Source organism: Schistocerca nitens, chromosome 6, assembly GCF_023898315.1.
Source record: "Schistocerca nitens isolate TAMUIC-IGC-003100 chromosome 6, iqSchNite1.1, whole genome shotgun sequence".
NCBI lineage: Eukaryota > Metazoa > Arthropoda > Insecta > Orthoptera > Acrididae > Schistocerca > Schistocerca nitens.
In genome coordinates, this window is record NC_064619.1 from 135,908,382 (window position 1) to 136,158,827 (window position 250,446).

Genomic DNA, 250,446 nt, shown 5'->3' on the forward strand with positions numbered 1-250,446 from the left:
GCAAAATATTCAAAAGATAGCATGAAGCACTCACAGGTGTTTTGAACAAACGCACTATTCATTCTGGAGACATATTTAATGTGTAGAGTATACGTAATGATAAATAACTTTGCACAATAACATAAGGATTGTTTGTAATTTGTATTTGAAGAGCACCATTACATAAATTACCTAAGCCGCACAAATTAAACAAAAAATATCTCTGGTTCCATAAAACACAGGACATACAAAAAAAATGGTTTATTTTATATCTAAACACGTTTCAGTGAGAATAATTAAATTAACATTGTAAGTTCAGTACACAGCTCACCAAAAAGTGAACATACATATTTAGCTGTTTGTATAACACACACAATTACTTTCAATATTCATTTACATCATGCTAGCTCTGTCATGATAACGATATGCTCTAAACGAACCAATCTTCTCACCATCCCTGTAGTTGAATGACTTGAAACATATGTCACAAAAAAAGCATGGATCATGTGGAACACGTTTGTTATCCAATGTGACCCACCTGTAACAAACAAATAAATCATTTTGAAAAATGACTGAAGTTATTTAGTTTCATGCTACATGGATCATTCTGTGTAATAAATTTTAATGATGTGGAATGTGTCATTTTACATCTACATTGCAAATTAATTTGTAAATATGGCTACAGGCTGAAAATTTGTAAGTTTTTACTTTATTTTACTAATCTACAGATGTGACTTTAATTCCTGCCCAGTGCCTTTTACATATTACAACAGAAATTCTTTTACAGAATGGAAGAAGTTGCCAAGAAGAAACTTTTTCAGTTTGCTTTCAGTTTTTATTTTTCTGTTTGTCAAACATTTTATATCACTGAGTGAAAGATGAAAAACTTTTGTTGCAGTACTCTGTGAAGGTACAAACCCCCATTACTAGATGAATAGGTCTAGTATGCAAGGATTGCTTTGTGGAGAGCAAGCGTGCAACAAAGCGCGCCATTCACAGAAGCACGTGGCACCCCCGAGCTAGATTTGCTATGAGTTGGTGGGATGCCTCCACCGCCGGGCGGCCACGTAGTCCACTGCTTGGAGCATTGTTTGGTTTTTTGTGCATTACGCGAAAACCATGTAACTTACATTGAAGAGCGATGCAGCAGTGGATTGTGGTCAGCAATATGCACCTTCTGAAAGATCGATCTTTAATTTAAGTCATGAGGCACAAAAGTTGTACTAACTTGAAAATTGTTTAATGTCATGAATACTGAAAAATTAATGAAACTAGTAAATAACAACTTACAGAGATGAGTGAGCGCTCATTAAGAACGTCTCATCATAGCGGATCGAGGGCCGTAGTCATATGTTAAGATTCATAAATAATTAAACTTGTAAAAAGCAATAAACAAAGTTTGATGGGAAATTGTTTATAAAATTCAATAGAAAATTCATGACGTAAAGAACAGCACTATATAATATTTTGGGTGGCATCACATGTATTTTAAACCAGTTAAGTTACACTATACACTTAATTTGCATTAGTTTTCATTGTTTACAAATTATTATTAACATTTATCACCCATAATTAATTAATTATTATATATATGAAGAGTTTGAGCAGCGTAATGTGTAGATCGCTATAGATTATGTCTAAGAACAGTATTATATGCAGTTCTATGTCACAACTTTACAGCACAGATGTAAACAAACAAATTTGCGCTAAGTGCCGAAATTTTGCAAAAAAAAATAACTAAAACTTGATTTACAGACGATAGAATAATCCTAGAAATTAATGTAACATAGTACATAAGATGTACTTTTTAGCAAGGTTCCGATGGTGTACTTATTTTTGTTGAGGGATGTATGTGTCAAAATTTGTAACCTTAACTGGCGAGATTGGTACTTGCATAGCTGGAGGGGGCGGTGGGAGGAGGGGGCAGACATCCGAGCCTACATAAGCGAGTGGCCACCTTGGCCGGGTGGTCAGTCATTTGGCAATTGGTGAGCACGTGGGTGGGGGAGTTGGCGAGCCCCAATTGTGGGTGGCCCATGTGGTCGTTTGAGTAAGAATTTTTCACGCCGATTTATTCCAATAAAGCATACTGTTTAATAGTGCAAGTGTGCAAGCATATATTTGGTGAACTGAAAGTGCTACAATTATTTGTGTGGGTACGAATTACGAGATATACATCAGCGTAAGTGAACGTGCGGTGATCTGTGATTTCGCGCCAAAACTGCTAGAACAAAGAGCACAGTGGGACTTGTGGTTCTGTTCGAGTTGATTGAGTAACTTTCGATTATAGCAGCCCACATTACTGCTATTGGGGGCTCAGAGTCAAATTATTATTAAAGTAAAACTGTAAACCGTCTCACCAGTGCTAATTTAATTGTGTGAAAGAAAAGGACAACGCCAATAAATAGTAATAATAAAAACTTACTTGAACTGCGTCATAAAAAATGATTTTGCTATAATAATCGCCCAATTTTTGGTCCCTAGCATAAATTGTACTCATTTCTGAGTGAATATTAATTCAAAAAATATAACTAATGTGCAGGTGTGGAACAGTGTACTAATGCACCAAGTGTGGAAATCATCCCCTGAGACTTACATGACAGCCAAAAAATGCACTAACATTTTTTAACGAACATTTGCATATGCACATTCATGTGAACTCTTCAACCGCACTTATTTTCTGCCCCGCTGCAACTCTGCATTTGTTTGTGCTAAGAAGATTTTTTAATGCGCAGTAATGAATGTCAGTTTTCCTTCTGGTGCTGCAATTACATACATCATTGTTCCTTTTGAAGTCTAATGGAATATTTACAACAAACTTAACAAGGGAATAAATATATTGTCAAACTGAACTTAGATTTTTTTTTATAAAAAGTTGTTACAAAAACAGTGGAAGTCCCATGGCAACCATTCATGAGTTGCATGTGACTCTTGAACTTATTGCTGCTACAATCACCCGTTGATCTGCAAGTTTGAGACCATTTGTTCTGTTTCAAACATTAAGAAAACAGTATGACTGTGTTCTGGTCAAACACAAGAAAACATTGCTGTTGTGGATGATAATGTGACTGCAAGTCCCAGAAAATCAATCCCCTTCAAAAGGTGTGAAAATGAATGTTCACAAGATTCAACTTATGTAAGAGCTGAAGTCTGTAGATCACAGAATGAGACACTGATTGGCTCAATGGGTCTCAGCTTGACAAGCAGAGAATGAGAACTTCACAAAAAGAATTATTTCCTCAGATGAGGCACATTTCCACTTCATTTCCACTTCAGTGGCTACATCAATATGAAGAACTGCAGAATTTGGGAGACAAAAATCCGCGAGTGACTGTGGAAGATTAGATGCATCCAGGTTCTGGGCAGGAGGAGGAATCAGCCCACACTTTTTGAAAATGATGAAGGAGCCACTGCGAATGGCGACCATTATCGAATCGTGCTTTTTAATTGGTTTTTCCCTCTTACTGATGAAAATCACGAGTTTTGGTATCAACAAGATGGTGTGGCATGTCAGATATCCCGTGAAAGGACTGCTCTGCTGGACAAAAAGTTTCCTCAAAAAATTATATCTTTGCATGGCAGCCAGGATTGGCCTGCCAGATCATACAATCCTATGCCTTGTAACTTTTTTGTGGGGATTTGTGAAATTAAAAATGTATTTTACCCATCCTCAAACAATGCGCCAATTGAAGGATGAAATTATACGGGTTATTACTAGCATCCCAGAATATGTTTGTGAATGCATCATTGAGAACTTCAATGACTGCATTGCTCGTTGCCACATGGCATTGGGTGGTCATATGGAAGATATAATTTCTCATACATAAATGGGAGAAGTTACTCAATATGTTTGAAATACAAAAAATAAAATCACAGTTTCAATAAATTTTTTTATGTTCTGTAGCACTTTAATATTCTTTGCTTCTTCCTGGACACTTTCTGTCTACATGTGCTTGGATTGATTACAGTAATAGTGACATCTGCATAAAGAACTAATTCTGCTTGTTGTACATTAGACAGGAGATAATTCACATATATGAAGAACAATAATGGACCTAAGACTGAGCATTGGGAAACCCCATACAAGATCTCTCCCCAGTCAGAATTATGTCACCAGACTATATCAGTGATTTACCAAGTACAACCTTTTGCATTCTTTTCATTCAATGTGGCATTATCCACTGGTTGGCTATACCATCAGTCCTATGAAACTTTAACTTACCTAGGACAATACTTTGATTCAAACAGTAAAATGCTTTTGATAGGTCAACGAAAATACCAACTCCTACAAAGAGAACTTACCACGGAATTTCCAAAATACAATAGCAGAATGTGTAGATCACTATTCACTAATTAAGGAAGGCGGTGTGTAACAGGGAGGTTTAAAAATAAATAAATAATTTTAAAAAAATTGCTAAGCTTTCAGCACCGAGTGAAGTTGTGCAGTGGACTCAGATTCAGGAGGACGATGGTTCAAATTTGTATCCAGCCATCTTGATTTGGGTTTTCCATGATTTTCCAAAATCACTTCAGGCAAATGCCAGGATGGCTCCTTTGAAAGGGCACAGCTGATTTCCTTCCCCTTTCTTCCCTAATCTGATAGGACCAATGAAATTAAATGTCACAAGGCTAGGGCCTCCTGTCGGGTAGACCAGTCACCTGGTGCAAGTCTTTTTGGTTAACTCACCTTTGGCGACTTGAACGTCGATGAGGATGAGATGATGATGACAAAGACAACACAACACCCATTCCCTGGGCGGAGAAAACCTCCGACCCAGCCGGGGATCGAACCCATTGACCTTGCTGTTTGGTCTCCTATCCCCATCAACCAACCAACCATGCTTTCAGCAAACATAGGCCATGAATTATAAAATTTTCCTGGTGTACTGAATGTATTTTGTTCCTGCGAGTGGCTGTCACTTACAACACAATGTGACATTCTGATGGAGCATCTGACAATCATCTACAGGGAGCTTTCAATAGCTAACTTGAAGATGACTGGCAGGTGCCCCGAATATGTGGTGGAGTACTGCAGCAGCCACAGATTAGATTAGATTAGACTAGATTAGATTAATACTAGTTCCATGGATCATGAATACGATATTTCGTAATGATGTGGAACGAGTCGAATTTTCCAATACATGACATAATTAGGTTAATTTAACAACAACTCTGGGTGCTGTCATTTTGGATACATCAACTGAGCTACTTTATTACTGGGAGATTGGGTGACTTGGAATTATTATTTGCAGGTCCAAAAACACAGAATTTGTTCTGAAACTGATATAGTAATGATAAATAACAGCAGCAGCAGTAACAAAAACTGAAAGGGAGTGGGTGGGGTGATGCTGGGGTTGGATGGAACAGTTGGCTGAAAGGGGTTATTATGAGGAAGGTTTTTGCAATGATGACACGATAAATGAATCACATAATGAAGTAATAGAAGAAAAGGGAAGGGAAGCTGAGAATTTGAATCCAAAGGGAAAAAAGGAACTTAAGAAATTTTATGGAAGCATTTTGGGAAAAGCAGGGGGAGTAAGAAATTATCAATGTAAGATAAAGCTGAAATCACATGGTCCATTCTTTATCAAGTCCTATGGAGGGCCAATTTGAAAAATAAAAGTGACTGAAAGGGGACTTTAGAAGATGCAAAAATGGGAAATAATCGAGAGAAGTAGCAGTCAGTACAATGGCAGTATTTATTCGAGTATTAGATTTTCTTCTAGGAAGTGAACTTCAGGCAAAATTGGTCATTTATATGGATAAAATTCTTATAACTGGGGAAACATGTATCCTTAAAGGAAGTAGGTGAGAAGCTAAGGAAAGGGGGAATGACATTAAAATTAGAAAAGTGTAAGTTTGCTGTGAAACAACTAAACTTTCTACATCATAGCATAAGTGAAGAGAGGATTTTGCCCGACAGTGGCAAAATATCAGCCATAGCAAAATGTTCAAAACCAACATCAAAGAGCAAATTAAGATCAATTTTTCAGGTTAGCCAATTTTTATATAAAATATGTATTAACACAGATACTGAAAGGACCATGTTTAAACAACCTCTAAAGGAAAAAATACTACATGGAATGCATGCACTGTAAAGAGAACAAATGCTGTGAATTTGTAAAGGGACACCCTCCTCTAACATTACTTTTCCTCAACAGGAGTTGGCGATACCAAAAAAATATTTATGAATTTTTAAACAGATTAATATTATCTCAACTGTTTTTCTGAAAAAATTGCATGCGACTTTGTACATGATGTATTATATTTCAAGATAAAATCTGTAAAAAGAAATTACTTTATTTTTGTTGTTACAATCGATATCGACTAGCTCTGTATGTACAGTTGAAATTACATTTCTTAGCAACATTTGAAAATTAAGAAATATTCAGCATGCTTAAAATTCCTACACTACTGGCCATTAAAATTGCTACACCATGAAGATGAGGTGCTACAGATGCGAAATTTAACTGACAGGAAGAAGATGCTGTGATATGCAAATGATTAGCTTTTCAGTGCATTCACACAAGGTTCGCACCGGTGGCGACACCTACAATGTGCTGGCATGAGGAAAGTTTCCAACAGATTTCTCACACACAAACAGCAGTTGACCAGCGTTGCCTGGTGAAACGTTGTTGTGATGCCTTGTGTAAGGAGGAGAAATGCGTAGCATCACATTTCCGACTTTGATAAAGGTCGGATTGTAGCCTATCGCTATTGCGGTTTATCATATCGCGACTTTGCTGCTAGCGTTGGTCGAGATCCAATGACTGTTAGTAGAATATGGAATTGATGGGTTCAGGAAGGTAATACAGAACGCCGTGCTGGATCCCAATGGCCTCATATCACTACCAATCGAGATGACAGGCATCTTATCTGCATGGCTGTAACAGACCGTGCAGCCACATCTCAATCCCTGAGTCAACAGATGGGGATGTTAGCAAGACAACAACCATCTGCACGAACAGTTCAACGATGTTTGCAGCAGCATGGACTATCAGCTCGGAGACCATGGCTGCGGTTACCCTTGACGCTGCATCACAGACAGGAGCGCCTCCAATGGTGTACTCAACGACAGACCTGGGTGCATGAATGGCAAAACGTCATTTTTTCGGATGAATCCAGGTTATGTTTACAGCATCATGATGGTTGCTTCCGTGTTTGGCGACATCGTGGTGAACGCACACTGGAAGCATGTACTCGTCATCGCCATACTGGCGTATCACCTAGCGTGATGGTATGGGGTGCCATTGGTTACACGTCTCACTCACCTCTTGTTCACATTGACAGCACTTTGAACAGTGGATGTTACATTTCAGATGTGTTACGACCCGTGGCTCTACCCATCATTTGATCCCTGCGAAACCCATTTCAGCAGGATAATGCACGACCGCATGTTGCAGGTCCTGTATGCGCCTTTTTGGATACAGAAAATGTTTGACTACTGCCCTTGCAGGACATTCTCCAGATCTCTCACCAATTGAAAACGTCTGGTCAATGGCGGCCGAGCAACTGGCTTGTCACAATATGCTAGTCACTACTCTTGATGAACTGTGGTATCGTGTTGAAGCAGCTGTATCTGTACACGCCATCCAAGTTCTGTTTGACTCAATGCCCAGGTGTATAAAGGTCGTTATTACAGCCAGAGGTGGTTGTTCTGGGTACTGATTTCTCAGGATCTATGCACCCAAATTGCATGAAAATGTAATCACATGTTAGTTCTAGTATAATACATTTGTCCAATGAATACCCGTTTATCATCTGCATTTCTTCTTGGTGTAGCAATTTTAATGGCCAGAAGTGTATTATTAATTACACACTCTGATGATATTTATTATGTTTATTTCTGGATTTATTTATAAAATAATTGTATAAATTGGTGGAGATTCATTTGTCAAGAAAATTTGTCAACTCTTTGGAATATTGTTAGTACCGCAGAAAGGATTAATAGTGGGCATGCCTCTGACAAGCTCAGACGTTGTCATGTTTGGCAATAACAGTTTAATTTTCGATTTTGAATTGGAAATTGTACAGACAGTGTGATATAGAAAAATGCAAAAGAATGAAAATTACAGAAACAGCATGTTATTACATCAACTGGAACTATGACAACCTATAATACAAAAAAATTTCAGCTTCACAACCAAAAGAAAAGAAGCTGAGTAAAAAGTTTATTGTAAATCTTACTCCTCTCAAAGCTTATTAAAAGAGATATGAATTAAGTGACAATCAATAAATGATGTGAGGGAGGGGTAGATTACAAATGGTGGCATCATCTGGGATAAATTGACTGTTAATGAAGTTTTGTCTGTTGCAGAAAGGAAGACAGATAACAATAGCAAAATTTAGTGCAGTTAACGATCGTTAACTGTAATAAGAACAGATAAAAACAGTAAATTTAATGCTGTTAATGATCAATTAGAATGAAATTCTTCCAACATCTGTGCTAGTGTCTTGCTTGTGATAAATATGTTGCTATAATCAGCAAACAATATCTTCTCTGCATGGCTGATACATATATGTTTCTCAATGTACTTTGATACAGGAAAACAAAGTAACCCTCAATGTAAAGAGAACATACATTTATATACACCAGAAACAACACTGGGCAAGCACACTTCCTTGAGGAAACCCAATATTTGATCCACTGGAGACATGTGTGATCTCTGTTTTCTAAATATGAACAAAACCATTTGTTAACCACTCCCCTTACTCCTAGTGCCTCTAACTAATGCAACGGTTTCTGGTGGTCAACTGTATCAAATTCCTTAGACAGAGTTAGGAAAAGGCCAGTTACATAGCTGTTCTCATCTAGCGTTTCTAAAACTGTTTTTGTAAACTGTGCTATATCGGATTCTGTTCATATGCATGGCCTGAAAGTCGAATTTGCTTAGACAGCTTACAAGCCTGTTTTTCAATATTGTCTCTATCACTTTGGAAAAGGATGACAACAGGGCTATTGATCTGTAGTAATGTTTTCTACATCACCTTTCTTGTGAACTGGTAAAATTTTTGCATGCTCCATATAGTCAGGGAAGCAACCAGTTTTGAAAGATTCATTTTATTTCTGTTAGTGGAACTTTGATACCATTTATGCATTTTTTCAGCATGAACATAGCGATTTCATCTAAATCTGCTGAGTTTTTGTTCTTTAATTGCCTTACAACATTCCATACTTGCTCCTCAGTAGTTGGAAGCAATACCACTGTGTTAGCTATATGCTTCTGTGCTGGTTGATTAATAAGAGATAACGATAGCAAATTTACTTCACTGTAAGGGCAATGAAATTACCTAAAAAATGAAAACAATAGTAAAATGGATAGGGTACAATAGCCAATAGACCAACTCAGTAATCAAGGTTCAGAGCTAAAAAATGGGTTGCCAGAGGCATTAGAAAGTGTGAATGAAAAAGATGTCTTAGAAAATATATTTATTGTTTTGGGGAAATGAGTTAACTGTCGAATCGGGAAGACAGTCAGAGACTGTTAATAACATCAAAGTTCAACTCAAGGCCATATTGGCAAAAATGAAACAAAACATCACTAATTTAGATTAAAAAAATTTAAAAGTTGAAAACAATATGCAAACTAATGTAAACGTTTTAGAACAAAAAATTTCAGCAGTTCAGGAAAATTTCATTCAGTAAAATCTGTATTCAAATGATGCTATTGCGTGGTCCAACACTCCAATCACAAGTTTTCCGTCAGACAATTAACATACAGTGGATTTTCTGCACCACTGTAGAGATAGTTTTGTGTCAGGCATGAGTGACAATCAAAAAATTAAATTTGTTAAAAATTGTCTTGAAGGGAAAACTGTGTCATGGGCAAATTTAAGTTAGTGGGAAAATATCAAAGTTTAAAAAAAAGTTTTTTAAATAAATTTTGGTCAGAAGCTGAACAGGGAAGAATTAAAAGTGGATTTTTGAATGGTGCTAATTATAGCAATAGAGAAGGGAACTCCAAAAGAGTTACGTAAGAATCAATTTAAGAAATTGACATAACACCTAGATAAACCATTTGACAAAATTACATTGATTGAAGCACTTAAAAGGAAATTACCAGAAAGGTTGCAGTGGGACTTAGAAAACACACCTGAGGACAGTTTTGAACAATTTTTACGATATTTTGACAAACTGGAAAGGCAGTAGAAAGAAGTATGTACCATAACAAATGGAATGATAAGAGATCACAATGAGAATAACTACAGAAACAGAGATAATGGTAGCTCCTATCAGGATCAAAATGTTAATAGAGACAGAAATTTTCAACATCAGTAGGATAGGAATAATGGGTATAACCATGGGCAATTTAATAGAGTAACAATCATAGAAGTAACTAATTGGGAAACAGCAGTCAGCCTCAATGAAGGTCCACAGCTTTGGAGTGGGGAAACACAACAAGCACAGGACTCACAATTTACACTTGCAATTAGACAATAATAACAGTGTTAATGGCATGGCACAGGTATCTGAAGTTGAACAGAAGGTATATCAGATTTCTCATTTATGTTTTGATCAAACGTTTTGGGATACTATGTTTAACTATAGTGATGTAGATCTTAATCACAAACCAGAATGTGACAGTAGTGAGAATTTTGATTTAGTATGCACTAATAATTTCTTCTCTTGGTCAGAAAACAGTGTTATTGATGTATGTAAATCAGGTGATGACTGTACTGGATCTGAACTAGGCAGTGTTTTTTATGTAGATGTGGATGAGAGCTTTGAAATAACTGAGGTTGCTAAGTCTGAGGCTGGTAGCTTATTGCAAATGAATGAAGGTGAGGTAAGTGACTTTGATGGAGAGGAGACTTGCGTTGTTAATGATGCTGATGATGAAGTAATTTTGAAAGAATATGATGATGATGGGTATGAGTATTTGTGGAATTTAAGAACAACGAAGTTTTCAGATTTATTTGTAAATGATGGTGACAATGCAGATAAGGTAAGTGATGAATGTGATACCAGTCCAGTCAAAGCAGTTTTTCATTAATGCCATGCAGAGTAATGATACAAACAGCAAAGGTGAGTTATCTGTAACCCTAGAGAATAAAGGTGAAAACTTGTGGGACCAGATTGATGATAACATAGACAAATGTGCAATTTGGAATAATTTGAGCTGTGGTTAGTCAAAATTTGTATCCAAATTGGTGGAATGAAGTGAAAGAGGATCTAAGTAGGAAGTATAATTTTGACAGTAATATATTTTGTGTTCCTTCTGTAATAAGTGATGTTAGTTGTGCTATGGAATCCATTCATTGTGTTCAATCTTTACCTGATAACATAAGTAACCAAAGTAATGCTATCATACCAGTAAAGTTGATAAAACCCTGTAAAGAGTGTGTCAATGTAGCATTTGATGAAACTGAAAACAACAATTTAGAGACAAGATCCAGTATAGTAAGAATTTTGTGGAAATGTCCATTGCATGTGGAAAGATAAGAGGAGCTGTTGGCAAGCAAACCAAGTATGTAAAATGTCAAGTATTTTTAACTTTTAGTACAGAAGACAAGACCATTGAACATGAATGCATGACTATCCATAGTTTATACGAAAATATACACTATGTTTGCAGATTCATAAGACTAAATAGTTGTGTTTTGTTTATCAGGAATGTAGTACATAACATGATGTGATTTCTAAAGCTCTGTTTCACCTGTTGACTGAGTTAAAATCTATGATACACTATATAGTTATGTTTGTCATAGATTTGAGCTTAAAAATTTGATACATATATGCCATGAGACAAAATGAGTAGATCCTTTAGCAATTTTGAAATGGGACAATTTTACAATTTGTACTGTAAAAATTAGGAACAGTATCTTAGTGTATCTGTGTGTATCACCTTGCTAGTTCATTTTTTCCCCTTCATTTAACTCTGTTTTTCAAAATTTCATATGTGAATACTTTTTAATCTCATCTGACATAAATCATACATAATTCCTTTTGGAGTATAAATAGGGAGAGCATATGCAGTGTGATGTGAAGAAGGTATTGAAAAGCATATTTAGTACACCAAACAATGTGAATGCTAGACAGGAAGTTACTTATCCACTGGAGCATGTGATGAGAACTGAAGGGAGGAAACTGAACGATGTGGGTAGATCCACTCCCCACACTCCAGAATGACTGTACCCTGCTTGACCAGTCAACTTACAAGAGATCATAGGTACTGGGTAATGTACTTAAGCATCTGCAAACTACATCAGTGTTGTGGCTGAGATTTGTAATTTTTCTTTTCTTCAATTGCAAATGAATCTTCTAGGTCTTTAAGTATGGTGGTTAGTTTTTATGGACAATTAGCAAATAGTGTGGAAGATATTTACTAGTATAGACAAAATAACAAGAAGTATAGATGTCCGCTTTCATACACTGATTTTGGTCCAGAAGCTACTCGATAATGTCATCATTCAAAGCTATTTATGACTCTGTTTACTTGTATTTATCCCGAGTACTGCAATACTGTATCTGACTGGAACTTGAGTTGTGGGCAGACTCATGCCCATGATCATCACGACTGTGTGTGTGTGTGTGTGTGTGTGTGTGTGTGTGTGGTGTGTGTGTGTGTGTGTGTGTGTGTGTGTGTGCGCGCACTCAATAAGAGGTGCAACTATTGATTGAGGCTAGATGCTTCTTATAATTACTCTTTACATATAATTGAACTTATTGATGTGGTTATGAACTTTATTCATTTTGTTGTGGCGAAACATTTTTTGCTGATTTGTACCCAATGTGGTTTGGATCATAGGTGGGTCCCACACTGTAAGCTTAGGCCCTAACATTTTTTAAATTCTTTTGTCCTTTCATGAGTCAACATACTCTTAAATACTCTTGTTTATGTGGCTGATTGATTCTTTGCTGTAATCCTACTCATGACTGAGTATATTCTTCTGATCTGTACCCATGATTGTGAGTTTTTCGAGTCGGCTCACTCGTTGTACACTTAGGCTCTGGATTTTTATCTCTTCTCTTTTGAAGATTTTGAAGGTGTGATTTTATGGGCATAAACTTCCAATTTGTAATTCTAGTAACTTACCTTATCACTGTATTTATTTCTAGAGTTTAATGTTATAATGTTTAGTTTTGATTTTGTAATTTTTGTCTTGTGACAGTATGTTCCACAGATCTGAAAATCTGAATGCCATGTCCTGATATATGTACAAATTATGACTTGTAAAGTAAATATTTTTCTTATGTTTTCTGTAGTATGTTGCATATCAGATACTTCTGTACGTCTGTATTCTATCTTTTGGCATCATTCTGTACACAATTTAGCAAACCTTATAGTCTGTCATAAAAAATTGTAAACATGTTTCCAAATTTTGTGAGGGGGGGGGGGATAGGACATCCTCCTCTAAAATTACTTTTCCTGAACAGAAATAGGCGATACCAAAAAAATATTTACAAATTTTTAAACACGTTAAATTATTTCAACTATCTTTCTAGCAGAACTGTATATGATTTTCTACACGATGTATTATATTTTGAGCTAAAATCTATAAAAAGAAATTACTTTATTTTTATTCTTACAATCAATATGTACTAGCTCTGCATGTAACAGCTAAAATGACTTTTTTTGTAGAAACATTTGAAAATTATAAAATATTCGGCACACTTAAAATTCCTGTTATTAATTGCGCAATCAGATGATGTTTACTATGCTTATTCCAGGATTCATTTATAAAACAATCATATAAATTGGCAGAGATTCACTTGCCAAGAAAATTTGTAAACTCTTTGGAATATTGTTAGTACTGCAGAATGGATTAGTAGTGGGAAAACCTCTGACTTGATCAGAAATGTTTTTATGTTTGACAATAACAATGTACTTTTAGATTTTGAAGTGGAAGTTGTACAGACAATGTGATATAGAAAAATGTGAAAGAATAAAAATTACAGAAACAGAAATTACTTCTCAGTCAATTCTTTCAAAAGTTATTATGTCAACTGGAACCATGACAACCTATAATATCAAACAAATTCAGCTTCAAGAATAAACCCCTAGATGTGAAGAACTAAATCCAACTACAAGAAAATAAGATAAGTAAAAAGTTTATAGTGAATCTTACTCCTTTCAATGCTTATTAAAAGAGTTAATTATGATGAAGTGAGTGACAATCAACAAACGATGTGAGGGAGGGGTACATTACAAACTCTTATTATGTTCTTATTGTAAGTGGTCCAGTTTCTGTGTGTATTTCCAGGGCTAATTATAGCATTAATAAGTGTGGAATTTTTCTGTATATCTATCCCCCCATGAACCATGGACCTTGCCGTTGATGGGGAGGCTTGCGTGCCTCAACGATACAGATAGCCGTACCGTAGGTGCAACAACAATGGGGGGGGGGGGGGGTAATCTGTTGAGAGGCCAGACAAACATATGGTTCCTGAAGAGGGACAGCAGCCTTTTCAGTAGTTGCAGGGGCAACAGTCTGGATGATTGACTGATCTGGCCTTGTAACACTAACCAAAATGGCCTTGCTGTTCTGGTACTGCGAACGGCTGAAACCAAGGGGAAACTACAGCTGTAATTTTTCCCAAGGGCATGCAGCTTTACTATATGATTAAATGATGATGGCATCCTCTTGGGTAAAATATTCCAGAGGTAAAATAGTCCCCCATTCGGATCTCCGGGCGGAGACTACTCAGGAGGGAGTTGTTATCAGTAGAAAGAAAACTGGCATTCTACGGGTCGGAGCATGGAATGTCAGATCCCTTAATCGGGCAGGTAGATTAGAAAATTTAAAAAGGGAAATGGATAGGTTAAAGTTAGATATAATGGGAATTAGTGAAGTTCGGTGGCAGCAGGAACAAGACTTTTGGTCAGGTGAATACAGGGTTATAAATACAAAATAAATACAAAATAAAAAAAAAAAAAAAATAGGAGTGCGGGTAAGCTACTACAAACAGCATAGTGAACGCATTATTGTGGCCAAGATAGACACAAAGCCCACACCTACTACAGTAATGCAAGTTTATATGCTAACTAGCTCTGCAGATGACAAAGAAATTGATGAAATATATGATGAGATAAAAGAAATTATTCAGGTAGTGAAGGGAGACGAAAATTTAATAGTCATGGGTGACTGGAATTCAAGAGTAGGAAAAGGGAGAGAAGGAAACATAGTAGGTGAATATGGATTGGGGCTAAGAAATGAATGAGGAAGCCGCCTCTTAGAATTTTGCACAGAGCATAACTTAATCATAGCTAACACGTGGTTTAAGAATCATGAAAGAAGATTGTATACATGGAAGAACCCTGGAGATACTGAAAGGTATCAGATAGATTATATAATGGTAAGACAGAGGTTTATGAACCAGGTTTTAAATTGTAAGACATTTCCAGGGGCAGATGTGGACTCTGACCACAATCTATTGGTTATGAACTGTAGATTAAAACTGAAGAAACTGCAAAAAGGTGGGAAATTAAGGAGATGGGACCTGGATAAACTGAAAGAACCAGAGGTTGTACAGAGTTTCAGGGAGAGCATAAGGGAACAATTGACAGGAATGGGGGAAAGACATACAGTAAAAGAACAATGGGTAGATTTGAGGGATGAAATAGTGAAGGCAGCAGAGGATCAAATAGGTAAAAAGACGAGGGCTAGTAGAAACCCTTGGGTAACAGAAGAAATATTGAATTTAATTGATGAAAGGAGAAAATATAAAAATGCAGTAAATGAAGCAGGCAAAAAGGAATACAAACGTCTCAAAAATGAGATCGACAGGAAGTGCAAAATGGATAAGCAGGGATGGCTAGAGGACAAATGTAAGGATATAGAGACTTATCTCACTAGGGGTAAGATAGATACAGCCTACAGGAAAATTAAAGAGACCTTTGGAGAAAAGAGAACCACTTGTATGAATATCAAGAGCTCAGATGGAAACCCAGTTCTAAGCAAAGAAGGGAAAGCAGAAAGGTGGAAGGAGTATATAGAGGGTCTATACAAGGGCGATGTACTTGAGGACAATATTATGGAAATGGAAGAGGATGTAGCTGAAGAAGAAATGGGAGATACAATACTGTGGGAAGAGTTTGACAAAGCACTGAAAGACCTGAGTCGAAACAAGGCGCCAAGAGTAGACAACATTCCATTAGGACTACTAACAGACTTGGGAGAGCCAGTCCTGACAAAACTCTACCATCTGGTGAGTAAGATGTATGAGACAGGCAAAATACCCTCACACTTCAAGAAGAATATAATAATTCCAATCCCAAAGAAAGCAGGTGTTGGCAGATGTGAAAATTAATGAAGTATCAGTTTAATAAGTCACGGCTGCAAAATACTAACACGAATTCTTTACAGACGAATGGAAAAACTAGTGGAAGTTGACCTCAGGGAAGATCAGCTTGGATTCCGTAGAAATGTTGGAACACGTGAGGCAATACTGACCCTACGACTTATCTTGGAAGCTAGATTAAGAAAAGGCAAACCTATGTTTCTAGCATTTGTAGACTTAGAGAAAGCTTTTGACAACGTTGACTGGAATACTCTCTTTTCAGATTCTGAAGGTGGCAGGGGTAAAATACAGGGAGCGAAAGGCTATTTACAATTTGTACAGAAACCAGATGGCAGTTATAAGACTTGACAGGCATGAAAGGGAAGCAGTGGTTGGGAAGGGAGTGAGACAGGGTTGTAGCCTCTCCCCGATGTTATTCAATCTGTATATTGAACAAGCAGTGAAGGAAACAAAAGACAAGTTCGGAGTAGGTATTAAAATCCATGGAGAAAAAATAAAAACTTTGAGGTTCACCAATGACATTGTAATTCTGTCAGAGACAGCAAAGGACTTGGAAGAGCAGTTGAATGGAATGGACAGTGTCTTCAAAGGGGGTATAAGATGAACATCAAATAAAAGCAAAACGAGGATAATGGAATGTAGTCGAATTAACCCGGGTGATGTTGAGGGTATTAGATTAGGAAATGAGACACTTAAAGTAGTAAAGGAGTTTTGCTATTTGGGGAGCAAAATAACTGATGATGCTCGAAGTAGAGAGGATAACAATTTGTTAACATCGAGTATAGATTTAAGTGTCAGGAAGTTGTTTCTGAAAGTATTTGTATGGAGTGTAGCCATGTATGGAAGTGAAACATGGACGATAAATAGTTTGGACAAGAAGCGGATAGAAGCTTTCGAAATGTGGTACTACAGAAGAATGCTGAAGATTAGATGGGTAGATCATATAACTAATGAGGAGGTATTGAATAGGATTGGGGAGAAGAGAAGTTTGTGGCACAACTTGACTAGAAGAAGGGATCGGTTGGTAGGACATGTTCTGAGACATCGAGGGATCACCAATTTAGTATTGGAGGGCAGCGTGGAGGGTAAAAATTGTAGACGGAGACCAAGAGATGAATACACTAAGCAGATTCAGAAGGATGTAGGTTGCAGTAGGTACTGGGAGATGAAGAAGCTTGCACAGGATAGAGTAGCATGGAGAGCTGCATCAAATCAGTCTAAGGATTGAAGACCACAACAACAACAACATACAGTTGACTAAATGTTATGCCATTTCTGATGCCTACTCACTTTGAATGGATCTCTCTCTGGTAATGACTTGTACACTGGAAGCTCAACATAGTGCTGACACCTCTCAGTGAGTTAATGAGCACACTTATTAAGAGCGAAAAGAAGATAATTTTGCTCCAGAATGTTAAAAATTAGGATATATATATTACCTTGCACTATAGAACTTGCATACCATACAATACTTTGATTTTCGTGCATTTACTGTCAGAAAACGAGGATAATCTGATGTACATAAGAAATCATCAGCATGCAACAGCCTGAAAAATTAGAAAATGTAAGTTATAAAAGAGTGTATGTTTCTATTTCAAACAACAGTGTTAATAAACTGATGGCTACTGACTACAGAGAAATATTTTCTATAAAAATATATATTGCGACATATTATGCTATTCACAAAAAGGATTTTTTTGTTATCGCTCTAAAGGTTTGAAATTATAAATATCACAGTAAAATGTATCATAATGTAAGAAGTCGATCAGACAAAATAATTTTATCTTCAAAATAAGTAACTTAAGGTTGTATTTTATAATAGATTAAAATGTTTTATGGTCGTATCAGGTTACCACACTGAAGACATGATCAAGACACTGAAGATACAATTTACTGTCACATTACACAAAACAAGTTGCAGCTGCCAGAATGAGATTTTCACTCTGCAGCAGAGTGTGCGCTGATATGAAACTTCCTGGCAGATTAAAACTGTGTGCCCGACCGAGACTCGAAATCGGGACCTTTGCCTTTCGCGGGCAAGTGCTCTACCAACTGAGCAACCCAAGCACGACTCATGCCCTGTCCTCACAGCTTTACTTCTGCCAGTACCTCGTCTCCTACCCTCCAAACTTAAATGAAGCTCTCCTGCGAACCTTGCAGAACTAACACTCCTGAAAGAAAGGATATTGCGGAGACATGGCTTAGCCACAGCCTGGGGGATGTTTCCAGAATGAGATTCTCACTCTGCAGTGGAGGGTGCGCTGATATGAAACTTCCTGGCAGATGAAAACTGTGTGCCAGACCGAGACTTGAACTCGGGACCTTTGCCTTTTGCGGGCAAGTGCTCTACCAACTGCACTGCAATGTCTCCGCAATATCCCTTCTTTCAGGAGTGCTAGTCCTACAAGGTTCGCAGGAGAGCTTCTGTTAAGTTTGGAAGGTAGGAGACGAGGTACTGGCAGAAGTAAAGCTGTGAGGGCGGGGCATGAGTCATGCTTGGTTAGCTCAGTTGGTAGATCACTTGCCCGCGAAAGGCAACGGTCCTGAGTTCGAGTCTCAGTCCGGCACACAGTTTTAATCTGCCAGGAAGTTTCAAGTTGCAGCTGGTTTTGTACTTCGTCCATTATAAACACTATTTTACAATGTAATTTCATATCTAACATTATTACATAAATTTTGTGTGAACGAAAATGTAAAAACTAATTATTGTGAAATTATAAAATTATGGGATGTTCTTGGTTTTATAATGAGCTGCCACACAATGCTCATCAAAAACTAGCCCTTCTGAAAATTAGTGAATAGGACTATGTTAGATGATTACATATGGCTGATTCTATGGGAACCAGATTGAAGATGATTCATACCTTCAAAATGAATAGAAAGGAAAAATCACCAGTAAGATGATGACATGTCAAAGAAATAAAAAGACTGTCACTCTAACGAGTTCAATACTGTTAAAAAATTACATCTTCAAATTATTGACAAATTCTTAATGATAATCTAGAAAGCTGTGGCACTGACAGTAGCTCAACAAAATGTTTAAATTCCTTGTTTTAACATCAGAAAATAATCAGAAAAACATGAGTAACAATTAAGAAATTTCTGAGTGCATTACTACAGAGCTACTTTACTCGCAGATTACACTTTGCTGATTTCAGTTTTTTATTACCACACACAATAAACTACTAGGTAATGAAACAAAGAAACAAAAAACATTTTCTGTGGTAATGTATAGTCAATCAGTACCTTATGAAATTAGACATCATGCACCAAATATCACACTCAAGAGTCAGAATATACCCTTAGTGATAATGCTTGTGTCAACCATATGGTTTTCTTTCAGGCGAATCTGAGGTCCGTGCTAGTGATACAATAACCCCACACACCTCAATGACTGAACAGGCAAGTGATGACTACAAACTTAACAGTTTGGGGTTTCTATCAATTATTATGTCTTCCACTTAACTATGAAAGGTGAAGCTTGCTGGTCCTGGTTTTGAGTCATTAACTCATTTGCAGTTATTAATGTCATGCACTGGTGTAATACAGTGGTGTTTGATACGGAAAGATGTGCTATGTGGAACATTGGTATACCAAACTCTATACCAGAGAGCCTTATTGTTTATATACCAGAAGGAAGTGCACATTTTGTTGTGTAAGAATGTATAAATGAAATGCTGTCATTTAAGAAAATATGACTACAATACTAGGAGCAGTGTTGTAATCATGCCACATGTCACAGAAAGAAAGACTTGACACAATGTGTCAAGTAAAAATTGTAGCCCAGATATCAAAACAATTGTGGAATCTTATAGGTATAAAGAATTGTGGAATCTTCTAGGTATAAACTTCTGGTCGACTACTTAGCCCAGGGGTCCCCAAAATATGACCCATGAGCCAAAACTGGACCGCGAATACCATCAACCTGGCCCACAGTAATGGCTCAGACATGCGTGATATTCGACCCACCATGATTTTTTTGTTACAGTCAATCCTTGCTTATCATGCGCCTCCCATTACAGGTAATTATCTCAATGAGTAGAACTAAATGCCAGAAACTGCCTCACCTAATGAAGGATATTTTGCATTAGGAGTCTGTTTGGTGTAATTTATTTGTCTTTAATAACCATTTCAAAAACGCCTTCTGGCCTCGATCGGTCTTTTTGGCCACTGTAAAAGAACATTAAGTCATGCATTCCCCCATAAACTACCACTCTGTAAAGCAGAAGCTCCAACAATGCTGTATTCAGTTAGCTGTGTTGATCACAATGTGCCTCACACAGTGATTGTTGTAACCCATACTACTACTCACGATTCCACTACGATGTTGCAAACTCTTTGCAACAATGTTGCAAGACCTTTCCTTCACCGGTACACTGTCTGTTTATGAACTGCAGTTTCAATTTGTCATTGATAACTAACATGAATTCATTTAAGACGCTAGTGCGACAGCAGTTGTGTGTGCCATGAATTTAATTAACAATAACGCTATGTTCCTTTTTCAACAGAATTTAAAGCACAGGCATAAACAAATATCTTTATACAGTTTCCTTTAAAATATATTGCACTATAAATAAAAAATTACAATACTGTATTATAAATCTGTTTGAGTACCTATTTTTTTGGAATTCAATGCATTGATTCCTACAGAAAAAGTATTTCAATTAATGAGGGTTAATTTTGAGTAAGATTCAGCAACAAATCATGCTCATTATGCGAAGTAACACTCTACAGTGTAAAATTTACTATGTGGATCAATTGTACAACTTACAATCACTGGCTGTTTTTATTTTATGACCAGTTAAGAAACACATTTATTGAGAACTGTAGATTAAAACTGAAGAAATTGGAAAAATGTAGGAAATTAAGGAGATTGGACATGGAGGAGCTGAAAGAACCAGAGACTGTTGACAGCTTCAGAGGGAACATTACACAATGGTTGACTAGAAGAGGGGAAAGGAATACAGTAGAAGACAAATGCGTAGCTTTAAGAGACTATAACAGGGGAAAGGAATACAGTAGAAGAAAAATGTACAGCTTTAAGGGACGAGACACTAAAGGAAACAGAAGATAAAATAGCTAAAAAGACAAGGTATAGCAGGAATCCTTGGATAACAGAAGAGATACTGAATTTAATTGATGAAAGGAGAAAATTTATAATGGAACAAATGAAGTGGGTGAAAGCGAATACAAACATTTAAAAAATTAGACTGACAGGAAGAGCAGAACGGCTAGGCAGGAATTGTTAGAGGACAAAGAGGAAGCATTTGAAAATGTTGACTGCGATACTCCTTTCAAATCCTGAAGGTAGCAGCAGTAAAATACTAGAGTAAAACGCTGTTTACAACTTGTCCCGCTACCAGGCAGCAGTGTCAAGGGGCACAAAAGGGAAGCAGTGACTGAGAAAGGAGTGAGACAGGGTTGCAGCCTACCCCGGAAGCAGTGACTGAGAAGGGAGTGAGACAGGGTTGCTGCCTACCCCTGATGTTATTCAATCTGCACGTTGGACAAGCGGTAAAAGAAACAAAAGAAAAATTTGGAATACAAATTAAGGTTCAGGGAGAAGAAATAAAAACTCTGAGGTTTGTCGATGACATCGTAATTCTGTCAGAGACAGCAAAGGACTTGGAAGAGCAGTTGAATGGAGTGTACAGTGTCCTGAAAGGAGGATATAATATGAACATCAACAACTGCAAAACAAGGATGAAACTTTCTGGCAGAATAAAACTGTGTGCCGGACCGAGACTCAAACTCGGGACCATTGCCTTTCGTGGGCAAGTGCTCTACCAACTGAGCTCCCCAAGCACAACTCACACCCTGTCCTCACAACTTTACTTCTGCCAGTACCTCGTCTCCTACCTCCCAAACTTTATAGAAGCTTCTCCTGTGACCTTGCAGAACTAGCACTACTGAAAGAAAGGATACTGCGGAGACATGGCAGTGCAGTTGGTAGAGCACTTGCCTGCGAAAGGCAAAGGTCCCAAGTTCGAGTCTCGGTCTGCACACAACTCGGTCTGGCACACAGTTTTAATCTGCCAGCAAGTTTCATATCAGCACACACTCCGCTGCAAAGTGAAAATCTCATTCTGCAAAACAAGAATAATGGAATGCAGTCAAATTGAATCAGACGATGCTAAAGGAAGCAGATTAGAAAATTAGACACTTAAAGTAGTCGATGAGTTTTGCTATTTGAGCAGCAAAATAACTGCTGATGGCCAAAGCAGAGAGGATATAAAACGTAGACTGCCAATGGCAAGAGAAGCATTTCTGAAGAAGAGAAATTTGTTAACATCGAATGTAGATTTAAGTGTTTGGAAATCTTTTCTGAAGGTGTTTGTATGGAGTGTAGCCATGTATGAAAGTGAAACATGGACGATAAACAGTCTAAATAAAAAGACAATAGAAGCTTTCAAAATGTGGCACTACAGAAGACTGCTGAAGATTAGAAGAGTCAATCATGTAACTAATCAGGTGGTATCGAACAGAATGGGGAGCCAAGGAATCTGTGGCAAAACTTGACCAAAAGAAGGGATCGGTTGATAGGACATATTCTAAGACATCAAGGGACCACAAATTTAGTATTGGAAGAAAGTGTAGGTGGTAAAAATCATAGATGAATACAGTAAGCAGATTCAGAATGATGTAGGTTGCAGTTGTTATTCCAAGATGAAAAGGCTCGCACAAGATAAGAGTATCATGGAGAGCTGCAACAAACCAGTTTTTGGACTGAAGACCACAACTACAAAATAATGTAGTTGAACACTTTAACTGTAATTAATTATATGAGATTTCCTGAAAATTTACTGTAGCCAAGTGACATACAAAATCAATTCCCACAGAAAAATTAAAGAGACTTACGTTGCTGTAACTTATCACTTATAACTGTTTGCAGTTATGGATCAAGTTTACTAGCGGAAATTATCTGCAGTGACCTCAAATGTTCAGCAGTTACTTTTGATTTGAAAATATTTTCTGTACATTTGTTTTGGAGGGTCCCCCCCCCCCCCCCCCCCCCTCTCCGACATAAGTAGTGGCAAAAGTGGAGGAAAGTCACAAGCAAACATACATAACTGATCAGACTGTGTGAGTGGAAGATTATTATAAAATTCCAGTAATGATGAATTTAAATAGTTGTCTTCATAAATCTCGCTACATTGTAAATCAACCATTTCACTTTGAAGTTCTGGACCAAAAGTTTCTATATTGGCATTAAAAGAATTTTGAAAAATCTTGGTATATTTGCAATTGCATCAAAATCTGAAAATAAAAGACTCAAAATTTATTTTTAAAGAACTCAACAGTGAAATCTACCAAAAATGGAGTCTCTGACTGTTGACTGAATGTTCATGTATTAAAATGTGTGAAACATTTTTTGGTCAGTTGAGACTGAAACAAAACAGTTTTTTGTGTAAAGGATTTAATATGAGTGTAGAAATCAGGCCTTAGCTGGTTTTTCTCCTTGTAATTTAAATTATGGATTTTTAATTTATATAAAATGATAACTTCAACAACCACTCATTTGGTTTGTAACTCTGCCAAAGGACGATTCCTTTCATTCAAGAAAATTGTGATTGTTGTTCATAGCTCAAGAAATTACATCACAGCTTTTCCATAGTGAAGCCAGTGTACTACTGTATAAGATGGTAAGTCAATATCTTCAATAAACTCAAGGAATTGACAATGATTGAGTGACTATAATGTTGTATAATTAACAGCAGACATTACTGGCTTTAAAATTTCTGGCATATCCAAACATTTTCTGCACAAAGACTGTTGATGAATGATGCAATGCACTACTAAGTTTTGACCCACCATCATTTTCTACCAACTCTGACACAAGAGTAATAAAATCTTTATTTTTATCTTTTTTTTTTTCTACGTATTTTTCTGTCACTTTCAGATGTAATACACTTTAAGTTTTTCCACTAAACAGTATTTTCTCCTCCTCTAAATATTTCTTACCCAATGGTCATGGCGTAAATGCTGTGAACATCAAGAGGCTCTTCATACACTTCATAATTTTTGTTTATCCTTCGAATAAAAATTAACACCTGTGCAATACCCAAAACATCTGTTGACTCATCCACAGAGTATTTTGCTGACAAATAGGTATTTTTACATAGATCAGCTTTCTCTGGGCACATTTCTTCAACTGAGGCAAGCATGAAACCCTTTATTAATTCACCATCCGTAAATGACACAAGGAAGTAACAAGTTTTTTTGAAAGGGCATTACAATGACCAGCAAGAGTGATATTTATTTGCAGCAATGTATATGAAAAGAAATTAAGGCTACATCCAATAAGCTCTTCACTGCATAATGACAACTGCAGTGCCACTCCAGTACTAGTGTATCAGGTCTCAATAAAACTTAAGACAGTCTATAGGTAGGTCTTGGTCCTTGGGAATGCTTTACACTTTGAAAATAGCCACTAAACAAGATGAGACTTCTTTGTCAATGGGCAGGTACTGAAAATGCTCTTGTCAACAAAGATAATCATTTCATAACATTAAATATGTGTTGATATCAAAACATCATAGATAAGGAAACCCAGCTGGGTGAGTGATGAAAGAACTATGCCATCTTTGTCAGACCTTTTCTTCCAACAAACATCTGAGATGGGATAACTTAACACCCGACTCCAAAAAAATTTTAAACAAATTACCTCATTTGAGTACATCATGGGTGAAAAATAATTATTTAAGCCATTACTTTCATTATTAGCTTGGCCACCTTCTGAGAATAGTAAATTGTTCATTGATGCTAAGTTAGTGTTTCAATCTTTTGATTCTACATGCTAACAGAGCTTTGTCAAAATATGACAATAAAGCTATTGAATCAATGTTTTGTATTGGTGGATCAGTAACGGCAAAAAGTCATGCTAGAACTTCCAAAATCAGTACAAAGACTAGAAATATTTTGCTTGTATGAGGTGCCTTTAGTAATATACAAAATCCCTCATCCCAAGGCCTTATTGTTGAAAGACCTGTCAAATGAATCATTAAAGAGCAGTATAGTGTAGACCATACAAAACAAGTTTTGCATCCGAAATAAATGTAGGGCAGACAAACATAATGTTTTAATTACCAATTTTTTGTATTTTTCTAAGATCTTTACTGACTATTAGTACAGTTGCAATATTTCTCTTTAGGAAAAGTGTTATTGATTTAGAAATTTACTGATCCATACTCAAACTGTAATTTCTAGAAATAAACTCACTATGAATATATCAGGCTATTGTGTAATGGTGGACACCTAATCAAGTGCACGTATCATATTGTTCTAGAGAAGGGTAATGATATGAAGTGTATGTTGTAATATGAGCGAATTGTATGGATCTCAGTTAAGTACAATAGTGGTAACTGGAACATACTGATAAGGAAGACGCACATCTCCTGTTCTGTAGGATCATGACCATTTCTATCCTCTGGGCCATGCAGACAAGCCCTGCTTGCAGACTGATTATGGGGGATGTGGGGGGTGGGGTGGGGGTGGCGGGGGGAGTGGGGGTGGACTGTCTATCTGTCTGTGAGGACTGACTAGTATCATCTCTTTGGTTCCAATATTCTATTTTCTTTTCCTTGCCACACAGTCCAAACACTGCCCTTAGCAACTCTATTCACAAAGACAATACCACTGTGCAAACTTGTCCCATTTCTGTTCAAATCTTCAATAATACATATTTTGTAAGCCCATTTCATTTCTAATCACTCAGAGACCTTGCTTAGGGAGGGAGTGCAGTATTACTCAGAAACCATGTTAAGTGAAATTTTCCTCCAGATCCCCAAAGACCATGTTTAAAGAAGAAGTACAACATTATTCAAAATTTGTTTTTTCTACAGAGTTGTGGCATTTCTCATATTTTTATGGGGAAGGTACAGCTCGAAACAAGATTTATAAAGATATAAGCACTACAAGTACAATTCTGTCAGCCCACAATTTAAGCTCATAAAATACCACACTCGTATAATGGCTTATATTCCACTACAGATATGAAATGGTGCTAAAACAAATTGTTAATAATACAGAATGTAAATTTTGATAGTCTGGTGCGTGAACCATTCACAACAAGTGCAAGCGAACTGTTGTAAAATAATGTAGCTGTATCTACAATCATTTGGCAGTTCTGGTCAAGATGGCTGTGTTGTAGGCAGTGGGAACCTCCAGTTGTACTGAACAAAATGTAAGTTCTTGTATCAGTAATATTTAGGTACTGTTATATCTGGAGTTGTGCGAGAGAATGGACTCCATATCTGAAATGTGGGATGCATTCAAATTTAGGGATCTGTAATGTCTCCTTGATGGTGCTATTATGCTGAAAGCTGCTGGATAAGGCACACTGAACCTTAAGGAGTAGTATGTACAACACATTGCACTGTGCAAAGCATTCTATAGAAATTATAAACAATGCTTAATTTGAATGAGGATGTTTGTAATGTCTGATAGTACTAGATGGATTAGTATTGAAATATAAAGCTTGGATGATTAACAGGAACTGTTGCCTTCCAGTAGTACACATAACTACTTGAAACTAAATGTTGTTACAAGAAATATAAAACCGTGTATCACTGATGGGTCATGCGGACCAATACTGCAAATTTCTCAGATAAAAATTGTGCCTGTAAGAACAAACATGGAATAAGTGTCTTGCCATATTTCTGTTAGCAAGTTTACACTTTGAGAAAAGGAACTCAGTACCTCCATTAAATTGTCCACAGCTCGTGGTTTAGTGGTTAGCATTGCTGCCTCTGAATCATGTGGACACGTGTTCAATTCCTGGGGATTTTCTCCACCCGGGGACTGGGTGTTTGTGCTGTCCTCATCATTTCATCACCATTCAGCAAAATGGCGAGACTGGACAGTGAAAAGATTGGGAATTTGTAGGGTCATTGACAACCATGCCATTGAATGCCCCACAAACCAAATAACATCACCACATAGACTGTGAATATTTAACAGAACTTGTACTGTACTTGGGTTGCAGTTTTAATACCTGATTACAGTCTGAAGTGTTATACTGCAGAAAACGAAGAGGATGTGTTCCTATTTTTGTTAAAAACTGTGTACATGATCTAACCTAATATTCTGAAGCATTTGTCATTGAGCTGTCTGTAAATTATTCTTGTTGTTAACTGTAGTGATATATGGGGCACCTTCTGATAATCTTGGAATCTTCATTATTAGTAAAATATTGAATGGTCTCTCTGACCATGGTGGTCAGAGATGTAGTAGTAATCCACATCTATATTTATACTCTGAAAACCACTGCTCAATGCATCACAGAGGGTACATTCCTTTGAACCAGTTACTAAGGTTTCATTCCATTCCATTCGCATATGGAGTGTGGGGCAATCTCCTTTGTAGACTGACTGCACTTCCCAAGTATTCTACCAATAAATCAAAGCCTGCTACCTGCTTTACCCACAACTTGTAACGTTCCCTGGCATTTTCACAGTTTATTTGTACCATATACGCCGCTCTGGGCAAGTTGTATATATCGTAATTATTGAACAAAAATATTACTTAATGTGGTATTAATTATTCTCCTTATATTTTTATTGTAATATTTCTCTGTATTTAGGATAGGAATTTTTCTGTATTTATTTTGTGAATGTAAAATGTGTCAGTATTTGCTGTATCAGAGATATCGCATTTTGCCAGAAATCAATTTACAAAGAAATGTTAATAGTCGGGAAATGCTATATAAGGACTAAACATTATGTATTCTTTGGTCTTGTCTGATGAGACGCGATTGAGGTTGGACGCTGTGAAGAAGCTTTTAACGAATGTGTAGAAGTCTTTTGTCTCCGTCTGGACTTAGCCGCCATTAGACGATGTGTTACGAATTAATGTGAGTTGAATTGTTGTTTGAGCTAAATATATCAGTATTTATCAAAAGTGTGAATTATTTATGGAAATTAGCTTGCCCACGTCATCTATAAAATTTCTTTAAGAATTTTTCAGCATTTTTTAGCGATGTTGCTGGGCTGTGCCGCGATCAACAATCGCAGATCTGAAGAGGCGGCACATTTAAAAAATTATCAAACCCGTAAATCGGGAACAGATGCATAAAAATCAATCGTGAATTAAGAAATTGTTCTTTTTTTTTAGTAATCCTGTGGCTGATAAAATTTGAATTAATTATACGTTTGTGCATTCGTAGGCGGATAGTTAATGTTAGTTAACACTGAAATTTAAACAGTTTGGTTCTTTAAAATAACTCAAATGCATAGTGAAGTAGGTTTGATCAGTGATAAATGTCGGCTTGGCAATAATTACAACATTTTCTGCTGATAGAGATAATCTTGTGTTCTATGGCTATTGCCGGGATAAAATTCAGTAAAAATATTTAACAAAAAACCCATTGCATCAGGAAAGTGTATGCCAAGGCCGAATGATCTAAAGGACTCAATTCTCAACTAAATATTATTATCCAGTTAATATGAGTGCACGTAATATTTTTCTTTAAATGTACGTAATTCTTAAGAAAGTAAAATTTTTTATTACCACACGAAAATAAGAGAACGGTTCTACAACAAAGTTCGCACGAAAGAAAATTAACTTAAAAGCAAAAAGATAAAATTTATTATTCATCATTCTTTAACGAATTCGACATTACGGCGATTTCGTTACAAACTGAGTCTGAGATCATTCCATTTCATATGCTTACAAAGTGTTACACCTAGGCATTTGTGTGAGTTGGCTAATTTCAGCTGTGACTCACTAATATTATAGTCATTTATCAAGATCTGACTGAATATTTATGCAGCTTTTTTCAGACAGTACTTCATTATAAGTAACCACATTGTGTGCAAAAAGTATGAGGTTATTATTAATATTATCTGCAAGTTCAGTCATATGATATTTGCCACAATAGAACTGAGCTTCAATAGAAGACAGTTGGATACATAAATGAAGAAACAATTAAGGTGTTTAAATCATACCTCAAAATGTGAACTGGAGATATCTACATCTACATGACTACTCTGAACCCCACATTCAAGTGACTGGCAGAGGCTTCAATGAACCACTTTCACACTATTTCTCTACCATTCTATTCTTGAGCAGCACATGGGCAAACTGAATACTTAAATCTTTCCATGTAAGCTCTGACTTATTTTGTTACAATGATTATTTCTTCCTATGTAGGCAGGCATCAAAAAAATTATTTTCACATTTGGAGGAGAAAATTGGAGATTGGAGTTATGTGAAAAGATCTTACCACAATGAAAAACACCTTTATTTTAAAGATTACCAGCCAAGTTCACAAACCATAGCTGTGACAGTCTTACCACTGTTTATTATTTGTAATTGGGAGAACAAGAACTCTTCAGAACATTTGCACTCTTGATTGCCTATTAGTTAATAACTTGCTGTTTTGTGTGACATAAAATTAAATATAGGATATATAAAACCAATACTGACTAGAGATAGGCAAGAAGTTACACATTTCTTCAAACCTTAGTTCCTAGCATTTTTTTTCTCTCTAATCTTGCTACAGCTTTACATGACGTGCTTTCCTTTCTGCGAAAGAATCAACTACCTCATTAAAGTTCGTCAAACGTTTTGCTACATGAAAAATCGAAATGTTGTTACCTAATACTGAAAAATCCGTTAATACAAATAATACCCAAGACTGGTGTGGTTTCTTGATCTGATTTCGTCTATTTTGTCACTGTCTGCTAGATAAAACAAAATAGGCCTTTCTAATACGGCAGCAATTTTGTAACCCACCAAATAAACGAGACTGTTTTGGCACAAATGGCCATTTTTATAAAACGACAGAATATAATCCAGTAAGTACCAATATCAAATGCGTGTTATGCCTACTACAAGCAAAACGCTTTATGTTAGAAAATAGTTTCGCTTTTCATTTATACACACCAGCTTTTCAAGCATGAGATCGAAAAGTAGTATTATGAAATTTTTATATAAATTTGGAATCGCCTTATTCTTCCATAATTTGCATGATGTCCCCGTTTCTTCTCCTTCCTCGTTCTAACAAACAATCTTGTCATCACCAATTCTGTAGCTATTGCTACCACTGTCAAAATTTGTTCACCGATTAACTTCACTAACCCTGCCAGAATCACAGGTTTAGTTATCCCGCGATTATTTCCCGGTTAGGCGTTATTACGCATTGAAACAACACGTTTTCCGCGTTACTTCCAGAACAGAACTTACGCGGCTGCTAGCTGGAGACTGTACTACTAGTCCCTACTAGTGTAGCGATCTGGCCAAAAATTTCCTGTCAAAATGTCATTTTCTTGGACACACTGAGAAGATAATACGTAATCTTTCTCACCTGTTATTCCTGTCAATCATTTATTTCCATTCTGGTAGTCTGAATCTATGGATTTCGCTAATAATTATAACAATGCTGATCTTTCGCAAACCCAATCAACCACATAATCAGACAGCGATTGGCATTCAACCGTTCGGCTTTACTCCCTCAGCTCGTATAGCTCCGTCCCCTTTTGTCTGCGGAAAGTTTATTTCTAGATGCGACGAGGATTCTCCCAATAGAGACATCACGTACACCATGCATGCATTCAAAAGTCAACTTATGATTCAGTCAGAAATCGACTTAAAATGTGTTCAAAAATGTTCAAAACCAACAGGGAAGCCTTTCAAAATCATATGAATAATTGCTAGACAAACGTGCGCTGGATGCTAGGTGCTTTGTGAAACAAGTTTTTTTCCTCAAGAATATGAATTTGGCGCCCCCTTTTCCTGGTAGCATCTAGCTGCTTGCTGTGACTGCTTGCACAGCCAACAGCCATATTCCTGTTGCCAGAAGCAGGATAATCTACTACTTAAACGTGACTCAACCACGCAAGCGCATGAACCCGCGCGTAACTGATAAAACAAATCAAATGTAAACAGATGCGACTTCAGGCTCACTGGAGGTAATTTGTTGTTATGAAGCACTGCATAATCTCCCTAAAGCCTTTGACACATTTTCAATTGGCAGACGCTTGTATGAGGAATGTGTGTCATTGTTATATACGGCGCATTTCCTTTGCAATTTAAGTTATTTTCGTTCTTTTCTCTCGCTTACGTTTTATCGTTGAAGTATTACTCTGTAGTAGCAGGATACAGTAATATCCTTTGTTAGAATATCGGTTCTTACCAGTCAACATTACAAAAATTTAACTGAAAACTAAAACAATGAAAAATTCCCGGAATTCTAAAAATATCCCGGGTTGTTCCCGGTTTTCTCCTGGATAAAAAAATTCCCGCGTTTTTCCCGGATCTCTCAGTTGTCCCTGGTCATATACACCCTGTTCTTCTGTTGCTTCCATTAAGAACTGCATCTTGGTCTAATATTTTGTGGAACAATCCAGTAAAGGTTTACTGGGTTGTTCCACAAAATATTTTTTTCTTAATTTGTAAAACTGACAAAATATCCGCTTTGCAAACAGCAACATTTTCCATCTCCTCACGCCTCTTTTTTGGAAAAAAAAAATGGTTGGTGATGGTTCATTTCCTTTCTTCGTCCTCACCAGATCTTCTTTTAGGGGACATGGTAGAGACATGTTGAGCTGTGTAGTTGCTCTGCCACTCTTGAGTTCTTTTCTTGTAAAGCATTTGGTGAATTTTTCTTACATCTTGCATGGTAAGTTCGTTACAGCTTAGTTTACAAAGGGATGTCTACAATCAGGCATCTTTGGAAAGCCTTGGCTTTGTATCTGAAACAAAGTGCCACACTCAAGTACGTAGAAGCAGTATCTGTACACGCAGATAAAATAAAAGGGATGACAAGCTAGGTTAAATAATCAAGTAGTGTGTATAAAAAGGAGTGATTAAACCACATGACTAATAGAAAATTTTACTCCTTTCTCCAGTGGTTACTCAAAATTCTCCCCAATGGACAACTTCTGTGAAACTGAAACTGGGAGCAATCTGGCAACAGTGTAAATGTAGTGCATAGTATAACTACATGCGACCATGTGCACTCCTTGCTGCTCCCTGAGAGATCTACTGCATTTAATACAAATATTCTTCACTTTTCCGATGCACAGCACTTTTCCTTTGTTTCCATATAGCTAAGAGTTTCAATTTTGCTGGCATTGTCCATTAAATTGGTCATACTACACCACTGTGTAGAGGAGAACACAGACTGTACCAAAAATTAGTTGAGATTCTGTCATAACAATTAATATCGACACAGTTTTCACTACATAACACTGCTTTAATAATACTTTTCATGTTCTTATCTTTCTGTTTTGTAAATATTTCTCTTTCACTGATCAAGGTGCCATTTCCTTTTCTAGGAGGGACTGTCGCCCTCAGTTTTGTTCTGGTCATTTGTAACTACTGCTACAGGCTCAACTTCTTGAAGAATTCCTACTATTTCAATTATTCCCACTCCATTTGTACCATCTTCTGCATTTAAACCATCCACAAAATCACTCATTTTCTATTAAATTCTCATGTAAATACACCATCAAACACATTGCTGATCAGCTGAACAGTACTTATCGGAGCATTTTTCGACAATGTGTCAGCAACAAGAGCTTCATTGATGCATATTGCATTCACTACAGAGCAGCCAAAATAGCTCTGAATAATTAAAATATACCTTCTAATTGTAAAAAACTGAAAGACAGCTTTGAATGTCTAGTCTGGTAAGTCTGTTGCTTGGCATCCAGACATGGTACGATGACCACTATGCCTGTTGAACTTGGCCCCTTTCACAAGCATTGGTCATTTAGGAAGCTTTGCAGTCAAAGACAACGTGCACTTAGTGGCTTTAGCAACCGAACATGATCTGTACAGCAATGTGCCCAACTCAAAATCAATAAAAATGCATTTAGGGCTTTTGTATCTGGGTTATGTACTACACCAGAATTCCCATCTTTTTAAAAGGAATATAAAATCTTTCTATTAATTTTTTTTTAATTCCTGTTAAAATTATTTTTGTTTCATGTTACTGATGAGTTAGGAAGTTTGTTAAACCAAATCATACCATTGAGAAATTGACTTCAGTCTAATGTTTCTAATTTTGCTATATGTCAAAAATAGCCAAATTTTGTCCAGGAGTTGTTATCATGTACATCCCTACACTTATTTGTTTCATCTGATTAACTGAAATTGATGCAAATAATATGCTGTTAATTATTTATGTTGCACAGACACTTGAATGTATAAATCTGTTTGAGTGTATTTCTGTTGCACATCCCCTAAGTCAATGCAGTGGTTAAAAAAAGGATATAGACCGATTGTTAATGGTTGGCTAGGGACTATTTTTGACAGCTAAATACGGGGAAATACAAGCTACACCTGATTTTTTCACATACAAACTTACCATAGTTTATTCACCAAAGATCAAATTAGTTACCAGTTTCTGTTGCCAATATACTCTGAAGCACCAAAGAAACTCGTATAGGTGTGCGTATTGAAATGCAGAGATATGTAAACAGGCAGAATACGGTGCTGTGGTCAGCAACACCTATATAAGGCAACAAGTGTCTGGCACAGTTGTTAGACTGGTTACTGCTGCAACAATGGCAGGTTATAGAGATTTAAGTGAGTTTGAACATGGTGTTATAGTTGGCACACAAGCGATGGGACACAGCATCTCCGAGGTAGCAATGAAGTGGGAATTTTCACGTACGACCATTTCATGACTTATTGTGAATATCAGAAATCTGGTAAAACACCAAATCTCTGACATCGCTGTGAATGGAAAAGATCCTGCAAGAATAGGACCAACAATGACTGAAGAGAATTGTTCAATGTGACGAAAGTGCAACCCTTCTGCAAACTGCTGCAGATTTCAATGCTGGGCGATCAACAAGTGTCAGTGTACAAACCATTCAACGAAACGTCATCGACATGGGCTTTCGGAGCTGAAGGCCCATTCTTGTATCATGGATGACTGCATCACATAAAGCTTTACACCTCGCCTGGGCCCGTCAACACTGGCATTGGACTGCTGATGACTGGAAACATGTTGCCTGGTCGGACGAGTCTTGTTTCAAATTGTATCGAGCAGTTGGACATGTACGGGTATGAAGACAACTTCATGAATCCATAGACCCTGCATGTCAGCAAGGGAATCTTCAAGCTGTTGCAGGCTCTGTAATTGTGTGGGGCGTGTGCATCTGAAGTGATATGTGAACCCTGATATGTCTAGATAAGACTCTGACAGGTGACATGTACGTAAGCATTCTGTCGGATCACCTGCATCCATTTATGTCTACTGTGCATTTCGACAGACTTGGGCAATTCCAGCAGGACAATGCAACACCCCACACATCCTGAACTGCTACAGAGTGGCTCCAGGAGCACTCTTCTGAGTTTAAATACTTCCGCTGGCCTCCAACCCCCAGACATGAATATTATGGAGCATATCTGAGATGCCTTGCAACATGCATTCCGAAGAGATCTCCACTCTCTCACACTCTTACAGTTTTATGGACAGCCTTGCACGATTCATGGTGTCAATTCTCTCCAGCACTACTTCAGACATTAGTCAAGTCCACTTCTGCGTGCTCGTGGGGGGCCTACACAATATTAGGCAGGTGTACCAATTTCTTTGGCTCTTCAGTCTACTATTTATATTATTTACATTGGAGTGATGAGAAGAGTCAGTTATCAATGCCAATAACTGAGAGTTATTGACATTTACTTGCAGGCCCTAATCATTGAATTATTTATTGATCTCCATAATAATATTCATTTGTGTAGGTCAGTAATAGATGTTAGTTTGAAAAACAAAACCTCTAATAAGGAACTGTCACAGCCCACAGACTCGTCTGAACACAGCAGAGCTCTACTAGGCTGACATTTAAACTCTATAATCCCCGACACTAGTGTTGTCACGAGCTAGTGCAGAATTAATTGTTCACATAGTGCTGCCGGGGGCAGTGTCACATGATGTAACTAAGTGAACTGCAGCTATCAGAGCAGTTGCATGGCCAGCTGCCAGAGACACTGTGTTTTTGTGTGTGTATTCCCTTTACTCCTTGTTTTGTGAATTTTTATGTCTTGTTTGTTTGCACCTTGTTTTCTTACTGTTACAGCTGACTACATTCACTAATTCCCTTTGACAAATAATTATGTTTTCTGGAAGGGATCAGTATGTTAAAATATGGATCTTTTTTCTATCGATTAGCAAGGATGTCAGTACATGATGCACCCAAAATAAAGTTCTTACACCTCCAGATGAGTGTTTGATTGCCAGTTTTCTGCTTATAAGCACATCCAAGCAACAGTTAGTCAGCCAAAGTTGAGCCAAAAGCAACAGGTGGTGACCCTAATATGGTCTGGAAGGAACTGAACTGCAACTGATTTTGTAAGTAGTGTATGGGATGTTAGAAGAATCAACAGTATCAAAACTAGAGATACAGTTACCACTATTTTGGCCCAATAGCCCCATCCTGTGGTTTTCACAGGTGAAAGCAAGTTCTTGCTATACCAAAATCACAGCTGATGCAACAAAGTTCGCCCTCATAGTGAGCCGATTGTATCACCACTTCGCAGCTGAGGTGTAAGGCATCATCACTGCACCCCTAGAGCCTAATTTCTATGAGAAGTTAATGACAGAATTTATATGGAAAGTCACTGCCTCACAAGAGAAACAGTATATGCCAAGTTCTTACGCAACAGTATAATGGAGGTATTAAGCCATTGCAATACCTAAAGCATCTGTGTAGCAAGGTAGATACCAAAATTGTTGAGGCTTTCGTGGCCACTTGTTGACAAACTGCCTATTGGCTTCTGTCTCGGGTTCTTCGGCCGACGTTCATCTAATGATTTTTCTGACATTTCGCCAGCACGAGTGGCTGGCATTGTCAAAGCTTCACCCTCCATTGCCGGTGGTGAACAGGAGCCGAGCTCGCGGGCGCAGACTATATGTACCTGGCGCGCCAACGTCCGAGGGCTTCTCCGCGGTCATTTCCGGTGCGGTTCTCCTCTTGCTACCTGCGACGGTCATTTGCTGCAGTACGGGAAGCCAGGATCCGTTTACCTTAAGGCTTTCCTCTTTCTTGTTCAAACTGTTCGCATGTTTTTGTATTTCTACAGCTTCTCTGAACAAGCGCGTGTGATAGTGGTTCTCTACAGCCAGAACTTCCGTGTCGGCGAATTTTATTACGTGGTTGGTCTCATTCAGTGCGTGTTCTGCCACGGCCGATTTCTCCACCTGCCCCAACCTGCAATGTCGCTTATGCTCCTTGATCCTGGTGTTAATGGATCGTCCAGTCATCCCGACATAAACTTTTCTGCATGTGCATGGTATGCGGTATATTCCCGACATTGCAAGTGGGTCTCTTTTCTCCTTCGCCGATCTAAGACACTCTTTGATCTTCCTTGTCGGTTTGAAAATCGTCTTTACGCCATGTTTGCGCAATATACAGCCGATTCTGTCCGTCACTCTGGGAATGTATGGCAGAAAGGCCGTACCCGACATTTCTTTTTCTGGTTCCTTACTTCGCCGAGTGTTTGGCTCAGTTACACTTCTAATATAATTTGTGGAGTACCCATTGCTCCTCAGGACAGTTTCCAGGTGTTGCATTTCTCGTTTGAGGTGTTGCGGCTCACATATTCGTCCTGCTCTCGTTACGAGCGTACTAATCATGCCTCTTTTCTGGCTCGGGTGGTGGTTTGACAGTTTGTGCAGGTATCGGTCCGTGTGAGTCGGTTTTCGATACACGCTGTGTCCCAGGGTTTCGCCGTCCCTTGTGACCAGCACATCTAGAAACATCTGCCATTTCTAGATGTGCTGGTCACAAGGGACGACGAAACCCTGGAACACAGCGTGTATCGAAAACCGACTCACACGGACCAATACCTGCACAAACTGTCAAACCACCACCCGAGCCAGAAAAGAGGCATGATTAGTACGCTCGTAACGAGAGCAGGACGAATATGTGAGCCGCAACACCTCAAACGAGAAATGCAACACCTGGAAACTGTCCTGAGGAGCAATGGGTACTCCACAAATTATATTAGAAGTGTAACTGAGCCAAACACTCGGCAAAGTAAGGAACCAGAAAAAGAAATGTCGGGTACGGCCTTTCTGCCATACATTCCCAGAGTGACGGACAGAATCGGCCGTATATTGCACAAACATGGCGTAAAGACGATTTTCAAACCGACAAGGAAGATCAAAGAGTGTCTTAGATCGGCGAAGGAGAAAAGAGACCCACTTGCAATGTCGGGAACATACCGCACACCATGCACATGCAGAAAAGTTTATGTCGGGATGACTGGACGATCCATTAACACCAGGATCAAGGAGCATAAGCGACATTGCAGGTTGGGGCAGGTGGAGAAATCGGCCGTGGCAGAACACGCACTGAATGAGACTGACCACGTAATAAAATTCGCCGACACGGAAGTTCTGGCTGTAGAGAACCACTATCACACGCGCTTGTTCAGAGAAGCTGTAGAAATACAAAAACATGCGAACAGTTTGAACAAGAAAGAGGAAAGCCTTAAGGTAAACGGATCCTGGCTTCCCGTACTGCAGCGAATGACCGTCGCAGGTAGCAAGAGGAGAACTGCACCAGAAATGACCGCGGAGAAGCCCTCGGACGTTGGCGCGCCAGGTACATATAGTCTGCACCCGTGAGCTAGGCTCCAGTTCACCACAGGCAATGTAGGGTGAAGCTTTGACAATGCCAGCCACTCGTGCTGGCGAAACGTCAGAAAAATCATTAGATGAACGTCGGCCGAAGAACCCAAGACAGAAGCGAATAGGCAGTTTGTCAAGGTAGATACGGTTATTATACTTATTGCACACTCTGTGTATTACACACTCAGTGGAGTGGCAGATTACTACCACAGGTAAAGGCAATAGTGGCATCTCAAACAAATTTGTCATTGGACACTGTGGTAGAACTGGGAGACTGCAGACAGGAAGCCATCAACCCAGCCCAATTTTGCACAGTCGTGGCACAATGCAGTAGTACGACAGCCACAGTGACAGTACTGTATGCCAATTACAATTCATTCACAGCAAAGTTGGAAACATTATACTTGTAGGATGGTGGGCTGTTGTCACACAGTGGCACTGGAAGAAACAAGAGGGTGCTACCGCAGATATTCGAGGAGCCAGTCAGCCAGCAACACTACGTCTCCTCAGGGTGGGCAGGCTGTATGTTGGTGTCACTGGAGTTTCGGCGGGCAAGCACGAAAATGTACAGCACCTGGCCTTCATCCAAATACTGGCATTTGTCAGTCATAGGAGCAAGCAACTGCCCATCACCATTTCATTGTCTTTTCGTTATCGACAGAAGTCCTGGCCTGAAATACCTGGTGGACAATGGTTTGGACAAGAGTATCCTACCACACTCTCCAAAGCATTGCTGCACGCCACCAGCTGCCTTCCTTCTACCAGCTGCCAACAATTTGACTATCATGACCTACAACATCCAAAGAATGGACTTGAACTTAGGTTACACCATCCATCCACCTGGAATTTTACTGTCACGGATGTTACAGAAGCTGTAATCGACATAGATCTCTTGGCACATTACAACTTCTTGCCGGATGTGGTGAACACCCAATTGGTTGACAGCACTGCCAAGTTAACTGTCACTCTGTTTCATTGCAGCGCAGCCATCCACTGCACAATGCTGATACAGGCACAAGAGGGTGAGAATGTTTCTCTACTAAGTCTTTTTGTGAACCACCAGGAGCACCTAAGCAAATACCGCACAGTATGGTGCACTATATCGAAACAACGAATGGATGCAGTGCTTATTATGCACTTAATGCAGCAACATTGTCTGACCATTATCCTGTGTCATTGTTAAGGGACTATAACTATGCATTAAATGGTGCAACAATATTCAGTATACTGCACTGCGCAAAAGCTTATATGCACATAACAGTGGCGAAAGAAGACATTCCAAAGGTCGTAATTATAATGTCATTCACGCCGTATGAAAGTATGTATATGAGATTTGGGTTATGGAATGAACCACAGACATGGCAAAGGTTTATTGACTCTATTTTCAAGGCCATCTGCTCTGTGTACCTGGTGTTCTGTGTACCTGGATGATGTGCTTGTGTTGTTGGCCACTCCAGAACAACATCAACAACACCTGTAGGATGTGCTCATGCATTTCGAGCATTACGGAGTCATGTCCAACATTGGTAAGTTCATTTTTGTGTAAACTGAGGTTACCTTCTTGGGACATAGAATTTCATCTGTGGGCTCTCTAACTTCAACACAGGAAATTGAAGAAATTTTGCAGCTATCTAGGCCAACCACAATCAAGGAAATACATTGGCTTCTACACTTGCTGAACTTTTATCATCACAACTACCTCACGCATCACAATTGCAGGAACTGTTGACTGTAGTACTGGCAGGACCTAAAGAGAAAGGCAGTTTCCCAGAGCAGTGGACTAAGACTATGTGCTCCGCATCAGAGTGCACAAAATAAGAGTACGGCTCATGCAGCACTCCTTGCATATCTCAAGCTTGATGCACCCCTAGCTTTAGTAGTGGACACAAGCTATTATGGCTATCAGCACAGTGCTTCAACAATGGTCAGAGGTTCCTGGCAATGACTGGCATATTCCTCTCACAAATTATCGCCATCTCAGAGAAAGTGGAGCACCTAGCTCTTGCCAATATACACAGCTGTTAAAATACTTTCAACCACAGACTGAGGCACGAGTATCTGCAATCTTCACAGGCCACCAACTGTTGATATATGCATTTCACTGAAACAGCATCAAATGCTCTCCTCACCATTACAACCATTTTGAATTCATAGTGCAGTTCGGTACTGACATTTCAAGCATTGATAATGTGGTGGCAGACTGTCATTCACATGTCAACAGTGTGACGAGCCCTACTGACTTTTTCCACACTGGTCCTAGCACAAAAAGATGATAAAGGGCTCCGGGCATTCGATGACAATGGTATGTCAGCTTTACAACTGCAACTTGTCAATATACCAGAAGAAGATGCCTGACTGTTCTGTGACATATCCCTGGAAAGACCTTCCCATCATTTCTTCCATCAGCATTCAGAATACAAGCTTTTGACAGCATCCACAGTGTGTGCCCATCTGTCATCTGATGTCTCAATGCTTGGTTTGGCCAAGGACAGAAAATAACTGTTGAGAATGGGAACAACAATGTCAACAGTGTAAGGTATTTCTGCCACGTGCATGCACCAACTGGTGATCTTACGAATGTAACTGTATGTTTTCTGCATTTATGCACCATGACAGATCATTTCACCTGCTGGCCAGAGGCAGAGCCCATTCATAACATTACTACTGAAACACTAGACTCTACAACTGTATCCGTGTGATTTGGTTGCCTCCACATATCATTACTGATCACGTTCAGCAATTTGAGATGGACTAGTTCAGACAACTTGCCGAGTTTAGCAGGTATGTCCACTACAAGAACGGGTATGTCCACCACAAGACTACAAGTTACCACCCCGCTAGCAATGGCATGATTGAGTGTCGGCATGGCTCCGTGAAGCTGGCGCTCATGTACAATGACACAATTTGGACATTGGCTCTTCCTATGGTCCTTTGCTACCGAACTGACATTAATTCTTTGGCCATGGGGCTATGGACATCTTCCATGTGATTTCATTGACACTGATGCCCTGCATACACCCACACAAGCCCAGTCAGTAGTCTAACATTGTCTTAGTGACCATACTGCACAGATCTGGCCTTCAAAAGCTTCCCATCACAGCACACCACCTTGTTATGTGCTGCAAGATCTAGACATCTGCTTCCATGTCATGCTCTGTATTGACAGCATGAAACCACCACTGCAACACTGGTTTGTATCATGTGTTACAAAAAGGTATGCAGATGTTGGACATCTCTGTGAACACCAATGCAATGATGATTTCCCCCAACAAAGTAAAACCTGTGCATGTATTCAAAGAGGCATCATCCCTGTGTGCAACCCAAGGAAGACTTCAAAATCTTCTGGAGCCTGAGACCAAGTCACAAGTACTGCACCTATGACAAATGACTGACAGACAACGCGTTCTGTATGACATTTTCATTTCCCTGTTGGTTTCCTTGACAATGATGCTTCATTTCTTCTGAGGAGGCTGATATAGCATCTGACATGAGTAGCATCATGCATTATTGCAGAATTGAGTGTTTGCATAGTGCTGGTAGTGCAGTGTCATATGATGTCAAGTGAACCACAGCTGTCAAAGCAGTTCAACACCTAGCCAATAGGGCTGCTGTGTTTTTTACGTGTTTTTTGCTTATTCTATGTATTCCTTTTATGACTTGTTTTGTGAATTTTCACATTTTGCTGTATGTTCCTTGCTTTCTTACTGTTACTGGCAACTATGTTCACTAGTTCCCTTTGACAAAGAATTCTGTTTTATGCACCGGATCAGCAAAATTAAAATATGATATCTCATTTTTATCAGTTAGCAAGGGTGTCAGCAGACAACACACCCACCGTAAAGTTCTTACACCTACAGATGTGTGTTTGATAGCCTGTTCTGACTACGGGCACGTCCAGTTGAAACCCATATTTCACAATGGTTTCCCGTGAACAATAATCTTGGAGGAGCTGGGTGGAGCACAGAAAATGTCACACCACTAGCAAACAATTGTCAACCACCTGATAAACTGTCCTCACTTTCAGTCCATAATGAAGTAACATCACAGCCTTCTTGACTTTCTGACTCACTAAATTCAATGTCAAACTCCGGATGATTATAGATTTCCATTTTGGAAATCATTGTCATAACAACAGGTTGCAGGCTGAATGTGTGTTTTTTGATGTGGAGTATTCAAAGCTGCACACAGTAAAGACAATATCTAGTGGTAACCACCACAACAAGTAAAATCACAGCCAGGCTACAAATGTAAGACTTTATGCTCTCTGATGGCTGAAAACTTAACTATCCGTGCTGTAATGGATATAACAGAGGTTAAGTTTTCAGAGGTCTGTTCATAAGTTGCTTGATTATAAAAAAATAAAAACAAGGTAACTCAGCACCTCATGCTCAGGGGTTAATGTGGACTTCGAATTCTGGCACGATTTGACAATTTTCATAAGGTGAATGAATCTTAGGATTAGCAGAGCACTGAACCCAAAACCTTAGAATGTGTAATCTGACACTTACCTACTGAGCCACCAAGTCAATAACTGGTTAAGTCTTCTAGCTATAGTGTTTATACTAAATATTAAACCCTTGAACTGACTTGATACCAGTAGCCCTTATTAATCAATCAACAGTGCAAGGCATATTTCCCAAGTGAGTCAAAAATGGTATAATAACACCAATCTATTCAGAAGCAAAATTTTCAGGCTGTAAGAAAATAAGGTAGAATTTCAGATACAATACACATCACCTGGCATCACTGAATACTATCAGATGTTCACAATTTCCCAAGTGCTGATACACATAAGGAAAACCAAAACGAACAGTCAGATCCATAAATGCAGTTTCTTCCATTACTGCAGTTCCGAAATTACCAATTTTCTTCCTTTCTGCCCATTCTCTAATAACAGCACTGTAATCAATGTTATTTTCATGACGAAAATCGTTATAGAATATATCTTCAAAGAAGAAAAATCCAGATTTATAAATTTCCTGTAAACAAAACGGAGAAATTTTCCAACATTAAAAAGAAGACATAAAAAATTCTGATTATCTCCTAATCAACATTTGGGGAAAAAGTACATGCTAAATTCAAAAATAAATGTCAATACAAGTTGAGATATAAAAAGACCATCACTTACCAACTGCTGAAATAGAAGACATTTGGGGAGCATTGGCATATGCAAACATGAAAAGCCAGTGATAAATCTCTAGCTCTCTAGCTTTTAAGACATTTACGCAGTTTTAAGCAAGAGAAAAATACACATAGCCTCTAAAAAATAACACCATTTAAATAATTTGATATTATACACGTAGGAAATATCAATTTTTCATCTGACAGCACACAAAGGAAGTTTTAAGCACAACTTCAAACTATTTCAGGCCTCAGGTACATTACATTCAAAAGTGATCACCATATTAATCACATGGAAATATGATGGCATGGTAACTAGACACCATGAAAGATTTAAAACATTGAATGCTGAGTTGCCACCTCTCTCTTAAAATGACATATTTTACACCACCTTGTGTGTGTGTGTGTGTGTGTGTGTGTGTGTGTGTGTGTGTGTGTAAAAACATGCACAATCCATTAAGAGCAAACTGCCTCTTTTTGGACTGTATCCCTTCACTCTCTTGAACCATCTTCTTGGAGCTACCTGACATTTCTGATTTTTCTCCTGCTCCTGCCTTTCTATTCTCTTTTTGGTTATACCCTTTGTCCACAACCCACCTCCTCTTTTTCTCCTTTTTTTCTGTTTTTACTTGTCTTTACAGCATGCCAATGAGAAACCCTGGGTTGAATACGAAATAAATTTTAAAAAATCTTTAACAAACCTGAAGGTAGTCTCAGGGATCTGAGAAAAACAGTTACAATATTTGGAGATATTAACATTGGTTTCAGCACAGGTTTGAAACAGTTATGATCTTATGGCTATATTGTCAACATACAACTTTCTCCCAATTATAAATTCCCCCATCAGAGTCACAAGTTTATCCAGTGTCACTATTGATACAATACTGACAAACAAATGAAGACATGAAAAAGCACCTTCAAACGGCAATATAGGTTGACAACAAGACACAGCTTCTTGAAATATCTTTAACACTGAGCTTAAATATGCAAACAGCCTCTGATTGTTACAAAGAATGGAAACATGGACTGAAGTGTACAGATGTGAAAGCATACTTGAAAAATTCTACATTTTTATGTGTCTTCTCACATCATTTTCATGTAATTTCCAATTAAAAAACAAAAAAAAAACCACAGATGATCACACCTTGAAGATCTAACAGAAAAAATTGCAAGTTATAACGAAGTCAAAGATTATCTCCAAGTCTTACATAGTACCTAATGAATACCTTGCACATTTCAAAAAACAAAAAAAAATGATATTTAAAAAAGCATAACAGAAACCAAAGTAAAGGCAAATGTCTGCTGTATAAGTAATTCCAATAACAAAATGAAAGCTGTATTGAATATAGTGAAACTGCAAACTGATAACAATTCTCTGCAAAATTCCCACATTAAATTGCACGGTAATGGTAAAGAATTTACTGACCATGAGTAAATAGAAAATGTGTTCAATACTTATTTTAACAACATAACTGAACCATGGACCTTGCCGTTGGTGGGGAGGCTTGTGTGCCTCAGCAATACAGATAGCCGTACCGTAGGTGCAATCACAACGGAGGGTTATCTGTTGAGAGGCCAGACAAATGTGTGGTTCCTGAAGAGGGGCAGCAGCCTTTTCAGTAGTTGCAGGGCCAACAGTCTGGATGATTGACTGATCTGGCCTTGTAACACTAACCAAACCGACCTTGCTGTGCTGGTACTGCGAACAGCTGAAAGCAAGGTGAAACTACAGCCGTAATTTTTCCCGAGGGCATGCAGCTTTACTGTATGGTTAAATGATGATGGTGTCCTCTTGGGTAAAATATTCCGTAGGTGAAATAGTCCCCCATTTGGATCTCCAGGCGGGGACTACTCAAGAGGATGTCGTTATCAGGAGAAAGAAAACTGGCGTTCTACGGATTGGAGTGTGGAATGTCAGATCCCTTAATCGGGCAGGTAGGTTAGAAAATTTAAATAGGGAAATGGATAGGTTAAAGTTAGATATAGTGGGAATTAGTGAAGTTCGTTGGCAGGAGGAACAAGACTTTTGGTCAGGCGAATACAGGTTTATAAATACAAAATCAAATAGGGATAATGCAGGAGTAAGTTTAATAATGAATAAAAAAATAGGAGTGTGGGTAAGCTACTACAAACAACATAGTGAACGCATTATTGTGGCCAAGATAGATAGACACGAAGCCCACGCCTACTACAGTAGTACAAGCTTATATGCCAACTAGCTCTGCAGATGACGAAGAACTTGAAGAAATGTATGATGAAATAAAAGAAATTATTCAGATAGTGAAGGGAGAAAAAAATTTAATAGTCATGGGTGACTGGAATTCGGTAGTAGGAAAAGGGAGAGAAGGAATCGTAGTAGGTGAATATGGATTGGGAGTAACAAATGAAAGAGGAAGTCGCCTGGTAGAATTTTGCACAGAGCACAGCTTAATCATAGCTAACACTTGGTTCAAGAATCATAAAAGAAGGTGGTATACATGGAAGAAGCCTGGAGATACTGACAGGTTTCAGATAGATTATATAATGGTAAGACAGAGATTTAGCAACCACCTTTTAAATTGTAAGACATTTCCAGGGGCAGATGTGAACTCTGACCACAATCTATTGGTTATGAACTGTAGATTAAAACTGAAGAAACTGCAAAAGGCTGGGAATTTAAGGAGATGGGACCTGGATAAACTGACTAAACCAGAGGTTGTACAGAGTTTCAGGGAGAGCATAAGAGAACAATTGACAGGAATGGGGGAAAGAAATACAATAAAAGAAGAAAGGGTAGCTTTGAGCGATGAAGTAGTGAAGGCAGCAGAGGATCAAAGATGAGAACTAGTAGAAATCCTTGGGTAACAGAAGAAATATTGAATTTAATTGATGAAAGGAGGAAATATAAAAAAGCAGTAAATGAAGCAGGCAAAAAAGAATACAAACGTCTCAAAAATGAGATCGACAGGAAGTGCAAAATGGCTAAGCAGGGATGGCTATAGGACAAATGTAAGGATGTAGCGGCTTATCTCACTAGGGGTAAGATAGATACTGCCTACAGGAAAAATAAGGAGACCTTTGAGAAAAGAGAACCACTTGTATGAATATCAAGAGCTCAGATGGAAACGCAGTTCTAAGCAAAGAAGGGAAAGCAGAAAGGTGGAAGGAGTATATAGAGGGTCTATACAGGGGCGATGTTCTTGAGGACAATATAATAGAAATGGAAGAGGATGTAGATGAAGATGAAATGGGAGATATGATACTGCGTGAAGAGTTTGACAAAGCACTGAAAGACCTGAGTCGAAACAAGGCCCCAGGAGTAGACAATATTCCATTAGAACTACTGACAGCCTTGGGAGAGCCAGTCCTGACAAAACTCTACCATCTGGTGAGCAAGATGTATGAGACAGGCGAAATACCCTCAGACTTCAAGAAGAATATAATAATTACAATCCCAAAGAAAGCAGCTGTTGGCAGATGTGAAAATTACCGAACTATCAGTTTAATAAGCCACAGCTGCAAAATACTAACGCAAATTCTTTACAGACGAATGGAAAAACCAGTAGAAACCGACGTCGGGGAAGATCAGTTTGGATTCCGTGGAAATACTGGAACACATGAGGCAATACTGACCCTAAGACTTATCTTAGAAGCTAGATTAAGGAAAGGCAAACCTACGTTTCTAGCATTTGTAGACAAAGAGAAAGCTTTTGACAATGTTGACTGGAATACTCCCTTTCAAATTCTGAAGGTGGCAGGGGTAAAATACAAGGAGCAAAAGGCTATTTACAATTTGTACAGAAACCATATGGCAGTTATAAGAGTCGAGGGACATGAAAGGGAAGCATTGGTTGGGAAGGGAGTGAGACAGGGTTGCAGCCTCTCCCAGATGTTATTCAATCTGTATATTGAGCAAGCAGTGAAGGAAACAAAATAAAAATTTGGAGTAGGTATTAAAATCCATGTAGTAGAAATAGAAACTTTGAGGTTCGCCAATGACATTGTAATTCTGTCAGAGACAGCAAAGGACTTGGAAGAGCAGTTGAACAGAATGGATGCTGTCTTGAAGGGAGGGTATAAGATGGAACATCAACAAAAGCAAAACGAGGATAATGGAACATAGTCAAATTAAGTCGGGTGATGCTGAAGTTATTAGATTAGGAAATGAGACACTTAAAGTAGAAAAAGGACTTTTGCTATTTGGGGAGCAAAATAACTGATGATGGTCAAAGTAGAGAGGATATAAAATGTAGACTGGCAATGGCAAGGAAAGCGAATCTGAAGAAGAGAAATTTGTTAACATCGAGTATAGATTTCAGTGTCAGGAAGTTGTTTCTGAAAGTATTTGTATTGAGTGTAGCAATGTATGGAAGTGAAACATGGACGGTAAATAGTTTAGACAAGAAGAGAATAGAAGCTTTCGAAATGTGGTGCTACAAAAGAATGCTGAAGATTAGATGGGTGGATCACATAACTAATGAGGAGGTATTGAATAGGAATGGGGAGAAGTTTGTGGCACAACTTGACTAGTTCTGAGGCATCGGGGGATCACCAATTTAGTGCTGGAGGGCAGTGTGGAGGGTAAAAATCGTAGAGGGAGACCAAGAGATGAAAACAGTAAGCAGATTCGGAAATATGTAGGTTGCAGTAGGTACTGAGAGATGAAGAAGCTTGCACAGGGTAGAGTAGCATGGAGAGATGCATCAAACCAGTCTCAGCACTGAAGACAACAACAACAACAACAACAACAACAACAACAACTGAACAATTAGTTGCTGATTTCTAACCTTGCACTAAAAACTGTCCAGTATCATCTGAAAACATCAACATACATCTTGCTTCATGCTTCCTTTTTCCAACAACCTAGGGTTCAGAATAAGCAGTATGAACCCAGAGAGAACTAAACATTTAGTCACTTTCAGAATACTAAAAGAGAGCAATATTGTACAATTGAAAAATGAACTGAAGGTGGTAGATTAGCCAAATACACTACACAATATAAAAAGGTCTTGATGAATGTTTCTCTATGTTTTGATATATCATTAAAAATGCAGTAGATAGTCACTGTCCACTTATCACAAAAAGATGCACCCCTAACAACAGAAAAAAACTTCAGCACTCTAACAAGTGGTACACTCCAGAGCTCAAGCAAATGAGGACACTGCTATTTATACCAAAAAATAATAGTGATAAAAATGAGGAAGCCAGGAAACACTATGTGACCCTTAAGAAGTTGTACAAATATGAAAAAAAATCAGCTAAATATAATGTAAATGATGAATATATTGCAGGCTCAAAAAATGCCTGTTAAGCAGCTTGGAATATAATAAAAAGTGAAATCAATAATAGCAAACAGGAAGCCACAGTGCTTATAGATTGCAACATCCTTAACGAATATTTTATAAATTGTGCCAGCTCTCATTCTTCTTCTTCTTCTTCCTTTAGTAAAAATAATTCTGATAATATTTCAGCTGCTGTAACCCTTCTTAAACAACAAGCACCAGCAACCAAGAAATTCTCTTGGTCAAAAACCACCTCCGGCCACATTATCAAATCTATAAACAAACTTAACAGAGGACTATTACGGGCTTAGTAACAGTATTGTTAAACACATAGCCACTGCAATCTTAATGCCACTAACATATCTGACGAATCGCATACTTGAAGAAGGAATATTCCCTGAATGTCTGAAACTGACAGTTACACTTCCAATCTATAAGAAAGTTGACAGAAAAATGCCAAACAATTATAGACCTATATCAATAGTTCCCATTATATCAAAAGTAATAGAAAATTGCATGCATATTCAAATTTACAATTATTTTGAAAGTAATGAATTATTGAGTAAGAACCAGTTTGGCTTTCGATCTGAACTAGCGACAACCAAAGCAGTTGAATGCCTCCTTAGAAATATATATGAAGGATATGAAAACAAGAAACTCACTTGTGCTACACTGTCAGATTTAACAAAAGCCTTCGACTCAGTCACACATGAAATAATTATAAAAAAAACTAGAACATTATGGTATTGTAGATAAACCATTACAATTTTTTCAATCATACTCAAGCAACAGGGTACAATTAGTAAAAACAAACTATCAAAAGTCAACACCCATGAAAGTAAAGAGAGGAATTCCACAAGAATCAGTGCTTGGCTCTTTCCTGTTCATTGTTTACATCAATGACTTCTCAAATTATACGCCATGCAACAATGTACTGAATGCTGATGATATGACATTAATAACAGATGGAGAAAATCTGCAAGGTGTCATAGAATACAACAAAGTAGTAACTGAAATGAGCAGTGACTGGTGCAGAGCCAACCTTATATCAGTAAACAAATTGAAAACTGAAGAAATTTACTGCACTCTGAAACCAACTGAACAGTATACAAAAAATGTCAAGTTACTAGGTTTACATATAGATCAAAAACTTACACGGGACAGACACACAAATTATCTGTGTGGCAAACTTGCTCAAACTTTCTTTCTATTACACAAGCTGAGACACGTTATCAGTAAAAATCTGCTAATCTCCACATACTTTGCTTTTATCCATTCACAACTGCAATACGGGGTACTTCTTTGGGGTAACTCAGTGGGTTCAAGTACCATCTTCAAGTGGCAGAAGAAAGCAGTCATATGCATTTTAGGACTAACACCAAGACAAAGTTGCAAAAACCATTTTAAAGAATTAAGGATAATGACACTACCTAGGATATACATTTATAATTGTTTAATATATGCTAAATAGAACGTAAATAACTTTAATTTAAGATCTGAAGTGCATGTTCATATTGTTGTTGTTGTTGTGGTCTTCAGTCCTGAGACTGGCTTGATGCAGCTCTCCATGCTAATCTATCCTGTGCAAGCTTCTTCATCTCCCAGTACCTACTGCAACCTACATCCTTCTGAATCCGCTTAGTTTATTCATCTCTTGGTCTCCCTCTACGATTTTTACCCTCCATGCTGCCCTCCAATGCTAAATTTGTGATCCCTTGATGCCTCAGGACATGTCCTACCAACCGATCCCTTCTTCTAGTCAAGTTGGGCCACAAACTTCTCTTCTCCCCAATCCTATTCAATACCTCCTCATTAGTTACGTGATCTACCCACCTAATCTTCAACATTTTTCTGTAGCACCACATTTCGAAAGCTTGTATTCTCTTCTTGTCCAAACTATTTATTGTCCATGTTTCACTTCCATACATGGCTACGCTCCATACAAATACTTTCACAAACGACTTCCTGACACTTAAATCTATACTCGATTTTAACAAATTTTTCTTCTTCAGAAACGCTTTCCTTGCCATTGCCAGCCTACATTTTATATCCTCTCTACTTCGACCATCATCAGTTATTTTGCTCCCCAAACAGCAAAACTCCTTTACTGCTTTAAGTGTCTCATTTCCTAATCTAATTCCCCCAGCATCACCCAACTTAATTCGACTATATTCCATTATCCTCATTTTACTTTTGATGATGTTCATCTTATATCCTCCTTTCAAGACACTGTCCATTCCGTTCAACTGCTCTTCCAAGTCCTTTGCCGTCTCTGACAGAATTACAATGTCATCGGCGAACCTCAACGTTTTTATTTCTTCTCCATGGAATTTAATGCCTACTTCAAATTTTTCATTTGTTTTCTTTACTGCTTGCTCAATACACAGATTGAATAACATCGGGGAGAGGCTACAACCCTGTCTCACTCCCTTCCCAACCATTGCTTCCCTTTCATGTCCCTCGACTCTTATAACTGCCATCTGCTTTCTGTACAAATTGTAAATAGCCTTTTGCTCCTTGTATTTTACCCCTGCCACCTTCAGAATTTGAAAGAGAGTATTCCAGTCACCATTGTCAAAAGCTTTCTCTAAGTCTACAAATGCTAGAAACGTAGGTTTGCCTTTCCTTAATCTTTCTTCTAAGATAAGTCATAAGGTCAGTATTGCCTCACATGTTCCAACATTTCTACCGAATCCAAACTGATCTTCCCAGAGGTCAGCTTCTACCAGTTTTTCCATTCGTCTGTAAATAATTCGCGTTAGTATTTTGCAGCTGTGGCTTATTAAACTGATAGTTCGGTAATTTTCACATCTGTCAACTCCTGCTTTCTTTGGGATTGGAATTATTATAATGTTCTTGAAGTCTGAGGGTATTTCACCTGTCTCGCACATCTTGCTCACCAGATAGTAGAGTTTTGTCAGGACTGGCTCTCCCAAGGCTGTCAGTAGTTCTAATGGAATGTTGTCTACTCCCGGGGCCTTGTTTCGACTCAGGTCTTTCAGTGCTTTGTCAAACTCTTCACGCAGTATCGTATCTCCCATTTCTTCTTCACCTACATCCTCTTCCATTTCCATAATATTGTCCTCAAGTTCATCGCCCCTATATAGACCCTCTAAATACTCCTTCCACCTTCTGCTTTCCCCTCTTTGCTTAGAACTGGGTTTCCATCTGAGCTCTTGATATTCATACAAGTGACTCTCTTTTCTCCAAAGGTCTCTTTAATTTTCCTGTAGGCAGTATCTATCTTACCCCTAGCGAGATAAGCCTCTACATCCTTACATTTGTCCTATAGCCATGCCTGCTTAGCCATTTTGCACTTCCTGTCGATCTCATTTTTGAGATGTTTGTATTCCTTTTTGCCCGCTTCATTTACTGCATTTTTATATCTTCTCCTTTCATCAATTAAATTCAATATTTCTTCTGTTACCCAAGGATTTCTTCTAGACCTCATCTTTTTACCTACTTGATCCTCTGCTGCCTTCACTACTTCATCCCTCAAAGCTACCCATTGTTCTTCTACTGTATGTCTTTCCCCCATTCCTGTCAATTGTTCCCTTATGCTGTCTCTGAAACTCTGTACAACCCCTGGTTTAGTCAGTTTATCCAGGTCCCATCTCCTTAAATTCCCAGCTTTTTGCAATTTCTTCAATTTTAATCTACAGTTCATAACCAATAGATTGTGGTCAGAGTCCACATCTACCCCTGGAAATGTCCTACAATTTAAAACCTGGTTCCTGAATCTGTCTTACCATTTTATAATCTATCTGATACCTTTTAGTATCTCCAGGATTCTTCCATATATACAATCTTCTTTTATGATTCTTGAACCAAGTATTAGCTATGATTAAGTTATGCTCTGTGCAAAATTCTACCAGACAGCTTCCTCTTTCATTTCTTAGCCCCAATCCATATTCACCTACTATGTTTCCTTCTCTCCCTTTTCCTACTGTCGAATTCCAGTCACCCATGACTATTAGATTTTTGTCTCCCTTCACTACCTGAATAATTTCTTTTATCTCATCATACATTTCTTCAATTATTTCGTCATCTGCAGAGCTAGTTAGCATATAAACTTGTACTACTGTAGTAGGCATGGGCTTCGTGTCTATCTTGGCCACTATAATACGTTCACTGTGCTGTTTGTAGTAGCTTACCAGCACTCCTATTTTTTTATTCATTATTAAACCTACTCCTGCATTACCCCTATTTGATTTTGTATTTATAACCCTGTGTTCACCTGACCAGAAGTCTTGTTCCTCCTGCCAACGAACTTCACTAATTCCCACTATATGTAACTTTAACCTATCCATTTCCCTTTTTAAATTTTCTAACCTACCTGCCCGATTAAGGGATCTGACATTCCACGCTCCAATCCGTAGAATGCCAGTTTTCTTTCTCCTGATAACGACGTCCTCCTGAGTAGTCCCAGCCCGGAGATCCGAATGGGGGACTATTTTACCTCCGGAATATTTTACCCAAGAGGACGCCATCATCATTTAACCATACAGTAAAGCTGCATGCCCTCGGGAAAAATTACGGCTGTAGTTTCCCCTTGCTTTCAGCCGTTCGCAGTACCACAACAGCAAGGCCGTTTTGGTTAGTGTAACAAGGCCACATCAGTCAATCAACCAGACTGTTGCCCCTGCAAGTACTGAAAAGGCCGCTGCCCACGTTTGTCTGGCCTCTCAACAGATACCCCTCCATTGTGGTTGCACCTATGGTATGGCTATCTGCATCGTTGAGGCATGAAAGCCTCCCCACGGCAAGGCCCATGGTTCGTGGGGGGAGGATGTTCATAATACTCAAAATAATAGTAAGATAGACCTACCATACACAAGGCTGACATTAACAACAAGAGCCATAAACATCTTAGCTTGAAATTTTATAACAAACTCCCAAAGGCTGTGAGCGAACTGCCGATGAATAACTTTAAGCAAACAATAGAAGTGTGGCTCAAATGTATGCCATATTACTCACTTGATGAGTTTCTAAACAGTGACACAAAAGAGATATGCTACATGAAACAAAAAAACTGCCATGTGAATTATACCTGTATGTCTGTGACAGTAATGTACCAACAAAGACTTTTTACACGGATGCGTAAGATGTACCATAAATATATCTTGATACTATTGTATATTTAACAATTATGATTTATTATTATTATTATTATTATTATTACTATTGTGAATGAATAATTGTAGTATTGTCAATATTACTTTAGCATGCGTATCTGCTTGCCCTGAACAGGCACAATTATGTACAATAATAATTATTGTAATTTAAAAATAAAATGTATTGAACACTCTGGCGATGACAATTGTATGGAAAACGTACTGAAAGGCAAATAAAGATTCTATTCTATTCTATTCTAAAGAAGTACTATTAGTTATAAGGGCTAAAAATGAAGTACTCCTTTGAAAGAATAGATGGCATCTCAGACAGTCTTATTAATATATGTGGAGATCTGATTGCTGAACCATTAGCTCACATTTGTTGTCATAAAGGTGAGCTAATAGTTCAGCAATGAGATCTCCACATGTTTTAATAAGACTGTCTGAAATTTTCACGTCATGGCTAAAAAGTGCCACCCAAACCGCTATTCAAGAAAGGTAAAAAGAATGAAGTGGCTACAGGCCCATTGCTCCAATGTCACACAAAAAATTTTCAAAGAAGAGTATTCGACTTCCTCGAAAAGCACAAATTAGTATCTATAGCACAACATGATTTCAGAAGATATGATTGCCTGACACAGCAATTTTTGAACATTTCACTAAAGTACTTCAAAAACTAAGTAATGCACGTCAAAATGTTACTGGAATATTTCTAGACCTCTCTATGGCTACTGATACTGTAGATACACTAAACTATTACCTAAGCTTGATAACACGGAGAGGAACATCTAACATTTGGATAAAATCATACCTATATGGATGAAAGCAAGTGATTAAAGAGCAACAACATAGTTTCAACAAATTAACTCAACATTATTCAAAATATGAAACCATTAAACGAATTAACTGATCATTATTGAAAGTATGAAACAATTAAATAGACTGTGCTGGGACCTCTTATATTTCTATTGTATGTGAATGACCTGTACAAATTCTGTGAGAACAACATTCCATTTTGGTTCAAACAACACAGTGAGACAGTGGCACTAAATTACTATAATGTGAAAAAAAGGTATACGCAAATTGTTCAGATTCAGGTATCTGGTAAGCACTTTCAGAGTCTAGACAGCAAAAAGTTCTTAGGTTTATGTCTCCAAAATAATCTTAAATAGGAAGCACACACTGAAATATGTATAGGAAATTGAGCACTCCATTTCACTTAATGAGGATATTAGAAGGATGGTGGTGTGGCATCACATGTGGCTGGACTGCTGTTGAAATTGCTCGTCAATATTTTACAAAGTTTTGATCTTCAGTTACTTATTTCAAAGTTTATTTCTTTTAATATTTGCTGTAAAAGTAACTTATTAGTGGATTTTCATTAATCTCAGTCTTTCTTTGTGTGTTATTGACTCGAGTGGTCTGTTATTCATGAGTGTGCTTACGTAGTTCGTTCGAGCCTCACGCCTCAGTAGTGTGTTTACATTTTGCAGCAAGCAGCTGCAACTGTAGCGGTTATAAAGCTAAGTACTGACAAATTTATTTGTACACTATTATACAGTTACCAAATTTAATAGTTTTTGCAATGTTTTGTGCTGTTTGTAGTGAAATAACAATTTAATAAACTTCTCGCAACATTCTCTTGCTGTGTTTTTTAGAGTTTTCTGTGTGTTGAAGTCTTTTAGTAAACTTTGTGTTTTAGTTTTCAGTTGACTTTTCTTATTGTTTCTAGTGAAATATTTCAGTAAAATTTTCATTCAGTATATTAAATTCGTTGAGTGTTCCAGTGGCTGCTTGAATTTTTGGTTTTAGCTAGTAATTTTGTGAAGTTTTGTTGGTATTGGTATTAGTGGTGGTGTAGTAGTATAAATACAAGTAGTTGCTTTCTTACTAGACAGAGAATTTCGAGTCCACTATTGTTAGTTCTTTAAATAGTTCTACTAGTGTAGCCGAACTTAGGTAATGTGGATTTTTTTTTTTTTTTTCCCCCCCCCCCCCAGTAACTGTAAAATTTTACCATGAGTGAGAAGTGTGGGCTCTGCGTAGGTTTGTGAGTAGTGGGTTACAGTGTGGGATTTGTTCAAAGTATTTTCATTGAGGGATGGGGCGGGGGGGGGGGGGGAGGGGGGGGGGGGAAATCAGCGGGAAAGCCAGTGGGCATTCTAGCGAGATCCTCTCCTGGGAATGCAGAATCTGTAGCAGAAATAAGTTGATAGAGGAGCAGGAGTGTAAGATCTGCGTCCTTCAGGTGCAGTTCAACACACAAAGAGGAAGTAGATAGGTTGAGGAGGATGAAGGGTGGGGGGGAATGGGAACTGGCAGTTGGCAAGAAGGCAGCTAGACGGAGGAGGTATTCAGACAGTTATACTTAGCATATTTGCAATAGTTTTTACAAACTGTCAGAGTTGAGTGGAGAGGAGCCTCTTGTAGCTGTAGATGTGGAGAACATGCAGCAGTTTTCAGCAGTTAGGAGGCCAAGGTCAGTTGCAAAGTCTAACAGAAAGAAGAAGGTTCTGCTGCTAGGTAGTTCACATGGTAGAGGTGCAGGCCAGCAGTTGCAGGAAGTGTTGGGAAGTGAGTACCAGGTCACCAGCATTGTGAAGCCTGGTGCAGTGTTGGCTCTGGTGACTGACAGCATAGGGGAGTTATGTAGGAAATTATGAAGGAGGATCAGGTAGGTAGGTGGAGCACGGAACAGTCTTGATAGGGATGGGGAATATGATGTAGGTAGTGACCTGGTAAAGATAGCTACTCAAACTGGTGGCACTAATGTGCATTTCATGCAACTGTTTCAGCACCATGATCGGCCACATCTTAATGTGGCTGTTAGGTGCATTAACATGGGACTGGAGAGGGCACTGATGGCAGAGGGCATGGGTCACAGTTCAGTGGTGCCAGTTGGGTCTATCAGTAGATTGGGTTTCACTAGGCATGCCCTGCTCCCTCAGTAGGTATGGGAAGGGGAGGCTGGCAAAGCTTATAGGTGACAGTGTAGTGGGTGGTGGTGGTGGTGGTGGTGGTGGTGGGATCACTCATGGAAAAATTCCTGTAGACGTTGGCATTAGAGCTGCACCTTTTTTAGACTGAAGTCAGCTGATATGTATACCTGCTTAAAGGAAGTCCCTCTAACTAAGAGCTCACCTTCAGAGGAAATCATGTTTACAGGTAAAGAAGGAATTAGCATATTTCATCAAAATATAAGAGGTGTTAGAGATGAAGTTAGTCAACTGCTTATATATGTTGATTCTGAAATTACTGGTGTACCGGAGCACCACTTAAATAATTGGACAATTCAGAGGCTTCCTTTACCAGGACATAGATTAGCTGGCTGTTTTTCAAGAACTTCTTTGCAGGGTGGGTGAGTGGCTATGTACGTAAAAGACAGTATTTCATTAGAGTCCACAGACGTATCACAGCACTGCACTGAAAAGATATTTAAATGTTGCGCAGTGGCAGTTGAATTTAGTGAAATTAAACTTCTAATTGTTGTTGTTTATAGGTCCCCTAACTGTGACTTCAGAGCATTTCTGTTCAAACTAGAGAGGGTTCATGATTCACTTTGTAGGAAGTACCAGAAATTAGTTATATGTGGTGATTTCAACATAAATTTTGTATATGATGGTGCAAGAAAAAGGATGTTGGTAGATCTCGTAAATTCGTATGATCTGTGGCAGACTGTGTTTTTTACAAACAGGGTGCCGGAGAACAGTAGTGCAGCCATAGACAATATTTTTATTCATTCTTCATTACTAGATGGGCATTCTGTTAGTAAAAGGGTAAATGGCCTTTCAGACCATGATGCACAAATTTTAATACTAAAAGGTTTTTGTACTCAAACAAATGTCACATGTAAATTAATTACAAACTATGTAGCAATAGAAAATTTTTTAAACCTTGTCAAGGAACAAAAGTGGCAGGATGTTTATAGTGCCAATAACATTGATGATAAATAAAATGCTTTCCTTAACACATTTCTCAAGCTCTTTGGGATTTGTTTTGCATTAGAACATTCTGAACAGGGTACTAGTAGTAATAGGCAACCCAGGTAGCTGACTAGAGGGATAAGGATATCAAGTAGAACAAACGGGGAATTATATCAAAATGTTAGAAGTAGTCACAATCAAGCTACAGTAGCCCATTACAAACATTACTGTAACGTGCTTAAAATGTTATTGGGAAGGCAATGAGAATATGGTATGCAAATAGAATAGCTAATTCACAGGATAAAATTAAAACCATATGGTCAGTTGTGAAGGAAGTATCTGGTCAGCAGCACAATGTCGACGATATGAAGTCAGTTCATAGCAAAAATATTTCTGTTATTGATAAATCAGATATATGTATAGTATTTAACAATCATGATCTCAGCATTGCTGGTGAATTGAATAAAAATTTAGTTTCTACAGGGAATCATATAACTTTCTTGGCAAATGCCTTCCCGAGATTGATTTCTGAAATACTCCTCTGTGGTACAGACAAGGGGGAGATTGAGTCACTAATTAAATCACTGAAACTAAAGGCTCTCACAGCTATGACGGAGTGCCTAGCAGAATATTAAAATACTATGCTGCACATGTTAGCCTTGTATTTAGCCATATTTGTAATTTTTCCTTTAGGAATGGTCAGTTTCCTGAACAATTAAAGTACTCAGTAGTAAAGCCACTTTATAAAAAGGGAGAAAGGGATCACGTAGGCAATTTTAGACCTATTTCTACGCAATTAGTGTTTGCTAAAGATATTGAAAAGGCTGTGTATGTAAGGATAATTGATCATTTTATATCACACGATTTGCTATCAAATGTACAGTTCTGCTTTAGAAGTCATTTAACAACTGAAAATGCTATATTCTCTTTTCTCTGTGAGGTACTGGACGGATTAAACAAAAGGTTTTGAACACTAGGCACAGTTTTTTATTTAACTAAGGCATCTGATGATTAGGATCACAAAAGAAGTTGGACCATTACGGAACACGGGGAGTAGCTCACAACTGTTCACCTCTTACTTTAGCACAGACAGCAAAAGGTCATTATTCACAATGTTGAAAATGGCTGTGATGTGGGGTCTGAGTGGAGTATGGCCGTGTGGGGGGTATCAGTGTTGGGGTCAGTCTTGTTCCTTATTTATATACATGATATGCCCTCTAGTATTACGGGTAACTCTACAATATTTCTGTTTGCTGACGACACTAGCTTGGTAGTAAGGGATGTTGTGCGCAACACTGGCTCAGTTTCAAATAGTGCAGTCCATGACCTAAGTTCAAGGCTTGTAGAAAATAAACTTACTCCAAACCACAGTAAGACTTAGTTTTTACAGTTTCTAACAGACAATTCATCAAAACCTGACATTTTAATTTCACAGAATGGGCATATGATTAGTGAAACTGAACAGTTCAAATTTCTAGGTGTGAAAATAGATAGTAAACTGTCGTGGAAAGCCCACATTCAGGATCTTGTTCAAAGACTTAATGTTGCCATTTTTTCTATTTGAATGGTATCTGAAGTGAATGATCATTTGACATGAAAATTAGTCTACTTTGCTTATTTTCATTCACTTATGTTGTATGATATTATATTTTGTGGTAACTCTTCCCATTCTAAAAGGATCTTTTTGGCTCACAAACGGGCAGTTTGGGCAATAGGTGGTGTAAGTTCACGAACCTCTTTTTGACCCCTGTTCATGAGTCTGGGTATTTGGACAGGGGCCTCTCAATATATATATCCTTACTGTCATTTCTTATTAACAGTATTAGCTTATTTCCAAGAATAAGTAGCTTTCACTCAGTTAATACTTGGCAGAAATCAAACCTGCATTTGGATCAGCCTTCCTTAACTCTTGTGCAGAAAGGTGTGCAGTATACTGCTGCATACATTTTCAACAAGCTACCACTCGAGTTCAAAAATCTTAGCTGTAATCCACGTGCTTTCAAATCGAAACCGTAGAGTCTCCTTATGGCTCACTCCTTCTATTCTATTGAGGAGTTCGTTGAAAAATTAAGTTGATTCTTGTTGTATTGTTGATTGCGTTTACAGAAAACTTATGGACTGACATTTTTCAGGTTCATAAACAATTTATTTTTACTGTTATTACTTTTATGTTGTAATTTCATGTACTGACACGTTCCATGATCTTGGAGATTTGCTCCTCAATTTGATTCTACAGAACTTGATGTGTAAATAAATAAATAAATAAAGATTGTCTGAAAACTGTGTACTTTGCCTATATGTACTCACAACTGAATTTAAGTATTTTTTGGGCTAATCCTTCTCTCAGCCAAAACCCCTTTCAACTACAAAAAAGGATTATGGAAGATGTAAGATGAAACAAAACCTGTAGCCTGTACAGCACTCTTTAAATAGCTGGAAATCCTTCCACTTCCTTATATCTATCTTTCTGCTTTTACAATATGTTCTCTATCAACTTCAGTCCTGTGGCCCAACTACAGTGAGGGTTGCTGTTGGGAGGAGTAATGAGATGAACTGGGAGGTAGCAAAGGAAGAGGGAAGGGCTACAAACTGGTGAGATAGCAAGGGAAGGAGATATGAATATGGCAGTAGAACAACCTCATTCTGTACTACGACCTCTTATATTTCTACTGTATGTGAATCACCTGTACAAATTCTGTGAGAACAACATTCTATTTTGGTTCAAACAACACACCGTTAATAACTGCAAGTAAGACATTGGCACTAAATTACTATAATGGATTACTGCGCCTGGAGAAGCTTTCTCTAGATGGTGATTCATATCTTATTTCCTTGCTGTCACTCTATCCTAGAACTTGCCCTTCCTTTTTCACCCCTATCTTCATCTACGATTACCTCGCATGCTCCGCCTGACATACCCCGTAACCCCAGTGTCAGCCTGCGCAAGTGATCTAGCAGGTGCAAGTCCCAGAACATTGTTTAAACTACAAGGAAGTTTCATATTAGTGAACACTCTGCTGCAGAGTGAAAAATGGAGGTTTGTGTGTATTTTCATACTCTGGCAAAGAATGCTATTTCATAATCTGAGTCAGTATGTTCCAGTTCATCTCTATGTCTCAACCCTCCTTTCTGTGCTTCCGCTATATAGACCATAATAGTCAGTAACCATTTCATTTTTATTACATCTCTTTCTTCTTCCTCTGCTTCATAACTTTCATTTTTATTTTTAGTTTCTTTAAGCATTTACATCTGACTCCTGTAGTCTTGCTATGCACTTGTCCCACTGGATATAAATTTTCCTTAGCCTTCGCTCAACACAAAACAGAACTCCTCGACTCAATTTAGCATTTTCCTTTATCCATTTTCTCTCTTAATTGGTATAAATTTACCTTATGACGCTCTTTAAATCCAGACCAGCATTTAATGGGAGGGTTGACAAAAATAGGGAAACACCAAAAAACACAACACATTATCATTCTTAATATGATGCAGGAAACCCATTGGCATTCAAAATAGCTTCCAGTCATCTAGATAAATGTACATCCTGTATGGTTTTGAAGAGCATCTTATGCCAGTCTTCCAGTAAGATAGAGGCAAGTTCAGGTAATGATGATGGAGGTGGATAATAATCACACACTCTTCTCTTGAAAGTAGACCACAAAGGCTTAATAATATTGAGATCTGGTGGCCGTGGTGGCCAAGGGAAATGCAACAATTCACCCCATTGCTCACAGTACCTGTTCTGGACAGCGTAAACTACGTGAACACGGGCCCTATCATCCTTGGAAATAGGTTCATCGTAGAGGAACAAACGCTGTACCCTAGGATGGACCTGATCATCCAAAATGGTCAACAATCCTTTACAGTAATGTGACCTCACAGAATAACCATGGGGCCATAGAATTCAATGATATACCCTCCAAATCATCACTGGAATTCTGCCATGTTTAATTCTTGGGATGTTAACTTGACCTTAAGTTTGAAACAGACTGAAACAAGACTATTCGGGTTTTTATGGTTTTCACACAATATTTTCCTGTTATAGGCGCTTATGTCACTGATGTGTAGTTTTAGAATTCCACCTTGCTCTGCAATTCCCTCTTTATGGAGCTGCCTTCATGTTATTTGCAGCTGTCATCCTCTTATTTTTCATAACCCTCTACAATAACCATCTGTCTGTCACTGTTACTCAACACGCACTTCCATTTTGACTTAACGGATGATGTTTTCTGCTTTCCCTGTATTCAGTATAATTCTTTCATACCAAATCTCCTGAAACACCAACATTTCAGCTACCTTGGTTACAGAAGCACCTACCATAAAAGCACCAACAATTTCCCAATGTTTGAATCCACTGAGCTACAACATAATGCACTTGCAACAACACAAAACGCTGTTCTGACCACAGCTGATACTTGCAATTAGGGAGATTGCACTGGTGCTGTTCATGGTCAAATACAGCTGTACTACCTGCTAGCATCTCCATTTACGTTCAAACATGAATTTCTTATGGCATTTTCATATTTTCGTAGACCCCTGTACACTGAATGCAAATCACACTATAATTAGTGTAAAACTAGGACAAAAATCATTTAATGGTTCTTTAACACATTCAGCGAAAAGAAAACAAATATAAATGGGCTTGGCAGGGACCAACTGGAATAAAAGGTAAAACTGGTTATATACGAACATATGGACTTGTGTCAATATGAATTTAAAAAATCTTCTTCCACCCATTTCAAGTGACAATTCCAATGAGCTTTGTGATGGCTATTCCTTGGACATTGTCAACTAGTAACTGACTGTGGTGTCACTGATGACATCATTATTAGTTGGAATACCAGCTACAATGTCACGAATGTTCAGACTATCACCATAATAAATCAAATCTCACATCCCTCACTTGCCACATTCACTTCAACCTTGCAATAGCTATATCCCTCCCTGTACAGAGTTCAAGTCACAGTCTTTACTGAGATCTTTCTCCAAGATTTTAATTTCAGTCACTTTTCTTATTGCATTATACCAGAAAACATTCATCCGTGAATTAATCACTGGATGCAGGTCAGCGTCCAGTTTCTAAAACTTGAAACTTCTCTTATGTTCTAGCTGGCATTGTTCTAAAGTGTACACTGACTTTTCAGTGTAACAGTAGACATACTCACAAACTATCTTACATACACTGGGCATTTTTAGTCCTACTATCTTCCTTTCATTACTGAGAAATAAAATGTCACAAATGCTTCTGTTCTTTGGGAGTGTTTTGTTTGCATGTCTCACCTGAAACAGCATGTGAAATCTGGCAGTAGTGGTATCCATTGTAGGGGACGACCTTTTTCTACATGGCTCAGTTCATAGAGCAGATTTTCATTATTCAAGACACCTTGAACTCTATCAAAGGGTCTTGAGAATACTTTGCTTTTGTGCTACATGGTGGTGGTCAAGAGCAAACTGATACAAGTCCATATGAGTAAGTTTTCTTTACTCACTACGGATGAGACATCCTTTGTTTGTTTGGCGGTTGAGCATGTTAAGGAGCTCCAAGATTCCAAGTTGTGGAGCACTACTGTAGTCCAAGTTACTTGGAGGTCATTGTGTATGAGACAACTATGAGCAAGTTACTTGGAGGTCATTGTGTATGAGACAACTATGAGAACACCCACAGCTTCAGTCATCTCGTAAATTTTGAGGTGTCTATGGTGGCTTCCAGTGAATTTTTGCTTGAATTCTATTGAGGTTTTCCTGGACCTCTCTCAGTTTTTCATGTCCATGAGGTGAGAAACAAAAAGGTTATTGACATAGAAATAAAAGCAATTAACATTTGTGGGAGTCATGACAATGCCAAAATCTCTATGTTCTCCATAACATAGACAGATCTGCTACTGAAGGGGCTAATGGGCTTCTCTTTGTAACACCATGCACTTGGAAGAAATATTACCCTTCTACAGCTCGTGTCACATAAGATGGTGCTTCCACGCATAGAGGCGGAGCAGTGGAGGGACGAGAACTGAGCACGCACGGCAGCAGAGAGCGGGCAAACAAAGTCCATGTTACCCTGTCAAAGAATAAGAATATGCATAGAACGTGGTTGTAACTCGCTCCTAGAGATCCAAATGATGAAATAACCATACTTCCCTATATGATACATCAACAATTTAGTTCATAAAAACAAAATTCCCTTTTCAGGAACGTGTGGCAAGTGCAGCTATAGAAGTTCATTGTAGTTTAAAGCATGTATCTGATGAATCAAAATGTTTCGTATATGGTGGTATAGTCTGAAAATATTGTGGTGGGAATCTTTCATCTCTGTCTACTGTTGCTAAGGATTTGATCGCAGATAAATACTTGTGACAAGTTAAAGTATGAAGACAACTGCTGCTAGTTTCATTCACAGTAATGTAAGTTGTGCTCTTAAGAGTCCTGTCTGACCACACACTCAGAAATCTCTACGGATTCAGGAAAAAATGGTGAATTATTTGAAACAAGAAAAAGTATAAATGTCACTGTCAGTTGTTTCCTGCACCTTTGAAACAGCAATTAGTTGCCTTATTCACTGTGCTACAACAATTTGCACACTTTCAGCCCTTTATTCCACATAATTCCAGTCGAGAGAGACACAGGCTTACTTGGTTGCCGAATGATGCGGGCATAATCTGTAAATGCATGAAATTTTGGAAGGTTTCCTCTATCAGGCTTCACAAAATTCCTTTGCTTTGTTACTTAAAAGTTTTAAATGCGTTTTGATAATTAATAAGTAAACCATTTGCAGAAAAAAGTATGCGAAGTCACTAGTAATTTCAGCTAACACTCATTCAATATACGTAAGCAGAGCCCACCTTTTGAAATTTAATGATTTTTTAAAGCTGTTAATTACATAAAACTAACAGGTATTTTGTGAGAATATTGACCAAAACTGATTTTTTTATGTTACAATCATTCACAGTAAGAACAATACAAACCACGTTTCTAACAAAGTAAAATAGCCTATTATGAACTCGCTTTCCACCCGGATGCATCCTGGTGATTCTTCAGTAACACAATCACTAAAACCGAAGCTAAAACCACTCAATATGTTTAAAATAACAAATTCTAGGTGTAAATGAATCACACTGAACCAAACAAGAGGGCCATACTGAAATCCAAAACCTCTCGGTACAGTTGTTGAAAAATCGGCAGGAGGACCAATCAGTAACAGGTCTCAGAAGCTTATAAAATAGTAACTTCGGATAAAGAACTGAAAATGACATCACTACTGAGGCTAAACTATTGCACCAATCAGTATGAACAATACAGAATAGGGCCCCTGACAGCTGGCAACGCAGTTGCCAGTATTTGACAGCGAGCCAGTGGCGGGGGGAGTGGGGTCACAGACCTTCCCGTCATATCCTTCCGGTTGCGGCAACACTCAGCTCCTTCAGAACCTAACAATGCCATGTCATTCATTGCAGCATTGCTGTAGGGGCAGCATTCTGCAGACTGATGTGTTTCTTGATGGAATATTTTTTCATTTGCACCACCAGTGTTGTCACCTTCCACAAACACACACAAAATATTTTTTTTATGATGTTGCACCCCTTTGACTGCAACAATTTTTATTTTATTGTTATATGGTTCAGATTTCACTGTGTCTCATACCAGTCTGATATCTTTTGACATATAAATAAGTCACTGTACTTGAAAATTCTGGATCGTATAACAATAAAATAAAAATTATTACCATCAAATGGCAGTTAAATCATTAAAAAAAATTACCATGACTATGGTTCCAGTCAAAATAAAAATTACACACAATCAAATTTTGAACATTAAGAAGGTAACGCAAACTGCACAAAATATCAAATAAGGACATTATCTCTATTTTTCGTGCGGGAGAACGGAAACCCCAAGATCATTGTCATCTGATTGGTCATCTCTCGTCACGACAACATAGTCTTCACCTCCTTCCAATTTTCTGGTGTTATTTGTGTGACAGCCTCATTTATCAGCCTCTCTGTGTCTCGCAACATAAAGGTTTTGTCTCACTCAACAACATCTGCTTTTATTTGAGCCTGGATGAGTTCAATTGGGTTGTATTGGCATTGGTATGGTGGAAGATGTATAACTTTGTGGCCGTGGTTGTCTATTAATGTATCAATCACATGATGTCTCTTCTGTGGCTTGTATCGTTTTACTAATCCATAAGTTCCACTTTCCACATATTCTATTCAAAGCTTATTTTACTATCTTTCAACCACCTGACTATTTTGTCTCTCCTTGCAGCAGCTGCTGGTGCCTATTTAATTGTACAGAATGGTACGGCGCATTGTCCATTATAAAAACACTACCGCAACTGATGTTTGGTAGCAAACGAGTAACGAACCAGTCTTTGAATGTATCTGCATTCATCTCCTCATGGTAGTCAATATTTTTTTTATTTTTTTATACTGAAACATCATCACAGCACCGGGCACAAAACTATTCATAGAGCCAGCATGAACTGTTATTAGTTACCGTCCCTTATCAGTTGGCACACTCATAGCTCCATGGCGCATGTCGTCTGTCCATGCCATGGAACGTGCATGACACAAGTTGACCCGTGATTTGTCGATGAATATTACATTTTCCGGATTCACTGCCAGCGACTCGTGCAGGAAACAACATCTCCATGCTACAATGTCTCCATGTTCCATTAATGCCTTTCGTCCTGAGAACTTTTTCCAACGAAAGCCAATTTTTTCAAAACAATGGAGAGACTTGTCGTTCTGCCTGTGAACAAACCACTATCCAACAGTGATGCCATCAACTTTTTAAGTGTCGGATACTCCTTCCTGCTGCAGTATGTATATATGTGTAGCCTGATAGCACTTACATCAAAGTTGATCATACAATGTAAGTCATCAAAGTTGTCTGTTTCAGTCACACGACACAATCTCTTCCTTGACTTTCCAGGTGTCACAATAACAGGGCTCGCAGATGAATTGGCAGCCTCCTTATCATTTGTGACTCTTCACTGTTGCTGTAGGGATGTTCAATGCTTCTGCCACTCTGTCACCCACTTTACTCGCTGATATCAAAGGCCCACCATTGTCCCTTTCCCTTTCAAAGTAAACACATATTCTGTATATAAATTCACATGCTTGGGATTTCAGCGTAGCTCCTTTCCCAAAAGCCCTCTTCTCTGCACTACAGGCAACCATTTTCCACTTATAAACACTTTTCCACTTATGTAGCACGTGGCACAATTGACTTAAAGCAGTCGCTGCCCAGCACTACGGCAACACTGGAGTGTTACCATGGTAACATAAACAAAAGCTCACAATCTGATTGGGTGTCATGGATGCGCGAAGCACGTGCACCAAGGCCGCATCAGCTGTCAGAGCTCTTCTCTCACTGTACGGAGTATAGCTGTAACTCGCTGCTAGCTGCTCAGAAAGAGAACGAATGTTATTGGCTGCCAACAGCTAGTGGAGGGTGATGTGTAGAAAATTGGGCCGCCTTCCACCATGATGCAGACTTTAGCTTTAACCTATGGCAGTTAGAAATGGAATTTTAATGCGGAATCCATTAAAAGACTGAGGATTCTCCATGGTCAAGACTGATATGATGACCTATTGAAAGATGAATAACTGGCATAACAAAACACACAGAAGCAACATGGATGACTATTTCTTTAGATCCTATCACATCTTTTAAAAAAATCTAGAGAATATCTTGCAACAGCATGGTGTAAGTTCCACTCACCTTGTGCTGAATCTCTTCTCACAAGCACTCCTCGGTGAAGTTACTGAAATATATTTCTCAGCCGGAAAAAGCTATAGCAAAGATGGCTGTACACCTTGTAGCCACAAGTCACACTAAAAATTGTCTTGTCGGTGGAAGGAACAGTTAAATAAAAGTATTATGTGTGCAAAATTTCACTCTATTACAGTAAGCTTGCATACACCAGTTACTACCAAGCCTTACTCTAACCTGCACAAAGTTTGAAAAGTCCACACACACACATTATTCATAAACACAGCCAGTTTATGGTAATTATTAATTATTCTTCACCGAAAGTTTACAAACGGATTGTTTCTTTCAGAATAGCTCGCTCCAGTGTTGCTATAATCAGTCTCATGTAACAAAAAGTTCATGTTTGTGAGTAAGCACCATGCCACATGGAACTTAGTTATTAAAGATGTCACCAAAAGTTCCGAATTTCGCACTGGACATTAAATCTAACTCTCTTCCCCATGTTAAGGCACTTCTTAAATATTTGGTGCCAAAATATCACAATATTAATAATTTTCATGGAAGCATATATCAGTAGGTCTGATCACTAAGAGATCCAAACCCTGACACAACTCACCTCTCTACAAAATAAGTTTCTAGTTCCCAAAATACACACAAATATGCTAATATCTGATTGGCAGAGAAACATCACAGCCAATCAGAAAACAGCATCAAACCCACTCAATCAAGCACATATATACAGAACCAATCAAAACTTGTCACTGAATCAGAACAGCAAATTAACAAAAATAAGTTTTGAAAACCCTCTTAACTAAACTACTTTACTGAAATCATAATCTCATTTCACCCGTACCATAAACTGATGAAATAGTTTATAACAAATACCCCGGTATGAATGACTAACAAACCTGTCATTCTCGAACATTCCTGCACAATTATAGTAGTAATTAATTAACAATTAGAAAATCGAACAAACAAAACTGCAAAGTAAAATGACAATATTTTGACTGTAGTTCAAACAGTGTCCGTCAGCTAGTGACCTCTACCATATCACATAGAAACTACATACACACCAGCATCTGACACAACCTGCCCTGCAAATGACTCATAATGCACATCTGTTCACAGTTGTGACTATCTCAATAGGCATGATGTAAGGCATTACACCTCAAGTCTTTATATATATTAGTGGATACCAAATGGCTATTCAACAATACTGTCAATTGATTCAATGTAATTAAACAAAACCCTTAATTATCAACATAACAGTAGTTTATTTATTGCTCACAGTCCATTTATAATGCTGCAAGTATATATTTGAGAGATGGTTACAAGTTTTCTCACCTGCAGTAGTAAGAAACTAGTAATAAAATGAAAGTTATGAGGAAAATAGTCAAAAGGAAAATAGGAAATGACTTCCTCAAAATGTAAACCTATAGCTAGATCAAAATGGCAAGCAAATTACCAACCCAGAAAAGGTAGAGAAAGTCTTTAATAGGTATTTTCAAATATTAGTAATTACTTTGTCATATTAAATCTTCGAGTGAACATTATGCAATATCACATGTAGAACAAAATACAGACCCTGACTCACTCTTATTTTATCCAACCAACCCTGAAAAATTACATTAGTAATGAGAACACTAAAAACAAAACATTCAACTGGGATGAATGAAATTCTGGACTATGTCATTAAAAACTCTGGTTATCTTATTGCAATACCATTTGTCCAACTGTTCAAAGTACATTTACAATTAGAATCTTCCATTCCTGTTTAAAGATGATGAAGCTCAAAGCCACTTTTCAAAATAGGGGACAAAAAAGTATATATTATAGACCCATGGCTCATTGCCTACATTTTTTGAATGACTAGAAACATTTTCCAAAGAGGATATTTGATTTTCAAGTAAAATGAAAGAGTTTAACCACAGACCATCATGGTTTCAGGAAATGCCAATTAAGAGAAACTGGAGCATTTGCTTTCCTAAGCAAAGTGTTCCAAAAGCTTGACAGTAGTTAAAAAGTTGATCTATTCCAGACATCTGACACCATCAGACATTGTCTGAATAGTACAATGAAAGTACTGCAAACTTGTAAGGTATCAAGCGATGTCTTGCTAGTTTGCATCCCAGTAGATGCAAAAACATTACGTGAAACTGTGCACTTCACAAAACAAAACAATAAAAACTAGTATCGTATGACTACAATATCAATGATCAATGAATGTGTTGGAATTCACCAATTTATGCAAATACCTGGATGTAATACGTTGTAAGGATATGAAATGGTATGATCACATAGGCTCAGTCGTGGGTAAAGCAGGTGATTAACTTCAGTTTATTGGTAGAATACTGGGGAAGTGCAATCAGTCTACAAAGTACATTACTTACAAATCACTCATGTGACCAGTTCTAGAATATTGCACAAGTGTATGGGACCTGTAGCAAATAGTACTAATACTGAACATATACAGAGAATGGCAGCACGACTGGTCACAGGTTTGTTTGATCTGTGGGAGAGTGTCACAGGGATTCTGAAGGAATTGAACTGGAAGACTCTTGAAGACAGATGTAAACTATCCTGAGAAAGTTAATTAACGAAGTTTTAGAGTCACCTTTTAAAGTCAGTTCTTAAAACTACTACAGCTCCTTACATATCACTCACATACCGATCATGAGATCAGATTACATTAGAATAGGATTAGATTAAAATAAGTACTGCACCCAAAAAGCCACTCAAGCAATCATGCTTCCCATGGAACGACAAGAAACCCTAATAACTGGTACAATGGGACATACCCTCCCTTCCACACATTTCACGATGGCTTGCAGAGAACAGATGTAGATGTAAATGTAGATAAACCATTGCTTCATAAATTTGATAGTTTTGGTATCAGAGGGTCATCTAATGAAAGGCTAAGTTCATATCTCATGGCCATAAGCAAGTAGAAGAAAGACAATTTCATGAAAGTAAAAAATTCTGCATCTTCATGGATACTCTACAAATCACATTTAAGTGCCTGGCAGAGGGTTCATCGAACCACCTACACAAATCTCTATTATTCCAATCTCATACAGTGCGTGGGAAGAATGAACACCTATATCTTCCCGTATGAGCTCTGATTTCCCTTATTTTATCTTTGTACTCGTTGGTGTCAACAAAATATTTTCTCATTCGGAGGAGAAAGTTCGTGATTAGGATTTCGTGAGAAGATTCCATCACAGCGAAAAATGCCTTTCTTTTAATGATGTCCATCCCAAATCCTGTATCATTTCTGTGACAATCCCAAATCCTGTATCATTTCTGTGACACTCTTTCCCATATTTCACGATAATACAAAATGTGCTGCCTTTCTTTGAACTTTTTCAATATACTCAGTCAGTCCTATCTGGTAAGGATCCCACACCACCCAACAGTATTCTAAAAGAGGATGTACAAGCATAGTGTAGGCAGTCTCCTTAGCAGGTCTGTTACATTTTCTAAGTGTCCTGCCAAGGAAATGCAGTCTTTGGTTAGCCTTCCCCACAACATTTTCTATGTGTTCCTTCCAATTTAAATTGTTCGTAATTGCAATTCCTAGATACTTAATTAAATTTACAGCTTTTAGATTAGAATGATTTATTGTGTGACCGAAGTTCTTTTTAGCACTCATGTGGATGACCTCACACTTTTCGTTACTTCATTACTGCCAATTTTTGCACGATTTCGATATTTCGTCTAAATCGTTTTGCAGTTTGTTTTGATCTTCTGATGACTTTATTAGTCGATAAACGACAGCGTCATCTGCATACGGAACAGCAAAGGGCCTATAACACTACCTTGGGGAACGCCAGAAATCATTACTCAATGACTTTCCGTCAATTACGACAGGAAATCACAGATCCGGTCACATAACTGAGACGATATTCCATAAGCACGCAATTTTACTACGAGCCACTTGTGTGGTACAGTGTTAAAAGCCTTCCGGAAATCCAGAAATATGGAATCGATCTGAAATCCCTTGTCAATAGCACTCAGCACTTCATGTGAATAAAGAGCTAGTTGTGTTTCACAAGAACAATGTTTTCTACACCCATGTTGACTGTGTGTCAATAGACCGTTTTCTTTGAGGTAATTCATTACGTTCGAACACAATATGTGTTCTAAAATCCTGCTGCATATCCTGTCACTATTCTGATTACAAAGACATAAGTTGTGGTGTACCACAAGGGCCAGTACTCTACTTCTTGTTTATGTAAATTATCTAACATTAAACATAACCCTGTCACAACACTATTAAATTCACCAATGATACAAGCATCTTAATCAGTGAGAAGATGGCAGAAATGCTTCACAAAACACTATCAAAGACACTAAGTAGTATTGTAAATTGGGTCCAGCCACAACAAGCTGATAATAAATAAAAATAAAACAGGAGCGCTAAATTTCCATAACATCAAAAGAAATAGTAAAGAGCACATAAAAACTCAAATATCAGACACAGATACTGTATGTGTGACCAGTACAACATTTCTGGGATTCTGGCTCCCAGACAGCCTCAGATGGGATACACACTTTGAAAATACACTATATAAAAGACTACTTAATGGGAGTGCTCAGATTAGATTAATACTTGTTCCATAGATCATGAATACGACACTTCGTAATGATGTGGAACGTATCAGGTTAATAAAAGATGTCTGTACAAGATATTACGTTACACAAAATATTGCATGACACTAATGTTTAAGTTGTCATCTAGAAATTCTTTTAATTTATTTTTAAATGTTAGTTGGCTCTCTGTCAGGCTTTTGATGCTGTTTGGTAGGTAACCAAAGACTTGTGGCAGCATAATTGACCCCTTTCTGTGCCAAAGTCAGATTTAACCCTGCATAGTGAAGATCATCCTTTCACCTGGTGTTATAGCTATGCACACTGCTATTACTTTTGAACTGGGTTGGATTATTAACAACAAATTTCATAAGTGAATATATATACTGTGTGGTTACTGTGACGATACCTAGATCCTTAAATAGATGTCTGCAGGATGACCGTGGGTGGGATCCAGCAATTATTCTGATTACACGTTTTTGAGCAATGAATACTTTTCTACTCAACGATGAATTACCCCAGAACATGATGCCATACGAAAGCAGTGAATGAAAGTAGGCATAGTAAGCTAATTTACTGAGATTCTTATCACCAAAATTTGTAATAACCGTAATAGCAAACATAGCTGAACTCAGACATTTCAGCAGACCATCAATGTGTTGCTTCCAGTTTAACCTCCCATCAATGGACACAACTAAAAATTTTGAAAATTCTACCTTAGCTACAGACTTCTGTTCAAAGTCTATATTTATTACTGGAGTTGTGCCATTTACTGTACAGAACTGTATATACTGTGTTTTATCAAAATTTAAAGAGAGTCCGTTTGCTGAGAACCACTTAATAATTTTGTGAAAAACATCATTTACGATTACATCACTTAGTTCTTGGTTTTTGGATGTTATTACTATACTTGTATCATCAGCAAAAAGAACTAACATTGCATCTTCATCCATGTGGAATGGTAAGTCATTAACGTATATCAAGAACAGTAAAGGACCTAAGACCGAACCCTGTGGGACCCCGTACTTGATTACCCCCCCCCCCCCCCCAGTTTGAGGAATCAGCTGTTGTTTTAACATTACATGAACCACTTATTTCAACTTTCTGCATTCTTCCAGTTAAGTATGAATTAAACCATTTGTGCACTGCCCCCCTCAAACCATAATGATTTAGCTTATCTAAACGAATTCCATGATTTACACAATCAAAGGCCTTTGAGAGATCACAAAAAATACCAATGGGTGATGTCCGGTTATTCAGAGCATTTAATATTTGATCAGTGAAAGCGTATATAGCATTTTCTGTTGAAAAGCCTTCTGAAAACCAAACTGACATTTTGTTAGTACTTTATTTTTAAAAATATGGGAGGCTACTCTTGAAGACATTACTTTCTCAAACACTGTTGCCAGACGGAATGCCTGATTGTGTATTTTCTTAATGCACATTATGCCTTAAAGTATGAGGTCACTTTCTGTAACATCTCATCATTCTGCTCAACACTCTTTAGGATGCAAAAAATAATGGTGACAATCATGACAGTAATCCAAAAGATCAAACCCTGCAAACACTTCTTTAAAAGGATGGGCATTCTTCTTCTTCCATATATTTACCTTTTTGAAAGTGCAGTGTTGAAAATACAACAATATGATCTAGTGTCTAACTAAAAATGAAAACATTCATTATCATAACACATGACAGAAAACAAACTTTCACATCCACCAAATAAAAACCAGCCTTTGGCAAAAATGAGCACTAAGCTATGGTAAAATTATCTACAATAAGCTCCCAAAAGAAGATAATAGACTAATGACCTCAGCAGTTGAGTCCCATAGTGCTCAGAGCCAAGAAGATAATAAATGACCTAATAAAATTCAAAGCAGCTGTGAAATGATATTTACTTATAGTCTGGCTCAGCTTCTCCAGAACCCTTGAGTCCAACATATTTTTTTGCTTGGTGAATTTTCGTTTAAAGTAATTGTAATTTTGTTTGTGACATCCTTTAGCATTCCCATTTCATCTCATACATTTCTAATAACTGTGAGTAGACGCTAGAGCTACAACCAGGCTTCAAAATGGTGTCTACAAATGAGCTGCCATCCAATCAAAGAATGGTTACTGAATTCCTTTTTGCAGGAAAACTAGACCATCACAAACATTCAGCCATGTACAGAATACCTGTGGACACTGGGCACTGTATAAAATAACAGTCAAGCAATTCCGTGCTCAACTTGATATCTGTGTTGGAAGTGCTGGGACATATTTTAGCATATTCAAAAGTTTCTGCCCACTGGGTACTTTGAAGCTCAACTGAAAACTACAAAGAGGAAAGAAGGATCATCTGTGCCACATTACTTGCTTATTATGAGGCTGATAGTGGTGATTTCTTGTCAAATGTAGTAACAGGCAGTTAAACATGAATTCATCAATTTGAGCCCGAAACAAAATAGGAATCCATGGAGTGGCATCATAGTAATCCATGGAGTGGTGTCAAATAACATCTCTTTAGAAGAAGTAGTTCAGAAAGCACCCTCAGCTGCAAAGTCATGCCTAGTCTTCTGGGACTTGTAGTGGAACAGACCCTCCCCACTGACGCAAATGACGAAAAAGGAAAATGTTTTTTTTTTTTTTTAATGCAAATGAAATTACGGAATTAATTATTTAAATTATCATTTTTGTAAATTAATATTATAATAAATAAATAAATTTTCTTGTAAACGTGCTCTTTGGTCAGAAGCAGTGAAGACAAGGCATTGCTATCTCTGACCAAAGAGGTGCGGTAGCGTTGATAGACGTCCGCGAGTCGAGAGCAGCAGCAGTTGAAATTAAGATCTCTTACTGTGATAACACGTAGAGCAGTTCATAGGAACAGTGCAAGTGACTGATGTATTCTTGTAAATGATATTGACCAGTTTGAAGATTCGATAATGTCAGATTTCATCGCAACTGAATTTCGTATGGTCGTAATTAAGTACAAGCAATAAATGAATATGAAAAACAGCAAGATCAAGAGTTAGAAAAAAATCATTTCCATACCTACCTACTTCAAGAATCGGAGGGAGAAAATCAACAGAGACAATAGCCTGACCAGCAGCTATCAAGAGAAAACGAAGATCTACACAGCCTACTGTAAAATTAGGTAAAAAGGGATTCTAAAAGCAAATTCACTCTGTTAAATCTCAAAAATTATCCAAGGTTGTTATTTCTGTAGTAAATTGACCCATATTGTCCGACATGGTCGTGAAAAGTTACATTCTCAATACTGCATTAAAAACACTTTCTTTTGGCGACTTAGAAAACTTTAATAGAAATTTGTTCACATACAAATAAATTTTCTTTTGGCAATTTTACTTCGGATCGAAAATCAGGGGTAGTCTCATTCACGAGTTCCTATCACCCTAAACTTTAAAAAATAAACTACCTACCAAAGAACCAAATTTATTACAGACTCTGAGGGTTTATTCTGTTCAGTGTCATCCCTCATGGTTCAAACAATCACCACCAAAGTCTACTGTAAGACTATTAAGAGATTAAAGAAACGATTACAGCATATTTGTAGCCATAACATGTGAACACGCTTCTCCACAATAATGAAATGCCCCACACAGGTCTGTGCAACCAAAAAGAGATTGTAAAACTTCAGCAGATTGTTCTTCCTCATCTGCCCTACAGCTCTGCTCTCGCACCTTTCAACTTCCATCTCTAGGGCCCACTGAAGGATGGACTCTGCAGGAAGCACCACAGCAATGATGGGGAAGTTATTGATGCAGCAAGAACTTGGCTGAGATGCATCCCAGTAGAGGGGTACCATTACGGCAGACAGGCTCTCACGTTAAGTCGGCATAAGGCCAAGGAACTGAACAGAGATTATGTTGGAAAATAGGTTTTCAAAGCTTCGAGGGAAGAAATATGTTCTCTTACTTACTGAACAGTTCTTGTATCAACGATTCCGTCATAATTGTTAAAAGTATAAACCACACTTGCTCAACAATATCATTATTACGAAATAGCTGGTGAAATTCTGAATACTTTCTCCAAAAACTATCTTGTGCATCTTTAAATTTATCAATAGGACTAGGAGAAATTTTATACTTGGAAAGAGCACATACACAATCTTGCTTGCACAATGAGTGAGCATCATTCAGTTCAATTATGATGGACATAGAGGAATTGTGGGTGAAGTTTAAACTGACTGTAAATCGTGCTTTGGAGAAGTATGTACCAAGCAACTGGATTAAGAATGGAAAAGACCCACCATGGTTTAAAAAATCTGACATTTGCAAAAGATTTTGCCAAGAATCCTAGAAAAATCTGGTCCTAAGTGACACCACAAAGTGGGGTGAAGCCTTCTATTCAGTCACTCATAGATCAGCTTGATGTGGCTTTAGCAGACAGTAAAATTAAATTTTAAATTCTATGTTTTAAAAAAAATCATTCACACCTGATGATCATACAGATGTACCAGTGCTTGATTGCTTTTACGGAGAACATTAAAAAATGCATCCCTACTGTTGAAAAGTAGTTGAAAGGATTCTGTGTTAAAAAAAAAAAAAATCGTTCACACTGGATGATCGTACAGATGTACCAGTGTTTGATCACTTTTATGGAGAACACAAAAAAAAAAAAAAAAACATCCCTACCGTTGAAAAGTAGCTGAAGGGTTGAAGACAGGTCTCTAGGTCCAGATGGAATCATAATTCAGTGTTACATAGTACTCCTCAGTATTGTGCCTTACTTCACTCGTGCTTATTTTAAATCTCTCGCCCATCAGAATGTCCTAAACAACTGGAAAAAGTACAAGTGACCCTGTATCTAAGAAGGGTAGGCTAATGGACACACAAAATCACAAACCAAAATCCTTAATGTCAGTTGGTGCAGAGTTCTTGAGAATTTATAATGAAACTATTACAGGGGGAAATCTTCTATCCACAAATCAAAATGGATACAGAAAACATCACTCATGCAAAACTCCGCTTGCCCTTTTCTCACACGACATTCTCAAACGATGGCAGATACGTTATTGCTACGCCATAACCACACTCAAGCCCAAATCTGAAGGCAGGGTCATCAATGAAGTACAACACTTACTACTGAAAGCAAATTTATTATGAACACCAATGTACAGCAAGAACAAACTGAACTCCTGGATGGGGAATGTTACTGTTTATAAAAACATCAAATCTTCCAGAGTACAAATATACACTTAACTGGCAATCCTCAGCACACCAACCAGCAATGCTAATCGCTTTGCCACACTGCATCCACCACAGCTCCGGGGAAAATTCGCTGACTTCCAGAAAGTATTTGACAAACTGTGGCAAGCCGTGACTATTTGTTGACGATGCTGTTAAGTACAGCAAAATATAATCTTTGGGTGGCTGTTGGAAGATAGAGGATGACTGTTCAAATTTCTATTTGGTGTGATGGACAACAGCGTGCTCTAAACATGTGAAAGTGTAAGTTAATGAAGATGAGTAGGAAAATCAATCCTGCAATGTTTGAATAAAGTATTAGTGTTGTACTGTACTTCACTACCACGTCAGTTAAATATCTAAGCATAATTTTGCAAAGTGATCTGACATGGAATGATCAAGCAACATCAGTTGCAGGGAAGGTGAATAGTCAATGCATAAACTGTTGCTACTGGCAACGTAAAACTGCCAGTAGCCCAACTACCCATCTAGAATGTCATAGATGTTCCTTTTTCCCACAGCAATTGTCGTGACACCTTTTCCTGTTTGCCCCAAAACTACTACCCTTCAACTCTTTCTGTTATCTCATAGGTGGGACTGTATTAGTGGGCATTTGCACCCAGAATACAGACATCACAGTCACACATCCTGTGACTCCCCGACAGCATTACTAACCTTTCCACAGAGTTAACTGGAAATTTTTATGATCATCACCATGCCAGTACAGGCTAGGTGGGGCTCCACGTCTTACAGAAAAATTGGGAGAATTCTGGCAAGTGTGTCTCATATATAAATGAGACAGCATACATGTCACTTGTGCAACCCATTCTTGAGTACTGCTTGACTGTTTGGGATCCCCACCAGTTTCGACTAAAGGATGACATTGAATTCATTCAGAAGCATACTGCTTCATTTGTTACTGGTATGTTAGTTCAACATTTGTATGTCGGCTTGTGGAGTATGGATGTGCATGTGAAATTTAAAATTTTCCGTGCAAATTAAATGTCTGGTGGCAGTGCCCTTACTGGTGGAACTGCAAAGATCAGCTGTCTTCTACATTGCTGCTCACTGCAGCCACCAGAGTATTCTGCCGCCTTTGTCTAGAGCAAGTCTCAAGATGACGGGATTCCCTGCATTATCCAGCTGGCAGCCACTGTCACGGTTCATTAGATTTTTTAAGATGCATATTTCAATGGATTCTTTTATAACAGAGTCCCAAAAAGATGTTTCTGTCGCCAAAATTAATGTTTCATCATACACCATTGAATGTCCATTGGAAATACAATGTTCCACAATTGCAGACGTGCAGGGTTGCAATAGGCGAGTGCAACGTTTGTCCTGTGCAGTGTTCTTCCACTGCGCTGTTGCTTGTCCTATACAGGCCATACCACACTGACAAGGTATTTTGTTAATTCCCTCCTTCCGCAATAAAAAATTATCCATCACTAATCCCAGCAGCCGGCCGCGGTGGTCTAGCGGTTCTGGCGCTGCAGTTCGGAACCGCGGGACTGCTACGGTCACAGGTTCGAATCCTGCCTCGGGCATGGGTGTGTGTGACGTCCTTAGGTTAGTTAGGTTTAAGTAGTTCTAAGTTCTAGGGGACTTATGACCTAAGATGCTGAGTCCCATAGTGCTCAGAGCCATTTGAACCCAATCCCAGCAGGTCTGAACTCTTAGATGGTGGGCATAAAATCACTTTCACCTAAAAATTACTAAGGATTCTTGCTATTTAGAAAGAAATATTTTCAACAAAGGGAAGAGGCTCCAGCAAATCACTAGCTTTTCTTCAATTTGTTGGAATTATTTTTGCTGAGGAATTCTCCAACAAAGTCCCTAGCTTTTCTTCCCTTTGTTGGAAATATTTCCTTCAAAATACAAAGAATCCTTAGTAATTTTCAGGTGATTTTTCATCCACCATCTAAGATTTTGGACCTGCTGCGATCAGTGAAGGATAGTTCATTATTGCAGAAAGCGGGAATTTGCAGAATCCCTTGACAGTATGCTACGACCTATATAGAACAAACAATGTACGCAGTGGAAGAACGCTGCACAGAACATAAATGTTGCACTCGCTTGTTGCAACCCAGTAAGTCTGCAATTGCGGAAGATTGTTATCACAAATGGACATTCAACGGAATATGACAAAACATAAATTTTGACCACAGCAACATCTTTTTGAGACTTCATTATAAGTGAATCCATTGAAATACTCATCATGGAAAATCTAATGAACCGTGACAGCAGTAACCAGCTGGATACTGCGTGGAATCCCATCATCTTAAAATTTGCGCTAGATGAAGACGGCAGAATACTCCAGGGGCTGCAGCGATCCGCAACACCGAAGACAGTTGATCCTTGCAGTTCCCCCAGTGAAGGGGGTTGCCGTGACTCTGACTCATGCATAGCAATACTCCCAGCACACTATGTAGGGCAGAGTGGAGAACATCTTCATCAGTCTTCGATGGTTCACCTGAAGATGACTGACAGGTGTCCAGCTGAATTGCTTGCGATATGCCTATTTTTAAAATGAATGTCATCTTTTTCTGAACATACCCTTTTTGTGATCATCAGGCAAACAAACAAAAAATAATTAACTGTTGCTGATGCTTGTGGAGTTTACTTGTTGGATTTGTATGTCAAATTTTCTTTTCTATTTATGGAACAACAAACAGATAAAATTATGGGTATGAAAATTATTTTATACTGACCATATCTTCATAAATGAATCAGCTTCCCATACATTACCTTAATAAGATAGGAAAATGAATACGACAATGGACTCTCCTTGAGGAGAATCAAAGCTCAAGCCTGCATTTCTTTGTTCAGATGATTTTCATTAAGCATCTATTGTGTTGAAAAGATGATTGCCAATATCTTTCTCATCTTAGCCCAATCTCAAGACTGTGCTCTGTCTCTATTGATCTTCTCCTCCACAGATATTCGAACAAATATTTATGACTTCATGCCTCTTATTGTGTTATTCAACATTAACTGTGGATTTTTAGTATGTTCTGACTTTCATTTATACTGCACATCTATAATATATTTGTGAGGTATAATATACATTCCACGAAGTGTTAGAAAAATGCAGTCGGAATATGGCAAAATACAAAAGCTTGCAAAAGTTTTATGAAAATAGAGTGAAAGTAGTATGGTAGGGATAATTAAAACTTTATGAAAGATTTTACAAATACAAATTAATCTAAAAGCATACTGCATTTTAGCCTCTGTCTTGAGATCTTTGTCTGACATTTGTTTTATCACATGTTAGCAAAATGTCAGAAAAACCATTATGTAAATTTCAGCCGAAGATTCTGAGATGAAAACCAAAAGGCAATATGTCAACACATGACTAAGAAAGCCACAACAGTTTTGTAATTCAGAAGTAATGATTGCATGACAGTGCGAACACCATTTTGAAGATGCGAATTACGGAAAATTTTTGAAAATGCTTTATCTCTGTAACAGTTCTAGATATTTTGTTAGTGTATTTTTATTTGAAAGGTAACTGCTTTATGATTATAATGGTATCATCCGGTACATCTTAACTGAAGTTGTTTCTTACTAATTCCTTTGTTACAATGTTTACTTCTATTATACAAAAAATCAGACTGTTCAGGTTGGGAATAAATGTTCTCAATTGAGGACTCTGTTTCAAAGTGAAGATGGTTCCAGTGACAACTTTTTGTGTTCTAAATGTTGGGACAGAACAACAACAGTGATAGTATCTGATAAAGGTGAAGCTTCCCATGGAGTAGATGATGCAGATTTTGCATCAATAGAGGAAAAATTAAATACCCTGAATCAATCAACTACAGCGGTATATGTTAATCCTGTTAAGAAACTGTCGTCAGTGAAGTCAAGCCATAAGCTCTAAGTATCAAGACGGTGCAGAGAAATTACTAAAGCTATGGATGAATACACTATAGTAGACTGACCACACTCTTCAAAGTAGAAATTCCATCTTCAGAACAAAATGAACCAAAGCACTCTTACACCTCTTGCCAGGAATTTTTCACAAATATCACTTCAACTGTTGAACATTGTGCATCCTATAGCGAAAAGGTGCAAATTTTAACTATTATTCTAGAGACATTTTCAAAGAAAGCCATTTTGAACCACGTTTCATCAGTATCAAAGTACATGGTATGCAAATAAAGAAATGTGAGGTCTGCACCAGATCCCTATTGTCGTCACCCTGTAGAAGCAGATCAAGTTCAAATGGTGCAGTCATTTTATCTGGACAGTAAATGAGACCGTTCTCACCAGAGTGCCAACAAAATAGACTCTATAATTGTAACAGTTGAAGGTCAAAAAGTTGTGAAAGTGAAGAGATATATGACTTGTAGTATTAAAGAAACTTTCGAAATTTATAAGAGCAACTATGCAACTTCACATATTGGAAGATCAAAATTTTATGCACTACAATCTAAGTGGGTACTTCCACACCCACCTAGAGACGTCTGTTTATGTGTGTACTGTGCAAATTATGAACTTTTTGTGGTAACTTTTAAGAACATACTGAAGCACGTGACATATGACACCTTGGTTGGGCATGTGAGGTCATTAGTAATCTGTGACGTAAAGCAAGAGACTTGCTTGTTTCAAGAATGTGGTGACTGCCCTGGAAAGGGAGGACTGTCTATACAGGCACTTGGCCTGGAAGATGTAGCAGATAACTCTGCAGAAATTACATATGCGACATGGGAGGAAAATAAACTAATTAAGGAAACTGTTGCCTTTGACAGTTCCACTGATGAACTTGGTAAATGGTCAGTGAAAGTGGTAACACACCACTTTCTAAAGAAATTGCAACAACACATAGCAGAATTGAAAGGGTGTGTACAGGCGGAAGAACTATGTTTAATGCTTCACTGCAATTTTGCTGAGAACTGGTCTGTAATTCTCCCACAAGAAGTACAAGGGTGTAAGTGGAGTAACGACCAGGTTTCAATTTTTACAGGAGTGACATATTTTCAAAACAAGACCACAAGTGTTACAGTTATAAGTTATGACACAGGAAACGACTCAGCACTTGCTTTGCTACCAATGCGCAAAATTCTTTGACTGTAAACAGGGGCAGAGAAGATCACCATTATTTCTAAGTTGCTTGTGCCACCTAACGGTATATTGTGCTACTGGTCATGGGAAGGGGCCTTGTGATGGTGTAGGAGGCCTTGTAACGCCGGAAATGCATATCCTCCTATTTCTATCTATTGTACTATAAATTTTTTCCTTATTTTGTTACCTGAAGATATGACATTTCTGTGTCTTTATATATTGTAATTGTTTTACAATTTTGTGTGTGTGTGTGTGTGTGTGTGTGTGTGTGTGTGTGTGTGTGTGTATATATATAAAAACAAAGATGATGTGACTTACCAAACCAAAGTGCTGGCAGGTCGATAGACACACAAACAAACACAAACATACACACAAAATAGAAGCTTTAGCAACCAATGGTTGCTTCATCAGGAAAGAGAGAAGGAGAGGGAAAGACGAAAGGATGTGGGTTTCAGGGAGAGGGTAAGGAGTCATTCCAATCCCGGGAGCGGAAAGACTTACCTTGGGGGGAAAAGGACAGGTATACACTCGCACACACACACATATCCATCCGCACATACACAGACACAAGCAGACATTTGTAAAGGCAAAGAGTTTGGGCAGAGATGTCAGTCGAGGCGGAAGTACAGAGGCAAAGATGTTGAAAGACATGTGAGGTATGAGCAGTGGCAAATTGAAATTAGCGGAGATTGAGGCCTGGCTGATAATGAGAAGAGAAGGATATACTGAAGGGCAAGTTCCCATCTCCAGAGTTCTGACAGGTTGGTGTTAGTGGGAAGTATCCACATAACCCAGACGGTGTAACACTGTGCCAAGATGTGCTCGCCGTGCACCAAGGCATGTTTAGCCACAGGGTGATCCTCATTACCAACAAACACTGTCTGCCTGTGTCCATTCATGCGAATGGACAGTTTGTTGCTGGTCATTCCCACATAGAAAGCTTCACAGTGTAGGCAGGTCAGTTCGTAAATCACGTGGGTGATTTCACATGTGGCTCTGCCTTTGATCGTGTACACCTTCCAGGTTACAGGACTGGAGTAGGTGGTGGTGGGAGGGTGCATGGGACAGGTTTTACACCGGGGGCGGGGGGGCGGTTACAAGGGTAGGAGCCAGAGGGTAGGGTAGATGGTTTGGGGATTTCATAGGGATGAACTAAGAGGTTACGAAGGTTAGGTGGACGGCGGAAAGACACTCTTGGTGGAGTGGGGAGAATTTCATGAAGGATGGATCTCATTTCAGGGCAGGATTTGAGGAAGTCGTATCCCTGCTGGAGAGCCACATTCAGAGTCTCATCCAGTCCCGGAAAGTATCCTGTCACAAGTGGGGCACTTTTGGGGTTCTTCTGTGGGAGGTTCTGGGTTTGAGGGGATGAGGAAGTGGCTCTGGTTATTTGCTTCTGTACCAGGTCGAGAGGGTAGTTGCGGGATGCGAAAGCTGTTTTCAGGTTGTTGGTGTAATGGTTCAGGGATTCCGGACTGGAGCAGATTCGTTTGCCACGAAGACCTAGGCTGTAGGGAAGGGACAGTTTGATGTGGAATGGGTGGCAGCTCTCATAATGGAGGTACTGTTGCTTGTTGGTGGGTTTGATGTGGACGGACGTGTGAAGCTGGCCATTGGACAGATGGAGGTCAACGTCAAGGAAAGTGGCATGGGATCTGGAGTAGGACCAGGTGAATCTGATGGAACCAAAGGAGTTGAGGTTGGAGAGAAAATTCTGGAGTTCTTCTTCACTGTGAGTCCAGATCATGAAGATGTCATCAATGAATCTGTACCAAACTTTGGGTTGGCAGGCCTGGGTAACCAAGAAGGCTTCCTCTAAGCAACCCATGAATAGGTTGGCGTACGAGGGGGCCATCCTGGTACCTATGGCTGTTCCCTTTAGTTGTTGGTATGTCTGGCCTTTGAAAGTGAAGAAGTTGTGGGTCAGGATGAAGCTGGCTAAGGTAATGAGGAAAGAGGTTTTGGTAGGGTGGCAGGTGATCGGCGTGAAAGGAAGTGCTCCATCGCAGCGAGGCCCTGGACGTGTGGAATATTTGTGTATAAGAAAGTGGCATCAATGGTTACAAGGATGGTTTCCGGGGGTAACAGACTGGGTAGGGATTCCAGGCGTTCGCGAAAGTGGTTGGTGTCTTTGATGAAGGATGGGAGACTGCATGTAATGGGTTGAAGGTGTTGATCTACGTAGGCAGAGATACGTTCTGTGTGGACTTGGTAACCAGCTACAATGGGGCGGCCGGGATGATTGGGTTTGTGAATTTTAGGAATTTTTTATTTTCATTTTCATTTCAGCCTCATGTTACACTTTCCACCTTCTAATACCATGTCACCCTCACAACACCCCCACAACGACCCAATTAAGTTTTATTTACATTCCCTCCGCAAACATGCCTTCGCCCTAGCCAGATTACGCTTCCATATTTTATTTCCTCAGGCTTGTCTGACATTTGGCATTACCCCCAAAGGCCTCACACTTAAAGTTCCCATCTCTGGCTGCTGCAACCCTTCTTTCCATCACTCCCTATACCAGTTCCAAACTGAACAATCCATTGCCCTCACCCACCTAATCCTTCACCTACACATCAACTCAGCCAATGAACACACCCGCCAACTCCTATCCTTAATAAAAGTTTTCAATCTTTCTTCTCCCACATCCACACCGGCTGTTCAGAGCATCCTCCTACAGGCCAACCGCAAATTAGAACAGCATGCCACCCTCCACCCCAAAAAACTTCCCACCTCCGGAAAGGCAACTCACTCACCCTTCACAACCTTTCCAGCAAACCTCAACCTCCTCTCATTGCACACAAACCCAGTCTCTCCCATCTACTCAATCTCCCACTTCCAGCTCCACTCTCTCCAAAACCTCAAAATTCCAATCAACACAATCTGGAACCACAACACCCCAATTCAGTAGTTAACCTTTCCTCCAAACCTCTCTCCCAATCTGAAACCTCTGTCCTATCCAAAGGCCTCACCTTCAGCCCCACTCCCAGATTCAACCAAACAGCCCTTGTCAAAGATTTACTGTCCTACACCCGTACTCTCTGCTGGAGATATCACTTTGCCATGAAGAAAAATGATCCTAATCCTACTCCTAATGATCCAATCCCCAGGACACTATCCAAATTGAACCCTGCCTGGAACAGTTCCGTCCTCCGTCACAGCGGGACCCATCTCCTCTTCCTCAAAATCACCCTCTCCAAACCTTCCAGGAAATTCTGACTTCCAGCTTTGCTTCTCAATCCTTCTTAAAAAAACCTTAATCCTACTCCCAACATCACCACTGCTGAAGCCCAAGCTATCCATGATCTGAAGGCTGACCGACCCATAGTCATACAAAGTTTGCCAAGGTAATCCCATTCCTGATGTCCAGGTGGAGCTTCAAGGAATCCTCAGAACCTTAGGCCCCCTACAAAACCTTTCACCTGAGTCCATCAACCTCCTGACCCCACCAACACCCCGCACCCCTACTTTCTACCTTCTTCCTAAAATTCACAAACCCAATCATCCCGGCCGCCCCATTGTAGCTGGTTACCAAGCCCACACAGAACGTATCTCTGCATACGTAGATCAACACCTTCAACCCATTACATGCAGTCTCCCATCCTTCATCAAAGACACCAACCACTTTCGCGAACGCCTGGAATCCTTACCGAATCTGTTACCCCTGGAAACCATCCTTGTAACCATTGATGCCACTTCCTTATACACAAATATTCCACACGTCCAGGGCCTCGCTGCAATGGAGCACTTCCTTTCACGTCGATCACCTGCCACCCTACCTAAAACCTCTTTCCTCATTACCTTAGCCAGATTCAACCTGACCCACAACTTCTTCACTTTTGAAGGCCAGACATACCAACAATTAAAGGGAACAGGATGGCCCCCTCGTACGCCAACCTATTCATGGGTTGCTTAGAGGAAGCCTTCTTGGTTACCCAGGCCTGCCAACCCAAAGTTTGGTACAGATTCATTGATGACATCTTCATGATCTGGACTCACAGTGAAGAAGAACTCCAGAATTTCCTCTCCAACCGCAACTCCTTTGATTCGATAAGATTCACCTGGTCCTACTCCAGATCCCATGCCACTTCCTTGACGTTGACCTCCATCTGTCCAATGGCCAGCTTCACACGTCCGTCCACATCAAACCCACCAACAAGCAACAGTACCTCCATTATGAGAGCTGCCACCCATTCCACATCAAACTGTCCCTTCCCTACAGCCTAGGTCTTCGTGGCAAACGAATCTGCTCCAGTCCGGAATCCCTGAACCATTACACCAACAACCTGAAAACAGCTTTCGCATCCCGCAACTACCCTCTCGACCTGGTACAGAAGCAAATAACCAGAGCCACTTCCTCATCCCCTCAAACCCAGAACCTCCCACAAAAGAACCACAAAAGTGCCCCACTTGTAACAGGATACTTCCCGGGACTGGATCAGACTCTGAATGTGGCTCTGCAATAGGGATACGACTTCCTCAAATCCTGCCCTGAAATGAGATCCATCCTTCATGAAATCCTCCCCACTCCACCAAGAGTGTCTTTCCGGCATCCACCTAACCTTCATAACCTCTTAGTTCATCCGTATGAAATCCCCAAACCACCTTCCCTACCCTCTGGCTCCTACCCTTGTAACCGCCCCCGGTGTAAAACCTGTCCCATGCACCCTCCCACCACCACCTACTCCAGTCCTGTAACCTGGAAGGTGTACACGATCAAAGGCAGAGCCACATGTGAAATCACCCACATGATTTACCAACTTACCTGCCTACACTGTGATACTCTCTATGTGGGAATGACCAGCAACAAACTGTCCATTCGCATGAATGGACACAGGCAGACAGTGTTTGTTGGTAATGAGGATCCCCTGTGGCTAAACATGCCTTGGTACACGGCCAGCACATCTTGGCACAGTGTTACACTGTCCGGGTTATCTGGATACTTCCCACTAACACCAACCTGTCAGAACTCCGGAGATGGGAACTTGCCCTTCAGTATATCCTCTCTTCTCGTTATCCGCCAGGTCTCAACCTCTGCTAATTTCACGTTGCCGCCGCTCATACCTCACCTGTCTTTCAACAACATCTTTGCCCCTGTACTTCTGCCTCGACTGACATCTCTGCCGAATCTCTTTGCCTTTACAAATGTCTGCGTGTGTCTGTGTATGTGTGGTTGTATATGGGTGTATGTGCGAGTGTATACCTGTCCTTTTTTCCCCCTAAGGTAAGTCTTTCCGCTCCCGGGATTGGAATGACTCCTTACCCTCTCTCTTAAAACCCACATCCTTTCGTCTTTCCCTCTCCTCCCCTCTTTCCTGATGAAGCAACCGTTGGTTGTGAAAGCTAGAATCTTGTGTGTATGATTGTGTTCGTTTGTGTGTCTATCAACCTGCCAGCGCTTTCGTATGGCAAGTCACATCATCTTTTTTTAGATATACACTCCTGGAAATGGAAAAAAGAACACATTGACACCGGTGTGTCAGACCCACCATACTTGCTCCGGACACTGCGAGAGGGCTGTACAAGCAATGATCACACGCACGGCACAGCGGACACACCAGGAACCGCGGTGTTGGCCGTCGAATGGCGCTAGCTGCACAGCATTTGTGCACCGCCGCTGTCAGTGTCAGCCAGTTTGCCGTGGCATACGGAGCTCCATCGCAGTCTTTAACACTGGTAGCATGCCGCGACAGCGTGGACGTGAACCATATGTGCAGTTGACGGGCTTTGAGCGAGGGCGTATAGTGGGCATGTGGGAGGCCGGGTGGACGTACCGCCGAATTGCTCAACACGTGGGGCGTGAGGTCTCCACAGTACATCGATGTTGTTGCCAGTGGTTGGAGGAAGGTGCACGTGCCCGTTGACCTGGGACCGGACCGCAGCGACGCACGGATGCACGCCAAGACCGTAGGATCCTACGCAGTGCCGTAGGGGACTGCACCGCCACTTCCCAGCAAATTAGGGACACTGTTGCTCCTGGGGTATCGGCGAGGACTATTCGCAACCGTCTCCATGAAGCTGGGCTACAGTCCCGCACACCGTTAGGCCGTCTTCCGCTCATGCCCCAACATCGTGCAGCCCGCCTCCAGTGGTGTCGCGACAGGCGTGAATGGAGGGACGAATGGAGACGTGTCGTCTTCAGCGATGAGAGTCGCTTCTGCCTTGGTGCCAATGATGGTCGTATGCGTGTTTGGCGCCGTGCAGGTGAGCGCCACAATCAGGACTGCATACGACCGAGGCACACAGGGCCAACACCCAGCATCATGGTGTGGGGAGCGATCTCCTACACTGGCCGTACACCACTGGTGATCGTCGAGGGGACACTGAATAGTGCACGGTACATCCAAACCGTCATCGAACCCATCGTTCTACCATTCCTAGACCGGCAAGGGAACTTGCTGTTCCAACAGGACAATGCACGTCCACATGTATCCCGTGCCACCCAACGTGCTCTAGAAGGTGTAAGTCAACTACCCTGGCCAGCAAGATCTCCGGATCTGTCCCCCATTGAGCATGTTTGGGACTGGATGAAGCGTCGTCTCACGCGGTCTGCACGTCCAGCACGAACGCTGGTCCAACTGAGGCGCCAGGTGGAAATGGCATGGCAAGCCGTTCCACAGGACTACATCCAGCATCTCTACGATCGTCTCCATGGGAGAATAGCAGCCTGCATTGCTGCGAAAGGTGGATATACACTGTACTAGTGCCGACATTGTGCATGCTCTGTTGCCTGTGTCTATGTGCCTGTGGTTCTGTCAGTGTGATCATGTGATGTATCTGACCCCAGGAATGTGTCAATAAAGTTTCCCCTTCCTGGGACAATGAATTCACGGTGTTCTTATTTCAATTTCCAGGAGTGTATTTTACATTTAGTTCCAGCCAGGTACATGTTGCTTTGCGTGCCTGCTGAATTGTTGGAGGTGGAGACAATCACTTATGGAATCGGAAGTGAAAATCAAATCTGAACCACTTGATGACGAATACGTGGGGACAATGAAAGAGGAACCCGCTACAGAAGTAAAACCGGTAGTTTCCGGGAATTTAACTGATATATTGAATGATTTGATTAACGAAACCAAGACTCAAAAGGCAGAAATTAAAGCTCAGTCTGAAAAAATTGACAGGAAGCTAGACAATCAGAACGAAGCTATTGATGTTGTTAACAACAATGTTGGAGTTGTTAACACAAAAGTTGATAAAATCAAAGAAGATATTGTTGTGATTAATACCGAAATCGGTAATCTTAAACAGGAAATGATAGGAGTTCAGGAGGAAATTGCGATCAAAAATACTCGTTTTGACTCCGAAATTAGCAGAATCGAGAAAAGTGTAGGAGAAGCAGTTGCTCCGATCATTGAGAATAAGGTGATGGAACAAATTCAATTAGTGAAAAAAGAGGATCAACAGAAGGTGGAAACTTTAAAGGCTTTGGTATCTGAGGTAGATACTAAAGTGAGGAAGCAGGCTAATACCTGCGAAGAGAAAAAGAGGAAAGTGGAAATGCTTGCGACAACCACTTGCCAAGTAATTACGAGAGTGTCGGAAATAGAAAAGAAACTTGACGAAAAACAGAGCTATGTGCCAATCTGTGCACATAGTTTTGAATTGTTGATGAAAGAGGAGCAGTTCGACACCTCGAAAAAAGGCAGTATATACACGACCAATTTCATTAAAAATTGTGAAAGAGTTTTACCCAGATCATGGACTAATGAGAAAAAAATTAATGCGGTGATTGACGTGTTGGTTGGTGATGCCAAGCGTTGGGGCTTAAACCTCAACATCACGAACCTGACTTTCAACGTGTTTAAAAATTTGTTTCTGGCTGAATACTGGTCAGAGCAAAAACAACAAAGTGTCTGGCGTGAATTTGCCATATCTAGGCCTTTCGATGCGAATTCGTGCAGCTCGATGAAGGAGTTTTGTGAGGGCTGGATCCGCAAGTTGGAATATTTGCGTGATCGCTGCACAGAATCCGAAATACAGGGTTATTACAAATGATTGAAGCGATTTCACAGCTCTACAATAACTTTATTATTTGAGATATTTTCACAATGCTTTGCACACACATACAAAAACTCAAAAAGTTTTTTTAGGCATTCACAAATGTTCAATATGTGCCCCTTTAGTGATTCAGCAGACATCAAGCCGATAATCAAGTTCCTCCCACACTCGGCGCAGCATATCCCCATCAATGAGTTTGAAAGCATCGTTGATGCGAGCTCGCAGTTCTGGCACGTTTCTTGGTAGAGGAGGTTTAAACACTGAATCTTTCACATAACCCCACAGAAAGAAATCGCATGGGGTTAAGTCAGGAGAGCGTGGAGGCCGTGACATGAATTGCTGATCATGATCTCCACCACGACCGATCCATCGGTTTTCCAATCTCCTGTTTAAGAAATGCCGAACATTGTAAACGGTAAGGCTTCTGCTTTAGCCTTTTCCGTAAGATTTTCCAAACCATCGGCTGTGGTACGTTTAGCTCCCTGCTTGCTTTATTCGTCGAATTCCGCGGGCTACGCGTGAAACTCGCACGCGTTCAACCGTTTCTTCGCTCACTGCAAGCCGACCTGTTGATTTCCCCTTACAGAGGCACCCAGAAGCTTTAAACTGCGCATACCATCGCCGAATGGAGTTAGCAGTTGGTGGATCTTTGTTGAACTCGTCCTGAAGTGTCGTTGCACTGTTATGACTGACTGATGTGAGTGCATTTCAAGCACGACATACGCTTTCTCGGCTCCTGTCGCCATTTTGTCTCTTTGCGCTCTCGAGTGCTCTGGCGGCAGAAACCTGAAGTGCGGCTTCAGCCGAACAAAACTTTATGAGTTTTTCTACGTATCTGTAGTGTGTCGTGACCATATGTCAATGAATGGAGCTACAGTGAATTTATGAAATCGCTTCAATCATTTGTAATAGCCCTGTAGTCTGGGAACTCTGCAAGAAGCTTCCAGAGGACACAAAACGCTACGGAGGAAGCAATTACAGGACAATCAATGATTTCCTGAAAAGAGTTGAGGACAAGGACAATTGGCACAATAATCGTGATTGTGGTAGAGGCTGTGGTAATAACAATGGGTACCACAACAACGATAATCATGGGAATAATGCATACCGCAACCATGGCAGCAATAACAATAGTGGTTCGGACCATAATGACAATCGGTACAATGCAAATAATAACAGGAATGTTGGAAACCACTATCACACAAGCGTGATACGGGCTTCACAGAATAGTAATAACGCCAGAGGGTGTCCTCAGCAGCATCCGCTCCCCGGATGCTGCTGGGACGAGACAGGGAAACCATAAGCCGCGCCGGTGAGGGGCCAACCAGGCGTGGAGAAATTTTGGTGGTCCAATAACAGGACAAAACCGAGGTGTCGTCGTTATGAAAATTCCGTATGGAACAATCAACGGCGGGAGAGTGTGCCAGTGTTAGGAGAAAGGAGTGCGCCCACAAGTATTAGATCAGCTGTAGACACGGCAGTAGAAAATACATTCACTGCCAGTGAGAACAATTTAAGTAGTGTTCTGGAAATAAAGTGGCTGCTGTAACACCCACAACGGAACCAGAGATTGAGTTTAAGAATGATTCGCAAGTGTTGAGAGAAGATCAGATGTCGGATAACACGTCCGTCATTGAGCGAGGAGATGCACAGAGGGATGAGGTCTGATTAAGGCAGTTTGGTTGCTTATATGATGAACTAAGAGATTATAGGGGCCTGTGTGGGAGAAGTGTTTATGGATAGCGGGCAGTATTTACTGTGTCTCGTCCCACAGGAAGATAACATTTGTGAAGTGATAGAAAGTTCTGGCCCTAACCGGCAAACTTTACCAAAAATAGTTGATGTTCATGGGGAGCACGAGCAAGATTCATTGTGTTTCATCCCGCAGGAGTTGGATGTTGAAGTAGTAATGGAAAGTTCTGGCCCTAGCCGGCAGACCTTACCGAAAGTTATAGTGGTAGAAGTAGCTGACCCATCTGAAGCAAAACTCCAGTTTAAACATTGCGAGAGTATTAAGGAGAAAGATTACGAGAATTTTAGTGATAGCCGGACACGATTGGTAAAAAAGCACGTAGATTACAGCGTGTATGATGTTAGAGCTGACGTTAAATGGTCGGATGGTAGCAGTGTGGGTTGCGCAGATCCAGAGGAAGTAATTGCAGATACTAGTGGGCACATTCCTCCAGATAGATTGGCAGATGAGATCAATCTGGCCAAAGAGGAATCAACAAAGGTGACAATTAGTGGATTGAAAGCAAAGCAACACTCAATAGTTGATGAGTTACAGGAAAAGGTTTCGGTATTGGAGGCGAAGCTACAGACTAAGCCTCAGGACAAACGTGTTGAAATTAAAACTGTATGTGAACAGAGGTTAAAAAAACCGCCAGATAAGCCGGATTTAGGATCAAAGCCGGATGGTTTTTCTGGAATGACCTGGATATAGACGAGGATTTATTGTGGGAAAATAAAGAAACAGTCGAGGACAAGTGTAGACAGATAGTAGTGTCTGTTAATATGCACGACCTACAACTAAATGTGTTGATTGACACCGGTGCAGAATTGAGTGCTGTATCTGGGAAAATATTTGAGTTACTGAAAGACATACCTGGTATCGTAGTTATGCCAGTAACAGGAGTGAAAATTATCGGTGCTACTGGGAACGCCAGTAAACCGGTCACAAAACAGATTTTTGTCAACTTCGAGATATGTGGGGCACGATTTGAACAAGAGTTTGTCGTCATGCCAGACTTAAGTACGGAAGTAATTATTGGGATGGATTGGCTACTAAAGTACCGTGCAGTGATTAATTGTGAAAGCAAAACTTTGACATGTACGTCACAAGATAAAACAATAGTAGCTAGTTTTGATGATGCAGGAGACGGTGTGCATAGGCAATACCAGCCTACACACATTGTTAACTGGCCTGATGACATTGACATATGCAAGAATTTGAATATTGTAACGTGAGGAATTTGGGCATTGACAATAGAGTAGAGAGTGAATTGGAAAGTATTGTAGATGGTGTGTCAAACGTAACACACGAACAATAGTGGAAGAGATAATCAAATTCCCTCCACAAATTGACATTAGTATTGGTGTGAAAAAGATTGTTTGCGAGAAATAATGAAGCTAAAAGCTGATGCTCGCATACGTCGTCATGACGCTAAAGCGCGTTTTGCTAAGTTTACAATCGGAGACTTAGTACTTGTAAAAGCTCTTGAGACATCGAGCAAGATAGACAATGAGATCTCTAAATTTAAGTTTGTTTATAATGGACCGTATAAAGTCATTGGTATACCTCACACAAATGCTTATTGCTTAGAGTATCCAAGCTCTGGAAAACTATTAGGTATACGGAACATTGTAGACTTGCAATTGTACCAACCAAGGATTGATTAATACCACAGAATGGGTAATTTGTACAGTATGTAAATATAGTGTGTATGATTTAAGGATTTGTCATGTTGCCATGCTTTTGCCTGACCAAGAGGTCATCAACGAAGTTGTAATTAATAAGTAATTAATTTTGATTAAATGATTTAAGAGTAACTGATTATTAATCAATTGAAAAATCCAAGCTGCTAGTTTAAGTTTTCAGCTGAGTCACAGTAGATTAAGGAATGTAACTAGCTGTAAGATTTCATGAATATGTATTTTACTAGTCATTGCCGATGTATTTAGACGCTGTTTTAAGTTTCAGGCTAGTACATGCGTGTGATGATGGACAGTGTTGAGTTATCCACTGTAATAAGTGTTAATGGACTCCTTGAGATTATTCGGGAGTGAGTTTTTCCAAAAGAATTCAGTGCAACGGACGTTCTGGAAATGCCGTTACACAGGCGGGTGAGATCAAGTACAGTAGGCGCAACAATACTGGCGAGGCGGCGCCGCTGTCGGCTCTTGTGCCGCAGTCGCATTCTATGTACTTGTGAGTACGGAAGGCGGAGTTGTTTTTCTTTCCGGACAGCTGATGTGAAAGCATTCACTGTCAATATTTATGTTTTTTTCGATCTGCTGTATATTATTTCCTTGTTTAGCGGTAAGTGGACTCTCATGGCAAGAATACTAATTATGAAAGGGTTATATAAAAAATGTGTATTCTATGTAATTAATTATTAATTTACGTATTTTGATCTACCTTTTTTTATGACCACGTATCCTGATTAATTTTGTAAATAGTATTCCATTTCTTGATACTGTTAGGAATTTTGGTGATTTTAGAATAGCTAAACCATTTTCTATGTTTTCTATGAAAATTATGTGGGTTACGTGTAATGCCAGAAATGCATATCCTCCTATTTCCATCTATTGTACTATAAATTTTTTCCTTATTTTGATACCTGAAAATATGACATTTCTGTGTCTTTATATACTGTAATTGTTTTACAATTTGTATATATATATTTATGCATTTATGTCGATGTATAATTGGTATGTTTTGTAAATATTATTTGTATTTTTACGCTGGGACTGGCCTAGGGAAAACTATGCTATCGAACGATTACATCGATAGGTCGTGTGGAGAACAAAAGTGTTTAGGATCTTTGGGAGTGTTAACTCTGCCACGTGGAGTGTGGGCAGAGCAGAGTCCGGCTGAAATGGGGCAGTGGGGCAGGTGTGTTGAGTGACGCTCCCGCGAGTTGCCGTGCTTTCAGGGTTTGGCAGCATGTAATTGCACTCGACTTGCTACTTTCTTTACCCTTTTTCAAAATTAATTTCCACCAATTTCATTTGCATTTTTCCTTTCATTTAGATGTAACCCTTCCTCCCTCTTTCCCAACAGATTAACTTCGGTGACGATTGCTTGTCCCAAATTTCCATCAGGTACATGCGGTTTAATTTTTCACTGTCATTAAGGTCAATAAGTGAGGGGGTGGTTACAGCCTGCTGAAGCAACATGCTACAAAATATAATTTTTCCAGACCAAATACAGCTGCAATTCAGAATGCTGAGGATTTTACAAAAGTTGTGAAATCTTACACATCCACAGCCCTCATTCTTCTGTCCAAAGAGGAAATCGAAGAATTCTGTAAGCAGAAAAAAGAAGAATGGTCCAATAAAACTACTCCTGTGACTGGAATTCAGAAGACACATTTTTGGACTCAAAGTAATGGATGAACTCATATTGCACGCACTTTAAAGAGCAAGACAGAAGAAATTTCGTTCATTTGGCCAGCACCTCAGAAACAGCATGGTAATATTCAGATTGACAATCTGAGAAGGGGGATGTTCGTGGCAAATGTGTATGACTGTGACTGGTGGATTGTAGAGATTATAGACACCAGTTACAAGCTAAATAAATTTGTAGTGAACTCTATGCTACCACATGGACCAGCTGTTGTGTATAGGTTTCCAGCTGAAGGACAGAAAAAATGCCATCAGTGCTCACTTCCTGTTCACAATGTTTTAATACTGTAAGTGCTCCAGTTCCTATTGGTTCGAAAGGAAGGCATCACTCCATATCAAAGGAAGGTACTGAAGCAGTGGAACACATTTTTAGTTCATTGACTGGCTAAGTTCATCACAAAACAGAGTGCACAGAAGTTGTCTAAATTGAAACCTCTAAGTCTTTGAACCTTTAACACACATTTTGGAACCATTTAAAATGCTAGAAAAATGAGTCTCTTACTCATCTTTCAAAATTAAAATTATGTTAAATCAGGCAAAGTTTTAATTTATATGAGCCTCCTATGTGATAATAAAACAGGTTTTATGTATGGCAACAATTTCAATTGTTTATAAAACGTGTTCAACCTAAAAGTGGAAGCTCTCCTCTTCATGAAATGTGGAACTATATGGTTCCAATCAACAGAAAAAAATCTAAATTTTACAGATTGGCATTTTTGAAAAAAAAAATAAATAATAAAAGTTCAGAACAATATAGTAAAATAACTTTGACAGATAAGTCCAAATGGAGGATTTCTGTGTAATCATAAAGCAATTATCTTTCAAATAAAAAAAACAACAAAATATCTAGAATTTTTCCAGAGATACAGCATTTTAAAATTTTCTTAAAATTCAGATCTTCAAAATGGTATGTGCAGTGTCACCTTTGGAGGGCTGTATCTTGGAGCAGAAATTTTTTTGGAGAAAACAAAAAAAAATATGTAATCCTTGTTTAGTCCTTCATTTTAACATACACTAAATTCAACAACATCCGAGATGCCAAAAGCTGTTTTCCAATCCAATATTGTGTCATGATAAAAAATTTTGTTACGTATGGTTTATAGGAAATTAAACTCATTTGTATTTGAGTAAGATGTATAAGGAGGTTGCTCCTTCATTTGTACAGTCGAGAATGGATGACTGAATTTATTACACTGTACATCTCTTTAAAATAATTTTTGTATGGAACTCTCAATACTGTAAGCAAAGCTCAAAACATAGTCTAGTGCAAAACATGGTATTGGACTATTGGCGATTAAAGTTGTATGAAACAGTCAACACCACATGCATATCAGAAGGAAAAGTACAATAAATTTTACATGAAGAATAACTATGGAAAAGCACTGTTTGAGAGGAGTGCGTTATTTGTACAATGAGACCAAAAGCTGCCATAAATAGGTGGATTTCTCAATGATGATTGAACTGCTTTAAAAAGAATTCACAGATTTCATGAGTCAGTTTGTTACTGTGACAGGTATGTACATTCACCATTTTACACCAGAGATTGCTACCACAGAATTTGGTGGAAGCCAATGGTAATGCAAAAAGAAAGCTCCAAAAAAAGTGAAGTCAGTTTTATCTGCCAGAAAGTTATGCCTAGAATTGTCTCGATTTAATGAGGATTCTTTTTATTGATTACATTTCAAAGGTAAAAATAATACCAAACAGTAAATCATATGGGTCAACTGAATGAGAGAGAGAGAGAGAGAGAGAGAGAGAGAGAGAGAGAGAGAGAGAGAGAGAGAGAGATGGAATATGAGGGGCAGCCAGGCGGAGGGAGTGGGGTAGCATATTTTAACCAGGGCACTGTACCGCCCACAAAGATGCTTGGAAATACTGAAACATCCAACATATTGAGTCACCTTTGATCAGTGGCGTCATAAATAAGCTACACATAGCCATATCACCTCTATCCAACATGGCAGCCAAAACTCACAGACTCAATGCATTATTTTAAATAAATAGAAAAACAGGAACTTGAAACTAATGGGACATGCAGGAAAATTAGAGGATTTTGGGCAGGCAAAAAGAAAATAAATATCATTCCTAACCCAACATAGACACCCAATCAAAAAATTACATAAAAATCAATAATGCTAACATTATACCTACAAAAACATCATACACTTTAGTACCATCATGTTAAATTAACCAGTTCATGTAAACTGAATTAACGATACCATTTAACAAGTAACACAGCAAAAATTGGTGTCGAAAAATCACTAACTGAACAAACCAAAATCTTTTTGCAAATACCATACCAAAAACTTCACTTGACCTAGACAATTAGAAAAAAGTCCATAATATAAATGAACCAAAAATCAATGCATACGCAGGCATCAAAAACCTTAGTTAATCTATAAAGCTAGAATGAAGTCCACCATACCAAGAAAGCAAAATTTGCTGCCAAAAACATTACTGAAAATTTCACTTGACTACATAGCTAGAACTAAGTTCACAATATCGGGAAACTGGTAATCACTGCAAAACTGGTACCAAAAAGGTCGGTTGACCTATATAGTTAGAAGAACTCTGTGAAACCAACCAACAGCAGGTAAACATTATTAACTTCCAAAACAAAGAAAGCAATCTAGAAATTCATACCAGGTTTTATTAACATTAATTTACATTTACAACTAAAACACAAGCCACTGCACTAAATAGACACATCATAACATACTTTAAAAATTAACTAAAATTATATTTAAAAATGTCCTTACCAACCAAAATCCACTCTTTCACAAAAACTCTGGACTAGTGCAACAAAAAGAAATAACAGGCAGGTAAAACTTAACAATACATCTGGAGCCTAGATAGATGAGATATATGAGAATCATATGCCAGATACTGAAATGAACCAACAAAAATAATCAATTTTTGACATTCTAATGTTGGGAACATAATGCAACTGGATAGGTAAATAATCTACTCACCAAGCAGCTGCAGGTGAGCATACATATATAAAAAAAAAAGCTTTTACGTACACAAGTTCTTGAAGCCAGTGGCTCCTTCTTCTGGCAGAAGGGTTGAAGGGGAAGGAAGAGGGGTGAAGGAAAAGGACTGGGGAGGTTTAGGAAAAGGGATAGGGCAGAGTTCAGAAAAATCACATAGAACCCCAGGTCAGGGGAGACTGGGAGACTTCTTACCTCTCATCCTGCCCAGTAAATCTCCCCTACCCAGGTTTCTAAGTGACTTTTCCAACCTCTACTCCTTTTCCTAAACCTCTCCACTTCTTTTCTTTAACCCCTCTTCCTTCCCCTTCAACCCTTCTGCCAAAAGAAGGAGCCATTGGCTCCAAATGCTTGCATATGTAAAACCTTTTTTTGTATGTGTGTTCTCCTGCCACCACTTGGTGAGTGGGTTCTTTATCTATCCAATTACACTGTACTGAAATGTAGCCAAGAAATAGGTTTATTAACACAAACCATAAAAATTGCCTAAAGTGAACAGAGAATTAAATATTAAGAAAAATACACAAAACATGGAGGAGTTGTTAACAACAGGTGGTACTAACTAAATAGACAATATACCACAACCAAAGAGGAAACAGTGTTTTATTAATGTCATCATGATAAGTGTATGAAAATATGTGGTGGAATAATCCATATATGTAATAAAATGTATGTACATATGTATGTATGTTGCCCATCTCCTCCTAAATTACTGGTTTGATATGAATCAAACATGTACACGTCTCATACTGTCTGGGAACAACCACCTACTTATCAAAGGGGTGGGAGTGGGGCTGAAACAGCCAAACTTAATTCATCCAGTATCTGAGGATGAGAGCTCTCATGACTTCCATCGAACTTTATGCATAATTTCAAACCTTTAAAAAACTTTTTCTCGCTGATAACCACCATAAAATGATGAAAGGAAAAAAATAATATCACTTACCATGTTTTTGCTGTTCATGCAGTGACACTGCTACATCAGGCATGACAGTTTAATTTATTGCTTCTTTACTTACAACTTTATCCATGACACATTTTGCAGACAGCAATCACATATATCAATGAATGTATCTGCAAATATATATCACTGTACAACAAATAGTTCTGGAGATATGATGTCAGAATCACTTAAATGATGAAAACATTTTTTCTTTGCTTCTAACTCTATTTCCAACATGTTTCACAGACAGTATCCACAAATGCCGCTGAACGTACCTAAGGAATTATATCACTGTCAACACGTAGTGCAGAAGATATGACATGATAGGCATTAAGATGCTTGAAAATTAATGTCCTGAATGAAATCTGCCAGAAAAGCAGGTGCACTACATCTACAAATATCTGTGAAATATGTTAAATGTAAGTGACATATACATATGCAGGCAACATCACTTGTGAAAAGCTCCTCCTAGACCTCTGGATCAATTGCAACTGAACTTGGAACACATATTTCTATCTTGAAAGAAATACTGGAGAGTATGAACCAGCAACCTCCTATTGGGGGTAGGGGTGATAACATGGAGAGAGGGGGGAGAGAGAGGGGGGAGGGGGAGGGAGGGGGAGAGAGAGAGAGAGAGAGAGAGAGAGAGAAGGGGGTAGGAGGAGATGGACAGAGAGGGGCAAGAAAGAGACAGATAGGGGACAACAGGAGATGGACAGAGAGAGAGGAGAGGGAAATGGACAGAAAGGAAAGAGAAGGAGATGGACAGAGAGAAGGGAGAGGAGGAGATGGACAGAGAGGGAGGAGGAAGAGATGGACAGAAGGGGGAGGAGGAAACTGAGAAAGGGAAGAGGGGGAGATGGAGAGAGGGGAGAAGAAGGGAGTTGAAGAGAGAGAGAGGAAAGAGAAAGAGATGGACAGAAAGAGGGAGAAGGACGGGAGGGACAGAGAGAGGGGAAAGGAGGACAGACAGGGGGTGAGGAGATGATGGACAGAAGAGAAAGGGGCAGAAGGGTAGAGGGGGGAGGAGCAGAAAGACAAGAGTACAGAAAGAGAAGGAGATGGACAGATAGAGGGAAGAGGAGATGGACAGAGGATGGGGGAGGGGGAGGTGGAAGAGGAGATGGACAGGGAGGGGGAAGAGGAGTTGGAGGAGATGGACAGAGTGGGGAAGGGGAGAAGACTGACAGAAAGAGTGGGATGAGAAAAGGTTGAGAGAGGGGGAAGGAGATGGACTTGGAGAGGGGGAGAGAGGTAAAGAGAGGGGAGGAGATGGGCTTGGAGATGGGAGGAAATGGACAAAGGGAAAAGGAGCATATGGACAGAGGGGGAAGAAGCAAATAAACAGAGAGGGAAGGAGCAGATGGACAGTGAGAGGGAAGAAGAGAAGTGGGATAGAGAAAGGGAGGGGAGTGTGGCAAGGAGGATCTGGACCAATAAAATACTGAAATACAAACATACCCAGGCAAATCTGTGTACTCAGCTAGTTAAATATAATTGTGAAAAATGCTGTCATATAAAATGGAGTGTTCCATAAAATAAGCTGTACTCTCAGGCTCCTATCGAACTACCACCTCTGAAACCAGAACATTCTGAAAATACCCATAATTTTTTTGAAATGTACATGGCATTTCGCCAGTTTGGGTTGTTGGGAGTAATTCACAAATACTTTATTGATAATTTAAAATTCCCTTTCATGTATGTAGCTGCTACCACGCTATAGATGTACATTCCAGCATTAGTTCTTGCAATGTCTACATGACAAACCATCTTATCCTTCAGTAAAAGCCGCTGACAAGGTACACATTCTGCCCTTTGTTGTATGCACTGATGTACAGACACCACTTGCAAGCAAATAGGGCGGTGTGAGAAAGGAGTCACTTGAACATTTAGACTGGATTTTGGTTTATTTCCATCACTATGTGGCCAGTTACAAAGAGTTTCCACAGTTAGATCACACAGGCCAGAGGCGTGGCTGTGCATTGCCAAACTGTCTGGAGCATGCCCCATCAATGTTTTCCAATGTGCCATGAACAAAGTCCAGTTTGCCTGCCCACCAGCACGATCAGAGTCTTGACAAGGGCACTGAGCCACATCTTGCACCTGGGCTGCATACCAGCCTGGGACACACAGGTACTCTATGACTGCTTTAGCTGGCCAGAGCTCCCCTGTTGCCAAGCACAACACGTCGCTGAGCTGGCTGCATGTTTGCAGAATGAAAATCATGCGCTGGGTTTAGGCCACTTCCACAGCCTTTCAAAGCACATGAGCACTGTTTACAGTTGGTGTGACTCATATACCTCTGCTCTGTATCCCAAAAGTGTCATCCACTAGCTGCATGTCATCCACCTGCTGAGCGCACATTCTGCCTGCCAGCCTTTCCCGTTGAGCTTGTAGTTGGATCCAGCAGTACCACTCGCTAGTCGATTACCATGTGGCTGGTCTTACTGCCCTGCTGCCATCCACCATGCTTCCTGCCTACTGACCAAGTTGTTTCATTCCTAGTTGTGCAGTCCATAATGACCAGAGTTGTACCACCTTCAGCTGGGCAGCACCATATCACTGTCACTTATGGCTGCGCGGCCATTTGGCTCCTATTCATTGGTGTACCCCACCTACTCTACTACATGAGTATCATAGTGTTGACCCTCAATGCTGGGGACATACTGCACCTCATCACTGTGGCAGCAGCTGCCACCAGGCTTGTGCCATCCACATACACCATACTACCATCACTCGCCACCCAACAGACATAGTGTCATACCACAATGTTCTATGTCGATCTACTATTGGATAAGGTACAGAGGAAAAGACACTTCCTGTGAATGGCTTTAGTTATAGATGCAAGTTTTCTATGTGTTACTTTTTAAGTGACTTTGTTGGAGTGGAAATTTGAAGCTAAATTTATTGGTATACAGAAGCTCTAGTTTTGAGGGTGCTAAATGATTTGCTAGGAAATATTTGCTTATTAATCTTACTATTTTTAAGTTATATTCTGATAAGCCGAAATAGAAAGAAATATTGTTTCTCAAAAGAGCAATTAGCACTTTTACTATGTGGCTAGGTAAGACTCTTCTTCCTACACTGGCTCAACTTTAACTATATGTTTGCGGGTTCTGTGATTACAAAGGAAATATGGAGGATGATTTATGGAAATATCTGAGTACATTTGTATTTTATGAAATTACATTTTTATGATTCTAGGGTAGGGCTTTCAATTAATGTCCAGTGACCTGTGACTAGCAAGACATGGTTGGCTAACACAGCGTATTTCAGCTGTTTGTGACATTTGCTTCCCCACTGATTTTGTGTCACTACCCCATCTGTCTTCTTTCATCTTTCCTATTAGTATCATTTGCAACCACTGTGTGTAGTGTCTGCCCCTTCGACACCTTGTTCCACAGACGTGAGAGCCTCAAGGGCTTTGCAGCCCCCTGTGGCAAAACACTTGTGTCTGCAGCCTCCAAAACCATCAGCACACTGAAAGTTTAAAACCTTTATGCAAATTTGTTCTGTACAATTATGCATACTTACGCTAATTTATTATATCTTGAAACACTGATGCAGTCTATCCAGTCTTGACCAGCAAACAACACAGCGATGGTAAAGTGGATTTTTGTTTTAGGACCATATAAAGACGCCATGGTTTTAGTCTTCCCATGTGATTGTACTCAAGTTGCGAGAGTGGCATTTTATAAGATGATCTGGCTCATTTATAATGCTGTTTTTCCAACTGAGGTTACAATGTTAGTTAATCTAGATCTAGATGTAGGATTTAATTGTGTATTTTCTTCAGGATTCATTCAGACTCATTTTCAGAGTTGTTCCCTTCCTCATTAGTTATGAGGGACTTAACCCAAGATAGGACAGAACTAGTTTGGGCACATTTTCTGTGGCACAATTTTTTTTCTGCTGCTGAGAGGACAAGACCACAACAGACTGCTCTGCCGAACTTGATGTGTCATTGCCAGCTTATTTTCACCCTTCCATGTCTAATTCTTATCCACCTTCTGTGTCACCGATGCTATTGTTTATTTCTACTTTTGCTGAAAAAGGATAGTGCAGGCTGAACTCTTCTGGCAATACCAGTTTTGCTGTCTCACCTTTACATCCATAATTTTGAGGCAACGAGCCTCCTTTGTTGCAGCATCCCTCTAGCAGTCCTCTCTTGTGGTTCTACCATTGGTAGTGAACGTCCATTTATTTTTCTTGAGCATAATTAGTAAACTGCTGATTGACCTACCAATGACTTTATGTTTAGTTCTTGTTTAGTACCAGTTCTGCCTGCTCTTAACTTTGGAAGTCTCATTAACATTAATTGTATCTGAGTCATACATCATTGTCAATGACTTCTTAGAACTATCGGAAGGTACCACTCCTAACGTTAATCACACATGTGTACCCAAAAGTTGTAGTTATAGCTACATTTTGCTTTTAAGCTAGATGTGCTAGTTAAATAAACATTTTACAGGGGTTACATCTAGAATCAGAAACTTCGTATTACATGGAGTGTTTCCGTCATTTTAAATAGGAATATTATCCTTAATGTTTCTGCACTAAGTAAAAGCTTTTATACTTTTGTATTTTGGCATGACTGAATCAAGTAAGAGTTATGTATACTGAACAAACTTCTGATACATTAGTTAAATCCCATTGTGAATAGAGATTTTTGGATTGTACCATGTTAGGTCTATATTCTGACACCTGGGATTTACTAAATTTTTGTGATTCTGAGCAGTAATTTGTATTTTAAGACTTTTTGCAGATGGTGCAGTTAGATCTTGATAAGGGTTCACAGTGGTGCAAAGGCTGGCAACTTGCTTTCAGGGGGGGTAGGACGTCAAACGGGCTGACTTGGTGCAGGAGAGGCACCACAGGACATTTTAATTTTTACTGTCTATACTTTTACAAATAATTTCATAAAACTCTGTCAGCATGACCAGGAAGGATTCAGAATTCACACTCATAGCAGTGGAAGTTCGAAAACATAACGATTTTTTTTCCCCCCCATGTGAAATTTCATCATTTTTTTTCACTTACTAATGGCTGCATTTGTTGCTATAGGTACACTTTTCTTCATAAGTAAGAGAGATTCTTCGATGAATTTTGCACAGCATACAAACCATACTTAAAGGTGTATGAAACTCGAGGATTTTCAAAATCTATTAAAAACTGTGGTAGAAATTGAGGTAATTAACTATAAAACTTGTGTTTAAAATATAACAGCTCATTCGTTTTTTGATAAATTAAATAAATTCTAGAGTTTCATACACCTGTAAGTGTGGTATGTATTTATGCTGCGCAAAATTCATCGAATAATCTCTCTAACGTATGAAGAGGAGTGTACCTATAGCAACAAATGCTGCCATTAGCAAGTGAAAAAGATGATGAAATTTGACACGTAAAAAAATTTATTTCGTTATGTTTTTGAACTTCCACTGCAATGAGTGTGGATCCTGAATCCTTCCTGGTGACGCTGACGAAAGTATAGACACTGGTTATTAAAATGTCCCGTGATGCCTCTCCTGCTCCAAGTCGGCCCGTTTGAAGTCCTACCCCCCCCCCCCCCCCTTAAGCGTTCAGAAACGCAAAATTGTGCTCTTCACAAATTGGAAAAAAAAAAAAAGTAGTACCATATAACTATAATATCAATGAGTCACTTTTGGAATCAGCCATCTCAGAAATACCTTTGTGTAACACTTTGTAGGGATGTGAAATGGAATGATCACACAGGCTCAGTCATGGGTAAAACAGGTAGTAGACTTTGGTTTATTAGTAGAATATAGTAGAATATGGGGCAAGTGCCAGCAGTCTACAAAGCAGATTGCTTAGAAATCACTCATGAGACTGGTTCTAGAATATTGCTCAAGTGTGTGGGACCTGTACCAAACAGGACTAACAGGGGTTATTGAATATATATACAGAGAAGGGCAGCATAAATGGTCACAGCTTTGTTCGATCTATGGGAAGGTGTCACAGAGATACTGAAGGAACTGTACTGAAAGACTCTTGAAGATAAAATTAAACTATCCTGAGACAATCTGTAAACAAAGTTTCAAAAACTGGATTTATATGATGACTAGGAATACGCTACAACCCCATATGTATTAATCCTGGGAAGAAAGCCTAATAACTGGTACAATGGGACATACCCTCTACCATGCGCTTCTCAGTGATTTGCAGAGTATAGATGTAAATGCAGATGTAGAACAAGCCCTTCTTTACAACAATAAAAACAAACAAGTGTAACAAATTCCTCCCATAGAGTTACACCCCAACGAAGTTTGATCCCCCACTAATGTGAGCCTTACAGAAGGTAAAAGGATTGTACAAGGCCCCTAGCCAGTTTTGGGTATTAGGAGTAACTCATTGACACTTCATTGATATTTTTTTTTTTTTTCGTGCATGTAGCTGCAACCAAGTTACAAGCATTGGTTTCCAGCATGAGTTCTTAAAGTACCTACATGACAAACCAGCCTGTCCATCAAGACAGAAGAGTTAATTCCAGAAAACTTGATAACAGGGTATGCTTTCAGCCCTCTGCTGGATCCACTAAAGTACTCAACACCAGTGGCTAGCCAATAGGGCCATGTGAGAAAGGAGTCACATGGTTCCTGCTGAGCATGTCCTGGGGAGGAGACTCGGTGGAATTGCTATCTCAGTTTATAGCTTTCAAACAGAACAGATGGCCTCAAGCCGTCTGCCTATATCTCTGCACTCGCTGACTGGCCACTGCCTAGTTCAAACAGTAATCACATTTCTCTCCCCTTCCTATTCTCGCATTTCACTAACACTGAGATTGGTGGGCACTCCTCCAGTCAAACCTGGATGAACCCTCAGGTACACCACACTGTCGGAACACAGTCAAAAGTTTATTTTATTCCTCTCTTTCATTTCAAAAACCACCGCCCTTCAAGTGCCCCCCCTCTCCCATCCTTGTCACAGGCTGGCTCCATACCATGTGCATCTTATACTGAAACAATCAGTTTAAAAGTGATTGCTGCAAGTTAACTACCAAACTAACTTAGAACTCAGGCTGTGTTATGGATCAGTCCGTCACCATAGCTTGTCCTCTTCAATTCACTTTCATTGGCTTCACTAACTCACAACCAAACAGTAACATTCCAACCTAACATACACCATTGGGTTACAATAAATATTGGACCATCACCGAATCCACTTATCTTCCATGCTAGTTTGCATGTTAACTGAAAGAGGCGCTACTTCAGTCTCTAGTTAATAATGTCAACTTTCCTTTGGTCTGCACTTCAGACAAAGATACCACCATTAATTAAAAAACAAAACAATAAAAACTAAAAAAGAAAATCCATTCCAACCATTACTTGGAAAACTCAGTCTCCTTAAACCACAGCCCAACCATCAAAAACAATTCGTCTACTAACGACCATCCCTAACACCAAATACGTTATTTTCCATAATGGCATTCAAAAAATTACTGTTGAATTTCTTTGTCACATCCATGACAGCTACTAATAATTCCAAACCACAAAACAAAGCAATCGCCACTATCTACCTATAATTGCAACCACTCACTAATAACAACACAACAAACAAGTTTCAAAACTTCGAAATTCCACACTAGAAAGCCGCATCATGTACAATCAAACATCCTCTTCAAATAACCCACAGACCGGTGATACCACGTAACTTAACATTGTTGTGTCATCAGTCAAAAACTGTAGTCCAGTACCGTACATTCCAGATGATGTATATTCTTTAGTAATGAGAAATTTGACACTCGAAGCAACTGAAGATGTTACCCATTAACACATAAATATTTGTAATTTTAAATTTTTTCCAGCAAATTGAATGTTCAAGCAAATACATTTCAGGCAAGCAGCCAAAATTTCTTTGAACATAAACATTTTACAAACCCTTCATTATTACACCCCGAGGATGAAATCCATTCACTGGAAAAACTGTGGGTAAAGTGCAATGTCCAAAAAGAGAACTATGTTCAAAAATAGTTGCACATTCATCTAATAAGTCTTTCATGCCAGATCAAGAACTTTTCATTCCCATTGTAAAAGTAACACAATACCATTGCTTAATGAACAAGTTATTACAAACCATGGAAACAAAGCAATCAACTTTGGAGTATTGGGATTAGAAGATAATAAGTAACACAATACCACTGCTTAATGAACAAGTTATTACAAACCATGGAAACAAAGCAATCAACTTTGGAATATTGGGATTAGAAGATAATAAGACACCATGAACAAGACTGTTAATTTTGCTACTAATCACTGTCATTGTTTTCTTTTTTCAGTGCAGGACAAGAGAAACTAAACTATGCCTTGAAGCACAAAATGTTATTTCCCATGCTCATAAATTATTTTGCACTTTAAAAAAAATATACAATTACAGCTTCGAAATGTCAGTCCCGAATTGAAAAGTTACTGAAAAGGTACATATGAGAAGATTTAACAGTCTATTTTAAAACTATAATGCAAAATCTTTAGTAAGTATATAAATAATTTGTTCAGGGATTATATATTAAGAACAGGATCGGATGCATATGATGATCTATCAAATTGAAGTGGTTCAATTTAGATGAAAAAAACTTCATTCATCAATATGTTTTACCTTTGCAACCTTATCCGAGCTCTTCTCAGGATTTTCACTCAGGTCACCATCGACTGCCAACCCAGATGGACACATGATTTTATCCCTAAGATTATCAAGAGTTTGTTTGCCCAGAACAGCTATCTCATGGCTGCAAGTGATTGGTCTGATTTTTCGAGAGCCAGAAATGGATGAGAAAGGTTCATACACTCTAATGATTAACAGGATGTCATCGCCAGGATTAAGGTCTCTTCCTTGGCCTTTTTTGTCATCCTGAAACAATCAAAAGTTAAATCTCTAGCAGGTTTGGAGATGAATGGTATAGAAAATTAACTTCAACAATATATGAGCAGAAAGGAAACACCTCTTGTTTAGCACAATGTTTTAAGTCTGTCTTCACTGTTGTATTTACATTTTAGTACATTAACTTTGTGTGAAGATTGTGGCATTATATTCTAGAGTAGGTCATCCTTTAAACAGAAAGTTTATCATTCCATAGAGGGCCAAAGAAGAGTACTCAGAAAACTTCCTGCTGAAGCTTCATCATTTTATAGATACTTATTCAACATACTTTGGGTCTCTGACATCAGCTTTATTTATACTCTATAGATGCTCCTCATTATTTACCTTAAGGACTGGTTTGATGCAGGTTCAAGTAGTGTGACAAGGTATTGGAGCTGTGAACACAGTTGTACTTGAATCCAAATGACATACTAGTAATTTAAATAGTTTATGTGAATTTAAATGATTTTATTTGTGTGATAGAATGTTATATGAAAATATATTTCATAAATGTCTTTTTCTCTTGTTTCATACTGAGAGGGCAAGCAATGTGATGTGCTAACGGTTAAATCTTTGCTGCTGTAGCTACAGATGTTGAGCCAACTATTGCCACTGCTTACACAGCAGCCAGCAATCGTAACAAGGTCCCAATGCTAACTGTTGTAAATTTCTTGTGAATAATTTATTGTAACAACCAAAAAAGGAAAAAGAATTATCTATCTGTAGTGTAATATGTTCTGCTGTTAATGCTCGCTTCTACCTGAGGTTTAGTAGCGTTCATATGCACTGTTCTTACATGCTGCAGAACACTTGTGTCAGTACCACTGATGAAAATAAAGTACATTGTCTTGAAAAAGTTTTTTTCTACCCAATGCTGCTAGTTTTCACAAGGAATAAAACTATTTTGGCATAATATGAAAATTAAGCTGACGTATTTATGGCTAATGTGGACAACTAATGAGAAGAAGAGAGATAAAAGAAACATAATGAGTACCTTTGGACACGGAATGTAACGTATTCTTCAAGAATAAACATATCCCTCTCTGTATTACACACAACAACTTTAGGGGAATTTGCCTTGATTTAACTTTGCCAAAACAAATGTGCAACTAAGAGAAAATAATTATTTTACATTCCAAAGCTTGGATTAATGTGTCTAGACTCAGATGGAAAATGTCATTCTGAGAACAGTCAAACTAACAAGCAATAATATTCAGAACCCAGTGGCAACACCACATGTGATGACATAATTACAGGACTTAGAGAAGAAGAAATGGAGATTCAAAAAGCAAGAAAAGAGGGCTCATCAATTACAATGCCAGTGTACGTTAATGCATGATATTCATATCTAATGAAGTGGCCAATATATTTATTTGTATACAGAGATTATTTTATTCAATCAGTTTTGTAATTAGTATAAGTTCTTCTTTTGAGTGACAGCAATATCCACCATAAATTATCTGTAAATCATAGGAATGTTCGTCACCACATTACGAATTTGAATATGAAATACGTGGTTAAAGCAAGGTGGAACATCTCCACTTACTATAATACCACTCCCTTCCTAAGACCGGTGTTTTATCTTTTCTACTCTCTGTCACATAAGTACTGCATACCGTGCAAATATGAACTATCCAAATTCTTCTTCCAGCTGCATTTTCCACAACTTCATTGTTCAGTAGAGAGAAACAATTATTCAGTATAGAGCAACAATGTAATTACTTAATTGCTTTACCAACGATCAGGGATCTGTACACCACGCACCGACCTTACAAACTGCGTCCAGCACATCCTGTACTGTGCAGCATCAATTCATTTTCTTGTAAACCGTACCTGTTGCAGATTTTCCCACAGTCCATTCTATCTTGTTCGTTTCTTCCCCAGGGACAATTACTTTGTGCTCTTCCTACCAACACGACTTTTGGAATAGCATTATCTGTCATCCACCCACATGGCCAGCCCCTTTGTCGTCACTTAACCTTTGCTTTTCGTACAATATTAGGAAAGTTTATCATGGTGTACTGCAATAACCAAACTTCTTTGCTTCAATTAAGCTGAAAAAATAGCATTTGAAAATTTTCAATACCACATTCCACTGTTCAATAACACTTCAATAGCTGAAAAGTACCGCAGCTTTATATAGATGGTATATGAATTCTTATTATCCCCACAGAGTGTAAATTTGTTGCAGATCCTTTAACTGAAAGACAAAAGATCATAAATCTTTCAAATAACTTCCTATTTAAGTTTAAGTTTAAAAATGCTCATTTGAGAAAAATGACAATGCGTCATTGCTCAGATCGACAATTCACAGATGATGTTTGACTGTAAGTCTCTGACTTACTTCCATATAAACGTTTCTTGAAGTTATGATTTGATAAATTTATTAAGATTACCCTGTATAAAGTAGGTCCAATCACTCTTCCTGATTTTCCTTTTTCTAACCACCTTCAGAGAGAGTTCTAACACTGAATAAGTTATGATCCACACTCCAGAGAGGCTACTCTTCACCACTATTCTAAATACAGCTTTAAAACTCATATTGTGATACAAAAAAAGCACCTTTCCTGTGGCTGGTACATTTTAAATAAACTACTTGCAAGCTTGTTCACTTTTAACAAAATTTACAAAGACTGAACAATATTTTCCGTAATACTGGACTACACTGGTAAGGTATTGCACTCCTCAAGAGAAGTCTGAACTTTTTCATACATATTCAGGACACAACATGCTACATAACAGTTAATACTTCTGGCTTACCTGATTATACTCAAGCAGGAAAATTAGGCAGTCCTTTTAATAAAAATCTGAAGCACTACAGTGTATTTCTTCATTTTTGTCTCCTCCATCCTGCTTCTTCCTTCCGACCCAAAAATCATTCTCTCAAGCGCAATCAGTTTTCCTCTATCACTCTTGGTAGTACTCTACTCAGCAACTCTACACCATATCACAGCACTGGAGCAATTACTGTATTATATGCCTTCATTTTAAACTTTAGTTGATGTTACCTTATTTTTCCAGAATGAGATTTTCACTCTGCAGCGGAGTGTGCGCTGATATGAAACTTCCTGGCAGATTAAAACTGTGTGCCCGACCGAGACTCGAACTCGGGACCTTTGCCTTTCGCGGGCAAGTGCTCTACCATCTGAGCTACCAAAGCACGACTCACGCCCGGTCCTCACAGCTTTACTTCTGCCAGTACTTCGTCTCCTACCTTCCAAACTTTACAGAAGCTCTCCTGCGAACCTTGCAGAACTAGCACTCCTGAAAGAAAGGATACTGCGGAGACATGGCTTAGCCACAGCCTGGGGGATGTTTCCAGAATGAGATTTTCACTCTGCAGTGGAGTGTGCACTGATATGAAACTTCCTGGCAGATTAAAACTGTGTGCCCGACCGAGACTCGAACTCGGGACCTTTGTCTTTCGCGGGCAAGTGCTCTACCATCTGAGCTACCGAAGCACGACTCACGCCTGGTCCTCACAGCTTTACTTCTGCCAGTACCTCGTCTCCTACCTTCCAAACTTTACAGAAGCTCTCCTGCGAACCTTGCAGAACTAGCACTCCTGAAAGAAAGGATACTGCGGAGACATGGCTTAGCCACAGCCTGGGGGATGTTTCCAGAATGAGATTTTCACTCTGCAGCGGAGTGTGCGCTGATATGAAACTTCCTGGCAGATTAAAACTGTGTGCCCGACCGAGACTCGAACTCGGGACCTTTGCCTTTCGCGGGCATGTGCTCTACCATCTGAGCTACCGAAGCACGACTCACGCCCGGTCCTCACAGCTTTACTTCTGCCAGTACCACGTCTCCTACCTTCCAAACTTTACAGAAGCTCTCCTGCGAACCTTGCAGAACTAGCACTCCTGAAAGAAGGGATACTGCGGAGACATGGCTTAGCCACAGCCTGAGGGATGTTTCCAGAATGAGATTTTCACTCTGCAGCGGAGTGAGCGCTGATATGAAACTTCCTGGCAGATTAAAACTGTGTGCCCGACCGAGACTCGAACTCGGGACCTTTGCCTTTCGCGGGCAAGTGCTCTACCATCTGAGCTACCGAAGCACGACTCACGCCCGGTCCTCACAGCTTTACTTCTGCCAGTACCTCATCTCCTACCTTCCAAACTTTACAGAAGCTCTCCTGCGAACCTTGCAGAACTAGCACTCCTGAAAGAAAGGATACTGCGGAGACATGGCTTAGCCACAGCCTGGGGGATGTTTCCAGAATGAGATTTTCACTCTGCAGCAGAGTGTGCGCTGATATGAAACTTCCTGGCAGATTAAAACTGTGTGCCCGACCGAGACTCGGACTCGGGACCTTTGCCTTTCGCGGGCAAGTGCTCTACCATCTGAGCTACCGAAGCACGACTCACGCCCGGTCCTCACAGCTTTACTTCTGCCAGTACCTCATCTCCTACCTTCCAAACTTTACAGAAGCTCTCCAGCGAACCTTGCAGAACTAGCACTCCTGAAAGAAAGGATACTGCGGAGACATGGCTTAGCCACAGCCTGGGGGATGTTTCCAGAATGAGATTTTCACTCTGCAGCGGAGTGTGCGCTGATATGAAACTTCCTGGCAGATTAAAACTGTGTGCCCGACCGAGACTCGAACTCGGGACCTTTGCCTTTCGCGGGCAAGTGCTCTACCATCTGAGCTACCGAAGCACGACTTACTCCCGGTCCTCACAGCTTTACTTCTGCCAGTACCTCGTCTCCTACCTTCCAAACTTTACAGAAGCTCTCCTGCGAACCTTGCAGAAAGGCAAAGGTCCCGAGTTCGAGTCTCGTTCGGGCACACAGTTTTAATCTGCCAGGAAGTTTCATATCAGTGCACACTCCGCTGCAGAGTGAAAATCTCATTCTGGAAACATCCCCCAGGCTGTGGCTAAGCCATGTCTCCGCAGTATCCTTTCTTTCAGGAGTGCTAGTTCTGCAAGGTTCGCAGGAGAGCTTCTGTAAAGTTTGGAAGGTAGGAGACGAGGTACTGGCAGAAGTAAAGCTGTGAGGACCGGGCGTGAGTCGTGCTTCGGTACCTCAGATGGTAGAGCACTTGCCCGCGAAAGGCAAAGGTCCCGAGTTCGAGTCTCGGTCGGTTACACAGTTTTAATCTGGCAGGAAGTTTCTTACCTTATTTTTGTTTGGTTTTAGGCTGTTATATGATCTGTAAGCATTAACAATTCATTGGTTTACTTCTGGTTGGATGTTATTCCTCCAACTGAAGTAGATCTCAAGCATTTAAAGTTCTCAATTACCTTCAACTTAATCTCCCACAACTCCCCGGCACATTGTGGTTCTACTTAGTTCCTTCACTTCTGTCTTTTCTGGGTTCATTCTCAAGCCCACTTTCCCTGCAATACAGCTCAGGACGTGCACTAGTTTTATCATTTCTTCTTTTGACTTTGATATAGCTGTCATATCATCCACATATGCTAGTGTCTATAGATTTATATTCCAATTGATGTAATTTTCTACTCTATTCATCTCACGTACAACTTGTTCAGAGACATGGTTAAATAACACAGCTGACAATGCTTCACCATGTCATACTGCTGTCCGTACCTCTACTTCCTTTGCCATTCCTCCCTGATAACTTACTTTAACTTTTGTCTCTGTTGTAGATGATTTTACCAGATTGAATAATTTCTCAGATACTTCAAACTCCATAAGGGTACTGTAAAGGCTCAATCTATGCCTTCTTAAACTCTATGAAAGTGGAAGATTTTGGTTTGTAAAATTCCCAAAACTTTTCCTATACCTTTCTCATAGTAAGTATATGGTCAATTGTATATTTTCGTGACTTGTTTGATAACTGATAACTATGTCCTTCACATATGCCTTAAGTTTTCCCAGTATTATCAAGACAAGGCCTTGTAGCCCGTATTCAGCAATGAGATGCTTCTATAGTTATTACGGTCACTCCAATTTTCTTTTTATGAACTCTTACAATGATAGATAGCTCCCACTCTGTTGATCATCTCTTTTCCATATCATTCTGATTAACCTGATCAACTCTTTAACGAGATCTCCATCTCCCTCTTTTATCGCCTCTGATGTAGTTTGATCTTCTCCTGGTGCCCTTCTATTCTTCAGACTATTTATTGCCTTTCTCACATCCTCTTCAATAAAATCAGCTACTCCACAGTTCTTTTCCTGTTCTGCTTGCTGAAACAACTCTTCTGGATCTTCCAAACAGACTATCAATATGTTCCTCCAATCTTTCTAGGATCTCCCCCCATGAATCTCAACCTGGCACCCGCCTTACCAACAATTAATTTCATATGATCATTCCACATCAAATCGTTCTGCACGCATACTCCCAGATATTTTACAGAAGTAACTGCTACCAGTGTTTGTTCCGCTATCATATAATCATACAATAAAGGATCCTTCTTTCTATGTATTCGCAATACATTACATTTGTCTATGTTAAGGGTCAGTTGCCACTCCCTGCACCAAGTGCCTCTCTGCTGCAGTTCTTCCTGCATTTCCTAATTCATACACCAATTTCTTTATCATGTTTTGTCTTAGGACCAATTCACACAGAAATGGTGGGGTATAGACACATGACAGCAGCAAGACAGGAACTGGTACAGGCGGGATAATCACACTAAAGTGATAATCCCACTTATAGAGAGGAACAAAATATACTTTCACTCAGAAAACTGGATTTCAGTCATTGCCAATGCCAAGGGCAAGATGCAACCAGAGGATTTATCTTAGTGCACTAGGCCAAGGGTTGCACAGAGGCTCATTCAAAATAACTGAGTATGTCTGGCTAAACATTTCACTTGGCAACTCTACTATACTAAAGGAAAGACAAAATCGTAACATCGCTCAGCTGAAAAATAGAATTTCTGTGAGCAAGTACCAAATGAATATTGGATTTGCACAATGTCTGACAAAACCCTTTGACTGAGGACAGAAAATGTAATGCTGACTGCACATGTCTAGTGTAATTGCAACAGGAATAGTGTTAAATTTTTCTTTACCTTCTACTGCTGCTTGTGGAGATTTGTACTACAATAAAAATGTGTTTTGACATGTGTGTTGTTGTACATCCTCAAAATAAGCTTTTTATTTCGGCAATAATTAGCAAAGAAAAACCAGTGTGTTTCAGCAGCACAATGTTGTAACTGCACAGATCAATATGTTCATCCAGTAATATAAAAAAATGCTATTTTGTCAAAGATGATGTAATTATTTGTGTATAACTGTTACAAAAACATGAAAAACCCATTTTACATCATATACAGTGCCCTCATCAAAAAAATCCAAATTGTTGTTGTTGTTGTGGTCTTCAGTCCTGAGACTGGTTTGATGCAGCTCTCCATGCTACTCTATCCTGTGCAAGCTTCTTCATCTCCCAGTACCTACTGCAACCAAATTAGTAAGAATAAAAGACGCAAGCAAATAGGTAAGCATAGAACACCCAGAGCATAGGACATTTTCTGGATGATTGGACCTGCAGTAAAATATATGTGCCTTGGAAAGACATAATAAGTAAGGTTCCAGTACCACTGCTTAAAACCTTTATTGATTATTACAAAAACTGTTTTGGAAGATTACAATTTTCAAGTATGTCTGTTTTGTCCTGACATACATATAACATCTGGCGTGACTGTACCTAGTGACTGTTCTCATTATACTTCACATGAAATTCTAATATATTGATTTCATGTCAATTTTGTGCTGTTTTATACAGTGTCATATAATGTTTTGATATAATATCATAAATATTTCCATAATTTTTTGACAGTTCACATTGTATTTACAAGACTGCATCAAAATATTACACCACACTGTATAAAACAGCAAAAATTCATGAAATCGGTATTTTACAATTTCACTTAAAATAAATAAGAAGAGTCAATAGATACAGTCACAACAAATGTTATATATACATCAGGACAATGCGGGTGTACTTGAAAATGGAAATCTTCTGAAACAGCTGTAATAATCAATAAAAGATTTTAGCAATGATACTGGAACCTAACTTACAATAGCATGCTTTAGTTGTATCAGTAGCAAAAACCCATTCCTTAATCATTGCTCACTGGAACCCACACCATTTGTTCGACTATATGTAAACAAAAACAGTTACTAAATGTTTCATAGATTGAACTGTTAGTACAAACATGAAAAATTGACACATACAGTATATAGCTACCTCTGCCACTGGATTTGCAATTGTCTATCCTTAGTTTTAAAATGAAAATAGCTCTTAATGCAATGTTAACTTAAAATGTGATTGTAACTGACTTCGTAAGCCACATGTGAAAGAGTAACAAGAGCTTTGAGCTTGGGGTGTTGTAGCTCGTCATGGCCAAACCTCAAAATATATCACTTATTTATTCAGTACTGTAAAGAGGTTCTCATTCTCCTTCCACTGTTAATTTCTTTTTTATTTTTTTATTTTATTTTATTTTATTTTTTTCCATATGCTATATTTTGTATTCAGCAATCTATGAGTTAAAACCCACCAAACATAAACCGGCCAATAAGAACGTTCTTCACTGAAAACTTTTCAAAATATGCCCAGTGGTTTATATATCTGCAAAGTATTTTAAGCAAATAATTTCCTTGAAATCAAATGTATAGACAGAACATGTGAGACTCCCAATATAGCGGTCTTCAATATTTGACACAAAAAGTAAAAGTTTTACTAAGAACTATCTATAGACATGGATGTAGTTTTGCTTCATCAACATAAAACAATTTTTTAAGGCACCTCCGATGACTTCAAAAGAATGAAAACAGCGGTGCACCATCCAACTTCTCCGCCACACATCGCTTCTGTGTGCCACTTGTGGCTGCAAATGGTGACCAGTGTGGATGCTGGGAAGGTAATAGATTTCCAGATTTTAACCAAACATTGTTATAACAGGGACGCACTCACATTGCCCAAACTCTTATGGGAATCAGTAGATTGACTGCCGGGAGTAATGAGTATAGTGGGCAGGGGCACTACAAATGTAGTGTGGGGACAGTAAGTTGGAGGTGTGGGTCTCAGGAGGAGCATGCCAGAGATAAGTCCCTGCAGTCACAGTATCCTCTGTGTCTTCGATGGCTCGGTCAGATAGAGCACCTTCCATGTAAGCAGGAGATACTGGGTTCGAGTCCCAGTTGGGGCACACATTTTAAACTTTCCCCGTTGATATTTAGCAACGCCTGTAAGCAGCTAAAGGTCTGGATTTCATTGTACGAGGGCGGTTCAGAAAGCAACCTCCGATTGGTCACAGTGCGGGTTGTGGGGGGAGTAGCGACGCCATCTGTGCGTTCACGCACTCAACAGGTCAGTCGGCATCAAGCCGTGGCCGAGTGAACGTCGTACCTGCGCTAGTTTAGTTTTTGTGGCAGTTTGAAATGTGTGCTGCAATAGAAAACCCCACCAAATGTGAAGTGCGTGCTGTCATAAGGTTTTTTACAGCCAAAGGATATTCTGCAGCAGCTATTCATCGTGAGCTTTGTGCCGTGTACGGACCAAGAGTTATGAGTGAAGGAGTTGTCCGTGAATGGGTACGTTTATTTAAAAGTGGACGAGAAAACGTTCATGATGAAGAGAGGAGTGGTAGACCATCATTGGTGACTGACGAACTCGTTCAGACAGTTGATGCAAAAGTTCGTGAAAATCGACGTTTCTCAATGTCGGAGTTGTCTACTGGTTTTCCACAGATTTCTAAGACTCTCTTGTACGAGATAGTGACAGCAAGATTGGGTTACCGTAAGTTCTGTGCACGATGGGTGCCCAAAATTCTTACCGACCACCACAAAACTCAAAGAATGGCCTCTGCATTAGACTTTCTGTCACCTTATGAGGACGAAGGAGAACCATTGTTAAACAGAATCGTGACCGGTGACGAAACCTGGATTAAGTACGTGAACCCTGAGACAAAAGAACAATCAAAGATGTGGGCACATTCAAATTCGCCTACCAAACCAAGAAAAGCCTCGCAAGATTTTTCTGCCAGAAAACTGATGGCAACGGTGTTTTGGGATGCCAAAGGGGTGTTGTTGGTTGAATTCATGGAACGTGGTACGACCATTAATCAAGACGTGTACTGTGAAACAATAAAAAAGTTACGACGGGCTATACAGAACAAACGCCGTGGTATGCTGACTTCCGGTATCGTTTTTTTGCACGATAACGCCCGTCCTCACTCTGCTCGCAGAACAACGGCCCTTCTTGAGTCCTTCAAGTGGGACGTTATCAACCATCCACCTTACAGCCCAGACCTGGCGCCAAGTGATTATCACCTCTTCATGCATTTGAAGAAATGGCTCGGGTCACAGCGGTTTGATGACGACGAAGAGCTCAAAGATGCGGTCACAGGCTGGCTCCAGGCACAAGCGGGTGATTTTTATGCAGAAGGAATTTCAAAGCTTGTGAAGAGATACGATAAGTGCCTCAATCGCTATGGAGACTATGTAGAAAAATAATGCAAAGATGTAGTTGTAAGATGTATGTATTAAAATATTTTTATTTAACTTGGTGTATTTTTTTAAATCAACCGGAGGTTACTTTCTGAACGGCCCTCGTATTTTCACACTTGATAAGCTGTTCAGTAGCAAAATTCACAGCTTTCTGTACTGCTGCTGTGTTGCCCCTTCAAACAGTACAGTTGTCTTCTGCAAATATGAAGGTTCAGTGTGCATTTACATTCAGGCTCAAGTCACTGATCACTGACATACAAGAGGAAAGACAGAGGTCCCAGTTCGAAGACTTGAGGTAAACCTTGCTTCCCTGTTTTACTTCCAGACTGAATTTCAATTACTGAACTGAGCTGCTTTTTGCGTACATCATACTGACCTTTTGTAGACAACTGATCATGAATGGTGTAATCCATTTTTTTGGCAGACCTCTGCCACAATACTGTTCAATTTTTATTAGCAATATTTTATGATCCACTGTATCAAAAGCCTTTGACAGATCTAGAAATATGCCCGTTGTGGACTGCTTTGTATCCAAAAGAACTCGTGTCACATTAATATGGTCATACACAGCCATTTCTGTAGATTCATTGTTTCAAGATATCTTCAGTATATCTCTTTGGCACTGAAACTCATCAGTTGTTTGTACATAATATTTTCCAATTATTATAGAATCAGGATAAAATTGTAAAATTGCTAAAACTTTTCATTTTTGTCCACCTTTCTGGAAACACAAATTACTTTTGAGTTCAGAAAAGTACATGCCTGAAAAGAATAGTCACAGAGGCAAGGTAGTGCTCAGCAATAGTGAGAATACATTTCTTGATGGCAGTTGGTGGAACACAATCAATGCCCAGGGAATAAGAATTTTTTAAACGTCTGAGGTCTTTCACTACATTATTTTTAGTGACTGAACTAATGAATATTGACTTCGTGCATGTGTGAATTTTCTGATTAACTTTCTTTCTTGAGAAAACAGATAATTCCATCCTGATGCAAAATTTCAACAATGTATGTTCTGTGTTGTAGTCTGATAGAGTATGTAGTGTAACATATAACTCTGATGAAGTGACGTATGAAAAGTTTATTTTCATCATGTATCTACTGTTTGGACATAATTTTTGTTTATTTGCTTGTGTCATGGGATGGATGGATGCAGCCTATCTGAAAGCTGGTACAACAACAAACATCGTACAGCATTAGCAGTATGTGCTGGTTGGACAATTTATTCCATGTCGTCAGTTCCAGAGCACATCACAGAGGAAGCGCAACCATGACAAAGCCTATGAAGTCAAGAAGACAAGAGAAAACTTGTTATATAGATACATTCAATAGACATCTCTTAATTGACACAGAATGTTTTTGTACTTTGTCCTTATCAATGTTTTTGCAATGTTCCACATACTATAACAATTTTGTAGCATCCATTTAGTGTAAACAAGAGTTTGAGATGTTGATAATCCTCCTATTTATTTTGAGAGATGGATGCTGGATTTGTGTTCTTAATTGCAGCAGAAACTGCAGCACTTCGAGAAAATAAATTCGATCAGAAGAGGTTGGCGAGTGTTCTGAAATAATAAGGTAAGATTAAATAACAGGCTCTCTTAGCTCTCAATCAGACTTCACCTTTCCACCTGATACCACAGTAAAGAACCAGTGTAACATCACAAGTATAATATAATCAAGTACAGCTAGTGCTTACATAACAAGCTTCATATGTCTTACTTGCATTTTCTAACCTCAAGTCCATGTTGTGCAACTTTAAAACACTCTGCATCACACAAATCACTCATGGAATTTGTGAAACATTAAATGACAAATGCTCATGTGGTTACAAATTTGGCTCTTGCATTTAGAAAATCTTGGAAAATGCTCCTGCCACAATATGAAAGTACATAAAAATTACAGGACTTCCATCATCACCTGCCGTACGCCTAAATGTGGTGCTTGGTTGCAAACTGCAATGTTTATCTGCAATAATTTTCAGACTGTATGCAGATTTTAGATGATTGCCAGCTAATTCTTTGACTGTAAAAGGCAAACAAAAACTTTCACAGGAAAGCTTCATTTTGATAAAGAAGCATGACATTAAGGATCCACTTGAATGTATTGGAAAAACAAAGCTTAGCCAAAAACCTGAAGTGGTGAAGGTAACAACAAACAAGAATATCGGTTACCATTTCAAAACAAAACACACACCTCTTGTGTCTGTTATCTTCTCGGTGGGCACTGCAGCCTTGATAAATTTGAAGAAAGGCATCATTCCACCAGGCTGTATTTTTAAATTATTAAGCACTATTTTCATGTATGGGCCATTTTCAAGTGCATCTAAAAGCAACACATATTTTCAAGGGCGTACCCAGGATCTGAACTGTGTGTGTGTGTGTGTGTGTGTGTGTGTGTGTGTGTGTGTGTGTGTGTGTGGGAGGGGGGGGGGGGGGCGGCAGGTCATACTAGTCTCAGGAAACAAGGACTCGAGACAACATACAGCACTTCTTATTAAATAAAACAGTAAACCAGTGAAAAACTGCTTTTAATAAACATTTTAAATATAAGAATGCACTTGTACAGTCCAAGAAAACATGCAGCATTTCTTATTAAATAAAACAGTAAGTTAGTGAAAAACTGCGAATATCTTCTGAGGGGGGGGGGGGGGGGTGGCAGCTGCCCCCCCCCCCCTCGCTGGGTATGCCCATGCTATGCACAGGTGCATGCGATTTTTGTATGACAAGATGAGAGTGGTGTACGTATATCTGTTACAGATAATTACTATGTTTGTGAAAATGCTACATCCGGTATGTCATATGGCTTTTACATTTATTATGGTGTGCTGTTATGTATTTAGGTGCACTTGAAAACAGGTCAGCCCAAACCTAACAGTGATTAATAAAATACAAAGCTACAATTCTTTCAATGCTCATCACAGCAGCATTGATGTATTCTCCGAGCTGCTGCTGTGTTCTTGGCAGTGGGGGTACATAAACATGGCCCTCAATGTACCCCCAAAGGGAAAAGTCACAAGCCATTATGTCAGGTGAGCTGTGTTGGGTGGGGTGGGGGGGGGTGGGGGGGGGGGAAGGGAACAAAGTCACATTGTCTTCACCTAATCCATCAATGCAGAAGTTCATTGTTTAGGTAATGAAGAACATCAATGCTCCAATGAGGAGGTACCTCGTCTTGGAAAATAAAATTCTTGGAATCAACAGTCAGGTTTGAAAACAACCACAACTGCAACTTATCAAGGTAAGAGGTACACACCACAATCTTTTAACAGAAGGAAAACAGCTCACACACCTTTGTCTGTGACACAGCACAGAAAGCACTAACCTTTGGTGAATCTCATTCATGTACCACAATTTCATGAAGATTTTCAGTACCCCACACTCTCATATTGTGGCAATTAACCCTTCTAGATGAATACTTCATTTCTCAATAACAGTTTGGACACTTTGGAATATCAGAATTTTTAAGACAAATGGTTGGTTGGTTGATTTAGTGGAGGGGACCAAACAGCGAGGAATTTATCCCATTGGATGAAGGAACCATCATGACATTTGCCTGAAGTGATTTAGGAAAGCTTGGAAAACCTAAATCAGGATGGCCGGATGCTGGTTTCAACCTTCGTCCTCCTGAATGCAAGTCCAGTGTGCTAATCACTGTGCCAGAAGACAAATGACTTATTTATACAATTTTAAAATACAGCTGGTGGAATATTGTCTTTCTTGTGTTTCTTGATAAACAACATTTCCTTCCTACTTACAAATATTTAGTGAGTGGTCATAGACACAATGCCACTCTAAAAAAACATGGAAGTGTTGGAGTTTTGTTACATCAGTGACTGGGTACTTGCAACAAGACATAGCTCAATTAAACAGTTAAAAGAAATCCTAATGTTAGACGTAGATGTAATGAGAAAGTACTTTTGCAAATGCAGATCTCAAACAAAAAGCACCAAAACAGAAGTTGCTTAAATAATAAACTTGCAAGTATAAAACTTGACATACAGTTTGAAAACACTACTCGTAATGAAAATAAAACACCAAAGTACCTGGGCTAGCCCTTGGCTGAACTCTATCTTTCAGAGAGTATGTAATAACAATTGAAAACAAGGAATATCATATAAAAGCTGTGCAAAAGAACCTGGGGAGCTTCAGCACCCAACCTGCAATCTTCTGCTCTGGGTCTTGTCTTCTCATTCACTGAATATTGTGCCCCAGATTGACTAAACAGCCCACATGAACAAAAAGTAGATGTCCAAGTAAATAACTCCATGAGAATGTTTGCTGGTGTTATCAAATCAACTCCTATAGAGTACTGAGCCACATTCCACTCTGTCACCTACAATACAGTTTAAATGCTTTCATGAAGTGCAAAAAGGTTGTGGACAATAAAAATCTACTGGTCTCTCAAAATATAGATAATACAAACCACAACCAACTTAGCTCTCGACAGCCACTATATATTAAAATGCACGCAGGTGTGCGACGTGCGCCCACCCACCCACCCACCCACCCACCCACCCACACACACACACACACACACACACACACACACACACACACACCAGAAAGAGTCATGTGGAACACGAGTTCAGCCTTACAAATGCATTGAGTCAATGGACTGGACGACAAAATAACAATATGCCATGTATCACCCAAAAACCTGGATTTGAGGTACCACACAAAATAGAATCAAAATCCAACAAGGGAGATGTGCAACTTTTTTTGACACAAATGGGGCAAGCAGCTATCCCCACTTTTTGATTGCAGAGAACCACAAACCATCAGACACAACACACAAGGATGCCCCTCAAGTTCACAGAATGGTAGACCAGATGACTTCCTGATGGCAGTCCCAAATGTGAGTAAATTACATAAATCCCATGTATTTTTTTCCAATGTCTCAGGAAGCCATACAATAAATAAATAATAATAATTTGGGAGGTTTGTGATTTAATGACTTAAATATGGATTCATGATAAATTTTCACATTTGGAATTGGCACCTTTTTCAGCATGTTTAATGCCTTAAAGTCACACCATTTTTAAACTCTTTTCATCACATTTTTGCATAAAAAAATTCTACATCTGGTAATCACATACCTATAAACTGTAACTACAAATAAATTTTAATAACATGTGGACAACAGTTGTGTAAATGACTCTGTCCATATATTAATTGTTTGTCTATCATTCATTATTTGCATTAATTATACACAAATACCATTTGACACTTTACTATTCAGCTGTCAGAATTATATGTGACTATACTTTACAGGCTACTGCTTCTTGCCAAGAGAAGGAGAATTAAGTACTGTAACATGAAATTCAATGGAATACATAACATAATGTTGGCATCCATGTTAAGCTTCAGATGAACATACTAGTGAGAAATGAGTGAACACATAAACATGATCATACAGATATGAGTTGCCAGAAATTACTGTTCCATGCTTCTTCCACCAGTTGTCATAATTCATGAATCTTTGTTGCCCATTCCTATCACTCACTTTGACTTTTGATACAAAAAGAAGTATAAAAAGAAGTATTTTTATCATGTTTCTGAGAAAATATATTTGTCTTTCATAAGAGATAAAATGTAATGGAAAATAAAATGACCCACATGCTCAATGTATCACAGAACATAGCTCGGTACAACACAGAAAAGGTATTAATGAACTATTATTCACCATTCAGTAACTGGGAAGAATTTCGCGTGTTTGGTGAATGAAAACATCGCAAAAAACTTAAGGCAGCAATAAGAAATTAACGAAATATTTATACATACCAGCCAAATAGTTCCAGTATACTTCAGATAAGCAGGATTTTCTTTTTCAACGTCCTTTTCTTTAGCATGATAAAGTGTGGCCAAAGGAACATATCTAGGTGCTTTCGAGCCATCAAAGAGCCCACGTTTGGCTTTTATTAAATCAACATTAACACTGGGAGGTTCGTCAGGAAAATCCAGTAATTGAGGACTGAAAAGTACAAAAAAGTTTGTTTCTGTACACATTGTTGAGGAAATACTGAGTAATTACAATCAACCAAAATTAAATTTGACGAACATTATATCATGATCTGAAATCTGTTTGCCAGGTGGCATGAGATGCACAAAAAAGCTGACATGTAGACTTTTAGAGGAGTACCTTAGTCTAGTAAATGAAAGAGCACAGGGCAGAAATATTAATTTATGGTCAAAATCCACATCTGTCCCAATAAATGTTTTGTCAGTTTAAAATCTGGTTTTGAAGTCTCTGTCTTACTATAATAAAATCTATTCCGAATGCTCCAAGTCTCTTCCATGTATAATTTCAAGATCAATGAACTGATGTACACAATAATAAAATGTGCTCTGTGTGAAATTCACCAGGCAGATTCTGCTTTCATTCCTTTACCACAGTTCACGTTCTCCTACCTACACAACTACTTTCTTATTCATTATTAGACTTACTGTTGTGTTACTCTTATTTAATTTTGTCTTACCCTACAATCAACCTACTAGAAACCCTGTTCTTCCTGCTACCACACCTCACTAATTCCTACCACAACACTCTCCAAGCTATTCATCCTTCTGTATAAGTTCCCTAACCTATCTGTGACAAAACTTCAAAATGCCATGATTGCTTTAGTACAGCATTTATTCAAATTACCAGCTTCAGCAAACTATGTTGCCAGCTTCGGATCTTATGCACTACACTTCAAAGAATCACATCCATGAGTACAATAATTTGTGTCGCATAATAAATAGGCATGCCAAGAATATGCATGGCATTGTACATCGGCATCTCAAAAGTAAAACAATCATTATATAGTAATATAATACACAGTGCATCAAACATATATGCTCATGCTCACTTAAAAGCTGCAGGGGTTAATCGGAATAAATGCTCTACTTAAGTGATTGTGGCATTTATGACATTTGTTATTTCCATTTTCATATCAATTCAGATCACCGCCAGAGCGGAATGATGTCAAGCACATACAATAAGAATTCTAACACTCCATGTTGCAGCCTGTAAAATGCAAAAACCTATTCCTCCCTCCTCCCCAAGGAATTAACAAATGGTTCCAAAAGCTGTGAAAGTGTATGTACGAGGGTCAGTCAAAAAGTAATGCCTCCTATTTTTTTTTCTACGTTTAATTGTCAGGAAATTTAAATGCAATTACATAGGTTGAAAACCACAACATTGAGGATCATTTTGTCATTTTTCAATGTAATCTCCGCCCATCTCTACAGTTTTGGTCCATCTTTGAACAAGGGCATGTATCCCAGCACGGTAAAAATCACAGCTCTGCTTCCTAAGCCATTGACGCACGGATGTTTTGACGGCCTCCTCATCTTCAAAATGAATCCCACGATGAGCTTCTTTTAGTGGCCCGAACAGATGGAAGTCTGATGGTGCCAGGTCAGGGCTGTATGGGGGATGAGGCAAAACTTCCCATCCAATTTTGACAATCTCGTCAGAGGTGTGACGACTGGTGTGTGGTCTTGCATTGTCATGCAAAAGAAGAACATCTGCCATTGATTTTGTTGGGCGAACTCGCTGAAGACGTGCTTTAAGTTTTTTGAGGGTTGTGACGTATTGAACAGAATTTATTGTGCATCCCTGCTCCAAAAAATCAACCAGAATCACACCCTCTGTATCCCAGAAAACTGTTGCCATAACTTTCCCTGCCGATCGCACAGTTTTGAATTTTTTCTTCCTCGGCGAGCTTGTGTGACGCCACTCCATTGACTGCCTCTTTGATTCGGGTTCAAAAAAATGCACCCATGTTTCGTCCCCGGTCACAATTTTTTTCAGAAACTCATCTCCCTCCAAACGGAAGCGCTGCAAGTGTCGTATTGTTTTCCTTGCCTCTTTACTCTGATCGGTTAACATTCTTGGAACCCACCGTGCACAAACTTTTGAGTACCCCAATTGTTTAATAATCGTGATCACACTGCCTTTACTAAGAGAAATAATGCGACACACTTCATCTGCAGTCACCCGACGGTCACCACGAATGATGTCATCAACTTGCTGAATGTTGTGTGGAGTCACTGCACTCACCGGCCTGCCGCTCCGCTTTTCGTCAGTCAACGGTGTTTGCCCTTCAGCTTCCTTACAATGACGAACCCATCGTCTAACAGTGCTGACATCCACTGTCACAACACCATACACCTTCTTCAGTCTTTCATGAATGTGTATGGGCGTTTCACCTTCTGCATTCAAGAATTCAATCACACAACGCTGTCTCAAACGAACATCGATGTCGGCCATCTTACAAACTTCTGCTGTGCTGCCACCTGTTGACACAGAAAGTTACTACTGCAGTGGATTGCAGAAGAAGGTTTGAGGAATGGCGCCAAATTCAAATTTTTCACTTAACTTAATTTCTTTAAGTAGAAAAAAAATGGGAGGCATTACTTTTTGACCGACCCTCGTATATTTATGTATGTCAATCAGCAGTACTAAAATTTTGTATCCTGGAGTATGTACTGGCCAGAAATTCTGCCTCATAATTTAATAGTTTCCTCAAGTGAATTTTCCTTTTCATACAATTAAAGATTTGTTTTTCATGATGATATCCCCTCCTGAGTAGTCTCCATGCAGACATCCAAATGGTTGACTATTTTACGTCTGGAGAATATTTTACCCATGAGTAGAGTTGCACATTCTTGGTAACAAAAAGGAATGATTTCAGCTGTTGACAGTACCAAAAACGCAAGGCTATCCTGGTTAATGTTACAAGAGCAGATCAGTTACTCATCCAGACTGTTGCCCCTTCAACTACTTTAGAGCCTGCTGCATCTCTTCATCTCTTCAGAAACTGTGTGTTTACCGAAAGTTATTTAAACATTCAATACACTCAGGAAGCTGAACTTCCACATAACTGAGTAAGCTAACAGCTAGTTCACAGCTAACAGCTTGACACTTAATCTTAGTAAAACTCATATTATGCAATTCCAAACAAATAATGATGATTTACAGGTATATAAGTTGGGATCAACTTACATAAACTGGGAGAGGTTGCATGTGCCATGTTTCTTGGCATCCAGATGGATAACAAACTGAGATGGCACCAGGGCATTGATAAGTTTAGCAAAAACTTCAATTATGTTTGCTTTGTACTTAGAAATTTCTCTCATTGTGTTGATATGCAGACAGGACTGCCTGCATACTATCATATTTTCATGGAATACAGTCTTATGGAATAATCTTCTGGGGCAGTGTGGTTAAGGTGAAAAAGTACAGGATGTATCAAAAAGAATCATCTGATTTAAAAAAAAAAAAACCATAACTATTACGTTATTTGAGATATGTGCGTGAACAATATACTGTTGGGGTGAGCAAACTCTTGAATTTTACGTGGTTCCTGCTAGGTAGCAGAAGAGTGGGCCCACTTCAGTTCTAGAAAAATTGTGTTGGGACAACAGAAAGTACTTCATGTTCTACGTTTTGCGCAATGTGGGTCAGTAATAACTGTTCAGTGCGACTTTCATACTAGGTATGGTGTGGATCCTCCTACAGTGTAGAGCATTAGATGATGGCATGAATATTTCAGAGAAGTAGGTTGTTTGCGTAAAGGCAAATTGCCGGGCCTCCCCAAGTATCTGACACAGATGTCAAAGGCATCCACCATAGTTTCACATGGAGTCCACAGAAATCCATTCAAAGTGCATCTCAACAGCTCAACTGATTCGAACAACTTCATTTACCATCAGGATAGGGCACCTCCACACTGGCATCTGGAAGTGCGGGAATTTTTAAATCAAAGGATTACTGAATGATGGATCAGTCACACTGGACCAAATGATTCAGCCTTACATTACTGGCCTCCGAGATCACTGGACCTGACTGTATGTGATTATTTCTTGTGGAGGTTTATAAAAGACTGTTTAGTTACCAACAGCAATCAATGAACTCAGACACTGCATAACAGCAGCTGTGGAAGCTGTAATTCAAGACATGCTCACTCTAGTGTGGAAACAATTTGAATACTGCATTGACATATGCTGTGCAACTCAGTGGGGGCATACTGAACACCTACGGAAAAAAAAAAAATTCTGGGTTTCCCACTCATCAAAAAACAAAATTTGTTGTATATTTTTATTAGTTTCAGAAATACGGACATGCCAAATTTGATGATTCTTTTTGATACACCCTGTATTTATTCTACAGATGCAGTTGATAACCAGATCTCTTGTAGAAGCTTTTCCCTAGCTAATATTCTGAAGAAAATGTCTTTAACAGCTTACCGGCAGACACCAGGCAGCAGCATGAAAATTCTTAGATGTTCTAACACAAAATAAACAAATACCTCATTAGCCACTCCTACAATTTATCACAATAAAACATTGGAAAATATCAGATGGAAAACGACAACTGAAATGGATAGATTACTACACGAAACACAGAGAAGATACTGAATGGCAGACAAGCACATTGAAAGAAGACTGCTAGATATTATCAGCTACTGAACTAAGTCCTTCATCGAATATAGACAAAACACACACATATTATTCACACAAAGCTACTGAACTAAGTCCTTCATCAAATATAGACAAAACACACACATATTAGTCTCACATTATAGTGGTACTTAGTACTCCCATGGGCAGAATCTCTAGCCTTATGGAACAGCACCTTCAGCCTTTTAGCCATAACCAACCTTACTGTATACAACAGTTAATAATTCCCTCTATAAACTCTACACAGTTCATGTTCCTTTATGATACAACACCCTGCTTGTCACTATCAATACCACCTCCCTCTACACTAACATTCCCAACGCACATGGTCTTGCCACCACTGAACACTACTTTTCCCAACACCCACCTGATTCCAAACATATAACCTCCTTCCTGGTCACCATGACCATCTCTATACTCACCCACATTTACTTCTCCTTTATTTACTTTTCCTTTAAAGACATCACCTAAAAAGGGCAAATCCATGGTACAGCAATGGGCACCTGCATGGCACCATCCTATGGGCACCTGCATGGCACCATACTATACCAACCCACTCATAGGTCATCTATGAAGAATTCTTCCTAGCCTCCCAAATTTCCAGAACCTCACTTAGTTCAAACACACTCATTACATTTTCATAACTCGATGAAGGGTGAGGTTACTCTATGCATATTCCTCCAGAACCTCAAGAACTTCTCCCTCATTTGCTCAACTGGTATTCCTCGGCCCAACAATCCGCCTTCCTTAACGTTGAGCTCCACCATATGGGATGACTACATCAGTATCTCTGTCCACGTCCAATATACCAACCACCAACAATACCTCCACTTTGACAGCTGCCGCTCATTCTACATCAATGCCTCCCTTCCATACAGCTTAGACAACAATCTTCAATGAAGAGTAATCCAGAAACAGGACTCTCAAGCCTTGTCTGCCCAGTCACTTACCACATACCCACTGACCAGCCACCAAAGTACTGCACTCCCTGTGACTCAGTATCAACTAGGACTGGAGCAACTCAATCATGTTTTACACCAGGCTTTCAACTATGTCTCATCATCTATACCTACATCTGCACCCATACTCCACAAGCCACCTTGTGGTGTATGGTGCAGGGTACTTCACACACCACTGTCAGTTTGTGAATACCACAAAATGAGAAATATCCTCCCCACACCTTCCACACTAGCATTCTGCTTCCCATCCATGCTACACAATACTCTTGTCCTTATTCCCCCCTTTCTCCCAACCCTTGGCCTGTGGTTTTCACCCACTTAATAGACACAGATGTGTGTCATGTCAAAGGCAGGGCCACCTGTGAAAATAGCCATGTGGTCTACCAACTTAGCTGCACATACACGGATGCCACAAGTTTCTCCAAGTGAAATTCCCTGATATTTCCCTGATTTCCAGACAAGTTTTACCATTTCTCTCTGACAAATTTTGAGATCTCAAGAGTGAGTAAAGGCATAAGTTGATAAAAAAAAATGTAGGGACTTCAGATCTCAAGGGTGAGTAAAGACATTAAGTTGACAAAAAAATGTAGGGGCTTCTGTATTTCTAAACATGTTGTAACCCTACGCTACTGCGCACGATACTTATTAAAGCCTGTACTATGGTAAGTTGACGGGCTTCACCTTATAAGAAAGGATTTTGGTATATATGTTGACCGCGTGTACCTGAATGGAGGCAAAAATCAGACTTCCACCCACTCAGTAACAACAATGATACGTCAAGCAAGTCTGAAGTGCAACTACACGTTAGGACGGACAAGAAACGACACAGCAGATGCTACCAAATTGTTAATAATACGGTCACCAGCCTAATTAGGCATTAACTGAGTTTCTTCCCAGTACAAGTTGATGTACGTTCATACAAAACACGTAATAGCACTGCATAATATGGTAAATTTTAGAACAATAAAATCTACTGAACTAATAATTTCAGTTTCTGTACATACAAAACACGTAATAGCACTGCATAATATGGTAAATTTTAGAACAATAAAATCTACTGAACTAATAATTTCAGTTTCTGTACTAATATGGACAAGCCATAAATACACAACAATACACTATAATGTTTACTACAAACTTTGTACTGTCTATTGATCTGATTAAAATCGGGCATAGGTTACCCTAGAAATAGCACTTTCGAAACACACATACAATGTCAATTTTGAAAAAGGTAAAACTCTAATAAATTTTGGTTTTATATTGACTTTAACTTTGCTGGTCAAATCAGTTCAGTACACTTCAGAATTTAAATGAATAGAAAAGAAAGGGGGGGGGGGGGAGGAACCCTGAAACTGTTATGATCATTGTACTGAAAATTTTGATTATGGAATCGTTAAGCACTCAAGATTTCCAATATATGAGTTAAAACTCTTTTTGTCTTATTTCTTGCTCATTTGACTACCATTAATTTTGTCTCAAATTAATTAAACTTTATTACTAAACCAATTTCAACATTATCTTCCAACTTAGTCAGACCTATATTATTTGCCTATATATTCATTAACAACAAAGTTCTTTAAACATCATTCTAACATAGATAGGTCTGCAGGTAATTATTATTAACATAAACTTTAAATCTTCATCTCGGGACACTCGGATTGCACAACATGTGGAAAGGACCCTGTCTAGGTTAGTGATTAGGATAATCAAATGATAGGACTGTTCTGGTAAAAGTTAAGTTGTTATTGAACAGTAAGGAACAAACGTAACACTGGTCCACACGAATACAGTACTAATAGTTTCAACCTGTTCGTATCGATGTGGCGGTTGGCGGGCGGCAAGATGCCGAGGCGCAGAGCACACATACAATCACAGCTATGGCTCTTGATGTATCGACACTTTACTTCTTCATAGCGTCGCAATATTTTTCCATTTATTGCCTATGGAATTTTGCCATGCTGTATAGTCGTCGGAAACGGCACATCCGAGGCTCAATGAAACTACGTCTTCCAGAAGAGCCTCTTCGATCCAGAACGTGTTACTTAGACCGATGCCCAACTCCGACTACTACTGCTGAGCCCGTTATGCCGTGCCGCGCCCGTGTGCATTTTCCCGCGCTCGCCTGCCATCCACCCTTTACCGCTCCCCTACAGACAGGGTATTCACCCGAGGTTTTGCATTCTACATATCCTAATACATTGCCTATGTATGGACCAGGGCACAATTACAACTTTGACATCTTACAATAGTTTCAACGTTTCTTACATTTCAATTCTGTTATAATATTGCTTGCAATTTGACATAAACATTAATCTTCACATCGAAAATTGTTTACAGTTTCTTTAACATAATGGCATGAAACAAAAAAAGAGATGAAATCAGAACATCGATTATACTAATTTATCGAAAAACAGAAGCAAAAATTATTATACGTACAATAGTATAATGTTGTTGTTGTTACAATGTGAGCAAAAATTTCGGTGCTAAGATCAACATCTTTTGTAATGAAGTGCTTTTAGATGCAGAAAGCAAGCCAACTGCTGTATGTGTTTCTTTAAGAGCACGGACGTTATATTATTTCAATAAAACAAAAGACATTTGGTGACAAAAATATGCATTTCCTTGGAGTCGCAAGACAGATTTAAAATACCTTCACTGATTTTAGAAATAACCTCGGATAAAAAGGAGGTCTCTTGAAAGAAGGGTATAAGGCGGGGAAGAGTTGTGTAAACCAACACTATAGGTGACCACCAATGAAATGTTGGTTCTACTATGTTCGTTATTGATTGTTATTACCCACTGTGTTATGTCCATTATTTTTGAGGCATTGTTTGTCCACCTGCTTGGCTGAGTGGTAACATGTCTGCCTACCATGCAGCAGTGCTGGTTCGATTCCCAGCTGGGTTGGAGATTTTCTCTGCTCGTGTACTGGGTAAATGTGTTGTCATCATCATGTTTACCGACACACAAGTAGTACAATGTGGTGTCACCGGAATGAAGACTTACAACCCAGAGGCCAAACTTCCCCAGATGGGGTCTCAAGCCATCAATGTCACACAATCATTTCATTTTACAGGTATTGTGTGATTTTTCTTTCGAGAAATACATGAGTACATATGATACAAACCGCCAGTGACCACCACAATTTTCTGCTTATAATCCATACTTTCTAATATATGACTACTTTCAAAGTGCTAAAATGTACTAGAATAAATAAGATGTCTATAAAATGCACTCTGCAGTGTACTTGTGGTGACAGTCACAATTCCTGAAACCCATTGCCCCTGGCCTCTGTCCTGCCAAAGAGCACCGCAGTTCTGGATTCATGGATAAACCACGAAAATCCGCCGCATTACGCCACACACAAAAAGACCCAGCATGTGGGTAAATCGGTGAAACTAGATCTGAGGGCAGGGCCTGCACATTAGTAGGGAAATGGGCTTCAGATTGGCAGGCCTGATCCATTAAAGATACCTGCAGAAATGACCTGCAGTTTTGGCCCATCATGGAAGTGCACTCTTGTGGCCAGCTATCCACGTGTCACAGACACCATGTTGATGAAATGAGACTGCAGTGATCAATCTATGCAACAGATAACTGGTGCCAATACTCTGAGAATCAATATTAATAAGGACAAGTAACAACTCACCATGAAAATGATGGCTGAGAGGCACAGACGGCACATAGAATAGACAATCACACTCTCACAACTAAATTTTTGACCATAGCCTTTGTCAGAAAATGAGAGCATGCACACTTTCACATAATCACTCGGACACAATTCATGCCCACATGACTGCTGTCTCCTTCTGCTGTGTCAACTGTCTGAAAATCAGACCCAAACAAACCACTGCTCACGCCTCCCTGCCTCTCATTGGCAGCTGCTAGGCTAGTGGCAATAAGAGGTCGCAGCACATACTGCGAACAGAGGAGAATGTTAAGAAGGCGAGAAGCAGTAAGAATGAGGGAGTAGGGACGTGGCCCATGTACTCAGCTGCAGCACGCCAGCGGCAGTGCTCTCCCCCTGATATTCTCCTGATTTCTGTGACATATTTGATATTCCCTGATTTTCAGAACTTGCAACCCTGACATACCATGCACAGTGTTCTACACGGGCAAGATCCAGTAACAGTCTGTCTGTCCAGCCGAAAGGTCACAACCAAACTGTGCTAAGAGATAACTGGACCACCACTTGCTGAGTATGCCAACCAACACAGGGTGCTTGACTTCAACTATTGTTTCATAGACTGTGTCATTATATTACTTGCAATCAAAACCAGATTTTCTAAATCGTGGACATGGGAACTCTCTCTGCAATACTTTGTTCATTTCTCTAACATCCGTGGCCTCAATTTTCATTAGTACTTGTCCTCCACCTGCCTCTTTCTCCTTCCCTATTCCAACTCCAGCTTCCCACATGCCTCCTACCACCCCCACCCCCCCAAAAAAGTGAACAGTGAACACCTGTATTGCCCCCACAGCACAGTCTCTCATTCCTGCCCTAGCTGGCCGCTACCATGTTGTTACAACGTGCCTTTGCACCCCTAAAGGCAGCACTACAGTGTCTTCTCCCACCCTCACTGCACCATGTCTCTTCTATACCCCACTAACCAAGCTGGATGAGAGCACTGCTCACCACTGTCACAGTCAACCCTTAGCACTGGGAGACAAGAGTGGCCATGTGTGTGTGTGTGTGTGTGTGTGTGTGTGTGTGTGTGTGTGTGTGTGTGAGTGGGTGTGTGCGTGCATGTGTGTGTGTGTGTGTGTGTGAGAGAGAGAGAGAGAGAGAGAGAGAGAGATTATGTATCTTCTCTTTCAATGTGCCCCTCTCAATGGCGACTTCCACCTAACGATAACTACTACATCAGTACCTCCGTTCACATCAAACATACTTTGACTAAGTGCAGTAAATTCAACATAACTCTAATGTTTAATATAAAGAGGTTCTTACTTTGCCACTCTACAGACAGCTGACAACTGTTTATGTAAACTTAAGTAAATGCTTTGTACGATGTGCAACCACACACCTTGCTGAGGTGTGGTGGTTTGCATGCCTGAACGATACAGATAGCCATAGCTTAGGTGAAACCAAAAGGGAGGGAAACCTGTGGAGGGGACAGACAAACATGTACTTCCTGAAAAGGAGCAGCATCCTTTTCAGATTCAGCCTTGTGTTATCAGTCAATACTGCCTTGCTTGCTTGTGCTCATGCTATGAATGGCTGAAAGCAAGGAGAAACTGCAGCTGTTATTTTTCTCACTAGCATGCAACTGTACTCTGTGGTTAAATGATAATGACATCTTGGGTTAAATACACTCCTGGAAATTGAAATAAGAACACCGTGAATTCATTGTCCCAGGAAGGGGAAACTTTATTGACACATTCCTGGGGTCAGATACATCACATGATCACACTGACAGAACCACAGGCACATAGACACAGGCAACAGAGCATGCACAATGTCGGCACTAGTACAGTGTATATCTACCTTTCGCAGCAATGCAGGCTGCTATTCTCCCATGGAGACGATCGTAGAGATGCTGGATGTAGTCCTGTGGAACGGCTTGCCATGCCATTTCCACCTGGCGCCTCAGTTGGACCAGCGTTCGTGCTGGACGTGGAGATCGCGTGAGACGACGCTTCATCCAGTCCCAAACATGCTCAATGGGGGACAGATCCGGAGATCTTGCTGGCCAGGGTAGTTGACTTACACCTTCTAGAGCACGTCGGGTGGCACGGGATACATGCGGACGTGCATTGTCCTGTTGGAACAGCAAGTTCCCTTGCCGGTCTAGGAATGGTAGAACGATGGGTTCGATGACGGTTTGGATGTACCGTGCACTATTCAGCGTCCCCTCGACGATCACCAGTGGTGTACGGCCAGTGTAGGAGATCGCTCCCCACACCGTGATGCCGGGTGTTGGCCCTGTGTGCCTCGGTCGTATGCAGTCCTGATTGTGGCGCTCACCTGCACGGCGCCAAACACGCATACGACCATCATTGGCACCGAGGCAGAAGCGACTCTCATCGCTGAAGACGACACATCTCCATTCGTCCCTCCATTCACACCTGTCGCGACACCACTGGAGGCGGGCTGCACGATGTTGGGGCGTGAGCGGAAGACGGCCTAACGGTGTGCGGGACCGTAGCCCAGCTTCATGGAGACGGTTGCGAATGGTCCTCGCCGATACCCCAGGAGCAACAGTGTCCCTAATTTGCTGGGAAGTGGCGGTGCGGTCCCCTACGGCACTGCGTAGGATCCTACGGTCTTGGCGTGCATCCGTGCGTCGCTGCGGTCCGGTCCCAGGTCGACGGGCACGTGCACCTTCCGCCGACCACTGGCGACAACATCGATGTACTGTGGAGACCTCACGCCACACGTGTTGAGCAATTCGGCGGTACGTCCACCCGGCCTCCTGCATGCCCACTATACGCCCTCGCTCAAAGTCCGTCAACTGCACATACGGTTCACGTCCACGCTGTCGCGGCATGCTACCAGTGTTAAAGACTGCGATGGAGCTCCGTATGCCACGGCAAACTGGCTGACACTGACGGCGGCGGTGCACAAATGCTGCGCAGCTATCGCCATTCGACGGCCAACATCGCGGTTCCTGTTGTGTCCGCTGTGCCGTGCGTGTGATCATTGCTTGTACAGCCCTCTCGCAGTGTCCGGAGCAAGTATGGTGGGTCTGACACACCAGTGTCAATGTGTTCTTTTTTCCATTTCCAGGAGTGTATTTCGGAAACAAAACAGTCCCTCATTCGATCTCTGGGCAGGGACTAGTCAGGAGGATGTCATCATCAAGAAAAACAAAACAGGCACTCTAGAGGTCGGAGCTCTGATGCGAAATGTTGGAGACCAAAGGACACATAATATTCAGGTCAATATGTCTTGAAACCCCCCACATGAACCATGGACCTTTCCACTGGTGGGGAGGCTTGCGTGCCTCAGCGATACAGACAGCCATACCATAGGTGCAATCACAATGGAGGGGTATCTGTTTAGAGGCCAGACAAACGTGTGGTTCCTGAAGAGGGGCAGCAGCCTTTTCAGTATTTGTAGGGGCAACTGTCTGGATGATTGACTGATCTGGCCTTGTAACATTAACCAAAATGGCCTTGCTGTGCTGGTACTGAGAACAGCTGTAAGGAAGGGGAAACCACAGACGTAATTTTTCCCGAGGGCATGCAGGTTTACTGTACGGTTAAATGATGATGGCGTGCTCTTGGGTAAAATATTCCGGAGGTAAAATAGTCCCCCATTTGAATCTCCGGGTGGGGACTACTCAGGAGGGCGTTGTTATCAAGCGAAAGAAAACTGGCGTTCTACGGGTCGGAGCATGGAAGGTCAGATCCCTTAATCAGGCAGGTAGGTCATAAAATTTAAATAGGGAAATGGGTATGTTAAAGTTAGATATAGTGGGAATTAGTAAAGTTCGGTGCCAGGAGGAACAAGACTTCTGTTCAGGTGAATACAGGGTTATAAATACAAAATCAAATAGGGGTAATGCAGGAGTAAGTTTAATAATGAATAGGAAAATAGGAATGCAGGTAAGCTACTACAAACAGCATAGTGAACGCATTATTGTGGCCAAGATAGATATGAAGCCCACGCCTACCACAGTAGTACAAGTTTATATGCCAACTAGCTCTGCAGATGACAAAGAGATTGATGAAATGTATGATGAGCTAAAAGAAATTATTCAGATAGTGAAGGGAGAAGAAAATTTAATAGTCATGGGTGACTGGAACTTGATAGCAGGAAAAGGAAGAGAAGGAAACATAGTAGGTGAATATGGAATGGGAGTAAGGAATGCAAGAGGAAGCCATCTGGTAGAATTTTGCATAGAGCGTAACTTAATCATGCTAACACTTGGTTCAAGAATCATAAAAGAAGGTTGTATACATGGAAGAAGCATGGAGATACTGGAAGGTCTCAGACAGATTATATAATGGTAAGACAGAGATTTAGGAACCAGGTTTTAAATTGTAAGACGTTTCCAGCGGCCGATGTGGACTCTGACCACAATCTGTTGGTTATGAAGTGCAGATTAAAACTGAAAAAACTGAAAAAGGTGGAGATTTGAAGAGATGGGAACTGGATAAACTGAAAGAACCAGAGTTTGTAGAGAGCTTGAGGGAGAGCATTAGGGAATGATTGACAAGAATGGGGGAAAGAAATACAGTAGAAGAAGAATGGGTAGCTTTGAGAGATGAAATAGTGAAGGCAGCAGAGGATCAAGTAGGTAAAAAGACGAGGGCTAATAGAAATCCTTGGATAACAGAAGAGATACTGAATTTAACTGATGAAAGGAGAAAATACAAAAATGCGGTAAATGAAGCAGGCAAAAAGGAATACAAACGTCTCAAAAAAGAGGTCGACAGGAAGTGCACAATGGCTAAGCAGGGATGGCTAGAGGACAAATGTAAGGATGTAGAGGTGCATATCACTAGGGGTAAGATAGAGACTGCCTACAGGAAAATTAAAGAGACCTTTGGAGAAAAGGGAATCAGTAGCATGAATATCAAGAGCTTGGATGGAAACCCAGTTCTAAGCAAAGAAGGGAAAGCAGAAAGGTGGAAGGATTATGTAGAAGGTCTATACAAGGGCAATGTTCTTGAGGACAATATTATAGAGATGGAAGAGAATGGAGATGAAGATGAAATGGGAGATATGATACTGCGTGAAGAGTTTGACAGAGCACTGAAAGACCTAAGTCGAAAGAAGGCCCCAAGAGTAGACAACATTCCATTAGGACTACTGACAGCCTTGGGAGAGCCAGGCCTAACAAAACTCTACCATCTAGTGAGCAAGATGTATGAGATAGGCGAAATACCCTCAAACTTCAAGAGGAATATAATAATTCCAATCCCAAAGAAAACAGGTGTTGACAGATGTGAAAATTACTGAACTATCAGTTTAATAAGCCATGGCTGCAAAATAATGACACGAATTCTTTACAGACGAATGGAAAACCTGGTAGAAGCCGACCTTGGGGAAGATCAGTTTGGATTCCGAAGAAATGTTGGAGCACGTGAGGCAATACTGACCCTACGACGTATCTTAGAAGCTAGATTAAGGAAAGGCAAACCTATGTTCCTAGCATTTGTAGACTTAGAGAAAGCTTTTGACAATGTTGACTGGAATACTCTCTTTCAAATTCTGAAGGTGGCAGTGGTAAAATACAGGGAGCGAAAGGCTCTTTACAATTTATACAGAAACCAGATGGCAGTTATAAGAGTTGAGGGGCATGAAAGGGAAGCAGTGGTTGAGAAGGGAGTGAGACTGGGTTGTAGCCTATCCCCGGTATTATTCAATCTGTATATTGAGAAAGCAGTAAAGGAAACAAAAGAAAAATTTGGAGTTGGAATTAAAATCCATGGAGAAGAAATAAAAACTTTGAGGTTCGCCGATGACATTGTAATTCTATCAGAGACAGAAAAGGACCTGGAAGAGCAGTTGAATGGAATGGACAGTTTCTTGAAAGGAGGATATAAGATGAACATCAACAAAAGCAAAACGAGCATTACGGAATGTAGTGAAATTAATTCGGGTGATGCTGCGGGAATTAGATTAGGCAATGAGATGCTTAAAGTTGTAAATGAGATTTGGTATTTGGGGACCAAAATAACTGATGATGGTCGAAGTAGAGAGGATATAAAATGTAGACTGGCAATTGCAAGGAAAGGGTTTCTGAAGAAGAGAAATTTGTGAACATCGAGTACAGATTTAAGTGTCAGGAAGTCATTTGTATGGAGTGTAGCCATGTATGGAAGTGAAACGTGGACGATAAATAGTTTAGACAAGAAGAGAATAGAAGCTTTCGAAATGTGGTAGATCATATAACTAATGAGGAGGTACTGAATAGAGTTGGAGAGAAAAGAAATTTGTGGCACAACTTGACTAGAATGAGGGATCAGTTGGTAGGGCATATTCTGAGGCATCAAGGGATCACCAATTTAGTATTGGAGGGCAGCGTGGAGGGTAAAAATCGTAGAGGGAGACCAAGAGATGAATACACTAAACAGATTCAGAATGATTTAGGTTGCTGTAGGTACTGGGAGATGAAGAAGCTTGCACAGAATAGAGTAGCATGGAGAGCTGCATCAAACCAGTCTCAGGACTGAAGATCACAACAACAACAACATGTCTTTAAGAAATTGTGTCTAATAATTAAGTAGTAAAGGGCCTCCTACTACTCTTTAAGAGTACTGGATGGCTTTTCTAGAATCACAGGGAATGAAACCACACCGTAAAACCTGGTCTGTTGCAGGCAATAATTGGCTGGGGCTGCTGTCATTTTTATCTCCCTGTGCAAATCAAATGAAAGTAAACAGGACAGAGTATGGAATGTTAGATCTCTTAATCAAGTATGCAGGTTACAAAATTTTATAAGAGAAATGGATAAGTTGAAGTTAGATTTAGTGGAATTTAGTGAAGTTCAGTGGCTGGATGAAGAGGACTTGTGTTTCTTCCTGAAACATTTCTGCTTATGCAGGGCCTCTTTCCAGCTTCTCTTTTCTCCCACAGTTTATCACTCAACATCTCCTCCCATTGCAATCCTCTTCGGTTCACATCATCCTTCACCTGGTCTCTCTGTCTCATTCATGGTGTCACAATTGATCTTTGTCTAGATTCTGTTCATTTTGTGGCTCTTCTTGAAAGTCTTTCTTGTCCTATTCTTTTAATGTGGCCAAACCATTTATGCCTATATCTCTCCATAGTTTCTTTTAGGGGTTTTATCTGCAGGGCATTTCATACTGTTTCATTCCTTACCGTGTCCCTTCTTCTTGTCTTACCCAGGATCCCTCGTAGAAATCACATCTCCATTGCTTGTATTATGCTCAATTCTTTCTCCATCTAAGTCCAACATTCTTATCTATAGGTTAAAATTGACAGGTAATATGACTTGTATATCCTGATTTTTTTTCTTTGGCAAATATTTTTCCATTTTTAATTATGTCTAGTACACAATAATAAAATTTCGAATAATTTTCTAGTCCCTTTGAAATTTCATCCTTAATGTTTCCTTTCTTGGTTCATCTACTTCCTTGTTACTTGAAAGCATCTAAATCTTTAGTAATTTTTATATTACAGCTTAGATCGTCCTTCATTTTTTTCATTTTTCCTGCTCATTCTCATTACTTTACATTTTGTTAAGCTTATTTCCAAGCCAGCTTCTTCGATTACTCTCTCTCAGGTCTGCTCATTTTCTTCCCAAATCAATTCATACCATCCGTTGCTGACATTTGACGAACTTTTCCTGTGATGTTATGCATGACTATACTAAAAAGCACTGGTGACAGCACACTTTCTTGCTGAACTACTCTCTGCGTTCTAAATTATTCCGATTTTTTACCATCTTTTATAAAACAATTCAAGCCTTTGTTGTACATGTTTCTGATAATCTGTTGCGTATCATATTCCTGATTTCCTGTAAAATTATCTTTTCATAGATCTTCATGCAGCAGCACAGTAGTTCTATTGCTTTGTAATTCTCAATGAGCACCTTGTTACCCTCTTTAAAGATAGTTACAATAACTGCCTTTATCCAATCATCAGGAATCTTTCCATGTCTCCATAATATCTCATTATTCTGTACAGCCATCGAATTCTGAAAGGTCCCATGGCTTTGATCATTCCCATTGTAATGTCTTCTACTCCATGGTCTTTGCCATTTTCCATTTCTAATACAGCTTTCTCTACATCCAACATCTGCAGATCATCGCCCGCATCTCGTGGTCGTGCGGTAGCGTTCTCGCTTCCCACACCCGGGTTCCCGGGTTCGATTCCCGGCGGGGTCAGGGATTTTCTCTGCCTCGTGATGGCTGGGTGTTGTGTGCTGTCCTTAGGTTAGTTAGGTTAAGTAGTTCTAAGTTCTAGGGGACTGATGACCGTAGATGTTAAGTCCCATAGTGCTCAGAGCCATTTTTTTTTTTTTTTTTTTTTTTGCACATCTCTTTCTATTTCCTCTAAGATGGTGTTACTTCTTTTATGTCCCTCTGTCTCATCACATGTATTTGTTTCATCCTGTCTTTATATAGTTTTTGTAAACATTCTTTGCATACTTTCAAAGCATCTTCTTCCTCACACTGCTTTTCCTTCTTTGTTGATGACTTTTGTAATACTTTCTTTTTGCTTCCTTTTCTTGCCTAATATGTGTTCAGTGTTGCCACAAGTATCCCCAAGTGAAATTCCCCTGATTTCCAGACATTTTTTCCTGACAAATTTTGAGATCTCAAGAGTAAGTAAAGACATAAGTTGACACTCCATCTTTGCAGCTGCGCTACAAGAAATAATAGTGCCAAACAAGAAAATACCTGAATAAAACTTGGAAGCAGTGTTTCCTAATGTGAACAAAAATCTTAAGTATTAACATGAACATCTTTTGTAATGAACTGTTTCTAGACAGAGAAAATGTGCCAAATAGCATGTGAGTTTCATTAAGATCAGTGATGTTATTTTATTTCAATAAAATGAAACACATTTTGTGGCAAAAATACGCATTTCCTTGGAATCACAAGACAGATTTAAACTAGCTTCACTAATTTCAGAAATAACCTCAGAAAAAATAGGCCTCTAGCATGCCACTGTCATTACTTCCCTTTCCTGTTCCAGTTGCGTACGGTTCGCGGGAAGAACGACTGCCGGAAAACTTCCGTGCACGCTCGAATCTCTCTAATTTTACATTCATGATCTCCTCAGGAGGTGTAAGTAGGGGGAAGCAATATATTCGATACCTCATCCAGAAACGCACCCTCTCGAAACCTGGACAGCAAACAACACCGCGATGCAGAGCGTCTCTGTTGCAGAGTCTGCCACTTGAGTTTGCTAAACATCTCCATAACGCTATCGCGGTTACCAAATAACCCTGTGACGAAACGCGCAGCTCTTCTTTGGATCTTCTCTATCTCCTCTGTCAACCCGACCTGGTATGGATCCCACACTGATGAACAATACTCAAGTATAGGTCGAACAAGTGTTTTGTAAGCCACCTCCTTTGTTGATGGACTACATTTTCTACGGACTCTCCCAATGAATCTCAACCTGGCACCCACCTTACCAACAATTAATTTTATATGATCATTCCACTTCAATTCGTTCCGCACGCATACTCCCAGATATTTTACAGAAGTAACTGCTACCAGTGTTTGTTCTGCTATCATATAATCATACAATAAAGGATCCTAGTTTCTATGTATTTGCAATACATAACATTTATCTATGTTAAGGGTCAGTTGCCACTCCCTGCACCAAGTGCCTATCTGCTGCAGATCTTCCTTCATTTTGCTGCAATTTTCTAATGCTGCAACTTCTCTGCATACTACAGCATCATCTGTGAAAAGCCGCATGGAACTTCCGACACTATCTACTAGGTCATTTATATGCAGGGTGTTACAAAAAGGTACGGCCAAACTTTCAGGAAACATTCCTCACATACAAATAAAGAAAAGATGTTATGTGGACATGTGTCCGGAAATGCTTAATTTCCATGTTAGAGCTCATTTTAGTTTCGTCAGTATGTACTGTACTTCCTCGATTCACCGCCAGTTGGCCCAATTGAAGGAAGGTAATGTTGACTTCGGTGCTTGTGTTGACATGCGACTCATTGCTCTACAGTACTAGCATCAAGCACATCAGTACGTAGCATCAACAGGTTAGTGTTCATCACGAACGTGGTTTTGCAGTCAGTGCAATGTTTACAAATGCGGAGTTGGCAGATGCCCATTTGACGTATGGATTAGCACGGGGCAATAGCCGTGGCGCAGTACGTTTGTATCAAGACAGATTTCCAGAACGAAGGTGTCCCGATAGGAAGACGTTCGAAGCAATTGATCGGCGTCTTAGGGAGCACGGAACATTCCAGCCTATGACTCACGACTGGGGAAGACCTAGAACAAATAGGGCACCTGCAATGGACGAGGCAATTCTTCATGCAGTTGACGATAACCCTAATGTCAGCGTCAGAGAAGTTGCTGCTTTACAAGGTAACGTTGACCACGTCACTGTATGGAGAGTGCTACGGGAGAACCAGTTGTTTCCGTACCATGTACAGCGTGTGCAGGCACTATCATCAGCTGATTGGCCTCCACAGGTACACTTCTGCGAATGGTTCATCCAACATTGTGTCAATGCTCATTTCAGTGCAAATGTTCTCTTTACGGATGAGGCCTCATTCCAACGTGATCAAATTGTAAATTTTCACAATCAACATGTGTGGGCTGACGAGAATCCGCACGCAATTGTGCAATCACGTCATCAACACAGATTTTCTGTGAACGTTTGGGCAGGCATTGTTGGTGATGTCTTGATTGGGCCCCATGTTCTTCCACCTACACTCAATGGAGCACGTTATCATGATTTCATACGGGATACTCTGAGCTGCTAGGACATGTGCCTTTACAAGTATGACACAACATGTGGTTCATGCACGATGGAGCTCCTGCACATTTCAGTCGAAGTGTTCGTACGCTTCTCAACAACAGATTCGGTGACCGATGGAATGGTAGAGGTGGACCAATTCCATGGCCTCCACGCTCTCCTGACCTCAACCCTCTTGACTTTCATTTATGGGGGCATTTGAAAGCTCTTGTCTACGCAACCCCGGTACCAAATGTAGAGACTCTTCGTGCTCGTATTGTGGACGGCTGTGATACAATATGCCATTCTCCAGGGCTGCATCAGCGCATCAGGGATTCCATGCGATGGAGGGTGGATGCATGTATTCTCACTAACGGAGGACAATTTTGAACATTTCCTGTAACAAAGTGTTTGAAGTCACGCTGGTACGTTCTGTTGCTGTGTGTTTCCATTACATGATTGATGTGATTTGAGGAGAAGTAATAAAATGAGCTCTAACATGGAAAGTAAGCGTTTCCGGACACATGTCCACATAACATATTTTCTTTCTTTGTGTGTGAGGAATGTTTCCTGAAAGTTTGGCCGTACCTTTTTGTAACACCCTGTATATCGTGAAAAGCAATGGTTCCACAACACTTCCCTGTGGCACGCCAGATGTTACTTTAACGTCTGTAGAGATCTCTCCATTGAGAACAACATGCTGTGTTCTGTTTGCTAAAAACTCTTCAATACAGCCACACAGCCGATCTGATATTCCATAGGTTCTTACTTTGTTTATCAGGCGACAGTGCGGAACTGCGAACGCCTTCCAGAAGTCAAGGAAAATGGCATCTACCTGGGAGCGTGTATCTAATATTTTCTGGGTCTCATGAACAAATAAAGCGAGTTGGGTCTCACACGATCGCTGTTTCTTGAATCCATGTTGATTCCCACAGAGTAGATTCTGGGTTTCCAGAAATGACATGATACGCGAGCAAAAAACATGTTCTAAAATTCTACAACAAATCGATATCAGAGATATAGATCTATAGTTTCGCGCATCTGCTCGACGACCCTTCTTGAAGACTGGGACTACCTGTGCTCTTTTCCAATCATTTGGAACCTTCCGTTCCTCTAGAGACTTGCGGTACACGGCTGTTAGAAGGGGGGCAAGTTCTTTCGCGTACTCTGTGTAGAATCGAATTGGTATCCCGTCACGTCCAGTGGACTTTCCTCTGTTGAGTGATTTCAGTTGCTTTCCTATTCCTTGACACTAATTTCGATGTCAGCCATTTTTTCGTTTGTGCGAGGATTTAGAGAAGGAACTGCAGTGCGGTCTTCCTCTGTGAAACAGCTTTGGAAAAAGCTTTATGCGTGTCATCCTCTGTTTCAATGCCATCATCACCCAAGAGTGTCTGGGTATGCTGTTTCGAACCACTTACTGATTTAACGTAAGACCACAACTTCCTAGGATTTTCTGTCAAGTCGGTACATAGAATTTTACTTTCGAATTCACTGAGCGCTTCACGCATAGCCCTCCTTATGCTAACTTTGACATCATTTAGCTTCTGTTTGTCTGAGAGGTTTTGGCTGCGTTTAAACTTGCAGTGAAGCTCTCTTTGCTTTCGCAGTAGTTTCCTAACTTTATTGTTGAACCACGGTGGGTTTTTCCCGACCTTCACAGTTTTACTCGGCACGTACCTCTCTAAAACGCATTTTATGATTGCCTTGAACTTTTTCCATAAACACTCAACATTGTCAGTGTCAGAACAGAAGTTTTCGTTTTGATCTGTTAGGTAGTCTGAAATCTGCCTTCTATTACTCTTGCTAAACAGATAAACCTTCCTCCCTTTTAATATATTCCTATTAACTTCCATATTCAGGGATGCTGCTATGGCCTTATGATCACTGATTCCCTGTTCTGTGCTTACAGAGTCGAAAAGTTTGGGTCTGTTTGTTATCAGTAGGTCCAAGATGTTGTCTCTACGAGTCGGTTCTCTGTTTAATTGCTCGAGGTAATTTTCGGATAGTGCACTCAGTATAATGTCACTCAATTCTCTGTCCCTACCACCCGTCCTAAACATCTGAGTGTCCCAGTCTATATCTGGTAAATTGAAATCTCCACCTAAGACTATAACATGCTGAGAAAATTTATGTGAAATGTATTGCAGATTTTCTCTCAATTGTTCTGCAACTAATGCAGGGTGTATACATGGACAAGGAAAAAAAAAATTCCCAGATTTTTCCCAGATTTCCCGGTTAAAAATACACGTTCTCTCGGGTGATAGTATATTTTTCCTTATCGATCCTTTGAATGGTTATGGTTTTATACACGGGTGTAAAATTTCCTGGCACTTTAGAAAAAGAAACTAAGGGAAAAAGACACGTTTTGAAAATATCTTTAATGTGCAGCAACACGTACGCTGCGTATTTTCGTATTACGAAAGTATACATTGGAATTCCACCAAACACCGCATGTTATTTTCTGAATAATTGAAATCGAGATTTTGATGTCCTTTTGTAAGCCATTCGTAGCATATGCAACGTGATCTCGCCAGCCGATGACAGCAGATATTCAGAGCATAGGACACGTGATGTAGTCAGCCAACAGCAACACCACTGTTAAGTAGCACGAACACACAAACAGAGAACGTTAATAGTTTAAATTAATATACATAGTGTTGCTACAAGAAAAGCACAGCTTTCATGTATAATATTGGCCTCAAGGTGCAAGAGAAGCTAAGCTTTCGCATATACTGTTGATCTTTTTTGCACATGTTACACTTAAAGATACATCACACAAATGTGCCGGTAAAATTTTTAATAATGACATAAATGTCTGATCTTTAGGGTTTGAAATTCTTCTAAATGGCTCATCATCAAAGAGTTGATTTTTAAATGAGAGTCAAACGTTCTGTGTTTAATAAATTCATGGTACATTCTTGCACATAGTTCAACTTAGGTAAAAGGATATTTAGTTTGAAAGTAATGCTTTTCAAACCACTATTCGCAATATTTTCCCGTGACCTGTTAGAAATAGGTTTGTTTCAGCAGTTGCCAGAGAGTGCAGATAACAGGTGACATCGCGCTTGGGTAGGTATCATGACGTAGGAAGCCCGTATGTACGTACGTGTAAAATATTAAAAGATCATACATTATGGCATAAAAGACACAAGACATCAGAGGATACTGCAAGAGCATCAGAATTTCATGAACCATATTAAAATTTGCAAATTTAAAGCGCATACCTAAAGGGCACATTCGTATGTCCAGATTCCCAATGAAGTAGACCTCGACATGATATTATGCTTCTCAGTGTGGTTTTCGGGATGTAAATTTTCTTGGAGCACCAGTACTGTATTATATCATGTTTGGTTCTTTATTATGGCATAAAGGTGGAAATGTGGAAATAAAACAAAATCTGAAACAAATGACATATTTCAGCCTTCTGTAATTATGTGAATGTGTTTTAATTCACCTGATAGCTCCCGGCCACAGATATCTGTTTTGTTTTCATTTGACGTGAGAGTAAGCGAAGGGGAAATGGCAAAATCACTAAATGTAAGCCGGCCGGAGTGGCCGTGCGGTTCTAGGCGCTGGAGTCTGGAGCCGAGCGACCGCTACGGTTGCAGGTTCGAATCATGCCTCGGGCATGGATGTGTGTGATGTCCTTAGGTTAGTTATGTTTAATTAGTTCTAAGTTCTAGGCGACTGATGACCTCAGAAGTTAAGTCGCATAGTGCTCAGAGCCATTTGAACCACTAAATGTAAAAACGGAGACTACCCACTATTACTCAGACTGCTCTGCGCATCAGCCCCAGATCCACGACATTTGCGAAACGGGTCAATACTAAAAAAAAAATCGAATTTTCAAAATATGTTCATCTTGTTGCGCACATCTTTCTGAAAAGTCTGAAACATAAAACATATGTATTCGAGGAAATGTGAGACATATTATTTGGTCTTAAGTATGCCAAAGTGCAGTACCACGCCTCTTCATAAAGCATGTTTCTACCGCACGTCCAAACTATATTCAGGAGAGTGGAAATTGAAATGTCCTGTGGTGCCTCTCCTACTCCCAGTCGGCCGGTTTGACAGCCTGCACCTCTTAAAAAAAAATCTCGCAATTAATAGTGGATGGGGTTACTTGTAATCGAGATAACAACAACTCTTCAGAAAATCTGAACTCTTTATTGCCTATTAACTAATAACTTTTGTGAGAAACAAAATTAAATATAGGATATATAAAACCAGTACTGACAAGAGATAAGCAAGAAATTACACATTTTTTCAAACCTTAGCTCCTAGCATTTTTTTCTCTCTAATCTTGCTACAGCTTTACATGGCGTGCTTTCCTTTCTGCGAAAGAATCTATTACCTCATCAAAGTTCATCAAACGATTTGCTAGATGAAAAATCGAAATGTCGTTATCTAATACTGATAAAGCTGTTAATACAAATAATACCCAAGATTGGTGTGGTTTCTCGATCTGATTACGTCTATTTTGTCACTGTCTGCTAGATAAAACAAAATAGGCCTTTCTAATATGGCAGCAGTTTTGTAACACACCAAATAAACGAGAATGTTTTGGCACAAATGGTTATTTTTATAACATGACAGAATATAATTCACGAAGTACCAATATTAAATGCCTATTAGGCCTACTACAAGCAAAAAGTTTTATGTTAGGAAATAGTTTCACATTTCATTCATACGCACCAGCTTCTCAAGCATGAGATAGAAAAGTAGTATTACGAAATTTTTATATAAATTTAAAATCGTCTTATTCTTCCATAATTTGTGTGATGTCCCCATTTCTTCTCCTTCCTCGTTCTAACAATCTTGTCATCACCAATTCTGTAGCTATTGGTGCCACTGTCAAAATTTGTTCGCTGATCAACTTCACTAACCTGCCAGAATCACAGGTTTAGTTATCCCGTGATTATTTTCCGGTTAGGCGCTATTACATGTTCGAACAACATTTTCCGCGTTATTTCCAGAATAGAACTTATGGGCTAAGTTCTAGGGGACTGATGACCATAGATGTTAAGTCCCATAGTGCTCAGAGCCATTTGAACCATTTGACTGTACTACTGGTCCTTACTAGTGTAGTGATCTGCCAAAATTTCATTTTCTTGGATACACCGAGGAGATAATACGCAATCTTTCTCACCTGTTATTCCTGTCAGTCATTTATTTTCATTCTGGTAGTCAGAATCTATGGATTTCGCTAGTAATGATAACAATGCTGATCATTCGTAAATGCAATCAACCACATAATCAGACAGCGATTGGCATTCATCCGTTCGGTTTTACTCCCTCAGCTCATATAGCCCCGTCTCCTTTTGTCCGCTAGAGTTTATTTCTAGATGCAACGAGGATTCTTCTGACAGAGACATCACGTACACAATGCATGCATTCAAAAGTCAACTCATGATTCAGTCAGAAATCAACTTAAAATGTGTTCCAAAATGTTCAAAAACGAACAGGGAAATGTTTCAAAATCATATGAATAATCGATAGACAAACGTGCGCTGGATGCTAGGCGCTTTTTGAAACAAGTTATTTTACTCAAGAACATGAATCTGGCGCCCCCTTTCCCGGTAGCATCTAGCTGCTTGTTGCTACTGCTTGCATAGCCAACAGCCACATTCCTGTAGCCAGAAGCGGGAGAATCTACTACTGAAACATGACTCAAGTGCTCATGCGCACGAGCCCGCTCGTAACTCTAAAACGAATCCAATGTAAACAGTTGTGACTTCACGCTCATTGGAGGCAATTTGTTGTTATGAAGCACTGCATAGTCTTCCTAAACCCTTTGACACATTTTCAATTGACAGACGCTTGCATGAGCACTGTGTGTCATCGTTGTATATGGCGCATTTCATATGCAGTTTAAGTTATTTTCGTTTTTTCTCTCGTTTATGTTTTAATGTTAAAGTATTATTCTGCAGTATCGGGATACAGTAATATCCTTTGTTAGAGATTCGGTTCTTACCAGTCAAAATTACAAATATTTGACTGTAAACTAAAACAATGAAAAATTCCCAGAATTCTAAAAATATCCCGGGTTTTTCCCGGTTTTCTCCCGGATGAAAAACTTCCCGGGTTTTTCCCGGATCTCCCGGTTGTCCCGGGTCGTTGTTGTTGTTGTGGTCTTCAGTCCTGAGACTGGTTTGATGCAGCTCTCCATGCTACTCTATCCTGTGCAAGCTGCTTCATCTCCCAGTACCTACTGCAACCTACATCCTTCTGAATCTGCTTAGTGTATTCATCTCTTGGTCTCCCTCTACGATTTTTACCCTCCACGCTGCCATCCAAGACTAAATTGGTGATCCCTTGATGCCTCAGAACATGTCCTACCAACCGATCACTTCTTCTGGTCAAGTTGTGCAACAAACTTCTCTTCTCCCCAATCCTATTCAGTACTTCCTCATTAGTTATGTGATCTACCAATCTAATCTTCAGCATTCTTCTGTAGCACCACATTTCGAAAGCTTCTATTCTCTTCTTGTCCAAACTATTTATCGTCCGTGTTTCACTTCCATACATCGCTACACTCCATACAAATACTTTCAGAAAAGACTTCCTGACACTTAAATCTATACTCGATGTTAACAAATTTGTCTTCTTCAGAAACACTTTCCTTGCCATTGCCACTCTACATTTTATATCCTCTCTACTTTGACCATCATCAGTTATTTTGGACCCCAAATAGCAAAACTCCTTTACTACTTTAAGTGTCTCATTTCCTAATCTAATTCCCTCAGCATCACCCAACTTAATTTGACTACATTCCATTATCCTCGTTTTGCTTTTGTTGATGTTCATCTTATATCCTCCTTTCAAGACACTGTCCATTCCATTCAACTGCTCTTCCAAGTCCTTTGCTGTCTCTGACAGAATTACAATGTCATCAGCGAACCTCAAACTTTTTAATTCTTCTGCATGGATTTTAATACCTACTTCGAATTATTCTTTTGTTTCCTTTACTGCTTGCTCAATATGCAGATTGAATAACATTGCGGAGAGGCTACAACCCTGTCTTACTCCCTTCCCAACCACTGCTTCCCTTTCATGTCCCTCAACTCTTATAACTGCCATCTGGTTTCTGTACAAATTGTAAATAGCCTTTCGCTCCGTGTATTTTACCCCTGCCACCTTCAGAATTTGAAAGAGAGTATTTCAGTCAACATTGTCAAAAGCTTTCTCTAAGTCTACAAATGCTAGAAATGTAGGTTTGCCTTTCCTTAATCTTTCTTCTAAGATAAGTCATAAGGTCAGTATTGCCTCACGTGTTCCAGTATTTCTACGGAATCCAAACTGATCTTCCCTGAGGTCGGCTTCTACTAGTTTTTCCATTCGTCTGTAAAGAATTCGTGTTAGTATTTTGCAGCTGTGGCTTATTAAACTGATTGTTCGGTAATTTTCACATCTGTCAACACCTGCTTTCTTTGGGATTGGAATTATTATATTCTTCTTGAAGTCTGAGGGTATTTCGCCTGTCTCATACATCTTGCTGACCAGATGGTAGAGTTTTGTCAGGACTGGCTCTCCCAAGGCCGTCAGTAGTTCCAATGGAATGTTGTCTACTCCGGGGGCCTTGTTTCGACTCAAGTCTTTCAGTGCTCTGTCAAACTCTTCACGCAGTATCATATCTCCCATTTCATCTTCATCTACATCCTCTTCCATTTCAATAATATTGTCCTCAAGTACATCGCCCTTATATAGACCCTCTATATACTCCTTCCACCTTTCTGCTTTCCCTTCTTTGCTTAGAAGTGGGTTTCCATCTGAGCTCTTGATGTTCATACAAGTGGTTCTCTTATATCCAAAGGTATCTTTAATTTTCCTGTAGGCAGTATCTATCTCACTCCTAGTGAGATAAGCCTCTACATCCTTACATTTGTCCTCTAGCCATCCCTGCTTACCCATTTTGCACTTCCTGTCGATCCCAGGTCGTATACACCCTGTAATGATGCTGAGTCGGGCGGTCGGTAAAAGGAGCCAATTATTAACTTAGCTTGATTGTTGAGTGTAACCTCCACCCATAATAATTCACAGGAACTATCCACTTCTACTTCACTACAGGATAAACTACTACTAACAGCGACAAACACGCCACCACTGGTTTCATGCAACCTATCCTTTCTAAACACCGTCTGTGCCTTTGTAAAAATTTTGGCTGAATTTATCTCTGGCTTCTGCCAGATTTCCGTACCTATAACAATTTCAGCTTTGGTACTTTCTATTAGCGCTTGAAGTTCCGGTACTTTACCAAAGCAGCTTTGACAGTTCACAATTACAATACCGATTGCTGCTTGGTCCCCGCATGTCCTGACTTTGCTCCGCACCCTTTGAGGCTGTTGCCCTTTCTGTACTTGCCCGAGGCCATCTAACCTAAAAAACCGCCCAGTCCACACCACACAACCCCTGCTACCAGTGTAGCCGCCTGCTGTGTGTAGTGGACTCCTGACCTATCCAGTGGACCCGAAACCCCACCACCCTATGGCACAAGTCAAGGAATCTGCAGCCCACACAGTCGCAGAAACGTCTTAGCCGGTGATTCAGACCCTCTACTCAGCTCTGTACCAAAGGTCCGCAGGCAGTCCTGTCGATGATGCTGCAGATGGTGACCTCTGCTTTCATCCCGCTAGTGAGACTGGCAGTCTTCACCAAATCAGATAGCCGCCGGAAGGCACAGAGGATTTCCTCTGATCCATAGCAACACACATCATTGGTGCCTACATGAGCGACCACCTGCAGATGGGTGCACCCTGCACTCTTCATGCATCCAGAAGAACCCTTTCCACATCTGGAATGACTCCCCTCAGTATGCACACGAAGTGCCAATTGGTTTTCTTCCCCTCTCTTGCTGCCATATCCCTAAGGGGCCCAATTATGCGCCTGATGTTGGAGCTCCCAACTACCAGTAAGCCCACCCTCTGCGACTGCCCGGATCTTGCAGACTGAGGGGCAACCTCTGGAACAGGACAAGCAGCCATGTCTGGCCGAAGATCAGTATCAGCCGGAGACAGAGCCTGAAACCGGTTCATCAGACAAACTGGATAGGCCTTCCGTTCAGTCCCCGGAATGTCGTTCGCCCCTGCCACACCTCAAGACGACCTCCCACTCTACCACAGGTGAGTGGTCAGCCTCAATGTGGGCAGTATCCCAGGCAGCCACAGCCGTAGTCCGATCGGGGGATGCATGGGACGAGCCAGCCGTCCCCGAGAAACCCCATCCGGACCCCCACAGTGATGCCCATTGGCAACAGCCTCAAGCTGTGTGACTGAAGCCAACACTGCCTGAAGCTGGGAGCGAAGGGATGCCAACTCAGCCCGCATCCAAACACAGCAGTCGCAGTCGCTATCCATGTTAAATACTGTTGAGCAAAGAACGTCTGAACTAATCTACAGAGAGCACAAACAATTCGACACAAAATTTAAATGGTTATTAAAATACAAGATTGCCTAGTAAATGCAGTAATGCTGTTACTTGCGCACTGCTGACACACTGCTCAGCGGCAAAAGGAGACTACGCGATTTTACACTATTCAGGTACTAAAACGCAATGCTGCAACTCTCGAATACTATATTACACCTGAAATTTATGAATTAAACAATGAAAGTAACCAAAAACATGCAAAGAAATTAAGAATTAAACTATGTATCAAATAAGTGAGCTAAGAGTAGACGACTTGCTGCTGGCAGCTGCTTATCCAACGGCGGCAGGGAGCACACTGGCTGTGACCAACCGACACTGGCCATTCAAAACAAAAACAGAAGACAGACGACTATGCGAATTTACACTATTCAGGTACTAAAGCACGATGCTACAACTCTCAAATACTATAATACGCCCGAAATTTATGAATTAAACAATTCAAGTACCCAAAAACATGCAAAGAAATTAAGAATTAAACTATGTAACAAATAAGTGAGCTAAGAGTATACAACTTGCTGCTGGCAGCTGCTTGACTACCAACAAAATGTTGGTTCTACAATATTCATTACTGTCGATTATTACCCACTGTGTTATACCTATTATTTTACAGGTATTATGTGATTTTTCTTTCAAGAAATATTTGAGTGTATGGTGTACAAACCGTCAGCAACTGCCACAATTTTCTTCTTCTTTCATCCATACTTTCTAATATGTAAACTACTTTCAAAGCGCCAAAATGTACTAGAATAAATAAAATGTCTATAAAACGCTACACCTTGCAATGTACTTCCAGTGAGAGAGTCACAATTTCTGGAATCCATCGCCAGCGGCCTCTGGGCTACTGAGGAACACTGCAGTCCTGGGTCCATGGATTAACCACAGAAATCCACTACATTATGCCACACACAAACAGACCTGGCCCATGGGCTGATTAGTGAAACTAGATCTGAGGGGCATGACCTGCACATTAGTGGGAAAGGAAGGGCTTCAGATCGACAGGCCCAATCCATTAGATATGCGCAGAAATGGCCTGCAGTTTCGGCCTGTAGTGGAAATCCACGGGAGCCAGAGACAGCATGTTGATGAAATGGGACCTTGGTGATCAATCCGTGCAACAGATAACTTGTGCAAATACTCTCAGAGAATCAGATCCAAACAAACCACTCCTCTGGCCTCCCAGCATCTCGTCAACAGCTGCTAGGCTAGAGGCAACAAGTGGTGGCAGCACTGACTGCAAGCTGAGGTGAGTGGTAGGAAGGGCAGAGACAGTAGTAATGAGAGAGTTTCCTTAATATTTCCCTGATTTCTCTGTCACATTTGACATTTCTCCTGTCATCCTTAAAAATCTCTTTGAAATTTTGCCAAGACATCATCTTAGCCAATGCTATCATTTTCCTTGCTGCTCTGCTTAGCTGTTTCCATTTATGTTTATCATATTCCATTCCAGTTTTGAACCATTCTTTCTCTTCTTAGATGCTTCTGCAATTCTCTCATTCCACCACTGGGTTTCTTTGCGTATGACTTTCCTTGATGTCCTTCCACATGGTCTTCTAGACAGGTGAATAGAAGGTTATAAATATGAAATCAAATAGGAGTAATGCAGGAGTAGGTCTAATAATGAATAAGAAAGAAATAATGTGGAAAAGCTACTATGATCTACATAGTGAACATATTATCATAGTATCCAATATAGACATGAAGCCAACACCCGCCACAGTGGTACAAGTTTATATGGCAACTAGCTTCACAGGTAAAGAAAAGATTGAAAGAATGTATAATCAGATAAAAGAAGTTATTCAGATAGTTAAGGAAGAGTAAAATTTAATTGTATGGGAGACCAGATCTCAGACAGCAGGAAAAGGAAGAGAAGGAAAAATAGTAGGAGAATATGAACTGGGAAAAAGGAATGAAGGAGGAAGCTGCCTGATTGAATTTTGCACAGAAAATAATTTAATCATTGTGAACACTTGGTTTAAGTATCGTGAAAGAAAGTTGTACACATGGAAGTGACCTGGAGGCACTTGAAGAGTTCAGATGTATTGTATAATATTACAACAGAGATTTCAGAACCAGATTTTAAATTGTGAGATTTCTGACGGCAGATTAGACTCTGACCATAGTTTATAGGTTATGAACTGCATGTTAAAACTGAAGAAACTGCAAAACAGTAGAAAATTAAGGAGATGGGACTTGGATAGCTTGAAAAAACTAGAGGTTGTTGAGTGTTTCAATGGGAGCATTAGGTTAACAATAGATTTAAACAGGAAAGGAATACAGTAGAAAAAGAGTAGACATCTATGAGATGTGAAATAGTAAACACAGCAGAGGATCAAATATTTAATAATACAAGGACTAGCAGAAATCCTTGGAATCACAGGAGATACTGATTTTAAATGATGAAAGAAGAAAATATAAAAATTCAACAAAAGAAGCAGGCAAAAGGGAATACAGAAGTCTAAAAAATTGTACTGCCAGAAAGTGCAAAATGGCTAAGCACAAATAGTTAGAGGACCAGTGCAAGGCTATAGAAGCATGCATAACTAGGGGAAAGATAGACACTGCGTATAGAAAAAAATTGAAGAGGTCTTTGCAGAAAAGAGAAGCAGCTGTACAAAAGTCAAGAGTCCAGATGGAAAATCAACACTAAGCAAAGAAGAGGCAGGTGAAAGGGGGAAGGAATATGTAGAGGGGCTAAACAAGGAAAATGAAGTTGATAGCTACATTACAAAAAGGGAAGAGGAAGGAGATGAAAATGAGATGGGAGATGTGACAGTGTGAGAAGCATTTGACAGAGCACTTAAAGATTTAAGTTGAAAAAAGGCCCCTGGAGTAGATGACATTCCCTCAGAAGTATTCCATTTGATGGGCAAGATGTATGAGGCAGGCAAATTATTCTCAGACTTCAAGAATAATGTAATAATTCCATTTTCAGAGAAAGAAGGTGAGGAAAAATGTGAATACTACTGACCTATCAGTTTAATATGTAGTGTATGCAGAATACTTACATGAATTATTTAAAGGAGAATGGAGAAATGAGTAGAATCTGACTTCAGGGAAGATGAGTTTGTTCTGGACAAATGTATGGACACATGAGGCAATACTAACACAACAACTTATATTACAAGGTATGTTAAAATAAAGCAAACATACATTTACAATCGGTAGTTTGAAAATGGATATTTTGAAAACACTACAAGAAAATAGTGAGCTGAACACACTAAAATTGTGCAAATAGTTCGTCCATTATGGAAAGGTGGTCAAATGTGAAGTACAATAACAGCAAGACCAAAGTGCAAAATCAGAAAACCTGTGAAAGAAACGGAAGCTTTGTGCACGAAAACACATTTCAAGTATTTTAACCACCGACAGTGGAAATGCAACATATAGTTCGCATGAACGATGGGAAAAGCAAAAAGGCACTGTGAATAAGGTAGGAGAAGAAAATTAATTGGTGCAAACAAGCATGACTGAGGTCAATGTAAATGTGCCAACCAAAAATTGTGCCAAGTGTTTAGTAAAACAATACAAAATGATTCCCACATTGTGAACTCCAATAACACCAAACTGTTGGCACTTTCAGACAGCCATGGTTGTGGACTTGCAAGTAAGCTAAGAAACAACTAAAACATATTCGTGTGGTATAGTGAAACCAGGAGCCTCACTTGACGAAATTAAAAAAATGAATGCATCCGCAGAGGTAAAAAATCTGCACGATAAAGACTTTGTTGTACTTCTGGCAGGTGCGAACGACATCTACAAAAATGAAACAGTGATTGCTAAGTGCGACCTTAAAACAGTGTCTGAGAAACCTCACTCACACAAATGTAGTAATGGTCAATATTCCACATCACTTTGATCTTGTAAAATGGTCATGTGTTAAAAAAAGAAATATAAAGTGCCAAGCGACATCTACAAAAATGAAACAGTGATTGCTAAGTGCGACCTTAAAACAGTGTCTGAGAAACCTCACTCATAAAAATGTAGTAATGGTCAATATTCCACATCACTTTGATCTTGTAAAATGGTCATGTGCTAAAAAAAGGAATATAAATTGCCAACAATGAGTTTGCAAAAATTTGCAGACATTTTAAAAATATTAAATGTGTTGATACGAGCAATATTGGACATACAACATGAACTTCACCTGAATTGCTTGGAGAAAGTCTATCTGAGAAAACAGATAAACAAGGAAATAAAAAAGCACCAAAATAAATTCAAAACCAAAATGATAATTGCATCACCCTTACCAGGCTCAAAAACAAAAGCACTTCAAAAAGAGGTAAAAGCATTAGAACCATCACCAGCACCAGCAAAGCACATAAATAAAGCCAAAGTGTTAACAGATAGAACAGTGGACAGCAATTTGAACGACAAGAGTTCCTCATTATCCAAATGTTATTTTAGACAAACACAAGAAAAATGAGAACACTCCAAGCAGTATTAAGTACATTAACAGCAGCACCAATAGCACCAACAAGCACCTCACCACAGCCCAAGGTACAGGTGCGTACCGAGAGGTGCAGGAAACCTGTCCTTCTAAAGGATTTTTGGTATCTCACAAGGACACAGGAACGAATATGACAGCACAGTTCTCATCTTAGTCACCTGCAGATTTTAAGACTAAATATTCAGTGCCTTAGAAATAAATCACTAGAACCTGAAGTAGCAATGAATGGTGCAAACACTGACCGCATGTGCATCATGGAGCACTGATGCAAAAGTTTTGAACTAAGTAGTATTAATATTCAACCATATAAGTTGGCAAGTCAGTACTGTAGAAAAAAATGCCAAAAACGGAGGTGTATGTGTCTTTATTAAATCAAGTATCAGGAACAAAAGAAGCTGTGAAGCTGAATCATTGAGTGTGGAAAATCATTTTGGAGCAGCAGCTATACAGGTGTACGATATACAGGGAAAGTCATAGTCACAGCAATAAACAGACCACCTACTGGGGATACAGACATATTCATTAATCAATTAGAAACACTGCTTAACATTCTTTTTACTCAAAGAGCCACTGTAGTTGTCGGTGGGGATTTGAACGTAACTCTTATGAATGTAAGTAGGCTAAAAAATCAATTCCTAAATCTATTAGGGGCCTATGTAGTTTCAGTCTGTTTCTGCACATACACAAACCCACAAGAATGACATATTAAATAGTCTGAATATAACAGAGGGAAACATTCCACGTGGAAAAAATATATCTAAAAAGAAAGATGATGAGACTTACCAAACAAAAGCGCTGGCAGGTCGATAGACACACAAACAAACAAAAATATACACACAAAATTCAAGCTTTCGCAACAAACTGTTGCCTCATCAGGAAAGAGGGAAGGAGAGGGAAAGACGAAAGGATGTGGGTTTTAAGGGAGAGGGTAAGGAGTCATTCCAATCCCGGGAGCGGAAAGACTTACCTTAGGGGGAAAAAAGGACAGGTATACACTCGCACACACACACATATCCATCCACACATACAGACCCAAGCAGACATATTTAAAGACCAACAGAAGGAGGAAATAAGACGACAGAAAAGACTTCGAAATGTAACAGTGACAATAACAAACGTCATTGTTGGGTTCAAATTAATGATATGAATATAACAGAGGGAAACATTCCACGTGGAAAAAATATATCTAAAAAGAAAGATGATGAGACTTACCAAACAAAAGCGCTGGCATTAAATATGTCTGCTTGGGTCTGTATGTGTGGATGGATATGTGTGTGTGTGCGAGTGTATACCTGTCCTTTTTTCCCCCTAAGGTAAGTCTTTCCGCTCCCGGGATTGGAATGACTCCTTACCCTCTCCCTTAAAACCCACATCCTTTCGTCTTTCCCTCTCCTTCCCTCTTTCCTGATGAGGCAACAGTTTGTTGCGAAAGCTTGAATTTTGTGTGTATATTTTTGTTTGTTTGTGTGTCTATCGACCTGCCAGCGCTTTTGTTTGGTAAGTCTCATCATCTTTCTTTTTAGATATATTAAATAGTCTTATAGATAATATATTTTCAAATGTATGATCCATAGAAGTAGAAGTAACAAATACTGATTTGGGATTACCAGACTATAATGCCTTGTCCTCAAAATTCCTTCAATGCCACTGCAAGAAAAAAAAGTATATTCATGTTTAAGAGAAAATTTTCCACTGAAAACTGTGAAGAATTTACTAATAGCCTAACTAGTGAGTCCTAGACAAAAGTGCTGTCCCTCACAAATATGAATGATGCATATAACACTTTTTCTTCAATTGTCATGGGGTATTTCGAAATGTGCTTTCCAAAGAAGCTGTCAAGAATCACATCACATCACAATACAAAGCCAAGTCCTTGGATCACAGCTGGCATCAAAACTTCTTGTGGAACTCTAAAGAGACTAAATTCAAAATTGAAGACATCTACAGATCCACAGTTCATAGAATATGTTAAGAATTGCAAGAGGGTATATCAAAAAGCAATTGCCAAGGCAAAATTTATGAGTGAAGACAACTTAATAAGACAGTCTGATAACAAATTAAAAGCCATATGTGGTATTGTGAAGACTGAAACAGGAAAGAGATGCGAAGACCAGGATATCATTCTCAAAAACACAGAAAATGCCAATAATAAAAAAAAAAATTGGCAAATTACATCAACAATGATTTCATAAATGCAACAACTTCATTAAGCTCAAAATTTACAAACCAAGAAAAACCAGATTTCCAAAAGCTGCTTGTAGCATGAGGATAGAACCAACAGATGAACATAAAGTGTTCAAAGTAATAAAAAGCTTGAAACCTAAAACGTCAGCAGGAGTAGATGAGGTGCCTGTTTATATTATAACGATGACAGCTGCACAAATCACAAGGCCCTTAGGATACTTAGGCAACTTATCACTTAGTGAAGGAGTGTTTCCAGAAAGGACAAAAATGTCAAATGTGAAGCCATTATTCAAAAATGGCAACAAGCATAAAATAGAAAACTATCAGCCAATATCCCTCCTTCTGGCATTTTCCAAAAAAAAATAGAAAAATTAATGCAGCACAGAATCAACAAATATCTAAATGACCATAAGTTACTAAATAGAAATCAGCATGGCTTCCAGGTAGGTAAAAATACAGGAACAGCACTAATGTGCTACACTGAACAAATAGTCAAAAATCTAGAAAAAGACAGCAATGTAGTAGGACTAAATTTAAATCTATCCACAGCATTTGACAGTGTCAATCATGCCATTCTTTTAGAAAAACTGGAAGCATTAGGTATTCATGAGACAGGGAAAAAGTGGTTTGAATCATACCTACAAAACAGAACACACATTGTAGGACAGATGTCAAATTACTCCAACAACAAAATAAATTTAGTATCACTTGCAAAAAAGTGGAAATAGAAGTGCCACATGCCAGTATTCTAGGTCCCGTATTGTTCCTTGTCTACATAAATGACTTTCACACCTCAGATGGAGCAGCAAAGGCCATAGTATTCACAGATGACACTAGTGCGATAATAGGCACACCAAAGCAAATGCTGCAAACAACTACTGATCAAGCAATAAAGAATGTCCACACTTGGTTCAATGCAAACCGGTTGACATTAAATGCAAATAAAACAAATTATATGCAGTTTGGGAAAATAAGTCAAAATGTAAATCTTGATTTGTGTTGGGTTACAAGGCCATAGACAGAGTGGCATCAACAAAATTTCTGGGGATCCATGTAGATGTAAATCTTAATTTTAGTGACCATGTAATGAAACTTGTGCAGAAACTTAACTCAGCCTTAGAATTATTGCAGATGTTTGTACTGCAGAAAGTGCCAAAATGACATATTTTGGCTACTTTCAATCTCTTGCAACATACGGAATAATATTTTGGGCTTCCACCACTTGCCGTCTAAAACGAATCTTTCTGTTACAGAAGAGGGCTATCTGAATAACAACACACAGTTATCCATAGGTACAATGCAAACCCTTATTCAACAAGCTTAAAGTTCTAACAATATCTACCTTGTCCATGGAAGAGACAAATAGCAAGGGCATCGGTCTCATCGGATTAGGGAAGGATGGGAAAGGAAGTCAGCTGTGGTCTGTCAAAGGAACCATCCCGGCATTTGCCTGAAGTGATTTAGGGAAATCACCGAAAACCTGAATCAAGATGGCCGGACGCAAGATTGAACTGTCATCCTCTCGAATGCGAGTCCAGTGTGCTAATCACTGCACCTGCTCGCTCGGTTGCAGAAATGGAAAAGTTCTCTCAAAAGCCTGGCAGAACTGTCTTTCCGGTTGATTCCTTCAACCAAGTCTCAGGTTCTCACCCAGCTACAGGATAATGTAAAACAGGGCCTCTGTAAGCCTGAATGATAGAATAAATGATTGTATGTTCCAGTTTGTATGGGCAATTTTGGAGTGAAAGATGTTATACCACACAGAAATATATGTCAGTATACAGCAGATATCTAATAATGATTGCCTCTATGAGGAGGAAAGAAATTTCAAGGGAATAAGAAATAGAAATCATTGCCCATAAGAGAATATACAATCGCACCACCCCTTATAAATCGCTTGCAGGAAAAGTTAGAACATTTGTCAGAATCAGATTGAACCCCTTTGTATTCAGTATTAGCACAATTTGCATTGTTGTTTGAGGAAGAGGCAATATTTGGCAGCTAGAGAGTTAACATATCGAGAGATTCAGGTTGGAAAAACCAGACCAAAAGCATAAAAACCCTGTCAAATCCCATACCACTTGCAGTCAGTTGTGGAGGAGAGTACTCAGCAACAGCTGAAAGCTGGGTTCATACAACCCTCCAACACCTGGGCCTCATCTACAGTAATTGTTCCCAAAAAATGAGTTAACATTGAGAAATCCAATCACCTACATGTTAAAATGGGGACATTAAATAAAGTCACAAACACCTGATACATATCTTCTGTCTTGTATAGATGAAACATTGGATTCATTATGGAACAGCAAATACTTTACCACCCTCGAGTTTTTGAGGATGCCTTCTGGTTTAAGATATGTGCCCACCAAATTTCAGCAATTTGTAGAATTGTTGTTCAGGGTTGGAAGCCAATATGTATTGTGTTTCTTTAGATGATATTATTGTATTCTCCCAAACAATTGAAGAATATGTCAAATTGCTGAGATGCATGCTGTCATGATTAGAAGAGCAAATTTGGGTTTAAAGTTGGTGCAATGTTCACATGCAGAGCCACAGGCTCAGTACCTAGGTCATATTCTTGGTTCAGCCAAGATGAAACTAGATCTGAGGTTAACATTAGCAGCTTATCGTTTTTCTGCACCCACTAACATGAAGGAACTACAGAGTTTCCTGTGGTTCATGAATAATCATCATCCTTTCATAAAGTACTATGTCACAGTAACTAAACAACAAAGCTATAAAAAAAGGAATAACTTTTGAATAGAATGTAAACTGCAAGACAGTAATGTAACAGGTCAAAGGTATTTTAACAAGATCTCTCTTGCTTTTATACCCTGATTTGCGAAGCCATTTATTTAGTCATGTGATGAATCTGATTTTGCTGTAGGATGAACTCTAAGTCAGGAGCAGAATAAGAAAGAGAAACCAACTGGTTATGCCTCCCACCCACTCAATAAGGCTGAAATTAAAGCACAACAAAGAAGGAATTATTGGCATTGGTGTTTTAAGTTAATTACTTTAATTGCTACTTGTATGTGGGATGTTTACAGAGGTTACTTACCATTCAGCTCTTCAGTGCCTACTGAATTTAAAGGAGGCACTGGGCATTGAAATTGAGTGAATGTGACTATGACATTCACCATAAACTGGTAAGTATGGTCCATGTAGAACAAGCAGCTGAGGTGCTTATCGTGGAGCTGAAAGAGGCTCAGAGACAGGATGCTGATTGCTAGCAGTATGCCACTTTGCCCAATATCATATTCGAAGATGATACTCTGTATCACAAGATTACACTCAAGAATCCATTAGTGATGCCTAAGGCATTTCATCACCACATTATTGCCCAATCTAACGACAACATTCAGACCTGCACAGCAGAGAATGCATCACTAATGCTTGAATCGCTGTGTGCTACTAGTGGAAAAAACAGCATGTGCTGGTGAGAAATACTTAAACACTCGTCTTTCATGTGCACAAAGAGCACAGTAAACATGGCATGGATTCCACTGCAACATTTTCCAGTAGTCTCTATGTCATTCAAGATTGTAGCCTTGAACATCAGGGGACAATTCCATCAGATGCATGAGGAAAATAACGATGTCCAGTCAATAACTGATCACTTTTCAGAGTATCTGGTTTACGTACCAACTGTAGATATGATGACAGAGACTGTAGCAAAGGCCTTTATGCATCACATAGTATTACCATTTGGAAACCCTGTGCCATTCTAACAGACCAAAGAGCAAAATTTCAAGTCAGTTTTATTTGTACAAGAGTGTAAACTTCTAACGATTAAGAAATGGAGAACCAGCCTCTTCCCCACTAAGACAAATGGCCATGTTAAACATAAGATATAAAATAAACTTTTATTTTGAAAATTTCTCTGGCATTCAGCCGGGTAGTGTCGTACAAAAGGTGTGATATTTTGGCAAACTAACTTCTTGCCATCTTCAGGTGCTCTTGGCGTCTGATTGATCTCTGATGGATGCCGACTTTATATGATCTCCACCCCTCTCCCACAGCCTCTGTCTGGGTGCTTCCAAGCGGTCCGTGACTGGTGGTGGTGGTAGGACGATGCTGGATGGTGGGGAAAGCACACGCCCCGCAACAGATCATGGGCCGCAGTCCTTCTGTGGCCACAGCCGCTTGCGGAACTCTGCCATCGTGTTGAGAATGCTTCTTCTTCTTCAGGTATCCTGACAGGAGTGGATTTCTGTGTACACTGTCGTTGTGTTTTAATCATACTCAGAGCTTCTTTCCAGGCCTTGCTTAACTGGAAACCGCTGTCTTTATTTATTAGTTCATCATGCAGCCAGATCTCCACTGCCTCTTTGAGGATACAGTCCCAGAAGGCGTTCGATTGCTATAACACCTTTGTGCCATTGTAGTTCATGTCATGCCCATGTGAGATGCAGTGCTATGCCATGGCGGACTTGGTCGGCTGTGCTTTGTCTGTGTGGTGTTTATGTTCACTACATCTCTCCTGTACTGTCCAGATGTTCTGGCCTACATAAATTTTCCCGCACTGGCAAGTGATGCTGTAAACTGCCAGTTTCCGGAATCCTTAAGTCGTCCTTGACTGATCCTAATAATGTTTTTGTTTTGGATGGAGGGCGAAACACGCACTTGCCATTGTATTTTCTGAGTATTCTGCCAATCTTTGCCGATGTGTTCCCGACATATGGTATAATCACTGTCGCAACTGGTTTGTCTTCATCCTCAGAGGCTGCGGTCTCGGCTTGTTCGCTCTTAAGGCGGTTTTATCTGCCAGTTGTTGTAACCATTCGTGTGGGACATGGTCTGCAAGTCAGCTGCTAGTCTGTCACAGTCCGAGATTTTGCGTGCTCTCTGCACCAGTGTGCTCAGAACACCCTCTCGCTGTGAAGGAGCATGACAGCTGGAGGCATGCAGGTACAAATCTGTATGTGTTGGCTTACGGTAGATGCTGTGCTGTGTCCTAGTGTGCCATCTGGTCTTCACTTGACGAGCACATCCAGAAATGGAAGCCGCTTATTTTCTTCTATCTCCATCGTGAACTTGATATTCTGGTGCTACGAGTTCAGACCCTGCAGACAGTCTTGGAGGAGTTATCGTCCATTTGGCCAGATTACGAATGCATTGTCTACATATAAAAATGCAAGAGGGCTTGTAGGCTGCTGATTTAAGAGCTTCTTCTCCAAAAGCCACCATAAACATATTGGCCACTACTGGTGATAGCGGACAGCCCATCGCTACTCCATCTGTTTGTTTGTAGTAGTTCCCATCAAACAGAAAGTATGTTGACGTAAGTACGAATTCGAAAACTTTCATTACTGTTGGTCCAAATTTTTCTCATATGAGGCTTAGGGAGTCTCTTAGAGGTACCCTAGTAAAGAGGGATACCACATCAAAGCTCACCATGAAGTCTTCTTGTCCCAATCAGAAGTTCTGGAGCTGCTGCATGAAATGCATGGAGTTTCAGATGTGGTGCTGACATTTGCCCGCAAAGGGACTGGGGTTGACGTCAGGTGTTTTGCTAATTCATATGTTGGTGCTCCATTGTTGCTTACAATCGGGCGGAGAGGCAATCCGTCCTTATGGACTTTAAGTAGTCCATAAAGTCTTGGAGGTGCAGCTGCTCATGGATGAAATTTCTTCACTATCTTCTTTTCTTTAAAGGTGTTTTGGAGAAGCTCAATAGTCTTACTTTTCACTCTCTTGGTAGGATCGTCTTCGGTTCTCCTGTAGGTGTCGTCTTCTAATAGGCCATACAATTTTTGCTTATATACACTCCTGGAAATGGAAAAAAGAACACATTGACACCGGTGTGTCAGAACCACCATACTTGCTCCGGACACTGCGAGAGGGCTGTACAAGCAATGATCACAAGCACGGCACAGCGGACACACCAGGAACCGCGGTGTTTGCCGTGGCATACGGAGCTCCATCGCAGTCTTTAACACTGGTAGCATGCCGCGACAGCGTGGACGTGAACCGTATGTGCAGTTGACGGACTTTGAGCGAGGGCGTATAGTGGGCATGCGGGAGGCCGGGTGGACGTACCGCCGAATTGCTCAACACGTGGGGCGTGAGGTCTCCACAGTACATCGATGTTGTCGCCAGTGGTCGGCGGAAGGTGCACGTGCCCGTCGACCTGGGACCGGACCGCAGCGACGCACGGATGCACGCCAAGACCGTAGGATCCTACGCAGTGCCGTAGGGGACCGCACCGCCACTTCCCAGCAAATTAGGGACACTGTTGCTCCTGGGGTATCGGCGAGGACCATTCGCAACCGTCTCCATGAAGCTGGGCTACGGTCCCGCACACCGTTAGGCCGTCTTCCGCTCACGCCCCAACATCGTGCAGCCCGCCTCCAGTGGTGTCGCGACAGGCGTGAATGGAGGGACGAATGGAGACGTGTCGTCTTCAGCGATGAGAGTCGCTTCTGCCTTGGTGCCAATGATGGTCGTATGCGTGTTTGGCGCCGTGCAGGTGAGCGTCACAATCAGGACTGCATACAACCGAGGCACACAGGGCCAACACCCGGCATCATGGTGTGGGGAGCGGTCTCCTACACTGGCCGTACACCACTGGTGACCGTCGAGGGGACACTGAATAGTGCACCGTACATCCAAACCGTCATCGAACCCATCGTTCTACCATTCCTAGACCGGCAAGGGAACTTGCTGTTCCAACAGGACAATGCACGTCCGCATGTATCCCGTGCCACCCAGCGTGCTCTAGAAGGTGTAAGTCAACTACCCTGGCCAGCAAGATCTCCGGATCTGTCCCCCATTGAGCATGTTTGGGACTGGATGAAGCGTCGTCTCACGCGGTCTGCACGTCCAGCACGAACGCTGGTCCAACTGAGGCGCCAGGTGGAAATGGCATGGCAAGCCGTTCCACAGGACTACATCCGGCATCTCTACGATCGTCTCCATGGGAGAATAGCAGCCTGCATTGCTGCGAAAGGTGGATATACACTGTACTAGTGCCGACATTGTGCATGCTCTGTTGCCTGTGTCTATGTGCCTGTGGTTCTGTCAGTGTGATCATGTGATGTATCTGACCCCAGGAATGTGTCAATAAAGTTTCCCCTTCCTGGGACAATGAATTCACGGTGTTCTTATTTCAATTTCCAGGAGTGTACATTATATGGTAGTAGGACCGTGCAATTCCCTTTATCGGCTGGGAGGACGATAGTCTCAGCATTTTCTTGAAGCTGCTTCAGTGCCTTTGTCTCTTCCTTGGAGATGTGTGGCTTCAGGGGAGCCTCCCTGGTGAGTACACGGCATGTTTCCCGTCGTATTTGTTCTGCAGTGTCATGTGGAAGTGCAAGAGCCGCCTGTACCACCATGCTGATGAATTGTTCTGTTGGTAATGTTGCAAGTGTTGGTGCAAAATTCAGCCCCTTTTCAAGTACAGATAAGGTAGCATTGTCAATTACGTTCCCTGAATTTCGCACAATCACCAACAACATTACCAACAGAACAATTCATCAGCACAGTGGAACAGGCTGCTCTTGCACTTCCACGTGATGATGCACAGGAAATATGATGGGAAACATGCCATGTACTCACCAGGGTGGCTTCCCCGAAGCCACACATCTCCAAGGAAGAGAGGAAAGCACTGAAGCGGCACCAGAAGATGCCGAGACTGTCAATTTAAGTGCAGATCAAATGGATAGGCCAATAGGAAATGTAGGTGGTGTACTTATTGCAGTAGACAAGAAACTCAAATTGAAATTGAAGCTGCATGTGCAACTGTTTGGGCCAGATTCAGTATCAGGGGTGGGCATAAAACGATTATTGGATCCCTGTATCGCGCACCAGACTCATCTCTTGATGTAACCAAAGAATTCAGAGAAAATTTCAGTTTGCTCATACATAAATTTCCCGAGCATAGTGTAATCATCGGTGGAGACTTAAATCATCCAACTATAAATTAGGAAAATTACAGTTTTGTTGGTAGTGGACATGATAAAAAGACATCCTGTGAAACATTACTAAATGTCTTCTCTGAAAATTACCTCAATCATGATGAAAATATATTGGATCTAATGGCAACAAACAGATCTGACCTCTCTGAGGATGTCCAATCGGAACTGGTGTCAGCAACCATGATGCGGTTGTCAACAATGATTAACAAAGTACAAAGGAGATCTAAACCAAGGAGAAAGATATATATGTTCAGTAAACTAAATAAAAAATCATTAGTGTCATATCTCAATGAGGAACTCGAAACTTTCAGCACAGGGCAGGAGCATGTAGGGAAACTATGGCTCAAGTTTAAGACACTTCATAATGGGAGGGAACCTCCGTGGTATGCTGTCACCATAAAGAAACTTCTAAAGAAAGAGACTACTGTATAATAGGTGTAAAACAAAGCATGGGAGTATAGGTGGAGAGATGCCAAATAAAATGTGTTTGGCTATCAAGGGAGCAAAGTATGAAAACTCCATTGACTTCCATCAAAATATTGTCAAATGATCTTCCACAAAATCCAAAGAAATTCTGGTCATATGTAAAGGCCATTAGTGGCACCAAAGTCAGTGTACAGTCCCTAGTGAATGAGACAGGAACCGAAATTGATGGTAGCAAAGCAGAAGCTGAAATGCTAAATTTCATTTCCAAATGTTTGATTAAAAAGGAAAACCCAAGAGAACTGTCCCAATTTAATCTGTGTACCACTGAAAAGATGAGTGAAATAAGTATTAGCATCAGCTGCATTGAGAAACAGCTGAAATTGTTAAAACTGAACAAGGCCCCAGAGCCCAATCAAATCCCTGTCACATTCAATACTGAATTTGCAGCTGAGTTAGCCCCTCTTCTAACTACAATTTATCACAGATCCCTCAGACAAAAAACTGTGCCCACTACTTGGAAGAAAGCACAGACAACATGCGGCTACAAGAAGAATAGTAAAATGATCCACAAAACTACCACCCAGTATCCTTGACATTGATTTGTTGTAGAATGTAAGCTCCAACATAATGAGGTACCCAGACCAGAATGACCTCCTCAATGCCAACCTGCAAGGATTTCAAAAACATTGATCATGTGAAACCCAAATCGTACTTTTCTCACATAACATACTCAAAGTTTTGTATCAAGGCAGTCAAGTGGATGCAGTATTTATTGATTTCTGAAATATATTTGCCTCAGTACCACACCTAAGCTTATTAAAGCTTATTACCAAAAGTATGATCAAATGGGGTGTCTAGTGAAATTTGTGACTGGATTGAGCACTTTTTGGTAGGGAAGATGCAGTATGTTATCTTGGAAGAAGAGTCATCATCAGATATAGAAGTAACTTCAGGTGTGCCCAAGGAAGTGTGTTGGGACCCTTGCTATTCCTGTTGTATATTAATGCCCCTACAGACAATATTAGTAGTAACCTCAGACTCTTTGCAGATGACGCAGTTATCTATATCTGAACGAAGCTGCATTCTGTCAGATCTTGATAAGATTTCAAAGTGGTACAAAGATCGGCAACCTGGTTTAGATGTTCAGAAATGAAAAACTGTGCACTTCAAAAAACGAAAGAAACATAACATTCTGTGACTATAATATCAATAAGTTGCATTTTGACTTGGCAAACTCATACAAATATCTGGGTGCAACACTTTGCAGAGATATGAAATGGAATGATCACATATGCTCAGTTATGGCCAAGGCAGGTGGTAGCTTTCAGTTTATTGGTAAAATACTGGGGAAGTACAATCAGTCTACAAAGGAGTTTGTTTACAAATCGCTCATGTGGCCCACACTAGAATATTGCTCAAGTGTGTAGGGCCAATACCAAACAGGACTAACAGCAGATACTGAATGTATACAGAGAAGGGGAGCACAAATGGCCACAGGTTTGTTTGATGCATTAGATGCTGAAGAAACTGAACTGGCAGGTTCTTGAAGATACAACGTAAACTATCCTAAGAAGGTCTATTAACAAAGTTTTAAGAATCCCAGCTTTAAATGACGACTCCGGAAATAATATACTGCAATGCCCTGTGTATCGTGCACATAGGGATCATGTGGGCAAGATTAGAATAATTACAGCATGCACAGAGAAATTCAATCATTCTTCCAGGACAACTGGTGCTATGGGATGTACCCTCTGCCATGCACTTCATGCTGGTTTTCAGAGTATAGATACAGATGTAGACGTAAGTGCAACCATTTTCTTCTGTTCCAAGAAACCTATATACAATTTTATCTCCTGTGAAGGAAAAAAGAACATATTAACACCCTATAGATGAACTAAAATACGTATTTTCTGCTTGAGTTCCTTCTTGTAATCTGCCATAACGATATGTCTTTCCTTCCTGCACAACATCTTGAAAACGGTCATCTTCTTAAAACACCACTGCATCTTGTTTTACAGTTTCAGGTTAACACCTTCTGACCACTCCGGAATTCTGGATAAGCAATTACAAAACTGCTGTATTTAGCTTTTCTTGCAACATGTATCATGTGCTTTGTGACACCAGAAGTAGCAGCTACTCTGACAATTTTCTGCAAATATAAAGCAAGTGTTAAAACTTCAATTTGCTCACTGCGAGTTTAACTTCCATATTTCTTAGTGGGGACATCCATTACATCGAAAAAATGTTTTACACTGTTCACACGGGCACCCCAGAGTACATGGCATCTTTATAATGAAATTTCCACTCTACAGCAGAGTGTGTGCTGATATGAAACTTCCTGGCAGATTAAAACTGTGTGCCAGACTAAGACTCGAACTCAGGACCTTTGCCTTTCATGGGCAAGTTCTCAACCAACTGCACTGCCAATATCCTTTCTTCCAGGAGTGACAGTTCTGCAAGGTTCGCAGGAGAGCTTCTGTGAAGTTTGGAAGGTAGGAGACGAGGTACTGGCGGAATTACAGCTGTGAGGACGGGGCAAGAGTTGTGCTTGGGTAGCTCAATTCGTAGAGCACTTGCCCACGAAAGGCAAAGGTCCCGAGTTCGAGTCTCGGTCCGGCACACAGTTTTAATCTGCCAGGAAGTTTCATGGCATTTATATCTTCTTTGTTTCTTTGCAGGGGATCAAATTGTTTGAAGGTTTCTTGAGACATGGTGACGCCTGTTGCAGGAAACTGATATCACAATGCATTTCTAGTCATTAGTGTTAACACGTTTCTAATGAACGTACTTTCAGCAAATGCTAACGGAACACTGTTACTATGACAGCTCATGAAAACTCTTTTTCATGAACAGCTGCAAGTTGGACAGTATGTGACTTTCAAATACACTCCTGGAAATTGAAATAAGAACACCGTGAATTCATTGTCCCAGGAAGGGGAAACTTTATTGACACATTCCTGGGGTCAGATACATCACATGATCACACTGACAGAACCACAGGCACATAGACACAGGCAACAGAGCATGCACAATGTCGGCACCTGTACAGTGTATATCCACCTTTCGCAGCAATGCAGGCTGCTATTCTCCCATGGAGACGATCGTAGAGATGCTGGATGTAGTCCTGTGGAACGGCTTGCCATGCCATTTCCACCTGGCGCCTCAGTTGGATCAGCGTTCGTGCTGGACGTGCAGACGGCGTGAGACGACGCTTCATCCAGTCCCAAACATGCTCAATGGGGGACAGATCCGGAGATCTTGCTGGCCAGGGTAGTTGACTTACACCTTCTAGAGCACGTTGGGTGGCACGGGATACATGCGGACGTGCATTGTCCTGTTGGAACAGCAAGTTCCCTTTCCGGTCTAGGAATGGTAGAACGATGGGTTCGATGACGGTTTGGATGTACCGTGCACTATTCAGTGTCCCCTCGACGATCACCAGTGGTGTACGGCCAGTGTAGGAGATCGCTCCCCACACCATGATGCCGGGTGTTGGCCCTGTGTGCCTCGGTCGTATGCAGTCCTGATTGTGGCGCTCACCTGCACGGCGCCAAACGCGCATACGACCATCATTGGCACCAAGGCAGAAGCGACTCTCATCGCTGAAGACGACACGTCTCCATTCGTCCCTCCATTCACGCCTGTCGCGACACCACTGGAGGCGGGCTGCACGATGTTGGGGCGTGAGCGGAAGACGGCCTAACGGTGTGCGGGACCGTAGCCCAGCTTCATGGAGACGGTTGCGAATGGTCCTCGCCGATACCCCAGGAGCAACAGTGTCCCTAATTTGCTGGGAAGTGGCGGTGCGGTCCCCTACGGCACTGCGTAGGATCCTACGGTCTTGGCGTGCATCCGTGCGTCGCTGCGGTCCGGTCCCAGGTCGACGGGCACGTGCACCTTCCGCCGACCACTGGCGACAACATCGATGTACTGTGGAGACCTCACGCCCCACGTGTTGAGCAATTCGGCGGTACGTCCACCCGGCCTCCCGCATGCCCACTATACGCCCTCGCTCAAAGTCCGTCAACTGCACATACGGTTCACGTCCACGCTGTCGCGGCATGCTACCAGTGTTACAGACTGCGATGGAGCTCCGTATGCCACGGCAAACTGGCTGACACTGACGGCGGCGGTGCACAAATGCTGCGCAGCTAGCGCCATTTGACGGCCAACACCGCGGTTCCTGGTGTGTCCGCTGTGCCGTGCGTGTGATCATTGCTTGTACAGCCCTCTCGCAGTGTCCGGAGCAAGTATGGTGGGTCTGACACACTGGTGTCAATGTGTTCTTTTTTTCCATTTCCAGGAGTGTATGATGAAAATTGGTACATGGGGCACATTTCCCAGTTATCAAACTAATCTAAAGATGTTGAGATTAGCTACATGTTTCTTGCTGAATCAAAATTGATTCTATGACCCAACAGGGAAGATGCTACTTGGGTCCCCTTATCCAATGTTATACACAAGGCAGCTATCCCATCATCACAAAGTCATAGTGCACAGCTGTGTAAACTTGGCAATAAGTATAATGAAAAGATCATATCTCTTACATTTAAGTTTCAAGTTATCAAGGAAAACAATGTTATATACAAGATGGAAGAGATGTAAAAGTACTATTTCCTTGTTTATTTTTGAATTTGTTTAAGAAACTCTTCTTTGTAGAATTCTTATGTCCGGTATACATGTAAAAAATTATTAATGTCTCTCATTATTTCTTGTGCCTTTTCTTTATACCACTGAAGTTGTCTTTTTAATTTACAGTAACAGAATAAGGACATAGGTACCACCATAATTGTGTACCCAAGCTGTTTCTTGTAATTGTTTACACTGAAAAGACATTTAACTGTGAAATATAACACATGCAGTAGCAAAATGATTGGTAACTGTTTTCATCTCTCGCCAGTTTACTGATCTGACCTACAGGTCAACTACAAACATTTTACGTACAATTGGTATATGTAAGTGGAATGAATAAAGTGCGTTAGTATCATCAAATCTGATGTTTTCTCCAGATGGAGACATCCTTATAGTAAGAGCTATTAATTGCAATGCCAAATGCCTTTCATTATTAATTTTACTTAATACTACGAGGAAAAGTTGCACTGCACAAGCTTAGGTCTGCACTGCTTTCCTGTAAAAAGTTCAGCATTTTTATAAAATCATGAATTTAAAGCACAGCATGGAAAAGTGTGTTTTTCAACATTTTTCATGAGAAATCTGTATAATGCATCCTATTTTTTATACATTATTTCAACTTAGTGGCCTTCATACTAGATGCATAAAAGAACAGAGGTCTGTTTTACTATTAAGATCTGTAGGTATCCATGTAACAAATATAACTTAAATTCTGAAACGGTCACCTTATTAACCACTATGAGATTACATGGAATGACCCATTATCATACTCAAGTATTGTGGAAACTAATGACTACCTGTTCATATTCTTGAATCTGTTGTAGTGCAGAACGTTCAATGGCTCCATGCTGAATAAAACTAGTTTACTAGTACACACCGTTATCAGAAGGTGAACTTGACGTTGTGGCTTGGCAAATACAAAATGGTGATGTATCTGACCTGGTCTGTATCTCCAATGAGATGATGAGAGAAAACTAATTTGAAACAATAAGGTACGTTGTTTGTTGAATTATTGGCACTCATCCTATTACAGTTACTGGAACACCTGAGATGGAAGGGAATGCTAGAAATGACTTCTGATGATGAAACCTCACAACTGAGAAATCACGTGCAGTGTGTACCCATGTGTGAGGAGTCAAAGGTAAAAGACTATCACAACACATGTAACAATGTATGGCTCTGAACACCATACTGAGAAAATGGAGAATATGTTGCACATCATATGAAAATTTTAGAAGGTATGTACCAGAGGATCTTTATGAAACTAATGCTTTTCATGCAAAGAACTACTCTGTTGGAAACATGGGCAGCAGCCTTTTAACTGATCCCACAGAAATTCAGAAGCTCACTCTAACACACATTGTGACAGGTATCTTAAATTTTGCCAGATTTGTTTTCAAAGCCATTGACACACATCCCATTGGTTGCTGACCTGATCGCCAGCAACCAACTTGAAAAATTACTGAACAGCCTACTTTTGCATCTGAGAAACCAGGAAATAATAATGACAGGCTGTGGAAGATTAGACCTGTCACTGACTGTGTGAAGTCATGATACCATTATCTTCAGCTTGAAGAGAATTTTTATATTGATGAGCAAATTGTTCCTATCAGAGGATCTCTGAAAACAGAGCATTGTATCATTTCAAAATTTATTGATCATCCATTTATGTACTATGATATAGGACTTGTCATTTTTACACAAAAAACTTAAATAATAGTGCCTGCTTACAACTCATGCAGAAAATTACGTACATAAACAGAAGCAAATCATACAGATACATATAAAATCATACAAATAACCTAAAACATAAAAATGATAATAAATATCTTTGTGAGTGGGGGTAGTAGGGGGGGGGGGGGGTGAAATGTTACCTTCTGTGCAGCAAGAGTGGGCTGATTTATGATTTCATTGCCTACCAAAGTAAAGCAACACCTCTCAAACCTGAACTGACCGAAGCTTTTCGTGTAACTGGAGGTGTAGTGCCAAAATTATGTACTAATTGTAACAGAAGGTAAAGATGATACCGGTATACGATATGACAGTGCGGAACAATTCCCAAAAATTGAGGACAATCAAGGACGACGAAGGAAGAAATATGTATCTTGAAGTCAAAAACCAAAGGTGGAAAATGTATTATCCACTTCTATTAGACAAACCACTACAGCTGCTTCAAGTCCTTCCATAACCACTAGGTGCTGTACCTGAACAATGAGTGAAATTAGTTAAAGTGTGAATAATATCCATGTTCTACGATAATTAGTGATAACAACATGTCAACAAAAACTTTTTCTGGAACAGTGCTGAACGGAAAACAAAGTAATAAAGAAGTAACTGCTTGTATGTAGCTATTTACTCAATTTGAAACCTGATGTACTATTTATGATACATCGTATAATTTGCAAAGTAGAGAGGTAAAAATATGTTTTTGTACCTTGTGATGTACGTCAATACAAGTTACTGAATTTTTTATGCGAATAATAAAAATATCAGGTCTGAAACAGTTATCTTAATTACTTGTTGTTACGTAATTACACGATACATCATAAAGGGGCAATTACTAGCATCGACAATACTATTATTTTCAATTTTGCTGATTCAAATAAAGTATCCAATACTACTGGTCATTATTATCAGAAAATCCATTTCAATTTTGAAGACTCCAGTCAACAATACCAACTATCAAACTCGACGTATAGAAAAATGTGCGAATATCAGTTTGAGAAAGGTCTATTTCGTGAACATTCGTTGTCATACATCATATTTACTTTAACGGTACTGGCTACAACGAGATGTGTCACAAGTAGTCCCTTTCATTACTTACTCGCACTCTGCGTCCAACTGACGAAATTGTTCCAGCGTGATATTCGCTCCCATTATCTGCATTTGTTTCACATTTTCTTCGATCTCCTGCGACACCTCTGGACTTTGCGTGTTTGGTAACAATGACGACAACATTTGTTTAAAACTATCGTAGTATTCAGAAATCTTAACTGGTTCTGAGACCCATGGGTACTGACACCTTTGCTGCAACATTCTCCCTAATCTGCCGTATGCTCCTCACAGACCAAAAGAATTCAGAACACTAACGTGCGGATACACAGTGCAATGGCAAGCATTGTATTATATCAAGAATGCGTCGGCAACAATACACTTGGCGATTCTCAATTGTTTCTAGTTTCTAGATCTTTCTTTCTATTAGTTTAGATTTCTGAAAAGTACGACACATCTACATTTCGACATACAGTAACCTATTCTGCTGGGAAGATATTGGATACGATTAAAGAAAGAAAGGATATTAGCCAAGAAATTTCTCTTCTTTCCCTCAGGGTTATTGCGGGTATTTTTCTTTATCAAACTGCAATGTGAAATTTACACTCCGGCAGGCGCGCGTTTTTTTATTGCACGAGCAGTCGTGCAGCACATTTTGTGCACCACTTGCGGTGTCATTAGTGTTGATGTGAATTAGTTTATTGTTTTTAAGGGTAGATATAGAATCACTCAAAATGATATTAAAACTATAGAAATACTGACAAATTGTATTGTGCATTTAATACAAGTCATTTATTATGAGCACAGTGAAAAATACTAAGAAATAATGTTATATATGTAGCCAACAGTTGTCTATACACTGTTGCTCACTTATAGTGGGAAACAATGTTACGTTATTTAACATGGCTGTTAATTATACTTTATTTAGAAAAACTGATAAACATCTAAACACATAAATTATTTAGTTATGAAAAATCTATATTTCGCTGTCAGCATTGAAAATTAATATATTCATAGTGAATGCTTATGGAATCCATATTATAACAGTTTATAGGAGGCCCTGTGAAGATTCAAATCACTAGTCGTCCGAGTCTGCAGGTGTAACTTGACACTTTTCATAGTTGTAACTAACACTCGTTGCTTCCTGCAAACAAAACTATTACAAGAATCATACTTTATTGTTGTTTTAATATTCTTGACCCTTCCACAAATAACAAAGCGTCCCATTTCTTAGCCGAATGCTTCTCAGGAGTACAATGAACCAGAGAAATACGCAAAACCTAAATCTGCTTCAAACAATTTTACAGTTCCGTTAAGAAACAGATTTCAGTGTCTCATTACAGATTGTGAAGTTAATAATGACGAGTCCGGCAACTCGCACCATGAAACGCGCAACTCGCAAAATGCAAAAAACGTAACTGCCGCGACGATGCAAATAAAATGACGAAAATAAACTTTAGTAGGCTTACAGTTTCGCTTACTGACAGCCACGGGAGAGGAGTTGCGGGTATTCTTCGCCTCCAGCAATATCTCCCTGTTACAAGTGTTGTGAAACCTGAAGCAGGCCTGACACAAGTTTTAAAAGACTATAAAAACTATAACTGCATGCCGCAGAGTGAATGTATAGTAATAACGGGCGGCGCAAATCATGTAAGAATGAACTAATAGTGGCACACAGTGTGTTAAGAAATGCGCTACGTACATTAGTGCATCAAAAGGTGATCGTGGTAGGCATACCACACAGGTATGATCTTATTGAACCTTCTTGTGTGAACAGAGAGATCCAAAAAGCAAACAGGATGTACAAAAAGATCTGCAAGGCCACTTCAAATGCGTTTTTCCTTAATATTGATGACCTGAAAAAAAAGCACTTCACTGCACATGGAATGCATTTAAATAAATGGGTCAAATCACTACTCAGCCAGAAGATCAAAGCATTAGTGGAAAGTGTTTCTCCTAGAAGTAAGAAATGTAATCCAATCCCATTGACGACGGTGAAGGAGAGTTGCAATGTATCTTGCCTACCAACTACTCCAGCTGCTGCAGTAACACAACTTCAAGAACACATTGATTACAGAAGAAAGTGTTGGGAGAGAAGCAGGCATATAACAGCTACAACAGATGGAACAACGCAGCAAGGAACAGAGAAAACAGAAACAGCAAGGGTGGCAGCACACTCAGCTACAAAAACTATTGCTCCTTCAAGTGGTACAGGTATCCATTCTGCAGCAACATCTGAACTATCCACAACCCAGTCATCGAGATCAAGACATGAACATGAAGAAGGGAAGAGAGTTCAACGAGCAGTAGCAGTGTAAAGTGTTGTGGGTAAGCGAAAAACAGTTCCTCCTCTCCGTCTAAATGATTTTTTACTCGAAGGCAGCAAGGAGAAGAAGCCTAGAAGATAAATAGTGCAGGGAGTTTACTAGCCCCTCACCATAATGGTACATCTGTGAGGAAAGACAGGTTTGATCTTAAAATATGCTATCTTAACATTCAATGAGTGAGGGATAAGGAACTTATTGTCAATAATCTTGGAATAGAAAATGGGTTTGATATTTTCTGTTTGACTGAACACTGGGTTACTGAGAGTGACCTAACATTTGTTAAATTTGATAATTATAATATAGCCACTAGCTACTGCAGAAAATTGCATTTAAGCGGTGGTGTAGGAGTCTATGTTAACAGGTCACTTAAATGTTAGTCAATAGATTGTATCTAGATTTTTTGTGTCATGAGCTGAAATTTTAAGCTGCTGGTGTAGTTTTAGACAGTTTTAAATTATTAGTAATATCCCTGTACAGATCACCTAAGGGCATCATCAGTGTATTTCTAGAGAAAGTGGACCAGCTGTTACGTGTACTTGGCGAAACTAGATCCATAAATTATGATATTGTAATAGGTGGTGATCTGAACCCAGTTTTGATGTAACAACACACATAGTGTCACTGAACTTCAAAATCTACTAAGACAATCCAACTTACACTGTATCAATAATAGGCCCACAAGAGAACAAGCATGTCTTGAAAATATTTTTGTGAATTTTAAAACAACAGACGAATCATGTGATGTGTCAGTTTGCATTTTCTGATCATAGTTCTGTAACCTTAAACTATACAAGTAGGTTTCCTCCTGATAAGATTAGTATAACTAAGACTTTCCCAAAAATTGTGATCACCAGACCTGTCTCAGATGTAAAAATTCATAGATTTTGTAATTCCCTTGCTGACAGAGACTGGTTTGGCCAGTGTTATGGAGACACACCCTATACTTTAACTAAAGATTTGCCAGCAATATACCGGGTGATCAAAAAGTCAGTATAAATTTGAAAACTGAATAAATCACGGAATAATGTAGATAGAGAGGTACAAATTGACACACATGCTTGGAATGACATGAGCTTTTATTAAAACCAAAAAAAATACAAAAGTTCAACAAATGCCCGACAGATGGCGCTTCATCTGATCAGAATAGCAATAATTAGCATAACAAAGTAAGACAAAGCAAAGATGATGTTCTTTACAGGAAATGCTCAATATGTCCACCATTATTCCTCCACAATAGCTGTAGTCGAGGAATAATGTTGTGAACAGCACTGTAAAGCATGTCCGGAGTTATGGTGAGGCATTGGCATCGGATGTTGTCTTTCAGCATCCCTAGAGACTTCAGGTAACCCCAAAGCCTATAATCACACGGACTGAGGTCTGGAGACCTGGGAGGCCAAGCATGACGAAAGTGGCAGCTGAGCACATGATCATCACCAAACGACGCGCGCAAGAGATCTTTCACGCGTCTAGCAATATGGGGTGGAGCACCATCCTGCATAAACATCGTACGTTCCAGCAGGTGTTTATCAGCCAGGCTGGGGATGATGCAATTCTGTAACATGTAGGCGTACCTCTCACCCGTCACGGTAGCAGTTACAAAACCAGAATCACGCATTTCCTCGAAGAAAAAAGGCCTGATAACGGTAGATGTGGTAAATCCAACCCATACCCTGACTTTCTCGTTGTGCAATGATGTTTCCACGACAGTTCTAGGATTTTCGGTAACCCAAATTCTGTAGTTGTGGGGGTTGACAGACCCTTGGGGCATGAAATGAGCTTCGTCGGTCCACAACACGTTACTCAACCAATCGTCATCTTCCGCCATCTTTTGAAACGCCCACACCGCAAATGCCCTCCACTTCACTAAATCGCCGGGTAACAGTTCATGATGCCGATGGATTTTGTACGGATAGCATCGGAGGGTACGCCTAAGTGCCAACCAAACAGTAGTGTATGGAATGCCGGTGCGACGTGCGACTGCACGAGCGCTGACTTCCCCGTGCGTAGACGAACCCGCTACAGTCTCCTTTTTATTCTATGTTCCTTGACAGTCTCCATTTCTTCCTGAACTGTCTCAGCAGCATTACGCGTTGTGCTCGGTCGGCCACTGCGAGGTCTATCGTCTAAATAACCCGTGGCTTCGAACTTCGAAATCATTCTCGCCACAGCTGCATTTATCAACGGATCTTTACCCGTTCGAATCCCCTTCCTATGGCGATAGGATCGCAACGTTGAACTAGCACATTCCCCATTCTGATAATACAGCTTCACTAAAAGCGCCTTTTCAGGTAACGTCAACATGCTGCGACTGCTGGCGCATCTGATTCTCTCTCTCATTACAGCTCCTGTTTGAATAATTTCTTGTAATAATGTTTTAGAAGAAAATATATACTGGGTATTGTGTAATCAAGATGGCGTCCATTAGAGGTGTACAATTCGTAATCTCCGCTTTTAACGAAAAAATACGCGTATTTACGTGTTCCCTGTGTGAGGAATACAATGCTGTTTATGATAATCTGTGTGTGCCGTGACATATTTTAATAAAAAACACTGGAAGTCAAGATGAATTACCGGATAAACCACATGTAAGTACAAGGAACTCATATCCACTTGCAAAACGTGCGTCCTTGCAGCGAAATATTGAAGAAATCCGTTGTGAAATAGCTACACTCTGTGTGACGACATAATTAAGCTGCAAAGGAACTTGATTTATTTGGAATCTTTAAACTGTGCAAATATTTTGCAAGCTTTACCGGTAACAAACAAGAGTTATTATGACGATCATTTTAGGCCTAAAAAGTTCAATCGCTCATTTCAAAGTGAAACAGAGTTTCAAGTTACCGATACACCAATAAACATTCGCAGTGACTTAGAGACTATCAAAAGTGCAGAAGATAAGTGTGCAAATGAGTCAACAGAAGTGACAAGAATGATAGGAAAGCAATCTTTTAATGTAAATATTCACTCGGATAGTCACGGACGCGGACTCGCAAAAGTTCTGCGTTCGGATTATGGTGTTAACTTTTGTAGCTATGTTAAACCTGGTGCACCTATGTGTGAAATCACAAATAATATAAAAGCTGGAGCTTGACGAAATGCAAATGAGTTTACAGTAATAATGGGGGGTGCCAATGATGTCTACAAGAATGAATTATCTCGTGCTGTTCTAAACTTAAAGTTAGTGTTGGAATCTAATACAAAAAACAAGCTCATCATCATTGGAATACCTCACAGACACGACCTTATAAATGACTCGCGTGTTAAAAAGGAATCAATGAAGCCAACACACAGTTTGAGAAGCTCTGTACAATGCATCAGATTGGCCAAGATGGCGGAGATGTTGTGTGTACAAGTGAGTAGTGTTCTGCGAAAAACGAAAATAATATCGGTAAAAGTACAGTGTGTGTGAATTGTAGGGACTAAATTATGAAGTTAAATGAGCGTATTTCTATTCTAGCCTTCAGCAAATCGTCAGTGTATTGAGTAGTGATATGTCAGAACTTCGAAAAGAAGTAAGTGAATCATTAGTCAAACAAAAGGCCAGTTCTCTTCCGCAAAAAGACTCTAACGAGTGGACAAATATACCATATAAAAACAGAGGTGTGAATACGAAAGTATCACCAGGGAGTAAAAACACCAAACAGTTGGCGGTTAAAAACAAATTTCAAGTTCTTCCCGTGAGTGAAGAGGCGGATTTAGGCCTAACATCGGTAAGGGACAGGGGCGAATGCAAGGGGGGGGGGGGGGGGGGGAGAGTGGCAATGGGGGCAATTGCCCCCCTCCCCCCCCGTGCGTGACCGATCTTTTTTTCTGACTGCTTTAGGGGCTGATTACGTCGGCCTATCTAGTATGTTTTACTTGAAGTCGAAGATGTAAACAATGGCACGCAGTTTGATGTAACAATTCAAAAAGAGACCTAGAAGGCTCTTCCATTTAGCAAATAAACTACAGAAGAAACAACTATATTTACGAATAAAATGATAATATTCGCTGAGGCATGAGCGATCTGTGTCCCTTTTTTAGCACTTTCCCTACAGTGCGTATGTAAGATTTTGTTTCTAGGGGCAATTTGCAAAGAAATGGTGTTGATAACTAAGCGATGAACACCGAAGGAATACTTGAAAATATTCTCATTAGTTGCAAATAGTGAGAACCTTACGACAGTCCCTTTTATTCTGCAATTGCACGTTTTCGATCTGGATGAACGCTTCAGTCGACGCCAAGTTTATCGTGACAACCCTCAAATTCGGCAGAAGAATATTACAGAGTAACAGTCTATGCTCCCCTACTGGACTTCATTATAACTGATTTACAAGAAAGATTCTCTGCTGAAACTTTGGATGTGTTCAACCTTTCTGTTTTCAGTCTAGAAAGTATTGTGAAGATCTCTGCAGGTAAAACTGAAAAAATTGCAGAGTCCCTCACCAACTGCTTCGGTTCGTTGCTTGACGTGGACAAAGGCATTGCTTCTCTTATGTTACGTGATGAAATGTTGTTGTGGCGAGAGAAATGGAATCAAGAAAAGGAACGACAAAAAGAGCTTCCAACCATCGCCCTTGACATGTTGGCTAGATGTGATAAGGATGCGTATCCTATAATACATAAGCTTTTATTGGTCCTGGCAACACTTCCAGTGACAACTGCATCTGCTTGAAGGTCGTTTTCGTCGTTGCGGCGCCTGAAAACTTATTTAAGAACATCGATGAATGAAAACCGCCTCCTTGGTCTTGCACTTACGCATATTCATTACGAGATTCCTGTAGACGTAGAAAAAGTAATTACAAGATTTTCAAAAAGTGGGCGTAGAAAGAGATTAGAATTTAATATTTAAGAGCAGTACTGTGAATATACATATTTAATATTAAATTTCATTTTATTTATACTTTTGCCTTTTTATTTTATATCTTATTTTTTTACAAGAAGAAAGAAAGGAATTTCTTATTGTTAATATTTACATTCATGAGGAAAAACAGCTTATTATGAGCATAAAATGACATAATTAAGATGCTTTCCTGAACACAGTCAAATACCCTATTATAACAACTTTTTGCAGTCGTATTGTCATTGCTGCGTATAAACACATGCGCGAATTCGATTGCAACATTCTGTCAAATGAAAGCAATTGGTGAAATAATTTCGAAGATTTAAGAATGGAAACAAATGAACATTAGCATTTTTATAGCTTATTTTACATTAGCAGACAAACACACAGTTTTTTAAGTACACATGTCGTATTTGAAGAATATTTTTTAGGTAATGCAGTAAGTTATTTCATTAAACACACGTAACACATAGCGATACACAATTAAACTAAATACAGAATATTTTATATATATACAGGGTGTCCCAGCTAAGCCGGCCGAAGTGGCCGTGCGGTTAAAGGCGCTGCAGTCTGGTGCCGAACGACCGCTACGGTCGCAGGTTCGAATCCTGCCTCGGGCATGGGTGTTTGTGATGTCCTTAGGTTAGATAGGTTTAACTAGTTCTAAGTTCTAGGGGACTAATGACCTCAGCAGTTGAGTCCCATAGTGCTCAGAGCCATTTGAACCATTTGTCCCAGCTATCTTGTCCACCCAAAATATCTCTGGAACAATAACAGCTATTGGAAAACGGTATCAATGTAGGACTGGGGCCCATGAATGTACATATTTGGAAACATTCTAAAACGAAAGCATATGTTTTTTTTTTTTAACACAAACTTATGTTTTTTTTTTTTTTAATGGACTTCCTATATTTTTTCTTCAGCAATCCATAGCATGACAAAGCACATACACAATGGCGTTGATTGCATCGCAATATTCCCATTACATCCCGACATATTGAGACGCGAAGTTGACGCTTGAAACACCTGACATGCGCTGCTAGCGCACGTCCTGAGGCTCAGGCGTGAACCCCATGCTGCCCGTAATCGCGATGTGATTGACATGTGTAATCACACCTCCATACTTATCAAGAGGTCCGAAACGGATAATACGGTCTGCTGCCATCCTGCATTAACGTCGTACATTCCAGCAGGTATTTATCCCATAGGAAAGGGGTGATGCGGTTCTGTAACATATCTGTGTACCGCAACGTTAGTCACAAAGTTAACTTCGCTGTATATTAAAATTGCTACACCACGAAGATGACGTGCTACAGGCGCGAAATTTAACCGACAGGAAGAAGATGCTGTGACATGCAAATGACAAATGATTAGCTATTCAGGGCATTCCCACAAGGTTGGCACCGGTGGCGACACCTACAACGTGCTGACATGAGAAAAGTTTCCAACCGATTTCTCATACACAAACAGCAGTTGACCGTCGTCGCCTGGTGATACGTTGTTGCGATGCCTCGTGTAAGGAGGAGAAATGCGTACCATCACGTTTCTGACTTTGATAAAGGTCGGATTGTAGCCTATCGCGATAGCGGTTTATCGTATTGCGACATTGCTGCTCGCATTGGTCGAGATCCAATGACTGTTAGCAGAATTTGGAATCGGTGGGTTCAGGAGGGTAATACAGAACGCCGTGCTGGACCCCAATGGCCTCGTATCACTAGCAGTCGAGATGCCATGCATCTTACCCACATGGCTGTAACGGATCGTGCAGCCACGTCACGATCCCTGAGTCAACAGATGGGGACGTTTGCAAGACAACAACCATCTGCACGAACAGCTTGACGGCGTTTGCAGCAGCATGGACTATCTGCTCGGAGACCATGGCTGCGGTTACCCTTGACGCTGTATCACAGACAGGAGCATGTGTGTGTGTGTGTGTGTGTGTGTGTGTGTGTGTGTGTGTGCGTATAGAGTATTAATGGTTTTATTTGGAATTAATTTTTTGGAAGGCAGGAAAATTTGCCCCGCCCCCCGACCGAGATCCTGGATCCGTCCCTCTTAAGGGAAAACAATGAAGGTCCCTGGTAAGGGAAAACAATGAAGGTGCGAAATTGAGCATGCCATCTATTGTACATAATAATGGGACATCTAGTGAACGCAGTAATGAGAACGACACTATCAACCAAAACGTACAACAGTGCAAACACGAAAGTAATGTATTATTTTTAACGGACAGTCACGGCAGAAAAATGACGAGACTATTCAAAGAAAATACGACGCAACAGGTTTTGTGAAGCCAGGAGCAACAGCAAAAAACATTATTTGTGTTGATTTATAAGACAAAATGTCGGGAAAAAATGACTATGTCGTGTGTGTATAGCGGGTGCAAATGATGTTGCGAAAAACGAAGCAAATAACTGTCTTACTGAACTAAAGAAATTCCTGGACCGGAGTAAACAAAAAAATTTACAATAGTTGCAACATTACCACACAGATATGATCTAATGTATCACTCGTGTGTAAACAAAGAAATTCGAAAAACTAACATTAAAATAACGCAGGTGTGTTCTTTATTTGGAAAATGCAGCGTCCTTGATATAGGCAAATTGGACAGATGCCAGCATACCAAACACGGAATGCATCTGAATTATGAAGGAAAAAACTTTGTATTTCAAATGATAAACGAAATCATTGCGAACAGAAAAATTCCATGTACCGGTATGGGACCAGTCTCAGCAAAAGTAAAAGAAGCATCCTCAAAAGCAGCAGAATCGTCAGTGGCGGAACAAATAGCTAAAACAACATATTCAGCGGTAACTATTGCCCGTCCTACACGCAACAGAAAACAAACTCAGCGTTTTTTATGGTGAGTAGCACGAGAGATGAGGATTCAAAGTTGCGTGAAGCATCTCTCTCGTGTGTTCAATATGAGTTTTCCACACCTCAATCAATGCTATCAACTAATGTACTGAAAAAAAGCCACTCCTAGCAAACATTACGCAGATGCAGAGGTGAGAAAAAATCAAACTTTATCTTTATTCCACCAAAATATATGTAGCCTCAAGAATAAAATATAACCTTTGCAAACTAATTTAAAAGACGAGAGTGATATACTGTGTTTCTCAGAACATCACGTTATGAGTGGAATTCACATGCTACAGATTGAGAGCTTTAGTTTAGCTACTCATTACTGTAGATCTGTTATGGAAAAAGGTGGTGTTGCAATATTTATAGAAAATAATATAGTGTATAAATCCCTAGATTTAAGCAGATACTGTGATGAACAACATTTTGATGTGTGTGGCATCGAGTTAACAGCAGACAGTGCAACTGTTATTGTTCTGGCTGTTTACAGGGCACCTGCTGGAAATCTAAATGTATTTCTAAGACAAACTGAACCACTTCTGTCCCACCTATGTAGGAAAACTAAATCTATCATGGGGTTATGGGTAGTGATGGGGAGCTCGTGAATGAGTCGTTCTAATGAACGCTTCACTCCAGTGAAGTGTGAACTAACCACTCAATTTCAATGAACTGGTACTTCAAACTCTTCACAGATAGCACACTCCACACATTTTTCTAGTTAACTTACTCTCTTCCCCTCTCCCTCTCCCACTACATCGGCGCTACGTCACTCATCCTCCATTCACTTCAGTCCTCCCTTTACTACCTGTTGACGAATCGTGCGGTTTTTGTTGGGAAAGATAGGTTTACGTGGGCTTGCGGAGGGTGAGGGGCGAGGGGAAAGCAGCGTCAGTTGCTTCCTGCAGTGCTGACATCATTACCCGTGACTATTTGTGCAGTTAAACTTCGTGTCTATGGGTAGCCTACCGTTGGCAGCGCTTGCAGACAAATGAATATTAAAGATACAAACGAAGAGGCTGGCTGTGTGAACACGCACAGCCAACACGAAAATAAATGTTTGTTTATAACACTGAAAGAGGGATTTTACTTGAAATCGTACCAATGACTACAGGTGACACTTTACGTTTTGAATCTGGAGGGTTATTATACTCAACAAAAATAAAATCTACAGGAAAACTTCTGAATAATTACTTAACGTAGGTATATAGACTTTGTGACAGTGGTAAACATACTCATTCTATTTTGGATTAAATTTTAAAAGGAACATAAAATTGGACTGCATTTCGTTGGTAGTCTTAGTTTTCAGTCCATGAATTCAACAAATAATGTTTCATTTAGCAGATAAAGACTTTTTTGGGCGTTTCATGAGAAAATGTCGATCAAGATTAAATGTAATACCTTCTTTATATGTGACAGGAGTCTCTGTTTATCTTTCCTTTGTCCCCTTCGACCATGCTCTATTTAACTCAGACGCTATAAGAGCGCAAAACGTTGCGTGCACGTTACTGCATAGTTCGGCCATCTGTTGGTAAAATTATGAAGTATTACGAAGCTACGAGCGAGCGTAGCCGCAGCTGAGCGGCGAACTGGGCAACTTCGCCAGGCTTCCGTACTTCATGAATGAACTACTTCATTTGAACGCTTCACGGCAAAGAGTGAAATGAATGAAGTAGTTCACGGGAATGAACGAGTTCGACCCATCTCTAGTTATGGGTGACTTGGGTCTAGTGTAGCAGGGGATACAACCCGTCGGCTTTGAACAATGACGTCACAACTCGCCAGAGAGCATGTATTACAAAGATGAAAGAGCTGAGGAGAATGTTGAGAAACAAAGGAATGCGAGAGAGATAAACTTTATTTCATATATGTAAGGGCCAGTAGTATTTTCACGTTAACGATATCGCGTGTTTGTATCTTAGTATTTCTCCGCAAAATACAATGGAAAGAAATGAATGAAATTACTAGCAAAGAAAACATCACGTTACATGTATGTCAGTTGTATCTCGAAAGTCTTTCGAAATGTATTGCTTAAGTGCAGTACGGGATACAAGTTCAGCGTAGTCGATTTCTTAGTTTCAACTAGCATTGCTGTCCTGTTGTTCACTTGAACTATGTATCCCCTGCTTCACTAAACCGCAAATGAAACACCCGATACAAATTAAAAACTCATTCGAAGTGTGTTGCTTAAGTACAGTCCGGAATACGAGTTTGTCGTAAGGCGATTTCTTCGTTTTGACTAGCATTACTGTCCTGTTCTTCACCTGAACGATGTATCCTCCGCTTCAGTACACCCTAAGTGGAACACGGGATACAAATTGTAGATGTGCTGTTTATTTCGTCTCCGCTATTACTAACAGTCTTTTCTTACGTACATATCAGTATTACTGATGACAGAAGAACCTATGTATGTAATATATGTATACCAGACTTCCATTGACCTCGATATATGTACACTGGTAACGAATAGGTGGAAATACGCGTACATTTGCAACCTGTTTCATTTTATATGTTTTGATTGTTTATTTAATCTTTGCGTTTCACTTGTTGAAAGGGAACTACACATTGATCTTGTCAAAAGCCCTTCCGTAGCTGATAAGTGTTTTTTGGCTTAAAAAAAAATCTCACGAGATAGAATAGAGTGATCCTAAGATATAGATGCTTCAGTAGCTGATAAGTGTTTTTTGGCTTTTTTAAAAAAAATCTCACGAGATAGAATAAACTGATCCTACTTCATTAAGCAATCAATAAAAAAACTAAACTAAAACATAACAGCAAAAGCGAAAATGGTAAACAGAAAATAGAATAGATTAGGAAGTCTTTTGCTGTTATGTTTTAGTTTAGTTTTTTTATTGATTGCTTAATGAAGTAGGATCAGTTTATTCTATCTCGTGAGATTTTTTTTTAAAAAAGCCAAAAAACACTTATCAGCTACTGAAGCATCTGTATCTTAGGATCAGTTTATTCTATCTCGTGAGATTTTTTTTTTAAAAGCCAAAAAACACTTATCAGCTACTGAAGCATATTGGTGGAATAAGAAAGTGAAATATGGCAAAATAGTGAAATATAGATAAATGATCGCTTTTAGATTCACATTCAATTATTTTAATGATAGCGCTTATTAGAACACAGAACTGCTTTATCTATGCCTCGAAGTGAAAGAAGCGTCTCGCGGGCCCCGAGGAATCATGACGTCACATCATGACATGACGTCGTCTCTCAAGCTAGCTGGTAGTTTTCGAAACGCAGATATTCTTTGAACATGACATGCTAATGTATTGTGGGTGTGGGTGTATAATGGCGGGTTTTGTGATTTGTGTGCGTGAAAGCTTTTCAATCACGAAAAAAAATTGACAATACTTGCTGCAAAAGCAGATGCTTGCAGAGGAGAAAGGATAGTTTATGTTCCAGATAATGGACGGTAAGTAACTTCCGTTAGTAATCTTACAATGCTCAAGAAAAGTAAAGTGTATGGTAAATCTACAGAAATTTCATTCTTTGTGCCTATAGTATTCTGATGCATTATGTTACCCAGTAAAGTTTCTTTCAATGCATCTATGTGGGTTATTTGTGGTAACGGCGTATTCTCATAACAAATGGCTTCGGTATTTAAGTTGCAATCATCGTAACTTTTTCGTGATCAAAAATTGTGCAGTAACTATTCTAACGTCAGTAACCTGCACATTTGAAAACTTTTGAATGTTAAAAATTACATCGTTCATCATAGTCAGTATTTTTTACAGTAAAATAGGTATGAATTGCAGTGACTGAATCCAGATTTGTGAGTGATGTAATCTGTTTTTGTGATGGATGTTTCAGTTTCTGAAGTGAAGTGAAAATCCAAAGAAGAGAAGACAGCGAGAAGTAGCTTTTTGTTTGTTTCATGGTTTATAGGCCTACTGGGGAAACTCGCCATGTAAAAAAAAACGAGTAACGCATCAAGCTTGGTACCTCTATGGTGATGTGGAAATCCGTGTGTTGTTAATAAAGAAATTAATTCAGTGTGTGTGTGTGTTTCTTTTGATTCCTTTATCATGTTGCTTATAGTAGACCAAATTTAATTAAAATACCCAGGTGATAATTTCAACATAAATTGGACTAAGGGCATAGCTGTTTCTAATGGCTTTGCTGCTTCTCAGAGGCAAAGTATGAACATTTACCTTCCTCAGGCATGTGCGTTCACTAGTCATTTATGGCAAAAGAAATCACTGACTGAAAGCATAATTTGCTTGGTAGACATAATTGGAACTGGCCTTTTTAGTTATAATTTTACATTTTTGGATTACAGTACTCCCTGAGAGATTAACTTCTGCATTTCTTTACCCTGACATGATTAGTAATGGATGTTTCACCACCAGGTCAGGCATACAGCATTAAGTGTCCTGCTCTGCTGTGAGCAGCATGGTAGTCAATGTGTTAAACAGGCATTTAGGAACTTTTAGTGTGAAGTATATGCATCTGTACAGTCGTGGCTAAAAAGAACAGCTAGAATGCTAATTACTGTTTCAGGAATTATCCTTTACACAGTTAAATATGTATCTAAAAATGAATTCATGAATAACTTTGTAGTCATTTAATCGTTTGGTTTTGTAAGACATTAAATAAAATTACTGCAGACCCAAAAATAGTCTGGAAATGGCAAGGAATATCAAATATAAGTAAATATTTTTCCTCAGTAAGATTAAAGTGTAAAAATAGCTGATACCTGGTTTTTACCATATCACTTCTGGCCCCAGCAGAGCAGTCTGCTGTGACCACCGGCACCTTCATGCCAGCCAACGGGTTAATACACAAAATAGGGCAGTGCAAGACTTGGTCCGTAATTCTCATTGGTTGAAACAACTAAAATCAAATTTCTGAGGTGGGCTGGAACTGTGTTATTGGTATATTCCCCAGCATGATTTAAAATTTTTGCATTGAAGTGGCATTGACAGTGCGTAATATATTTTGCAACTGAGAATAGATACTAAAAAATTTATGTGGGAATATATTTCAAGAAACCCTTTCATACCAAACCTGACAATTATATTGACACACAAGTAAACCCACCTGAATGGCACACTGGGTTACACAAGCATTAGCTGTAGGTGTAGAATAGGTAATTTACACAGAAAACTTTTCATACAAATTTTATTGTAAAGCACACTGAAGTTAAGGGAAAGGTGAAATGTCTAGATGAGATAAACTTGGACACACAAGAACTGGTTTTGCTCAGATATATGGAAAATTAACTGTAGTATTATATGACATACAACACATCTGAGGTGCAAATTTGTGGAGAGGAGAGATTGCATTGAACCTGTTGTGTATAGTGCACATTTTGTTGCAGTGCTGGGATGATGTCATCCAGATTTCAAAATTAGTGGTCTAGTAATGAAACTCTCATCAGTTTTAATATTTAAAAATAAACATGCCTGAAAAAGGAAGCTGAATTAGGACTTTCAATTAAATTGCAAAAATGTTCTTGTTTTGCACATTCACTGCGGATGACACTTAAAAGCACGGTGTTAGTAACTCTTATTTACCTTTGTGTCAGCCACAGTGAACATGTTGAAGGTTTTAAAGTAACAAAGTAGTTGTTGACATTCAGGTATTAATGGATGACAGCAGCAAACAGCAATGAAATAATGTGAATTACTTAAACCAGGAATTCAACAAGTCTACATAGCTTTGAACACAGACAAAAAATGGTTGGTTCAAATGGCTCTGAGCGCTATGGGATTTAACTTTTGAGGTCATCAGTCCCCTAGAACTTAGAGCTACGTAAACCTAACTAACCTAAGGACATCACACACATCCATGCCCAAGGCGGGATTCGAACATGCGACTGTAGTGGTCGCTTGGTTCCAGACTGTAGCGCCTATAACCGCTTTGCCACCCCGGCCGGTGAACACGTCATTTCAAACTTGTTATTCACTGCATATTTGTATGCTATAACGTATACAGCAACCTTTTATTTTCTCATCTTTGACCTGGGACACGTGTCACATCTTACTTGTTTTCCTAGAGCAACTGTAGGTTTACAAGATCCACATTTCAGAATTCTGGTAATTGCTAGTCCTACCTCATGCTGAAATTGTGGGTTGATAGCTGTCTCTTCAGATATGATCTCATCAACTGCCATTTCAGAAACTTGAAGCAAAAATGTGATTATTCAATTGTCTGTCAGTGATGAAATACTGTATTCATCAATGATAGGTATATTCATGATGGTATAGAACAGTGGAGTGACATCTTCTGGAACACCTGCTGGGTAGACTAAACTGTGCACTTCACATCCAGTGCATCAATTTCTTCATAGGTAGTATCATAGTACACTACTATCTCAGACTTGATTGTTGCAATGCTCAACAGCATTATGCCTTGAAGACACTAAACTAACAGCCTTCTTAAGTTTTTGAATGAAGGATATAAGAAGTAATATATCCAAAAACAATTAAGTTTTACATTTTGCTGTCAGGAATTCTTTTTTGGGATCTTTCCTTTTATTATTATTTTGTACATGTGTGGGCTTTTTGTTTCCTCTTCCCAGCTTGACAAGCACATCTGATTTGCTTAATGGGGATATTTATGGTAACAAAAAAAAAAAAAAAAAAAAAATATGTGGATACAATGCAACCTGCAAACCAAGATCATCCTCCAAAACTTTACGAGCCTAGCAAATAAGCACAATGCTTTGGACATAATAGCATGTTTTAATAAACCAGATGTTTCAGTTATTACTGAGCACTGGTATACCAAAAAATAATCTTATTATGCACCCATTAACAAAGAATTTCTGCTCATCTTTCAGTAGGGATATCAAACCTTATGGTGATGTTGCAAAAAGTGGCAATAATTGGTGCTCAAAGATTTAATTCCTTACGTGTTGAAGGTGTTACTGAACTTTCTGCGATAAGCTATAGATGGGAAAGGAAACATAATTTTAGATATAGAAAGACCTCCATCTGAAAGTACAGATATTTTTTAGCTAATCTCTATCAATTGCTTGTAGAGAGAGATAGTAAATACTCTGGGAAAACAGCTGGGTAATTATGCTGATAATTGTTCACAGTTTAATAAAACCTTATCTAACACAAATCAGTTTTCACTCTTAAGGATGGTGAGTGACACACAAAGATCTAACATTGCTGATATGTAATACAGGGTACCCAGGACTTTGTACTGGGATACTTTCTTTTGTTGATTTGTGTAAATGACAAAATACTGCTCTCCAAATTCAAGGATAGTTCTGTATGCCGATGCTACATCCATTGCACGCAAGTGTAAAGATCGTGAGCAACTACAAGAACTATGAAACTGTATTACAAATGAAATAATTCGGTATTTCTATGAAAATCATCTCATTGTCAGCACAAGATAGCAGCAGTAACGGATTTTCACCCCACAAGACAGATTTTGAAATTCAGTTGTGCACTGGAACTGATATTGACATCAAATAAAACTAGTGCTTGGTTACAGTTAAACTTTCTATATTTAACATGTTATAATGTGGAAACTAATTACCGTACAAGAACATAACTTGGTAGCATTAATGTCAAGGACATGGGGAAGAGAAATAATGCAGAATCAATTCAATTGAAACACTTAATGTGCTGCTACAGTACACCATACCATTACATACCAGTACCATTACTGGTGATGGTGATGGAGGCTGTTATGAAAAGCTCGCAATTTTATTCAAATCTGATGTGGCAAGTCAATAGAACTTTTTATCCATGTGAGTAAAACTATTGTGTAAAATCGATAGCACAGCTTCTTACAGAAGTCTCTTCAGGACCCTTCGGAGTCTTTCACTTACATGTCAACATATTTACTCCCTAATAGTATTTGTTGTTCATAATAGGGGTAATTTTACTCTGTCCAGTTAAATGAACATGCAAAATACTGGAAGTAAAAACAATGTCCATGTAGACTATACATCCATGCCTACAATTCAGAATGGAATTTCACATTCGGATCGAAAGTCTTCAATAGGTTGCTGCTAACCATCAGGCAGAAAACTGAAAATCCTAAGATATTAAAAAAAAATACAAAATAAAAAAATTATTTTATTAGCCTCTCCTTCTATAATTATAATTAAACGTGATGTTTCGACTCAAGGATGCATATGCTAGTTAACACTACGGTTCAAATTAACAGGATTTTAATTTTATCATTTTATGCAGGGCTGACAGTACTCATTGCTTTGTACGAAGTATGAGAGAAAAACAGAACTTGATTAAAAAACACATTTCTAGCTGTCACGGTCATTACTTCCTTCCTCTGTGAAGATGAATATCTTTTGTGACTGGAAATGAGGGGAAGATCACTTACACCACCCGTATAGAACACATTCATGAGTATTGCTCCAATGTTTGAGATCCAGGTCAGATTTAAGCAACACACTGAAGCAACTCAGAGGTTGGACGCTAGATAGGTTACCAGTAGTTTCAAACTATGTGCGAGTATTATGAAGATGCTTGGCAAACTCATGTGCGAATCCCTGGAGGAGAAACAATATTCTTTTTGTATAACACTATTGAGAAAATTTAGAGGGCATAAGAAAACAGGGCTCGGATAGTAGATAGCCTTTCTTCCCTCTCTCTATTTGCGAGTGGAACAAGAAAGAGTATGATTTGTAGTGGTACAAGGTACCCTCCACCAGGTACCATTTGGTTGCTTGTGTAGTATGTATATACATCAAAATACGGAAGAAAATTGTGACTGCTTACTACATTAAGAAGCAATAGTTGAACTAACCTAAAGCTTCGTGATTTACTTCAAATGTTTTCTCCCACTGATACACTCTGACAGTCAGTGATTTGCATCTGTAGCAGTCTTACAATTTGGAGATGTCAGTATTGCTTAGATCTATTAATATTCCCACAGTGAGCTCTTTTTATCTTAAGATCACATAAACTGGATTTTTGAGAAACTGCACACAGGAAGATGGCATATAGCTGTTTACAGAAAAACAACGGTAAAAATTTAAGCATATCGGTAACACACACTGGGCAAGAGCACATATCTGGGCTAGAGCACTATATTGGATTTCGCCCCCTCCCACCCCCCCCCCCCCCATTTTCCCTAGAAACCTTGGCTATAGTTATAAATTTATTTGTAGCATAGTCTGGGGTATAGATTAGGGTGAAAAGCGATAATTTCGTTGACAGTTGTGCAACACAGCGAATGAGAAATAAAGGTCGTGGTAACAGACAGACGTGTGGCTTTGCGGCGTATTTAAATGTATTTTCCAACATTAAACGCATTTCTCGTAATTAAAAAAATAATAAAACTACTAGGTCATCCACAAAAACATATATTAGAAAATGAACAAGCATCCGACGTGTTTTGATGCATATTACGTACAGATATCGTACACAAACTGGAAAAATGCAATGGGCGTTCCACTACGTATCTTTTACCATATTTGATTCGATTTTCCGCATTTCCTACTGCTGGTATGGGTTCAAAGATTAATTCGTGCTGGAAACGTCTCAGTGGTAGTTAGTCTACATTAGTAAGCTGCAGTTAATGTGTTAAAAACATTTAGACACATTGTCCTCAATGCGTACTATGTGTTATGCTATAAATCACTCTGCCTTTCGACCAATAATTTGTAATCAGTCGGCTTCAATCAATCACGTAAGACTCTAATATGTAACTTTGACTACGCTGCGGATTATTATGTGACCATAATACAGATTATTCGCATTCAAACCTTCTATCTACATTTAATTCTGTTAACGGAAGATTCATTCAATCAATCTCGATTGATTTGACGTTCCAATACAACAGCTGAAGGCAGGTCTGTATAAACGCTGTTTTGACGTCACTTACGTCAACAGAGTTGTTAACAGGACTAGTCACCAGGCAGCGCTGTCACGCTTTCAGCCTTTCTGATGACGTCATGAAGCGATTCCTCGGGGCCCGCGAGACGCACGTCGAAGTGAAGACATTACTATCTATGACTAAGGAATGACGTCATTGTTCAAAGCCGACGGGATGTATCCCCTGCTTCACTAGACCCGGTGACTTCAATGTGAACCTTTTAACAGAAAATAGAAACAAAACAGACTTTGAACATTTAATGTACTGTTACAATTTAGTACCAGTGGTGGACACTCCAACTTGAGTAACTGCCAGCTCTAGCACTTTAATAGATAATGTATTTGTAGATAAGGATATTTGCAATAATTTAACCATGAAAAATATTATAAATGGTCTCTCTGATCATGAAGGGCAGTTCCTCACTCTAAACCAACTAAATGTACAAAGAAAATAAAATTTCATTTGGAAAACTATTAGGATTATAAACAGACACACCACTGAAACCTTTAATCAGCAATTACAGCTTGTGGACTGATCTCCTGTATATGCTACAGTTGATGTTAATTCAAAATTTAATATATTTATCAATGAAGTTACAAGACTTTTTGAAGAAGCATTTCCTAAAAAATCAGTGAGAGAAAACCTGTTCAAATCTGGAAACAAGCCTTAGATTACTAAAGGCATCAAAATCTCTTGTAAAACAAGAAGAGAACTATATGCTGCCAGGAGTTCAAATGATAACAGTAGGATTACACACTATAAAATCTACAATAAAGTTCTGAATAAGACCACTCAGGCAGCAAAGAACATGTGCTAGAAGGCAGTAATTTGTATAGTATTGTTCACCCTATATGTGTGTGTATATATATACACTATGTATTTTTTGACGAAATCCATGCAATGTAAATTGTCTCGTGTATATATATACTATGTATTTTTTTGACGAAATCCATGCAATGTAAATTGTCTCTGGATGAATAAACAACAACAACAACAACTCGAGCAATATTGTAAAAACTATCTGGAAATTTGTAAAGAAGGGAATGGGGAAAAATGCAGTTTGTAGTGAAAATATCCAGATCAAAAGTGAGGATAATCTTGTTAGCGATCCAAAAACAGTTTCAGACACATTCAACAACAATTTTTTAACAGTAACAGAAAAAAATAGGTTTATAAGGGTCCATGAAGCAAGCCATCAATCTTTTGAAAGCTAGAGTACCTGGTTCAGTACAACACATGAAGGTAAAATCAGTCACTGTTCAAGAAATTGAAAGAGTTATTAAATCTCTGAAAAGTAAAAACTCTGCTGGAATTGAGAACATTTCTAACAAATTATTAAAATACTGCTCCAGCCATGTAAGTAAAGTCCTTTGCCACATTTTTGATGTGTCACTTAAGCAAGGAATAGTTCCTGACAGGCTTAAGTATGCAGTTGTAAAACTGCTGTATAAGAAGGGGGATAAGACGGATACTGCTAACTATAGGCCAATATCACTACTGACAAGCATTTCAAAGGTTTTAGAGAAACTAATGCATGCCAGGATAGTTAAGCATCTCAGTGAACACAATTGTTGTTGTTGTGGTCTTCATTCCTGAGACTGGTTTGATGCAGCTCTCCATGCTACTCTATCCTGTGCAAGCTTCTTCATCTCCCAGTACCTACTGCAACCTACATCCTTCTGAATCTGCTTGGTGTATTCATCTCTTGGTCTCCCTCTACGATTTTTACCCTCCACGCTGTCCTCCAATGCTAAATTTGTGATCCCTTGATGCCTCAAAACATGTCCTACCAACCGATCCCTTCTTCTAGTCAAGTTGTGCCACAAACTTCTCTTCTCCCCAATCCTATTCAATACCTCCTCATTAGTTACGTGATCTACCCACCTTATCTTCAGCATTCTCTTCAGCAAAAGTCAGTTTGGATTTCAGAAAGGTTTGTCAACAGAAGATGCAATATTTACATTTAATGGCAAACTCTTGGTATCTGTCAACCAAAAACTGAAACTGATTGGCATATTTTGTGACCTAACAAAAGCATTTGACTGTGTAAAAAAAAGCTGCACATCTCGGTATAAGTGGTGCAGCAGGGAAATGGCTTGACTCATATCTGTCAAACAGGAAACAAAAAGTTGTAGTAGATAGTCAAGATGGTGTCCCATTGTCTTCAGAATGGGGTAGCACCACATGTGGAGTGCCGCAGGGCTCAGTTCTGGGCCCCCTACTTTTTATTATATTTATAAATGATCTCCCTCTCTGTACGGAATATTGTAGATTCACCATTTTCGCTGATGACACTACACTACTTATTGATAATTCAGTAGATAAACTTGAGGTAACAGCAAATAAGTTTTTAAATGAAATGATGAACTGGTTTAACATTAATGGTCTTCCTTTAAATTACAGTAAAACAAACTACATTCAGTTCCACACAACATTACTTGCTGTTTCTATGAAAGTGTGAAACTGTTAATGTAAGAATGTAAATAATCTTTGATGTGAGAATCACTAACTTTTTTTTTTTTTTTTTTTTTTTTTTTTGTACGTTGTTATCCTACTTGTATATTTTTATGTTAATGTTCTAAAAGTTCTATTAAAATTGTAATGTGTAAGTGACAAGTAAATTCAATTACAAATTTTCATGTATATGTATTTTAAATTGTAATGTTTATTGACAAGTCCTATATCATTTCGATGATGTACTACAAGGACGCTAATAAATTAAATTGAATTGAATTGAACATCCAAAGATGAGGAAATAGTAGTAAAAATAGGTGAGCATACAATAACCAGGGTAGATTCCTCAAAATACCTAGGCTTGCATATTGATAGCAAACTGAATTGGTCAAACAACATCCTGGATCTATGCAAAAGATAAAGTTCAGCAACATACACATTGCACATTGTTTCTTCTTATAGAAATATGGAAACCATGAAGTCAGCGTATTATGGTTACTTTCATGCAATTACGACATTTGGAATTATATTTTGGAGAAATCAGCCACTGGCTAAAAAAGTACTGTGTGTACAAAAAAGAGCCATAAGGATCATGTGTGGAGTCCATCCTAGAGCCACATTCAGGAATCTTTTTAAAAAGCTTGAAATACTTACATCCACTGCACAATATATATTCTCTTTGATGTGCTTCATAAGGTAAGAAAAATCCATCTTTAAGCTGAATAGTGCATATCACAGTCACAATACTAGAAGGAAACATGATATCCACTATGAACAGCCAAATCTAAGTATGGCGCAGAAAGGAGTCCATTTCAGTGGCTGGAAGATTTTTAATGCCCTCCCTTCAAGAATTAAGTGTTTGGTAGATAATGATCTCTTGTTTAAAAAACCTTAAGGCAGTTCCTGTTGCAAGGATCATTTTATACAATTGAAGAGTTCCTGAACTACAGTGTTTAACATTTCTTGTATTGTAAATTGCAAATGTATGCCCAAATTTGTATTTGTAATACTGAATATTTTTATTGTAAACATATATTTTGCAATATTTATTTCTCTGTAACACTTATTATTTTGTAATCTTTATCTATCTCTAAAATGAATTTTTTGTAGTGGGACCTAAGTTACTATTTACTGTTTTTGTTTTGTTTTATGTATTACCATAAATTCTGGCCAAAAGCTTATAAAATTGACACGTTCCATATCCTGTGATAGTGTCACAACACGGATCACCGGAACAAGAGATAAATAAACAAAAACACCCAATTCTTGCCTCTGAACTATCTGGAGAGAAAATACTTTACCAGACATGGACTGCACCTTAATGGTAAGGGCAAGAAACTTCTCAGTTATAAAATTATGGAATTGTTGGTTGCAACTCACAGAACCAATATTAATAATGTGCTGATAGCAGGAGAACCACATTTAGCTTGCCAGCCACATACAATAGCTCATCAAACCTTACCAACTGTAGCAGCAGAACCGACACTATCTACTGATAAATCACAGATGTCACCAACACCAACAGCAATGTTACCTTCTCTAGAAACAGCAATTACAGAAGAAGCATTATTATCACCCCAAAAAAAATCACAACTACTATTACCAGAGTCAGTTGTTATGCCAGCATCACCAATGACAGAAGCATCAACCTCCACAACTTCGGTAGAAGAAGAAACTATAGCAATAGCACCAACAGAAGACTCCTGTGCCCCACCATCAACATCTCAACAGGCCACAACCATAGTCTCCAAGGTCCCATCTCCAGCATCACCTGAAGGAGCAGAAAAAGAAGAGACACTTTTTTCAAAGCTTCTACCGTCCACTGAAATGTCTGCTTCAACTTATCCAAGAAAAAGCCATAAAAGTAGAAGACCTGCTGTTCACAAAGACTATTTTTTATGGGATCAGTGCCGCACCAAGAAACAGAGGAAAGCACAAGTCAAATCGTAAGTAATGTGTGCACAAGCAGGCCCCCTTAACAGGGAACCGGTCAGTAAATCAAGTATCAATCCTGATGTATTGAGAGATTCTAATTTAACTCCCATAAACTGCAACTTTAAATCTGTATTGAAAGATAAATTCTGTATATTCCACCAAAATATCATGAGCCTTAGAGGAAAATTGGAGCTTTTGGGTCTCATGTTAAATGAAAACCAACCTCACATATTGTGCTTTACAGAACACCATGTAAGGTCTTTCATGCTGATGCCCCATCTGGAAGGTTATGTTTTAGCTGATTGTTACTGTAGATTAAACAGAGAGAAAGGTGGATCTGTAATTTATGTCAAAGAGGGTATACCTCATAAATCACTTGACTGAAGTATGTATTGTGAAGATTTTAATTTTGAAGCATGTGGATCTGAAATTTTTGCTGATAATAAATCTATTATAGTGGTAACAATATATAGGGCTCCTGCAGGGAAAATCTGTATTTTCTTAAAACAGCTTGAATCAGTTTTGGTAAAAATATATTCAAAGGCTAAGCAGTTAGCCATTATGGGTGACTTTAATGTAAACTTCCTTACATACAACACCAGTAGAAAAGAATTGGAACATTTATTGGAAACCTTTAATTTAACTCCAATAGTTCAATTTCCTACTCGAGTTACAGATACCAGTGTAAGCCTTATTGACAACATCTTTATTGATAAGTTTACTAGTAGCCTTAGTACTGTATGTCAAATTCTTAATGGTCTGTCAGATCATGATGGGCAGTTGCTAACTCTTAATGACTTATGTTCTGGCATTAAAAAATATAAACTATTAAAATTAACACCCAGAATTGCAAAATCAAACCCTGGATTACAAAAGGGATAAAAATTTCATGCAATACAAAAAATGGTTATATATGTCACAAAGATGTTCTGAAGATCCTGCAATAAAAGAACACTACAGATTATATTGTAAAATCCTAAAAAGAATTATAAAGTGCTCCAAAACCCTACATATTAAAAGCGAAATAGACAACTCTTACTACAAGTTACTAAATAATTAATTGCTTCATTCGCTGCAGGCCAATGAAGCTCTCGATTTAATTGTGCAATCAGCACACAGGTAAGTATCTATAGTAAAATTCTAATGTGGCTAGGTTAAATACTTTTGGCGAGAGAATTATTTTAGTTGTACTGCACGCAATAGATGAGCTCTGAACTTGCACTTTGGAGAGACGCTACAGCTATAGTTTTATAGCTACCTCTTTGAAACTTCTCACATTTTTGTTATTATAGCGTATCTCCATTCTACCTAAATCTAAACATCGTAGCTTTATCTAATCAATTACTTAATCTATCTTGCTTCCGAACTTTTAGGGCACAAAAACAGAAAATCATTAATTTCAACCAAAATATTCTTTGTAAGATCCAGCACACTGTTTCCATTAAATTACAGTGAAAAAGGAATCTGAATATAAATTTTGAAGTTTCTAGCTCCTTCCTGTTGCGCCGATGATTTTTATGTAAAACGTCCACATTTCGAAAACTGTTTAAGTTACCAAACTGAAACTTAACACATTATTATTTTAGTATCACTCCTGACATGCTATCAACTTTTCAGGTTATTTACTTTATTTTTAAGGTATTGCACAACATTTATGACATCATAGCTAGTTACAGCGGACTAGGCTGGCACACAATGGAAAGCATATGAATTCTATATGGCATGAGTAGGCTACTTCCCTACAGTATGTTTGTCTAAATAGCATCACACTCCATCCAGGAGTTGAATTTTGTTTTGTCTGTACATTGAGTGTTTGTAATAAACTTGCTAATTGGTGAACTTTATTGATGACTTTGCTTCCAGATTTGGTGTTCAGTGTGGTTAAAATGTGGCAATATCATATACAGATACAATAAGTGCAATTTGTTTAATTTGTTTGTGGAAGAATGTAAAGATACAGAAATAAACTGAATGACATAAAGTGGTTTTATGATAAAACTTGCTTGCAAATGGTTTTACTGATTTGCTGGATTTAATGTAACATCAGATCTGTCTGTTATGTAACTACATACTTACTTTGTTCTGAACTGACAAAGTTCCAGTTGAACTAAAAAAGAAAGCACAGAGTAGAGTACTCAGCTTCATAGCATTGATTGCAGATTACTGTTGGTTACTAGCAGTTCATACGAATTCTCTATAGGGTAGTCTACATTGTGCAGCATTGACTTTTCCACTAGATGTGGTCTCCTACATGGGTGTAGGTTAGTTGAGTGGAGGTGTATAAATGTGGCCCCCTGGTACATCAGGTGCTAATAAGATATCATTCAATTAACAGTCATTTATTACCAAGAGCTTTACAGTCACTCTGTCTTCTTCCCAAAGTGGTCAGGCTTGGCTGAGCTGACCCTGCAAAACATGGAAGCAATGGGTAGCATGTCAGCACCAGACAAGGAATCTGAGGTTGGTGCCCAGTCATAAAATGGTACAGCACTCGGCACATCTCTACCACCCGGTGGATGTGTGTCAGAGCATCAACACTCTTTTTGAGTGTAGCTGCACTTACGCCCATCCCCAGAAAGCTGCATGCCCCTGTTGTTGGTTGTCAAGATGGCATGCAGATGGAAGATACAGGGTGTCCAGAAAAGGACTCCCTGATTTCAAAATTAAATATCTCGAAAACAAGGATCGATAGAGGAATGCAGTAAACGGTATGTTTATTGTGAAAGCTGTAAGAAGTTTATACAGCAGTTTGAAATAATAGTTACAAAAGCTGCTAACAGATGGCGCTGTACGCTGTACAGCTCATATCAGCATACATAAGTGAAATAATCGTATGAAAACAATCGTTGCAAACAATCACATCACAATGTTTTCAAAATGTTCACCATTGGCACTACAGAGGTGGCGCAAACGAAGAATGAAATTCGCCATCACATTTCGTAGTGTCTCAACCGAAATGGATTCACACGCCACAGAGATCACCGATTCAAGCTCGTCCAGCATGGCGGGATGCTTCGGGTAGACCATGTCTTTCACTGTGCCCCACAAAAAAAAAAGTCACAGGGAGTCAAATCCAGCGAATATGGAGGCCAATCCATGCCTGCACCAGTAAATTCGGGATATTCCAAAGCAATGACTCGATTCCCGAAGTATTCCTTAATAAAGCAAAACACTTGTTCAGTCCGATGTGGTCGGGCTCCATCTTGCATAAATCATTCAGTACCTGGTCGGTCCTCTAACGCTTGCTGTGTGGCGACAAATTGTTCCAAAATTGCAACGTAACGTGCACCAGTGACTGTTTCTCGAATGAAAAAAGGGCCACTAATGCCTCTGCTGCATACTGCAGACCACACAGTAACTTTAGGAGAATACAGGGGTTTCGCTTCACACCAATATGGCGTTTCGGAACCCCAAAATCGTCAGTTCTGCTTATTCACGTATCCATTCAGGTGGAAGTGTGCTTCATCTGTAAACCAGATGCAGCCAACATCAAATCCTTCACTATCAATCAATTTGAGCATCTGATTAGCAAAGGCAACCCTTTGTTGCACAGCTCGTACGGGTATGGCCTGGTGTGTTTGAATTTTGAATGGAAACGTGTAGGCTCTTTCTCAGTATTTTCTGCATGCTGGAACGCTTCAAACCAGTCTCAGATGCAATTCTACGGATGGATGACATTGGATTTCGCTGAATAATTCCAGAAACTGTGGCGATATTTTCAGGCGTAACTGCGGTTTGCTTGCGGCCAACATGTCCCACTAGATCATCAGTTACACTGCCTGTTCGTTGAAATTTTGCGAAGAGCGTACAAATGGTTTTTGCATTGGGTCCTTTTGGAACATTAAATCGTGCTTGAAAACTTCACCTTGTTGCTGTAGGACTCTCTTCTAACCTGTGGTACTCTAGCACCAGAAAAATGCGTTGTTCAATGGAGTACATGGTTTTAATCTCTTCCTTCGGTACGCTAACCTCCTTTCACGTTTCAATAGTGGAACTGATCGCTCTGGGCTTCGGATCACTATTTATACTAGGCATTACGTATGGCGATTACAGCGCCATCTGTTAGCAGCTTTTGTAACTATTATTTCAAACTTCTGTATAAACTTCTTACAGCTTTCACAATAAACATACCGTTTACTGCATTCCTCTACCGATCTTTGTTTTCGAGATATTTAATTTTGAAATCAGGGAGCCCTTTCCTGGACACCCTGTATAACAGTGGTGTGAAGGACAGCCCAAGAGGCAGTCCCAGCATACAGCTGGTAAGGTAGCACCCATACGAGGTGCATTCAAGTTCTAAGGTCTCCAATTTTTTTTCTCCGGACTGGAAAGAGATAGAAACATTGGCATTGTTTTAAAATGAGGCCGCATTCATTGTCAATATGTCCCAGAGATGGCAGCACCATACGGCAGATGGAATTTTACTGCCAGCGGCGAGAATGAGAACTGTTTTAAATACTTAAAATGGCGACGTTTTCCTTACTTGAACAGCGTGCAATCATTCGTTTTCTGAATTTGCGTGGTGTGAAACCAATTGAAATTCATCGACAGTTGAAGGAGACATGTGGTGATGGAGTTATGGATGTGTCAAAAATGCGTTCGTGGGTGCGACAGTTTAATGAAGGCAGAACATCATGTGACAACAAACTGAAACAACCTCGGGCTCGCACAAGCCGGTCTGACGACATGATCGAGAAAGTGGAGAGAATTGTTTTGGGGGATCGCCGAATGACTGTTGAACAGATAGCCTCCAGAGTTGGCATTTCTGTGGATTCTGTGCACACCAATCCTGCATGACGACCTGAAAATGCGAAAAGTGTCATCCAGGTGGGTGCCACGAATGCTGACGGATGACCACATGGCTGCCCGTGTGGCATGTTGCCAAGCAACGTTGATGCGTAACAACAGCATGAATGGGACTTTCTTTTTGTTGGTTGTGACAATGGATGAGACGTGGATGCCATTTTTCAATCCAGAAATAAAGCACCAGTCAGCTCAATGGAAGCACACAGATTCACTGCCACCAAAAAAATTTCGGGTAACCGCCAGTGTTGAAAAAATGATGGTGTCCATGTTCTGAGACAGCGAGGGCATAATCCTTACCCATTGTGTTCCAAAGGGCACTATGGTAACAGGTGCATCCTACGAAAATGTTTTGAAGAACAAATTCCTTCCTGCACTGCAACAAAAACGTCCGGGAAGGGCTGCGCGTGTGCTGTTTCACCAAGACAACGCACCCGCACACCGAGCTAACGTTACGCAACAGTTTCTTCGTGATAACAACTTTGAAGTGATTCCTCATGCTCCCTACTCACCTGACCTGGCTCCTAGTGACTTTTGGCTTTTGCCAACAATGAAAGACATTCTCCGTGGCCGCACATTCACCAGCCGTGCTGCTATTACCTCAGCGATTTTCCAGTGGTCAAAACAGACTCCTAAAGAAGCCTTCGCTGCTGCCATGGAATCATGGCGTCAGTGTTGTGTACGTCTGCAGGGCGATTACGTCAAGAAGTAACACCAGTTTCATCGATTTCGGGTGAGTAGTTAATTATTAAAAAAATCGGAGGCCTTAGAACTTGAATGCACCTCATATTGCCCAGGACTGGCTGCACTGGCACCCTACTCCCAAGTTGAACAGCTCGCAAATGAAAAAATTGGTTCTTCATTAATGGAAGATCAGCTCGGCCCTCATCTTCGGGTAGTCACAATTGTGACCAGCATGAATGCGGCTCACTGTGATGAAATACTTCCACAGCCAGTGCAACTAGTAGAGCTGGCCTTCCACCAGTATCAGTGATGCATATGCAATGGCCAGACTTTGAAAATAAGTGGAAGAAAGGCAAGTGTGTTATAGTAGTCAATGATATGATGCTCTCATACTGGTGACTGAATGTGCTCACATTTTCCAAGCCTGTCAAAATTCTTGGCTGGCCTAATGTTTCATTTCAGAGCTTCAAAACATTTCTTTATGCAAAGTTTGCACCATGAAAGGCATTCTTGCATCATCCCTGAGTGTAGTTACCATGTGTAGCCCCAGTAAAGAAATATTGTTTCTACTTTGCACTGTTGTCTAAATGTTGAATCAGGTGTTCCTGACGTTGTCTCTTGAACATCCTGTAGCAATGAGCTCCCTGCTTGTTTAAACTTCAGCTCTTCTGGCTGTTGACATTAGTTATGCCATTGTTGTGTGCTCTACAGGTATGCTCCACTTAGTGTCAACCCAGTCAGTTTCAATAAAATTTAATCCCTTACTTAATTACTCTTCCACTGTGCAGCAGCCTCCCCTCCTTTATAAACTATTCCTAAATTTTTGCACTCTACTAACCAGTACACATGTTCTATGAATATACCCTTCATGGGCTTTCTGTTCACATCTCCAGAGTGGCAAGCTACGTACGTATTTAGCTTTTCCTGTGTTATACTGGTAGCATCTTTCTTAAATACCATGCATGTTCTTCAGTTTAAGCAGTTTACTCTCACGTTTTTCAAGTGTAAATTCACTCAGTCTGCAGCATAATAATTGCTCATTTGTTTTGTTTTGAAGACAAGCGTCCATTCGTTTAGTGGACCAGCCAGTCAGGCCCTCTGCTGTTGCTTGTTCATATCTCCAGATCACAAGTTACATATTTAGATATTCCTGCATTTTACTAGTAGTATATTTCTTAAATTTTGTGCTTGTTTTTCTATTTAAGAAGTTTACTCTCACGTTTTGCAAGCGTAAATTCATCCAGTCTGCAGCACAGTAAATGCTCAATTCTTGTATTCCTATTCGTTTAATAAGCCAGTCACTTAGGCCCTCTGCTATTGCCTGTTCTCATCTCCAGAGTGGCAAGTTGTGGATTTAGCTTTTACTGCGTTTTACTGGTAGCATATTTCTTAAATGTCACGTGTGTTGTTTTATTTAAGAGGTTTAATCTTGCGTTTTCAAAGTGTACATTCAGGCAGCCTGTAGTGCAGCTTTCACGTGTCCATTGGTGACACATCATAGGAGTAGCAAGATGCACGTGTGCAGATGCAGGGGGAGCTGGCAGCAGTTTGCAAACAGCTGGACATGCATTCGGCTAAGGTCAGCCAACTTCATGCTGCTGACTCAGAGTACAGCCATGGCGGAGAACCTGGTGCAACACTTGGGATACCCCGGTGTTTTTGTTTCACCCACAGGCTCTGCTCTCACAGCAGGGTGAGTGACAGGTGGTAATGCATTCGAGTCACCCAGAGTAGAAGAGCAGCACTTAAATAATTTGACAATTCAAAGGCTTCCTTTACCAGGATACAGATTAGCTGGCTGTTTTCAAGGAGTTCCTTGTGGGGTGGGACAGTGGCTATGTATGTAAAAAACAGTATTCCATTTCAGTCCACAGATGTATCATGGCACTGCACTGAACAGGTATTTGAATTTTGTGCAGGGTCAGTTGAATTTAATGAAACTAAACTTCTAATTGTTGTTGTTTACACGTCCCCTAACTCTGACTTCAGAGCATTTCTGCTCAAGCTAGAGAGGGTTCTTGATTCACTTTGTAGGAAGTACCAGAAATTAGTTAGTTATATGTGGTGACTTCAATATTAATTTCGTATGTGATGGTGCAAGAAAAAGGATGTTGGTAGATCTCCTAAATTCATATGATCTGATGCAGACTGGGTTTTTTCCAACTAGGGTGCAGGGGAACAGTAGCACAGCCATAGACAATATTTTTGTTCATTCTTCATTACTAGATGGCCATTCTGTTAGTAAAAGGGTGTATGGCCCTTCAGATCATGATGCACAAATTTTAACACTAAAAGGCTTTTGTACTCAAACAAATGTCACATGTAATTACAAACTATGTAGGAAAGTTAACCCAACAGCAATACAATAGATGATAAATATAATGCTTTCCTTAACACATTTCTCATGCTCTTTGAGAGTTGCTTTCCATTAAAATGTTCTAAATGGGGTACTAGCAGTAATAGGCAGCTTGGTTGGCTGACTAGTGGGATAACGATATCATGTAGAACAAAGCGGGAATCATATCAAAATGTTAAAGGCAGTCACAATCAAGCTACAGTAGCCCATTACAAACAGTATTGTAAGGTGCTTAAAAATGTTATCGGGAAGGCAAAGAGTATGTGGTATGCAAAAAGAATAGCTAATTCACAGGATAAAATTAAAACCATATGGTCAGTTGTGGTGGAAGTGTCTGGTCAGCAGCACAAGGTCGACGATATAAGTCAGTTCGCAGTAAAAATATTTCTGTTACTGATAAATCAGTTATATATACAGTATTTAACAACCATTTTCTTAGCATTGCTGGTGAATTAAATAAAACTTTTGTTTCTACAGGGAATCGTATAGCCCTAACTATCTTGGAAAATGCCTTTCCGAGATTGATGTCTGAATTATCCTCTGTGGTACAGACAAGGGGGAGATTGAGTCAGTAATTAAATCACTGAAAACTAAAGACATTCAGGGTTATGATTGAGTGCCTAGCAGAATATTAAAGTACTGTGCTGCACATGTTAGCCCTATATTTAGCCATATTTGTAATTTTTCCTTTAGGAATGGTCAGTTTCCTGAACGATTAAAGTACTCAGTGGTAAAGCTGCTTTATAAAAAGGGAGAAATGGATAATGTGGACAATTTTAGACCTATTTCTGTGCCACCAGTGTTTGCTAAAGTTATTGAAAAGGCTGTGTATGTAAGGATAATTGATAATTTTATATCACACAATTTGCTATTAAATGTACAGTTTGGCTTTAGAGCGCATTTAACAACTGAAAATGCTATATTCTCTTTTCTGTGTGAGGTACTGGATGGCTTAAACAAAAGGTTTTGAATGCAAGGCATACTTTTTGATTTAACTAAGGCATTTGATTGTGTTGATCACAATATATTGCTCCAGAAGTTGGACCATTACAGAATACGGGGACTAGCTCACAATTGGTTCACCTCTTACTTTAATACAGACAGCAAAAGGCCATTATTCACAATTGTTGAGAATGGCTGTGATATGGGATCTGAGTGGGGTACTGTCAAGTGGGGGGTGCCCCAGCGATCAGTGTCGGGGCCACTACTGTTCCTTATTTATATAAATGATGTGCCCTCTAATATTACAGGTAACTCTAAAATACTTCTGTTTGCTGTTGACACTAGCTTGGTAGTAAAGGATGTTGTGTGCAACATTGGCTCAGTTTCAAATAGTGCAGATCATGACCTACGTTCATGCCCTGTACAAAATAAACCAACACTAAATCACAGTAAGATTCAGTTTTTACAGCTTCTAACACACAATTCAACAAAACCTGACATTTTAATTTCACAGAATGGGCATATAATTAGTGAAACTGAACAATTCAAATTTCTGGGTGTTCAGATAGATAGTAAACTGTCGTGGAAAGCCCACATTCAGGATCTTGTTCAAAGACTTAATGCTGCCATTTTTACTATTCGAACAGTATCTGAAGTGAGCGATCGTTCAACACAAAAATTAGTCTACTTTGCTTATTTTCATTTGCTTATGTCATATGTTATTATATTTTGGGGTAACTCTTCCCATTCTGAAAGGATATTTTTGGCTCAGAAATGGGTGGTTCAGGCAATAAGTAGTGTAAATTCATGAACCTCTTGACAATCCCTGTTCACGAGGCTGGGTATTTTGACATTGGCCTCTCAAAAAAAAAAAAAAAAAAAAAAAAAGTATATATATATATATAGACACACACACACACATCCCTTACTGTCATTTCTTGTTAACAATATTAGCTTATTTCCAAGAATAAGCAGTTCTCACTCAGATAATACTCGGCAGAAATCAAATATGCATTTGGATCGGACTTCTTTAACTCTTGTGCAGAAAGGTGTGCAGTATACTGCTGCATCCATTCTCAGTAAGGTACCAGTAGCAGTAGTCCATGCACTTTCAAAACGAAACTGAAGAGTTTCCTCATGGGTCAATCCCTCTATTCTGTCAAGGAGTTCCTTGAAAAATTAAGATGGTTCTTGTTGTATTGTTGATTGCGTTTACTTAAACTCATGGATTGACTTTTTTTGGGTTCATAAACATTTTATTTTTATCTGTTATTACTTTTGTGTTGTAATTTCATGTACTGACACATTCCATAACCTTGGAGATTTGCTCCTCAATTTGGTCCTATAGAACTTGATATGTAAATATGTAAATAAAAAATAAAAGAAGGCCAATGTGAAAGCTGGCCATCTGGCCTTGCCTATTCTCCCTGTGAGTAAACAGGTGGCTGTTCCTTTGTCGTATCTGCTGCCGCACAGCAGCCATCAACTCGGCACGGCATGCTACAACACGCATGGCACACAGCGAGTACTGCTGGCGCCGCACACGATGTCAACAACTGGCGCAAGTGAATGCGTCGTCGCAGGGTTAGCGGCAGCATACACACCACTATCGATACGGATTACCCTGGCGGCACTGCCCTTGCCACCAGAGTGAGCAACCGTATAAGGATGCCATCTACCAACACTCTGATTGGCCGGACCTGCGGATTCTACATCTACATCCATACTCCACAAGCTACCTGACGGTGTGTGGCGGAGGGTACCCTGAGTACCTCTATCGATTCTCCCTTCTATTCCAGTCTCATATTTTTCATGGAAAGAAGGATTGTCGGTATGCTTCTGTGTGGGCTCTAATCACTCTGATTTTATCCTCATGGTCTCTTCGCGAGATATACATAGGAGGGAGCAACATATTGCTTGACTCTTCGGTGAAGGTATGTTCTTGAAACTTTAACAAAAGCCCGTACCGAGCTACTGAGCATCTCTCCTGCAGAGTCTTCCACTGTAGTTTATCTGTCATCTCCGTAATGCTTTCACGATTATTAAATGATCCTGTAATGAAGCGCGCTGCTCTCCGTTGGATCTTCTCTATCTCTTCTATCAATCCTATCTGGTACGGATCCCACACTGTTGAGCAGTATTCAAGCAGTGGGCGAACAAGCGTACTGTAACCTACTTCCTCTGTTTTCGGATTGCATTTCCTTAGGATTCTTCCAATGAATCTCAGTTTGGCATCTGCTTTACCGACGATCAACTTTATACGATCATTCCATTTTAAATCACTCCTAGTGCCTACTCCCAGATAATTTATGGAATTAACTACTTCCAGTTGCTGACCTGCTATTTTGTAGTTAAATGATAAGGGAACTATCTTTCTATATATTCGCAGCACATTACACTTGTCTACATTGAGATTCAATTGCCATTCCCTGCACCATGCGTCAATTCGCTGCAGATCCTCCTGCATTTCAGTACAATTTTCCATTGTTACAACCTCTTGATACACCTCAGCATCATCTGCAAAAAGCCTCAGTGAACTTCCGATGTCATCCACAAGGTCATTTATGTATATTGTGAATAGCAACGGTCCTATGACACTCCCCTGCGGCACACCTGAAATCACTCTTACTTCGGAAGACTTCTCTCCATTGAGAATGACATGCTGCGTTCTGTTATCTAGGAACTCTTCAATCCAATCACATAATTGGTCTGATAGTCCATATGCTCTTACTTTGTTCATTAAACGACTGTGGGGAACTGTATCGAACGCCTTGCGGAAGTCAAGAAACACGGCATCTACCTGTGAACCCGTGTCTATGGCTCTCTGAGTCTCGTGGACAAATAGCGCGAGGTGGGTTTCACACGACCGTCTTTTTCGAAACCCATGCTGATTCCTACAGAGTAGATTTCTAGTCTCCAGGAAAGTCATTATACTCGAACATAATACGTGTTCCAAAATTCTACAACTGATCGACGTTAGAGATATAGGTCTATAGTTCTGCACATCTGTTCGATGTCCCTTCTTGAAAACGGGGATGACCTGTGCCCTTTTCCAATCCTTTGGAACGCTACGCTCTTCTAGAGACCTACGGTACACCGCTGCAAGAAGGGGGGCAAGTTCCTTTGCGTACTCTGTGTAAAATCGAACTGGTATCCCATCAGGTCCAGCGGCCTTTCCTCTTTTGAGCGATTTTAATTGTTTCTCTATCCCTCTGTCGTCTATTTCGATATCTACCATTTTGTCATCTGTGCGACAATCTAGAGAAGGAACTACAGTGCAGTCTTCCTCTGTGAAACAGCTTTGGAAAAAGACATTTAGTATTTCGGCCTTTAGTCTGTCATCCTCTGTTTCAGTACCATTTTGGTCACAGAGTGTCTGGACATTTTGTTTTGAGCCACCTACCGCTTTGACATAAGACCAAAATTTCTTAGGATTTTCTGCCAAGTCAGTACATAGAACTTTACTTTAGAATTCATTGAACGCCTCTCGCATAGCCCTCCTCACACTACATTTCTCTTCACGTAATTTTTGTTTGTCTACAAGGCTTTGGCTATGTTTGCTGTGAAGTTTCCTTTGCTTCCGCAACAGTTTCCTAACTCGGTTGTTGTACCACAGTGGCTCTTTTCCATCTCTTACGATCTTGCTTGGCACATACTCATCTAACGCATATTGTACGATGGTTTTGAACTTTGTCCACTGATCCTCAACACTATCTGTACTTGAGACAAAACTTTTGTGTTGAGCTGTCAGGTACTCTGTAATCTGCCTTTTGTCACTTTTGCTAAACAGAAAAATCTTCCTACCTTTTTTAATATTTCTATTTACGGCTGAAATCATCAATGCAGTAACTGCTTTATGATCGCTGATTCCCTGTTCTGCGTTAACTGTTTCAAATAGTTCGGGTCTGTTTGTCATCAGAAGGTCTAATATGTTATCGCCACGAGTCGGTTCTCTGTTTAACTGCTCAATGTAGTTTTCAGATAAAGCACTTAAAAAAATTTCACTGGATTCTTTGTCCCTGCCACCCGTTATGAACGTTTGAGTCTCCCAGTCTATATCCGGCAAATTAAAATCTCCACCCAGAACTATAACATGGTGGGGAAATCTACTCGAAATATTATCCAAATTATCCTTCAAGTGCTCATCCACAACAGCTGCTGAGCCAGGGGGCCTATAGAGACATCCAATTACCATGTCTGGGCCTGCTTTAAGCGAGCTCCCTGAGCCAGTTTAACCAGTTCAATCTTCGCCGATGACTGTGTTACTACCCGGCTACTGGATTCACTATGACCGAACCGTACGTGGCCTCCCTGGCTGGAGACTTGCGACGCGTCCGTATCGACTGGTTGGCAGTGGTTTGGACTTGTATTCTCTACTAGTGACTGATTTCTCCTTGGCGCTACAGCCAGCGAAGTGTTGTGTAGTCGAACTTAAGTTTTGTTTTGAGTGACAGAAGGTCAAATAAATTTGGTTATCACGGAATATTTGTTGTGTTATAGTGCGGACATAACACAACATCCTTCAGCAGGTCTGAGTAGGCACATGTGGACAGGGGTTTGCTAGTTATCAGGAGCTCCAGCACTGGACTTAGGAGGATCGAGCATGCAGAGTGCAGTCGTCTGCAAGATGTGCCTCACATTGGCACCAATGATGCTTGTTGCATGGGTTCTGAGGCCGTCCTCAGTTCATAAAGGCAGCTGGCAGAGGTGGTGAAGGCTGCTGGTATTATGCGCAAGCTGCAAGTAGAGCTTGCAATTTGCAGCATTGTTCCCAGAGTTGATAGTGGTCCTACAGTTTGGAGCTAAGTGGAGGGTCTCAACCAGAGGTTTCATCAACTCTGTGACAGTGTCAGTTGCAGATTTTTAGACCTCTGTTATCAGGTGGTGAATTGTAGGACTCCCCGTGATAGGTTAGGGTGCACTACACAAAGGAAGCTGCTTGTGGGGTGCACATGGGGCTATTTTAGGCTAGGCAGTAGTTTGAGGTACTCTGTTGAACACTCACCACTTGATAAACAGAAACGGAAATCAGACACTGTTCAGACGAAAAGTACTTCCACTGTCAACATTTTATCAGTAAATTATTGAAGTATTTGTAACAAAATTTCTGAACTTACTGCCCTTCAGGAAAGTTATCATGCACAGATTATTCATGGGACCAAGAGCTGGCTGAAACCTGATGTTAAAAGCTCTGAGATATTTAGTGTGTCATGGAACATAGACATATAAGATGCCATAAGAGGTGGAATGTTCAGATGCCATAGGAGGTGGAATGTTCATTGCAGTTGACAAAAACATTGTCTGTATTGAGGTCGATGTTGAGTGTGACAGTGAATCTATCTGGTCATGTATAACAGGTCTAGGTGAAACCAAGTTAATTACTGGATGTTTTCACTGGCCACCTGGTTCCACTGTGACCGTTATAGTCTTTCAAAGAAAGTCTATGGTCAGAAATCCGTAAATATGCAGATCATACAATACAAGTTGGAGGTAACTTTAACCTACTGAGTATAGACTGGGACATCTATGGATTCACTGTGGGGGAGGGGCTACAGACACACGGTTTTGTGAAGTAGTTTTGAACACATTTTCTGAAAACTGTCTTGAGCAGCTAGTTTGGCAGCCCACATACAATGGAAATGTCTTAGATTGTGTAGCTACAAACAGGCTGGACCTCATTAGCATCAATATAGACATGGAGGTTAGTGATCATGATGTCATTATAGCAGCTATGCTTATGAAAGTAAATAAATCAGACAAGAAGGCTAAGAGAGTGTTTCCACTAGAAAGAGCAGATAAACAGTTGTTTGAATCCCATTTAGATAGTGAACTAACATGACTTAGTTCCATTAGTTAGCTTGCATTTACCAGTAATCTCTTGGGCAGTACTAAGTTCCAAGCAACTTGAAAAAAGGCAGGTGAGTCCTGTATAAAAGAAAGGTAAAAGAACAGACCCACAACATTGAAGACCAATATCCCTAACATTGGTTTGCTGCAGAATCCTTAAAAATATTCTGTTTGAATAAAGTAAATTTTCTGGAGACCAAGAAGCTTATGTCCAATAATCAGCATGGTTTTAGAAAGCATCACTTGCATGAAACTCATCTTGCCCTTTTCTCACATAATGTACTGTGAACTATGCATGAAGGGCAACAGACAGATTTCATATTTCTAGATTTACAGAAAGCATTTGACATGGTACCCTACTGCAGACTGTTAATGAAGGTATGAGCATATGGAACAGGTTCCCAGATATGTGAGTGCCTTGAAAACTTCTTAAGTAATAGGACCCACCATGTTGTCCTCACTGGCAAGTGTTCATCAGAGACAATGTATTGTAAGGAGTGCCCCAAGGAAGTGTGATAGGGCTGCTATTATTTTCTATACACATAAATAATCTGGTGGGTGGGATGGGCAGCAGTCTGCAATTGTTTGCTGATGATGCTGTAGTGTATGGGAAGGTGTCAAATTTCAGTGACTGTAAGAGGATGTATGATGAGATGGACAAAATTTCTAATTGACATATTGAATGGTACCTGGCTCTAAAGGTAGAAAAATGCAAGTTAACACAAATGAGTAGGAAAAACAAATCTGTAATGTTTGGATAAAGTATTAGCAGTGATAAAGTATTAGCAGTGTCCTGCTTGACACAGCCATGTTGTTTAAATATCTGTGCGTAATGTTGCAAAGTGATATGAAGTCAAATGAACATGAGAAGATTGTGACGGGGAAGGTGAATGGTTGACTTCAGTTAATTGGGAGAATTTTGGGAAAGTGTGGTTCATCTGTAAAGGAGACCATATGTAGGATGCCAGTGCAACCTATTCATGAGCACTGCTTGAGTAATTGGGATCCTTACCATGTCATATTAAAGGAAGACATCAAAGCAATTCCGAGGCAAGCTGCTAGGTTTGTTACCACTAGGACTGAATATCATGCAGAGATGCTTCAAGAATTCAAATAGGAATTCCTGGCAGTAAGGTGATGCTCTTTTTGAGAAACACTATTGAGAAAATTTAGAGAACCAGCATTTGAAGCTGACTGCATAATGATTCTACTGCCACCAACATATATTTTGCATATGGATTGTGAAGGCAAGATAGGAATAGAAAAGGAAATGACTAGTAGTGGTAGAGGGGTACACTCCACTGTACACCATACAATGGCTTTCAGAGTATGTGTGTAGATGTAGACATAGATGAAGAAGCTAATTCCATAAGTCACGATCCCCTTAAACTGTTACACAAATTCCTGGTCAGTTCTTTACTCTTACTTCCTAGTGTTTAGCTCTACGATTTGACTTGATTACTCTGTAGTACTTCCTATCGCATTGCTAAGCCAGGCAACAGATAGTTGATGTACAGGTAATTCTGAGTGTTATACAGTTCTTCAATTGTAGTGAACATCAATTACAAAACTAGCAACCAGAATCATTACACTACTGCTAGCTGAAATGCTTATGTTCATAACCTGGTTATACTGTGTGGAAATTCACAACTTCTGTGATGCTAATGAATGAAGGACATCTGGATTGAAGATATAATTTAGATGGGTAGACTGGCAGTGTCTCTAACAGCTTCTCCGGCCAAAACAACAAAGGGTGTGTCTACCCAATCATTGTCATACCCATAACCACAGCAGGTAGGTGAAATGTTGTCTCAGCTATATCACAAACCATACTATTTATTAGGATTCCACTGTCTTGTTCTGGCTTGTTCATAGTGGTGGCTGTTGTGTAAGAGCACAAAAGCATAAGAACACCCTAACTTTTCACACCTTGTGGATTTATTGGTTATTTCTCTTTGAATGCTATTAAATGTCATTTAGATTCTTTAATCTGAAACACACAGCATTAAATCTACTGTGCTATGCTACATTGCTACTCCTCTAGACTGTGTGAAACTTGGCATCAGTTCCATGAGCATACTTTCAGTTGTGCATGTTCTAAGGAGCATTTGTGCACGTGCAACAGACATGACTAAATTGCCTTATGGGCCAAGTACATATGTATTCAAAAACCATGTGCACAGTATACAGTGTGCACAGCTAGCTAGTCCTTTCCACTCAATTACGAGTTTACGTCAGTGCCACCAGGTGGTAGCACATTGCAGTAGACTTTTATTTCAATTTGCTTGGCATAAATCCCGCTACTCCTCACATATTCCAATTCACTCAATAGATAGTAAAATTAGATCAGACGGCAGTATGAATTATAGTTACACTGATAGAAAAACCTATTTTATGGGATTCTAATGAGGTGTAGTTTATTAAGTTTTGGATTTTATCTTACAGTAATCCATTTGAGGTGCTGAGAACCATGAAGCACATCATTGTATATTGTGAGACTGTAGCACTTATTCATGCTTCTGACATCTGTTGATCTTATGGTGGGTCGGGTTTATCTATGCTGTATGCCCACATTGTATACATGAACATTCACGAAAAGTTGTCTCACTGGTTTCTCTTATATTTACTTAAATGTGGGATTGATGATGGCGTGCTTTTGGCCCTTATAGCTCTCACCACGTCAGTTGTATTCTAGTCAAATGACTGTCTCGGTAAACAGTACTACTTGAAATTAATCATTTCCACAAATGGCAGTTTGTGTTCGTTTACTTTACAGGAATTAGTTTTAGTGTGCAGTGTCAACATGAACTCTGTTGAATCTGTTTTAAGTACTAACAGAAAAGGAAATTACCAGGAAAGTTAGCAGCAAAGCAACTAGGGCCTCCCAGATAAGATCTGTTGTCTGAGACAGTGATGAAATCAAATACTTGTGACTACAGGTGAATATTTCATTAAAAAAAAGTGTATAAGAAGTTGTTGTGTGTGTGTGCAATGTGAGAATGTCTGATTTTCAATCCAGAAGTTTATTCATTAACTAATACTTGTGTTGGGGATCTTGTACATTTGCCCAAAAGATAAAAAATCTCCAACTGACACAAAACTGTCAAATGGAGAGTAGTGAAAGCCTAAACATTATTTTATTCTTGCCCTAAACTGTACGTAATTATGGACAAAACAACAAAATTCTACAAAACAATTTTTTTTTCTTTTTTTCAGACAAGGTATGCATATCATTATTATTATTATTATTATTATTATTATTATTATTATTTCTTTCTTTTCTCAGACGTTATGTCCAGTCAAAAATGGAAAGTGATGCGGACCTTGATCAAATGTGACTTCCTTTTAACTGTACGGTATATGTTATATTGTCATTAATTTCTGTGTAATGACTGAAGTTAATATTTTGTATATTGTTGGTAGGCATGTTATGGGGCGATATTTAGCTGGGTTTGCTGTGTCTGCTTGATCTTTAGGTTTCAGATAAGTTATTCCATGTGTAAGTGTATCAGGGAATGTGTATGGGTCTGCAATGTAACTGTTAAATAATTTATATCTAAAAACACAGATGATGTGACTTACCGAACGAAAGTGCTGGCAGGTCGATAGACACACAAACGAACACAAACATACACACGAAATTCAAGCTTTCGCAACAAACTGTTGCCTCATCAGGAAAGAGGGAAGGAGAGGGAAAGACGAAAGGATGTGGGTTTTAAGGGAGAGGGTAAGGAGTCATTCCAATCCCGGGAGCGGAAAGACTTACCTTAGAGGGAAAAAAGGGGGTATACACCCGCGCACACACACACATATCCATCCGCACATACACAGACACAAGCAGACATTTGGCCTTTACAAATGTGTCTGTGTATGTGCGGATGGATATGTGTGTGTGTGTGTGTGTGTGTGTGTGTGTGTGTGTGTGTGTGTGTGTGTGTGTGTGTGTGTGTGTGTGTGTGCGCGCGCGCGCGCGCGCGCGCGGGTGTATACCCCCTTTTTTCCCCACAGGCTCCTTACCCTCTCCCTTAAAACCCACATCCTTTCGTCTTTCCCTCTCCTTCCCTCTTTCCTGATGAGGCAACAGTTTGTTGCGAAAGCTTGAATTTCGTGTGTATGTTTGTGTTCGTTTGTGTGTCTATCGACCTGCCAACACTTTCGTTCGGTAAGTCACATCATCTGTGTTTTTAGATATATTTTTCCCACGTGGAATGTTTCCCTCTATTATATTCATATCATTATGTTAAATAATTTAGTTAGATGTGAATGTGTTGAGGTGAACTTCTTTCGCCAGAAATTTGCTATTTTATCTTTTCCAGGGGCTTTCCAATTGTGAGTAGAATTAATTGCTTGGGTGACTTCATGTTGCAAAATTATCACTTCAGGCATTTGTGGTATCAACTTGTATGTGTCTGTTTCATTGGTGTGTGGGTCATAAACAGGTGGCGATGGGAGTTCCTGTGGCATATGGTAGAGGATGTAGTGGAGAAGTGGGTGGGTGGGGCTGAGCAGTGGAGTGGCCATTCACCTCAGCAGCAGCGGTGAGTGACGAGATGCTAAATTCCTTGTGAGAATAATCTATCCTATTCTTTATGAGCTATTGATTATTCTTGTAACACTTCAGAACAGAATGACAAATAGCAATAAAGACCCAGAAGATCCCATGCCATCAGATGAAGTAGAGGGTGTAATTAACTTAGACAGGATGGAGACCGAGCTACACAGTATGGGAGTTTCAGTCCCGATATGTACTCAACGTAAGTACAGTATAAAGATATAAGGCGATTAGAATCTGTGAGTACTGTGTATGTAGAACTAGTTAAAGTGGAACCACTGGTAATCAATTTGAGCAAATCAGTGCCTGCAGGCATTAATGACACTTGAGAAATGACAGATGAATTGGTGGAGCAGTTTCCTCCAGAGGTCAAGTCAGATAGGCAAAACGTTTTACGGTCATCACTGGTTTCAACATTAAGTAAACTCAAGTCATAACTGCAAAAAGATAATGAAAGCTTAAGGAGAGAAATGACTAAAGTAAATTCCAATGTTCAAATCAAAATAAGTAAGGTTAATTCTCGTGTGTCAACAGAAATGTCAGAGTTAAAGTGGACATAGTGCATGAAAATGAAGAACAGTTTGCTCAATATCAGGTACAATTAGAGCAGGAGGTTGAGGCAATGTTGAAAAAGATTGTTGCAAAAATGGATTCTGATCTTAGTGAGGTGCTCAAAAATTGCAATGCATGAGCTAAGGAAACTGAAGTACAGATCTTAAAAATGGTGGAAGCTAAAGAAGCTGTCTATAACACCTTCACTGAGCAAATAAGGCTAAAGTATGCAGAGAATGAGGAGACAGTGGTCAAAGAATTGACAAGTATAAGTGATAAGGTAATGCTTGACCAGGACTGAAACAAGTCCCATACTGGATGCAGAGTGAATGGTGTTTGAGTCACTTCAAACAGAGCATCATACACGTAATCAAGTAGTAGGCAAGAAACTAGTAAAAACAGACCAGGAAATAGCAAAGTTGTCCAAAACTGTATTACAGCATTAGCCTGTTGCCTCAGTGGAAGTGGCATTTATCCCTCATCAGAAACTTAATTATTTTGATCCACACAGAAATGTGCATCCAGAATTATTCATACAGGAATTTATGGACTTGTTCTGGTACCTTGGTCTGCACAGGATCAAATTTCCTCTTGTAGTAGGATATTTCAGAGGTGATGCTGTTAGATGGGTGAATGATGTGGCCAAAAATTGAAAGAGTACAGGTCTTCAGAAATTCTGCAAGAGTTGCTAGAGGGTTTCTAGAGGAGAAACAATTATCAGCCAGACTGCAATACAACAGAAGGGTTCTGTGAATATTGGTGGAAGAGAATTAAGTTTCTTGACTTGGGCATGGCTACAGACCTGTTTGCCCCAAGTATATAATTCATGTCACCATTCTATATTTAGAGACAGTTGGTTGCACCACTGTGCAATCATTATTATAATTACGACTGGTTCCTCAAAAATGAAGAATGCTTGCACAACCTGTATGGTGGCCATCAGAATGGACAGCAGCAGCAAAATGGAGTAAGGCCAGAGCGCCTTATTCATGGTCGGGGCGATGTGCATAAAGCACACAACAGGGAACAAAATAGTAGCCATTGTGAAGACAATGCAGAATATGACAATCAATTGGACCTTGTAAACAGACAATACCTTGGTGCGGGATTGGCCAGAGACAACGAGGTCAGAGGTCCCAGTATTAAGCAGATGACTGGCAAAGAATACTCGAGGATTGAGAGGAAACATAGTGGAGCATGCAGATGCCACGGTTGACCTTGGTGACATATGGTAGTAGCTGGTGGTGGATGTACACCTGCCAATTACCCTTTTGGGGCAGTTGCCAAGCTGTCCTAGTAACCTCAGTGATAATTTAGAGAGACCAGTAGCCTTGAAGAGTGGGGGCAAGGAACAGCTACAGTGCCAGCCATGAGCACAGTGCAGTATCACCAGCCCAGCTGTACTTCATCATGATGTTCTTTATGAACTTTGTGACGATGATACGTTTGGAACTGATGGCAGCAAGAGCAGTAAAGAGCATTGAGCTGGCAAGTATGGGAACTTCGGACTCCAAAACAAAATGTTAAAGAGTGTACGAGTGGAACACTTCCAAACTGCAAGTGAGAGAACTCAAAAAAGCAAGTTAAGTAGATAGTGCAAGAGTGCTTCTGGAGGGAAGTGATGTTATCTATAAACCAGTATTTGATGGATATTCCAAATGTGAATTGCCCTTAAGGCTGCAATATTTTTAGACTCCCAGGCCAAGTGGGATGAGCCCCAGCATCATTGTGAACCGTCACTTCACGACAGGATACTTAGAGAGTTTAAATGTTTGCCTATCAGAAAAGTAAAAATGGTAAAATGATAGTTACACCACAGATCAAGAGAAAAGTAATAATTATAGATCTGTTAGAGAAAGAGGAGCCAGTGCCTATTCCAGCTGATTTTCATCCTACTGTAAAAGTATTAGTAGGTGGTTGGAGAGTGATTTATAAGTCAACAGTGGTTCAGAGGTTTCACCAATATTAGAAGAATACTTTAGAGTTTTGCGAAGCAAAATGGACATGCCAGTACTGGTAGTCTCCAATATTAAAATCTTTGGGGCTACAAGGAAGTTGTACAAAGCTATTTAAGGATGTCGTCATAGAGCATACTCTTTTGATAATTCTGAAATTAATTGTTAACATGATTATAGATGTAGATTTTTTGAATTTGTATTGCTGTGATGTCAGTTTCGATTTGTGTTATATAAAAATGTATGCCAAGGGCAAGGCAGTCATTGTACCAATTCTGCATCAAAAGGAGCATGTTATGGGAACCTCTGAACTTCATAGTGCAGTTGAAATCAATAAAGTAAAAGCAGTACAAAGTATAGCCCAGTATGGTCCACAAGTTAAAAGGGAAGCAGAAAGAGGACATATGAGCCGTTCTCTAGAAATCATACCAGGGAAAGATGAATTGGAGAAAGATAAATGGATGATGGTGGAGGAAGAGTTATCCTGGTGAAAAAGCAAGGGAGTTTCCTGTGATTTGAAAGCACTCCAACTATATCAGTAAGAACAAAGTTTTAGAACACAGGGAAATAAACAAACTTGAAATGAATTAGAAACTAGGCATGATTCTGGCTAAAACAGTGTATTGGAAGTAATGGTTTACTGATGTCTGAATAATGTTGGGGTGGTTTAAGTTAAAAAGGTTAAATGAGACCTTAAGTACAAAGGAAATGTGGCTTGAACCTGAGGTAACAGTATGAAATGTAGAATGAGTATGAGGATAAAGTTTTTGTTTCAAGGAAATGAGTATAAGTGTGTTACAGGTTTCGTGTCCTCAGATGAGGCCCTCCCTTGCTACTTGTCAGGATTGTGCACACATTTTGTCTGTGAGGTAAAGGAATACAGGAACACTGAGTTATTTACCTTCAATACTTTATTTCCATATGGCAGTAATAATGATGTGCTCATTATTTCAACCTGTCATAGCAGTGGCTGATGTCCTAGCACCAGATAATCTGGACTTTTCAAGACTCCATTGTGAGCCAAAAAACACATATCCCATATATGAACTATGGTAATTAATACAGCACAGCCATGCAGGCAACCAGTGACATGACTCTACTATTGTATATGTGGAGACGTTCTGCGGTGGCATATACTGACACCACAGATCATCAGCATTCCTAGATAGTGCCAGCTTGTGCTCATGTAATCATGAGACACCTGCATTCTAGCCTATAACCTTTATATCACTCCCTCCCCCAAAGAAGGTCAGCTACCAAATGTGGCTCTGTTTCGCCAGTTACAGCTTCACAAGGTATTGCAACATTTATCTCATTTGCAGGCATGGTAACAACAGGTACCGATGAGCTGGCCTTTAAAATCAGAGCTTGGTACATGACATATACTGCAGACACAAGACAAATTAATAAAAGTAATAAGAATGCAATACTGACAACTAAGTATGGGTTAACATTACCTGAAGATTCAAAACATTTAATCCTATTTGCTGCTGGAACCAAACTTAACTCACTGAGGACAGTAATTAAATTTTCTATTTTCTACCCCCCCCCCCCCTCCCCGCATGAACCATGGACCTTGCCATTGGGGGGAGGCTTGCATGCCTCAGCGATACAGATAGCCGTACCGTAGGTGAAACCAGATTCCTGATATTCACGGTACATTCATGAAATGGTCATATTCCCACTTCATTGCTACCTCAGAGATGCTGTGTCCCATCGCTTGTACACTGACTACAACATCACGTTCAAACTCACTTAAATCTTGATAACCTGCCATTGCAGCAGCAACCAATCTGACAACTGTGCCAGACACTTGTTATATAGGATTGCTGACCACAGCACCATATTCTGCCTGTTTACATGTCTCTGTATTTGATTGTGCAAGCCTATACCAGTTTCTTTGGTGTACTACATCATGGATGTAGTGATATAACCTATATTTCGGGGTGCATCTGACATTGTGTATGCCTATATTATGCAATGACTAAAACAACTATGTTCACAGTTCTTTTAAATTTAATTTTTCTTATGCTCATTGCTTTATTTCTTTGACTACATTGGTGGGTCCTTGATATTCTGTGCTGTAGTTCTTTTGACACAACTTAAATTGTCCATGCTTTAGGTATTACATACCTTTTTTTACTTGTTATCTTGTTGGTTACTTGGTTGTTGTCATCTGGGGGATCTGCCACATGTCACAACAGTTGTCTTACATACACATCAGTAATTTATAACAACTACTCGCTGTCACAACTTGAAAATCGTCACCTGTGAAACTTGCACATTGACACCTCCATGCCACTTTCATGGTAAACAGTGGCACCAGTATTTGCCCTGTCACTATGATCTCGGATCAGTATCCAATACCTGGCATGCATTTCTAAATATCCTGCAAGCCAGTTTGTATTTGACATCCAGCCACTGTAACAGCTCTGAAATCCTCTTCTGGTGGATGGCGTGTATTGATAGAATGACACCGACCCCGTGAGAACCATTAACGTCACTTAACCACCATCATAGCATAATGGGTATAATTTTTTCTTTTATTATTTGTTGTATAAAATGAATTTTATATGTTACTACTTTCAAACATTGCTCTAAATCCATTTTATGTTCATATTTCAGTATGTGGTATGAAGTTGGGTCAATAACTGACCAAAACTAGGAGCCACAAAAATAACAATTCCTTGTGGTTGAGACTGTTTATGTTTATTTTAAAGTAGTAAGAAAAACTACTGTTACCCATGATAAATGTTCTCAAAAATTTTTGACCAATGTGTTCTTATCTTTGTATTTAACAAGCTATGTACTATTAGTGGGTCAAGTAAGTTAGCTGCTGTGGAGTAGTTTGCCAAGAGAAGTTGTGTGTGGTGCATGTAGTCAAAGTCAGGGTGCGTTGCCCATTATGCTAAATAACATTGCTCAAACATATCTTTTTATATGTTGTGAATGACAAATGAAAAGTGTTATTCAAAACTTGTGAAATGATTTCAAGATTAGAAGTGATTCAACAAGGTCAAACCTGTGAACTCCTGCAAATCCAAATATTTTGTCAATATTGTACAGGAAAGTGAGACAGAAGTCTATATATGTAGGCTATACACATAAAATCAAGTCTGTATGAGAGCAGTAAAAAGTCTCTGAAGTTGTGTCATTTCATTTGTATAAGTACCTGCACCTGTGTTTCATGCTGAAATCCCAATTTACGTTAGATGCTGAGATGCTATTCCAGAACATGGAAAGCCTCAGCAATTCTGTTCATGTGTAAGGGAGAATTTATAGCAGACTGTGGTGGCATAAGAACTTGGATCGATGAGGGAGGCATGGCAGGGTAATCTGTGCAGTTGTGTTAACCACTGTGCCGAAGTGGCTTTGTGGGTAATGCACCCACTAGTAAGCAGGAGACTCACGTTCAATTCTTGGCCTTGGTAGAAATTTTAACTCACCACTTCAGTCAATATATATAAAATGATACCTGTACAAGACCAGTAAAAATTCTATAAAGTTGTGTCACTTCATTAGCAAAGTACCAATTATTTTGATCAGTCAACATTTCTGAACTTATCACCCTGTTTGTACAGCATGCTGCTATGAAGGACGAAGTATATGTCCTGAAAATCAGGAGAGATAAAATTTAAGTAATTAATTTGAATTAATAATTATGTGGTAAGGGGGTGTAGAGGGGATCAGATGAAAATTTATCATTTGTGGAACCTGACTTTGCTGAGAAACACACTGTAATGGAGAGATAAAAGCAATTGGGTCATGGTAGTAGCGAGGTAGTCAATTTAAAGCAATGAATGCTAGATACAGGCAGGTCGTTAAAACTGAAAAATCAGAAGGTGGACCTTAATAATGAACAATTGAATCAGATCAAATATCTACTAAACTGGACACGGTATCGGTGGGTGCCCTTGAGAGATGAGTGGAGGAAGTTGGCAACGGTCTTACTAAAAAATATTGAACAATTAACAGACAAACTTGCTAGTGGTAGGGAGAGAGCTGAAAGTGTCTTTGATGAAGTACATTTGAAAATCACTACTGTCAATAAAAATCTAGAGAAAAATATTAACACTGTTGAGGAAAAAAAGAATGTGAAGCTGGTTACTATTACAAGAAGCCTAGAACAGAAAGTGAAATTGGTAGATAAAAAATTTGAACTTAAACATGTAATGAGCAAAAATGAGGTAAACAACATTCAAAGTATTTTTTTGTGGCATAGAAACCTCAGTGCAGCCATTGCTAATAGAAACCTAATTAATAATTCTGGTATGATGTGGTGAAAAACTTTTCTGATGAAAGTAGCATGCATCCTGTAGGCTTTATGCAGCTCTGTAAAGATAATTTTGTGTCAGACATGATCGACTGCAAGAAAATTAAGTTCATTACAAAGTTTGCAGAGGCTGAAGCATTGTCATGGGCAAACCAAATTTTTTTGTACTGACATGTCATTTGAAGATTTTGAAAAGAAATTTTGAGAGAAATGATGATCAGAAACAGAGCAGGTATAAATCAAATGTAAGTTTTGAATGGACAAAGGTACAGGGTGGGGAGAGACAGTACAGAAAAAAATTGTAGGAAACAGACATGCAAATTAGCACTCATTAGTAGATCTTTTGACAGACTCACAACAGCTGTTGTTTTAAGACACAGATTACCAGCTGAAATTCAGTGGGATATAGTTTATGGTTGTAGAGAGTTTCAGGAAGAGCATAAAGGAACAATTGACAAGAATGGCGGAAAGAAATAAAGTAGAAGAAGAATGGATAGCTTTGAGGGATGAAGTGGTGAAGGCAGCAGAGGATCAAGTAGGTAAAAAGGCAAGGGCTAGTAGAAATCCTTGGGTAACAGAAGAAATACTGAATTTAATTGATGAATGGAGAAAATATAAAAATGCAGTAAATGAAGCAGGCCAAAAGGAATACAAATGTCTCAAAAATGAGATCGACAGGAAGAGCAAAATGGCTAAGCAGGCATGGCTAGAGGACAAATGTAAGGATGTAGAGGCTTACCTCACTAGGGGTAAGATAGATACTGCCTACAGGAAAATTAAAGAGACCTTTGGAGAAAAGAGAACCACTTGTATGAATATCAAGGGCTCAAATGGAAACCCAGTTCTAAGCAAAGAAGGGAAAGCAGAAAGGTGGAAGGAGTATATAGAGGGACTATACAAGGGCGATGTTCTTGAGAACAATATTATGGAAATGGAAGAGGATGTAGATGAAGATGAATTGGGAGATATGATACTGCGTGAAGAATTTGATAGAGCACTGAAAGACCTAAGTCAAAACAAGACCCCGGGAGTAGACAACATTCCATTAGAACTACTGACAGCCTTGGGAGAGCCAGTCCTGACAAAACTCTACCATCTGGTGAGCAAAATGTATGAGACAGGCGAAACACCATCAGACTTCAAGAAGAATATAATAATTCCAATCCCACAGAAAGCAGGTGTTGACAGATGTGAAAATTACCAAACTATCAGTTTAATAAGTCACGGCTGCAAAATATTAACGCGAATTCTGTACAGACGAATGGAAAAACTGGTAGAAGCCGACCTCGGGGAAGATCAGTTTGGATTCCGTAGAAATATGGGAACACGAGGCAATACTGACCCTACGACTTATCTTAGAAGCTAGATTAAGAAAAGGCAAACCTGTGTTTCTAGCATTTGTAGAGTTGGAGAAAGCTTTTGACAATGTTGACTGAAATACTCTCTTTCAAATTCTGAAGGTGACAGGGGTAAAATACAGGGAACGAAAGGCTATTTACAATTTGTACAGAAACCAGATGGCAGTTATAAGAGTCGAGGGACACGAAAGGGAAGCTGTGGTTGGGAAGGGAGTGAGACAGGGTTGTAGCCTCTCCCCGAAGTTATTCAATATGTATATTGAGCAAGCAGTAAAGGAAATAAAAGAAAAATTTGGAGTAGGTATTAAAATCCAGGGAGAAGAAATAAAAACTTTGAGGTTCGCCGATGACATTGTAATTCTGTCAGAGACAGCAAAGGACTTGGAAGAGCAGTTGATCGGAATGGACAGTGTCTTGAAGGGAGGATATAAGATGAACATCAACAAAAGCAAAACGAGGATAATGGAATGTAGTCGAATTAAGTCGGGTGATGCTGAGGGAATTAGATTAGGAAATGCGACACTTAAAGTAGTAAAGGAGTTTTGCTATTTGGGGAGCAAAGTAACTGATGATGGTCGAAGTAGAGAGGATATAAAATGTAGGCTGGCAATGGCAAGGAAAGTGTTTCTGAAGAAGAGAAATTTGTTAACATCGAGTATAGATTTAAATATCAGGAAGTTGTTTCTGAAAGTATCAGTATGGAGTGTGGCCATGTATGGAAGTGAGACATGGACGATAAATAGTTTGGACAAGAAGAGAATGGAAGCTTTCGAAATGTGGTGCTACAGAAGAATGCTGAAGCTTAGATGGGTAGATCACGTAACTAATGAGGAAGTATTGAATAGGATTGGGCAGAAGAGGAGTTTGTGGCACAACTTGACAAGAAGAAGGGATCGGTTGGTAGGACATGTTCTGAGGCATCAAGGGATCAGCAATTCAGTATTGGAGGGCAGCGTGGAGGGTAAAAATCATAGAGGGAGACCAAGAGATGAATACACTAAACAGATTCAGAAGGATGTAGGCTGCAGTACGTATTGGGAGATGAAGAAGCTTGCACAGGATAGAGTAGCATGGAGAGCTGCATCAAACCAGTCTCAGGACTGAAGACCACAACAACAACATAGTTTATGGACCAGATGACACACTTGAACAGTTTCTAAAATATGTTGACAAGTTGTATAACACTTTGGAAAGAATATGAAAACAGCACACCATAGTTACCAAAATTTTGTGGACACAAAAATGGGAATCAAAATTGGGGAAATAATAATTATTGCAAAAAAGGACACGAAGACTATCACCACAACAACAACTTTCCACAAAAGAATCACAGTAGTCAAGGTGGACACAATCAGTATCAGCAGAATGGTACAAAAAAAAAGGAACAGCTAACCTGATTATCCACATCAAACATAGTCATCTGATGTAATGAAGAATTACTGTAAGAAAGTGTATTATTCACTACACACCATTACAGTAGAGAAGAATGAATGCCACACACCAAACCAAAAAGACAGAATTAACAACACCCATGATAACATTGAGCATGAAGTAGAAATGAATATAGTAGATTTTTATAAATGGGCAGAAAACAATACTTTATCAGAATAGGTAACTGAAGTTATGTATTGATTTTGGGATCAGTCAGTTTCTGGAGGAACCAGGTAAGTCAGAAGTCATTTGAAAGTGACTTTCATGAGTCTGGATATGAAAATGACACTATTATGTTTTAAGAGTGATTTGAAATGAAATTATTTTTATAGTGATGTTTTGTGTTACTAAATGTGAAGATGATGATTGTGGACAAAAGTGAAGAAGATAAGTATTTTGCATGTTTTAAGGAAGTTGAGGTGCATGACAATAAGGAGGGGAATGACGTTCATGATAGCGTTGTAGTAATATCCAAAGACATACTTGAGAAAATGAGTAATTGTAACGATAGTGTTAAAACTACTGAGTTTCCAAGTTTAATTTCTAGTAAACAGTTACGTCCCAATGGTGAAGATACTTCAGATAACAGTTGTGACAGTAATTATAAATTTTTAGTTGAGATAACTATTGATGAGGTGTTCTTGTATAACTTGTGGTTAAATAATGAGGCAGTTCACAATGATGAACATTTTAGACAAATTTTTATCAATGTATGTTGTTTAACTTTGTGTCCAAACTGGTGGCACAAAATTAAGTATGGTATCTGTAAACAACTAAAAGTGAGTACATGAGTGAGGATCAATGTCAGTCGACTGAAATTTCATGGATAAGTGACATTCTAGGTGTGGATAGTACTAGTAATGATTTTTCTGATTGTGATGAAATTTGTAGACCATTCATTAAAGTAAAGATAGGATCATAGGAAGGCAGGCACCTTATCGACACAGGAAGCCATGTGTTGGGAGTTTCTGAGGCCTTAAGCAAGAAAATAAAGGCAGGAAATGATTATGTTGAATTACCAGTGATTGGAGTTAAAATCAGAGGTGCTACAGGTAGACCAAGTAAATCAGTTTAGAATCAGCCTCTGGTTACTTTTAGTACTGAAAGAGTATCATTCACTCAAGGATGTCTTATAATTGCAAAACTTTCAGAGGATTTTATACTGCGGATAAATTGGATAGGAAAAGTCAGTGTAGGTTTTGATCAGGGAGGACAGAAGCTTTGTTTTCCAAGACCAGATGAAAGCTTTGTGGTAACTAATTTTCTCAAGTCAAATTTCAACAGTAATAGTAAAGTTAATAGTAACAATGTGGGAAAAGACAGATTGATACTTACCATAAAGAAGACATGTCGAGTTGCAGACAGGCACAATTAAAAGACAAGTTAATTATATTCAGTTTTTGAAAGAAGGAGGTGTGAACTATAACAATCTTGGTATAGACACAAATCAGGCACAGTTTGAAGAACTTCTTAACACTAAAGTAGAAGAAGCTGGTGGGCTCAGTGAACATCAAAAACCGGAATTAAGATCTTTATTTTGGGAGTAAGCGATGTCTTTAGTAATGAGCCAGGAAGAGTAAAATGTTACGAGTGTACTTCACAGTTGAAACCACACAAATCATTTTTTACAAGACCTTATAAAATGTACCAATTGCAAAAAGACCAGCAGTAGAGAAAGAATCACATAAAATAGAAGTATGTGATGTAATTGAAAAATGTACTATTCCTTACAATAACAGACTTGTTGCAGTTATGAAGATAGATGAGAGTGTGAGATGTGTGTGGGATTCTAGACGGTTAAATAAATTTTTATACAGAGAAAGAGACCACTCTGATAACAATGATGAACTTTTAAACAAATTTTAAGGACATGAAATTTATGTCAAGCTTCGATTTGACATCAGGATTTCACCATGTGCCTTTAGGAAAATATTCAAGGTATACTGCCTCTTTATGTAGTGGTTCTTGTTATCAATATTGTGTTGTATCATTTGGTTTGAATTCACCGGTTGCTGAATTGATTAGAACTTTGGATCATGTGCTTGGAGGAAAACTTGTATCACAACTGACAATCTATGTAGATGACATTTTGGTAACGGGACAAGATTGGAATAAACACTTTCAACTTTTGAAACAAATATGCAATAATCTTACACAAGGGAGAATGACATTTAAATTAGAGAAATGTAAATTTGCTGTATCAGAACTTAAATTTTTAGGTCATGTTATTACTAAAGATGGGGTATTTGCTAACCCTGAGAAAATATAAGCCATTTCCAAATTTGCAGCACCATGTAACAGAAAGCAGTTAAAATCATTTTTTTGATTTATGTGTATTCTATAAAAAAAATTGTTAATAATCAAAGTCTGAATGCACTATGTTTGAGAAACTTACTTAAGAAAAATACTGGTGGATGTGAAGTGATGACTGTCAGAAAGCTTTGGAATGTATTGAGAAAGAATTGAACAAACCACACTTATTACACAACCTGATTTCAGTTTGCCTTTTTGCTTGCACACTAATAGCAGTAATTATGCACTAGGCATTTAGTTACTTGAGAAAAAAAATTATGGTAAAATTACACATTGTCCAATTGCTTTTGGGAGTACAAAGTTGCTCAAACATGAAAAATCTTACACTGTTGCTGAAAAAGACTTATTGGTTATTCACTGGTGGGCATTTGACAAGTTTCGAAATTATCTGTTACGTCATAAAATCAAAATATACTCTGATCACAAAACATTAAATTACCTTCAAGAGTGCAGATTAGAGGATGAAAGGGTCATAAGATAGGGCATGTTTCTACAGCAATTTGACTAGTACACATCAAAGGTACTGACAATGTTGTTGCAGAGGCTTTATCTAGGTTACCATTAAGTGGAATTAATGAATTGCATGATCAGGATGAGGAAAAGGAGTTTGAGATGAGATACATGAAGGGTTTTCATAATGAGAAAGCAATGAGAGATATGTGTGACAGAATCAGGAAAATAAAAATCAGGATTCAAACTGGAGGTTAATCAAAAGCTTTTTAGGTAAGAGAGGGTATGAAAAACTGGATAAATTTTTCAAAGTACGCAAAGATACACTGTTTAGGAGGAGAGATTCTGACTCTTATAACTGGAAGCTATGTTGGCCAGAGGAAGAAGTTGAAAAATTAATCAGCCACACTCATGATTCATATAGATACTGGGGCGTTCAGAAATGCATTCAAAAGTTACATGAGAATGTTTAATTTTACAATATGGCTAAAAAGGTGAGGAAAGAATTGTCATCATCTGATAGAGGTCAAAGAGTAATGTTAAGTAATAGGACATGTCAAGATGAAATGTAGATATCATTCCTGAAAAACCTATGGATTTCGTAGCCATCGACTTCTATGGATCTTTGCCAAAGAACAGAGGTGGTACTAGTTACATTTCTGCTGTGGTTGACATTTATTTCCAAAATTACTAAATTGCACTCTGCCAGAATGTCAAAAGTAAAAAGATTATTTCTAAAATTGACAAGCATTACTTTAAAAATGTAGGAAAACCAAAAGCCATTCTGTCGGATAATATATCACAGTTCATACCTAAAAACTGGAAAACATTTGTTGAAAGAACAGCAATTAAACACATTTTGATTTCAGTGTATAACCATTTGTCAAATCCTGCAGAAAGATATATGACAGAGGTTGGTCACTTATGTCATACATATAGTAGTCATAAGTAGCCTACTTGGTGTGAAAACATTAGTGATTTTGAAGACATCATGAAGAACTTATAACACAGTTCTACTGGATTTACACCTTCTGAGATTGTTTCATAAGAAACCAGCAAACATTCTACCAGAATTGATTGAATGCCCACATCCACCAAGTAAAATTTTGTCTACACGGGGAAGAGAGGATATTGTCAGAGAAATCACAAACAAACAGGTTGGACATGGAAAAGGAGACATGACAGTAAAGTAAGAGTAACACAGTTTGGGGTTGGGAATTATGTTCTTGTGAAAGCACATAAAAGATCTAAAATGTTAACAGTAAAGGAAGGAATTCTTTGACATGTGCACTGGTCCATTCAAAATTGTTGAAAATCCTCACACTAATGTATACTGTTTGATTTATCTGAATTCTGGAAAGCTTATTGGATTGAGGAATATTACCTCATTAAGACCATACCAAAAAAAGTAGATTATTTGAAGTCCTGTATTTCATAATGAACTTGCTCAGTAAAAAAGAAAAAAATGTTTTTCACTGATAAGCAGAATTTAAATGCTAAACTTGTAAAATCGTATGAATTTAGATGAAATTTGATTCAGGTACTTGTGCTGAAGTATATGCAAATAGCTTGTCTTAATGTCATGATTGTAGCCCTAAGGGATGTACACTTGTTTTTACATTATGAGCTTGGCAAGCACAAGGGTCATAGGTGTTTAGTACTGTCTACTGCTGGTTTTCTGAAGTACAACTTCTTCTGATACCTTTGAACATATCAGTATTTTCTTCTGCTGTCAGTGCTATCTTTTCTTTTTGAAAACACCAATCATAAAGTAACACTTACATATTTACCTGGATATAAAATGCTGTGTATTGATTTAACACTACATAATTAACCTACTGATGTTCCTTCACTCATGACATGCCTGATTTCAGAGAGGGCGCATCCATACAGTTCACAGGCCCACTTACAGAGACCACCTGGGTCTACCTCCTGGTGTGCTGCCAGAGAAACAGCATAATTTAAGTGTTGCTCAGCCTATTCTTTATGCTGTATTACCATTGCCCAGTCAAAGTGTTCAGTGCTACACTCAACCTCTATCTTATGTGTTGCTCTATAAAGTAATACATTCCATAAATTGTGTTTGTTTTTGTTGTAACAAACTTGGTGATGAGTGAGGGTTACGTTTCCCCCCTCGTGTTAGTGTCAGTGATAAGTCATCCAACAAACATTTCACTGGATAAATGCTGCAATGTTTCATTGTCTAGCAGCAAGCTTTTATGGAACTACAGCAGGTTCTCACTAATGCTCCAGTCAAGAGGTGTCTGTATGTTCGCCAGGTTACTCTCTTGATAGTGCAACTGCTGTCCTTTCCAGCATATGATGAATTTGCTGAAGCTTGGGTTTTCCACAAGACAAGGTTATGCCAACATTTCCACATTTTTTGCATGGATGATGCAACGCTGTGTAGAGCTTTCTTTCTTCCTGGCTTTTGTCGTACATGTATCAGTTGTTGTGCCAACTTGTGCCTTTGCAAGAACCAGCCGGCATATCATTTGATGAAATATGTAAGCTTCTCTCAACCTATTACTGTGACAGAATGCACGTCACTGTGATACGTGTAGAATTTTACCATCGTCAGAAATGCCCAAACCAATATTACAAAGCCTGGGCTGCAGAATTACATGGATTGAGCCATCATTGTAAATTTGTCGCTAGCACCCATCACGAACCCTAGACTGACCACATGGTGTGTGATGTTATTATTTTTCTGGGCCTGGATAGGGAAGTCCATCAAAAAGTACTTCAATGTGAGAATCCGATGCTTACAGATGTGCTCAATATTACAAGGACCTTTGTAGTGTCATGGATTGCAGGCAATCAGATTGCTGTGTGAGGAGAGGTATCCAGAGTTGCTCTGTCAACCCCTTTTAGGCACACTACAAGTGTTCAGGATGACAGGGAAGCTGTTGCAACAGTACAACCTTCAACTCAGTTTCGCACAGGACAGCATCAATTATGGCCACAGCAGCATGTGGCCACATCATAGCACCTGTTGCATGCCTCCCTTCTATCTTGCTTGTACTGCTTTGTCCAACATAAGCGTGCTGTGCACCCTAAGTGTTGGGTGGTTTGCAACAAGTGTTGATAGAAAGGCCACATTGCATCAGTGTGTAACTCTTCTTCAAACGTGGCAGACACAGTAGTACCAATGGACATAAACTGTATCTCTACAATGACTACTTAACCGAACAAATTGTTTATGACTTGCGTGTGTTGTATAAACTGCTAAAAATGCAAGTGGTCACAGGAGCTGCAGTGACTTTAGTAAATGCACAAACATATGTTGACTTGGGATCCTCTCACCTCATACAGGTTTCACAGAGGTTGGTTAGCTACAGCAAACAGTATATTCTGGTCCTAGGTCAGTTTTCCCCTCCTGTCTCTTACAAATCTGTTGTTTGCCCAGTCACCTTCCTTGTTGTGGATCATTCCCAGACTGCAGAACTATTCAGGTCAGATGCATTCAATGCTTTCAGTTCCTCACTTACCAATGAGATAAATTTAGTGTCAGATCGAGTTCCGTTTCAACTGGAGTCCCTCTGCTCTGAGTTTTTGCCTCTGTTTTCTCCTGGGCTAAGTTGTGCTACTGGTTTTCAGGCCCACATTATCATGAAAGAACCTGCCCCCCCCCCCTCTCTCTCTCTCTCTTTTGTGCGACAGGTGGCTGTTGCATTGCGCAACTCTGTCAAGGGCAAATTAGATGTTGCTCAATGTCATTAGGCCTATTTCTTCCAGTGAGTGGACTACTCCACTAGTCTTCACTAAGAAGCTGACAGGTACGCTTTGCCTCTGCAACAATTTCAGTGTTACATTAAAGCACAGTCCATAACAGCTACATACTCTTTGCCCCACCCTGATGAGTTGCTCACAAAATTGTAAAGCAGCCATATTTTTTCTGAGACTGACTTGTCAGAAGTGTACCTCCAGCACCCCTTGAATGTGGCCACTAGGCACTTTCTTGCTGTCAATACATCTTTTAGCCTGCATTAATATCAAAGCTTGCCTTTTGGCATTGCTAGTGCACCCACAATTCTTCTGCATTTTTTAGAGCAGCTGACAGCCTCTGTGCCTGGCTGTATCCGTTACCTCGACAATATCGTTGTTTCGGGTTCTTCCACAAAAGACCACCTTAGCAATCTCTGATCATTTTTTTCTGTTTTGCAGTCTGCAGGTCTCAAGTGCAATCTTGCCAAATCTCAGTTTTCAATAGGTTTTGAGGTTTCTTGCACATGGGTCAAGCCATTGTGTCACCATGTTGATGCAATTGTGGCTGACTATAGTAAGGAATTGCACGTGTTTCTAGGCAAAGTTTCATACCACCAAAAGTTTTTACAGCGCACATCCATTGTTGCTCAGCCACTGCACCCACTTTTGCATAAAAATGTGCCTTTTTTTTTTCTGGTCCCCAGCTTGAGACCAAACATTCACTTCACTTAAATCTAAGCTTCGATCTGTTCCCTGTCTGGCCACTTTTCAGCCAGATCAGCATCCTATGTTTGCTACAGATATCTCTCAGCAGGATCTTGGCCTGGTGTCAGCACACAAATACAAGGATGTCTCTGAACGACCCAGTGCTTATTCTCCTAAGACTTTAACTCCCGCCCAGCAGTGGTATTCTTAAATTGAAAAGGATGCTTTAGCAATTGTGTTCGCCCTCAAGAAATTTCACGTCTTCTTGTATGGTTCTAAATTCCATTTGATCATGGATCACAAGCCATTAGTTGCCCTTTCTAACCCTTCGGCTTCCGTGCCGGACGAGGCTGCACATTATTGTCATCTGTTATCATTATCTGATCCATTAAAAGCTGACAGCACAACATGCCAATGCCAATGCCAGATCTCATCTTCCGATCTGGCCAGACCTGGCATTCAATCAGGATGATTTGGTTTGTTTCTAATTAGATACTGAGAACCAGAATGTGGTTGATGGTTTTCCACATATTCTGTACTTAGTCGGATCCTATCTTTTGTGCAGCATGGTTGGCCAGAAAAGCCCAAGGCGCAGCTTGTTCTGGAGGGGCCACCACCTCCCCTGCCCCGCCACTGACCATGCCTGTTCCTGTGTCGCAGACAGTCTGGTTCGTGCCGCAGAGGGGCTTGCTGCCTGGTAGATCACTGTCTGGGGTTTCTGCCTCCACTGCTAGGTCCTGTGCGGCCACCATCTCTGAAGCCCCTGCTGATGCCTCCACCACCAACCACTGACCTCGACGAAGACCATGCCATGGAGATACTGTCCATAGTCCTCCCCAAAGGCCTATCACAAGTGGGGCAACAGTGTGCCAACCTGCCTACTCATCACTTCTGCCCCTACTTGCCAGTGCCTGCCCTCCACATGCTGCAGCAGCCGCCATCGTTGCGCGATGAAATGGATGTCAGCAATGTTATTGGTGTTTTCCTTGACTTATCTCAGTACCTTGTGAGATCAGTGGTTTTTTCCCTTTTCATGGTACCACAGCTTTTTGGTACAAGTGCTGTTTTGGTACCAGTGGTTATTTTTCAGCATCATGCGTTTTTCTGTGCCTAGTGTTTTTATACACATATGTATGTGGTGCTCCCATCTCCTAGAAGTGAGAAGTGTTGTACCTTCATTCATGACAGGTGCGATTTTGGAGACAACGTGTCCATACAGATCACTGGCCCACTTACAGAGGCAACGTAAGGCCAACCCCCTGGCACGCTCTGGTGAGCCACCAAGGAAACAGCATTATTTAAGCGTTTGCAAATGAGTGCATGGCATGTTCTTTGTGCTGATTACGGCTGTCTAGTCAATTTGTTCAGTGCTACACACAATCTGCATCTTATGTGTTGCTCTGTAAGTACTATGTTCCATAAATCATGTTTGTTCTTGCTGTAAAACCTACTGTGATACAAACTTATAATCTATGCTTTGGACTGTGACATGTACCGTATTCATAAATTATTCTTTTTGAAAATTAAGTGTTGGAATTTCTCGACTAGGATGATAAAGTAGCTCTTCTCAGATTGATATATTAAGAAACTATCTTTAAATGGATGATGATGATGATATGAATATCTTAATGATAATCCTTATGAATTTATATTGCACAGTTTCACCATTAATAATCTCAGATACTATTGCATGAGTGGTCTTACTGGCTACTGCCACCAAAGGAAGTTTGGGAAGTGTTCTCTGAGCAGATTCTCTTTTTCAGTCTTTACTGACTGCTTTTGCTTTTCGGGACCACAAGAAACCTTTAAAGTCTCAGAATTATTCTCTGCACTTGTATTCTAGTTTATGTAAATGCTCTCAAGAGGTCTCAGAACTGAGCTCTGAGCAAGTCCTTGGCATGTATGCATATGACCTTGAAACAGGTCATGTACACTATACACTATAAATTATGTACTTTATATACATTTAGCCATTTGAAGTGATTTTCACTATTTGGTATTACCATTTATATCTCATTTGTGTGTGTGTGTGTGTGTTTTGGTAAATAATGATGAATGAACATTCTGAATATTTGAGAAATTCTCAGAGCCTTGTAATTTGTTATTTTATTTTGTCTGTCTTCACTATTACACTTTTGGTGGGCTGTTAATGAAAAGCCATTTCTTTAATGACAATCTTACTATAGTGTTTTAATGTTTTGACTGCAGTGTTTTCTCTTATTTAACTAGTGAAAAATTACCTAGTGTAAAACATGTTCCAACAAAACACATTTGCTTTTATTCACAAGTAATGAAAAGTGCTTTATTTGCCTCATTACGTTCACCATAACATGCATTCACTTTAATACTTAACGAATGACACATATTTATCTAATGTAATCAGTAAGATGTTTACTAAACTAAAAATTCACAATACAAACAAGTTATCACTGTGAGGAATAAATATTAAGAACAGCTATTTGCTATAAAACAGACAATTCTGTCAGTCAACAGAGAAGTCATTCTGCATGGTAATAATCTTGTAACTAAACATACCTGCACGTAAAGAAGCAGAGGGAATGGAAAGAAAAAGAAAGTAATATTTTTCAAACCTTTTGTATACTAAAGAGTAAAGTGAGCTAAAACTTTTGAGGAGACACGAATAACTTCTTCTTAATTGATTGGTTTACAGTATGCAGAAAAAGTAATAAATGTGATCTTGACCTGAATTTGAGACAGAGATGATGTATTGGGTTGCTATAGTGAAGAAATGTTGTATTGTTGTGTTGAGATGGTTGATGATGTTTTTGATGCTTGTTGCATACACATTTGTGTGATGGGATTCTTTGTGATGAATAGGGAGTAATTTATGTTGAAGAAAATGAAGCTTAAATAACATGTCAAAAACTGATTCTGCATTACGGTATTAAAACATAATTATAGCAAAGTAAGGAAAGCCAAACTTAAAAATGCAAGCATTCAAGTGTTAATAAAATTGTTGTTGTTGTTTTTAAACAGTGAGTTGAAGTATAAAATAACATGATTCCTGGTGGAATAGTTACAAGTAGCCCATCTGCTGACTGGATTTAAAAGGTAGACAGAAACAATCTGCCTGATTAATGAGGCAAAACTTACAAAGCAATATGTCTATACATGTACTAAAAAATTTCACCAGGTAGTTGAAGAACCACACTAAGCACAGAATGATAAAGTTTCTCATTTTTCTTAGTACTAATTGTTCTTGTATTATTTTATTATGTGTTTTATGCTATGTACTTTTATATTATTGTCATTGTTGTATTATCCCTAGGTCTATGATAACTTCCTTCACGTTTTACAGTCCACTGGATCTCTTGCTGGCATCCCATCCTGAAACCCTCTTGTGATTGTGTCCTCACCCAGTTAGAGATAAACCTCATTACAACATTTCTTCACTATAATAACCCAATATGTCATCTCTATCTCAGATTCAGCTCAATATCACATTTATTACTTTTTCTGCATACAAGTTATTCATGTCTCATCAGAAGTTTTAGTCTCATTTTACTCTCCAGTATACACAGGCTTGAAAAATATTACTTTATTTTTCTTTCCATTCTCTCTGTTTCTCTGCACACAAGTATATTTAGTTACAAGGTTACTGTAATGCAGAATGGTCTCTCTGTGGACTGACAGAATTACTAGTCTTATAACAATTCCTCATGACAATACCTGGTTTTTAATGTGGTTTTCCAGTTCAGTAAATATCTTACTGATTATATTAATGAATGTGTGACATTTGCTACAAAAATTAAACAAAAGCATGTTATGTTGTACATAATGAGACAAATAATATACTTTCAAACTCACTCACTCACTCACACTCTCTCTCTCTCTCTCTCTCTCTCTCTCACACACACACACACACACACACACAGTTTCTTCCGACAGCTGAAGCCAGACTACGAGCAGCAGCGGCAGTGCACGATAGGAGAGGCAACTAAGTGGGAGTAAGTAGGAGGTTGTGGTTGGGAGGGTGAGGGATAGCAGGATAGGGGTTGGGGGCAGTGAAGTGCTGCTGGGTAGCGTGCAGGAACAAGGCGCAGAGAGGTAAAATCAGAAGTAAAAAGACTGGGTGCATTAGTGGAATAGAGGGCTGTGTAGTGCTGGAATGGGAACAGAGAAGGGGCTAGATGGGTGAGGACAATGACTAACAAAGGTTGAAGCCAGGAGAGTTACGGGAACGTAGGAGATATTCCAGGGAGAGTTCCCAACAGTGCCATTCAGAGAAACTGGTGTTGGTGGGAAGGATCCATATGCCATAGGCTGTGAACCAGTCAGTGAAATGAAGAGTGTCATGTTGGGCAGTGTGCTCACAAACAGGGTCGTTCAGTTGTTTCTCGGCCACAGTTTGTCGGTGGCCATTCATGCGGACAGACAACTTGTTGGTTGTCATGCCCACATAGAGTGCAGTACTGTGGTTGCAGCTTAGCTTGTAGATCACGTGACTGGTTTCACAGGTAGCTCTGTCTCTGATGGGACAGGTGTTGTTTGTGCCCGGACTGGAGTAGGTGGCGGTGGTAGGATGTACGGGACAGGTCTTGCGTCTAGGTCTCTTAAGGGGATATGAGCCATAAGGTATGAGGGTGGGAGCAGGGGTTGTGTAGGGATAGACGAATATATTGTTTAGGTTCAATGGACGGTGGAATATATTGGTGAGAGGGATGGGAAGGATAGCAGGCATGACATTTCTTATTTCTGGGCATGACAAGAGGTAGTCAAAACCCAGGTGGAGAATGTAATTCAGTTGCTCCAATCCTAGGTGGTACTGAGTTATGAGGGGAATGTTACTCTGTGGCTGAACAGTGAGGCTTTGGGAGGTGGTGGGTGACTAGAAAGATAAGGCACAGGAGATTGTTTTTGTACAAGGTTGGAAGGATAATTACGGCCTGTAAAGACCTCAGTGAGACCCTTGGTATATTTCAAGAGGGACTGCTTGTCACTGCAGATACGATGGCCACAGGAAGAGACTTCTTGGTATGAAACGGGTAGCAACTGTCAAAGTGGAGGTATTGCTGTTGGTTAGTAGGTCGGATATGGACAGAGGTACTGATGTAGCCATCTTTGAGGTGGAGGTCAACATCTAGGAAGATGGCTTGTTGGGCTGAATAGGATCAGGTGAAACAAATGGGGGAGAAGCCGTTGAGATTCTGGAGGAATGTGGATAGGGTGTCCTCATCCTCAATCCAGATCGCAAAGGTGTCATCAATGAATCTGAATCAGGTGAGGGGTCTAGGATTCTGGGTGTTTACAAGGATACCTCTAGATGGCCCATGAATAGGTTGGCATAGGATTGTGCCATGTGGGTGCCCACAGCCATACACCAGATTTGTTTGTAGGTATTGCCTTCAAAGGAGAAGTACTTGTGACTCATGTCGAACAAGTTGGAGGTTATTGGTTTGGAATCTGTCTGTTGTTGGAAAAGGTAGTGTTCAATAACAGTAAGGCCATGGGCCATGTTAGTGTAAAGGGAGGTGGCTTTAATAGTGACGAGCAGGGCACCGAATGGTAAAGGGAGAGGAACTGTGGAGAGTCGGTGGAGGAAATGGTTCCTATCTTTAGGAGGGCAATAGGCTGAAGGCATTGGCTTTGAGAGTACAGATTCTCTCATTGGGGCCACAGTAACCTGTTACTATGGGGTGTCCTGGTTGGTTGGGTTTATGAACTTTAGGAAGCGTGTAGAAGGTAGGGGTGCGAGGATTGGTAGGGGTGCCAACGTTTTCATGGGCCATCTAGAGGAATCCTTCCTTAATATCCAGAATACTAAACCCCTCACCTGGTTCAGGTTCACTGATGACACTTTTGAAATCTGGATCAAGGTTGAGGACACTTTCCCACATTCCTCCTGAACCACAGCATCTTCTCCCCCACTTGCTTCATCTAGTTCTACTCAATCCAACAATCTCCCTAGATGTTGACCTCCAACTCAAAGATGGCTACATCAGTACCTCTGTCCATATCAAACCTACCAACCACCAGCAATACCTCCACTTCAACAGCTGCCACTTGTTCCATACCAGAAAGTCCCTTCCATACAGCCTAGCCACCTGTGGCCATCTCATCTGCAGTGACAAACAGTCCCTCTTGAAATATACAGAAGGTCTCACTGACGCCTTTAGTGATTATAATTATCCTCCCAACCTTGTACAAAAACAAATCTCCGGTGCCTTATTTTTCCAGTCACCCACCACTTCCCAAAGTCTCACCATGCGGACACAGAGGAGCATTCCCTCGTAACTCAGTACCACCCAGGATTGGAGCAACTGAATTACATCCTCTGCCAGGGTTTCAACTACCTCTCGTCGTGTCCTGAAATGAGAAATGTTCTGCCCACTATCCTTCCCATCCCTCCCACAGTGATATTCCGCCATCAACCGAACCTACACAGTATACCCGTCCATCCCTACACAACCCCTGCTCCCAACCCCTTACATCATGGCTCATATCCCTGTATTAGACCTAGTTGCAGGATCTGTCCCATACATCCTCCCATCACCTCCTCCTCCTGTCAAGTCATAATCACCACCTATCCCATCAAAGGCAGGTCTACCTGTGAAACCAGTCATGTGATCTACAAGCTAAGCTGCAACCACTGTGCTGCATTCTATGTGGGCATAACAATCAAGAAGCTGTCTGTCTGCATGAATGGCCACTGATCAACTGTGGCCGAGAAACAACTGGGCCACCCTGTTACTGAGCACACCGACCAACATGACATATTTCATTTCAATGACTGGTTCAAAGCCTGTGTCTTATGGATCCTTCCCACCAACATCAGCGTTTCTGAATGGCACAGTTGGGAACTCTGCCTGGAATATATCCTACATTCCTGTAACCCTCCTGGTCTCAACCTTCGTTAATCATTGTCCTCACCCATCCAGTGCCTTCCCTGTTCCCATTCCAGAACTACGCAGCCCCCCGCTATTCCACCAAGGAAACCAGTTCTTTTACTTCCCTACTATTCCACTACCCTCTCCCTCCCCACTCTCCCCCACCCTCCATCTAACCTCCCAATGACACCTAGCTGACCTACCCTCTCTCCACCTTGTCCCTGCATACTCCCCAGCAGTACTTCACTGCCCCCATCCCTATCCTGCTATCCCCCACCCCTATGCAGCTATCCCTCATGCTCCCCAACCCAGCCTCCTCCTTACCTCTACCCAGCTGCCTCTCGCATCATGCACTGCTTCAGTTCTTTGGTATGGTCTTAATGAGGTAATATTCCTAAATCCAATAAGCTTTCCAGAATTCAGATAAATCAAACAGTATACATTAGCATGAGGATTTTCAACAATTATGAATGGACCAGTGCACATGTCAAAGAATTCTTTACTTCTACTGTTAACATTTTAGATCTTTTGTGTGATTTCACAAGAACATAATCCCCAACCTTAAACTGTGTTGCTTTTACTTTACTGTCATTTCTCCTTTTCCATGTTTGTGCCTGATTGTTGTGATTTCTCTGACAATCTCCTCTCTTCCCTGTGTAGACAAAACTTTACTTGGTGGTGTGGGTATTCAATCAGTTCTGGTAGAATCTTTGCAGGTTTCTTATGAAACAATCTCAAAAGGGTAAATCCAGTAGAACTGATTTGTAAGCTCTTCCAGATGTCTTCAAAATCACTAATGTTTTCACACCAAGTAGGGTACTAATGACAACTACATGTATGGCATAGATGGTCAATCTCTATGTATCTTTGTGCAGAGTTTGACGATGGGTTATTCACTGAAATCAAAATGTGTTTAATTGCTGATCTTTCAGCTAATGTTTTCTAGTTCTTCGATATGAAACCACATCAAAAATGTAACTGTGACAAAGATCCATAGAAGTCTATGGCTACCAAAACAATACATTTAATAATGTACGGAATGTTCTGGTTGAGAGTAATGAATTATTTAGGAATAAAGGAGGCAAAATCAAGTGGAGATATGTCCAGGCGGAGCTTCAAGGAATCCTCAGAACCTTAGGCCCCCTACAAAACCTTTCACCTGACTCCATCAACATCCTGATACCACAGACACCCCACACCCCTACCTTCTACCTTCTTCCTAAAATTCACAAACCCAATCATCCCGGCCGCCCCATTGTAGCTGGTTACCAAGTCCCCACAGAACGTATCTCTGCCTACGTAGATCAACACCTTCAACCCATTACATGCAGTCTCCCATCCTTCATCAAAGACACCAACCACTTTCTCGAATGCCTGGAATCCTTACCCAATCTGTTACCCCCGGAAACCATCCTTGTAACCATTGATACCACTTCCTTATACACAAACATTCCGCACGTCCAGGGCCTCGCTGCGATGGAGCACTTCCTTTCACGCCGATCACCTGCCACCCTACCTAAAACCTCTTTTCTCATTACCTTAGCCAGCTTCATCCTGACCCACAACTTCTTCACTTTTGAAGGCCAGACATACCAACAATTAAAGGGAACAGCCATGGGTACCAGGATGGCCCCCTCGTATGCCAACCTATTCATGGGTCACTTAGAAGAAGCCTTCTTGGTTACCCAGGCCTGCCAACCCAAATTTTGGTACAGATTTATTGATGACATCTTCATGATCTGGACTCACAGTGAAGAAGAACTCCAGAATTTCCTCTCCAACCTCAACTCATTTGGTTCCATCAGATTCACCTGGTCCTACTCCAAATCCCATGCCACTTTCCTTGACGTTGACCTCCATCTGTCCAATGGCCAGCTTCACACGTCCGTCCACATCAAACCCACCAACAAGCAACAGTACCTCCATTATGACAGCTGCCACCCATTCCACATCAAACGGTCCCTTCCCTACAGCCTAGGTCTTCGTGGCAAACGAATCTGCTCCAGTCCGGAATCCCTGAACCATAACACCAACAATCTGAAAACAGCTTTCGCATCCCGCAACTACCCTCCCGACCTGGTACAGAAGCAAATAATCAGAGCCACTTCCTCATCCCCTCAAACCCAGAACCTCCCACAGAAGAACCACAAAAGTGCCCCACTTGTGACAGGATACTTTCCGGGACTGGATCAGACTCTGAATGTGGCTCTCCAGCAGGGATACGACTTCCTCAAATCCTGCCCTGAAATGAGATCCATCCTTCATGAAATCCTCCCCACTCCACCAAGTGTGTCTTTCCACCGTCCACCTAACCTTCGTAACCTCTTAGTTCATCCCTATGAAATCCCCAAACCACCTTCCCTACCCTCTGGCTCCTACCCTTGTAACCGCCCCCCGGTGTAAAACCTGTCCCATGCACCCTCCCACCACCATCTACTACAGTCCTGTAACCGGGAAGGTTTACACGATCAAAGGCAAAGCCACGTGTGAAAGCACCCACGTGATTTACCAGCTGACCTGCCTACACTGTGAAGCTTTCTATGTGGGAATGACCAGCAACAAACTGTCCATTCGCATGAATGGACACAGGCAGACAGTGTTTGTTGGTAATGAGGATCACCCTGTGGCTAAACATGCCTTGGTGCACGGCCAGCACATCTTGGCACAGTGTTACACCGTCCGAGTTATCTGGATACTTCCCACTAACACCAACCTGTCAGAAGTCCGGAGATGGGAACTTTCCCTTCAGTATATCCTCTCTTCTCGTTATCCGCCAGGCCTCAACCTCCGCTAATTTCAAGTTGCCGCCGCTCATACCTCACCTGTCTTTCAACAACATCTTTGCCTCTGTACTTCTGCCTCGACTGACATCTCTGCCGAAACTCTTTGCCTTTACAAATGTCTGCTTGGGTCTGTGTATGTGCGGTTGGATATGGGTGTGCGCGCGAGTGTATACCTGTCCTTTTTTCCCCCTAAGGTAAGTCTTTCTGCTCCCGGGATTGGAATGACTCCTTACCCTCTCCCTAAAACCCACATCCTTTCGTCTTTCCCTCTCCTTCCCTCTTTCCTGATGAAGCAACCGTTGGTTGTGAAAGCTTGAATTTTGTGTGTATGTTTGTGTGTCTATCGACCTGCCAGCGCTTTCGTTTGGTAAGTAGACACACAAACACACACAAAATTCTAGCTTTCGCAACCAACGGTTGCCTCGTTAGGAATAATTTGTTAAATCCATAGGTTTTTCAGGAATGATATTTTGGATTAAACCTTGCCGTGTCCTATTACCTACCTTTACTCTTTGACCGATATCAATGGATGACAGTTCCTCACTTTCCTTTTTAGCCCTATTGCAAAAATAAACGTTCTCATGTAACTTTTGAACGCACTTCCGAATAACAGTATCTTTATGAATCATGGGCATGGCTGATTATTTTTTCAATTTCCTCCTCTGGCCAACATAGCTTCCAGTTATGAGTTAGAATCTGTCCACCTAAACAGCGTATCTTTGTGTACTTTGAAGAATTTATCCAGTTTTTCAGACTATTTTACCTAAAAAGCTTTTGATTAACCTACAGTTTGAATCATTATCTTGATTTCAACTGATTCTGTCACACATGGCACTCATGACTTTCTCATCGTGAACGCTCTTCATGTACTTCATCTTAAACTCCTTTTCCCCATGCTGATCATGTAATTCGTTTATTCCACTTAATGGTAACCTATGTAAAGCCTCTGCAACAACACTGTCAGTATGTTTTTTGTATACTACTTCATAGTCATATTGCTGGAAAAACATGCCCTATCGTATGAGCCTTTCATGGCGTAATCTGCACTCTTGAAGGTAACTTAATGCTTTGTGATCAGAGTATACTTTGATTTTATGACCCAACAGATAATTTCAAAACTTGTCAAATGGCCAGAGAACAGCCAATAAGTCTTTTTCATGTTTGAGTAACCTACTTCCAAAAGCAATTCCTGAAATAACTCAGCACCTAGTGCATAATTATTGCTATTAGTGTGCAAGCAAAAAGGCAAACTGAAATCAGGTTGTGTACTAAATGTGAGTTGTTCAATTCTTACTTAATACATACCAAAGCTTTCTGACATCCATCACCCCATATCCACCAGCATTTTTTTAAGCAAATAAAGTAAAAAATTCTCAAACATAGTACATTCAAACTTTGGTCGCTAACAAACTTTTGATAGAATCCACATAAACCAAAAAATGATTTTAACTGCTTTCTGTTATATGGTGCTTCAAATTTGGGAATGGTTTCTGTTTTCCCAGGGTTAGCAAAAACCCCATCCTTAGTAATAACGTGACCTAAAAATTTAAGTTCTGATACAGCAGATTGACACTGAAATTAGAGAAATGTCTTTCACACTTGTCCAAGATTATTGTATATTTGTTTCAAAAGTTGAAAGTGTTCATTCAAATATTGACCCATTACCAAAATGTCATCTACATAGATTCTCAGTATATACAAATCACTTGTGCAACTGGTTGTAGCATATTCTACATGTGTGTGGTACCCATACCAAATAGAACTTCTGGGGGATATTGAAAGTATACAGAGGACAGCACGAATGGCCACAGGTTTGTTTGATCCACAGAACTGTGTGACAGAGATACTGAAGGAACTGAACTGGAAGGCTCTTGAAGAAAGAAGTAAACTATCGTGAGAAAGTCTATTAACAGTGTTTCACAAACCAGCATTAAGTGATGACTCTAGGCGTACCGTAAAATGAGGTGAATTTGCTCAGGTGGTGTCAATCCAAGGATTTACTGATTTTGCCAAGTTTGGATAACTGAGCTTAACATTTTAACAATTACATTGCAGCTGACCATTCTCATGAAATCTTGACTAATCTGTTAACAACAGTGGCATGTTGGAGTACACGGAACCAGCAAATCACATTGTCAGTAGATGTGCGATTCTTGTGCTACAGTCGTGTAGTCAACACTACAGTGCGAAAACTTCTGCTGGCGCCTGTTACTTGCGAAGTGTAACTGGAAAGTTGCAATATTATTGCTTGCATATGAATATCATACGTGATACAGTTTCATTTTTTTGTTCATTGGTAATACTGCTTGGTCACTATGCAGGCCTAATAATAAAATCGCATTTTTGTTGGGTGAATCCAATCATGCGAGTATACCAAAAGGTCCTGGAACCAAGACAGAAATCTAACTACAAACCAGAATTTCTTCTAAACATAGTGAAAGCTGTAAAATCAGGAAAATTAAGCACCTGGAAAGCTTCAGAACTACACGCAGTTCTAAATACCACATTAAAAGACAAACTCAAGGAAAGGTACAAATACAAAATCTGTGGCTAACTAGTGTTAACCAATAGTGAGCAAAAAAAGCTTGGTTGAAGGGTAATTGTGTCGTGTTGAATGGGGGTTTCCTTTGCAGAATAATGATGTTAGGGACATTGTACAGGCGTATCTCAATTGATCAGGGAGGATTGGAGAAAGATTTTGTGACAATCGATCTGGGCACAATTGGGTAAAATCTTTTCTTTAATGAAATAAAAAACTAATGGTTAGAGTAAGTGAAAATGTGAAGACTGCAAAAGCAGCAGTTACCCGAGAAACAGTGACTGATTGTTTTAAAAACCTTCAAGTAACCTTGAGTGGTGTCCCTCCCTCCAACATTATAAATTATGATGAGAGAAACTTTTGTGATGATCCTACCCAAGTGAAAGTAATAGTGAAGCGAGGCACAACACACCCTGAAAGGTTAGTGGATAGTTCTAAGTCAAGTATCAGTGTAATTGATAGCAGCACCTGCCAATGGCTCAGTCCTCCCACCATACACATTTCATAGGGCAAAACACCTCTACGATACTTGGGCTGATGGGGGCATAACTGGTGCAGGTTATAATAGGAATCAAACTGGTTGGTTTGACCTAAAAATGTCTGAATCATGGTTTGTTGAAATTGTCTTGCCTTATGCCTGGCAATTAGAGGGACCTAAAGTGATTGCAGGTGACAATCTCTCGAGTCATCTGTCATAACATGACAAAACTGAACCAGGATCAGGACATTAAATTTGCACTTCTACCATCTAATTCTACTAATTTGTGTCAGCCACTTGATGTGGCCTTTTTAGACCTTTAAAATTTGCTTGGAGAAATGTGCTAGATGATTGGAAAAGGAAGAATAGAGAAGTGGTGCCAAAATCCGAATTTCCTAGGTTGTTGAAAAAACCGTTGAATATATCAAACCTAATATCTAGGTTCAGAAAGCAGGAATTTTTCCTTTCTCTCTCAATAAAGTCATTTCACAGATTCCAGAAGCACCGATAACAATACAAATGGCACCAGCTCATCAGAAGTTTCTTGGGCAGCAGCCTTCAAAATGCAATTGAAACAGGTTAGCTCTAATGAAACAAATGGAAAGCTGCGCAAAGCAGAGTGTTTATCATTAACTCCAGGAAAAGGAATTGTTATTAGCGACTTCAATGTAAATGATAGTGATGGAGCTGCAAGCAGGGAGTCCTTATCTGGAACATCTAACAGTGATCTGGGATTTGTTTGTCAAATTTCATGAATGTAAGTGTTTTTATAGCAAAAATCTCAAGTTTAATGTGCTTGTAAAAATTTGTTTAGTCTAGAAATTGTAAAATTGTTGCAAATACAGCAATATATTTTTTTAAATCAAAATAGTGGTTGGATTAACTGCACTAGAAGTCTGATTCTGTTCCTGCATACAAAATAAAATGGTGATAAGATTCGCCCCAACTGAGGTGGTGAAACTGATCAACAATTAACTTAAAATAATAACTGCAATTATAAACTAAAAATAATGAAAATATCATTATCAAGGTTGTGAAATTAACATACTGAATTTTTATTCCAATATCACAACAGTAAAAGGGGGGGGGGGGGGGGTGAACCTGCTGTTTTTGATCTGATTCACCTCATTTTACGGTATACTACAATCCCCTAAGTATAGCTCACATAAGTATCATGAGGATAAGATTAGAATAACTAATGCATGCACAGAGGCATTCAAACTATCATTCTTCCTGTGCTCCATACATCAATCGAAAGAGAAGAAATCCTAATAATTTGTACAATGGGACGTACCTTTTGCAAAGCATATCACGGTGGTTAGCAGAGTGTAGATGTAACTATCCATTTGGAGTTTTGCAACCCATGCTTACACAATATTGGTGTCTCCGCATCAAACCCTATCAGCTTGTAACATTTCCAATATTTTCTCATGTTTCAATTAACTTTCATTGAATTACAGTTGTGTTGTTGCGAACACAACAAAATTACATCAGCCAACTAAGAAAGAAAATTGAATGACAAACCCTACTTCACAAAATACTGTTGGACGTAACTCACTGTTACAGTAGGCAGCCGTTTCCAGAGAAGTGTGGCACTATCTTAGTACTGACCTACCTATCAGTACCGCTTCTTTGAAGGCCAGCCATACTTCTCCAACCTGTGAAACTCTCCTGACCTTACTTCTAATGCAGATATCAGCACACTGCAATGCCAAAATACGGATTCTTCAACACAACCACACTAGTGGAATTAACAACAAAGATAAACCAATTCTGGTAGAAGCAAACTGTCTCATACAGGCACAGCATCCTCAAATTAAGTGGCTGTATATCTGTCATTACATCAAAAGAAATTCAAGGCAGCACCCCTTAAACATCAAAGTGTCATTACCAGCAGTATACAAGCAATTAGTTTTTCTTGTGTATAATGCCTTTTAGTT

At 39.6% G+C, this 250,446-nt stretch overlaps 1 protein-coding gene across 1 annotated transcript; it reads right to left on the reverse strand.

Annotated features, from left to right (window-relative positions):
- Positions 1-259: 259 nt before the first annotated feature.
- LOC126263258 (snRNA-activating protein complex subunit 3-like) lies at positions 260-175,983 on the reverse strand. Its single transcript, XM_049960344.1, has 6 exons — positions 175,772-175,983; positions 123,928-124,117; positions 107,453-107,704; positions 42,546-42,787; positions 17,662-17,769; positions 260-517 (listed from the first exon to the last, which is right to left on the reverse strand). Exons 1-6 carry the CDS (start codon positions 175,981-175,983, stop codon positions 373-375), a joined length of 1,149 nt encoding a protein of 382 aa, XP_049816301.1. The 3' UTR covers positions 260-372.
- Positions 175,984-250,446: the final 74,463 nt, after the last annotated feature.

Coding starts and splice junctions, on each gene's coding strand:
- LOC126263258 (XM_049960344.1), bottom strand. CDS start 175,983: ATGTTGCAGCAAAGGTGTCAGTACCCATGGGTCTCAGAACCAGTTAAG. Junction 124,118..175,771: donor CAGTTGGACGCAGAGTGCGA/GTAAGTAATGAA, acceptor TGTACTTTTCAG/TCCTCAATTACTGGATTTTC. Junction 17,770..42,545: donor ATAGTATTCAGTGATGCCAG/GTGATGTGTATT, acceptor CTAATTTTTCAG/GCTGTTGCATGCTGATGATT.